Source organism: Lithobates pipiens, unplaced genomic scaffold (genome assembly GCF_037356315.1).
Source record: "Lithobates pipiens isolate NorthernLeopardFrog02 unplaced genomic scaffold, aLitPip1_a1.2 Scaffold_27, whole genome shotgun sequence".
NCBI lineage: Eukaryota > Metazoa > Chordata > Amphibia > Anura > Ranidae > Lithobates > Lithobates pipiens.
Window position 1 is genome coordinate 123,867,383 of NW_027507788.1, and position 288,358 is coordinate 124,155,740.

Here is a 288,358-nt window from a genome sequence, read left to right on the forward strand (position 1 = left end):
AATGTGGGGGCTGCATTCATGGTAATGTGGGGGCTGCATTCATAGCAATATGGGGACTGCATTCATAGTAATATGGGGGCTGCATTCATGGCAATGTGTGGGCTGCGTTCATGGCAATATGCTGGAGGCTGCGTTCATGGCAATACGCTGGGGGCTGCGTTCATGGCAATACGCTGGGGGCTGCGTTCATGGCAATACGCTGGGGGCTGCGTTCATGGCAATACGCTGGGGGCTGCGTTCATGGCAATACGCTGGGGGCTGCGTTCATGGCAATACGCTGGGGGCTGCGTTCATGGCAATACGCTGGGGGCTGCGTTCATGGCAATACGCTGGGGGCTGCGTTCATGGCAATACGCTGGGGGCTGCGTTCATGGCAATACGCTGGGGGCTGCGTTCATGGCAATATGCTGGGGGCTGCGTTCATGGCAATACTCTGGGGGCTGCGTTCATGGCAATACGCTGGGGGCTGCATTCATGGCAATAAGCTGGGGGCTGCATTCATGGCAATACGCTGGGGGCTGCATTCATGGCAATGTGTGGGCTGCATTCATGGCAATAAGCTGGGGGCTGCAGATGGGCACAAACCCTTATATTGCTTCCCATGTCTTTATTTAAAATGTAAGATTTTTTTTGTTTATGAGACTTCCTTTTTAAAGTTAAGGTGCGTGGTATAAGCCGATTAAATACAGTATATCCAAATAACACACCCGAGCTCATCTGTTTACCACACACAGCACAAAGGCAAGATAATTCTTGTTGGGCCGTGTATTAGTGCTCGGATGAACACACTTAGACCGAATTTTAATGGTTTAAAGAATGTCAGACAAAATGGTCAGCCCTCGAGCATGTTCACTTCATCAAATCTGGCCCTCTTTGAAAAAAGTTTGGACACCCCTGGTCTACAATCTATGAGATAGATTTAGGGACTTTTTTTTAAATTATTTTTACTAGTAATGGCAACGATTTGCAATTTTTAGCAGGACGGTGACATTGCAGCAGACAAATCTCACCCCAAATTACACTTTATGGGGACAAGTGCCATTATTAAATTGATCTGTTTACATAGGCAGTTCCCAGTTCTGCCTCTCCTTGCTGTCATTGTGGGCCACCAGTGGACATCAAGACCACAGGACACGTGGCATGCTCCTGTGGCATGTGCCTGCTATTATACTTTTGACGTACAGGTACGTCGATTTGCGCAGGAGAGCAGGTCAGCAACTGGTTAAAGTGGTTGTAAAGGCACAAGGTTTTTTTTTTTCTTCATTCTATGCTATGAAGGTAAAAAAACCTTCTGTGTGCAACAGCCCCCCCCCCCAGCTCCCCCCTAATACTTACCTTAGACCACCTCGATCCAGTAATGTCGACCAGAGCCTTGCCTCTCTGAGGACTCGCACTCATGGTTGGCTTTTGGCAGCAGGGAGAGCCATTGGCTCCCGCTGCTGTCAATCACAGCCACTAAGTCAATCAGGAGATGGAGGGGGCAGGGCAAAGCTGTGGCTTTGTGTGTGAATGAACACGCAAAGCCACGGAGCGGGAGCACACCTGCTTGGGTGCCTCTACAGCAACCTGCTTGCTGTGGGGGCACCCGGAAGGACGGAGGAGCCAGGAGCACTGACATGGGGCCAGAGAAGAGGAGGCTCTGGAATGCTTTGTGCAAAACCATTCCACATGGCAGGTAATTATGACATGTTTGTTATTTAAAAAACAAAGCTTTAATATCGCTTTAAATGCAAGCTGCAAGGTAACTTTTGCAACACTTGTTTTCAAAACATATGCACATGTGATCAGAAAGAGGTTGCACCAATTTAACCTGACTTTTATATTGGAGCAAGACTACGGTTTGCTATTGAACATATAGGCATATACCAGGCCTTCTAAAACATTGTGTTGTTGACTGCTAAATCAAAACTAGAGTTGTTTGGCCACAGTAAAGGAAGGTATGTTTGGCACAAACTGAAGACAGCATTCCAGAAAAGGACCTTATATCAACTGTTGGTTTGGGATTGCTTTTCTGCATAAAATGTAGTGGAGAGATCTGAAACAAGCAAGTTAATGCAAGAAAACCCACACATCTCTTGCAATTTAAAGAGTTATGCAACGTAAACACAACCTTTTTTTCGTCAGAATAAACTCAGTTTTTCCGACGGAGTTCCGCTAAAATGGGCTTGCCTACTCAGGATCACACCAAAGTCCGATCGTTTAGAACGCGGTGATGTACAACACGTACAACAGGACTTGAAAAAAGAAGTTCAATAGCCAGTAGCCAATAGCCGCCCTTGCGACTATTTGGTCCGTCGGAACAGCATACAAACGGTTTTCCCAATAGAAAATGATTCCGTCCGAAAGATTTAAAACATGTTCTATTTCTAGGTCCGTCAGAATTTTTTTGAAAAAAAAGTCTGCTGGAAAGTCCGGCCGTGTGAACACTGCATTATTCCACTCTTGCAGAGAAAGAAAACTCCCCTGGGTGATTAAAGTTCATTGTAGGGATTTTAACAAACTTTGTTGACGATTCTTAATGGTTTCTGTATTGAAATAATAGCTTTTTTGACAATGTCCTGTGTAGAGTGATTCTGAATGGGTGTGACTGGTTCATTATAATTAGCTGCTGCACATTCAGTGTTCTAATAAGAAAAGTTGCAGTGTCTGCATTCTTTTAGAAGCAGTAAACCCTTTGGGTGTATCGCACAAAAAAAAAGATACATTTATGTTGCAGAGGATGCCTAGAACTTGATTTGTACAGAGTTCTTCACATACAAGCAGGAAATTATATTTTTGGATGAGTTCTGTACTCCAATGGTGTACAGAGCACCTCTAGGTTGTCATATTGCATTGAATTTTACAGAAAATTACAGCACTGCAGATTGAAAGGGAAAGGCTATTTTAAATCAAATAAGATGACAGTGTGACTTGTGTAGCAATTGTATATAAGCTATATTTTTCCATGAAAGTGGAGATGACCTTTAAGGAATTTTGCATGTATCAGTGGTAAAAGTTTTCGCAAAGTCAATGTCAGGGACTGGTTGGTAGTAATGCAAAATTCTTACAGTGAGTTCTGCTAAATGGGCAATGCCAGCGTACTTAATTTTTCCACACTATACCATTACATCTATTGATATTTTTGTTGATTAATTGATTGAAAAGGCAAATTTTACTCGCATTTTCATTTTTATCTGTAGGTATTGTTTGAATGAAGATCTAATGTTTACCTGTTCAAATATGTTGAAAAATCAACAATTCCCATGGGAAGTGCTTACTTTTTCTAAGTCAATGATATTTATTACATTTTAAGTAAACATACAGAGGAAGGCATGCAGTTGTTACGTAACTGTCTTATATCAAACATTTAATGGAATGCGATAAGAGGAAAATGAAAAAAGGAAAGGTAAGGGATTGTGAGGTATTTATTAAGAGTTAAAAAATGTCAAACATATAACTCTTGCATAGATGTATAATTATGTTTACACTAATATACAGTGTATATATATATATATACACACACACACACATATTGATATACATATCAATTTATGAACTCAATGTCTGCTGTATTGGTCAGCAAAACATAAAACAAACACACAGGTTTACCCTTTTCCTTTAATGCTCCACTTGCCAACAGTCCCGATTTTCCTGGGACAATCCCAATTTTGGGACCCTCGTCCCGATCGGAGGTAGTCTCAATTAAAATCCCGGGATTTTGCTTTTGTCCCGGGAAATCAAGACTGTTTTTGGCACCGGAGCTGCTTCTGGCTCCAAAAATATGGCCGCCACCACCCCTGGCTCTTGGGTCAGATTCAAACTCCACCCCCAGCGCTCTGCACTGTAGCTCCTCTCACTCTCCCTTGCAATGTTTTTTGGCTATTTACTGCCCCCGCCCCCATGGTATTGTATTGAGACAGTTTTCCTCTATGATACCCAGGGGCGTGCACGGGGGCGGGGGCGGTAGACGGCCGATTAACATTGCGAGAGTGAGTGAGAGGAGCTGCAGTGCAGAGGGCTGGAGGGGCAGAGATTAGGCGGAGCTAGTGTGCAGTAGGCTGGAGGGGCGGAGTTCCGTTCTCAACCGAGAGCGAGCCGAGAGCCGGGGAAACAGGTTTTCTGGGGGAAATCGATTTTGGCACAACAGGTGTTGTGACAGGCAGAGCCAAGGGACACATGGGGACACATAATCGAATCCTCTGGCTTACTGGGTCTTGAGGATGGATCACTGGCCAGAGCTTGCACAGTATGCAATTGAGCTACTGGCCTGTCCTGCATCCAGCGTTCTTTCGGAACGCACCTTCAGTGCTGCTGGTGGCTTTGTTACCGATCACAGGGTGCGCCTGTCCACCGAATCAGTTGATCGACTGACCTTCATCAAGATGAATCAGTCTTGGATCACCCACAGCTACCAAGCACCTGAAGCTGATGTAACCGAATAATTTTTTTTTAAATATCACATCCCTTCAAGACTGCCTATGCTGGTGCTGAGTGACTGTCCTGTTATGTTGATTGTCTATCCTCTTCCTCCTCTGCTGATATGTTGGAAGAACATTTCTGGTTCTGGGTGATGCCATCAGCCCAATTTTTCTGCCCCTGTTTAACAGGGGCATTTAATTACAATTTTTGATGCAATGCTTTGCAGCAGGGCCAATTCCTGCAATAAAAAAAGAGTATATGGGAGAGGTTGCAGTGTGGTGGCACCAGCACCAGTGCCTAAGGCCCAATTTTTCTGCCCCTGTTTAACAGGGGCGTTTAATTACAATTTTTGATGCAATGCTTTGCAGCAGGGCTAATTCCTGCAATAAAACTAGAGTATATGGGAGAGGTTGCAGTGTGGTGGCACTAGCACCAGTGCCTAAAGCCCAATTTCTGGTTCTGGGTGATGCCATCAGCCCAATTTTTCTGCCCCTGTTTAACAGGGGCGTTTAATTACAATTTTTGATGCAATGCTTTGCAGCAGGGCTAATTCCTGCAATAAAAATAGAGTATATGGGAGAGGTTGCAGTGTGGTGGCACCAGCACCAGTGCCTAAGGCCCAATTTTTCTGCCCCTGTTTAACAGGGACATGTAATTACTATTCTTGATATAATATTTCACAGGAGGGCCCGTTTCTGTGCCCACCCAGAGTAACTGTGAGGACTTATAATGTTGTGGCACCAGCACCACAACCACCAAAGGTCAATTTTTCTACCACTGTTCAACAATGGCATGTAATTACAATTCTTGATATAATCGTTCACAGCAGGGCGCTCCAGCGCCCAGCAAGATTCACTTTGAGGGCTTACAATGTTGTGGCAAAACCAACACCTTGTTCCGCCATTTCTGCAGAGCATATAGGGCAGGCCCCTACTTTCAAACATCCAACTTACAAACATCTCCTACTTGCAAACGGAAGGAGACAACAGCAAGTGAGATGAAAAAAGATGGACGACAAAACAAATTATACAGGGGTGATAACCCTTCCCTATGTTTTCCAAAAATATTTTTTTTGACTGGAGCTACACTTTAAAAATGTACCAGTTGAAAATTACAAACAGATTCAACTCAACACAACAAACTTACACAGTCCCTGTCTTGTTTGCACCGCCTGTATACTGCTGTTCTGAGTATATAGGGCCTGGGGGCCACACGCATTTCCTTTTTTTAATATGGGTACAGGGTTCCCCTTGATATGCGACAAGACCCAAAGGGGCTGGTAATGGGCAGGGAGGGCTACCCATGCCATTTTCCTCAATGGTTTTCAACCATATTGCAGGAACCAGATATAACATTAAAACCGCAAGCAGTTTTCAATTATGTTATTTCTGTTTAATGTCATTTTGTGCAGGGACTGTTCTAAACACGGGAAACACGTGGCACTTCACAGGCATTCTACAGACACCCCCCAGGCACCATATTTAAAGGAATATTTCACTTTTTTTTTCACTTTAATCATCATTAAAATCAGTGCTCCCGCCAAAACGGCCATTTTTAAAAACATTTTAGGCATTGACCCATGTCCCCTGGGGCAGGAGCCAGGTCCCCAAACCCTTTTTAGGACAGTATCTTGCATATTAGCCGTTAAAATTAGCACTTTTAATTTCGAACGTTTGAGTCCCATAGACGTCAATGGGGTTCTAAAGTTCTTTCGAATTTGGGGTCCGTTCGAAAGTTCTGGTGCGAACCGAACCGGGGGGTGTTCGACTCATCCCTACTCACCAGTAGTTTGTGGTGGCTTTTCCAGGGCGATCGCCTTCTTCCAATGAGGTGCAACCAGACTGGGGTGTGGTCCTTTCCTGCAGTTACGGGAAGGCTTTACATACTCCACTTTCTCCGAAGCAGGCATGGTAGTAGCAACAGTAGTAGACGAGGCCGTGTCCATAACCTCGGGAGTAGATTCTCTGACCCTAGAAGAAGCAATGTCCTTGTTTAAGGCGCCGGCCACTGTGGATGATGCCAAAGCCATAGGCCTCACAGCTGGAGCATAGATGATAGCCTCCTTGGTGGCCACGCGCCCGTGGCCAAGACCATATAGTAAGCCCAAGGTGATTCAGTAGGCTGCTGCACTTTGAAAACATAATCCCCACATCTCCAACACCGAACAAACGGTCGAAGACTTGCTATCAGACCGTCACATTCTCCACAGAGCATACCGAGGGCCTCAACGTCCCCAGTCGTGTAGAGTATAAACCGCCCCTGCGGCAGCAGGTGGACTCCCGTGTCAGTCAACACTGTGCCGGGTATCTGCATACTTGTAGGACCTCTGACCGATGGCATTCTGGGTTCTGGAACAGATTGTGTACCCGGAACACGAAACATGGTCACTCAGAAACTTCCTTTTCTGCAGCAAAGCAAACATGACTAGCTTCACTCTCCTCCTGCGACACACTCACGCGGTGCCTTTTGCAGGAAGACAAAACAGGCGTAGACTCCTCCCACTGGCTCCTCTGGTTGCGCAATTTTGCAGACTTTTCTGCAGGGCTCCTCCCACGCTTATGCACCACAGTGTAAGTCCTTACCTTAGTCAAAATGACGCAGTCCAAAAAAAACTTCACACTCTATTCCAATAAACTCACATATATGTCTTTTCCGTTGCAAGGGGTAACGGCAAATCCCGGATGAGCCCACACGTGTAGCACTGACCCCCGAAGGAGCGGCTGTTTTTTTCTGGGCTTACCGATTATCTCCTCCAGCTCATAACTCATCGTTCTTATCTAGGGGTTCCCAGGATTGATGGCCCAGTAACTACAGAGACCAAACTTGAATTCCTTTTTAGTGTTTTTATTTGCATAAAACAGTTGAACAGAACTTGTTTTTGGATACTAGCAGCCAACAAGTATTTTTAGCTTAGCAAAGTCTCTGCCACAGACTTGGTTGAAAACTTAGTTGCAAATGGAAGGTTAGAGGTAGAAACTTCCAGGCTCTTACCGAGCAGCTAGCCTTGTGCGTGGCCCTCTTACTGAAGAGTCCTCCCCTGGTTGCATGTAGAGTTGCTGGGCCTCTCCAAACCCGAGACGGCACCAGAACACCTTAGAATCCTCCTTCTAGTTACTGTGCCTCGGACTAGCCAGTTCCAAGGCTTGGAAACGGATGGATCCACACCCCAAGCCTCTGGGGGCTGGTCACAGGAGGACCAGGACCATGGAGCCAGCAACAACTTCTGGACCGGATCCCAGAACCACATGACTTCAGCACCTTAAGTACCCTCTCCTGGAATACACAGCGAAACAAACGTGCCCACTGATTGGCTCCAAGAGAGAGATTGGTACCCAATGCGTCTAACCAGACTGTGTTCTAATGCCTCTCACAGGTGCAAACCTCACCTATGACCAGGCAGAACCTTGATACAGCCCAGCCAAACTGATGCAAAAGCATAATTTCACACAATTTACCCCAAGACTCAATTACAGTCTTGGGAAAAACAAAATGTACATAAATAGCGTGTACTCATCAGGAGTACTGGCACTACATATGTGCCCCCCCCATCCAGCTATTTGGTGCTATTTAGTCCTGTGTTTCCTCAAGCAGGTGGTACCCAAACGGCTGGTACTTTTACCACGGCTGAGATGCTACAGGCAGACGCTGCAGACCACAATGGTGCTGTTGGCCACACTGCAAACTCTTTAGCCCCGTACACACGGATTTTCTGATGGGAATGGTTGGATGTCAGGCTGTTGGCGGAAAATCTGATCATGTGTATGCTCCATCGGACAATTGTTGTCGGACTTTCCGACAAAAAATGTTGACTAGCATTTCTTCAAATTTTCCGCCAACAAATGTGTGTTGGCAGATTTTATGATCGCGTGTACACAAGTCCGTCGGACAAAAGTCCAAAGTACAGACACGCATGCTCGGAAGCAGAAGCGGTCAGTATTGTAAACTAGCATTCGTAATGGAGAATTAATATTCGTGACTTGGCAAATTATGAAATCTCCAGATGCAGCACACTTCTTTAACCACTTGCTTACTGGGCACTTAACCCCCCCTCCTATCCAGACCAATTTTCAGCTTTCAGCGCTAATGCATTTTGAACAACAATTGCGCGGTCATACAACACTGTACCCAAATGAAATTTGTATCATTTTTTTTCCTTCAAATAGAGCTTTCTTTTGGTGGTATTTGATCACCTGTGCGATTTGTATTTTTTGTTAAAAAAATGTAAAAAGGACAGAATTAAAAAAAAAAAAACATTTAAAAAAAGAATTTTGTTATAACATTTTAAAACTGGTAATTTTTGTCCATCATTGACGTACGCTGATGAGGTGGCAATAATGGGCATCGATAGGTGTCAGTGATGGGCACTGATGGGTGGCAGTGATGGGCACTGATCAGTTACACTGATAGGCAGCACTTCTATGTGGCACTGATTGGCATCACTGGTGGGCATTGATAGGTGGCACTTGTGGGCATTGATAGGTGGCACTTGTGGTCACTTTCATGTTCCAATTATGAGGCATAATTGCCTCTTCCTCTTAGGGACCGATGTCCCTTTAAGCTGAGCCGGTGATCAGCTTTTTTTTTCTCCTCCGCTGTCAGTGTGAGTAGAAAAAAAAAACAATCACTGAGCTTTTGTTTACATCATGTGATCAGATGTCATTGGCTGACAGATGATCACATGGTAAAGGGCCGGGACCGGCCCCTTACTCGGATCGGTAATCACCCGAGTCTCAGTGACTTGGTGATCACAGCGCGCTCTGCGTGCCCCCTGCAGGGCATGCGCAGGGAGCGTGCACAGGGGAGGCCATCATATGACGTCTTCCTGGGAATTCACATCCACGCTGTGGCCGTCATTCGGCCATAGCGCAGATGTCAGATGGTTAATGGGACAGTAATGAAGTTGCTTTGCTGGTGATACTGATGGAGTTATTGCAAACAAATTTTCAAAGGTTTTTATTTTTTTCTAGTGATGTCAAGAATAATATTATTATTATTTTTTTTATTTGTGCAAGTTACCACAACACCATTATCCTGTAGTTTTTAAGATCAAAGATACAACTATATCGGTGTCCTTTGTCAATTTACATTGTATTTTTTAAAATGTAACTGCCTACTACCAAACTGTCATTTGAAGTAAAACATAGCCAAGTATTATTTTACACATTTTTTTTATTGTGCATTAAAAAAAAATAATAATAAATTAGACATGCTATCTGTCAATAGAACTTACCCAAAAAGTGCATTCTATGCATCCAAAAATATAGAAGATATACCAAATCAAGTCATTATTCAACCAAAAAAAGAATCTCCTCCAACATGTCTGGTTGACGAAACTAACTGAAAAGCTTGAAATGAAAAGCGTGAATCAACACTCGCCAAAGTTCTACTAATGCCGTGTACACACGATTGGAATTTTGGTCAGAAAAAGGTCTGATGGTTTTCCCGACAGAATTTCGCTCAAGCTTGGCTACACACGGTCACACCAAATTCAGATCGCCAAGAACGCGGTGACGTACAACATGTATGACGGGACTAGAAAAAGGAAGTTCAATAGCCAGTAGCCAATAGCTTCTGTCTCGTAGTTGAATCTGAGCATGCGTGATTTTTTGCGCGTCATAATTGCATACACATGATCAGAATTTCCGTCTGGAAAATTGAGAACATGCTCTAAAATTTTTGCTGGCAGGAATTCAGGCAGCTAAATTTCGATGGAGCATACACACGGTCGCATTTTCCGATGAAAATCTCTCATCTGTCTTTTGCTGGCCGAAATTCCAATTGTGTGTATGCGGCATAACACGAAATTAGAAGTTAAGTTAAATTAAGAGCTGAAAAACAGAGTATTATGTCTAGTACGTCACTGCGTTCGTAATTGTTGGCCAACATTTGTGTGACCGTGTGTATGCAAGACAAGTTTGAGCCAAAACCCTTTGGACAAAATACCAGGGTTTTGTTGTAAGAAAGTCCGATCGTGTGTACGAGGCATTGCAGTTTTCTGCCCATTCAAGTATTTGGGTACTGCCCTGAATCTAGAAAATTTCTACCAAACACATACCTGAAGTCCATATTTTGAATATTTTTGGAATATAGGAATGATATAGGGGGTTTGGGGAATGCGGGGTTGTGGTGTTAACCACTTAACAACCTGCCCATAGCCGAATGACGGCTACAGGGCGGTTGTTTAACTCTGGGAGGCCGTCATATGACATCCTCCCAGAATTCCGCTCTGGCACGCCCCCTGGGGCGCGCACTCGAGAGCATCCGTGACTGCCGGGTCACGACCGCCGGGTCGCGGCCGTTTACCACGTGATTGCTCCGTCAAATGACGGAGTGATCACTTGTAAACAAACCGGCGTCATGTTATGACGCCGGTTCCTCCCTCCCCCTCTCTGTACCAATCGGTGTCAGCAGCGCTGTGGGCTGCATCTGCAGTGCCCACATCGCTGCTCACTGAAAATTAACCCCTCAATACCCTGCCAATACTCTGCAATACCCTGCAATACCCTGCAACACTCTGCAATGCTCTGCAACACCCGTCAATACCCTGCAACACTCTGCAATGCTCTGCAACACCCCGCCAATACCCTGCAACACTCTGCAATAGCCTGCAACACTCTGCAATGCTCTGCAACACCCGCCAATACCCTGCAACACTCTGCAATGCTCTGCAACACCAGCCAATACCCTGCAACACTCTGCAACGCAATACTCTGCAACGCCATACTCTGAGATACCCAGCCATACCCAGCCATAGTCGGTGATACCCTGCAATACCCAGCCATAGACATCCCCCCCCTCCCGCCGCCCTCCGGTGCTTCTACCGACTCGCCAATACGATCAAAGCCAGAATCTTTTTTTTTTTTTTTTTTTTTTTTAGAGGTGAGATGCAGGGTTTTATTGACCCCATATCTCACTGTAAAGAGGACCTGCCATGCCATATTCCTATTACAAGGGATGTTTACATTCCATGTAATAGGAATGAAAGTGATCAAAAAATTTATTTTTGGGGAAAAAAATGTCAAACTAAAATAAATAAAGTAAAATGAACAATAAAAAAATAAATACATTTTAAAGTGGCCCTGTCCCCATGTGCTCGCATGCAGAAGCGAACGCATACGTAAGTCCCGCCCACATATGAAAACGGTATTCAAACCACACATGTGAGGTATCGCTGCGAACGTTAGAGCAAGAGCAATAATTCTAGCCCCAGACCTCCTCTGTAACTCAAAACATATAACCAGTAAAAAAAAATTAAATCGTCGCCTATGGGGATTTTTAAGTAGCGACGTTTGGCGCCATTCCACAAGCGTGTGCAATTTTGAAGAGTGACATGTTAGGTATCTATTTACTCAGCGTAACTTCATCTTTCACATTATGCAAAAATTGGGCTAACTTTACTGTGTTTTTTTTTTTTTTTTTAAAGCACAAAACATTCGAAAAATTGCTGTGCAAATACCGTGCGGGATAAAAAGTTGCAACAACCACCATTGTATTCTCCAGGGTGTTTGCTAAAAAAACATATATAATGTTTTGGGATTCTATGTAATTTTCTAGCAAATAAATGTTGATTTTTACATGTAGGAGAGAAGTGTCAGAATTGTCCTAGGTGCTCCAGAACGTCTGATGGCGCTCCCTGCATGTTGGGCCTCTGTATGTGGCCACGCTGTGTAAAAGTCTCACACATGTGATATCGCCGTACTCGGAAAAAATAGCAGAATGTGTTTTGGGGTGTAATTTGTGGTATGCATATGCTTTGTGTGAGAAATAAATATAATATTACAATTTTGTGAAAAAAAAAAGTAAAAATAATCTTGATTTTGCAAAGAATTGTGGGAAAAAATTACAACTTCAAAAAACTCATCATGCCTCTTACTAAATACCTTGGAATGTCTTCTTTCCAAAAAGTGGTCATTTGGGGGGTATTTGTACTTTTCTGGCATGTTAGGGTCTCAAGAATTGAAATAGGCCATCAGTACTTCAGGTGTGATCAATTTTCAGATATTGGCACCATAGCTTGTGGACTCTATAACTTTCACAAAGACCAAATAATATCCACTAATTTGGGTTATTTTTACCAAAGTTTTGTAGTAGTATAAATTTGGGCCAAAATTTATGAAGAAAAAATTACTAATCTGCTAAATTTTAGAACAGAAACAAAGAAAAATTCATTTTTTTTACAGAATTTTCTGTATTTTTTCTTTTATAGCACAAAAAATAAAAAACCGAGCGGTGATTAAATACCACCAAAAGAAAGCTCCATTTGTGTGAAAAAAAAGGGCAAACATTTCATATAGGTCCAGTGTTGCATGACTGAGTAATTGTCATTCAAAATGTGAGAGCACCGAAAGCTGAAAATTGGTCTGGTTATTAAGGGTGTTTAAGTGCCCAGTGGTCAAGTGTTAAAGTGATTTGATACACTCAATTCTGACATTTTATTAAATGTTTAAAAGAATGCAGTGTGGTACCCTGATAAAGAAAGAAGCACATCAACTATACCATTAAATTGTGTCACTACACAATTTGTACAGAGCTTAAGCTTTATTTTTTAAAGAGTACAATTTCCTATAGCTTTTAGATCTGTTGTGGTTTCCTGTTAAATTGTGGATTACAGTTGGCTAAAGAAATCAGGTGTCACACCCTCAACTACCTAAAAAAGAAATGTATTCCTAGTTATACAAATTAATCTGATTGGGGTGCTGCTGATGCTACTCTATTTTAATGCCAAGCAATCATTTAAAAGTAAAATATGTATTACATGTGCAAAGTTGTGATGGCAGCATGCAGTTGTTGGTGTTGCCCAGGCTTACTGACCACAGGTGAAAGAAACTCACCGTGATAGACTCACCCCGGACAGAGGCTTTTGGAGGGGACTGAATGCTAGCCTCTTGCAAGTTGACTGTGGGCCTGATTTGTTAACCTTTGTTTCAGCTCTCCGTGCCCTCTTATGTCTAAGTTACCCTGTGTCTATTTGGGGCACAGGGTGACCAAGCAAATAGAACAGTAATATTTATCCACAATATAACCCAGGAAATATACAAAGACTATTCCTGGTTTATTTGATTCTGAGCTATACATGTTAAGTGAAAAAGCTGATCACATTGGTCTCTGTACAATGTAGGAGATGGATAGCTGCTGCTGGTGGGTTTCTGCTATTGTGAGAAGGTGTCTGTCAGGGACAGAGGTGACTAGAAATATGTGGCCTGTCACATAAAATCCAAGCACAGGTTCAGTATAAATACTTCGCTTGGGGACCCCTGCAGAGACTCGGGGCTATGGGCCCCAGATTTTGGGCTATAGCCCCAAAAGACACTCCCTAGCGACGCCACTGTCTTTTATTATAAGTTAATATATATGTGTATGTTCTGCCTACTGTCCCATATCACATAGAAACATACAACACATATCAAGCTGCTATTAACAATGTATATGCTGCACCTACCTCTACCTAGGCAACAGCTGATGACAGTAATGATCATCCTCAATGATTCAGAAAGTGGTTTGATCTATCCAGTTTATCAATGAACACGAATTAAGGCATTGGGTCACATGTAGTAAGCTTTCCTGTTAATCATGAGCTTATTGCTGCTCTCATTTTGGTTTCACTAATTGGTTTAGCTTGTGAGCACAGGCAAATCCCACACAAATTTAAGTATCTCTGCTGGATTCCACTGCTCTTTGCTTCAGACATTGTATCCTGTGGCCACCTTGTATAAAGGAGCTAATATTAGCATGCAGGGATATACGTGTAAAGTTTGCCATACCTTAAGAAATCCTGGTATTTGACATTTCAGAGGATATCCAGTGAAAGTTCACATAGGTTTATTAAAGAAATGTGTAAAATAAAGTCACAATCATCATGCCATATTAACAATGAGCAATGTAAATAGGCACTTATGCACCTCCCTGCATTATTTGGGGCCCCTCTATATTTGTTCCAACCTAAAACTGGCGTGGCATATAAATCATTGTAGTGTCTGGAAAAAAAGACTTCTACAAAGTTTGAGAGGCTGGTATGTTTTGGTGGAAGTGAAAAACCAGGCCTACTCTTTGTAAAAATGTTCATTGCTTACACAAGTAACACAAGGCTACCAAAAATATGTACCACTACCCCCAAAGGAGCCACTTGGTAATTTGGATCTTCTGTTCTGAACCACAACTCAGAAGAACAACCTCAGCCCCTCTTACACACCTACAGTAGTAGACTGAAAGTCACTGCAAGCACTTTTAAAAACACCATTATGAATACCTTTTAGCGTGACTGTTAATTAGTACCAGCAAATAGACACAAGACTATTAGTACAGGTTAGAGTAAATGATGGTAGGAGTATAAACAAGCACACAGTAGCTACAGACAGACACACTTTGCAAGCCAATGCAATCACTATGCTAAAGTAACTTTGACTAGAATTCTGCACCACTTGGCTGGGAAAAGAGAGTCTCACGGCTCCAGGAGAACACATGCAGATAGTGAACTGTTCTCTCGGCCCGGAGGCCACAGGTGCTGGCAATTGCCGATAGCAACAGACGAAAGTAGACTCTGGACTGCCGCATTCTTCAAATAAAACACCTTTCTTTATTAAAACATCAAATCCACATGATTTTTTTAATAAAGAAAGGTGTTTTTTTTTAAGAGTGCGGCAGTCCAGAGTCTACTTTCGTTTATTATCACTTGGCTGGGATTAACTCATGAATCAGCAAAGTCAGCAATAAACAGTGCATATAAGCCTTAACTACAATATGAATGATAATACTATACCTAATTTAGAGTGGACCCTAGGAGTTTGGCTAGGATATGGTGCAATGTCACACACCTCCTTGTCGGAGGCCAAAGTGCTGAGAGGACTTCCCTTGCAGCTACTGTAAGTGCAGAGCGCCCCTGAAGGTGGTAACAGGGAGTGCTATGCTCAAAGAAGCAGGGGTTGCCAGGTTGAGGGGATGAGGAGACGTCCACTGGATGGAGGCTGACGAGCAAGATGCACTGCTGGGCAGGAGTCCCTCAGGAGTACCAGATGTGACTTGGCAGAAGAAAGAGGCAGGAGCAAAGTCAGGAGCAAGGCCAGAACCATTCACATAATATCAACCAGGAGTAAGGCAGCAAGTAGAGTCAGGAGTCAGCTGGACTCATACACTGGCAATCAGGCAGCAGCGGATTCATAAGAGCAAGCCAGAGGTTATACATGGATCAGCAGGCAGAAGCAGAGTTACTGGAACAAGCTACAGGTCAAAGCCAGGAATGGAGACAAGACAGGTCAAAGGCAAGCCAGCTCAGTAACAGGAAATCCAATAATACTCAGGAAGGAACACACGGGGGAGCTGAAGATCATCCAGCAACTAGTGGCTCATGCTGTTGGCTTTAAATAGGCCACTGGGTGCCAGAATCTTCCATGCATTGAGTGCGCCATGGTACGCATGTGCACTGGCACATGAATCTTCGTGGCCATTCATGCCCGTGTGTGCATGCGCATTAGTATTGACAAATTTCTATGTGCCAATCTGCAATTCTGTTGGGCATTAGCAGATGTGCCAGTTCTTCTGCGGACTGTTCTCTGACATGCAAAGTCCTCCTGATAATACCTCGTTGCATAGACAAGTAAAGGTAACTATGTATGAACTATGAAGGAGGCAGTGTTTAGTCCTAACTCTTCAGTCTGCTAGTGTTATGCCGCGTACATTCGATCGGAATTCTCGTCGGAAAAAGCTCTGATGGTTTTCCAGATGGAATTCGGCTCAAGCTGTCTTGTCTACACACGATCACACCAAATTCCAATCGTTTACAACGCGGTGACGTACAACACGTATGACAGGACTAGAAAAGGGAAATTCAATAGCCAGTAGCCAATAGCTTCTGTCTCGTAGTTGAATCTGAGCATGTATAATTTTTGGCATGTCGGAATTGCATACACGCGATCGGAAATTTCCGATAGAAAGTTTTTCCATCGGTAAAATTAAGAACATGCTATAATTTTTTGGCTGGTGGAAATTCGGACAGCTAAATTCCGATGGAGCATACACACGGTCGCATTTTCCAATGAAAAGCTCTCATCTGTCTTTTTCTGTCCAGAATTCCGATCGTGTGTATGTGGCATTAGAGTCCAATTGTACCGTCAGATGATTAGCTATGGCAGAACTGTGTGCCATCATACGAGATCAATTCCCCAATGTCCATATATTCATTTAACCTAGCTTGTCCCTAAGGAATGTATTAGGCATTGTGCACTCTTGACTTAAAAAACACGCATTTACAGGTGTTTGTCATTTTTTTTTCAGCCTGTAAAAACACCTTTATGTTAGCCTATGTGTCCATGCAGACATAGGCATTTACAGAAATATTAGAAGCGGAGCATTTACAAGAAAAAATAAAAGGTGCATTTAGGAAAGGAGCTAAAGAGCAGAAATAAACACTGAGCATGCTTAAGCACATGCAAGCGCTAGACGTGTTTAGGCACGTTTGATTGTCAACACATAAAAATAACCAGAATAAACTTGGCCAATTGAATCCATTAATGCTCATACACTTGATGTGCCTAAATGCACCTAAACGCATGTGCAATACATGGCTCTGTGCCGTTTTTAAGCAGCTTTTCTCCTGTTAGGAGTTCTAGCATTCAGAGGAGCAGAGCAAACAGCCCGTGTGCATTAGGTCTAGTTCAGCTTAGGATAATACTGTGGCCTTGTTGCCCTGAGTTCAGTTCCCACCAAGCACAATAATTGCATAAGTTGGTTTGTTTTCCTGGTGTTTATGCTATCAATCTCCAAGTGTTCTCCTATCCTCCCATGGCCATAAAACATATGATAGTGAGATTAGTAGAGGTTTCCATTAAAATTGGACCTACTCCATGACTGTAATAAGGGCATGTAAACTTGCTGAATGGCAGGGACTGGTGTGATAATTTTCAATGTACTCTGTAAAGTATCCCCTTGCAAAGTACAACTTCCCTTGCAAATAAACCTCATAGCATTAGGATTTGGTAACAAAAGGGAGGTACATGAATACGGAAAATATTATAGACCAAAGCAACTGGTCACTATTGTTTTTACTAGAAATTACTGTAGCGGAGGACATTTTGGACAAAATGTCATTCATGTGTAAATTTTGTTTTTGCCTCAGAACAATAGGGGTTCTGAGGGTTAATTATGTAGGTTAACCTTAACATCAGTTTGGCTGGGCTGTGTTAGAAGTTATACTTGGTCATTTGTACAGTGAGGTGCACATGACAAGCCAGAACCAGGCCTGGTTGGACGTTTTGGGTATGAGCCTTCTCGGAACCAATCAGAGGGTGTGCTGGGCCCCGCTGAGGAGTCTAAGAAGGGGTACTTAAGATGTGGAGGTCACGTGTTCAGGAGAGGAGTTTATCAACCCTGGGAACCCCTAGACATGGAAGAACAAGCCAAGTGGAGGTAACCGGTAAGCCCAATAAATCAAGGCCGCCCTACAAAGGGTTATGGCTGCTACATTACCTTCGTTAGACATAATAATATGCAGTGTTTGAAATTAATGTTCTATACTACTCCTGCTTGAAAAAACAAACAAAACAAAATGTTTTCTTCCAGAGTAATAAGTAAGAGGTTAGTGGCACATGAAAACCACCTCAATGGTGTCCTCTTGATTAATCTGACATTTTAGAAAATGTATACTGATGTGTATGTAGGTCTATCGCCATTTCCCAGAAGATCTAGAAGTGTCAGAGATTGATTGTCTTATGACAATGGAAAGAGGCCATTGTTTCTGTTCTAAGGAATCAATTATTATTGTGTAGCATTGCAGCCATATCATGCTTCTATAGGTCATGGTTTCTAACACATGCTGTAGGCTCGGGCCAAGGACAGCATTTTTGGCATTTGCTGTCAGCTGCAAAAGAAAAGATAGCTGTATTTTTAAAATCATGATTCCTTTATACAATAGTCTCAACAATTATTGAATAACCCCCATCCTGAACAAGGCTTTGTTTATATTAATAAGGCCCATTAAGTGATTGTGCCAATATAGAAAAGTGTCTGAGGGAAGAGCCATTCCTGTTGCCCAAATGAAAGCCTAAGGGACTTTTCTGAATCTATTAAAGTCTAAGAAGTCTATTGTTAGGTCTGTTATTTCCCCAGCAGTGTGATGTTTTGCTCACACCAGTTTGTATATTCAGATTAGGAGAATAAAGTTCATTGGTTTAACCCTATAGAAAAAAAGCACCAGCTTAAAATGTCCGGGAGGATGGATGCTGTGATTGCCACAGATTAGGTAGGTATGGACAGCCTGCAGATAAAAAGCAGCATTGCAAATGCTTGTAACTCTCTCATGTTTATAAAGTGTTCCAAATGCTGAGTACAACAGAGTAGAAAGCAGCTAGTAAAATTGTTCTCAGATTAATTTGTTTTAGCCAGACAAACCAAGGGATGATTTAGCTAGAATTGCTGCAAAAAGTATTGTATCCATAATAATACGTTTATTTGTAAAACTGCAATTTTGAGCATCTATATGTAGCGATCTTCTAGTTAGGTGCTGGGTTAGATACATTAGTTCTGTAATCATTGTAGCTGTGTTTGATTGTTCTGGTCTTTTCTCTGTTTCAGTGGCTGCAGGATTGATTGCTTCCACCTGGCTGCCTGAAATGTTCTGAAAGTTAGTAGGCAGGAAGAGTTTAATCAGCAGCTGAATAATTATGGAGCCCAGAGACTAAGTGCAGAGGAGTCTTTTTCCATGAGGAGGAGATCACCGCTTAGGGAGGCTGTTAGCTCGCTAGGCAGTTCTGCCATGTGCCTGCGGGTTATTGAGGTCTCAGTGGAGTTAGCTGGAGGATTACTTTGCTGAGAGTTGCTGAATGTCAGAAACCATGAATCAGACTGAGACAGAAGTACAATTAAATCACACTTGTTTATTAAATAAAAATAAAAAGGTAAATAGAGAAAGCGTAGTCAAAGCATAGCCAGAGTCCACTAACCGGATCGAGTAGTCAGCCAGTCCAGAGTTCAATAACCAGATCGGGTAATCAGCCAGGCCAGAAGTCAGGGATCCAAGTAGAGCAACAGCAAGCAGGATAAGGAGCCAGAAGGGATGTCAGCAATCCAGTCTTTGAACAGAACCGCAGGAGATGGTTTCTTGTGATGTGACCAAGGCGAAGGCAGATATGAAGTGAGCTGGACAGCTTTAAGTAGGCAGGTCTGACAAGCTGGATAAGGAACAGCTGGTAACTGTGGAGGGAGATGGGAGCTGGCAATTTGCTGACAGCTGAGCAGCCAGCCCAGAGAAGGAAGGGCTAAGCCAGCCCTGACACTGAAGCTGGCTGAGGGGCTGCCATCAGATGGTCTGGGTACCATGGGAAGAAACTGTCTGGAAGGCATTGGAAAGAGGCAACCAATTTTACAAGGACATTAGTTAGCACAGAGTGGTGTGAAAAATCTTAGAGACTGCGTGCTGTTTAAAGGGGAGATGGTGTCTGGTATCCAGAAGAGCTCAGACTATTTAATTCTAGTGATGGACGAACTTCCGACGGGACGTTTCACGAACGCGAACTGCGAACGTGGCCAAAAGTTCGCGAACCGCAAAGTTCGCAGTGGACCCCATTGACTTTAATGGCAGGCGACCTTAAAAACCTAAAGTTCAAATACTTACTAGCTGTGCACACATAGTCCCACAACATGGACACTGACATAACAAAAGTATTAAGTGAATCTGGGATCGAAAACAACAAGCATTCTTTTTTTATCTGTGAAATTTTCACAATTCAGGAGTGCGTGAAGGCCATGGAGGAGAGGCAAGGTCAGGGCAGGCTATGAAGGGGGTGCAGGAGATGATCAGTGCTACAGTCAGGGCAGCGCAGTCCTGTGCCAGTGTCCCAGTGTGCCAACCTGTGCTTGAGCCCCTCCCTCTGCCCGGCCCTTACCCCCACCTATGCAGGGCTCCACTGCGGTGGTCCGGAGGTGCCAGTCCAGTGCTGATCCTCAGCCATGGTGCTGGTACTGCCTGCTGATTGGCTTCTCCGCTGCTATCTTCCTCACTGTCTGAAACCAGCACCTCAATAGAGACTGAGCACTGACACCAGCACTGTAATAGAGAGCACTGACACCAGCACCAAGATAGAGAGCACTGACACCAGCACAGAGATAGAGAGCACTGACACCAGCACTCTTTGTAGTATCGCTGCAGAACTGCTCAGCAGTCACAATGCTGCACAGTGGAAATGCACTATACTATGCTTTCTATATGTGCAAGTATTATATACGTGTATTATACCCCTATATACTGCACACCAAATAGTACACCTATACCAGTCCTTAAAAGGACCTTTGTGGACCTAGTAGCTAGTGATTTGCAGACTGTCCCTCAGTCCTTACACTGATAAAAGACAGCTGCAGAATCCGTCAGCAGTGCACTCAGCAATCAGCAGTACAGCAGTCAGCAGCAGTGCACCAGAACCCTATATACTGTACACCTATACCAGTCCTTAAAAGGACCTTTGTGGACCTAGTAGCTAGTGATTTGCAGACTGTCCCTCAGTCCTTACACTGATAAAAGACAGCTGCAGAATCCATCAGCAGTGCACTCAGCAATCAGCAGCACAGCAGTCAGCAGCAGTGCACCAGAACCCTATATACTGTACACCTATACCAGATCTTAAAAGGACCTTTGTGGACCTAATAGTAATAGCTAGTGATTAAACTGACTGTCCCTTCTCCACACAGCATCCTGTCCCTACACTGACAAAAGACAGCTGCAGAATCGGTCAGCAGCGCACTCGGCAATCACCAGCACAGCAGTCAGCAGCAGTGCACCAGAACCCTATATACTGTACACCTATACCAGTCCTTAAAAGGACTTTTGTGGAGCTAATAGTAATAGCTAGTGATTAAACTGACTGTCCCTGCTCCACACAGTGTCCTGTCCCTACACTGACAAAAGACAGCTGCAGAATTGGTCAGCAGTGCACTCAGCAGCACAGCAGTCAGCAGCAGTGCACCAGAACCCTATATACTGTACACCTATACCAGTCCTTAAAATGATTTTTGTGGACCTAATAGCTAGTGATTTGTGTCACTACAGTATGTCCCTGCTCCACACAGCAACCTCTCCCTACACTGACAAAAAACAGAATGTAAAATGGCCACCAGATCAGGTCCATTTATAAGGTAGGGGTAATGTCCAATTGTCCATGTGCTGAAATTTCTCAATTGGCTGTCCTATACCCCATGATGGATGTGTCATGGGTCAAAGTTCTTTCACAATGTAAACGCATATGTCCGCCGCGCGAACAGCGCCAGAAGTCCTCTGGTTTGGCGAATCGCGAACACGCAAAATTTGCCGCGAACCGGCCGCCGGGCGAACCGCAAGGCCATCCCTATTTAATTCTTAGTGAAAGGACTTGGATGTCCATAGAGGAAGAAAAACCTCTTCAAGTTGCTACTACAAAGTCCAGTCGATCATTTACTTGTGCAAGGACTTGGATCACAGCCCTAAATGAGAAAATTAAAATTGTTGCTAAGGGTTACTGGAGTATCCTACCATTACTCACTACCTATCCAATTTCTTATTTGCATCAAAAAGCATACTCCTAGACTGGTTAATGAGTTTGAAGAGTGATCAGTATTGTGTGGTTGGCTGTGAGGAAACTACTGGACAAAAATATATAGTAATGATAGTAACAGGTACAGTATACTACACCTTTTAAACAAACCAAAAAACAAACAATGTCAAATTGGTACAAAGAAACAACACATGTATGAAATATGGCCACAAAAATTAGCAGGTGTGCTGATCAACAGTTTGGTATAGCCCTCCAGCTGGCTACTGGTGATAGTTAGACAGGTGAAAGGGTGCTGCTGCTCTCTATGGATCCTCTGGGTGGCAGGAACACATCTAGACAAAACACAAAAGAAGAGATCGCAAAGCCGCCCTAGCGTAACTCGGCTTTAATATGGAAAGTTAAAAACACTACAGTAGTCAAACTCACATTGTGTGAAGGTAGATACCGCATAAGGATTCCACTGTGTCCACACTCCTATAACAACCTCAAGATCCCGAAAGGGAAAGTGGGAGCCATGGACATTCCACCTAGCTGCCCAGATCCTGGCAGCACATCCAAAACTGTCCACCACCACGATTGATTCTATGCACTTATGTCTTGTCCAGCCGGCGCTGCTCACACAAACCCACATGAACAGGATACAGGGGGGGAAGAGAGTGAGGACATCACACAGTTGCCATGACAATGCATTTCAGAGACATGGCCTCCTTCCTCAGGTCATGTCCACTAACTCACTGGTAACTCGCCAATTTATAGAGGAAGAGAGACGTGCTCATGGTGACACCTTTCCTGTCTCAGATCTTGAGGGGACACAGGGGTAGGGAAGGCAAAAAATACTTATAGGCTGTCATGTACCAGATAAGACCAGAACTGTGTGGACTGCAACAGAGGAAACCCAAACGTGTATAAGTGAAATATAATGATTTATTAAGGAAAGTGAATAATATAAATACAACCACACAGTGCAAAAAATAAACCAACAGAGACCCCCAAATAACAACAGACAGATATGTACAATAAATGGGAAATACCAGGATCATAAACGATAGGCAGGCCAGGGTCATGCACAGAGGATCAGTAGATAAACACAGGGCAGTCCAGAATCAGACACAAGCCAGGCCAAGGTCATACACAGGGAGATCAGCAGATGGGGTAGAAACACAGGACAGGGAGAGGATGGACGGATCAGACTGCAGGGCAGGGATGATGATAACAGGGGGACAGGGTAGGGACCAGGACAGGGAAACAGGTTCAGGGCACAGGAACAGGTACAGAATCAGGCTCAGGATCACAAGCAGCAGGTCAGGGCACAAGGACAATACCAAGGCAAACATGTGAGTGCTTGCCAGCTATTTATAGGCCTGTGATTGGCCTCAAGTGACACCTGATTGCAGGAGGTGCTGCCTGCTCCATACTGACAGGATCCATCCACTGGTGGACACCAGTACTGCAGCCCAAAGATGACATAACATCAGCAGTGAAAAGCTCTCCTGACAGTTCCAAATTGCCAGGAGACATCTGCTGGTGGACCTCAGTACTGCATGCCAAAAGACAGATATTATCAGCAGATGGAACATTTCCTGACATAGGCATTGGTTACAGCAGTGGGACTATAGCGACTTAATAGCTAAAACATAATAATAGATTCCTTAACATATGGTAATAAAAACAATTAAACCATTTATAAAGATGTATCTGCTCCCAGCAAACACTAATATGTTAAAAAAGTTAATAATTTGAATATGCTTAATTATTCTACTTAAAGGATCAACCATGAGACAGAGAGCATACTACTGCCATTAAGAAAGGAAATTATTATGTATACTATATAAACATATTCACTTTCCTCTCCCATAAATTGCACATACAGTGCCTTGCGAAAGTATTTGGCCCCCTTGAACTTTTCAACCTTTTGCCACATTTTAGACTTCAAACATAAAGATATAAAATTTTAATTTTTTGTGAAGAATCACCAACAAGTGGGACACAATTGTGAAGTGGAACGAAATCTATTGGATAATTTAAACTTTTTTAGCAAATAAAAAACTGAAAAGTGGTGCGTGCAAAATTATTCGGCCCCTTTACTTTCAGTGCAGCAAACTCACTCCAGAAGTTCAGCGAGGATCTCTGAATGATCCAATGTTGTCCTAAATGACTGATGGTGATAAATAGAATCCACCTGTGTGTAATCAAGTAGCTGTATAAATGCACCTGCTCTGTGATAGCCTCAGGGTTCTGTTGAAAGCGCAGAGAGCATCATGAAGACCAAGGAATACACCAGGCAGGTCCATAATACTGTTGTGGAGAAGTTTAAAGCCGGATTTGGATACAAAAAGATTTCCCAAGCTTTAAACATCCCAAGGAGCACTGTGCAAGCGATCATTTTGAAATGGAAGGAGTATCAGACCGCTGCAAATCTATCAAGACCTGGCCATCCCTCTAAACTTTCAGCTCAGACAAGGAGAAGACTGATCAGAGATGCAGCCAAGAGGCCCATGATCACTCTGGATGAACTGCAGAGAACTACAGCTGAGGTGGGAGAGTCTGTCCATAGGACAACAATCAGTCGTACACTGCACAAATCTGGCCTTTATGGAAGAGTGGCAAGAAGAAAGCCATTTCTCAAAGATATCCATAAAAAGTCTCGTCTAAAGTTTGCCACAAGCCACCTGGGAGACACACCAAACATGTGGAAGAAGGTGCTCTGGTCAGATGAAACCAAAATCGAACTTTTTGCCCACAATGCAAAACGATATGTTTGGCGTAAAAGCAACGCAGCTCATCACCCTCAACACACCATCCCCACTGTCAAACATGGTGGTGGCAGCATCATGGTTTGGGCCTGCTTTTCTTCAGCAGGGACAGGGAAGATGGTTAAAATTGAGGGGAAGATGGATGCAGCCAAATACAGGACCATTCTGGATGAAAGCCTGTTGGAGTCTGCAAAAGACCTGAAACTGGGACGGAGATTTATCTTCCAACAAGACAATGATCCCAAACATACAGCAAAATCTACAAAGGAATGGTTCACAAATAAACGTATCCAGGTGTTAGAATGGCCAAGTCAAAGTCCAAACCTGAATCCAATCGAGAATCTGTGGAAAGAGCTGAAAACTGCTGTTCAGAAACGCTCTCCATCCAACTTCACTGAGCTCAAGCTGTTTTGCAAGGAAGAATGGGCAAGAATTTCAGTCTTTCGATGTGCAAAACTGATAGAGACATACCCCAAGCGACTTGCAGCTGTAATCGCAGCAAAAGGTGGCTCTACAAAGTATTAACGCAAGGGGGCCGAATAATTTTGCACGCCCCACTTTTCATTTTTTTATTAGTTAAAAAAGTTTCAAAAATCCAATAGATTTCGTTCCACTTCACAATTGTGTCCCACTTGTTGGTGATTCTTCACAAAAAATAAAAATTGTATATCTTTGTTTGAAGCCTGAAATGTGGCAAAAGGTTGAAAAGTTCAAGGGGGCCGAATACTTGCGCAAGGCACTGTATGTGTTTCATATGGAGATATGTAAAAAAATTAACTTAAATATAACAGGAGGAGGGAGAGGAAAATAATTTATGATTGGGAACTACCACTTGTATAATGAACTACTTGCATATCTCTATCTCTTTTTGCGTAACCATCTTCCCTTCTCTAATGGAGACAAAATGGATGACAAAAACCAACAAAAACAGGATCCGGGCAGCTAGGTTGAACGTCCACGGCTCGCCCTTCCCCAGTCGGGATCTTGAGGTTGTTATAGGTGTGCGACCACAGTGGAATCCTTCTTCACAAAATGTGAGTTTGACCATTGTAGTGTTTTTAACTTTACCATACCAGGGCATTTATACCTTCCTGCCCAGACCAATTTTCAGCTTTCAGCACTCTCATATTTTGAATAACAATTACTCAGTGATGTTACACTGTACCCAAACAAAATTTTTATCATTTTTTCTCACAAACAGGGTTTTCTTTTGGTGGTATTTAACCACTTAAGGACCGCCTCCTACACATATACATCAGCAGAATGCAACGGCTGGGCACAAGCATGTACCTGTACGTTGCTTTTTAAGTGCCCAGCTGTGGGTTGGGAGCGCTCCGCTGGCGGCGCCCTCCCGACCCGGTCCTGAGCTCTGTAACCATGGCCGCGGGAACAGCGGACCCGATCGTCGCTGGTGTCCGTGATCGGGTCACAGAGCTGAAGAATGAGGAGAGGTCTGTGTAAACAAACCTCCCCCGTGCTTCCTACTGAGCCTGTCACTGATCGTCTCTTCCCTTTTATAGGGAAAGATGATCAGTGGCATCACATGCCAGACCACGCCCCCCTACAATAAAAAAAAAAAACACACATAACTTCATACATAACACCTACACTGCCCCCTAGTGGTTAACTGGTTCACTGCCAGTGTCATTTACACAGGAATCAGTGCATTTAAATAGCACTGATTGCTATATAAATGACAATGGTCCCAAAAATGTGTCAAAAATGTCCGATGTGTCCGCCATAATGTCGCAGTCACAATAAAAATCGCTGATCGCCGCCATTACTAGTAAAAATAAAAATATTTATAAAAATGCTATAAAGCTATCCCCTATTTTGTAAACGCTATAACTTTTGTGCAAAGCAATCAATAACCGCTAATTGCGTTTTTTTTTTTTTTTACCAAAAATATGTAGAAGAATACGTATCGGCCTAAACTGAGGAAAAAAAATGTTTTTTTTATATATTTTTTGGGGATATTTATTATAGCAAAAAGTAAAAAATATTGCATTTTTTTTCAAAATTGTCGCTCTATTTTTGTTTATAGTGCAAAAAATAAAAACCGCAGAGGTGATCAAATACCACCAAAAGAAAGCTCTATTTGTGGGGAAAAAAAGGACACCAATTTTGTTTGGGAGCCACGCCGCACGACAGCGCAATTGTCAGTTAAAGCGAGGCAGTGCTGAATCGCAAAAAGGGGCCTGGTCCTTTGGCTGCAAATTGATCCAGGGCTTAAGTGGTTAATCACTGCAATTTTTAAAAAATGTTTGCAATATAAGCGAAAAAAAGAGAAAATTTTGAAAAAAAAAACACTTTTTTTAGTTTCTATTGTAAAATTTTGCAAAGTAATTTTTCTTCATATATTTGGCCCAAAATGTATACTGCTACATATCTTTAGCAGGGCAGCCATCAGAAATTTGGGGGGCCCCTTACACACATTTAGGCCTGCCCCCCCCCCGGGTCTGACCACCAACATTCCCTAGGGCCTGCCCACTGGCCGTCCCACCAAATCCGCCCCCTGTCATCTCACTGAGTCGCAATCCATGCCCAGCATCATCCATCGCTCTCCACAATGTATCCCCATACACGCCCAGCACCATCCATCCATCCCTCTCCACAATGTATGCATTGTGGAGAGGGATGGATGGGGATGCATTGTGGAGAGGGATGGATGGATGGTACTGGGCAGGGATGGGGATGCATCATGGAGAGGGATGGATGGATGGATGGGGCTGGGCGGGGATGGGGGTGCATTGGGGAGAAGGATGGATGTATGGTGCTGGGTGGGAAAGGGGGTGCACTGTGGAGAGAGATGGATGGATAGATGGTGCTGGGCGAGAATGGGGATGCATTGTGGAGAGGGATGGATGGATGGATGGTACTGGGCGGGGATGGGGAGGCATCGTGGAGAGGGATGGATGGATGGTGCTGGGCGGGGATGGGGGTGCACTGTGGAGAGAGATGGATCGATGGTGCTGTGCGAGTATGGGGATGCATTGTGGAGAGGGATGGATGGTGCTGGGCGAGGATGTGGATGCATTGTGGAGAGGGATGGATGGTGCTGGGTGAGGATGGGGATGCATTGTGGAGAGGGATGAATGGGTGGATGGTGCTGGGCGGGGATGGGGATGCATTGTGGAGAGGGATGAATGGGTGGATGGTGCTGGGTGGGGCTGGGGATGCATTGTGGAGAGGGATGGATGGATTATGCTGGGCGGGGATGGGGAAGCATTGTGGAGAGGGATGAATGGGTAAAGGTGCTGGGTGGGGATGGGGATGCATTGTGGAGAGGGATGGATGGATGGATGGTTCTGGGTGGGGATGGGGATGTATTGTGGAGAGGGATGGATGGTGCTGGGCCGGAATGGGGATGCATTGTGGAGAGGGATGGATGGATGGTGCTGGGCGGGGATGGAGATGCATTGTGGAGAGGGATGGATGGTTCTGGGCGGGGATGGGGATGCATTGTGGAGAGGGATGGATGGATGGTGCTGGGCGTGGATGGGGATGCATTGTGGAGAGGGATGGATGGTGCTGTGCAGGGATGTATTGTGGAGAGGGATGAATGGTGCTGGGCGGGGATGGGGATGCATTGTGGAGAGGGATGGATGGATGGTGCTGAGCAGGGATGGGGATGTATTGTGGAGAGGGATGGATGGTGCTGAGCGGGGATGGGGATGCCTTGTGGAGGGGGATGGATGAATGAATGAATGAATGAATGAATGAAATACTTATATAGCGCACAATGCGAACTGAATCGCCTCTAGGCGCTGATGGTACTGGGTGGGGATGGTGATGCATTGTGGAGAGGGATGGATGGATGGATGGTTCTGGGTGGGGATGGGGATGTATTGTGGAGAGGGATGGATGGTACTGGGTGGGGATGGGGATGTATTGGGGAGAGGGATGGATGGTGCTGGGCCGAGATGGGGATGTATTGTGGAGAGGGATGGATGGTGCTGGGCGGGGATGCATTGTGGAGAGGGATGGATGGATGGTGCTGGGTGAGGAAGGGGATGCATTCTGGGGAGGGATGGATGATGCTGGGTGGGGATGAAGATGATGGAGTTGCATTGTGGAAAATTGATGAGAATGTCTCTGTAGGGGCTCTCCACCCAGAGCCATTCTCATGAATTTTCCACAATGCAACTCTATCATGCCACTGGTGTCCCATCCAAGGAGAAGGATATTAAATAAATTCTAAATATACAGTCAGCATATTGGGCATACACACTAAACTTTTGTGACTTACCCTTCAGGCTGCTCTCTGGTATTTATCTGCATGCACCTGATAGGGCTGGGTGCATGCAGATAGATGCTGACAAGCTGACCACACCCCTTGCCCGTGTCCCAGCCAATCACATTGTAAAGCAACCTAGCAGTAGCCAGCAGGCTCTGTCTCAGCAGGGAAGAAAGAGGAACGAGCGCTGGCCGCGATCACCTGCTGAGGGGGGCGTAGTCTCGAGCTTCATGTATAGCTTCTCTCCACTCCTCCACCAGCAGCCAGTCGCCGTGCAGGCTAGTGGCGGGGCAGGTGATCGATTTATTTCATGTGCTGCTGTATGGGGAGCGGGCCCTGGTAGATGCTTGAGCCCCTTACTTGAGTCCTGCCTGTACCCCCCTGATGGCGGCCCTGATCTTTAGTAAAACATAACCCAAATTAGTGTGTATTAGTCTCTGTGAAGGTTATAGAGTCTACAATCTATGGTGCAAATCTTTGAAAATTTATCACACCTAATGTACTGAAGGCCTATCTTATTCCATGAGACCCTAACAAACCAGGAAAGTAGAAAATACACCCCAAATGACCCCTTTTTGGAAAGTAGACATTCCAAGGTATTTAGAAAGAGGCATGGGGATTTTTTTGAAGCTCACTTTTTTTCCCATAATTCTTGGGAAAATTACGATTTTATTTTATTTTTTTTACACAAAATTGTCATAATAACAGTTTTTTCTCTCACACAGTGCATACTTGCAATGACACCCCAAAATACATCCTGCTACTCCTCCTGAGTACACCTATACCACAAGTGTGAGACTTTTACACAGTTTGGCCACATACAAAAGCCCAACATGCAAGTAGCACCTCCAGGTGTTCTAGGAGCAGAAATTACACATCTCATTTGATGACAATCTATCACACTTTTGAAGGCCCTGGAGCACTAGGACAATGGAAACATCCACAAAATGACCCCATTTTGGAAAACTAACACCCCAACAGATAATCTATGAGACATAATGAGTCTTTTGAAAGGTTCATTTTTTTCAGCAAGGTTTTGGAAATGTGGGGAAAAAAATGAAAACCAATTTTTTTTTTGATCATTCGATTTTTATTGAGTTACGTATAAGCAAAGAAATACAATGAGCACATTGCATAACGGTAAACATGGTATCATGGCATGGCATTTACATAATGCCGTTACATCAAATATTCATTCAATTATTACATGGAACAGTATAACAAACTATGTTGTACTATAAGGACAATCAACAAGTATATTTAATGTTATATTTGCATTTTCCTCCCCTAGACACCCCGATGGGTACACATCTGTGTCTTGGGGGGGGTTGGTGTCATTGAAGTTGAATGCAATTAGGTACCTAAAAGTTAGTCTTGTTCAAGAACTGTGCAGTGGCTAACCTGGGATCGCTGTAGGTCTAAAGCAAGGTTTTAATTATGTGTTTGTCTTTTGTAGGAAATCAGCGGCTCCCGACCTCTTTTCCCACGGTGCCCACCAATTTTTTTTCTTTGGGTAACCTACCCTCACTGGAAACCATCATTAATTCATAGCTGTAGTGTAGGTATATGGTATTCAGAAGCTGATCGATGGAGGGAAGCTTGTCCGCTTTCCACAACCTGGTTATGGATAATCTGGCTGCCAGGAGGATGTGGGTCGTTACATGCCTGTATGCATATGGTATGTCATCTATCATCAGGTATAGGAGAGCCAAGCCTGGGGTAGGGGGAATATGAATTTGTGTTATGTCTGCTATAATTTGAAACACTACGCCCCAGAAGGTATGGATTCGTTTACAGTCCCAAAATATGTGGAATAAATCTCCTCTGGTAGGGTTACACCTCCAGCAGACATCTGACACCTTGGGGTTATATGATGCTAACCTGATGGGGTTAAGTACCATCTTAGTGACAGCTTTTGAGTCAGTTCCCACAGTGCGGAGCACTTCGTGGTTTTGTATATGGACCTTAAAGCACTTTCCCCTTGTTGTTCCGTGAAGGGCGCATACAAGTCATTTTCCCAATGTGTGTGAGATGCTGATTTTGTGAATTTGCGTTTTAGGTGTAAGGTATTGTACATGAGGGATAGACCCTTTGAGTTAGGGAGGGGAAGCAGTTAGATATTCCCATATTGCTGCTGGAATAGTGTATAGGGGAAGTGTGATGTTGCTTAGGCAGCGTTTCACGCTGATATATGTTTAGAGGTCCGACTGGGACAAATTTCATTCGTTTTGGAGTATAGCGAAGGGTTTGAGGTGTGCTCCCTGGAACAGCTGGTTAATGTAAGTGATGCCTTTCCTAGTCCACTGTAGCAGTGATAGGTCAGGGGACATATGATCTAATGATTCAATTGGGATCGGAATTTGCTGGATGTTTGGGCCATGGTGTATACTGTGGGTTATGCTTTTCCATGCTTTGGCCACAGCCACCATGGTGGGGGGGTAGGGCTTTAGGAAGATTGTGACCCAAAGGAGTGCTCATCAACCACCCCTTCAAACTAGGGCGGATTAGCAGAGCATGTTTTATCTTGCCCCAAATTTTACTCGGAGCACAGAGGAACCATTCCCTGGTTTGATCTATTATTGCCGCTGTATGATAGTCTTCAAAGTCTATCGACCCCGGATCTCCTGCCATTTTATGTTTCCGAAGTTTTGAGTGTGCGCTTCTGGGTTTGGTTCCACGCCAATTTGCACTGGTTAAGTAAGCTCTGTAATGATGTGAAGTAATATTTGAGGATGGGAATAGGAAGGGTTCTGAATAGGTATAGGATTTGGGGTAACAGCAGAATTTTGAACACAGCCAATCTGCCAGACCATGAAAGTTCTAGGGTAGTGATTTTCTGAGAGTCTAGTCGAAGTTTGTGGAGAAGGGTTTTAAAATTGGATGGGAAGAGCTGTTTTGGTGGATCTCGTGAGTTGTATGCCCAGGTAAAAAATGCTCTTATCTGACCACGCGAAGGGATACTGGGCCTGTAGTATATGTTTAGTAGTGGCATCTAATTTTAGGTTCAGGACGTGAGATTTGGTGGTGTTCAGTTTATAATGGGAGACTCGACCAAACCAGGCTAATGTTTTGTGGGCTGCGGCTAGTGATGAGGTGGGGTTTGTTAGAATCAGTATCACATCGTCCGCAAAAAGACTAATTTTATGTGTGGTGGACCCCACAGTCATCCCCATTATCTTGGGGTTCACGCGGATGTGTTCTGCCAAGGGTTCCATGACTAGGTCAAATATAAGAGGTGAAAGGGGGCAACCCTGTCATGTACCGTTTGATATATAGAAAGGTTGGGATAACATATTAGCGGAGAACACTTGTGCTGACGGATGAGTGTAGAGTGCCATGATAGCATTATAGATGTGGTCTTTGAAACCAAATTTCAGCAAAACCTTCTGCAGGTATACCCAATGCATGTGATCGAACGCCTTCTCTGCATCTAAAGAGAGAAGCAGAGAAGGCGTTCTGCTGGATTCCGCGTGGTGTACCAAATCTATCATACGTCTCGTTGCGTCCGGTGCTTGTCTCCCCTTAATGAAGCCAGTCTGGTCATTGTGTATCAGGTCTGGCATAATTGTCATTAAACGTCTAGCAATGGTTTTGGCATAGATCCTTAGGTCAAGGTTAAGTAGGGAGATTGGACGAAAGTTTTGGGGGGAGGTTGGTTCTTTCCCCGGTTTTGGTAGAATGATGTTGAGTGCGTTTAACGATTCTCTAGGGAACGTGGCCGAGGATGCAGCATCATTGAAGAGTTTTGTCAAGTGAGGAAGTAGGTGTGCAGAAAATTGTTTAAAGTATTCCCCTGTGAGGCCATCCGGACCAGGGGCCTTGCGCGGTAGTGACTTGATGGTTGCAAGGATTTCTGGGATAGAGAATGGTGCATTTAAGGAGGTCAATTGGGCTTCTGTCAGTTTAGGTAGGTTAATTTGATTAAGAAACTCGTCATTTTCAGCCTGGGAAGGTTGGTGAGTCGCTGGGCCTTTATTTAGATTGTATAAGTCACTGTAAAAGTCGCTAAATGCATTTGCTATGTCCTGAGGGTTGGACAGTTTCTCTGTGGAATGCGGGTGGACTAGGTGACAAATTTTAGATTTGATGCGTTCCCCTTTGATTTCTTGTGCTAATTTCTTGCCAGCTTTATTGGATGTGGATTAAGAGATGGCCTTTAGTTTACGATGCATATGTTCGTGTGTGTAGAGGAGAAGTGTCCCAAGTTCACGTCGAAGTGTCATTAGTTGGGCTAGTATATGTGGGCGTGGGTTGGATTTGTGTTCCGCCTCCAGCTTAGCTATTTGGGAGGTGAGGTAGTCAATTTGCTGCTTCCTTTTCCTTTTACTAACTGAGCTAAGTTTCATAATAATACCACATATGGCTACTTTATGCGCGTTCCAAACCACGACAGGGTCTTTGACCGATTTAGCATTTATTTCAAAGTATTCTTTAAAATGGTTAGCAATTTCAGTAGAGTAGGAGGGGTGTTGCAATATGTAGTTGTTGGGGCTCGCCAGAGAAAATTGTTCCGCTGGGGGGGAAGTGTCGTTGATGGTTAATGAAATAGGATTGTGGTCTGACCGTTTGTCAGAAACCATGAAACAGACTGAGACAGAAGCACAATCAAATCACACTTGTTTATTAATAAAAAAATAAAAAGGTAAATAGAAAAAAGTGTAGTCAAGCATAGGCAGAGTCCAGTAGCCAGATCGGGTAGTCAGCCAGTCCAAAGTTCATAAACCAGATCGGGTAATCAGCCAGGCTTGAAGTCAGGGATCCAAGGAGAGCAACTGCAAGCAGGATAAGAAGCCAGGAGGGATGTCAGCAAGCCAGTCTAGAAACAAACAGCAGGAGATGGTTCCTTGTGATGTGACCAACGTGAAGGCAAAGGAAAAAAGTGAGCTGGAAGGCTTTAAATAGGCAGGTCAGATAAGCATCATCGAGAACAGCTGGTAACTGTGGAAAGAGAAGAGAGCTGGCAATTAGCCGACAGCTGAGCGGCCAGCCCAGAGGAGGAAGGGCTAAGCCAGCCCTGATACAGTTACATTTTGTAACAGCCATTTGTCAACAAGAAACATGTCAAGTCTGGAGTAGGATTTGTGATGCGGAGAAAAATAGGTATAATCCCTCTCTGTTCCATGTTGACATCTCCAGACATTGTAAAAGATTGAGCGATGTCAGGAGCTGTCCCAGGGGAGAAGGTCTTCATTTTGTAGCTGAGGTGGTGTCCATATGTACGTCTGCTACCAGGTTGAAGTCTCCACAAATGAGGAGATGACCTTGTCGTATGCTGATTACTTTGGATAAAGTTTTCTTAATAAAATTAGCTTGATGAGAGTTGGGGGGCATACAGATTCAGTATCGTGTATTTGGCCCCGTTAATCGTGCATATCAGGATCAAGAAGCGGCCATTGGAGTCGTAGATTTCCTGGATAGGTTTAAAGTCTATGTCTTTTTTTAATTTTTATGAGTACACCTCTCTTTTTAGAGATGTAGTTAGAGAGGTACATATGAGGGAATTTGCTGTTATAGCAAAGGTTTGCTGACGCTGGTGTCAGGTGAGTCTCCTGTACACACAGAATGTTGCCCCCCCCCCCCCCCCCAGTTTCTCCGCTGTATGCCATAGAGAATGTCTCTTTTCCGGGTGATTAAGCCCTTTGGCGTTCAAAGAGATGACTGTGAAGGGCATAGCGGAGGCTATGACCAAAGAGAGATTTGGGAAGAGCAGAAGTACTTACAGTTCGCAGGAAATAGGTGGTTCGCGGTATCAGCGGTCAAGTCTTTTTGTGTAGGTTTATCCGGTCTTCTGGCTTCTGGATGTAGGTACACTGTGATTGTCCCTAAAACAAAATATTAATACAAAAAAGAAAAAAAACAAAAAGAACAAGTGGTAAACCGAGTGGTTAAAGTAACGGAATGCGGTGGCTTGTGTTACACACAGGAAAAAGCTGTAATCAGCTTTACCACTTTAAAGGGGAACAGTTACTACCAGTGGAACAGAAAAACAGGACATCTTCCAAGAGGGTGATGCAGATGTGGTTATTGGACCCCGTAAGAGCTGGAGGTTTCCATGGGTTGATGGTTTATGGCCCCTTGGGTACGTTGGGAGGTCGGTGGATTCTGCTGCCAGAGAGGAGGTACAGCAACTTTAGGTAGATCCGGTACTATCCCCCATTCTTGTAGGAGCCGAATGCCCTTTTGCAGATCACTGATGGCATGTGTCGTCCCATTCCTGGTGATGAGCAGAATCGCTGGGTATTTCCATTTATAAAGGACTCTGTGGATGCAGAGGCTTTTGGTTATTGGGTTAAGATCACGCCTTAGTTGCAGAGTGTATTTAGAGAGATCAGGAAATATCAGCCAACGTGGCCCGGACCCATTTCTGTTCTTCTTTCACTTCATCATGGGAGTCTATGAGATCATTAACTGTGTGTGAGCACCCTGACATTCTCCTCTCTATAGTGGATACTCTGCTGTTCAGTGATCGCACATCAGCGTTCAATCTATGGAACAGGGTTGTATAAGTCTGTCATCAGGGAGGATTGCAGCGACATCAACATGTCTTTTAAGGTGGTGTCCATGAACGGTTGCCCTGGTGTGGGGAAAGAGGACATGGATGAGTGTAGGGCCTGGTTGGATTGCAGGGGGTTGAAAGCCTGGGCCTCAATTTCCAGTTGTTCCAGCCGCGGTGCCAGTGCATCCATCCTCATCCGCGCTTTAGCGGGGCTATTCAATACAGGATCTGCCTCGGTTCTAGTGCAGGAGATCGTGGCCGGTCTCCTGTGTTTATTTCTCCCTGATGAGCTTCCGGGAGATCAGTGTAAGTGCCCTATGGCGCTGTGAGGCCGTCTGCGCCATCTTGGCCCTTACTGACCTGCTCTCCGGGTGTTCACCCATCCTCTTGCAGGACATCTGTGTGCTGAGTGACCGGAGGCTGGTGAGTGGAGATGGGGAGAGAATTGCGGTCTCTAGCGGGTCCTAGTCGATCTCTTGGTTTCCCTCGCTATGGAGCTGAATTATGCCGCGTACACACGGTCGAACTGTTTGACGTACTTAGTCCGTTGAAACACATTTCAGCGGACAATCCGCTCGTGTGTGGGCTTCAGCGGACTTTTTCAGCGTGCAGTCCGGAGTACTAAGAATTTCGGTTTTTCCAAAAATCTGTCCGTCGTACTTTGGTTTCAGCGGACAATACGGTCGTCAGTATGCTAGTCCGACGGACTAAGAATGGCGCATGCCCAGAAAGGATTTACAGGGCTTTGCTGTGTCTTGGACTTCCTATTTCTAGTCCCGTCGTACGTGCTGTACGTCATCGCGCAAGCTTTCGTCGGACTGTTTGGGTATCCGTGTGTGGTCAAGTCCGTTCAGTGGAAAGTACGCCGGATTGTACGTCGGATTGTATGACGGACTAAGTACGTCAAACAGTTCGACTGTGTGTACGCGGCATTAGAAAGCGTCCATCTTCCGTGGCGGCTGGCCACGCCCCCCGAAAATGCATTTTTTTGTTACACAAAGTTGTCCATTTATAAGTTATATCCAACACATAGCCTGCACATGGCAAAAATTACACCCCAAAATAAATTCTGCTACTCCTCCTGAGTATGGCAATACCACATGTGTGAGACTTTTACACTGCCTGGCCACATACAGAGGCTCAACATCCAAGTAGCATCTCCAGGCGTTCTAGGAGCATAAATTACACATCTAGTTTTATTCATACCTATCACAATTTTGAAAGGCCCTTGAGCACCAGGACAATGGAAGCGCCCACAAAATGACCCCATTTTGAAACGCAAACACCCCAATGTGTAATCTATGAAGTATAATGAGTCTTTTGAATGGTTCATTTTTTCCAGAAGTTTTTGGAAAATGTGTAAAAAAATTTAACCGCATTTTTTTTTACACAAAGTTGTCCATTTATAAGATATTTCCAACACATAGCATGTACATAGCAAAAATGGCACCCCAGAATACATTCTGCTACTCTTCCTGAGTATGCAATACCACATGTGTGAGACTTTTTTACAGCCTGGCCACATACAGAGGCCCAACATCAAAGTAGCATCTTCAGGCATTCTACACACACACAAATTCCTGCCAACCTATCACATTGTTGAAGGCCCTTCATTTTTGTAACACATAGCATGTACTGTACATACCATATACAAACCAAAATACATTCTTCTGAGTAAACAAAAGATTTCCTGTGGTTTTAATAGTGCAGTGGTCCACAGAGGAGAGCATCGGTCACGGTCGCAGGCAGGGATGTGGTCAGCAGCAGCGAATGGATTTTCCATGCATCAGGCAGGAATACTATCCATAGTACAGGCAGCAGGCAGAGATATGGTCAGTGCAGCCAAAGTATTGGTCCAGGCACCATGCACATGGTCCATGAAAAGTCCTGGGTCAGTGCAGGCAGAGTTATTGTCAGCACAGCCAAAGTATTGGTCCACGCAGCAGGCAGGACCATCAAGTTTAGGGCATAGGTCAGGAAAGAATGGGGACAGGGTTAGAGGCTTCTCCCACCCAAATCGCTTTGAAGCCTCCAGACAACCAGACCCTGTTCTGGGTATTAAAAAACAAAGAGAAAACCAAAAACAGTTTTTCTCAACTCAGAACACTATTCTGTGAGACCCCTGTGTGGCAGGGTGAAAGATCAGTCCAAGGGGCAGGCAAAAACATGTTCAACAGGCAGAGGTCAGTGCAGGTAAAAGGCAGAAATAGACGGTGGGCAGAGGCATAGTCGATAGTCAAGGGTCAGTTCACATGAAAGGTAGAAACATGGCTGATAAACAATTAAGATGGCAGGCAGAGGCATAGTTGATAAACAAGCCGAGGTGAGTTGAGTTGAGGCACCAGGTTGGTTGGAGGCACCAGGGAAATAATCAGCACAGAAATTGAAAACAGGGAAATGGCAGTCTATTAGAAATTTGGGCAACTAGTTTACGAGAGTGTGATAGCACCTGAAGCATTCTCTGATGCATAGGCCAGGTTGGGAGTAACATTGGGGACAATGGAAACTGGTGTCTTTCCCAACTCCTCTTTTGCTGCACACCCAACATTTTTTGGGGCATCTTCTTCCGGTTGCTGATGGTGGAATATTGTCAGGAAAATGGTGCTCATGGAGTCTTTTCATTCAAACAAGGAAGACGCTGCTCCAGGGCGAGCAGTCACTACAGTCTGAATGCGATGGGTGCAAGCCATGGTCAGCCACCAATGATCAATAGGAAGAAAAGAATGGCTACACACCACAGGAACGTCCCAACGATTTTACTCCAAAAAATAGCAATAAACAGCCAACAAAGATAGAGTGTCCAAACCCAGGAGCATTGCACACTGACTTCAGTGCTTGTTGGACATATGTTGGGCATATGTTTGGCGTCTTCATCCAGTTGCTGATGGTGGAATATTGTCAGGAAAGTGGCACTCATATAGTCTGCTGACACAATCAGAGTGAATGCTTTCTGGGGGGGGGGGGATCCTTGCTGATAGATCAGGGCAGTGACAATATGTTCGATAAATTTGATGAAGGGGTTGGGTATTTCCATTGATTTTTGATAGGTGACGTATGCATTATAAATGGCCAAATGGAAGAAGTATATTGCAACTTTTTTGTACCAGAAAAGGGACTTTCATGTTAAAAGATAGGGCTGCAGCATTTAATAGTTTTTCTTGCTATACTGCAGGCCAATGTTTTCTTCAGGTATAGGTGGCAAAAAAGGGTTAAACTGGTATAGTAATTGTCCATGTAAATGTGATACCCCTTTTGGAGGAATGGGAATAGCAACTCCCAGGCATTAGGGGGCTGGAAATGGGAGTCTTTGCCTTCGTACACATATCCAGAGGAGCTTTCACAGAGTTTGTTGAGCTTTGCCATCTTACTGGGGATATATTGCTTGATTCCCAGCCGGCTTGTGAAATGGACCAGAGATTCATCCACAGACATGTTCTGGTCAGGGATGTAAACTTTGGCAAACCTCTTATTAAAAAAAATCAATTAGAGGGCAAATTTTATACAATTTATTAAAGTTTTGGGGGGAGTTGTCACTGAAATGCAGGAGCCGAATGATCATGTCATAGCGGGACCTGGACATCACAGCTGAAAAAATTGGCATGTGTTGGATGGGGTTGGTAGACCAATATGCATGCAGTTCGGGTTTTTTTGTAAGCCCCATGTTGAGCATAAGGCCTAAAAACAATCTAAGCTCCTCCACTGTTAAGGGTCTCCATTCAAAAGGGCAGGAGGAGTATGAGTTGGGGTTGTTTTCTATGTACTGACGGGCAAAAAGATTTGTTTGGTACATGATGCTTTGAAGTAACTCATCAGGGAAAAATCAATTTAAAACATCAATTTTAGAAAAACCTTCGGTGTTGACCTACACACCTGGCTGTGTTGTGAAAGGGGGGATTGTGGCTGACCCTGTGCTAGAAAGCAGCCACGATGGGTTTGCCAAGGCATCCGGAAGATGGGTTTGGGCCTTACTTCTTTGGTGTGAAATTCCAGCTGACAAGGTGACAGGTACTCTGATGGGGAGACGGGTACTTTGATGGGATGACAAGTACTCTGATGAGGTGGCAGGTAATCCTAATGGGGTGACAGGTACTCTGATGGGGTGACAGGTACACTGATGGGGTGACAGGAACTCCTCATGGGGTGACAGGTACTCTGATGAGGTAGCAGGTACTCCTGTTGGGGTGACAAGTATTCCTGATGGTCCTCTTTATTCAGGGGGGAGGGAATCTTGGCACAGTAGTAATACACAGTAACACTGTGACTCACTGTTCTGCGTTCTCCTCCTCACACTGGATCGGTGTGTGAGCAAGGGAACCTGGTAACAGCCGTTACTCCTGGAATGTTTACACTTGTGACTGGTTGTGATTGGACACAGCCGCTCACGTGATAAAGAACCAAGCGTGGTAAAGAGCTCTTTACCCTGAACGGGGCTGGGCTTTGTCCAAGGGACAAGCCTCATCCCCGATTGCCATGATGTGTGCCCCCCCCCCCCAGGGCGTGCATGCTGAACCTCTTCAAAGTAACCGGCTGTGATTGGACACAACCGGTCACGTGGTAAAGAGCCAATTGCATTGTCTCTTTACCCTGATCGGGGATGGGCTGTGTCCAAGGGACATCCCTCGTCCCCGATCGCCACGCAAACAACAAGCTTAAAGGGGTTGTAAAGCTTTGTTTTTTATTTTCTAAATAGGTTTCTTTAAGTTAGTGCATTGTTGGTTCACTTACCTTTTCCTTCGATTTCCCTTCTAAATGTTTTTTTTCTTTGTCTGAATTTCTCACTTCCTGTTTCTCCTCAGTAAACTTCACACCATCATCCGAGTGGTGTTTAGTCAGCCAGAACAGCTTACTGAACAGCTTACTGAGGACGAACAGGAAGTGAGAAATTCAGACAAAGAAAAACAAAGAAAAAAAACATTTAGAAGGGAAATCGAAGGAAAAGGTAAGTAAACCAGCAATGCACTAGCTTAAAGGAACCTATTTAGAAAATAAAAAACTAACCTTTACAACCCCTTTAAAAGTGATCGGCTGTGATTGGACACAGCCAGTCACATGATTGGGGAGGGGCTGTGTCCCGAGTGACATGGCTAATCCCTGATCATCATGATGCAGGGGCGAGAAGTGGAGGCCATCATAGGACATCCACCCAGAGGGAGAGAGTGTTCCTGCCGGCGTCATATTACTATGTCCCGATATGGAACTGGTTAAAGCCGAGTTACACTAGGATGGCTTTGCGCTCTCTTCTTTTGTGTTTTAATGAAATATGGCCATTACAATGCTGCCATCTCCTTTCCTGGATATGAAATCCTCTATGTCACCAGTTTAACTCATCAGCCTCTGGTGAGGTTTATCATGCGGTACCATGCAATGCAGTGCAGGCATATCATTAGGAATACATTGACACCCGGAGCAGATCGCACACCCAGTGTGTTTCGATCGTGATGCAGGATCCTTTTTGTTTTGTTTTTATAAATTTATTAATGCTTGTAAGGTAAAACAAAAAAAACAATATACCGCACAGATAGACAAATGTGCATGTCACAAATACAGCATACATTTAAACTTTATGATGCAAACAAAAAGTTCACACAGAAGTCTATGCGGGTGTGTGTTAACTGAACAAAACAAAAGGTTCAACATTAACGAACTGGTGACATAAACATTCTCACGTGTAACATTCCCTGTGTCAAAATTTAACAGAAGGGGGGTCACATAAAAGAAAAAAGGGGAGGCGATAACACTCAGAAAATACACATAGCCCATTAAAACATTAAGATGATTATTCTATAAAGTTTTCTCCAACATCAAAGCCCTTTTAGAAAGTAAAGACACTAAAGACAGTAAAGCAAATCTCTAGATCCCCTGACACAGCATTAATCCATCCCGACCACATTTTTTGTCCGTTTTTTTAGGGCATCCTCGAGCAAGGTAAGTTAATTTATACATTGGTAATGTTTTGTTAATTAGGTCAACCCAGTACAATGCTTTTTTTAGCATAAAAAAATAGAGGGCAAAGTAGAGAGACTTTTGGGATTCTCTGAGCTCCTCCTACGCCAGGACTCCCAGTAGGCGCAGTGCAGGATCCTTAATCGCTTGGCTTTTAATTTTTTACTGTATTTATTTATAGTTTTCACTGAGCTCTGTGAATGTTGTTTATGAAGAATATGAACATAATAAACTCAAAGAACCAATTAGAGACTCTCTTCTACTTGATTATATGTGACAAGGGCTGCAACATCCAGTACTTATCCTACCAATTATATTATCTATTATAACAGTATATATATTGACCAGGTCATTGCAAATAACCAGTTATCTTGATCAAACTAGATTTTTGTTTAAAACCATATTTTTATGAAAAGTACATTTACTTTTTCTCCAGTTTGAATTCTAACTTTATTTTTTAATTTTTAGATTATTTGTTGGGGGCAATATTTGAAAGTCAAAAGACAGGGGGCACCATACTAAAGAATGACAATCTTAGGCCTTATGTACACTGGGGATTTGCCCATCTCTCCTGCCTCCAGCGTAAAAAATGTGCCTAAAGACGCATTTTCCAAACACATCTACAATGCCTTGAAAAAGTATTCATACCCCTTGACATTTTCTACATTTTGTCATGTTACAACCAAAAACATAAATGTATTTTATTGGAATTTCATATGCTAGACCAACACAAAGTGGCGCATAATTGTGAAGTGGAAGGAAAATGATAAATGTTTTTTAAATTTCTTTACAAATAAATATGTGGCGTGCATTTGTATTCAGCCCCCTTTACTCTGATACCCCCAACTAAAATCTTGTAGAACCAATTACCTTCAGAAATCCCCAAATTAGTAAATAGAGTCCATCTGTGTGTAATTGAATCTCAGCATAAATACAGCTGTTCTGTGAAGCCCTCAGAGGTTTGTTGGAGAACCTTAGTGAACAAACGGCATCATGAAGGCCAAGGCACACCAGACAGGTCAGGGATAAAGTTGAGAAGTTTAAAGCAGGGTTAGATTATAAAAAAATATCACAAGCTTTGAACATATCAAGGAGCACTGTTCAATACATCATCCAAGAATCTAAAGTGTATGGCACAACTACAAACCTACCAAGACATGGCCGTTCACTTAAACTGACAGGCGGAGCAAGGAGAGCATGATAACTCTGGAGGAGCTGCAGAGATCCATAGCTCAGGTGAGAGAATCTGTCCACAGGCCAACTATTAGTTGTGCACTCCACAAATCTGGCCTTTATGGAAGATTAGCAATAAGAAAACCATTGTTGAAAGAAAGCCATAAGAAGTCCTGTTTGCAGTTTGCAAGAAGCCATGTGGGGAACGCAGCAAACATGTGGAAGATGGTGCTGTGGTCAGATAAGACCAAAATTGAACTGTTTGGCCTAAAAGCAAAACGCTATGTGTGACAGAAAACTAACACTGCACATCACATTAAACACAACATCCCCACTATGAAACATGGTGGTGGCAGCATCATGTTGTGGAGATGCTTTTCTTCAGCAGGGACAGGGGAGCTGGCCAGAGTTGATGGGAAGGTGGATGGAGCCAAATACAGGGTAATCTTAGACGAAAACCTGTTAGAGTCTGCAAAAGACTTGAGACTGGGGAGGAGGTTCACTTTCCAGCAGAACAATGACCCTAAACATACAGCCAGAGCTACAATGGAATGATTTAGATCAAATCATATTCATGTGTTAGAATGACCCAGTCAAAGTCCAGACCTAAATCCAATTGAGAATCTGTGGCAAGGCTTGAAAATTGCTGTTCACAGATGCTCTCCATCCAATCTTGAGCTATTTTGCAAAGAAGAATGGGCAAAAATGTCACTCTCTAGATGTGCAAAGCTAGTAGAGGCAATCCCAAAAAGATGTGCAGCTGTAGTTGCAGTTAAAGGTGATTCTACAAAGTATTGGTTCAGGGGGGCTGAATGCAGATGCATGCCACACTTTTCAGATATTTACTTATAAAATTTTTTGAAAATCATTAATCATTTTCCTTATACTTCATAATTGTATGCCACTTTGTGTTGGTCTATCATATAAAATCCCAATATAATACATTTACCTTTCTGGCTGTAACATTAAATATTTGGAAAATTGCAAGGGGTATGAATACTTTTTCAAAGTAAAGTTTAGACGCATCAAGTATTTTGGTGTTAATTCATTCCATTGGCCAGAATATTAGTTTATTCTGGTTATTGAAATTAATAAACATGCCTTTAGGTGTGTCGTGCGTTTTTCTGTCCAAATGCTCTTCCCGTGAACACGCAAGGGATGTTTTTTTTTCTGCCTCTAAATGCTTGTAAATGGCTATGTGTGCATGGACATATAGGCTAACATAGAGGGGTGTTTAGAGGCAGAAAAAAAGCCAAACGCCCTTAAAAGCAGCATTTTTCACATTCAGTGTGCACGAGGCCCAAAAGGCAACATGTAATCTGAGGCAAGTCTAATCTTAGGTATCCTGATTAGCACCAAATTATTCTCTAAACAGAGTCATTTTTTATTTCCTTCAAAGAGTGAATTTTCAGTCTTCATTGCCTGAAGACAAAAGGCAGATGTTTGGGAAAGAAAAAAAGACAGTATGTCCTGCTTTGATCTTTCTTTTCTTGACATCTGTGCTTGGAACAGTGCAAAGTACAGTATGCAAGCGATCTGCAGCAGCCAGTTAAAAATAATATTTTAATGGTTTGCTTACTAAAACACGACCGGTTTCCCCGTTGGAATAAACTCTGAAGGTTTTTTTGACGGAGTTCCAATGGAATTCCGCTGAAACTGTCTTGCGTACACACGATCACACCAAAGTCCCACCTCCAAGAATGCGGTGACATACAACACGTACGACGGGACTAGAAAAGGGGAGTTTGATAGCCACTGTGCCACCCTTTGGGCTCCTTCTGCTAATCTCGTGTTAGTAGGAGTTTGGTTAGAGGCGATTTGCGGTTTTCAGACTCCTGCTTTTTCAGATAGTTTTACTGCTGTTCACTTTGTGCTTGTGGGTATGTATCTGGTTTTCAGTGTGTGCAGTCAGTTCTTATCTGTTTTTCAGTGCATTCTTGTCTGCTCGTTGCTGATTTTCAGCTCGCTCTTCACAGGCCTTGCTGTTCTTCAGTGTGTTCTGTTAAGTTCATTCTGACCATCCAAACGTTTTGAAACCATGTTGCGAGTACGTACTCGTTGTAGAGTTCGTGCTGTGTGGGGGCTTGGTGTTGGGGTTTATACTTTGACCCAAGTCTGTTTTGGTTTGGCTTTGCTGACCCCTTATGTTAGCAGGCAGGACACCTGCATGCAGAAAGCCATCACTCCCGAGCAGAGGCTAGTCGCCACCTTGTGGTACTTGGTGACTGGGAGAAGGTTGCAGGACCTCAAGTTCTGCCATCATTCAGGTCCTGCAGAAGGACTATATTTGGGTAAATTTTATCCTTTAACATCACATTATATGTATTTAATGTTTGCTAATGTATTGTATTTCTTTCATCATTCCCTAATTACCATGATTGTAATATGCTGCGAATGCCCCCTTTATCCTCATGCATGCTGTAAGCTTTTAATGCTCCTTTTTTGGCCTTCATGCATATTTGCCTTCACTAACCTCCATTGAATGCTATCCTGGGCCCATATACACCTGTAGCCTAGTCACTTAACAATGTATTTTGTCAGCTCCATTGTAGTGCTTTACCCAAAACACCCCCTAAAATGTGTACAAATGTTATGTGTATTCCTTAAATTCAGGCAGAGTGGCAGAGGCTTTTTTGGGCTCCCAACGTCACCTCAACCCCCCCCCCCCAATTATTTTACAATGGGCCATCGGGGGGGGGGGGATATGATAAGTGGACCTTAGATTTTTGTGTGAAAATACTCCTTTTTCTTTTTTGACTCCATAGTTCCCTTCAACGCCACAGGAGTGGCAGACTGTGGCTTCCCATTTTGCCAACCGTTGGGACTTTCCCAACTGTGGAGGGGCCTTATTATTATAACTATAAGTCGTTTAATAGTATAGTGTTAATGGTGGTGGTGTCGGCACAATATGAGTTCCTCTATGTGGATGTGGGGAAGAATGGTCGGATGTCGGATGGAGGAATCTTCACCCAGACTGAGTTTTACCAACATCTCCAGACTGGTGGCCTGGCATTGCCACCTGATGGACAACATGGAAGGACTCCCATTGGTCTTTATTGCTGATGAAGCGTTCGGTCTGGGCGAGCATCTGATGAGGCCATTCCCCCAAAGGACCCTCACCCCAGAGAGGAGGGTTTTTAACTACTGTCTGGCCAGAGCGAGAAGAGTTGTTTAGAATACCTTCGGGATAACGGCCAGCTGGTTCCGCCTGTTTCTGACAGCAATCCATATGACAGAGACTAAAAAATCAACCATATCGTCCTATCCTGCTGCATATTGTACAATTTTTTTAAGGAATAATGGCCAAAATTATATTGCCTCAGTTGGGCCTGAGGCCGGACTTCCTGTTAATCCCCTGACAGGCCTGGATACTGACCGTACTGGCTTGGTCCCCCAAAGCGCCTGTGAAGTTTGGCAGAAATAAGTAAATAATTTTATGGGTGGGGGGCCATTGCTATGTCAGACAATGTAAAAAAAAAAAATTTAATAAAAAAAACAATATCCGATAAAACTATTTCTTTATTGCTTGTGTTTGTTTTTGCCTGTCTCCTAGATTCTCCTAGTGCACTTGTAGTGCCAAGTGGATTTTCCTTTAGTAAATAAGCCCCATTGTCACTGTAAACACAAAATTACTTCAAAAACTCGTATTGACCATTAAAAGAAGAAGCCACACATCGTTGATGAGCAAAGTTTTTGTGCACCTTTACACATGTGCGTTCTAAATTTTGTGTAAACATATTTTTCTTTTCAGTTCTTTTACATTTTGTTTTTGTTTTTTTGTTAAAAATAGGCATGTTAATAAGATAACATACAAAACTCTGGAACTTACAAAGTTCAGCGTAGAAAACCAGAAGGCAATATCAAACATTAAAGTATGTCCTAAATGTCTGGATATTGCCTTCATCAGATGGGCTGATGTCACCCCTGTAAAATCCAAATTTTGTAGATGCACACAATTTGGGAGTCAAAATGGGTATTTACCTCCTGATTCCATGCCAAATGTCAACATGTGCTATCTGCCATCATGGGGGATCAATGGACATGTTGTGGGGGTGCAACCCCTTCCTCTCACCTACATCATTTGGAAGGAAGGGGTTGCACCCACAAAACCCGTACATTGAAATCCCCTGATGGCAGATAGCACATGTTGACACACTGTGTGCATCTTCAAAATTTGGCTTTTACGAATTACAAAAAAATAGTGTTTTTAGAACAACAATTGTTAAAATGGTTGCATTTTGAAGATCTTTTAAATTCTCCCCAACACATCAATCATGTTCTTCATTTGTTGTTCAAGAAAATTTTGTTTCTTTCTTATAATGTCGATTTCACGATTCCATGTCATAATGTCCTGGATTAGAAGTTGTGCATTTCCACTTGTACATTTTGGAGCTTGCTCTTCCACAACCAACAAATCACCTACATATATTACCTGAAGCTGGGGTGTCAGACACTCACCTGTTGTGGTGACAAGTTTGCCCACTTCCACCACCTCTCCTTCCTCGGGGTGTGGTGTTTTTGGGAGTTCCTCTTCTTTGTCAGGTGGGGGGTTCCTGGTGTCCTCTGTTGAGTGGAGTCCTCCAAGTCTTTGGTCCCCTATGAGAATGAAACAAAAGGTATACTTTAGCAAACAGATATTTAGGCATGACCAAGTGTATTTAACCTGTATCTGCCCAAAACATCTTATTTAATGAGAGAATGATGTTTACTACAACTGATTACTGTGCCCACTAACCTGAAACTTGCCATTTTAAAATGTCCTACAGTAAAGACAATCACATGGCGCAGCATGCAAGTAATAACAAGAATCGGAACACATGACAACTACTTACTTTTTGTAAGCACTTTCTTGATCCTTCTATACTGATCTAGCTCCCTCAGTTTCACGTCTGACCAGCGTTTCCTTATTTGCTCCTTTGATCGTCGTACCCCAAAATTTGTGTGCAGACTCTTTACAACTTTCGTCATGATTTTGTCCAACTCACACTCGAGTTGGTGTATGGTCCATTCTTAGTCGTTCCCCCTCAAGATGTTCACCATCTCAACAAAGGAGATATTTTGAGACCTTAAATCTTCGCCTCTGGGATCGGGACGTTTCTGCCTCCGGGCTTTCCTCCTCGTTACTCAAATTATTATCACACACCTGCTGTGTCTCCACCATATCGCTCCTACTGTGCGTCGAAGAGAAGGGGCGGGAAATACACTAGAAAGAATTTCAAGGGCAGGCGACGCATGCGCAGTATATATAAAGTAACACGCATATGTACATACGTTCGGTGTGCTGAGGAAGGAGGACGAATATTCTAACAAAGGGAAAATCTTAACTTTGGTACATCAGTGGCCTATACTGCTTCAAGATTGAGGCCTATATTGGGATAAGATTACGAGAGTTTAGGCTAACATTAGTGTTTTTGTCTTGTGTATTGTCTTACAGAAAATATGAATCACTTTAAGGACCCCGAATTTATGGCCAGTTTCATTGACAGGTACACGGAGATGAGGAATTTGTGGGAGGTGAAACACATCTTATATTATAATAAACAAGCTAGGAGGTCAACGCTGGAGAAACTTCTGGAATTTGTGCTCGGGTCCCCAATGAAACCATTGTGTTCTTTGAAAATAAAAATGGGATCTTGAGGAACATGTATAAGAAGGAGCATAATAAGATCCAGAAATCACTTTGATCAGGAGCATCAGCAGCACAAGTGTATGTCCCCAGGCTATGGTACTTCAACAAACTGCATTTTCTGGATGACCAGACTGAAGCCAGAAAATCACTTTCTACCCTTCCCTGCAGCCTTCCCTCCACCCTTCCCTCAACCCCAACAGAGGCTGACAAGGAACAACCTGGGCCTTCCATCCTGGAATAAATGGATGTGCCCAGCTGGAGCCAGGTATATTATTTTTAGACATATTTATTTTCCTAATATTAATGATGTTAACTAGATGTTATAATTGATAACAATGAATGATTTAAAAAAAAGTGATTTACATATCAGCAACAGTAGGATCCAAAAATGTTTGTGACAAGAATGAAAAATGCTGGGGTCAAAATGATAGCTTTTTCTATTTATTAACATTCAATTTACAAGTCATGAGCTAAAAATTGTGTGTGATTAACGAACCAAAAACAACCAAAAGTCCCAGGAAGGGGAAAATGACAGAGGATGCAGCACTGGGCCTCATTAGGGAAGTAAGCGATGTCCTCAGGAGCCACCCCAACTCTAAAGAGGCCTATTAGACTAGATTGCTGAAATTGGAGGAGGGCCAATACCTCCTCTGTGAGGGAATTAGTGATGAGGCCCTTCAGAAGGGGTTGAGGGGCCAGCTCACTGAGAAAAGCCACATATATGAGCTGGCCCATCCTCCTCCTCCTGCCACAAGTCCACCTCCAGAGGCACAGGCTCCAAGGAAGGCCGCAGGGAAAGGTGCAAGAAAGGCTGCAGGCAAATGTGCAGGGAAGGCTGCAGGGAAGGCTGCGGGGAAGAGAAGAAAGCGATGACCTTGCTTCAGTCTGTTCTGACAGAAGATGCAGGCTGGTGTAGTACCACAGCCTGGGGGACAGATATGTCATCTGCTGCTGGTCCTAATCTCTGGGATTCCTGAAATTATATGGACTCCTCAAGCTACCAATTTTATTTTCCACAGACTTCATGTGTGCCCTGGGGGCCAAAAGGCTTAGCAAATTCCAAAAGTTTCCCAGCGTTGCCTCCCTTTTTATTTTGTTGCCCAGAATAAATGGAGATTTTATTTTCTGAAAATACTTGTCTATGTGTTTTTCTTCAAATAGGACAGTTTGTTTGTGAGTAGGCAGGTGCTTTTCTAAAATACATGACAAATGTCAAATTAACAAGGGACACCAACCTCCTTGAGGTTAATAAAAAATACAAGATAATAATTTTATTGTGGTAACTTGACAAAAACAAAAACAAAAATATATATATGGAGATCACTGGAAAAAAAAAATTTCAATAATACAAAAAAGGAGATCTTGATGAAATAAAGAAAAATAAAAGATGGCTATAAAAAATAATTGTAAACATTATTATGGAGATCGGGCTTTTAAAAAATACAATATTTATGAGATCAGGAGAAATAATCAGGAAATAAGTTTGTGAGAACTCTGTGTGAATATGAGCAACAAAACAACTTCATTACTCTAGCATTATAAAGAAGAAAAGAATGTGCTGCATCAAAAGCTCACAGAATTTGCAGCGCAAGGAATGTGCCAGCTCTATTACGAACGCTAATTTTACCACACCAAGCGCTTCCGCCTCGTACTTGCTTTAGAGCATGCATCGTTTTTGGTCAGTCGGAACAGCATACTTTTTTATTTTATTTTTTGGTTCGTAGGCTACCCCAAAGCACCCTCGCCAAGTTGATGGCATGTGGCCTGGTACAGTTCGGGGGGGCGCTCTCTCGTCTCCCCTCTTTTCCTGCAGCCTGGTAGTTGCGTGCTGGGTATGTAAACGGGTGGCCCCGGCGGATCTTTTTTATTTTATCTTTCGGTCCGTCAGCGGAGCCATAGAAGAAGATGAATGAACTTCGTGGGACATTTTTATTTTTTAATAAAGGACTTGTCCCAAGGTGTCTTGTTTTTTTTTTATTTTTTGACATTTTGACACTTTTTGTGAAATAGTAGGGTACAGTATTAGTGCAATGTACCCTTTACCATTTCAAACAGGGGGGCGGGATCTGGTGGTCCCCTTGTTAAAGGGGGCTTGCCGATTTCAATAAGACCCCCACAACCACTGGGCAAGGGTTGTGGGGATGGGGATGAGGCCCTTGTCCCCATCAACATGGGGACAAGGTGCTTTGGGAGGCTACTCCAAAGCACCCCCCCATGTTGAGGGCTTGTGGCCTGGTACAGTTCAGGAGGGGGGGGGCACTCTCTTGCTCCCTTCTTTCCCTGTGGCCTGCCAGGTTGCATGCTCGGATAACTGTCTGGTATGGATTTTTGGGGAACCCCCACGCAATTTTTTAAAAATTATGGCACAGGGTTCGCCTTAAAATCCACACCAGACCTGAAGGGTCTGGTTATGGATTTTGAGGGGGACCCCTACGCCATTTTTTAAAAAAAAATTGGCGCAGGGTTCCTCTTAATATCCATACCAGACCTGAAGGGCCTGGTATGGAATTTGGGGGGAACCCAACTAAATTTTTCCTTTATTTTGGTTCAGGGTTCCCCTTAATATTCATACCAGACCTAAAGGGCCTGGTAATGAACTAGGGGAGATCCCATGCCATTTTTCCATGACTTTTATCTGTGTTGCCAGGACACGACAATTCATTATAGCCGTGATTAGTTTTAAATTACTTTTTTTCCTTTAGAAATTTCATTTTGGGCAGGGACTGTTCTAAACACCGGAAAAAATGTGCCACTTTACAGGCAAACTATAGACACCCCCCATTGCCGGAGGCATGGCCCCCTTCTTCAGGTCTGAAGGAGGCCGCGCCTCAGAAACATGTCATAGCAACCATTTTCATGTGTGTTAGAGGAGATAGCAGACTCAGATTCCCCTTTACGGCCACAAGTGACGTTACGCAGCGCCGGCTGGTCCGTGCGAGTGTTGAGCGGCGTGTGAGATGAGGAAGTAGGTTACTAGAATCAACACTAACATGCCTTCACTAAACCGCAAGTCCTTGTAAGCCAATCGATTTACACAGACCAGGAGAGGAGGCTTGAATCGAGCTGTACATGCAAATGTACATTCAATATTTCTCAGTGCAATCCTCGGTCCTTAATGATGGCCCGTACACACGGTCTGAAAATTGGACGACAGATCGTCAGTTTTTTTTTTTTTTGCTTGATAGTCACATATCAAAAATGGAGGTTACTAAAGTGATGAAAATTCTTGTACTACAGAATAAAAATTTGGAAGTGATGTAATGTGTTGTAGTGTATTTCTATTGTATTTTCAAACAATAACTGTATTGATTAAACGGAAATCGTGCAATCTTGTATTGTACGAGAAAAAATGTTGTGTTTGTCTGATCCGATAATGTTGGATAAACTGTATTGATCGGCTCTCGAAAGCTCTATACTAACAATCCGATTATCGTACCATCGCTTTGTAGGATCGCTTTGTACAGGCCATTACCCGCAGGTAGTTGCTTGGTGGGTGGCTTCATGCAAACTGTGATGCCCTCTGTTAGCCTGTCATTACTTTACACAGGCTGCAACCGCCACTATTCAAATTCACCTGTCATTTCAGCCTCAATAATCCACTGATTGTTGTCTCAGGAATCCATGTGTGGGGCATGCCAGAATTCCAGCCTCCATGTTCTTCTCAGAAAAAGTGTTCCCAAAGAAGACCATTAATTCCAAATTGGTCACTTTCGTTATATTTTGTTATACCATTTTAGATTAACATCTGCAATTTTTTCCAGCATAGTGTTTTTCAGTTTGTATCCCTATGCGGCCAACATTAAAATTTAAAATGCTGCATTACTTGGAAATCAAGGAAATGTATTGGAAGATCATATTGCTTTGGATGCAGAAGCAGGATCAATGAAAATACCATGTCAATGAAATCGCAAGTTAAGCCTTTAAAGGAGTTAACGTTATACCTTAAAGATCTAGCTCTAGTACTGTGGTACCAGCATTCCTGGTTGCTAAGCAACTCTACCATCTGCCACAATGCTCTTCACTGCAGCTTTAGATATACAAACTTGCAACACCCTTTAATTCCTGATCATTTTTAGATTCATAATAAAACACTTATGGCAAACTTTTTTTTAGCTGTCAAGCTATAAATAGGGTGTGCAGAATTATTTCAGATGTGCACAGCTGACACTAAAGTGGATATCCTCAAATGAAAATAAACCCAAAAGCAAACATTTTTATATTTTGCAGCCTGACAATTTTTTGGGCTTTTTTTCCCTTTTATTTTCACTTGGTGATCCTTTCAGTAATACACTGCCTGTCTTAGGGTGTCTCCCTTCTGGATGAAAGTGCAACGGTGACACCTTTGGACAGCAGTATTGTCAATCTGGGAAGAGGGTTGTATAATGCCGTGTACACAGGACCGGACTTTCCGGCAGACTAAAAGGGGTAAGAAAGGAAATAGACCTGGCGCTATACCATATACCACTACAAATCTGTACGTGAAAACTCTGTTATGTGTAATTTTCAGCGTGCTGGCAATTAAATGGAAATCATAAAATAAAAGTCATAGAATAGGAAATGCTCATCCAAATATTACTATTAATAATACTAAAGTGCAAGTGATAGACCTGTGCATAAAAACTTTGTAATGGTCAGCGTGCTGGCAATTAAATGAAAAACATGGAAAAAAACATAAAGTGGAAATTGCTTATTCGAAAGTGACTCAAACAATATGTTGCTAAAGTGCAAGTGCCAGTGAATTTACATGTGCCAATAACTATATGTTATCATTCGTGAATTAAAAATATGGAAACAAAATAAAATGTGTTATCTCAGAACTATTAAAAATATGGTGACTATATTTTGTTTATAAGGTGTATTGCACAAAATATCATGCAAAGTATAGTCAGAAATAATTTCGTGATGACTGACACACTGCAAAAATTGAAAGTGAAGATATGTGCAGTGCAGGAAACAATGAAAAAAATAATAAAAATATATAAAAATATACAAATATAAAAATATAAAAATAAAAATAAAATAAAATAAAAATAAAAGTCTCTGGTGAGTGACGGAATCTTCCGTGCGTGAAGGAGAGGGAAGTGATAATTTCCAAAATGATTTCCCGTGTTCAATGGTCACTTCTATATTATGCTCTCACCGGAAAAATGACCCCATCCGGTGGATCAGCCTTCACAATATTAGCTATTGTGTCGCTCTCTGGCTTGCTTCAGATGCAATGCTGGGGATCCCTCGTTTCTCCGTGAATATAGTGTGCCACGTTATGTATATTAAAAGAGAGGCATATCCATAGTGTGATAACATTTAAAAGCTCATTTTTATTCAAAAAAGATTAAAACTACTTACAAAAGCAGAGTTTGCAAATGCGGTTGTGTTTACAGCTTTAAGACGATTTAAAAAGTCCTGCTCAGCTTCCTGGTGTGTGCTAGAGGTGTACGTCGCTTGGCCACGCCCTACGCGTTTTGTCATACAGACGTCACCCGGAGTGGCCCTCTTCATACACCTTTAGCTTTATATAGGGTGTATTGTTTAATGGCCCGTAGGTAGGATTCTTTGTACCCTTTATGTATAAATCTTCTGATAATTGCTTCTGCTTGTGTATCGAAGTCATCTTTCTTAGTGCAGTTTCTATATACTCTCAAAAGTTGTCCAGTTGGCAGTGAGAATCTATTTTAACTCATTCCATAATTAACGTTTATAGCATAATTGCAATAGTGAGTATTCATTTTAATTCAATATAAGTCTTCCATAATTAAATGACCCGGTAACATAAATAGAGAATCGGGTATCCCAATTTAATATTGTTTTAAATCAAGTCCCCACACAATATCTACCTAGCTTCTCGTTTAAATAAAACCATACCTTTTTTAACATAACCATCTTCTCTACTAGTTTCCTCACTACAGCAGTTTCCACATTCGTTTTCTGGTTTATCTTGTTTTGTTTTATTGTTTAGTTTCTATGCATTAGAATTTGACTCTGATAAAGTCTGAGTATAGAGTGGGTCAAGTTGCAGCTTCAAACATAGCGGTGTATTGCCCATCGTACAAGCAGCGAATGAAATGGGTATTCCCTGACTGGAAATGGCGGCGACTGACCGCACATGCGCAATAGGAACATCACACGGCGCAGTACTAAAGAATGAGGGCATTCCCTCACTAAAAATGGCAGCGATTGACCGCGCATGCGCGATAGGAACAATACACCCTATATAAAGCTAAAGGTGTATGAAGATGGCCGCTCCGGATGACGTCTGTATGACGAAACGCATAGGGCGTACACCTCTAGCACACACCAGGAAGCTGAGCAGGACTTTTTAAATCGTCTTAAAGCTGTAAACACAACCGCATTTGCAAACTCTGCTTTTGTAAGTAGTTTTAATCTTTTTTGAATAAAAATGAGCTTTTAAATGTTATCACACTATGGATATGCCTCTCTTTTAATATACATAACGTGGCACACTATATTCACGGAGAAACGAGGGATCCCCAGCATTGCATCTGAAGCAAGCCAGAGAGCGACACAATAGCTAATATTGTGAAGGCTGATCCACCCCGGATGGGGTCATTTTTCCGGTGAGAGCATAATATAGAAGTGACCACTGAACACGGGAAATAATTTTGGAAATTATCACTTCCCTCTCCTTCACGCACGGAAGATTCCGTCACTCACCAGAGACTTTTATTTTCATTTTATTTTATTTTTATTTTTATATTTTTATATTTGTATATTTTTATATATTTTTATTATTTTTTTCATTGTTTCCTGCACTGCACATATCTTCACTTTTAATTTTTGCAGTGTGTCAGTCATCACGAAATTATTTCTGACTATACTTTGCATGATATTTTGTGCAATACACCTTATAAACAAAATATAGTCACCATATTTTTAATAGTTCTGAGATAACACATTTTATTTTGTTTCCATATTTTTAATTCACGAATGATAACATATAGTTATTGGCACATGTAAATTCACTGGCACTTGCACTTTAGCAACATATTGTTTGAGTCACTTTCGAATAAGCAATTTCCACTTTATGGTTTTTTGCATGTTTTTCATTTAATTGCCAGCACGCTGACCATTACAAAGTTTTTATGCACAGGTCTATCACTTGCACTTTAGTATTATTAATAGTAATATTTGGATGAGCATTTCCTATTCTATGACTTTTATTTTATGATTTCCATTTAATTGCCAGCACGCTGAAAATTACACATAGCAGAGTTTTCACGTACAGATTTGTAGTGGTATATGGTATAGCGCCAGGTCTATTTCCTTTCTTACCCCTTTCAGTATCTTTCCACCCGTTTGGGTGGAAATAAATAGAGGCTGCTCTTACCCAATTTTTCATTTTTATATATATTTCTACCTTTTGTATTGAGTGGTCCATAGCGCAATCTAACCCCCCCTAACCTTTCCGGCAGACTAGGTCTGACGGTCTTCGAACCTTCCAATGGACCTTCCGGACGAACGGACTTGCCCACACATGAATGGACTAAGTCCGTTCGAAAGTCCATTCATTTTGAATGTGATGACGTAAGACGAGACTGAAAAAAGGAAGTTCAATAGCCAGTAGTCAATAGCTTCCCTTGCATCGTATTTGGTCCGTCGGACCAGCATAGAGGCAAATGGTTTTCCTGATAGAAATGTAATCCGTCGGACAGATTTGAAACATGTTCTATTTCTAGGTCTGTCTTAAAGGAAGTTCACATACTTACTGGCAGGATAAACAAAAAAAGCATAAAAAGAGAAAATGAATACAGCTACCACATCTAAAAATTGGTTTGTTTATCTGGATTTCATACTGTTTTTATCTCAATTCTAATTATAAAACAACTGATTCTCAGAAAATTAAAACAAAGTTGAACTTCCCAACTTATCAAAACTAAAATTGTGAAGAAAAGTGAAATATGAAACTGTTCAGATGTAGTCAGCTCCTTGTACCAACTTTATTCCATTGTGGGACCTATAAAATTAGACAATTCCATTATAAGTAACATAACGGCTAAATATGTTGTAACCTGGGCAGTAGCTAATAACTGTTGCAGAACTTCTTCCTTTGTGGCTGCTGTATTATCCTTCTGCAGTGTGGACAGGGTTAAACTGAATATTCATCAATGCAGAAGTGAAGCAGCCATCTTTAAGGTGACCACTTTGCAATGCTCATCTATGCATTGTCTCCAGTACAGAGGGCAGCCATCTTGGGTGGGTCTGGATTGATCCTGGAGGAAGGTAATTAGCTAATGCAACAAACCAAGCAGAGTGTGTCTGGAGACTGCTGAGAGGAAAGTAAGGGGGCAATCAAATATGCTTGCAGAGTGTTGGAAAAAACTGAGCTGCTAGCTGAAAGAACCAAACAGACTGCTTATTGTGTTGGACCTTACTTTGGAGATTGGGAATTTTCTACCTGGGAGGGCATCTGATCAGACTGTACTAGTAAGAGCACTCCTACCACTTGTAAGGAAGGCAACAAGGGATTGTCTTAGCAGGATTGAATGAGGGAAATCACAGCAACTATTTTCCTGTCTGAGGCCTTGAACTGAACCAGAGCACATGTCCAGAGACCCAGAAGAGGGAGCCCTAGGTTGTACAAGTTCATCTTTTGTCTGCTGGGAACTGTTATGCTTTCTTCATGGGCCCCAACTGTTCAGGCCAACACTTTTTTTCATCAATCACTAGCCAGTGGGATCAAACTGGGACTGTTATAACAAGTTAGGTAAAAGCAATTCAGTTCTGCCAATTACTGTTATTCAGAATACTGCAGGTATTTAACCATACCTCTCAGAGTAGTATAGTCTTATTGTTTTTGTTTTTTTAAGTACACATGCAAATCCTTTCTTGTTTTAGGCTATGCTTGGTCTTATAAATCCTTTGAAATGACTCAAGGTGTGTCAGTAAGTGTTGGGTGAGTGAGGTGTGTCATATTTAGGTATGCAGAGAAATCACAAAACAATTCAGTGGCTCCTCTGAGGAAAGCACTACAATGTCATAGCACATCTGTCAGTCAAATTCATTGTTTAAAGCAAAAAATTCATTTTTATGCTATAGAGAGCAGTTTGATTTTTGCCTTTTTTTCCATAAACCACTCTATCTGTCCTTTCAAGCAAATCAATGTTTGATGCATAACCAATAAGATAAAAAAAAAAGGCTAACGAAAAGGCTCACATTTGAGGTAGACCTACTTTAAAAAAATGAACATTTGTGTTATAGCAAATGTAGTACTTACCTCTGAATGAGCTGCTATTTCTTCCCCTGTTCCCAGTCTCGACAACTCTCTGAACCATACCACATTCACGGATACACCCATGCTGAAGAGTGAATAATCATTGTATTAACACACAACAACATAACACCATAAAAGATGATAGAGTAGTAAATAACACTTCAACAGTAAACAGAAAGTTTCAAATAACGTGTGACTTAGTAAATAACCAGCAAACTAATAAATGACCGCCCATCCCTATGGGAGGTTCTAACTAAGGGGCAATGCTAGTCAGTGGCCCAGCCTGGTTGTGTCCCCTACACTGCAGCAAAATATCCCATCAGCAGCCTGCTGCGCTGTGTACTCTACATAGTTACATAGTAGGTAAGGTTGAATAAAGATAGTCCATCCAATTCAACCTATGTAGGTGTACGTGTGTCAGAGTGAATAATCATTTCCCATATGCCTGTATGTTGTGTTCTTTAGAATGCACATCCAGGAATCTTTTAAAAATACCAATACTCCACCCTGACACCACCAGTTTTGGTAGAGTGTTCCACATCCTTATCGTCCTGACAGTGAAAAACCCCCTGCGCAGCTTAAGGTTAAACCGCTTCTTCTCCAATCTCATGTGGCCCCATGTTTTCTTACACTCCCTGAGACTGAATATTTTTTTCCTATGCTGGGATCACCATTAGAGTGTGGTCCCTGGACTATGTCACCCAATCAAGACAGTCCGGGATTTATGAGTATAACATAGTCATTACGATGCCATGTTGACTTTTATGTTATTCAGCCACTTATCTTGTTTCTATGTACACATTCTATGTACACATGTACACATTATATATGTATTTAATAAAATTATATATTTTTCTACAACTTTTTTCCTATTATACATTGTGTATTGCATATTGTGATTGATTCTTCAGTTACTAGGGCCATTAAAGTCCCGTTAAGAGGGAACATCTTTTCCACTTGATTTATGTCATTGGGATCGTCCCTTTTTCGACCCCACCTCAACTTTTCTGCATATTGGGATCACCATTGAGGTATTTGTAAATCGCTATCATGTCCACTCGCAAGCATCTTTTCTCCAGCGAGAATACATTTAGTGCTTGTAGTCGTTCATCGTAATTGAGATCCTCCAGTCCACTTATTATTTTAGTTGCCCTTCTTTGGACTCCAGCTCCAGCACATTCCTTCTGGGGACTGGTGACCAGAACTGAATGGAATACTCCAGATGTGGTCTAACCAGAGTTTTATAAAGTGCCGGGATTATAGTTTTATCTCTGGAGTATATCCCCTTTTTTATGCATGTTAAATTCTGCCACCTTTGGTAGCTGCAGCTTCACATTGCATGCTATTGCTCAGTCTGTCCTCTACTAGTACCCCCAGATCTTTCCCCATTCTTGATTCCCCTAGAGGTTCTTTCCCTAGTGAGTAGTTTTTGTTTATTTTTTTTAGCCCCCAAGTGCATTACCTTACATTTCTTCACGATAAGCCTCAATTGCCATGTAGTTGCCAACCCCATTATTTTGTTCAGGTCTTTCTGTAAAATGTCTATATCCTGATGTGAAGTTATTGCCCTGCTTATTTTTGTGTCATCTGCAAAAACTGAGATTGAGCTATTTATCCCATCCCCTATATCATTTATGAATAAAGTAATTCGAATTTGTCCCAAGACAGAGCCTTGGGTTACCCCACGTACTACTCCAGACTAGTCTGAGTACACGTTATTTATCACCACCCTTTGGACATGCCCCTGTAACCAGTGTTCTATCCAAGAACAAACCTTATGGTCCATGCTTGCAGACCATATGCACATGCTCTACAATGTCCTCCCAATGATTGCCCGCAGAACAGAAACAGTCCTTCCTTTTCCTCCTCTGCAGGGCTCTGATATTTCTGGGATTTGTAGTTGCAGAGCCAATATGATATATAGGCTCAGTCTCCCTGGGGACTACATTCCCCACAAGTCATAGCCCTTCCCAGCAGGCTCTGCACAGCAGTTCAGTTTACTCTTTCTCTGCTTTTCCCGGGTGGTGGGCAAGGCTTCTTTGGGCTACACAGAGGTCTGCAGCAGTAGTGTTCTTTCTCTCTCTCCTCTCCTTTAACATAGACATTTAAGCTCCCTAAAAAACTTGAGAGGGGGAGAGAAGATGTGGGAGTGGCTGCAGCAGTAGTAGTAGTATGGTCTGTTCTGCCAAGCAGGGCAGCACTGCACACTTCGTAACTGCGTACCAAGGGCTACACAAATCTCAGCTAAGGTTTTATTTAGATAAGAGGTACAATGAAGAATGTGCCTTAAAAAAAAAAGTAAAACTTTCAAATTCAAGAGTCAGATTTACATAGTGTGTTGTTGCATAGCTCCCAACTGTCCCTCATTTGGAGGGACTGTCCCAATTTTGAGACCAAATCCCTCTATTCCTTGTGTTATCAGGTCCTTCCAATATGCCCTGTGTGTTAAAGGTTTTTCTTCTATTGGGGTATGTACTCTGAGTCTGCTCATTCTACTTGTATCTGTGTGGAAAGGCCACTTGTTACAATGTAAGCTTATTACACTGTGTATTTGGTTGACCTGTGAGTTGGCGGGTCTGAGAAGGAAGAGTTAACACTGCTGGCCAGGTTTTCACACTCTTTTCAGGAAGGTTACCATCCCCTACTGGTCATTTCATATAAAAAGGGGCTCATTAGTGCCCTGAAGAGATTGGTGAGGAGATATTCTGACAAAATTTAGCTGTTATTTTGTTGGTTTGTACCACTGCTTTGGGGGAGTGCAATTGGTGTTCCCAATTGAGTAGGAAGCCAATTGACTTCCATGGACTTGTGCTACTTGTTGCTTATGGAATACTTCTACCTCAAGTGAATTACTGCCAATGATGAACTCTTGTGGATGGAAAAGGACTCTTTATGGGTCATCCAAATTGCCTGGTATGAAGTCTTTAAAGGGGTGCATGTAAGCTGTATCAAAAGAAAAAGACTTACTACAGGGGACTGAAGAAAATTTGGAGAAAATACAGTACATGGGTCTAATGAGCAGAGAAGCTGTCCCAAGGAGGCTAAATTGCTGTTGCTAAGGACTACTGTATTTGTGTCACTTGTGAACACAGCCAAACAGCCAGGAAATGTCTGACATGGCAGGGAGCTGTATTCTGGTAGTGAATGGGTGATGTGCTTGGCCCCTTCGCTAGTGATTGGCTTCACATACTGGGACCGACCTTGCATCACAGAGTACCAAAGCGCGCGGGCGAGAGAGAGAGATGTGTTCGGGCCCCCAGAGAAGAGAACAAGAATGGAGTTCTATCCATTAGTAACATACAGAATATTGTCACTGGAAGGTAACGTGACTGCTAAGTTGATGGAAACCAGTACAAGCATTGCAATACCATCTCAGAAATACTACACACCTGAGCTGAATTTGAACAGAAGTTGTGTTCGTAGTACATTAGTACCAACAGTGTAGGAAGTATGGCCATGGATTACAAAGTGTAAACTGTGAAACTTGCCCCACTCCCTGCAATGTCTGGAGTGCCAACTTAAGGTGGAATTCACATGACCGTGGCTCTGGCCTGTGTTACAGGCATTAGTAAGCTCAGTTCCACAGTGTCCCCACTAGAGCACTTTGAACCCCGTCTATACTCATTGCTGAATACATATATGTTTTTACTACCATAAGTGGTCCCAAACCGATGGCCCTCCAGCTGTTGCGAAACTACAAGTCCCACCATGCCTCTGCCTGTTGGAGTCATGCTTGTAACTGTCAGCCTTGCAATGCCTCATGGGACTTGTAGTTTCGCAACAGCTGGAGTGCCGCCAGTTTGAGACCCCTGCTCTAGTGAATGTTGTAACTACCAAAATGACCATGGATGCTAAAGTAATACTTCAACTAGACCTACAAGGTTGCATGGAGGCAGTTTTCCATGTAAAGTGAATATATGTATTGGTGCTTCAGACTTCAGATTGTAAGTGTTAAGGTGGTGGGGTCCACTGCTCTAGACCACTCAGACCTTGATGTATTTGGAAAATATAAATCCTCAGATTGACTTCCTTTCATATATTTTTTTTATGTAGACTTTGTGACATTGTACTGTTCTTTTTTATCTTTATTCTTTAAAAAAATACTCTGCGGGGGAAGTCAAAGATCAACAAGAAGATAAATGTCCACAGTCAACATGGCCTTTGGCATAGTTTATGTTCTCTTTTATTCTAGTAACTGGTTAATCAGTAACACTTCTTCTAATTTATATAGAGGGAACAGATTTGTGAGATATGATCTAGTACAGCTTGACATTTGGATGTTCACAGTTCCAAAAATGGTTTGGAAATTATATTCCACAGTGGCAGCCTTGCTGATCCTTAATGTGTCTGCTGTCTTCAGTGATCAAGGTACAGTATGGTCCAGAGATGTAACTAAAGGTGTGCGGGAGGTGTGCAGTAGGTGTGGGCATAAGATCGAGGGCTCATAAAAGAAAAATTATGCTTATTGATGTGGCTGACAGGCGACTCTTGTCGTTATTATATTTCACCCAGACTGACCCTTCTTTGGATAAAATAACATGCTATAGGGGCACAGTATAACAGTATATTAAAATGTAGTGCAACTTTTTAGATTTCTTTATTAATTAGCACAATTGTATCTTTTTCTGATATAGCTGTTTTAATAACTATAATTTTTCTGTCTCCCATCTTTATCAATGTATACTCAGACAGTTTAAATTATAACAAATCCATTGGCCGCATTACAGCATTACTAAGAAGTGTAAAGGTACAAAAATGCAGTAATCATAAGCCCCCTGAGAGACATTATTTTATAAGCAGCAGGGATGAGCTTTATGTTCGAGTCGAACATGAGTTGGACTCGAACATTGGCTGTTTGCCAGTTTGCCGAACAGCGAACAATTTTGGGTGTGCGTGGCAAATTCGAAAGCCGCGGAATACCCTTTAAAAGTCTATGGGAGAAATCACTCATTTTAAAGGCTTATATGCATGGTATTGTCATAAAAAGTGTTTGGGGGTCTGGGTATCAATGCAAAAAAAAGTTTTTAAAACTACCATTTTTTCCGGGAGCAGGGATTTTAATAAGGCTTAAAGTGAAACAATAAAAGTGTAATATTCCTTTAACCACTTAACAACCGGCCCATAGTCGATTAACGGCTTCAGGGCAGTTGTCTAACTCTGAGAGGCCGTTAATTAACGGCCTTCCAGAATTCAGCTCTCGCGCGCCCCCCCTGGGGCGCGCACTCAAGAGCATCCGTGACTGCCGGGTCCACAGGACCCGACGCATCACGGATCACGGCCGCTCATCGCGGCCGCTTACCAAGTGATCGCTCCGTCAAATGATGGAGCGATCACTTGTAAACAAACCGGCGTCATGTTATGATGCCGGTTCCTCCCTCCACCTCTCTGTACCAATCGGTACAGCAGAGGGGGGAGAGATCGGTGTCAGCAGCGCTGTGGGCTGCACCTGCAGTGCCCACATCGCTGCTCACCGAAATGTAACCCCTTAATTCCCTGCCAATACTCTGCAATACCCTGTCAATACTCTGCCATACCCTTCCAATCTCTGCCAATACCCTGTCATACCCTGCCAATACTCTGCAATACCCTGCCAATACTCTGCCATACCCTGCCAATACTCTGCATTACCAAATACTCTGCCATACCCTGCCAATACTCTGCATTACCCAATACTCTGCAATACCCTGCCAATACCCTGCATTACCCAATACTCTGCAATACCCTGCCAATACTCTGCATTACCCAATATTCTGCAATACCCTGCCAATACTCTGCAATACCCTGCCAATATTCTGCAATACACGCCAATACTCTGCAATACCCAATACCCTGCCAATACTCTGCAATACCCACCAATACTCTGCAATACCCTGCCAATACTCTGCAATACCCTGCCATACCCTGACAATACTCTGCAATACCCTGCCAATACTCTGCAATACTCTGCCATACCCTGCCAATACTCTGCCATACCCTGCCAATACTCTGCCATAACCTGCCAATACTCTGCCATAACCTGCCAATACTCTGCCATAACCTGCCAATACTCTGCCATAACCTGCCAATACTCTGCCATTTTTTTTAATTTATTTTTTATTTCAGGCTTCCCAGCCTAGAGGTGAGATGTGGGGTCTTATTGATCCTATATCTAACTGTAAAGAGGACCTGTCATGCCTATTCCTATTACAAGGGATGTTTACATTCCTTGTAATAGGAATAAAAGTGATCAAAAAATGTATTTTTGGGGAAAAAACGTCAAACTAAAATTAATAAAGTAAAATGAACAATAAAAAAGAAAACATTTTTTTTAAAGCGCCCCTGTGCCCATGTGATCGCATGCAGAAGCGAGCGCATACGTAAGTCCCACCCACATATGAAAACGATGTTCAAACCACACATGTGAGGCATCGCTGCGAACGTTAGAGCGAGAGCAATAATTTTGGCCCTAGACCTTCTCTGTAACTCCAAACATGTAACCAGTAAAAAAAAAAAAATGTATAGCGTCGCCCATGAGGATTTTTAAGTAGCGACGCTTGGCGCCATTCCACGAGCGTGTGCAATTTTGAAGGGTGACGTGTTAGGTATCTATTTACTCGGCGTAACCTTCACATTATGCAAAAACATTGGGCTAACTTTACTGTTTTGTTTTTTTTAAGCACAAAACCGTTTTTTTTTAAACGCGTTCGAAAAATTGTTGCGCAAATAACGTGCGTAATAAAAACAACCACCATTGTATTCTATAGGGTCTTTGCTAAAAAAAAAAAACATATGTAACTTCCGGTTCCGGCGCCGCATGGAGTGACTGCTCTCCTCCTCAGCTCCCGCATCACGACCCCGAAATCGGCTTTTAAATCCCGCTGAGCGGCCGGGCACCCACCGAAATACCCCCTGGAACCACCCCCCATAGCCATGGACCGGTTCGTGGAAAAAAACGGCCCGCGAGCGCATACGGCGCCGCCCGCGACCGCGGCGCGGCCGCAAATCGAGGCCCCGGCTTCGGCCTACTCGGCTCCCTTCTCCTCACAGCGCGCAGCGGACATGGAGGTGAGCTGTGATCCTGCTTCTCCCCCCTCTTCACAATCCCTGCCAGCCTCTCCAGCCCCTCCATCCCAGGGCAATCTCTCCACACAGCCTGCAGGGGACTCCACTACAGAGCGCATTGCCCAGGCCGTGGCCGCTCTATTATCCCCCATGATAACAGCATCTGTGGAAAAGGCTGTAAATGTAGGCATGCAACAGCTCAAGGCCCAAATAGGCGAGCACCACACCAGATTAAATGACCTGGAACACCGTCTGTCAGATATGGAAGAGGAACTTTACCAGGCCCAAGCTACGGAGCGCTCCCAGGACAGGACAAATCAATACATTCTACAGAAACTCGATGACTTGGAAAATAGGGCCAGACGGAGTAATCTGCGATTCGTAGGCATCCCCGAGTCGCTACAGTCCTCCGAGCTATCTGACTTCTGTGCAGTGCGCATCCCAGAAGCCCTGGGCCTTCCGGGCCCCTGCACGGTTTAACGCGCCCATCGTATGGGTCCCCCTGCACCTGAACGCAAATCCCCTAGACCCAGTACCTCAACTACTCTGACAAGGCCCTGATCCTGCAGAAGTTCAGGCAAACGCGCTCTCTCCAACTGGATGGAATCCAGGTCCTAATCTTTGCTGATTACTCCATCGAGGTCTCCAAGAAAAGGAAAGCATTCCAGCAGGTGTGCTCGGAACTCTTCAAAATGCAACTCAAATTCTCCCTGGCCTTCCCGGCTATCCTTCGCCTAAAGGCTCCGAATGGTGACCAACTAACTTTCCAAGATCCCTCCGAAGTGGAGGCTTTTCTACGCTCTCTTCACCAGGGTACGCACCCCCACACCCCATCTAAGTCCTCATCGCTCAATCGCTCCCTGGACCAAAGGAGCCCCCGGAAGGACTCGCCCAAACGCTTCAGGCCTTCTGCCCCGGATCACCAGCATCGGGGTACCCCTCGGTGATGACATATCGGTCCCCTTGGATCCTCCTCTCTTCACCTCACCGGTGACCCTTTCGTCAGCACCACCAGCCTGACTTGACTATGTAAGTTACTTTATTATTTTTCTGTTTCCGTTCAGGCACGGTCACTGTTATGCCGGTTGTTCCTAGTTTTCATCAGCCTTAAGCTCTGCTCCCATTTAGCAGATGCACTAACGGCGTTATTGGCCACCTCTGTCTCGATTGGCATCCTGGCTTCGGTTAAAAGAGACCCTGCCGCTTTTGCGGCCACTTTATACTTTTGTATCTTATATTTTTGTATTTTATACTTTATATTTTATACTTTCTAGTTTATATTTTTTATATGTTATACCTGTGGATCATTCCACTCTCTTGGGTCTTTATACTGAAATGTTTTACGTTGCACGTATGTACTGCAACTCTTGGTTCACGTGTCTTTTAACTGTACTGTACTCCCCCTGGACTCACTGTGCATGACTACTGCCACACCATGGCGCGTGCCCTTTTTGGCTCTTGATTTACAGCCGCACCCTTGTTCATGCTCACCGCCCGGACGCTCTTGTCCTATACCTTTGGGTCGTGCACTGGGGGCTGGCCTACACAGTGACTCCATGCGGAAAAAAGCGAAGTTCGCTCCAGTGTTTATGTTTTTGTATGTGTTTAAGTTTGCTCCCCGCCTCACCTACCCCCCCCCCCCCCACCTTCTGTCGGAGACAACGTCTCCTTCCTGATCATCATGCTTAACGTTTTACCACAGCCCCACCAGGTCCCTCTTATCTAGTCAAAAGTTTCTCCTGCCCTGCCCACCGGCTGGCGACAAATCTTTAAAATCGGCCCAATTCCTTTTCTCGACCCCCCTGACATCAGAATAGTCTCCTGGAACGTGAAAGGCCTCAGGTCTCCTAATAAGAGAATGAAAGTCCTCCGGCACCTAAAAAGATTGAGAACGGATATCGCCCTATTGCAGGAAACCCATTTATCCGCTCCAGATTTTCATCGCATGAAGAAACTCTGGGTCGGTAAAGTCCTAGGCTCCGATGCCGTTAGCCGTAAAGCGGGTGTTCTCCTGCTGATCCACAAAAACCTCCCATGCGAGGTACTGTCCATGCACTCAGACTCTCAGGGAAGGCTTCTCTCATTACATGCCCGCCTGGGAACCAAAGAACTAGTGATCACTAACGTTTACACTCCCAATAACCCTAGCAAGTCTTTTTATAGTGACCTGACCTCCTGGCTACTCCGCACCACTCAGACCCCCCATTTAGTTGGCGGTGACTTTAATGACATCTTGCACCATACGGACGACAGATCCCCTCCCCCACACCGCAGGTTGAAAAGTGCTTCTTCTACTCCCTCCCACTTTGCATCCACCATGGAATCTCTTCATCTTCGTGATCTGTGGCGCCTAACCCACCCAGCGGACAGGGAATATACCTTTTACTCACACCCCCATAATATGTTCTCAAGAATCGACTACTTTTTTGGCTCTGACGATCTCATCCCCAATTTGTCTGAAGCAGAAGTGCTCGACATAGCTATCTCTGACCATGCCCCGATCGCAGTTAGACTTGACAACCTAGATCTCCCACCTCACCCAAGACTGTGGCGCTTCCCCTCGTATCTCCACAACAACCCTGACTTTCAACATTTTATGGCTGACTCCTGGCGTGAATACTCGGAGGCAAACTCCCCCCACTCGGACTCCCCGAACCTCTTCTGGGATGCCGGTAAGGCGTTCCTCAGGGGCCGGATCATCTCCTATGCATCCTCCTTTAAGAGAAATGCCCTGTCCCATTACAAACGGGCCAGTGCGCGACTACATCTAGCCCAAAGATCCCTCTCCACTAACGATTCCCTCGACAATAGAGCCGAATGGCAGGCAGCCAAGAAAAGTTTCGACACTTGGGCGGATACACTCGAACAAACTAAAAGATCCCAACTCGACGCAACGTTCCACAAGTTTGGAAACAAGGCGGGCAGGCTCCTAGCGAGGCTGTGCAAGGGCCCATTCCACCCGACGCACATCACTTCCCTTAAAGACGCGAAGGGTGTTCTGCAATCCACCCCACAAGCAATTAACAAGGTGATGCTAAACTACTATACGGCCCTCCACGCCCCAGACCCCATAGATAATGCCGCTGCTCGTTCCTTCCTAGATAGTGTGCTCCTATCTAAAGTTACCCCTGAACAACTAGAAGCTCTCAATGCCCCCATCTCCCTTGATGAAATCTCCACGATCCGCAAACTAACCCCGTCCAAAGCACCAGGCCCTGACGGGTTCACCAGTGAATTCTACAAAACCATCTCCTCCATCACGGAACCCACTCTCCTTAAGGTGTACAATGGCATCTGGTCAGGTGGTCCATATCTCCCCTCTGGAAACCAGGCCGTTATAAAACTCCTTTCCAAGAAAGGGAAAGACCCCCTTGACCCTGGCTCATATAGGCCGATTTCCCTCCTCAATCTGGATGTCAAAATCCTGTCCAAAATCATAGCCACAAGACTAGCTGCCATTATACCCTCCCTTATTCATCCTGCCCAATCTGGCTTTGTGAAAGGCAGAACTGCCACCTTGAATATACGTAAGGTCATGCTCGCTTTGGAACATGCTAAAAATAACCCGGATGGGGATTTTGCCATTATAACGTTAGACGCGGAGAAAGCTTTCGACAATGTCAGTTTTGAATGGCTCTCTATGACTATATCCGAAATGGGCTTCTCGGGACACTTCTACCACCTCATCAAAGCCATGTACTCTTCCCCAGCAGCTAAATTAATCGCAGCTGGGGTTCTCTCAGATGAATTCCGCTTGCATAAAGGCACTCGCCAGGGCTGCCCACTCTCCCCGCTCCTCTTTAATATCGCCCTAGAACCCCTGTCCAGATATTTGACCCAAAAAGCCCCTCTTTACGGTATCCGCATTGGCCAACATGACCTGCGCACCTCCCTTTTTGCTGATGATGTGCTCATCTTCTCGTCGGACCCCGCTTCCGACATGCCCGCCATTAAAGAGGTCTTTGATGTCTTTAGGTCCTGCTCAGGGCTTCGTATAAATTATGGTAAAAGCGAAATTCTCCCGATAGGGTCCTCTCGCAAACCCCCCTGGACACAACACTCTAGCTTTTCAACCGCCAGCTCATACATCACCTACCTAGGTATTAAAATTGGAAAGTTGCCTTCATCCCTTTACCACCTCAACTATCCCCCTCTGATCACGAAAATCTCTCAGGAAATGGTGAACTGGATGGATCTGCCTCTCTCGCTTCTGGGAAGATGCCACCTGCTAAAAATGGTTAGCTTTGCCAGGCTACTGTACCCGCTTCAAACCATTCCTTTGCTCCTTCTTCACAAGGAAATCAAGATTCTGGAATCGGCTTTTTCTTCCTTTATATGGCAGGGCAAACGCCCACGTATAGCCTTAAAAAAGTTGCATCTTCCCAGACGCGAGGGGGGTATCAGCCTGCCTAATATAAGACTGTATAATCTGTCATGTTTATTGCGAACTGGCCTGGACTGGATCTCTCAATCCTCCAGATACTCCAACTACTCCATGGAAGCCGCCATGGTCTCCCCACTCTCGTTGACAGCTCTCCTCCACTGCAGGTGGAAGTTGGTACCATCTCTGCTTCAACATAACCTCCTACTCAGAGACACTGCCATAGCCTGGAGGGAAACCAGGAAGTGCCTCAAACTCCCCCCTTTTGTCTCCAGACACCTTCAGATACAGGGGAACCCCACTTTCTCCCCTGGCCTACTCCACAAGCCATTCCACATCTGGAAAGAGAAGGGCATCACCAGTTTTGCTGCACTCTGTGATCTGGACTCTGGCCGCCCTCTGCCCTTTTCACTCCTAGCGGAAAGGTTCTCCCTTCCGCCAGCTCACGCTTTCCACTACAGGCAATGTGTCAGTTACTTAAAGGATATCTGCAGCGAGGAGCGTAAACGTTTCCCCCTAACCTTTTTGGATCGACTGCTCAAGGACGGTACTTATAAAATTTCAGACATCTACAAACCCCTGCTCCAGCGGATTTCTTCTCCACTGACATCCTCATCAGTCGCCAACTGGGAGAAAGACTTTCCTGACCCGGATTTAGTAGATAAAATTTTGCAAGGACTTAACAAAGTTTACCGCCTAACTCCTAACGAGCTAAGGAGAGAATCGCAACTAAAAATTGCCCACAGGGCATACCTTCCCTTCCTTCCATCTAACACCGATCAGGACAGCACCAAGTGCCCCCACTGTCTCCAGAACAGGCCCTCGCTGGCTCACCGTTTCTGGTCCTGTTCCTTTATTTCATCTTTCTGGGACCGGATCCTCTCCTACATCTTCAAAGTAACCCTGCTGAAACTGCCAAAGGACCCCCTCCTCCTCATCTTTGGATACTGGGACCCTCTCCTGCTTCCGTGGTCTTCCATCAAAAACTGCGCGCCCATAAGCTGCACACCGTACAAACCCTCCCACGTGGACTGGTCTCTGCTATGTTTACTACTAGCCAGGAAATCCATTCTAAAGAGCTGGACTTCATCTCTTCCTCCTTCCGTCGCTCAGACGCAGAAAGAACTCCTTTCACTCCTATACAAAGACCGATGTAACGCAAACTTCCGGGACGAAAAAGCGAAGTCTCGCTTCTATGCGCTGTGGCTTCCCTTCATATCTGCCACTCTCCCCCCGGTGGACATCATTAACTTGGACCACTTCACCTTTTTCTACCACGGCACTCGACAATTGAACTCGGGGACAGATCCCACCCCATCTACTATCTAATTAGCGCCCAGCAACCTACTGACCTCCGGGACTGCTCTTTGGAACCTCCTACCTCAGGGACTTTACACAAAAACCTCATACCCCCCCCCCCCCCCTCCACCCCTTTATTTTCTTTATGTGTGTGTCCCCCTCTTCCCCTCCCCCCCCTTTTTTATTTTCTACATTCAGCAGCTACTCCTGATCCTATGATATGTTACTTTACTTAATCTTGGGAAATGCCATTATCCTGGTATATATATACTACTTTTGCAACTATCTCTTAACTCAGGATCCATCCAGTTACGGTCAAACTGCTGCTTTGTTCTACTAGTTTCACTACCTTCCGTTCAGTTCAAGTATTTCAGTTTATGGTATAAGTTCATTGTGATACAGCTACAATCTGCTCTCATTCTTATGCGCCTCATCTGCGATGATGGTCCCACAATATCGTACATGTCTCTGTTGCATCTGTACTGTTGTCTTTATTTATTTCTCAATAAATACTCTTTAAAAAAAAAAAAAAAAAAAACATATATAATGTTTTGGGGTTCTATGTAATTTTCTAGCAAATAAATTATGATTTTTACATGTAGGAGAGAAATGTCAGAATTGTCCTGGGTGCTCCAGAACGCCTGACGGCGCTCCCTGCATGTTGGGCCTCTGTATGTGGCCACGCTGTGTAAAAGTCTCACACATGTGATATCGCCATACTCGGGAGTAATAGCAGAATGTGTTTTGGGGTGTAATTTGTGGTATGCATATGCTGTGTGTGAGAAATAACCTGATAATATGACAATTTTGTGAAAAAAAAAAAGGAAAAAAAATCTTGATTTTGCAAAGAATTTTAGGAAAAAATTACAACCTCAAAAACCTCCCCATGCCTCTTACTAAATACCTTGGGATGTCTTCTTTTCAAAAAGGGGTCATTTGGGGGGTATTTGTACTTTTCTGGCATGTTAGGGTCTCAAGAAATGAGATAGGCCATCAGTCCTTCGAGTGTGATCAATTTTCAGATATTGGCACCATAGCATGTGGACTCTATAACTTTCACAAAAAACAAATAATATCCACCAATTTGTACTAATTTTTACCAAAGATATGTAGTAGTATAAATTTTGGACAAAATTTATGAAGAAAAATTACTAATCTGCTAAATTTTATAACAGAAACAAAAGAAAATTTCATTTTATTACAGAATTTTCGGTCTTTTTTCTTTTATAGCACAAAAAATAAAAAACCAAGCAGTGATTAAATACCATCAAAAGAAAGCTCTATTTGTGTGAAAAAAATGACACAAATTTCATATGGGTACAGTGTTGCATGACTGAGTAATTGTCATTCAAAATGTGAGAGCACGTAAAGCTGAAAATCGGTCTGGTTATTAAGGATGTTTAGGTGCCCAGTGGTCAAGTGGTTAAAGTTCATACCTGGGGGGTGTCTATAGTTTGCCTGTAAAGGGGTGCATGTTTTTAGAACAGTCTGACAGCAAAATTACATTTCTAAAGGAAAAAAAGTCATTTAAAACTACTTGCGGCTATAATGAATTGTCAGTCCGACAATACACATAACAGTTCATTGATAAAAAGGGCATGGAATTTCCCCAAAGGGGAACCCGCACCCAAAAAATGTTTTTAATGTATGGGGGTCCCCCTAAATTCCATACCAGGCCCCTCAGGTCTGGTATGGATTTTAAGGGGAACCCCGCGCCAAAATTTTTAAGAAAATGGTGTGGGGTCCCCCAAAAATCCATACCAGACCCTTATCCGAGCACGCAACCTGGCAGGCCGCAGGAAAAGAGGGGGGCCCCCCCTCCTGAACCATACCAGGCCACATGCCCTCAACAGTGGGAGGGTGCTTTGGGCCTCATCCCCGCAACCCTTGCCTGTTGGTTGTGGGGGTCTGCGGGCGGGGGGCTTATCAGAATCTGGAAGCCCCCTTTAACAAGGGGACCCCCAGATCTCACCCCCCTGTGTGAATTGGTAATGGGGTACAAATGTACCCCTACCATTTCACAAAAAGTGTCAAAAGGGTTAAAAAACACAAGAGATGGTTTTTGACAAGTCCTTTATTCATTTCTTCTTCTTTCCACTTCTTCTTCCATCTTCTTTCTGCTGGTCTTCCTTCTGTGTTATTCTTCCTCGATCTTCTTCTACCTCCGCTCTTCTCATCCCGTATCTTGCTCCGGCTTCTTCTCTGTTCCGTTCCGCATGATCCGCCTCAATGGGAGTCTTCCACCGTGTGACGCTTCTGTTCTTCTGACACTTCTTATATAATGGAGGATGGGGCCACCCTGTGACCCCCCCCCCCCCCCTCTGACGCACGGGAAAGCCATAGGGAAGTCCACAGATGAGGATCTTGCAGACGGAGTGGAGAAGAAGCCGGAGCAAGATGCGGGACGAGAAGAGCGGAGGAAGAAGAAGATGAAGAAGAAAATGGAGAAAGAAGAACACCGAAGGAAGACCAGAAGAAAGAAGAAGCAGAAAGAAGAAGAAATTCATAAAGAAAGATCTTGTCAAAAACCGTCTCTTGTGTTTTTAAACCCTTTTGACACTTTTTTTGTGAAATGGTATTACCAAGTCACACGGGGGTCGGGATCTGGGGGTCCCCTTGTTAAAGGGGGCTTCCAGATTCCGATAAGCCCCCCGCCCGCAGACCCCTACAACCACTGGGCAAGGGTTGTGGGGATGAGGCCCTTCTCCCCGTCAACATGGGGACAAGGTTCTTTGGGGGGACGCTACCCCAAAGCACCCTCCCAATGTTGAGGGCATGTGGCCTGGTATGGTTCAGGAGAGGAGGCACTCTCTCTCGCCCCCCCTCCCCTCTTTTCCTGTGGCCTGCCAGGTTGCGTGCTCAGATAGGGTCTGGTATGGATTTTTGGGGGGACTCAATGCCATTTTTTTAAATATTTTGGGGCGGGGTTCCCCTTAAAATCCATACCAGACCCTCAGGTCTGGTATGGATTTTGAGGGAGACCCCCACACCATTTTTTTTTTTTTTTACATTTTGGCATGGGGTTCCCCTTAATATCTATACCAGACCTGAAGGGCCTGGCATGGAATTTAGGGGGACCCCCATGCAAATTTTGGTCCGGGGTTCCCATGTGGGGAAATTCCATGCCATTTTTATCAATGAACTTTTATGTATATTGTCGGACCGACAATTCATTATAGTCTCAAGTAGTTTCAAATGAACTTTTTTCCTTTAGAAATGTAATTTTGCTGTCAGACTGTTATAAACACCAGAACATGCGCCCCTTTACAGGCATACTACAGACACCCCCTCAGGTAGGAAATTTAAAGGAATATTACACTTTTATTGTTTCACTTTAAGCATTATTAAAATCACTGCTCTGCCTTTAAAATTAGCACTTCTGATGAATGGGAACACCTATATTGGAGATACAGCGCCTTGAAAAAGTATTCATACCCCTTGAAATGCTCCACATTTTGTCATGGTACAACCAAAAAAACGTAAATGCATTTTATTAGAATTTTATGTGATAGACCAACACAAAGTGGCACATAATTGTGAAGTGGTGGGAAATGATAAATGGTTTTCAAAATGTTTTACAAAGCAATATGTGAAAAATGTGGCATGAATTTGTATTCAGTCCCCCCTGAGTTAATACTTTGTAGAACAACCTTTTACTGCAAGTCTTTTTGGGGATGTCGCTACCAGCTTTGCACATCTATAGAGTGAAATGTTTGCCCATTCTTCTTTGTAATATAGCTCAAGCTCTGTCAGATTGGATGGAGAGCCTCTGTGAACAGCAATTTTCAAGTTTTGCCACAGATTCTCAATTGGATTTAGGCCTGGACTTTGACAGGGCCATTCTAATGCATGATTATGCTTTGATCTAAACCATTCCATTGTAGCTCTGGCTTCTATGTTTAGAGTCGTTGTCCTGCTGAAAGACGAACCTCCGCCCCAGTCTAAAGTCTTTTGCAGACTCTAACAGGTTTTCTTCTAAGATTGCCCCGATTGTGTCACTTTGTGTTGGTCTATCACATAAAATCCCAATAAAATACATTAATGTTTTTGGTTGTAACATGACAAAATGTGGAATATTTCAAGAGGTATGAATCATTTTTCAAGGCACTGTACATATAGAACTTAGTTTATTGACAGAAAGCTTCCATTAAATTTACTACTTGTGGCTAGGTGGGTGGGGAAAGCAAGCACATTTTTCTGAAAGGCATCATCGAGAACACTAAGGTTATCCTAGCCTCAGTCTATAGTCCTAATTCTTCCCAAGAGTGCTTTGATAAATACCATCTTAGAACAACTGACCTCCTTCATTCAAGGCATACTCATCCTGTGTGGAGACAAGAACTTCCCCTTGGACCCGATCTTGGACACATCCTTCAGTAATTCTTCTTTCCCCCATTATTACTGTTAACTTATCTCTAGATTGCTTCATGAAGCCCAACTGATCGATATTTGGCAGACCCAACACCCGGGGCTACACATTTTACTCTCTACCACATACCCAGTCCTGGTTTAAGCAGCCCGCAAACCCTATATTAGGGGTATTCTCAAAACCTTGTACTCCCCTTTATAATTTGCTATAATTGCTGCTATCTCCCTCACTGACACCAGCACTGAGATAGAACACTGAAACCAGCACCTTGATAGAGAGCACTGACACCAGCACTGAGATAGACAGCACTGACACCACACCAGCACCATGATAGAGAGCACCGACACCAGCACCGTGATAGAGAGCATTGACACCAGCACCGAAATAGAGAGCACTGACACCAGCACCGAGATAGAGAGCACTGACACCAGCACTTTGATAGAGAGCACTGACACCACACCAGCACCATGATAGAGAGCACTGACACCACACCAGCACCGAGATAGAGAGCACTGACACCACACCAGCACCGAGATAGAGAGCACTGAAACCACACCAGCACCTAGATAGAGAGCACTGACACCAGCACCGTGATAGAGAGCACTGAGATCACACCAGCACCGAGATAGAGCGCACTGACACCACACCAGCACCGTGATAGAGAGCACAGACACCAGCACCGAGATAGAGAGCACTGACACCACACCAGCACCGAGATAGAGAGCACTGAAACCACACCAGCACCTAGATAGAGAGCACTGACACCAGCACCGTGATAGAGAGCACTGACACCACACCAGCACTGAGATAGAGAGCACTGATACCACACCAGCACTGAGATAGAGAGCACTGAGACCACACCAGCACTGAGATAGAGAGCACTGACACCACACCAGCACAGTGATAGAGAGCATTGACACCAGCACCGTGATAGAAAGAGAGCACTGACACCAGCACCGAGATAGAGAGCACTGACAGCAGCACTGATACCAGCAACTCGCTGCGGAACCAAAAAATATGTCACCGCTCAACCTCTTCAAACAGGAGGGTATGGACATATAGTACGGTGTGCTTTTTTTGTACAAGGAATTGAGCCAAAGGTAGAAAAAAGGTCCGTGTGCTCGATTAAATAAATTGTTTATAGAGTTATGCATATACATGGTCTACTTGTCACATGTATTGAATTCCTCCGAGATCCATGCCTCATTCATTTTTATAAATGTGAGGTAGTCAACACTGTCGTGAGCTAGGCGAGTGCACTTATCGGTCATGATCCCCCCTGCTGCACTGAACGTCCTTTCGGACAGGACACTGGACGAGGGGCAAGCCAACAGTTCCATTGCAAATTGGGCACGCTCTGGCCAGAGGTCAAGCCTGCCCACCCAGTAGTCCAGGGGTTCATCACTCCTCAGAGCGTCCACATCGGCCGTTAACCCGATGTAGTTGAACACCTGTCCAACCTGGATCCGGATGACACCTGTCGATGGGTCGGCTGAAAGAATGACCTCATATCAGAATTCACCAACACATCTTCAAACTGCCCTCTTCTTGCAGGCGCTGTTGGATTGGTACCCACAACTCTTTCTCTGGGAGTGGGAATCCCTCCTCTGCCAGCGCACGCAAAAACAGAATGCAGTAGTTGTCGAAGTCAGGTCTGTAAGTGCTCCATTCTGACAGCCCTCTGTGATGGTGGTAACATTTCTGCCATTTTGTGTTTGTACCGGGGGCTAAGTACGTTGCCACCCAGTACTGGTCCTTGACCTTTATGCTTTTTATACGGGGGTCCCTGTTAAAACACTGGAGCATGAAGGCACCCATTTGCACTAAACTGGAAGCGGTGTGGTGGCCTGGCTCCTGCTCAGCATCCAGGATAATGCCGTCCTCCACGTTCTCCTCTCCCCATCCATGCACAGGGATCCCAGAAAGGTTTAAAGCATGCTCTTCTTGCTCCTCCTCATCCGCCCCGACGCCATCCTCCTCTGACTCCTCTTCAGACTTCTGTTGTTGACTTATCTCAGATAGAGTAGCCCCCCCTGGGAATTCATCCAGCATTGCGACTTCCTCATCTTCCTGCTCCTCCACGGCTTGATCAATGACACGACGCAATGCACGCTCCATAAAGAAGACATAGAGGTACAATGTCACTGATGGTGCCATGGCTGCGACTGACCAGTTTGGTGATCTCATCAAATGGCCGCAGCAGTCTGCATGCGTCACGCATAAGCAGCCACTGGCGCAGTGAAAAAAAAAACAAGCTCCCCAGAACCTGTTCTGCCGCAGAGTTCGTACAGTTAGTCGTTAACTGCACATTTCTGCTGGAGCAGCCTATCAAGCATATAGAAGGTTGAGTTCCATGGCGTCGGGCAATCGCAAATAAGACGTCTGACCGGCAGATTGTGTCACCGCTGAACGTCAGCAAGGCGAGCCATGGCCGTGTAAGATCTTCTGAAATGGGAAAAGATTTTCCTTGCCTGCCGCAAGATGTCCTGGACCCCAGGGTATTTGACAACGAATCGCTGCACGACCAAGTTTAATACGTGTGCCATGCATGGCACGTGCGTAATTTTTCCCTGTTTCAATGCGCTAAGCAGATTGGCACCGTTGTCACACACCACTTTACTAACTGTCAAATTGATACTGATTTGCCTGTGAACGCAAAGCTGAAAGGAGTGCCGGGCCAGTGTGGCTATTGGCTTCCAGGCACGACAGACGCAGCACAGCATGGCAACGTCTCACCTGGCATGTCGAATAGGTTCTGAGGAGTATGGGCGGCGCAGTGGAAGAGACGCTAGCAGCGGAAAAGGAGGAGTCAGCCGAGGAGGAGAGGGAGGAGGATGGAGTAGGAGGAGGAAAAGAAGAGGCAGGCCTGCATGCAATCTGTGGCGGTAAAACCAAATCTACATGGGTGCCACGCGTTGCATGCTTTACGGCCATCAGAAGGTTCACCCAGTGGGCAGTAAAAGTGATATACCTTCCCTGCCTGTGTTTGCTAGACCACGTGTCTGTGGTCAGATGTATCTTGGCACCGACACTGTGTGCCAGAGATACATTCACTTGCCACTGAACATGGCCATATAGCTCTGGGATGCCCTTCTGTGAGAAATACTTCCTTCCTGGGACCTTCCATTGTGGTGTTCCAATGGCCACAAATTTTCGAAAGGCCTCCGAGTCCACCAGTTTATATGGCAGTAGTTGGTGGGCTAATAGTTCTGACAAGCCAGCCATCAACCGTTGGGCAAGAGGGTTATCCGGCATCATCATTTTTTTACACTCGAACATTTGGCCCACTGAAGCCTGCCTTTTTGCAGAAAAACGTGAGGATGGCATGATGGAAGGTGGAGTGGAGGACAATTGTGAGGAGAGAGAAGAAGGAGAAGTAGAATATGAGGCTGGACGGTGAGAGCCTGGAGTGTGACTTTGTGGGTTCCGTTGCTCCCACTGGGCTCGGTGATGGCAGCTCATGTGCCTTCTTAAGGCGGTCGTCCCTAGGTGAGTGTTGGGCTTACCGCGAATTATGCGTTGACTGCAAAGGCTGCAGATGGCAACACTATTGTCAGCAGCGGACACGTTAAAAAAAGCCCACACTGCGGAGCCATGTGCCGGCATCCTGGGAGCGCCAGATGTGACCGTACATGGTTGATGCCTCGCTCCTGATACATTTGCAGTCTGCTTTGTCCCTCCTGTGCAATCTAAGTTCTGCCTGCTTCTCCTCCCTATCTGCTGGTCCATATCTCCCTCTGAACTCCCCTTCTCTTCCTCTCTTGTGGGCACCCACGTGACATCACTAGACACGTCATCATCGACATCACCTTCCCTACCGCTATAATTAGAGATGTCGGAGTAGGCAGCAACACCGGGGACAAACCTCCTCCTTGGGCTGATCTGGGTACTGTCGTCGGACTGCTGAGTGGCGGTTGTTGCTACCTCCTCTTCCTGATCCAATGCCAAGAGTGGCTGCGCATCGGCAATGTCTTATGATGGATCGGAAAATAATTCCTGTGACTCAAGCGGAAGGTATATGGTGGTGGTGGTGTTGGTGGTAGTGTCTTTGGGGGTGCACACAGCAGAGAGTGAAGAAGAGGGTGCAGATCGAGAGGATGAGGAGGGTGCAGAAGAGTAAGGCTGAGTGAGCCACTCAACCAAGTCTGGTGCGTCCTTTGACGTAATTGCACGCACCTTCTGCAATTTGCCACTTTGGCTCAAGTCTGTTGCTCCTGCCCTACCCCTACCACCCCTGCGGAAGGGCCTCCCTCTTCCTCTGCCTGTCATTTTTTAAATGACCCTGTGACAAAAGTCTCTAGAGAAGTGCAGTATGTATGTGGAAGGTGGTATATAACACCCCGCTTCAATCTGTCCTTTTTGGGGGCCACTGGTCTATCACACCAGTTATAATACTTTTTTTAATTGCGTTTGTCACTCTTTGTAGTATCACTACTGAACCGCTCAGCAGTCACAATGCTGCACAGTGGAAATGCACTATACTATGCTTTCTATATGTGCAAGTATTTTATACGTGTATTACATCACTATATACTGCACACCAAATAGTGCACATATACCAGTCCTTAAAAGGACCTTTGTGGACCTAATAGTAGCTAGCTAGTAGCTAGTGAATTGCAGACTGTCCCGGGTCCAAAAACCAAACTGTCCCCCCCTACACTGAGAAACGACTGCAGAATCGGTCATCAGCACTGCATGCAGTGCACTATAATATGCTTTCTATATTTGAAAGAAAGTATATTATACGTATTCCACCCTATATACTGTACACCTATAAAAGGACCTTTGTGGACCTAGTAGCAAGTGATTTGCAGACTGTCCCTGCTCAGAACACCAAACTGTCCCTCAGTCCTTACATTGATAAAAGATAGCTGCAGAATCGGGCAGCAATCAGCTCAGCAGCACAGCAGTCAAGTATAATATGCTGTCTATATTTGAAAGAAAGTATATTATACGTGTACAACCCTATATACTGTACACCTATACCAGTCCTTAAAAGGACCTTTGTGGACCTAATAGTAATAACTAGTGATTAAACTGACTGTCCCTGCTCCACACAGCGTCCTGTCCCTACACTGACAAAAGACAGCTGCAGAATCGGTCAGCAGTGCACTCAGCAATCAGCAGCACAGCCGTCAGCAGCAGTGCACCAGAACTCTATATACTGTACACCTATACCGGTCCTTAAAAGGACTTTTGTGGACCTAATAGCTAGCGATTTGTGTCACTACAGTCTGTCCCTGCTCCACACAGCAACCTCTCCCTACACTGACAAAAGACAGAATGTAAAATGGCCGCCGGATCAGGTCTATTTATAAAGGTAGGGGAAATGTCCAATTGTCCATGTGCTGAAATGTCTCAATTGGCTGTCCTGTACCACATGATGGATGTGTCACGGGTGAAAGATCTTCACAATGTAAACAAATATGGCCACCGCGAACAGCGCCAGAAGTCCGCCGGTTTGGCAAATCGCAAACGAGCAAAATTTGCCGCGAACCGACCGCCGGACGAACCGCAAGGCCATCTCTAGTTACTAATTGTTACTAGTGGTAGTAAAGGCAGTAGATTTTTTTTTATATAATAAAGCTTACCTGTAGGTTAAATTAATAACTCCTAAATGTGCACTGTTTAGAAGATATTTGTGGGAGCAGTAGCTGGTGATGTCACCTGTGTATGAGCTCTGAAGGAACGACTGTTTCTTCAGAGCCCTGTGCCGCTGCCGTGACTTCTGTATGTGCAAGAGTGACGTAATTGCGGCTCGGCCATTCAAGCAGCCGCAGTCTGCAAACCGGGAAGGAAGACCGGGTGAAGATGTAAGTCTACAGCGGTGACAGGGTTTCATTTCAAGGTAAGCCTTTCATAATGTGCTAGTAGGCAATGCCTACTAGCACATTATGCCTTTACTGTACCTTGCAGAGTTTTTGTTTGTTTGTATCTTTATAGCCTTTACTACCACTTTAACTCAATGGAACCAACTCAAAGGATGATTTAAATATAATTCAAATTATACCTAGTTACACTTTACCCGCCTACCAGGTTTTCTTGCTAGTTGGGAAGTAAGCAGGATCCCTGGAGAACAGCTGTCAAAAAAACACAGGGAACACTGGGAAGGGGACTTTCCGGGTCATCAGCTTATGCCACTGAGCACATTGCTTTAACTGGGTATAATGGCTAATATGACAAGTGAACTGAGGTATCATCTGGCACCATTGCTTCTGTTTTGCAAATTTATGATTTTCTTGGTAGGGAAATGTTAGTGCTTGTAAAAAGATTTATTATGCAAAGTACAAAAGAAAAAACAACCACACATCTGGCAAGCACTGTTTTATATATAGCTAGCCTAAGAGAAGCATGTAGAACGGAGCTCAAACAGCATTAGAAAATGTTGATGTGTCACAAAAAATAATGTATTCACACGGAATCTCTGTGTACCTTTCATCCACTGCATGTCAACCGCATAATACAGAAAGGTTGTGGTGGGTGTGATTTTCATGCATACCAAGATACATTACATTCACATTAAGTAAAGTAAAAAGGTATAGCCGAGCTGATTAATATTGTTCTTCCAAATGCAGTAGCTTGAGAAAATTAAAAAACTGCTGCATCTCTAATTGTCTTCTCCAATAAAGATCAGCTTTGGCAAATAAATCTTAATTTCATAAATAAATGCCAGATCAATATTTATCGCTCAGTTGACTATCAGTTTGCAGTAATAGGTAGCACAATCCAATCAAAATTGTTCCGAGGGCCAATCTTACTGTGAAAAGCAGGCTATAGGAAGGCTGATGCCCCCAAAGAATAATGGGCAGGAAGATGAATGCCACTGGGGCACTAAACTTGCTATGATAGTCATGCCCGACACATGCAGTACTTTCAGCTTTCACTCTCCTACCTGGATGAGTGTAAGATTGAGTGCCATACAGGGAGAGTTTTCAACAAATGGGGCATTCTTGATTCTACTACTACTCTATATAACTGCTAACAGTATTTCTAACAAATGTCAGAATTGGAAGGTAGCTAGTATGAGCCAGCTTCTAGTTATCCTTTCATCAAGCAAACAGAATATTGGTTAAAGTGAATCTGTCTGCTAGAAAGAAAAGTAGCCAAAAAGCTGTCCCTGCAATGGAAGAGAGTAAATATGTTTCTCCCTGTGCGTATCCACTAGTTAATGGCAGTGCCGTGTATGTACTAAGTGTAAAGTAAGGCATACAATAGGGCATGTAGTTTGAGGCATATACTTGCCATCTACTTTAAGGCCACAGGTCACCTTTAAATTTTACATAACAACCTTCAATACTCCTATTAAAGCGGAGTTCCACCCAAATTTTTCACTCCTCACCATGCAGCACAAATGTGCATCCTTAAAATGAATTGGCAATTAATTTTTTTTTTTCTGTTCACTTACCTGATTTATGCCTATATCAAATTTCACTCCCCCCTCAAGGGAGACGTGGCTGCAGCCACAGACGTCACCTCTGGTTTTTCATTAGCTCCTGGGAGATCTGGGTCAGCTTGGCATGGCATTTATGGAAATTCCTGGCCAGATTGGCATTGCACGGCTCCAGTAACATTTAACATTGGCGTCTATGGAAAATCTTGGTCAGCTTGGGATGGCAAGCTAACCAAAATTACACAGCACTGCACGTGCGTGAGAACGGCATGGGAGTTAAGGGAAAAGGACGCAATGGGGGTTATTTACTTAAAGGCAAATCCACTGTAAGTGCACTTGGAAGTACAGTCGCTCTAAATCTAAGGGGTAGATCTAAAATGAGTGGAAGCTCAGCTGATTTTATCATCCAATCATGTGCAAGCTAAAATGCTGTTTTTTGTTTTCCTTGCATGTCCCGATCGGATCTACAGTGACTTTACTTCCAGGTGCACTTTCAGTGCAAAGTGAATTTTTCCTTTAGTAATTAACCCCCTATGGCTTCAGAGGCCCAAACGGGAGATGACCACACTGTGCAGAAACTTCACAAAATAAGAAAACAATGCTGCACAGATAGAAAACTGGGCATAGTTTACAGCATACCTGTGTTACATTGCATGAGGCATGAGTATTCTAGGGGTATTTTTATCTTAAAAGTCATATTTCGGCCGAAATTCAGCTTTAAGCCACTTATTAAAATTAGGTATAGTTTGTCACTACAAATAAAATATCATGGATTATGCTCCATGAAAAATTGGTAAGCATCCTGAGGATGCAAGCTAAATTTGATAGGGTGTGATCTCCATGTTTTAAATATTTACAGTCGCCTACATAGCAAGGGAGTCTGGGGGGGATGGGGGGGGGGGGACTGGGCTAGTAGGGGTCGATGAGAGTGTTGTTGGACACTATTCTCTTTCTTAATCGTTTCTTTTTTTCTTCCTTTTCCTTACTCCTTACCCTCCTCTTTTTTTTTTTTCAAATTTTTCACTTTTACTTTTATTTCATCTTCCATAATACTTATTCAGATGGTCATTTGTAGCTTACATATGTATGTCTACATATAATATGTATATCCACATTTTGCCCATTGCGACAAGCTTTGGGCCTATATTTATAATTTATAATTTTGTGCCCTTCTTGGGTGGCAGGTCCTTTACTGGCCTTATATAATTTCCTGTACTGGGCGATACTATCCTGCCCACTTGTTACTACCAGTTGGTATCCTGACTTAAAATTAAAACATGGGGGGGGGGTTTATTTTGCGAAAGGCAAATCCACATTGCAATACAAGTGCACTGCAAGTGCACGTGGAAGTGCAGTCACTGTAGATCTGAGGGGGACATGCAAGTAAAATAAAAAACAGCATTTTTAGTTGCACGTGGTTGGATGATAAAATCAGCAGAGCTTCCCCTCATTTCAGATCTTCCCTTCAGATCTACAAGGACTGTACTTGTAGTGCAGAGTGGATTTTTTTAGGAGCAGTGATTTTAATAAGGCTTAAAGTGGAGGGCCGTTTAAAAAAAAAAAAAAATTTAAAGTCAGCATCTGCAAACACTGCAGCTGCTGACTTAATAAGCACACTTACCTGTCCAGGGTGCCCGCGATGTCGGCCGCCCGAGGCCGACCCGTCCCTCGGCTCTCGGGTCCCAGCGCCGCCATTCTTTCTAAGGGAAACAGGCAGTGGAGCCTTACGGCTTCACTGCCCGTTTCCTACTGCGCATGCGCGAGTCGTGCAGCGCTTTGTGAATGGGACGCGCTGTGTTCTGGAACACACAGTTCCCAGAACACAGTGCGACCCATTACCCAGAAGACAACGCGACGAGGAGAGAAGAAAGAAGATCTTCGCGGAGGAGGAAGAGGAAGATTAGGATTATATGCCTAGCAACAGGCATTTCTGGTAAGTAAAAAAAAAAATGTTTTCATTTTTTTTTTTAGTTTTTTTTTGTAATTTTTAATATTTTATTTTTTCAGGTTGGCCCTCCACTTTAAATTGAAACAATAAAAATGAAATATTCCTTTAAATGTTGTGTCTGGGGGGCAGGGGGGTCCCCTTAGTCTGCCTGTAAAGTAGCGCATCTTTCCGATGTTTATTATAGTACCACAGTAAAATGACATTTCTAAAGGAAAAAAATGAATTTAACCACTTCACATCCATGCCAATTCTGACATTTCTCTCCTACATGTAAAATTCATAATTTTTTTGCTAGAAAATTACATAGAACCCCCAAATATTACAATGGCGGTCATTGCAACTTTTTATCTCACACGGTATTTGCGCAGCAATTTTTCGAACACGTTTTTTTCAGAAAAAAAACAGTTTCATGCTTTAAAAAAAAAAAAAAAAACAGTAAAGTTAGCCCAATTTTTTTGCATAATGTGAAAATGAAGATACACCAGGTAAATAGATACCCAACATGTCACACTTCAAAATTACACACACTCGTGGAATGGCGCCAAACTTTGGTATTTAAAAATCCCCATAGGAGACGCTTTAATTTTTTTTACTGGTTACATGTTTTGCGTTACAGAGGAGGTCTAGGGCTAGAATTATTGCTCTCTCTCTAACGTTCACGGTGATACCTCACATGTGTGGTTTGAACACTGTTTTCATATGTGGGCAGGACTTAGGTATGCGTTCACTTCTGCGTACGAGCTCACGGGGACAGGGGCGCTTTAAAATAAAAAAAAATGTTATTGTTAATTTTACTTTTATTTTTTTAGTTTGACACTTTAAAAAAAAAAATTGATTACTTTTATTCCTATTACAAGGAATGTAAACATCCCTTGTAATAAGAATATGGCATGATCGAACCTATTTACAGTGAGCTATGGAGTCAATAAGATCCCACATCACCTCTAGGCTGGGAAGCCTAAAATAAAAAAAAATAAAAAATGATCACGGCTTCCCAGCCAAGGTGGCGCCATTATTTTGAATGCAGAGGACGGGCGTGGCTTCATAACATCGCGCCCGGCCTCCGAGCGATCATAGAGACTCCGGGGACCATCTGGTCTGCCGGAAATCTCTATGATACCATCCGGGGGCTGGTGGATCCTGTGACCGACTCGCCGATGGAAGCGGTGAGTCGGTAGAAGCACCGGAGGGCGGCGGGAGGGGGGGATAAGTCGCGGTAAGCCCAACACTCACCTAGGGATGACCGCCTTAAGAAGGCACATGAGCTGCCATCACCGAGCCCAGTGGGAGCAACAGAACCGACGAAGCCACACTCCAAGCTCTCACCGTCCAGCCTCGTCTTCTACTTCGCCTTCTCCTCTCTCCTCACAATTGTCCTCCACTCAACCTTCCATCATGCCCTCCTCACGTTTTTCTGTAAAAAGGCAGGCTTCCGTGGGCCAAATGTTCGAGCGTAAAAAAAAATGACGCCGGATAACCCTCTTGCCCAACGGTTGATGGCTGGCTTGTCAGAACTGATAGCCCGCCAACTACTGCCATATAAACTGGTGGACTTGGAGGCCTTTCGAAAATTTGTGGCCATTGGAACACCACAATGGAAGGTCCCAGGAAGGAAGTATTTCTCACAGAAGGGCATCCCAGAGCTATATGGCCATGTTCAGCGGCAAGTGAATGCATCTCTGGCACACAGTGTCGGTGCCAAGATACATCTGACCACAGACACGTGGGCTAGCAAACTTGGGCAGGGAAGGTATATAAAACTTTTACTGCCCACTGGGTGAACCTTCTGACGGCCGTCAAGCTTGTAACCCGTCGCACCCGTGTATATTTGGTTTTACCACCACGGATTTTATGCAGGCCTGCCTCTTCTTCTCCTCCTCCTACTCCATCCTCCTCCCTCTCCTCCTCGGCTGACTCCTCCTTTTCCGCTGTTAGCGTCTCTTCCGCTGCGCCGCCCAAGATCCCCAGAACCTATTCGACAAACCAGGTGAGACATTGCCATGCTGTGCTGCGTCTGTTGTGCCTGGAAGCCAAGAGCCACACTGGCCCTGCACTCCTTTCAGCTTTGCGTTCACAGGCAGTTCAGTGGCTAACACCGCTCAATTTGACAGTTGGTAAAGTGGTGTGTGACAACGGTGCCAATCTGCTTAGCGCATTGAAACAGGGCAAAATTACACACGTGCCATGCATGGCACACATCTTAAACTTGGTCGTGCAGCGATTCGTTGTTAAATACCCTGGGGTCCAGGACATCTTGCGGCAGGCAAGGAAAATCTCGGCCCATTTCAGAAGATCTTACACAGCCATGGCTCGCCTTGCTGACATTCAGCGGCGACAATGTGCCGATCAGACGTCTTATTGGCTATTGCCCGACGCGATGGAACTCAACCTTCTATATGCTTGATAGGCTGCTCCAGCAGAAATGTGCAGTTAACGACTACCTGTACGAACTCTGCGGCAGAACAGGATCTGGGGAGCTTGGTTTTTTTTCACTGCGCCAGTGGCTGCTCATGCACGATGCATGCAGACTTCTGCGCCCATTTGAGGAGATCACCAAACTGGTCATTTACAGCCATGGTGCCATCAGTGACATCGTACCTTATGCCTTCTTTATGGAGCGTGCATTTCGTCATGTCATTGATCAAGCCGTGGAGGAGCAGGAGCAGGAAGATGAGGAAGTCGCAATGCTGGATGAATTCCCAGGAGGAGCTGCTCTATCTGAGACAAGTCAACAACAGGAGTCTGAAGAGGAGTCAGAGGAGGATGGTGCCCTGGAGGATGAGTAGGAGCAAGAAGAGCATGCTTTAAACCTTTCTTGGATCCCTGTTGGATGGGGAGAGAAGAACGAGGAGGACGACATTATCCTGGATGATGAGCAGGAGCCAGGCCACCACACTGCTTCCAGTTTAGTGCAAATGGGGGCCTTCATGCTCCAGTGTTTTAACAGGGACCCCGTATAAAAAGCATAAAGGTCAAGGACCAGTACTGGATGGCAACGTACTTAGACCCCCAGTACAAACACAAAATGGCGGAAATGTTGCCACCATCACAGAGGGCTGTCAGAATGGAGCACTTACAGGCCTTGCTTAGAGAAATGCTGCATTCTGCTTTTGCATGCGCTGGCAGAGGAATTCCCACTCCCAGAGAGAGAGTTGCGGGTGCCAATCCAACAGCGCCTGCAAGAAGAGGGAGGTTTGAAGATGTGTTGGTGACTTCTGATATGAGATCATTCTTTCAGCCGACCCATTGACAGATCTCATCTGGATCCAGCATCAGGGAACGCCTAGACCGACAGGTGTCCGACTACATCGGGTTAACGGCTGATGTGGATGCTCTGAGAAGTGATGAACCCCTGGACTACTGGGTGGGCAGGCTTGACCTCTGGCCAGAGCTTGCCCAATTTGCAATGTAACTGTTGGCTTGCCCCTCGTCTGGTGTCCTGTCCAAAAGGACATTCAGCGCAGCAGGGGGGCTTGTGATCGATAAGCGCACTCGCCTAGCTCACAACAGTGTTGACTACCTCACATTTTTAAAAATAAATGAGGCATGGATCTTGGAGGAATTCAACACATGTGACCAGTAGACCATGTATATGCATAACCCTATAAACTATTTATTTAATCTAGCACACAGACCTTTTTTCTACCTTTGGCTCACTTCCTTGTACAAAAAAAGCACACCGTACTATATGCCCGTACCCTAATGTTTGTAGAGGTTGAGCGGTGTCATATTTTTGGGTCCCGCAGCGAGTTGCTGGTATCAGTGCTGGTGTCAGTGCTCTCTATCACGGTGCTGGTGTGGTGTCAGTGCTCTCTCTCTCTCTATCTCGGTGCTGGTGTGGTTTCAGTGCTCTCTATCTCGGTGCTGGTGTCAGTGCTCTCTATCACGGTGCTGGTGTCAGTGCTCTCTATCACGATGCTGGTGTGGTCTCAGTGCTCTCTATCTCGGTGCTGGTGTGGTCTCAGTGCTTTCTATCATGGTGCTGGTGTCAGTGCTCTCATGGTGCTGGTATCAGTGCCCTCTATCACGGTGCTGGTGTCAGTGCTCTCACGTTGCTGGTGTCAGTGCTCTCATGGTGCTGGTGTCAGTGCTCTCTATCACGGTGCTGGTGTCAGTGCTCTCCATCACGGTGCTGGTGTCAGTGCTCTCCATCACGGTGCTGGTGTCAGTGCTCTCCATCACGGTGCTGGTGTCAGTGCTCTCCATCACGGTGCTGGTGTCAGTGCTCTCCATCACGGTGCTGGTGTCAGTGCTCTTTATCACAGTGCTGGTGTCAGTGCTCTCTATCACGGTGCTGGTGTCAGTGCTCTCTATCACAGTGCTGGTGTCAGTGCTCTCTATCATGGTGCTGGTGTCAGTGCTCTTTATCTCGGTGCTGGTGTCAGTGCTCAGTCTCTATCGTGGTGCTGGTTTCAGACAGTGAGGGAGATAGCAGCAGAGAAGCCAATCAGCAGGCAGTGCCAGCACCATGGCTGAGGATCAGCACTGGACTGGCACCTCCGGACCACCGCAGTGGAGCCCTGCATAGGTGGGGGTAAGGGCAGGGCAGAGGGAGGGGCTCAAGCACAGGTTGGCACACTGGGCCCCTGGTACAGGACTGCGCTGCCCTGCACTGTGGCACTGATCATCTCCTGCACCCCCTTCATAGCCTGCCCTGACCTTGCCTCTCCTCCATGGCCTTCATGCGCTCTTGAATTGTCAAAATTTCACAGATAAAAAAGAATGCTTGTCGTTGTCGATCCCAGATTCACTTAATACTTTTGTTATGTCAGTGTCCATGTTGTGGGACTATGTGTGCACAGCTAGTAAGTATTTTGTGGCTTAAAATATGACCTGGAGGTTTTTAAGGTTCGCCTGCCATTAAAGTCAATGGGGTCCACGTCCAAGTTCACGTTCGCTAAACGTCCCGTTGGAAGTTTTCCCATCACTAGCTACCACTCACAGGACAGCGATCACTGCTCCTGATGACAGGGAGCAGTGATCTCTGTCATGTCACTAGACAGAACAGGGAAATGCCTTGTTTACATATTCATCATCTCGTTCAGCGACTCCATGACACGATCACTGGGAGACCGGCGGACATCGAGTCAACAGGTCCCGCGCACCTGCTAGACCCGTCACTTAAAGGGGACATACGGGTATGGCCATTTGCCCACCGCTGCCATTGTGCCGATGTATATCGATGTGTAGCAGTCAGCGAGTCGTTAATTTTCATCTGGTGATTCAGCCAATAAGTTATTGTTCAAAAGGACAAGTTCTCCAGCAGAATGTATCAGTTACAGAGATGAGGCAGAGGTGCTTAAAATGGTTAGCTTTTATTTATTTATGTAAAACTCAGTGTTCATTTTGTCGATGAAAACATTTTAGTCAACTAAAATGTACTGCAGATTTAGTCGACTAAATACAACTAAAACTAAAACAATTGCAGGTGACTAAAATGGAACTAAAACTAAAATGGCATTTTAGTCAAAAGACTAAGCCCTTGTACACACAGTCGGACATTCCGACAGCAAAACCGACGGATTTTGTCTGAAACTGGTGTTTCATACACATGGTCAGACAAAGTTGACGCTCGTTCGTTGCGACGGGACTACGCTAGTAGCCAATAGCTTTGGTCTCGAAATTTGATATGAGCATGCGTGGCACTTTGTCCGATCGGAATTCTCTATCATGCTGTCGGAAAATTTTATATCCAGCTCTCAAACTTTGTTGGTCGGACATTCCGACAGAAAAAGTCTGATGTAGCCCACACACGGTCGGATTATCCGACAACATGGTCCGATCGGACCTTTTCCGTCGGAATTTCTGACCATGTGTACAGGGGCTCAGACTAAAATAGATATTTGCTGCCAAAATTAACACTGGTAAAACATATATCCCAAAAGGCTGTAACAGCTTATAAAATGTTAGCTGGAATTCGGCTTCAGTTTGTTCATGTTTTTAAATCTACTAGTACATCTAACACTTCTCTCTCCTCAGATTAGCAATGCTGCTGTCCAAAGGTGTCCCCTGTACTCATTGATCCAAAGTGGGGGCGCTCTAAAGCCCCATACATACTATCAGATTTTCTGCTGATTTTTGTCTTCAAATTTACCAAAACCATATAAAGTGAGGTCAAACCTTAGGAGTTTCAATTTGTATGCAATCAGGCAGGCCCTTGCACTACATGGTTTTGGTAAATCTGGAGACAAAAATCAGCAGAAAATCTGAAGTGTGTATGGGGCTTAACCACTTCCCGCCCGTGCTATAGCCGAAAGACGTACGAAAGGCATACCTGCTGGGAGGGCGTCCCTGGACGTCCTCCTATTTACTTCCGCAATGCGCACTCCTGAGAGCGCGCATCTGGGAAGCTCTGTGCTGGCCGTGTCCCTCGGACACAGCCAGTCACAGATCACTGTAAACGGCCAATCACAGCAGCCGTGGGGACACAACTATTTCTGGTTCAAACAGTATTACGAACAGAATAAAGGTGTAGGTATCGGTAACAAATACGCTCCCAGCATAGCCAATATCTTCTTGAACAAGTAGGAGGGAAGCAGAGGAAGTGTTTGGGAGAGATTGGCCACAGCTGAGAGCGTATAAAAGATTTAATCGATGATATCTTAATAATCTGGGAAGGAAACCAGGATGAACTAGATGAATTTGTGCGACATATTAGAGACAACAAGTATGACATAAAATTCACGGTGAGTGTGAACGCAATGAACATAAGTTTCCTAGATTTGGAGATATTCAAACATGGAAACCAGCTCTACACCAGAACGCATTTCAAGGAGACAGACAGAAATGGATACATCCCCTATAGCAGCTGCCACCACCCACACTGGAAAAGGGCAATCCCTAAGGGACAGTTCATTAGAATTAGCCGGAACTGCAACCTACGGTCAGATTATTACATACAAACAGAGAACTTAATAAACAGGTTTGCAAGTAAGGGATACAAATCAAAAAGAACTTGAAGTATTAAGAAAAAAAATAGGCAACACCAGAAGGGAACGATTACTGAAGGGTAAAAATGAAAAGATGACGGAGAGCGCAAAGGGGGTACCATTTATTATGGGCTTTAACAAACAACATAGAAGCATGGAAGAGGCCGTTAAGAAGCATTGGCCGATTATCCGTAGTGATCCCCAATTAGGTAAAATGCTCCCCAAAAGACCTACATTTATTTATAGGAGAGCGAAAAGGTTAAGAGATCATATTGTCAAAAATGTCCCTGATCCTCCCAAGAAAATGACAACGTTCTTTGAACAAAAAGGATTCTTTTGATGCAAGAAATGTAAACCATGTAGATTAACAAGCAATAAGGAATGGATGGAGTGTAGCTGTGGCCTCCAGTATGTGGGCAGAACCACTAGGAAACTGTCCATACGCATAGGTGAACACATAAGAAACATCAAAAAAGGCTATAAACACCACAGTGTATCTAGGCACTTCAGAGAAGTACACAACCGAGACCCAAGGTTTTTAAAATTTTACGCAGTCGATAGAATAGAAAGAGATTGGAGGAACTGTAATATGAGGCGTGAGGTATTGAAAAATGAAACGTTTTGGATACATAAATTAAGCACCTTAAAACCTTCAGGATTGAATATAGAAATTGATTTAAATTGTTTTATTGAAAATTTTTGAAATATTTTTTTTTTTAGGTTTTTTAGGTTTTTATACATTTTTTCTGTACATTTTTAGATTTTGTGGTAGATTTGTTAAAGCCTATCCAGTAATAGGAAAAGCAGGTTTTAATATATTAAATAGATGGGAATGGGACATAATATTCCTGGAATTAATAGGAGAGCCCTTTAAATTAAAAACAGGAGATCCCAATAAGATAACGAGATTAAGTAATACTTCCTTAATATAAGGTTGGGATTCTGGGGGGGTTAATAGCAGGATGCTGTACATACCATCTTTTAAAATACATATAAACATAATTATGCCAATATCCAATATGGTGGATGAGCAGGTCCCGGGATCGTTAAACAAGGATCCCGGCACTTCCGGAGTCTTTGTTTTGCTTGTAACGTCAACAGCGGGAGATGTCGCCACTCCTGGATATGGGCGAGCGACATACCAATACTTAAGATGGTGGTGGATGACATCCGGGGACCAACTTCTGGGGTAAACAAGGAAGGGGCAGCAGGATGTCATTTCCAGGTGTTTCGGGAATGACGGTGATCTTTATTAGCCTGGCGGGGGGTATACATGGAAGGGGAGGGTGGATTATACCTTCAAATGTGCTACTCGAGATGTGGAAATAGTGGATCGTTAACTGGGGATTATTAAGAGGAGGGAAAGGTTGGGATAAGATAAGTAAGGGAAAAGTTGCCCTAAAACAAGATGGCGATATCCACCTTCCATTCCGATGAGATGGGGATATAGGTTCCAAACAGAAATATTATGAGATTTAGAAAAATATGTGAATGGTATATAATATCAAAGAAAGAATTGGCCCAACCAGTAAAAGAAAATTAGAAAGTAGAGGCTTAACCTCCCTGGCGGTAATCCCGAGTCTGGTTCGAGTTGGGATTTCAGTACCATAAGCGGTAACCCCAAGCCCGACTCGGGATCACATCGCTGGATACAGGACGAAGTTACTTTCCTTGTCCCCTGGATCAAACGATGTCCTCCACACTGTGTGATCGAGCTGTCCTCCGCTCGATTCACACAGTGTCCGAGTGCCGCCGAGCTCCGTTCCCTGCAACGTTACGGCGCACGGGAGCGGAGATCGGCGCCAAATTCAAAAAACACACAAAACACATACAGTACTGTAATCTTACAGTACTGTATAAAAAAATTGCACACACCCTTTGTCCTTAGTGGTCTGTCCAGTGCCATGCGTGCGCTTTTATATTATAATTACTGTTTTTTCTGCCTGGAATTTGGAGATTGCCCATAGCAACCAAAAACTGTCCCTTTATGTCAAAAGTGATTTTAGACCAACTAGAAAACAGCGATAATAAATTAGAATCACTTGCAGAATTGAGCGATAGCGATTTGTGGGAAAATTCGTCATCAAACACTAAATCTAATGACAGTGACAATTCTGCAAATTAGCAAATTTCTGTGTTTTTGGATTTGATTACATTATTGAATAATTTTTATTATTATTTATTATATTATACATTTTATCATACCCGGGATGTCTGCTAGACTATGGTTTGAACAGATTTAAGAGAGTTATTCCTAAGAATTGCAGGCCTACAATATAAAACGCAAAATTTCCATGCAAAATAATTGTACCGCTTTCAGCACCTAAAATCAGAACTAATTATACCACCAGGGAGGTTGAGAGGGGTATTTTGGTGAAAGGGTAAAGGTGAAACATACACTTCCGGAATCAAGATGGCGGCGACACCACTTCCGGTGACACCTTAACAGGTAATTGAGGGTAATATAAATTGAGGGGTTGGTAGGGGTTCCCACAGCTTCCTGACGACGCTAAACTGCGAAACGCGTAGCGAACATACTTTCTTTGAGGAACAGCCAGGAACAGGTCGGTTGAGTGGAAGGAGGAGAGTACCACTTGCGGAACATCATTGGCTTGCCCGATCCTATGCTACTTTCTTATGGCTGGATAAGCTTGGTGTCGGCTAATAGACACACTGAAATGTGTTTTAAAATAATTTCCTAATTAAAGGTGAAACGGTTTTACACTATATTGGTTCTATTTATCTTTGTATGAATACACGGTTATTGAGGAATTGCTAACGGGAGAAGTATATTGAGGATTGGTTATCCGTTGAATGAACCGAAGGCTTACTGTATGGTGATGTCTGGTGAGTGGCCATTCTATAAGGTGGTGGTGGCATTTTGGTTTTCCTTTGGTGACACATGTGGAGTATTCATCAGAAGATGAATGGGGATTGAGATGACACAGTTGGAGATGATTGAAACAACCATTGCTTATCAAGGACTATGATTTATTCAGACACTAATTTGCATTTAGATTTGATGATATAAACAGTTTTTTTGTATATTTGGGGACCACTTTGGGGGTTCACAATGCATTAAGGTAACATAGTGATCACAAGTGAGTTTTTGCACATATTGAGTTAAAGTATTCTTAGAGGCTGGGGGGGGGGGGGGGATATCAGAAGGAGGCGCAATCCCCTAGTATATACTGTGCACAGCTCCCATTTACAGCGCGATCTGCCCCCACTGCCATCTGCCCCCACTGCCACCTGTCCCCAGTGCCACCTGTCCCCAGTGCCACCTGTCAGTGCCATCTGTCCCCAGTGCCACGTATAAGTGCCATCTGTAATCAGTGCCACATATAAGTGCCATCTGTCATCAGTGCCACATCAGTGCCACATCAGTGCCACATAGTGCCATCTGTCATCAGTGCCACATAGTGCCATCTGTCATCAGTGCCATATCAGTGTCACGTGTCATCAGTGCCACATATTAGTGCCATCTGTCTCAGTGCCACGTATCAGTGCCATTTGTCATCAGTGCCACCTGTCAGTGTCACGTGCCATCTGTTATCAGTATTACGGGTCATCAATGCCACGTATCAGTGCCATCTGTCATCAGTATCACGTGTCATCAGTGCCACGTATTAGTGCCATCTGTCATCAGTGCCACGTATTAGTGCCATCTGTCATCAGTGCCACGTATTCGTGCCACCTGTCATCAGTGCCACATATTAGTTCCACGTGTCATCAGTGCCACGTATTAGTTCCACGTGTCATCAGTGCCACGTATTAGTTCCACGTGCCATCAGTGCCACATATTAGTGCCATCTGTCATCAGTGTCACGTGTCATCAGTGCCCCGTATTAGTGCCATCTGTCATCAGTGCCACATCAGTGTCACGTGTCATCAGTGCCACGTATCAGTGACATCTGTCATCAGTGCCACGTTGGTGTCACGTGTCATTGTCCTGGTGCTCCAGGGCCTTCAAAAGTATAATAGGTAGTCAACAATTTAGATGTGTAATTTATGCTCATAGAACACGTGATGGTGCTCCCTGCATGTTGGGCCTCTCTAAGTGGTCAAGCTGTGAAAAAGTTCCACACATGTGGTATCGTAATACTCAGGAGGAGTAGCAGAATTTATTTTGGGGTGTCATTTGTGGTATACACATGCCATGTGAGAGAAATAACCTATTACAATGACAATTTTGTGAAAAAATAAATAAATAAAAAAATCTTAATTTTGCAAAGAATTGTGGGAAAAAAACCTCACCATGCTTCTTACTAAATACCTTGGAATGTCTACTTTCAAAAAAGGGGTCATTTGGGGGTATTTGTACTTTTCTGGCTTGTTCGGGTCACAAGAAACGAGATGGCTGCCAGTACATCAGATGTGATCAATTTTGTATGATTCGCACCATAACTTGTAGACTCTCTAACTTTCACAAAGACCAAATAATATCCACTAATTTGGATTATTTTTATTTTTACCAAAGATATATAGCAGTATAAATTGTGGCCAAAATTTATGAAGAAATTTTTTTTCATTTATAGCGCAAAAAATAAAAAACCCAGAGGTGATAAAATACCACCAAAAGAAAGCTCTATTTGTGGGGAAAAAAAGGGACAAAAAATTCATTTGGGTACAGTGTTGCATGACTGAGTAATTGTCATTCAAAGTGTGAGAGCACCGAAAGCTAAAAATTGGTCTGGGCAGGAGGGGTGTTTAAGTGCCCAGTAGGCAAGTGGTTAATACAGGAGGTGTGTTTTTTTTTCTAAATTTTTGTTCTTTTTTCGTTTATATAATTAAAAATAAAATACCCAGTGGTTATCAAATACCTCTTAAAGAAAGCTCTTTGTGTGGAAAAAAAATGATACAAATTTTGTTTGGGTACAGCGTTGCATGACTGTGTAATTAACAGTTAAAATAGCGCAGTGCTAAATAGCAAAAAAATGCCTGGTCATGAAGGGGGTAAAACCTTCCAGAGATAAGGTGGTTAAAGAGGAAGTAAACCCTGATGGGTTTACTTCCTCTTTGATTCCCTGCAAAGGTAAAGCATAATGGATTATGTTTCACTTACCTGACACAGGAGCCAGCGAAGTCACCGCTGTCCCCTGTAGTCCGGAGCATCCATCTTCTTGGTGGGCCTCACTGCTCCGCCGCTGCCATTCGACGAAGCCGCGATGACGTCACTCCCGCACATGCGCACGGGAGCCGCCACTCGCGGCATATCGACGTTGACAGCGGTGCCTGTATTTTGGCAAATATCTCCTAAACCGTGTAGGTTTAGGAGATATTTCTTGGACCTACAGGTAAGCCTTAATCTAGGCTTACCTGTAGGTCAAAGTGGTTTGTAAGGGTTTACAACCACTTTAGGCTGCTTTCACACTGGGGCGGTGCGGGCGTCGGCGGTAAAGCGCCGCTATTTTTAGCGGCGCTTTACCGTCGTTTTAGCGGCGGTCTGCGGGCGCTAGCGGGGTGGTTTTAACCCCCGCTAGCGGCCGAAAAAGGGTTAAACCCGCCCGCAAAGCGCCGCTGCAGCGGCGCTTTGCCGGCGGTATTGCCGCGCTGTCCCATTGATTTCAATGGGTAGGAGCGGTTTAGGAGCGGTGAATACACCGCTCCTTCACCGCTCCAAAGATGCAGCTAGCAGGACTTTTTTCACTGTCCTGCCAGCGCACCGCCCCAGTGTGAAAGCCCTCCGGCTTTCACACTGGAGTGAGAGGGGCCGGTTTTTTTCAGGCGCTACACAGGAGCTATTTTTAGCGCTGTAACGCCTGAATACGCCCCAGTGTGAAAGCAGCCTTAAAGCAGCTACAGAATATTTCATCAGAAATTAAGGCAAAGGATAGCTGATCAGAAGAAAAACAAGGATTTTGACAGGTACACGGCGGCCAGTGTAGGTGTTATAAATTTTCTTCTTTTTTAACTCCAGTGACTAGTTGAAAGAATTCTGATCTTACTTTAAACTTGTGGTAACTCAGTGAAACATTTCCTTCCAATTTTTTTTTCTTTTTTTGTGGTGTTTGCAGACTTTCTCTTTATTTATTTTTTCTCGCCAATGTTCGGCACACTTACTGACTGCTGCATTCACAGAAGTGTAGTCTTTAATAAACACCTCTGTTTAGATGCCAGAATTTTTCTCTGATGCTCTTGAAATGACATATTTCAAAGATAACAAAATAGAACGAGATAATCTGTCTACAAAATCAACCTCTAGAGGGATTCTCAGACATAAAAAACAATCTAATTACACTAAACACTATCAACCTGGGAGCCCTGTGTATTTTTCTGATAACAGCTCAAGGAACAGACCTGTTCCAGCCAATATCCAGAAGTAGTCCCTTAAGATTACTTTGTAGTTAGGCCCCACCATTTAAAACTGCCCATAGCTTTCCATTGCCATAGATATTTTATGGCAATACAAAATGTATGGAAACCATACAAAACATTTTTACACATACAGGTTTTGCATAAGTAAAAGTATAGTTTTTTATGTGCATATGGTGTTATTTTAGTATTTAGTATTAAAAAATAAATAAAATTAAAAAATAAATAAAAATAAACAAATAAATAAAATAAAAAATATCATACAATCCCATATACCCAGTCCTATACCCACAGTTGATCCAGAGGAAGGCGTAAACCTCCCCCCCCCCCCCCCCCCCTGAAAAGCAGGATCCAATTTGCTCCAGCAGGGGAAAAAAAGTCCTTCCTGATCCCTAGAGAGGGATTTTTCCTGGATCAACTTTACCTATAAATGTTAGTACCCAGTTATTTTGTGTACATTTAGGAAAGAATCCAGGCCTTTCTTAAAGCAATCTATTGAGCTGGCCAGAACCACCTCTGGAAGGGAGTCTATTCCACATTTTCACAGCTCTTACTGTGAAGAAACCTTTTTGTATTTGGAGATTACATCTCTTTTCCTCTAGATGTAAAGAGTGCCCCAGTGTCCTCTATGTTGACTGTAAAGTGAATAACTCAACACCAAGTTCCCTATATGGACCCCTTCTTACTGTGAAATCTTACTGGTTGACTGACCGATACTTCCTGTTTTTGCTGTTTTGCGGTTTTTACTGGATACGCAGTTTATTATATGTGTACCATACAAAATTCTTCAATACAAATTTTTTAATAAAAAAATAAAAATAAACTCCTGACAAACTTTTAGCTCTTATACAAGAAAAGGCCGCGCTTATGGAATAGGCCACAATCAGACAGCGATATATGTGAATATTTATATCCCCCCAGGCCCTATTTCTCTTAGTAATTTATTATTAATTTCAGTTTTTTTGAGAAATATAAAAAAATATATATACAATTTTTTTTTTTAATCTATTTAAATTAGTTCTTATAAGGTTGCTGCCTCCCTGAAAGCACAATCTACATCAGACCGACTGTGTTTAGAAATTAGATAATTGTTGTGGGCTGCTGGCGCTACCTCAAACTGATGTTACATCCAAACCTACATTACCTTTTATCTTCCCTAGAGACTCTATGTAAACTAAATCCGTGTTTGCTATAATATCCCAATTTCTGTAATTGTGTCAAACAGATTTTTACTTATTTATCCTAAATTCAACCACATGCGACTACACAACATTTGTATTAATTACCCTACATAAATAAACTCCCTGAGTTCATCACTTTTTCACCAAAAATAATTGATCAAAAATCCCAAAAATTAATTAAATAATTAATTAATTAAACCCAAAGCACCCCAAGACCACATATAAAAAACAAAAAGAGTCAGAAGGAATCGAGCAATACTCAACATTTTTTTGTGATACTAAAAAAAACCACTTTATGATACTAAAAGGAACCCCTTATAGGGGAAGTGTAACACCTGCGCAGTTCCTGTGCTACTAATTATTTATACTGTGCGCAGTTCCTATGCTAATTATTATTTATACTGTAAGGCCCCAAAGCCCAATAAGTAAAAAGGTTATTATAGTGTAAAAAATCTGAAAAAAATTACGAATAATTATAACCCCCTTAGAAATACAAAAAACACAAAAAATGCAGAAGTCATATGAAAAATAAATGTGAATAAGGTAAAAAAATATTTATAAATATGTGTATATAGTCCACAGAAAAGTCTCTTATCAGGTATTTCCAGCTGTACAATTATTCTGTTTCAGATAACAGGAAGGTGACTTTTGTGATTAAGCCTGCTTATTGGTGACTTCCGTGCTCATTCCCCCTCAAGGGTCCCCACTCACCGAATCCACGCACCCCCTAGGGGGTTTTTCGCCTGTAGTCTGTATTCCACTTATTGAGGATTCCACTGCTTGGCTCAGTCTTCAACAGGTCCTCCCCAGGATTTTTTGGAGGAGATGAGAAAAAGAGGCTCTGTTGTCCACCAGTAGTTCCTCAAAATAGAAAAAATCTGCTCATGGTGTAGTATTTTAATTACTGGACACTTAGGGGAGGGGAAGCAGGCTGCAAAAAAACTTTTTCAAAAAATATATATATATTTTCTTTATATATATATATATATAGCGGAGGACTAATAGCCACTTGGAATATACTTTATTACAAAAAATGTATATAATTACAAAAACGTTAAAAAGGACTTTTACATATACCAAAAAGATTATTTTACAGCGCTTTGTACAAAAAAAAAAAATATTTTACAAAAAATTCTTCTCTTCTTACAAAAGTGCGATCTAGACCAATTGCACTGAGGGCCTGCAAAATTGTGTATATGTACCAGTACTGCAGCTCAAAAGAGTATGCCAATAAAAAATGAAAAATAGAAAATAAATAAAAAAATCAGAAAAAATAAAAAATAATAATAAAAAGTATTTTGTAAAAAATATTTTTAAAACCAACAATGCAGTCCTTTTTTATGCAAAACGACACTATGCTCAGTCATATAGAGCCTATTTCCCCCGGATCTGTATCCTCCTTCTATGGCGGAGAGCCCCAAACGCTCTTTAAGGGGGTACTGTTTTTCAGGCTGCTCATATGCTGAATAAAAGGTTACTTAGCTTCATAGACACTTGGCATCCTTGCATGAATAGAAGCTAGAAAACCTAAACACCGCACCGGTTCGCCAATCCACAAGGGTAGTCACCCTGATCGAACGGCGTGCGCTTCAGCTGTGCTCCACCGGGTCAGGCGCACCGGAAATGACGTGGTGTGCGTAATGACGCTGTACGCGTTTCATCATAGACGTCCTCGCTGCATCATAGACGTCAGCCTGCTTCCCCTCCCCTAAGTGTCCAGTAATTAAAATACTACACCATGAGCAGATTTTTTTCTATTTTGAGGAACTACTGGTGGACAACAGAGCCTCTTTTTCTCATCTCCTCCAAAAAATCCTGGGGAGGACCTGTTGAAGACTGAGCCAAGCAGTGGAATCCTCAATAAGTGGAATACAGACTACAGGCGAAAAACCCCCTAGGGGGTGCGTGGATTCGGTGAGTGGGGACCCTTGAGGGGGAATGAGCACGGAAGTCACCAATAAGCAGGCTTAATCACAAAAGTCACCTTCCTGTTATCTGAAACAGAATAATTGTACAGCTGGAAATACCTGATAAGAGACTTTTCTGTGGACTGTATACACATATTTATAAATATTTTTTTACCTTATTCACATTTATTTTTCATATGACTTCTGCATTTTTTGTGTTTTTTGTGTTTTTTGTATTTCTAAGGGGGTTATAATTATTCGTAATTTTTTCTGATTTTTTACACTATAATAACCTTTTTACTTATTGGGCTTTGGGGCCTTACAGTATAAATAATAATTAGCATAGGAACTGCGCACAGTATAAATAATTAGTAGCACAGGAACTGCGCACGTGCAGTGGAATTATAGGTGTTACACTTCCCCTATAAGGGGTTCCTTTTAGTATCATAAAGTGGTTTTTTTTAGTATCACAAAAAAATGTTGAGTATTGCTCGGTTCCTTCTGACTCTTTTTGTTTTTTATATGTGGTCTTGGGGTGCTTTGGGTTTAATTAATTATTTAATTAATTATTTAATTAATTTTTTGGATTTTTGATCAATTATTTTTGGTGAAAAAGTGATGAACTCAGGGAGTTTATTTATGTAGGGTAATTAATACAAATGTTGTGTAGTCATGTGGTTGAATTTAGGATAAATAAGTAAAAATCTGTTTGACACAATTACAGAAATTGGGATATTATAGCAAACACGGATTTAGTTTACATAGAGTCTCTAGGGAAGATAAAAGGTAATGTAGGTTTGGATGTAAGCAGGGCCCTCTTAATCCTCTTGTATTTTATTGTATTATAACTGTACTGTCTCCTTTTTATATTGTAAAGTGCTGCGTAAAACTGTTGGCGCTATATAAATCCTGTATTATAATAATAATAATAATATAAACAATATATCTTACTTTTCCCATCAGCGGCTAAGCAACTCTGCTATTTTATTGGGATTGGGAGATGCCGCTTAATCTGATTTACTGTAGCTGCAGGAGAAATGTGATATTACAACCTGATCAGATATGATCATGTGCCATAAAGGCCAGAATTGAGTTCATTGGTCAGAAGAAACTAACAAAGAAACTCTTTGATGGGATCTTAATCATATTTGCCAACATTGGGACATTTCTGTGTTCTGTGCTATAACACGGAGAGGTCAGAATCAGTGAAGACATTTTAATGTAGCATGGAAAACTGCTTTAATGCTTATTGGATTAGAATGAGAAAAGTGCTTTGAAACATTATCTATGCTGCTGCTAGGGTAATGAGGCTGTTCATACTGTCACAGTGGGAGTGAGAGTTTTCCAGGATACTTCCGGTCTCTCTGGTTACCCGTGGGTTTGTTAATGACTGTACTTGTGTCCTTAACGATGAACATTAATGTAATCCCTGTTTGATAAGACTGTACAATATAATAATCAGCAGCTTCTTTTCAAGTTTCCATTGACATCTAGTGAAAATAATTAGTATTACATGAATAATAAAAGCAAGAAATAATGACTGGAAAGCATTCTAGTTCAGAATTTGCATTCAGCTCTCAGCTTTTCTTAGACCCCAACATATTTCAGTATGTGACTGTGCTAGCTTGGGAAAAAAAAAAAAAAAAAAAAAAAAATTATATATATATATATATATATATATATATATATATATATATATATATATATATATATATATATATATATATATATATATATATATATATATATATATATATATATATATATTTTTTTTTTTAGATATAGATATATATAAAAATTAAATAAAAGCTGATTTCTGCAGTTACTCAATGATGAATCCATGATAAGCAAAATGCAGTACCCTATAGCAATCAGTTACATCTTTCAATTATCTGACTTCAGTAGCCCTAAATCTGACTTTACTTTGTACGAAAGCCTCGTATACACGATCGGATTTTCCAACGGCAATTATGTGATGACAGGCAGTTGGCAGAAAATCCATCAGACAATTTTTGTCGGACTTTCCGCGGACAAATGTTGGCTAGCAGGTTTCTAAATTTTCCGCGGACAAATGTCTGTTATCGGATTTTACGATCGTGTGCACACAAGTCCGAAGTACAAACATGCATGCTCGGAAGCAAGGGCGAGCCAGAAGCGGTCGGTCTTGTAAACTAGCGTTCGTAATGGAGAATTAACATTTGTGATGTGGCAAATTATGAAATCTCGAAATGCAGCGCATATTCTCTTCTTCTTTAAGTGGATAATAATGAAGCTGCTTTGCTGTTGATACTGATGGAGTTCTATCAAACGTATTTTAAAAGGCTTTTATTTTCTAGTGATATCAAGAATATTATCATTATGCTGTTTTTTTGGTCAAGTTACCTCAACACCATTATCCTGTAGTTTTTAAGATCAAAGATACAACTATGTTGGTGTCCCTTGTTAATTTTACCTTGTATTTTTTTTTTTTTATGTAACTGCCTACTCCCAAACTGTCATTTGAAGTAAAACACATAGCCAAGTATTATTCTCCACAATTTTTTTATTTTTTATTGTGCATTAAAAAAAGAAAACAAATAAAATTAGACATGCTATCTGCCAATAGAACTTAACCAAAAAGTACATTCTATGCATCCAAAAATATAGAAAATATAATATACCATATCAAATCATTATTCAACGAAAAAATAAAATAAAATCCTCATGCATGTGTCCTGCTTCTTAATATAGGGGGTCAACAATGCCAAGAGTTTGGCGAAAGCAGGGGTCCGTCACCCGGAGATCATTCCGAAAATCCTCCGGATTATTCTCCTGGAGCTCCCGCAGCAAAGGCATATGATATGAATGGTCACGATTAATAAAGCAACCAATGTTTGGTCCAAGAAATCCTCCTCCTCCTGTTCCTGGACTGGACTTGGGTTAAAGCAGTAACTCCAAGGCCGATAATACATGTTATCTCCTCTGATTCCGCAACATGTCTGGTTGACGAACGGCCTTTCAGAAACAAACTGAAAAGCATGAAATGAAAAACGCAAGATGAAAAGCGCAAGAGAAAAATCACGAATCAACACTCAAACTTCTACTAACACAAAATTAGCAGAAGTAGTCCAAAGGGTGGCGCATGACAATTAAACTTCCTCTTTATTGGCTCGTCTAGCGTGTCACTCTATGTTCATGTTTGTTTGCAGACAATTGTGTGCTAGACAAGTTTTTGGACAAAAGTCCAAGGCTTTGTCTGTGGAAAATCTGATTATGTGTATGAGACTTTAAAGAGGAACTACACTGCATCTGACTATCAGAAGCCAAAATAGATATTTACTTAATTTTTAATATTCAAAGAAAACTCATCCATCCATCCATGTCTCCATGCTTTATTTTGCAGAGAAATCACTTTTGCCCCGTACACACGAGCGGACTTTTCGACATCCAAACTCCGACGGACTGAGTCCGGCGGACTATCCGCTCGTGTGTGGGCTGCAACGGACTTTAGCTTCGCAAAAGTCTGACGGACTTTAGAAATGAAGCATGCTTCAAATTTTCCCGACGGAACTCCGCCGGACCCGGTCCCCTTCGAAAAATTCGCTCGTGTGTGTGCTACTCCGACGGACTAAAACCGACGCTAGGGCAGCTATTGGCTACTGTCTATGAACTTCCTACGTCGAATCCAGTCGTACGTCATCACGTTCGACTCCGTCGGAGTTTGGTGTGATGGTGTGTGGTCAAGTCCGTTCGGTCGAAAAGTCCGCCAGAACTCCGGCGGAACTCCGCTAGAACTCCGTCGGAAGTCTGTCAGACTTAATCCCTCTCGTGTGTACGGGGCATTTGAAAAACACCCTCTAGCATTCCTGACTGTGTCCATCTTAAATAAGGGAAGCTGATTCATGTAGCATTTATTTCCTGAAATCCATCTGCCCTGAGCTCAGGCGTGCAGACAGGAAGGTGTAGCTGAGAAAATCCCTCCTCCCCTCCTGAAGACTCATGGAATGAATGAATGACATAATTTACCCAGGCTTGGAAACCAGAAGATAATTGAAGAAATATAAAAAAAGGTTTAAAAAGTAAATATGATATACTTTACTATCTATTTGCTAATGCTAGCAGCATAAGGATCAAAATAGTCAATGTTGATTGAGAGACTGAAGTTCTGCTTTAACCACTTCAATACAGAGCACTTTTACCCCCTTCCTGCCCAGGCCAATTTTCAGCTTTCAGCGCTGTAACATTTTGAATGACAATTACACGGTCCTGCAATGCTGTACCAAAATAAAAATTTTGATCATTTTTTTCCATACAAATAGAGCTGTCTTTTGGTGGTATTTGATCACCTTTGTGGTTTTTATTTGCGCTATATTTAAAAAAATAAAGTGACCATTTTGAAAAAAATATATATATATATATATTTTTTTTACTATAATAAAATATCCCAAATTTATTTTAAAAAAAGTCCTCAGTTTAGGCTAATATGTATTCTTTTGCATATTTTTGGTTAAAAAAAATAAAAAAATAAATAAATAAATCGCAATAAGTATATATTGATTGTTTTTTTTTTTTTTTTGGTACTAGTAATGGCGGTGATTTGCAATTTTTTTATGGTGACTGTGACATTGCGTCGGACAGATCAGACACTTTTGACACTTTTTTGAAACCATTGACATTTATACAGTGATCAGTGCTATAAATAGCCACTGATTACTGTGTAAATGTCACCGGCAGAGAAGGAGTTAACACTAGGGGGTGATCAAGGGGTTAAATGTGTTCCCTGACTGTGTTCTAACTGTGCGGGGAGGGGACTGACTAGGGGAGTAGACCGATCAGTGTTCCTATATACTAGGAACACACGATCTGTCTCCTCTCCCCTGACAGGACATGGACCTGTGTGTTTACACGTTCCTGCTCTGTCACGAGCGATCGCGCGTGCCCAGCGATGAGGCCTTAGCAATTGCCTTTTGCAGGCAGGGACCGCAAGCCCCTATGGTGTAGCAAGTAATGAACAGCCTATAGTTCTAACTGTCCTACTGGTGGACTGCTACTCCCAGTCAGCCCTCTACAGACCCTGCCAGCCCTCCTGGCTCCAGCTCCCCCGACTCCACTGCCCATGACATTGCAGTCCTCGCTACTGGCTCTGCACCCATCTCTGACTGCATGCTCCCTGTCCTCTCAGGCTTCCCCCCCCCCCCCCCCAGTCCTCCTGACTGCATGTCATTTACCAGCCTTCCTGGCTGCAACTGGTGGTTCCGTCTTGAAGAATTGTCCGGCAACACTAGCTCCTGTTGTCCTCTTTTGCTCCTCCTGTGCCTCCTATTCGGAACCTCCACAATTTCCTGAAGTGCTCCGTCCAGTACCCGAGCCCAAGCCCAAGGTCACCCCCCCACCCCTGACTGGGGAGCTCCCTTAAAGGCCCCCCAACAGCCTAGTACTCCATCTTCAGTTCTTCCACCCCAGCTGGGCCAACTCTAGGTATTTAAGGAGGCCTGCCCCCTGCCAATCAAGTTTGGAGATTGGTCAGGGGTTGTTAGAACACCCCAGGCAGCTCAATGTCTCTTCTCCTCCTCTCCTTCTAGAATTCTCTTGAAGAAAGAGGGAGGTCTCAGTGACAGTGGCTGTGAGTCACCATCTGCTAAACTCTGAGCCACTCCCAGCCCACATAAACCAAAATAAATAGGCCTAAATTTACCTACTCTCACAAAAAGAATCCTAATCTAGCACCTACCTATGTAGAGTGTGTTACTCATGCATACTAGGGTTTCTAATGAGAAAACCCAGCACTACCTTTTAGGCGGCCATACATTATACAATTTTTTTGTATGCTGGCTGCAAGGGTACATATGAAATTGTATTTAATATATCAATTTTACCCATCTAACTGATGACTTTTTTATTTTTATTTTTTAATCGTGAGCATATCCCATAAATACAGAAACTATATATAAAAACTCAGTATAGTCCCTTTAATGAATTTCATCTGCTCCAGGATCCAAAAATACCCAAGTCAGATTTAAAGGAGTTGTAAACCCTTGTGGTTTAAAAACCTAGCAGTGACTCGGCCCCCTAGCCCCCTCGTTTTACTTCCCTGAGCCCTGTATTTCCCTTGGCGAGGACATGCTGTCCCTCTATCCACAGTGTCCCGGCTCTTGATTGGATAGATTGATAGCAGCGCAGCCATTGGCTCTCATTGCTGTCAATCAAATCTAATGATGCGGGCGCCAGTGGGGCATGGGCAGAGTCCAGATTTCGTGTGTTTATATATGCAAATGCTGGACTCAGAAGTGCGCCCGCGAGGTAACCCCCCCCCCCCCCAGGAGAACGCTTCACCTAGCAGCTTATCTGATGCGGGGAGGAGCCACAGGGGGACCCCAGAAATGGACAATTGGGGCCACATGGTGCAAGATGAGCTCCACAGTGGAGGTAAGTATGATATGTTTGTTATTTTAAGAAAAAATAAAAAACGAGCCTTTACAGTGACTTTAACTTTACTCTAATGCAGTTCATTAACAGATGATCTCTCCTGGTTGTTATCAGTTGTTGCTGCACTATTCATGTTTCTATTGCTCTCTGCACTGCCCAGTCAAATAGACCTGAATGAACTGCATGCAAGACATTTAAGTAAATGTAGGAATTGCTTTATGTGTTGTACTTGCAAAGCAAAATAGTATAACACCTTTGTTTGTCTTTTAATTTGTTTTAGATGTTTCAGATGTCTGTCCCACAAGAAAGAACAATCTTATTGGTCAAACCTGCCAGAAAGCTTGTATACAAGATCAAGAGTGCACTAAGAAAAAAGCGAAATGTTTGTGTGATGGAGACTGCGGAATGAGCTGTATCAAACGTAAGTCCATATTAAATATTTTGAGAATCTTTTACAAATGAATTGCTTAATTTTTAATAATAACAAATAGGTCTTTAGGATGAAGAAGGTGAAATTGAGCAATTACGTATGTGTGCTGGCAATGATATTATTTTCAATGATACAGGCAGGGATTAGCCTAAGACCCCATACCCCACACTATTAGATTTTCTGCAGATTTTTGTCTTCAGATTTAAAAACAATATAATAGGAGGTAAAACCTTAAGATTTTCAAGAAAAAGAGGCTTTGGGACTTTAATAGAGGTAGATCTATGACGGCTAAAAGAGGAGTCAATGTAACAAGACATGTTTTAATCATTAAAAAACATGCCATGGCAATAAGAGTAAATAGGCATAATAATCACATATTACTGACCAGATATTCATAAAAACAATCATAGCAACTTGAAGATGACATATTGAGGTATCAGACAATTGTCCATAGTAAATAATCGCTTGAATAGCAGCATGGTGGGGTAGCTTGGGAGTGGATGAAATAAAACCATATAAAAAGAAAATGGTGCATCAAAATTAGCCCGACGCACGTTTCATGGTTTCCTGCCACATCATCAGGGGCAAGTGCACCAGTGTCTGTAAAAAAGCATAAACAATCAATATGGTCCAAAGTTATACCCAAACACAATGGAGAAAATATATATAAAAAAATATATATATATATGTGTGTGTGTATTGAATTGTATTGTAACGTCTGCCCTAATGTTGTAAAGCGCTGTGTAAACTGTTGGCGCCATATAAATCCTGTATAATATATATATAAAGGAGGGGGAATAAATTCATCCCACTAAGTACTTACATGTCAATAAGTCTAGACCACGTGAACATCAAAACTGGTGGCTATTTAAAATGTTCATCCCGGGAGCTGAGGAAGGGGCCCACAGGAGAGCCGGACGCACACAATAATCCTCAGAACAAAAGAAACCAGTCGTCAAAAGGAAAAAGCATTAAACAGCAAATGGAGCCCAACAAGAAAGCCCAGCCAGGTAATTACCTAATGCTGTGACAGAGAACCTTGATCCACAGATCTGTTCAGTCTGCCATGGACAGCTTTGGTCGCTCTGGCAGGAGGGCATTCCCCCTTTTTGCCTGCTAGCGTGACGCTGGTAGGAGCCCATTTGGTCATGCTGAGCACATAAGGATCCTCAGTTCTCTTGGCAGCATCTCCCACAGCAGTGTAAAAAGACACACCCGACGCTCCAGGTGAGACTAGGAAGCCTAATGATCTAGTAGGTGCTCACCTCGGCACACAATGAATTTAGAAGAAATGGCCGCACACCATTGTAGATTAAAATTGTTTTTTATTTGGACATCCCAAAAACTACAGGAATCAGAATGCCGGGTAAACGCGCTTTGCATACTTCACGTGTGCTTAGTCATTACTACCTCCTACAGCAGACTGCACAGATCTGTGGATCAAGGTTCTCTGTCACAGCATTAGGTAATTACCTGGCTCGGCTTTCTTGTTGGGCTCCATTTGCTGTTTAATGCGTTACAATTATACAGTGCACCTTCATGTATTCATGGTCTGCCTGATTTGTTCACTTTTGCAACATTTGGGCCCAAATTGGTTTCGTTTTGACTACTGGCTTCCTTTGTTCTGGGGATCATTGTATGCGTCCGGCTCAACTGTCTTGTTACATTGACTCCTCTTTTAGCCGTGCTAGATCTACCTCATTTAAAGTCCCAAACCCTCTTTTTCTTGTATATAGACAGGGATGGAGCTGTGTGATCCCACACACCTCATTTAAAGTCCCAACCACCCCCACCCCCTCTTTTTTGTTCTATAAAAGTTTAAATTTGTATGCAATCAGGCAGGCCCTTGCACTACATGGTTTTGGAAAATCTGAAGACAAAAATCTGCAGAAAATCTAATAGTGTGTATGGGGCTTTAGGATGGCTATAGAGGGAGCAATTTTTTTTTTCCTGCAACCATGGGGAATCCTTCCTTGTGTATAACAACCAATAGCAATAATCCTATGTAAAATCTAACAGGCTGGTTGTAACCAAGTTGCTTGATCAATCAACTTGGGTACAACCAGCCTGACCATACATGGTTCAAATTCTGCCCAGTTCCTGCTGAACCGGCCAAATTTCAAACCGTCTATTGCTGGCTTAAATTAAATATTCTGTTTTATTGGGTTTGGATAGACTTAACACTTTTTTAAGGATGCACTACCTTCCAGGTCACCTGGGGAAGATTTCCCAATACCACTGATACAAGATTAGCTGAATAATTTGGCCTAAGCTCTTCAGATGGCCATGTGTATGGCCTAGGCTAAATGTTTTGGCTAAGCTTGTTTCAGGACTATGGAGAAAGCTGCAGCAATTTAACTCTTTCCATAGACCAGGAACTAAACTTATGATCGAAAATTGTTTGCATCAAACCAAGCAAGCTACCACTCGCAATTTTGATCGACCACCTTAATTAACGGCATTAAAAATTTGATGAAAAGCACACCTTGTTGTATTTGTACTTTTTTTTTATTAAAATCAATTAAAATATTGATCAAGAAAAAAGTAGATCAAAGCCAAGGGAAATTTACGATTTAGTTAATGAATTATTTAGGTTATCAGATTTTTACACTGGATTTGAGCTAAGCAGGTTTGATCCCATTTCCTTGCTGTAGATGAAAAACCATCATTTCCATTTTTGTCAAAATTTTGATTTCCGCTTGATTGAAAGTGCCAAAAATTTGCCACTTGTATGGACAACACACGGTCCGTTTACATGTAAGAACCCCAGCGGGGGTTCCTGCAATTAGATGAGAGAGGCAGCCTTATTGAAGCTAATGGGAAGCTGTCGACTCCTTCAGCTAATCTCACCTACTTCACATGTAATCGATTATGCAGCGATCACATGCAAGTGAACAGCCCTGGACACAGGCCATCTGTAGCCAGGCATCCAGGGCTGATCACTTGAATGCAATTGCTGCAAAACAAATAACCTGTAAATGGGCAGAATTATCTGCGGCAGTCTACAGCCTCCCATTACTTTCAATGGGGCTACCTCTTTCAGCTACTCGAGGTAACCCCCGCTGGGGTTTTTTCATTTTATCAGACTGTGGATGCATTCTCAAGTGTGAACGCACCCTTAACCAAGATTTACTGTAGCAGCAAGCTAAGGTTCTGTCATATGAATAGGTGGCAGCAGCCAGTCGTGGTATTGGTGGGTCCATTACAGTCACTTTGACTTTATTTGGTAAAGAGGGCATGGTCATAAGGGACTAACAATGGTACAAACTGTTTGCAAAGTATCAGCAAACATATATGCAAATCTGCAAAGGAATCAGCACAGAGCAGATCTATTTGAACCTAATGCAAAGTATTTTAATCAGTTTGTTTAGGAAGTATGGTCAATCCCATGTAAATTAAATAATTAAGTACAAATGAGGTTTTCAAAATATTAACCCATGCTTTTAAGATTTACTAATATTTACTTTAACTTAAACATTGGGGTTGATTTACCAAAGCCAAATAGACTGTGTACTTTGAAAAGTGCAGTTGTACTCTGCAAGAGCAGTTACTCCAGAGCTTAGTAAATGAGCAGAAGCTCGGCTGACTTCCATTATCCAGTCATATGCAAGCAAAAAAAGCATTTTTTTTTTTATTTTACTTTCCTTGCATGTGATTGGGTATTCTTTGCAAAGTGAAGATTTACCTCAGTTACTAAGCTCTGGAGCTACTGCCCTTGTAGAGTGCAACTGCACTTTGGAAAGTGCACAGTCTATATGTCTTTAGTAAATCAAACCCATTGGGGGTTATTTACAAAAGGCAAATCCACTTTTTGCACTGAAAGTGCACTTGGAAGTGCAGTGGCTCTAAATCTAAGGGGTAGATCTGAAATGAGTGGAAGCTCTGCTGATTTTCTTATCCAATCATGTGCAAGCTAAAATGCTGTTTTTTTTATTTTCCTTGCATGTCCCCCTCGGATCTACAGCGACTTTACTTCCAAGTGCACTTGCAGTGCAAAGTGGATTTCCCTTTAGTAAATAACCCCCATTGTGTCTAATAACCCTCAAATTGTGTATACATTTTCTTTTGACACCTACAGAGAATTTTTTTTTTCTAGAAAAATATCTTGGCTAATATTTTCAGATCACATCACAATAACAAACGTATTGACCCTTGACTTCATTCTACATTATTTCAGCTTGGCAGAATGACATTCCATATTACTTCCATTTACATCTTTATAATTTTGCTTCACACCAGACAGTGGCTGGGTCACTAAAGCTAGTTGATTACGGAGAACTGTTCACCCTACTGTCTAATGTCCATACATCATAATTATACTAATACAGCCAAGCTGCAGAATGTGAAATATCACATCACATCATCTAGAAACACATGAATAAAATATCAAGTGACTGAAAAAAAGCATTTAATGCGCCATGGGAAATGTGCTGTAAAATTACAGTTCAGTGGTATGTTTATCACAGAGAAACATTGGTTTGACTCCGTGGCACACATGTTACAGAGAAGGGCATTGTGGTAATCCAGATGCTCTGTCTGCTAGATGACTTTTATCACCAAAGGGAAGGTGACCAGATGGTGCTGCCTCCTCTCATATCATCATTCACATCTGACTTATTAAAGGTACACAGTGTGCTCAAATGATTTTATACGACACAGAATTCACAGATAACATTAAATGTATTTGCATTTTACCTCCATCCTTCTGGTACAGCGGGCATTACTGCCCCTATTTTATAAGGTGCAAAGCACGCTTAGAAGGAGCTTTATTGCATATATTTACAAGATTTTAGTTGAATCACACACCCTTTGTCAAGTTTTAGATGAAGGGTGCAACTGAAAGCTTATGGTTATATCAAATAAACCTAAGAACAAGAAAAAAAGCTGAGTGCTGTAGCTTTGGATAGACTATACTTTTTTTGAGTTCGTAGGGACACTGCTAACAGTGAGGCAAACTTAGGTTATTAAAGGTGAAAATTTTCGGGATAACTTAAAGCGGTATTAAACGTAATATAATGCCTTAAAATGTCTTAATGCCTTAAAGCAGGGGTCTCAAACTGGCGGCCCTTGTGGGAGTCATGCTTGTAACTGTCAGCCTTGCAATGCCTCATGGGACTTGTAGTTTTGCAACAGCTGGAGGGCCGCCAGTTTGAGACCCCTGCCTTAAAGTATTTATACCCCTTAAAATTTTCCAAATTTTTTCATAAATGTGTTTTATTGGGATTTTATGTGATAGACCAACACAAAGTGCCACATAATTGTGAAGTGAAAAGAAAATGATAAATGGTTTTCAACATTTTTTTTACAAATAAATATCTGAAAAGTGTGGCGTGCATTTGTATTCAGCTCCCAAAGTTAATACTTTGTAGGACCACCTTTTTCTGCAAATACAGCTGCAAGTCTTTTAGGTTTGCAGTTGTGCCATACTCTTTCTATTTTCGTATGATGGATTGAACAGTTCTCTGTGAGATGTTCAAAGCTTGAGATATTTTTTTATAACCTAACCCTGCTTTAAACTTCTCCACAACTTTATCCCTGACCTGGCTGGTGTGTTCCTTGGCCTTCATGATGCTGTTCGTTCACTAAGGTTCTCTAACAAATATCTGAGGGCTTCACAGAGCAGCTGTATTTATACTGAGATTAAATTATACACAGGTGGACTCTATTTACTAATTAGGTGACTTCTGAAGGCAATTGGTTCCACAAGATTTTAGTTAGGGGTATCAGAGTAAGGGGGCTGAATACAAATGCACACCAGATATTTATTTGTTAAAAAAAAAAAAAAAACATTTATCATTTTCCTTCCACTTGACAATTATGTGCCACTTTGTGTTGGTCTATGTAACATGACAAAAATTTGGCACATTTCAAGGGGTATACTTTTTCAAAGCACTGTATATTGCAGTTTGCCAATCATTAGATGTGTTGGCTTCATCCGTTTTCTTTGGCTTCCCCTCTGATTTCACCTGGTGATCTGGCCAGTAATATGATATTAGTGAGACACAACTCCCAGAAGGAATTAAAATAGTAGGCACAGAAAACAGCAGCATTTTCAGACTGAGGGGGAGGGTTGTGTTAAATGTTTCAGCAGATTTAAAAAGACTAACAAATTGAAGCCAGAGTCCATCTCACACTTTATAAGCAAACATTTATTTTCCTTTTGGGATAAAGGTTTTGCATGAATAAATAAAAGCTGATAATTTAAACACCCCTGCCAGTGTTAAGTGATTGTCTTATCAATGTAAACTGATAGATTCTGCTGGAGAATTTGTGTTGTGAGAAAACAGATTGCTGGCTGGATTACCAGATGTAAATAGAACAAAGAAAGCCTAAAAAGGAAACTAATACAACCATCTGATCTCTACTCTTCCAAATACTTTTATTCAAGCATCAAAAGTATAGCTGCAATCATGGTGTCTCCATTCAGAGAAAGGACCACTTCCTTAACCAGTTTCACCATGAATGGTTTGATTGTGATCAAACCATCTGTGGTGAAACATGTTCAGGAGGTGGCCATTTCTCTAGGTGGAGACACCAGAGAAACGTTGATGCTTGAATAAAAGTATTTGAATGAGTGAAGATTGGGGTGCAGCTCTCATTCATATATTATATACAGTAGGGGGGCACATGGGCGACGAATGTGCCTGAACACAGCTCCACCAGACCCAGACTGCCAAGCTCCATTCCCAGGGCCATCAACCTCCGAATCCTCCCGAAAAACACAAGCACCCCCGTGGGACACTCTCATGCATGGCATCGGGCAACAAGGCACGCGGTCGCCGCCCCCAGCAATTCGCTTACCAACTATCTTCTCAACACTAGGAAATCTCTATCAAAGATGTCCCAAAATGGCGCCGGTACATCCCCACCCTTGAACACACTCCCACGCAAAGAGACTGAGTACAACCCTCCGCTTTGTAAGGCTGATTTAGATACAGGCCTTACTACAATATATGAAAAGTTGGTTGACAAAATACAGCTGAAACTACACAGATTTACTATCGCTCTCTCCCAGGAGATTGCAGCTAGAGAAGGCAGCACTGACATTCTAGAGACCATGCATGATGAATTCTCTTTAGCACATAATTACCTAAGGAAAGATTATGAAATGCTGGCAGACAACTTCTCATGCAGGCTCAGGTTGGAGATTTAGACAATCGTAATCGCCGGAACAATACAAGGAAACGTTGGATCCCTAAGTCTGTTACAGATCTCACTCCAGCCATATCTAAACTCTTTCATAACTTTTTGCCTGATAAACCTTTCTCTGCCTTTACATGTGACAGGATCCATAGGGCTCTTCACCCAAAACCTACTCCTGATAAACCTCCTTGTGATCATGTGCATTAAAGATTTTGTCATCAGAGGATATAATGCGTGCATTCACAATACAATATAATAGAAGGAAAAGATCTTCTGGTTAAGCTGGGCCTGCTGGAGCCAGAACCTCCAAATAGACCTCCCGCCACTCCCAGATCATCACCCATTTGGTCCACACCTTCTTCTCGTCGCCACCAGAGAGACCAAAGAAAATGGCGTCAATCCTTCCAAGATCAAGCAGCGTAATCTTTTTGGTTCTATTTGACATTTCACCAATTTTTTGGTTTGGTTTGTTTGATATTGAATTTTTATAGCCAGATTGCCTGAATTGTTCTTCATAGGCAGACTCTTTGTGCTTTTATGATTAGGCATGTCTGCTTTCTTCTACCCGTGATTGAAATGTCAGAAATAATGACGACGCCATAAGTCATCTTCATCACTATACCACATACCTTGGCACAGGAATGTACTATGACCCCTTATTTTGATATTCAGCCCTGATAAACCTATTTGTTGCTACATTGAACTATTTGGGTCATCCTGCAGTCAATCTTTGGGGACTGGCGCTGTTTTCAAGTTATAATTTAAAGTTATAATAACTTCACTAACATTTTTGTAGCTCTCATTGAGCACCTTTATAGTCTCCTAAATAGGGAACCTCCTAAGGAAAACACCACTTTTTTTTTGGGGGGGGGGGGGGGGGGTCCAGAAATATTCAATTTCTACATGGTTATCAACCTATCTATACGTTTAAAACACCTTAGCTCTTTGTGTTGATTTTAGATCTGTTATACTAACATGTACAATTGTTCTTCAATATCTTTATCTTGGCACATCCGCCGTTGCCGGTTTGTCCCCCTACTTACTCTCAGAGCCTGGTGCCGCCCCTTCACAACAGGGATAGCGTTCTAGGCTCGGATGGTGGGTTTAAGACACTTTTGTCCTCTTGTTCATTATAAGTGGTAAAGTCACATGTTGCCACTTAACCTCCTTATTTTTCATTTTTATTATTTTGCCCTTTTGGCTTATACTATATGCATTTCACACAATATTACTAGCCAACTCCTCCAAAGCCCACATCTACACTTGCTCATGGTCTGACCACCATATTATCTCCTTTGACACCTCACATATAGGTTTAGCCCCTACTCCATTTAGTTGGCGCTTAAATGACTCACTCTTAACAGACCCCTCCACTATTCAACAGATTTCTTTGCATATTGAAGAATACTTCTGCTATAATACAACAGATGATATACTTCCCTCCTCTCTCTGGTTTGCCCATAAAGCTGTATTAAGGGGACACTTAATTAACATAGCAGTTACCAAAAACAAAGCCAGACTTTCAGAAATGAAATGCCTTACCAAAGACCTGAATAACCTATACAATAAAATGAATCAATCTCCTTCCCATGACCTTACTCATCAAATTCAAATTAAGCGCCAAGCTTTAGACTTAATCTTATCAGCTGACACGGAAAAATCCCTTCGATTTTCCCAAACTAAATTTGTGCTACATAGAAACTCCACCTCTGCAATGTTTGCGAGGAAACTAAACCAAGAACATAAACCACCCCATGTTTACAAATTACGAGATCAGAGGGGTAAATTGGTCACCCCCCCCCCCCCCCCCACAAATGATATTCTTGATATATTTTCAACCTTTTATATAAAAAAAAATCCTCTCAGGACCACACATCCACCCTTCATCACCCTCACTTAACTGGTTGGATGGTCTGCAACTCCCTACACTATCCAGCCAACAAATTGCCTCCCTCAATGAACCTCAAATCTCTGAAAACATCCACTGCTCCAGGCCCTGATAGTACCCAAACTAACCAAATTATTCAACCATATCTTACAAGGCAACCACTTCCCTGATGATATGCTATTAGCTAATTTATCCCTACTTCCAAAACCACATAAGTACCAAACCCTCCCACAATATTTTTGCCCCATTTCGGTCCTTAATAACGATTTAGAAATCTTTGGTAGAACGCTGGCAGATAGACTAGTGGGGGGTTGTCAAATCCTTGATTCATACAGACCAAACCGGTTTTATCCCAGGCAGACAAATAGTAGACAATATTAGGTTGATCTCAAATATCATCCAAGATGCCAATCTTCTCTCACGTTCCGTTTGCCTGACATACACAAGGCCTTTGACAGCGTAAATTGGTCTTATCTCAATTACCTACTCCCTAAATATGGAATTTCAGACAAATTTATACATGGATTTAATACCCTTTACCATTCCCCCCAAACAAGAATCAAAATTCTAGGCAATTACTCAGAATTTTTCCCATTGAGCAGAGGCAACAAACAGGATTGCCTGCTATCCCCTTTGCTTTTCGCGTTAGCAATTGAGCCCCTTGCACAAGCAATAAGAAACAATATTAATAGAGAGGGGATGAAGGCTCTTTGAACCTCCTTTAGGGAAAGGAAGTGTTTACTGCAGGAAGAATGGCACCACTGTGGGTGTGTACCTAAAAGGGAAGTTAAGTGGACCTAAGGTGAATGGGTGGAGCCTGAACTCTAGGAAAAGGCTACACTGAGGAGATTCAGCTGTTACAAGAGTTGCTCACCCTCCCGCCCGTTTTAATATTTTGTCACACCTTTATTGGCGGTTTTTACCTTGCCAGCAATTGATGTTGCGTTATAGGCTATGTCCTCAAGTTAAATTCTGGGGTCTGCCCGATGCCTGTCTGGCACTGATCATAAGAACGGCCTCTTAGACTATGTGAGTTTTTTTATGGGTGCTCACAGTATAACTTTGATTGGCATTGTTGTATGGTACATTTGGATAGTTGTCACATTTGGGAAGTTGAGTAAAGCTGTGGACATGCCCTACTTCCAACCTAATCAGCTTCCGTGTCTTTTTGGGGGACAAGGTATTGGCTTATTGGTCATAAATGAGCCTATGATACTCAATAACCATGAGCTGTGACCTGCTAAGATGTAGCACACCATAGCAACCAATCAAAATTAATTGTATTGCATTCTTTTTAAGAGCTTAAAGTACAACTTAAAGCAAAACTTTCTTTTTAGTTTTGGATAGAGTGGAGAGGGGTTAGAATACCTGTCAGTTTTTATTGCTGTCTTTGCTCCCATTAAGGAGTCACCCTCTCCATTTGTCCTGTTTACTGTTACCATTGAAAGTATAAGTAAAAGAAAATCCCAAATTTTGGGTTGTCCTCAGAAATGTAATAGAGGGAAAATATTCCAAAGGGCACACTAGCTCTGGTGACCTCAGGGTCCCCAAGAAATACCCTAATTTGCAGGGATTTCCTCTCACTTCCTGGTTGGCTATGGGATAGGAAGTGAAGGGAAATCTTCGCAATGAAACAAAGATGGCGAGAAATAAACCTGACGGGTTATATTCTTCCCTTACTCTATCCAAATGAAATATATTTTGCCCATAGTTCTGCTTTAACTCTTAAATGGTTGTTTCTTATTACTGCAGTTTTCACACAGACTGAACACTTTGCAATTCAAATGGTTCTTCAACAAACAAGGCAGTAATATTGTTGTTTTTATGTTAAAGCTCGCAACAGCTGCCCCTGGCCTGTGACCATCGAGAATGCTAATACAAGTCTGAATCAGAACATGAAAAACTTTGGTGATCATATGACAGTACGCTGTAATCCGGGATTCAAAATGGCCAATGGACAGGAGATGGCACACAGCCGTTGTCAAGGAGATAAGAAGTGGAGTGTGACAGCACCCTGTGAAGGTAACAGCAACATGACATGATTCATTTTTATTTTAGCGCTGTAATCCCTTCGCATTTTTAAACACATTATCAGTGGGAATGCCAGATGGGATGGACCTGGGAACAGCTGTTTCCCTGCTTATCTATCGCCATCTATTCTAAATCATCACTATTTAACAATTATAATTACGAATGCCTTGACAATATATATATATATATATATATATATATATATATATATATATATTTTTTTTTTATATATATTATATTAAATACAGTAAAAGTTTCCTATTAACAGATATGTAGCGTTACCCCCCGAAAGGGCCACTGGCCGATGATGGTCAAAGGTACAGTTACTGTACAATTCCAGCACAGATGATGATGATGTCAGCGGAGTTCTCCCTCACTAATGCAGAGGAAGCCAGCACACATAGAGCACAGTTCAGCAACACTGACATAAAGAGCAGCCTAGAGGTGTCTTTTTGTGTTTTTATTCTTAAACAACTTAGATGAGGTGTAGGGTAGTATGGGATACTCCAAAACCACTAGCAGAAACAAGAGGACACTCTTCTCTATGTTGCAAACTTCAGGAACAGTTCTTCTGCTCAGCGCAGAGTACAATCTTCCCATAAGAGACCAGTAGAGGCCAGAGGTATGTACTCCTCAGGAGGAGAACTACTTGGCCCAGCTTTAAAGAACAGTTCTCCCATTGAGAAACTAGAGGAAACTAATGTATATATCTCTCAGGATAGGAACTACTTAGATCAACTTAGTGTAAAGTCTTTCCACTAAACTAAAGTGAATTAGTCAGTGTGTCCCTCAGAAGAAACAACGAGGCCCAGCAATCCCAATAGTACACAGTCAATTGGACCTTGCAGAAAAACATTACCAAAGTAACTGTGCCCATTCAGCTTATTCCAAATGCCAACCTCTATGGAGACTGGATCCTTAGGTGAAGTTTCAGGGTGCCGATACTCTCTCAGATCTAGGCCCACAGCCAGGACCTTGATTAACAGCAACTTGAAACAGAACGGCTGGAGGTGAGAGGTAACTACCTCCCACTTGAACAGGTGGAATTCCTTGGATAGGTGGATACTGCTGTTTTACAGCTCAGACTATTTATTTGATTCCCTTCCACCTTCTGGGTACACCAAATCAGGGACTGGCTGCAGCACAATATATATTCATGCTTCCCATTTGCTTTGCTCCACTCCTTCAACAACTTTCTAGAAGAAGAAGATCAAGCACCCCTGGAAGGGTTGAATGCAGTGGCAGCTGCTGCTCTATTTTTTTGAGGGGGCGGCAAACAAACCACTTGACACCCACCCCCCGTTTGGTCAGTCGATCAGTCAGTCAGTCAAATAGGGGTATTAATATAGTTGGTAGTCAGTGGGATGCCTCCCATTTGGCAGAGCTTCTTTTTGTTTCAGGTCCGTTGGACGCCGTAATTGAAGATGGATTGACATCGCAGGACACTTTTTTTTTTTTTTTTTTAATAAAGGAATTGTAAAAAACTGTGTTTTGTGGTTTTTACTTTTTGACACTTTTTTTGGTAAATGGGTAGGGGTACAATGTACCCCATACCCATTCCCATATGGGGGGTGGGATCTGGGGCCCCCCTTGTTAAAGGGGGCTTCCAAATTCTGATAAGCCCCCTGCCGCAGACCCCCACAACCACTGGGCAAGGGTTGTGGGATGAAGCCCTTGTCCTCATCAACATGGGGACAGAATGCTTTAGGGGGGACCCCAAGCGGCCCATCATGATTATGGAGGGGGAGGTGCTCGCTCACCCCCCCCTTTCCTGGCCTGCCAGGCTGCCTGCTTAGATAATGGTCTGGTATGGATTTTGGGGAGGGGCCTCGCAACTTCTATCATAAAGTTCCCCTTAACCACCTCAATACACTGTATTATAAACTGTACACTGACTGCACTGTGTATATATATATATATATATATATATATATATATATATAAACTGCCTGCATGCCTCTAGCTAACTTCTCTCATTCATAACACTATATACAGCCACGGTGTAAGCAGCCTTATATAGTGTGGGGCGTGGACTTGAGCCATGATTGGCTAAAGGTACCCTGCCTTTGGCCAATCATGGCTCTTATAGCAAAGCGCGCTGTGATTGGCCAAAGCATGCAGGTCGGGTGCATGCTTTAGCCAATCATCGGACATCAATACACTGATCTCGTAGTGCATTATGGGGCGTTCCGCGGATCTCGAATTTCCCGCGAATGCCCCATAATGTTCGATATTCTCCCGAACGGACGAACACTCAATGTTCGAGTCGAAATTATATCACTGTCCATTCAATCTACAATTATATTTCAACATTTCTGGTATAAAAGAAGAATTTAATTCCAATACTTTTACTTACCTTTGTATTCCCACTGTCCTCTCATGCATGCATTTTCTCTTGCCATCTCCTTCCTTTAATGCAAACAATTTCTCATCCTTATCGGATTTTCAAGAACTGGTTTTGGCTAGTTCAGGAGATTGTTTTAAAAAAGAGCTGGATGCATTCCTAAATGCACATAAATATAACTGGATAGTAACATGTATAGGTAATAACACCGGAGATTATTGACGCAGTGAATATCCAAGTGCTTTAAGGGGGATCAGGAAGGATTTTGGATTTTGTCCCCTTTTTTTTTGTTTTCATTGGTTGAACAAAATGGACTTTATTGTGTCTTTATGTAGTTGGCAATTTTTATTTCCATTGTTCTTGTATTCAGCAAAGTTCTTCCATATAATTTGTTAGATTACTGTAAAAAGTAAATTTACTGCCTAATGATGCATTTTTAAGAGCAAGAGTGTAAGAGTGTTACATATTTTATATAACCAAGATACTTAATTATGATAAAGGAGGCCAGCGCACATAGTACAAACCCTACTAGAAAACCAGTAAGCTGTCATGCTTAGCCCTAACAGACACTATAGCTAGCTTCTGTGTTCTTCACATATAGCTGCTCCCTCTCCCATAAGGCAAGCATGCCTACTGGCACATGGTTGTCCCCAGGCACGAACTGAGCAAACAGGTACTTGCGCTTGGCAGACAGGCAGAGTGTTTCAATGACAGTTCAAGTACAAGGCAGGCAAGGTTTAGAATATTCAGCGTCAATTGGTAGCCGAAAGGCAGGCAGAATTCAGAGAGTAGTTGATATCTGATCTGAGGTTGTCAACGAGGGAATCCAAACAGCACAGCAGGACAGACAAACAGAGAGCTTGGAGCACTGTTACAAACGCAATATCACAAGCATGAGACTGCAGGCTTGAATGACTACTGCAATAAAAATATGCCCTTTTCTGGGTTCTACCATGGAATATGTATATGTAGATAGATAGATAGATAGATAGGTCAAGGGACACCGAGAATGAATGACGGGGCATCAACTGAGTAAGTTGAAGCAATTGTAAGGGCTTACCTTGGTTGGAGTCCATAGTGCAGAGATGTATGCTCACCCTTGCAAATACAAAGTGTGAAAGTGCTGAAAGGTGAAAATTGACCTGGGAAGTCTGTTGAGAAATCACAGGCACCCACTGGCCACATCACATTCCCCCAACGAAAACAATGCCCAAATAGTTGATTTGCGTTCAGATTTGGGGCAGCCCATTAAAATTAATATTATATATTAAAATTAATTTGCTGTCAAAACCGAAAGTCCACACGTGTTAACCGGCCCTCAAACATGAACTTCAGGAAAAATCTATCATTCCTCCCTTAACCATTTTCCTACCGCTCTATTGTCCTATGACGCCCGCAGGAACCCTTCGTCCCTCCGGGCGGGTATCATATGACGTCCTGGGTTCCCTGCATTGTGGAGAGTGTGCACACGCCACCAGGGGCGCGCGCCCGCCGCATCGTTTGGGACCCGATGTGCATGCCCGGCGGCCACAATGTCCGTCGGGCACCCGCGATTGCCCGTTAACCGAGCAGGACCGTGGATCTGTGTGTGTAAACACACAGATCCACGTCCTGTCAAGTGAGGAGACCGATCCATGTGTTCCTATTACAGAGGAACACCGATCGGTCTCCTCCCCTTGTGAGTCCCCTCCCCTTACAGTTAGAATCACTCCTAGGACACACAGTTAACCCTTTGATCACCCCCTAGTGATTAACCTCTTTCCTGCCAGTGACATTTATACAGTAATCAATGCATTTTATAGCACGGATCGCCGTATAAATGTCACTGGTCCCAAAATAGTGTCAAAAGTGTCCGATATGTCCGCCGCAATATCGCAGTCACAATAAAAATCACAGATCGCTGCCATTACTAGTAAAAAAAAAATAATAATAATAAAAATGCCATAATTCTATCCCCTATTTTGTAGATGCTATAACTTGCGCAATCCAATCAATATACGCTTATTGCGAATATTTTTTTTTATTTACAAAAAATATGTAGAAGAAGACATATCGGCCTAAACTGAGGGAAAAAAAAATGTTTTTTTTTTTTAAATTGGATATTTATTATAGCAAAAAGTTAATAATAAAAATATTGTGTTTTTTTTTTCAAAATTGTCGCTCCTTTTTTGCTTATAGCGCAAAAAATAAAAACCGCAGAGGTGATCAAATACCACCCAAAAAAAATTTGTGCGGGAAAAAATTATCAAAATTAATGTGGGTACATCGCATGACCGCACAATTCTCGTCCAAAGTGTGACAGCGCTGAAAGCTGAAAATTGGCCTGGGCAGGAAGGGGGTCAAAATGCCCTGTGGGGAAGTGGTTAATACCCACATTGAATATCCGTCCAATTTCTGAGCTCCAAATACCCTTGCAAATTCAGAAATTATGAAATGATCACTGTGCTACACAGCCTGTGCGGAAAATAGAATGGTGGGTCTCAGCAGGTCCTCTCACTACAGGCTGCTTGCAGAAAACTACAGGGGGCATATACGAGACCAGTCACCCTGAACAAGGAGAGAGAAGCAATGATCAGCCTTAATTAAAGAAAACTCTTGCATAGTGGCAAAGTCCAGGAGTTGTTTAATGCTGGAATATTGCAAATATCTGGGAGAAATATATAATAGAATCCAAAGTTCTTCTTGTATTTGAACAACATTTGTTTAGCTTGGATTTTAGCTTTAAATAATTACGCAGCTATGTTTCCGGGTGGCAGTCAACAATGCATATTTTCACACAATTACGGGTAAAATGATCATCATTATTTTTTTTCAATGTACAGGAACATTCTGACAGTTTGCTGCTTTTTACTCTCATCGTAGTCTTAATTATATCCTTGATTAGCAAAATTATATATATATATATATATATATATATATATATATATATATATAGTCAAAGCTCTTCAGCCGAGATGGATATGAACCACATAGACATGTCACAAGACTCACAACTAGGGATGAGCCGAACAACCCCCATTCAGTTCGCACCAGAACCTTCGAACGGACTGAAAGTTCGTACGAACTTTAGAACCCTATTAAAGTCTATGGGACTCAAACGTTCGAAATCAAAAGTGCTAATTTTAAAGGCTAATATGCAAGATATGCAACAGACAACACCAGCAATAATGGGTATCTTCAGGTGTATACTGTGGTGAAGGCACACAACACCCACTTTAACTCCTGCAGATGCCTGTATTAGAGAACACCAGCAATAAAGGGTAGATACAAGTGTATACTGTGCTGTGCTGGAGGCACACAACACCCACTAACTCCTGTAGATGGCTGTATTATAGAACACCAGCAATAAAGGGTAGATACAGGTGTATAATGTGCTGGAGGCACATAAAACCCACTAACTCCTGCAGATGGCTGTATTATAGAACACCAGCAATAAAGGGTAGATACAGGTGTATACTGTGCTGGAGGCACACAACACCCACTAACTCCTGCAGATGCCTGTATTAGAGAAAAACAGCAATAAAGGATAGATACAGGTGTATACTGTGCTGGAGGCACACAACACCACTTTAACGTTAAGATGCCTGAGAAAAGAACACACTGTCCCGGCCTATCTAGCTCTTTCCCTGCACGCCGGAACACACTACACAAGGCCGCCGTGCTGGCGGCCTTATATAGTGTGGGGCGTGTACTAAACCCCCTGAGCTATAATTTGGCTCTCCTCGCTGCCGGCACTGTGATTGGCCAAGCATGCGGGGTCACAGTGCATGCTTGGCCAATCATGAGCCAGCAATGCGCTGCGATGGTGTAGTGCATTGTGGGCCGCTCGTGCCACACGAATTTGGTGCGAACGGTCCACAAAGTTCTGAATTCACCAAACGGTCGTTGTTCGAGTCAAACATGCGTTCGAGTCGAACACCGAGCTCATCCCTACTCACAACATAACATAGACCTGAAGTGTGCCCTGGTCTGCTGGCCAGTATACCAAAAAAGGGGGCATACCCAAGATAAGTAATACATGCTTGTGGAAATAAATGTGCTGAGAAATGCCCTGAAAAGGGGAATGGGAGGGAGGGTATCACGTACAGGAACCGACAAAGACCACAGATGAGTGGGCTGCTTAAACTCTCAGAACATAACATAGACCTGCTGAAGTGTGCCCTGGTCTGCTGGCTGGTATACCAAAGAAGGGAGCTCTTTATTGGTCTAGTGTTACTTACTGAGCAAGTTTAGTAAATGCCTGCAACATTTCTACCTGAGGGGCTGGAATGTACTGGGCAAAGCAGGCGGATTTCCACCTTCCTAAATTCTTGATGATGTGGTCTGTAACCCCATGCTGAGATGCTCCGTTTCAGAAGGAATTTTCAGAGTACCGGCTGGGGTCGAGGCCTAGGTTACGCAGGAGGATCCTGCAATGCTTGATGAACTGGCTGCCACTCAAGGGGTTGGTCAGAAAAGGTAGCAGAGGACTAGAGTTTGACTGGCTGAGTAGGAGGGACAATGGACGGTCGAGTATCACTACTGGGCACCAGATGTTGTTGGTCTGGAAAAGTTGGATGTTGACCCCAGGGCTGGATTTTTGGGTTTTGGATACTGCGAGGTGGAGAATGAAGTGATCTTGGAATTGAACCATGTGATGTCTACACAGTACCTGGCCGGTAGGGCCATTACAGGTAAACTCGCTAGGCTGCAAAAAGACATAGAAGGCTAGGTAGATAGCAGATTGAATGACCAAGCGGAGAATAAACCCAAATGGGTAACGAGAGAGGATAGTGGACATGTCTCTGAAGATGGTACTAGTGATGGGCAAGCATTTGGAGTTGGTTATGGGCTGCTTAATGTCTGCTGACGTTGCCCAGGGGCAAGATGCCAGAAACTTGCAGAAGGCATTCCAAGTAGTGCGGTAGGCCTTCAGTGTGTTGCGGGATAAAGACTTATTGATGAGCTGGGTCGTGCTGTGAAGGTGTGGCATTAATTCAATGTCAGCTGAGACAAAGGTGGGATAGGAGATGACATTGGGTCGGCTTTGAGTTTCTACTGAAAGAATGAGATGAATTTAAAACGGGACAGTGCATCTACTGCAACCTTGCACTTTCTCAGAATGTTCATGCAGCAAACATTGAATTGATGCCACACAGATAATTGTACCAGCCTGCCTAGGAAGGACATAATGGGGAGCAGCTTGGATCTGCCCTTGTAAATGATATCCGCCGTGGCCTGGTTTACTGTGACGAAGGCCACCGTTTGTCCGGGCCAGGTATGGCCCCAGACCTTAGCGGCTGCCATGATCGGGTACAGTTTGAAAATTGAGGAAGACTGGATAAAACTGGGGATTAGGAGGATCCCTGGAGGCCATGGCCCTGCAAACCAATGATGGCCAAAAATTAAAGCGAAGCCTGTGGAGGCGGGGGCATCTGTTACTACCTGAGATGATAGGCCAGTGCAGTTCCTCCACCCCAAACACACTCATCTGTATCTTTATGGACCTTGTTTTGAACACTGGTCCAAATCATTTGATGGAAGGGGGAATATGATGTGGGGTTGTTTTTCAAGGGTTCGGCTTGGCCCCTTAGTTCCACTGAAGGGAACTCTTAAGGTGTCAGCATACCAAGACATTTTGGACAATTTCATGCAGTTTGGGGAGGGCCCTTTCCTATTCCAACATGACTGCGCACCAGTGCACAAAACGAGGTATATAAAGACTCGGATGAGCGAGTTTGGGGTGGAGGAAGCTTACTGGCCTGACAGAGTCCTGACCTCAACCCGATAGAACACCTTTGGGATGAATTAGAGTGGAGATTGCGAGCCAGGCCTTCTCATCCAACATCAGTGCCTGACCTCACAAATGCGCTTCTGGAAGAATAGTCAAATATTCCCATAGACACACTCCTAAACCTTGTGGACAGCCTTCCTAAAAGAGTTGAATGTTGTTATAGCTGCAAAGGGTGGGCCAACTTAATAATAAACCCTATGGACCTAGACAGATTGATAATGGCATTCACATGTTTTCCTTTGTTCACACTCATTAAAATGAAATGCTTTATTTCCCATCTACTGTATATCTGTATATCACTATGCAGTACGTTGCTATACATCATGCTGTTGTATTGATGTTTTTGTTTTTTTCAAAAAAACATTTTCACATTTTTTTTTTATGTAGCAATATCTCTTTGTGGTGATCCTCCCGTAATTGTGGATGGCTCCTTTGTGAAGTATGGAAATCCTGTGACAGGGATTAGAGCCCAGTATATATGCAGTTCAGGGTAAGTTTGGATTTTTAGTTGGTTTGATTATCAAAGGTCTATATGTATGATTATACTTTTGTTAGACCCTGTTTATACTATTGTGTTTGCGGCTTTTCATTGCACTAAAAAATTTACATAGTAATCCAGATCAGTGGAGGTCAACTTGAAAATTATTGACGGTCTCAAGTGCGGCTCCTAAAACTTCACAATCACATTTTTGTGTGTATTAACCCTTGTACACACGGTCGAGGAATCCGTCGGAATGTGTCCTATCGGACCGTGTTGTCTGATAATCTGACTGTGTGTGGTATGCATCGGACTGATTCCATCGGAATATCCGTCGGACCCAATTTTCCAACTTGTTGGAAATATTTTCCGACAATCTGGTCCAATCGGACATACTCCGATCATGTGTAGCCTACTCCGACGGACAAAGTACCGCGCATGCTCAGATCAAATTCCTACACCAAAGCTATTGGCTACTAGCCTGAACGTAGTCCCGTCGTAACAAAATAAAAGTCATCACGTTCTGAACGATCGGATTTTCCGACAACTTGGTCCGACCGTGTGTATGCAACAGTTTCGGACACAATCCGTCGGACAAAATCCAACGGATTTGGTTGGCAGAATGTCCGACCGTGTGTACAGGGGCTTAAGGTGCATTACATCAAGTTAGATCAGTGTTTTTCAACCCTTTTTCATTCTAGGCACCATTCGAAATTCTGCACAATCTTGAGATACCCCATTCTAAAATTTTAAAAAACTAAAGTAATAATTTGTAATGGTTTTACATAATGCAGCAATATCCCCACATGTAGAATGTGTGGGGATATTGTTAGAGGTGATTTATTCTTCTAAAGCAAATAAACCTTTGCACACTGGTATTGCAAACAGATTTTCCAGCGTTTCTCTTCTCCTTTGGTTTTTCTTCCTCACTCGGCTAATATGACCCAAGTGCTGATGGAGAGGGGCAAGGAACAAGCAAACAAGGATTCTGTGCAGTTACCCGACATTGCCCTTATCAACCGGTGATGTCACCAGTAGTTAGGATGCTGGCGTCTGGAAGGATGCAAGGGTGCACATGAAAATCCATGGCTTTGGGGGACTAAAAGGCAGGCTTCATCCACCCTCTGGCTTGTACACAATTTTGGGGCAATATTTAGGCATTTTGCCTGCTAAAAAACCTGAAGGTACCCTGACTGAAAGAGGCTGAGTTAGACAACCTGTTCAAAATAAATAAGTTATTGCACACCTCAGCTCCTGAAAATGTTGGGCTTGCGGTGTTATTTGTAATGTACTCTAATTCACATTGAAGAGAAAACAAAAAAAAGTAAAAAAACAATAACTGGTGTCAATGACAATAATAATAGCCCCCATCATTGGAGTCAGTGACAATAATAATAGTCCTCATCCTTTGAGTAACTGGCAATAATAATAGCCCCCATCATTGGAGTCAGTGGCAATAATAATAGCCCCCATCATTGGAGTCAGTGGCAATAATAATAGCCCCCATCATTGGCGTCAGTGGCAATAATAATAGCCCCCATCATTGGAGTCAGTGACAATAATAATAGTCCTCATCATTGGAGTAAGTGGCAATAATAATAGCCCCCATCATTGGCGTCAGTGGCAATAATAATAGCCCCCATCATTATCGTCAGTGGCAATAATAATAGCCCCCATCATTGGAGTCAGTGGCAATAATAATAGTCCTCATCATTGGAGTAAGTGGCAATAATAATAGCCCCCATCATTGGAGTCAGTGACAATAATAATAGTCTTCATCATTGGAGTCAGTGGCAATAATAATAGCCCCCATCATTGGAGTCAGTGGCAATAATAATAGTCCTCATTATTGGAGTCAGGAGCAATAATAATAGCCCCCATCATTGGCGTCAGTGTCAATAATAATAGCCCCCATCACTTGCGTCAATGGCAATAATAGCCTTCATCACTGGTGTCAGTGACAAAAATAATAGCCTTCATCACTGGTGTCAGTGGCAATAATAATAACCTTCATCACTGGTGTCAGTGGCAGTAATATTAGCCCCCCAGCATTGATGTCAGTGGCTGCAATAGTAACCATCAGCCCTGGTGTCTGTGGATGCAATAAGTCCCTGCATTGATGTCAGCGTCAGCAATAATATCCTCCAAGAATGATGTCAATGGTTTCAATAATAACCTTCATCCCTGGGGTCAGTGGCCGCAGTGATAACCTCCAACATTGGTGTCATTGCTCACAATAATGTCCTCCAGCATTGGTGTCATAAACCACAATAATAAACCCAATGGTCCTAATATAGAAAATATATCAGGAAAGAAAACCTTTCCTATACAAATAAATAATCACATTTTCTCCCTATACAGCTTCAGGCTTGAAGGTCAGGATGTAACAGAGTGCCTTGAAAACAACACGTGGACGAATGCTGCTCCTCTGTGCCAAAGTATGTTCTGCACGTTTTGTTGTTTCGCTAAATGAATTAAATACATACTTATATGTAAAAGTCTAAAACATTTTATTGCATTCTGCACTATAGTATACTATATTAACTATAACAGAAGAACACCATGGGGGTTATTTACTAAAGCTGGAGAGTGCAAAATCTGGTGCAATTCTGAATAGTAACCAATCAGCTTCCAGGTTTAATTGCTTATTTGAACAAGCTAAGGTTAGAAGCTGATTGGCTACCATTCCCACAGCTGCATCAGATTTTGAGTGTACCAGTTTTAGCAAATCGCCCCCTGTTTGTTTGTCCTTAACCTTTGCTTGCATTTTGTTATTGCAAGTTTGGCCTTTGTTGGCAGGTGCCCTGCTGTATTTCTAGTTTCTGTCTCCAAAACAAAGTTTTTTTGTGTACCATGTGACCTTTTCACACTGTCATTAACTAATGTAGTAAAGCATATCTTCCAACTGTCCCTGATTTCGAGGGACTGTCCCTGATTTGGAGCAATGCCCCTCTGTCCCTCTTTCCTCCTCATTTGTTCCTCATTTTGGTCTGATCTATATAGTTGTATATGAAATGCACTTTTTATCCTTCAATAAGTGTTTCCCAGTGCTATACCTTTAATCTGATTTCTAAATTGCTGCATTTGTACATTTTAAAAGCCAATATAAAGAAACAGTAGTGGTAAAAAAAAAAGCACTCGTGGATATAATTAACCTTTTTTGGAGTTAATTTTCCTTTAACCTCCCTGGCGGTATGATTATTTCCGATTTTTTTTATTTTTTATTTTTTTAGGCATATATATAAAAAAACAAAATAAAGAGAGGGCACTGTGGACTTTAATTGGTGCATATGGACAAACAATTGAACCACTTTAGGACTGCCGCATGTAATTATATGTCGGCACAATGGCAATGACAGGCACAAGCACGTACCCGTACGTGCTCGCCTTCCAGCGGGTGGGGGGTCAGATCGGACCCCCTCCCACTGGCTGCGGTGGTCCGTTTTGCTTCAGGAGCGATCCGGGATGAGGGGATGGCCGTTGGTTTCTGGCCATCCCCTCTCGATCGCTCCTGGCGAATGAGCAGCTTCCCCTGCCTGTGTAGTGTAAACACAGGCAGGAGGAAGTGATGTCACTCTCCTCGGGGCGGTCTTTTTGACCGGCCGGCGAGGAGAGAAGACATCCTAGTAAGTGCACCAACACTAAGTGTTAGGTCCAGGGTAGCCCCCTACCCCCCCATAAAGGTTTAACCCCCTGATTGCCCCCCAGGTAACCCTTTCACCCCCTTTTGCCAGTGTCACTAAGTGATCATTTTTCTGATCGCTGCATTAGTGTCACTGGTGCCGCTAGGTAGCTAATTATTTTTTAGGTTCACCGCCAGGTTTTTATAGCGTCAGGGACCCCCATATACAACCTAATAAAGGTTTTAACCCCCTGATTGCCCCTAGAGTTAACCCTTTCACCAGTGATCACTGTATAAGTGTCACTGGTGATGCTGGTTAGCCAGTTAGTTATTTTGTTATTTAGGTTCCCCGTCAGGTTTTTCTATAGCATCAGGGACCCCCATATACTACCTAATAAAGGTTTTGACCACCTGATTGCCCCTAGTTAACCCTTTCACCAGTGATCATCGTATAAGTGTTACGGGTGATGCTGGTTAGTTAGTTTGCTTTTTATAGCATCAGGACACCCACCATTTATTATCCAATAAAGGGTTAACCCCCTGATCACCCGGCGGTGATATCAATTAGGTTTTAGGGTCAGACAGGGTTTGCGTTGCCCCAGGCAGCGCTAGGTTAGTGCCGGTACCGCTAACACCCACGCGCAAAGCATACACCTCCCATAGTGGTATAGTATCTGAACAGATCAATATCTGATCTGATCAGATCTATACTAGCATCCCCAGCAGTTTAGGGTTCCAAAAAAATGCATTGTTAGTGGGATCAGCCCAGATACCTGCTAGCACCTGCATTTTGCCCCTCCGCCCAGCCCACCCAAGTGCAGTATCGATCGATCACTGTCACTTACAAAACACAGCTAGGCTCCCAAAAAGTCCCCCCCATGTGGTATCCCCATACTCAGGAGAAGCAGCAGAATGTACTTTGGGGTATAATTTCACACATGCCCATAGCATGTGTGAGCAATATATCATTTAGTGACAACTTTGTGCAAAAAAAAAAAAGTTTGTAATATTCCCGCAACTTGTGGCAAAACATAAAATATTCCATGGACTCAACATGCCTCTCAGTAAATAGCTTGGGGTGTCTACTTTACAAAATGGGGTCATTTTGGGGGGGGGGGGGGGGGTGTTGTGTTATTTTGGCATTTTATGGCCTTTCGAAACTGTGATAGGTAGTGAGGAGTGAAATCAAAAATTTGCACCCTTAGAAATCCTGAAGGCAGTGATTGGTTTTCGGGGGGCCGTACGTGGCTAGACTCCCAAAAAGTCCAACACATGTGGTATCCCCGTACTCAGGAGAAGAATATATTTTGAGGTGCAATTCCACTTATAACTATGGCATGTGTGAGCAATATATAATTTAGTGCAAACTTTTTGTAATTTTTTTTTTGTCATTATTCAATCGCAAAAAAAATATTCAATGGGCTCAACATGCCTCTCAGCAATTTCCTTGGGGTGTCTACTTTCCAAAATGGGGTCATTTGTGGGGGTTTGTACTGCCCTACTATTTTAGCACCTCAAGAAATGAGATAGGCAGTCATAAATTAAAAGCTGTGTAAATGTACTCTAGTTTGTACTCTAAGAATGTACTCTAGTTTGTAGACGCTATAACTTTTGCGCAAACCAATAAATATACGCTTATTGACATTTTTTTTTACTAAAGACATGTGGCTGAATGCATTTTGGCCTAAATGTATGACTAAAATTGAGTTTATTCGATTTTTTTTATAACAAAAAGTAGAAAATATCTTTTTTTTTCCCAAAATTTTTTTCCATTTATATCGTAAAAAATAAAAATCGCAGAGGCAATAAAATACCATCAAAAGAAAGCTCTATTTGTGGGAAGAAAAGGACGCAAATTTCGTTTGGGTACAACATTGCATGACCGCGCAATTACCAGTTAAAGCAGTGCAGTGCGAAATTGTAAAAAGACCTCTGGTCCTTAGGCTGACAATTGGCCCGGGGCTTAAGTGGTTAAAGAAAATTTTACAATCTTTATTCACATAAGATTAATGGATAAAAACATGCATATAAAATGGGTGAACAATAAAATCCTTATTCAATATGGTGGACTCCCTTGTAGACTCCAACTATGTACAGGAGGTCCTAATTCACCTTGATATTACCTTTAAGCATTTCATAGGGATAATCAGCTTTTTCAGGAGGGCTCCAAGGGGTAATTGTCTATGTAGCACTGACCCCCGAAGGAGCTGCTAATTTGAGTTGGGCCTGCACTCTTCTGAGAAACCCCCTTTCTGTATAACTCTGTCACCTTGGCACAGCTGTGGTGCAATAATAATACAGTATAATATAAACAGTATAGGGTACCTGTATCGATCCCTCAGGATCCTCTGGCTCCACCTGGTGGGACAATTGGCAACGGTCCCACTAGATTGGGAGGGATCCCACTGGATGTAGTTCCTTTGGCCGGTTTGGTGGCCCGTATCTTCGCCTTTGGCTTTGGGGGTCTTTTAGAGGTGGAGGGTGTTGGAGTCCGTATGAGAGGTTTTCCAATAGCCAGGCACCCAATTGACTCCTTCACTGGGGCCCTCTGAAGTTTTCTGCTGGCTGTTTGGACTTTCTCCCGCTCGGCTCAGGCACATTCGCCTGAAATGTCCTATCCCTCCACATTTAAAGCAGGTTCTAGGTGTGGGTCTGGTAGGGAGGTCGAAGGTCTCTGGGGTGTCTTTTGATAGTACTTTCTCCAAATGAGGACTTGCCATTTAAGTCATCAGTATTGTCATCATTTCCAGAATCTCTCTCTGGGTCTGGAGCAACTTCTCCCATCCGGTCTGACTTGCGGAAAGGTGATGATTGGGCGAAAGCCATGATCCTTGTTCAGCCTTTGCTGCCAGTACACTGGGCTCCCAGACATCCGAGGGAGCATCCACTTGTCGTACCTCAACACAGGAAGGGCTAGGGGGATGGAGTTTCCTCTGTTTCTGGTCTCTCTCAAGCTCTACTTTCTCTGCTTCGTTCACCTTCTCTATAAGGACTTCATCTGGTGTGGAGGGGTTCTCCGAGCTACCTTGACATGGTCACTCTTTAACCCTGTGGTCACTGATCTCCGGAATTTCCGTTTTATGAGTTCAGCCCCAAAGTGATCTCCGAGTGCCTCCTCTTGCGTGGCTGCCAACAGGTGATCCTTGAGTTCAATAGCCCGGAATAGAACGTTTTTGGGAGATCTCGTTATCGCCTTGCGTAATGTTCATCAGTTTATAATACAACTCGGGAATATCTTCCTCCTCATAGTAGCTCTTTAGAACCCTCATCAACTGGTTCAGGGCCATTCCAGCTTTCCTTTCCAACATAGCTCTGACGCTAGACCCGGGACTGATAGCCTGAATTACTGCCTCCTTAATTTCAGAGTCTGAATATCCTTTCTCTAGTCCCAACTCTACTTGGTGTGAGAGACTGTTTATCTTTCTGTCCTTTTTCTCCTATTTGACCATCTATGCGGAAATCTTTCCAAATGGTTATTTCTTGCAAAGGGCCCAAAGTGTGCATCTTCTGCACTGGGCTAGGGCTCTCAACTTCCTGAGAGGCACGGGCTCCACCAATGCGTGCAGCCATACGTCCGGAGGCCTCCTGAAATTTCACATTTATTTCTTCAAAGTGTCACTTCAGATCAGCTACCTGTTGCCCCCACATCTCCACAGACTGGCCCCCACATCTCCACAGACTGGCCCCCACTGGCCCCCACAGACTGGCCCCCACAGACTGGCCCCCACATCCAGACTAGCCCCCACAGACTGGCCCCCACATCCAGACTAGCCCCCACAGACTGGCCCCCACATCCACAGACTGGCCCCCACATACTACACAGACTGGCTCCCACATACTACACAGACTGGCCCCCACATACTACACAGACTGGCCCCAACATACTACACAGACTGGCCTCAACATACTCACTGCACGGACTGGCCCCCGACAGAACATATGATCTCCTGTCCTCCAAGTGGCAGCCGTCGTTGCCGCACTGACTTTGAACTGTGGCGCCCACTGCTCTTCACACACACACACACTGGCAGCGGGGGTGGGCCGCACCACAGGTTCTCTATTGAAGACCAGCTTCTGGTCTTCTTAAAAATGGCGGCTGGCGGAGACATTGTCTCAGCCAGCCGCGGACCTCTAGCGGCCGGCGGCGAAAAACTGGAAATTTGAATTTCCCGGGACAAACCGAATTTCCCGGGACAAAATTAATTTGGGACAAATGTCCTAATCCTGGGAATGTCCCAGGAAATTCGGGACAGTTGGCAACTATGCTTCAGTACATATGTACGCATACAAAGAATGTATGCAAGTGTACATACAAATACACCAAACATTACAATGCATTGTGCTTATTTACTCCCTGGAGTCATGCTTTTACTCTACTAAGATGCCAACCAGGAAAATGCATCCCTTCCTGGAACCCCTGATTTGTCAAAAGTAGGGGCCTCAAATGAGACCAGCTAGGGGGAAGTTAGGGGACAGGAGATTAAACTCATAAATGTATAGATCTATATACATTATATGTAGCATATCAAGATCTATACCTATTTAGTAAGTACCTGCTTAGTTACAATAAATGTGTAGTGCCTGTATCGTATGTGAATAAAGATTGTAAAAATAACTTTAAATTGTTTGTCTTTATGAACCAATTAAAGTTCACAGTGCCCTACCTTTGGGGTCTTTTTTTGATATACAGTATGTAATAAGGATGTAGTGTTGTTTTACATATCTATAGATTTGATTATCTTATTTTTTAAAGTATCTTTCCTAAAAAATTGTCTTTCCTATCCGACCAGATTCAAACTATTGGCAACTATATTTTTTTCAGTGACATTTTGAATCAGATTTTGTTAAGTTATACAGACTATTATGAAACACACTTTGATACTTGAGAACCGTAGTTATAAGCCTGACTAGGAGCCTGTTATAAAAACACTTCAAGATCAGACTGCAGCCAGGGATCTTTTCAAGTCCTGACTAAAATCATGATTGTTAATGAGCTAAGGTTTGGCCCGAACCCACTGGAAACTCCCAAGTAACAACATGCTGCCATTCCAATCAGCTGTGTCCTGCAGAAGCATGTAACAAAGGTGCAGGGATGCTGATGACACCATTGACCTAATATGCCCACATGACCATATTTGATCACTTACATTGTCCAAACATGGCCATCTGCCTGTATTAGGTCAATGATGTCACTAACATCCCCAGACTCAGCTTGGCTGGAGCCTTAGCTCACCCCTACTCATGATGACAAATTAGGCTCAAGCTACAAAGCTAACACATAACAACAGATTTACATACTCTTTTTTTTATTTTATTTTATTTTAAAGCAATTTTTTTTTAGCTGGTTTCAATGATAGTTGAAAATTAGAGTCACATGTCTAAAATAAAGTTCATAACCCTTGTTCAAAACCTTTGTCAAATGAACATATTTGGTCTCATAGCTACGTGTAATTGGATCACCATTGTGAAAATATTTAATTCTGAAAACTGCATGTGGTAAATACTAATGATAGCATTGAGGATAATAACTTCCTATATTTCTTTGATGTTGAAACAAAGTATAATTAAGGGAATATTCAATTATTCCCATGGTTTAAATAAAAACAGTTGCTGTTGCAGTTCAAGCACCTCTGGCATAAGGTTGCCATTTGTCCCCATTTTCCACATTTTCAGGGGTCTTTTCCTAGAAAACAAATGTCCTTGGCACATACTGGCCACAAAGAAAGTGTAAACATTACACTATGCTGGTGCCTTGGCTACCCCTGTATGGCACTGCTGATCTGTATAGACAATTGCACATACAAGCTAATATGTATGTATTGTCATTTTGAGGTGACTGAGGCACCTGCACATCTGACATAATTATTCCTGACATCTGTTCTCCATGTGATACCTACTCTTGAACTCTGCACTCTGTACGTCTTTTAACCCTTATCTCTGAACTGTGTGCCTCACTTATTCTTAAGACCTGCTCCCTGTGCATCACTTACCCCTTACTTTTGAATTCTGAGCACCTATTATTCCTTCCCCCTGCACTCTATACATTACTTTATCCTGACCTATGCTCTCTGTGCATTACTTACTCTTGATCTCTGCTCTCTGTAAGTCACTTACTCCTCACCTCTACCCTCTGCATATCACTTGCTTGTGACCTCTGTACACTATGGGGGTTATTTACTAAAGAAAAATCCCCTTTGCACTGCAAGTGCACTTGGAAGTGCAGTCACTCTAAATCGAAGTGGTAGATCTGAAATGAGTAGAAGCTCTGCTGATTTTATCATTCAATCATGTGCAAGCTAAAATGCTGTTTTTTATTTTCCTTGCATGTCCCCCTCAGATCTACAGCGACTTTATTCCCAAGTGCACTTGCAGTGCAAAGTGGGTTTCCTTTAGTAAATAACCCCCATTGGGGTTCACTTAGTACTGACTCCTGCACTCTTTCACTTATTCCTGACCATTGCGCACTATGCATCACTTACTCCTGACCTCTGCTCTCCATGTGTTACCTACTCCAGACCTCTGCACTGTGCATTAAGCATTCCTGACATCTGCACCCCATACAAAAAGGCAAAAGAAAGATATTATCAACACTATACATTTCAGTACAGGTAATTACTGTATACATAGCAGAATACAATATTTTTTCTGTAGATGTTTTCCAACTGTATGTTTCCCCTAGGCCACCAGTCATACAAAATATTAGCATTAGAATCTGGACTATCAACAAATGGCTTTGGGGACATACCATAACATGTATTTATTAATATTACTGCTGCTCCTGAGTGAATAACATTTAATTATTGTACTTTAAATTAGTTCAGTCCAGAGTCCAGAAAATGTATAGCATAGTTGCCAACATTGTAAAAAAAAAATTCGGGACACTTTTTGGGCAGTAGGTGTAGTTGTGTTATAATTATTGGGCAGGCATGCAGTTCTAGGTGTGACATAGGAAAAGGTGAGAAAATATGGGCGTGGCTTACGCAAAATGGTGGACGTGGCTTACATGGGGCGTGGTTAGTGTCTGAGATGAATGCGGGATGGAGAGGGAAAGGAGGGTGGAGGGATGGAGGGACAGCAGCCCCCCCAGATCCTACACCACAATAGCAATATGTGTTTTCCAGAGTTTGACAATCAGCAGATAAAGATACTCCAAATACCTGGTGTTAGCGCTTCAATCATCCCGGCACCATGATTGTTATGGTGTCAGGATGATTGAAGCGCATTATTTCTATTATTACATTGTAATATGAAATGAAATCATTCAACTCACCATAATGCAGAATCAGTGGGAGCCATGAGCGCGTCACTAGCCACGTTGCCTGCCACCAGATGCCATCAGGTGCCCCCAGTAGAGTCCCTCCTTACCCTATGCGGCTTTAAGCACACTACCAAGTCACAGCAATCAATTCAAGGTCACTATTCACAAGTCCCCAGGAAGTTACCTCCTTCCAGGATCACCTGGACAGAGCCCAGTGAGTGAGATGGGACCTCTCAGGACCAGATCCTTTTGTGGTGTGGTTTTGAAGTCAGCTCCAAGTAGAGTCCTTCCAGTGACACGTCAAATTCTTTCTTATAATGTAATCTAGAATCTGTAATGTAATCTGCCCAGCCATGCTAATTCATGTCCAGCTATGCCCAGCCATGTTCATCCATGTCCAGCCATGTCCAGCCATGCTCATCCATGCCTAGCCATGCTCCTCCATGCTCATCCATGCTCATTCATGCTCAGCCATGCCCAGCCATGCCAAGCCATGCCCACCCATGCCTAGCCATGCAAATTAATGCCCAGCCATGGTCACCCATGCTCCATCCATACCCAGCCATGCTCATCCATGCCCAGTCATGCACAGCTATGCCCAGCCATGCCCATCCATTCTCCATCCATTCCCAGCCATGTTCATCCATTCCCAGCCATGCTCATCCATTCCCAGCCATGCTCGTCCATTCCCAGCCATGCTCGTCCATTCCCAGCCATGCTCGTCCATTCTCATCCATGCCCAGCTCTGCTCATCCATGCTCAGCCATGCTCATCCATGCCCACCCATGCTCATCCATGCCCAGTCATGCACAGCTATGCCCAGCCATGCCCATCCATTCTCCATCCATTCCCAGCCATGCTCATCCATTCCCAGCCATGCTCATACATTCTCATCCATGCGCAGCCCTGCTCATCCATGCCCACCCATGCTCATCCAAGCCCAGCCATGCTCATCAATGCTCATTCATGCTCACCCATGCTCAGCCATGCTCATCAATGCCCAGCCACGCCCATCCATGCTCAGCTATACCCATCCATGCCCAGCCTTGCTCATCCATGCCCAACATGCTCATCCAGACATTTCCATGCTCAGCCATGCTCATCCATGCTCAGCCATGCCCATCCATGTTCATCCATGCAAGCCATGATCATCCATCCCCATCCATTCTCATCCATGCCCAACCGTGCTCATCCATGCCCAGCGATGCTCTTCCATCCCCTTCTGTGCCCATCCATGGCTCATCCGTGCCCATCTTTGGCTCATCCATGGCCATCTATGGCTCATCTGTGCCCATCCATGGCTCATCCATGGCTCATCCATGCCACATGTGTGCTCACCCATGCCTCATCCGTGTCTCATCCATGCCACATCAGTGCTCATCCATGCCACATCAGTGCTAATCCTTGCCACATCCATACCACATCAGTGCTCATCCGTGTCACATCAGTACTCATCCATGCCACATCAGTTCTCTTCCGTGCCACAACCATGCCACTACAGTGCCCATCAGTGTCTCACAAAAGTGTAATAGGTAGTCAAATTAGATGTGTAATTTATGCTCCTAGAACACCTGATGGTGCTCCCTGCATGTTGGGCCTCTGTGTGTGGCCAGGCTGTGTAAACATCTCACACATGTGATATTGCCATACTCAGGTGGAGTAGCAGAATATATTTCGAAGTGTAATTTTCACTATGTACATGCTATGTGTAGAAATATCTTATAAATGAACAACTTTGTGTAAAAAACATTGGGGTGTTTGCTTTACAAAATGGGGTCATTCTTTGTGCGTTTCCATTGTCCTGGTTCTCCAGGGCCTTCAAAAGTGTAATGCCTCGTACACACGGTTGGATTTGTTCGATGGGAGCCTTTTGTTGGAAATTCCGACCGTGTGTAGGCTCAATCGGACAGTTTTCATCGGAATTTCCGTCACACAAAATTTGAGATCTGGTTCTCAAATTTTCCGACAACAAAGTCCGTTCACGCAAATTCTGATCGTATGTACACAATTCCGATGCACAAAGTGCCACGCATGCTTTGAATCAAGCAGAAGAGCAGCACTGGCTATTGAACTTAATTTTTTCATTTTTCTCGGCTTGTCGTATGTGTTGTATGTCACCATGTTCTTGACGTTTGGAATTTCCGACCAACTTTGTGTGACCATGTGTATGCAAGATAAGTTTGAGCCAACATCGTCGGAAAAAAAACATGGGATTTTGTTGTCGGAATGTCCGATTGTGTGTACAAGGCATTAGAGGTAGTCAATAAATTAAATGTCTAATTTATGTCCCTAGAACACCTGATGGTGCTCCCTGCATGTTGGGCCTCTGTATGTGACCAGGCTGTGAAAAAGTCTCACACATGAGGTATCACCAAACTCAGGAGGAGTAGCAGAGTATATTTTGGGGTGTAATTTTTGGTATGCATATGCTGTGTGTGAGAAATAACTTATGACAATTTGGTTGATAAAAAAATCTTTTCTTTTGCAAAGAATTGTGGGAAAAAAATACAAATTGAATAAACTCACCATGCCTTTTACTAAATACCTTGGCATGTCTACTTTCCAAAAAGGGGTCATTTGGGGGCATTTGTACTTTCCTGGCTTGTAAGAATTGAGATAGGCTGACAGTAAATCACGTGTGATCAGATGTGATCAATTTTCAGAGATTGGCACCATAGTTTGTAGACGCTATAACTTTCACAAAGACAAAACATTATACACTTATCTTAGTTATTTTTACTAAAGATATGTAGCAGTATACATTTTGCCCAAAATGTATGAAGAAAAATTACTAATTTGCAAAATGTTATAACCAAAACGAAGAAAAATGCATTTTGTTTTTTTTTTACAAAACTTTTGGTCTTTTTTCATTTATAGCGCAAAAAATAAAAATCCCAATGGTGATCAAATACCACCAAAAGAAAGTTCTATTTGTGTGAAAAAAAAGGCCACAAATCCAAAGTGTGAGAGCACTGAAAGCTCAAAACTGGTCTGGTTAGGAAGGGGGTTTAAGTATCCATTGGGCAAGTGGTTAAAGTGGTTGTATACCCACATTTTTAACTTTTACCTACAGGAATAGTGATGGACGAACTTCCGACGGGACGTTTCGCGAACGCGAAACGCGAACGGGCACAAACGTTCGCGAAAACGACCGTTCGCCGCGGGCTCCATTGACTTCAATGGGAGGCGAATTTCGCAAACCTTTAGGTCGAATTTGCGGCCACGGGGTAATTATTAGGGGGTAGCACGTAGTCCCACCACCTGGACAATAGCATAATACATGTATGAGGTGAATTTGGGATCGATAACTACAAGCATTTTTTTTTTATTTGGGAAATTGTTCTGACAATTCAGGACTATGGAGCTAATGAAGGCAATGGAGGAGAGGGAAGGTCAGGGACCAGGGTAGGCAAACAAGAGGGTGCAGGAGATACAGAGCACTGACAGCAGCACCGTAATACAGAGCACTGACATCAGCACCGTGACATACAGCGCTGACAGCAGCTCCGTGACATACAGCGCTGACAGCAGCTCCGTGACATACAGCGCTGACAGCAGCTCCGTGACATACAGCGCTGACAGCAGCTCCGTGACATACAGCACTGACAGCAGCTCCGTGACATACAGCGCTGACAGCAGCTCCGTGACATACAGCGCTGACAGCAGCACCGTGACATACAGCGCTGACAGCAGCTCCGTGACATACAGCGCTGACAGCAGCTCCGTGACATACAGCGCTGACAGCAGCTCCGTGACATACAGCGCTGACAGCAGCTCCGTGACATACAGCGCTGACAGCAGCTCCGTGACATACAGCGCTGACAGCAGCTCCGTGACATACAGCGCTGACAGCAGCTCCGTGACATACAGCGCTGACAGCAGCTCCGTGACATACAGCGCTGACAGCAGCTCCGTGACATACAGCGCTGACAGCAGCTCCGTGACATACAGCGCTGACAGCAGCTCCGTGACATACAGCGCTGACAGCAGCACCGTAAGCAGCCCCAGGAGGAAGTCAGCACAGCACAGGGATGGTGTGATCCCCTCATAATAAGAACCCCCAGGAGGAAGTCAGCACAGCACAGGGATGGTGTGATCCCCTCATAATAAGAACACCCAGGAGGAAGTCAGCACAGCACAGGGATGGTGGGAACCCCTCATAATAAGCAGCCCCAGTAGAAATATGACACCGCTCAACCTCTTCAAAGAGGAGGGTAGGGGCATATAGTACGGTGTGCTTTTTTGGGTCAGGGAAGTGAGCCAAATGAATTAAGAAGGTCTGTGTGCTTGATTCCAAAAATTGTTTATAGACATATACATGGTCTACTGATCACATGTGTTGAATTCCTCCGAGATCCATGCCTCATTCATTTTTAGAAATGTGAGGTAGTTAACACTGTGGTGAGCTAGGCGAGTACGCTTATCGGTCACAATCCCCCCTGCTGCGCTGAACGTCCTTTCGGACAGGACACTGGATGAGGGGCAAGCCAACAGTTCGATTGCAAATTGGGCAAGCTCTGGCCAGAGGTCAAGCCTGCCCACCCAGTAGTCTAGGGGTTCATCACTCCTCAGAGCGTCCACATCGGCCGTTAACCCAATGTAGTCGGACACCTGACGGTCTAGGCGTTCCCTGATGCTGGATCCGGATGACACCTGTCGATGGGTCGGCTGAAAGAATGACCTCATATCCGAAGTCACCAACACATCTTCAAACCGGCCTCTTCTTGCAGGCGCTGTTGGATTGGTACCCGCAAATCCTTCTCTGGGAGTGGGAATTGCTCCTCTGCCAGCGCACGCAAAAGCAGAATGCAGCATTTCTCGAAGCAAGGCCTGGAAGTGCTGCATTCTGACAGCCCTCTGCGACGGCGGTAACATTTCCGCCATTTTGTGTTTGTACCGGGGGTCTAAGTACGTTGCCACCCAGTACTGGTCCTTGACCCTCATGCTTTTTATACGGGGGTCCCTATTAAAACACTGGAGCATGAAGGCCCCCATTTGCACTAAAGTGGAAGCGGTGTGGTGGCCTGGCTCCTGCTCATCATCCAGGATAATGTCGTCCTCTTCATTCTCCTCTCCCCATCCTCGCACAACAGGGATCCCAGAAAGGTTTAAAGCATGCTCTTCTTGCTCCTGCTCATCCGCCCCGGCACCATCCTCCTCTGACTCCTCATCAGACTCCTGTTGTTGACTTGTCTCAGATAGAGTAGCCCCCCCTGGGAATTCATCCAGCATTGCGACTTCCTCATCTTCCCGCTCCTGCTCCTCCACAGCCTGATCAATGACACGACGCAATGCACGCTCCAGAAAGAAGGCATAAGGTACCATGTCACTGATGGCGCCATGGCTGCGACTGACCAGTTTGGTGATCTCCTCAAATGGCCGCAGAAGTCTGCATGTGTCGCGCATGAGCAGCCACTGGCGCGGTGAAAAAAAACCCAGCTCCCCAGAACCGTTTCTTTCGCAGAGTTCATACAGGTAGACGTTAACTGCACGTTTCTGCTGGAGCAGCCTATCAAGCATATAGAAGGTTGAGTTCCATCGCGTCGGGCAATCGCAAATAAGACGTCTGACCGGCAGATGGTGTCGCCGCTGAATGTCAGCAAGGCGAGCCATGGCCGTGTAAGATCTTCTGAAATGGGCCGAGATTTTCCTTGCCTGCCGCAAGATGTCCTGGACCCCAGGGTATTTGACAAGGAATCGCTGCACGACCAAGTTTAAGACGTGTGCCATGCACGGCACGTGCGTGATTTTGCCCTGTTTCAATGCGCTAAGCAGATTGGCACCGTTGTCACACACCACTTTACCAACTGTCAAATTGAGCGGTGTTAGCCACTCATCTGCCTGTGAACGCAAAGCTGAAAGGAGTGCCGGGCCAGTGTGGCTCTTTGCTTCCAGGCACAACAGACGCAGCACGGCATGGCAACGTCTCACCTGGCATGTGGAATAGGTTCTGGGGAGCTTGGGCGGTGCAGTGGAAGAGACGCTAGCAGCGGAAAAGGAGGAGGCAGCTGAGGAGGAGAGGGAGGAGGATGGAGTAGGAGGAGGAGAAGAAGAGTCAGGCCTGCATGCAATCCGTGGCGGTAAAACCAAATCTACACGGGTGCCACGGGTTACATGCTTGACGGCCGTCAGAAGGTTCACCCAGTGGGCAGTAAAACTGATATACCTTCCCTGCCCGTGTTTGCTAGACCACGTGTCTGTGGTCAGATGTATCTTGGCACCGACACTGTGTGCCAGAGATACATTCACTTGCCGCTGAACATGGCCATATAGCTCTGGGATGCCCTTCTCTGAGAAATACTTCCTTCCTGGGACCTTCCATTGTGGTGTTCCAATGGCCACAAATTTGCGAAAGGCCTCCGAGTCCACCAGTTTATATGGCAGTAGTTGGCGGGCTATGAGTTCTGACAAGCCAGCCGCCAACCGTTGGGCAAGAGGGTTATCCGGCGTCATCATTTTTTTACGCTCAAACATTAGGCCCACGGAAGCCTGCCTTTTTGCAGAAAAATGTGAGCTTGGCGTGATGGAAGGTGGAGTGGAGGACAATTGTGAGGAGAGAGGAGAAGGAGAAGTAGAAGACGAGGCTGGACGGTGAGAGCCTGCAGTGTGGCTTTGTGTGTTCCGTTGCTCCCACTGGGCTCGGTGATGGCTGCTCATGTGCCTTCTTAAGGCGGTCGTCCCTAGGTGAGTATTGGGCTTACCGCGACTAACGCGTTGACTGCAAAGATTGCAGATGGCAACGCTATTGTCAGCAGCGGACACGTTAAAAAAAGCCCACACTGCGGAGCCATGTGCCGGTGTCCTGGGAGCGCCAGATGTGACCGTACATGGTCGATGACTCGCTCCTGATACATTTGCAGTCTGCTTTGTCCCTGCTGTGCAATGTAAGTCATTGCTGCTTCTCCTCCCTATCTGCTGGTCCATATCTCCCTCTGAACTCCCCTCCTCTTCCTCTCTTGTGGGCACCCACGTGACATCACTAGACACGTCATCATCAACGTCACCTTCCCCACCGCTATAAGTAGAGTAGGCAGCAACACCGGGGACCAACCTCCTCCTTGGGCTGATCTGGGTACTGGCGTCAGACTGCTGAGTAGCGCTTGTTGCTACCTCCTCTTCCTGATCCAATACCAAGAGTGGCTGCGCATCAGAAATGTCCTCTTGATATGGATCGGAAAATAATTCCAGTGACTCAAGCGGAAGGTATGTGGTGGTGGTGGTGGTGGTCGTGTTGTTGGTGGTAGTGTCTTTGGGGGTGCACATAGCAGAGAGTGAAGAAGAGGGTGCAGATCGAGAGGATGAGGAGGGTGCAGAAGAGTAAGGCTGAGCGAGCCACTCAACCAAGTCTGGTGCATCCTTTAAAGTAATTGAACGCACCTTCTGCAACTTCCCACTTTGGCTCAAGCCTGTTGCTCCTGCCCTACCCCTACCACCCCTGCGGAAGGGCCTGCCTCTTCCTCTGCATGTCATTTTTTAAATGACCCTGTGACAAAACTCTTAGTCCCTATACCGCTGAAGGACTGCTGCAGTATAGGTGAGCGGTCAGCAGTGGTGCACGTCAACCCTATCTATTGTGGACCTATAGCGGTCCTTACAGAACAGCAGACTGTACCGCACTCAAGCCTATGTACCGTAGCACCCTATACCAAGTTACCAGTCCTTATAAGAACTTTTGTGGACCAAGCAGGTTGTGTGTTAGTGATTAGCAGACTGTACGTCAGTCCCTATACCAATGAAGGACTGCTGCAGTATAGGGCAGCGGTCAGCAGTAGTGCACGGCAACCCTATGTATTGTGGACCGATAGCGGTCCTTACAGAACAGCAGACTGTACCGCACTCAAGCCTATGTACCGTAGCACCCTATACCAAGTTACCAGTCCTTATAAGAACTTTTGTGGACCAAGCAGGTTGTGTATTAGTGTTTAGCAGACTGTACGTCAGTCCCTATACCGCTGAAGGACTGCTGCAGTATAGGGCAGCGGTCAGCAGTAGTGCACGGCAACCCTATGTATTGTGGACCGATAGCGGTCCTTACAGAACAGCAGACTGTAACGCACTCAGGCCTATGTACCGTAGCACCCTATACCAAGTTACCAGTCCTTATAAAAACTTTTGTGGACCAAGCAGGTTGTGTATTAGTGTTTAGCAGACTGTACGTCAGTCCCTATACCGCTGAAGGACTGCTGCAGTATAGGGCAGCGGTCAGCAGTAGTGCACGGCAACCCTATGTATTGTGGACCGATAGCGGTCCTTACAGAACAGCAGACTGTAACGCACTCAGGCCTATGTACCGTAGCACCCTATACCAAGTTACCAGTCCTTATAAGAACTTTTGTGGACCAAGCAGGTTGTGTGTTAGTGATTAGCAGACTGTACGTCAGTCCCTATACCAATGAAGGACTGCTGCAGTATAGGGCAGCGGTCAGCAGTAGTGCACGGCAACCCTATGTATTGTGGACCGATAGCGGTCCTTACAGAACAGCAGACTGTACTGCACTCAGGCCTATGTACCGTAGCACCCTATACCAAGTTACCAGTCCTTATAAAAACTTTTGTGGACCAAGCAGGTTGTGTATTAGTGTTTAGCAGACTGTACGTCAGTCCCTATACCGCTGAAGGACTGCTGCAGTATAGGGCAGCGGTCAGCAGTAGTGCACGGCAACCCTATGTATTGTGGACCGATAGCGGTCCTTACAGAACAGCAGACTGTAACGCACTCAGGCCTATGTACCGTAGCACCCTATACCAAGTTACCAGTCCTTATAAGAACTTTTGTGGACCAAGCAGGTTGTGTGTTAGTGATTAGCAGACTGTACGTCAGTCCCTATACCAGCAGACTGTACGTCAGTCCCTATACCAATGAAGGACTGCTGCAGTATAGGGCAGCGGTCAGCAGTAGTGCACGGCAACCCTATGTATTGTGGACCGATAGCGGTCCTTACAGAACAGCAGACTGTAACGCACTCAGGCCTATGTACCGTAGCACCCTATACCAAGTTACCAGTCCTTATAAAAACTTTTGTGGACCAAGCAGGTTGTGTATTAGTGTTTAGCAGACTGTACGTCAGTCCCTATACCGCTGAAGGACTGCTGCAGTATAGGGCAGCGGTCAGCAGTAGTGCACGGCAACCCTATGTATTGTGGACCGATAGCGGTCCTTACAGAACAGCAGACTGTAACGCACTCAGGCCTATGTACCGTAGCACCCTATACCAAGTTACCAGTCCTTATAAGAACTTTTGTGGACCAAGCAGGTTGTGTGTTAGTGATTAGCAGACTGTACGTCAGTCCCTATACCAATGAAGGACTGCTGCAGTATAGGGCAGCGGTCAGCAGTAGTGCACGGCAACCCTATGTATTGTGGACCGATAGCGGTCCTTACAGAACAGCAGACTGTACTGCACTCAGGCCTATGTACCGTAGCACCCTATACCAAGTTACCAGTCCTTATAAAAACTTTTGTGGACCAAGCAGGTTGTGTATTAGTGTTTAGCAGACTGTACGTCAGTCCCTATACCGCTGAAGGACTGCTGCAGTATAGGGCAGCGGTCAGCAGTAGTGCACGGCAACCCTATGTATTGTGGACCGATAGCGGTCCTTACAGAACAGCAGACTGTAACGCACTCAGGCCTATGTACCGTAGCACCCTATACCAAGTTACCAGTCCTTATAAGAACTTTTGTGGACCAAGCAGGTTGTGTGTTAGTGATTAGCAGACTGTACGTCAGTCCCTATACCAATGAAGGACTGCTGCAGTATAGGGCAGCGGTCAGCAGTAGTGCACGGCAACCCTATGTATTGTGGACCGATAGCGGTCCTTACAGAACAGCAGACTGTACTGCACTCAGGCCTATGTACCGTAGCACCCTATACCAAGTTACCAGTCCTTATAAGAACTTTTGTGGAACAAGCAGGTTGTGTGTTAGTGATTAGCAGACTGTACGTCAGTCCCTATACCGCTGAAGGACTGCTGCAGTATAGGTGAGCGGTCAGCAGTGGTGCACGTCAACCCTATCTATTGTGGACCGATAGCGGTCCTTACAGAACAGCAGACTGTAACGCACTCAGGCCTATGTACCGTAGCACCCTATACCAAGTTACCAGTCCTTATAAGAACTTTTGTGGACCAAGCAGGTTGTGTGTTAGTGATTAGCAGACTGTACGTCAGTCCCTATACCAATGAAGGACTGCTGCAGTATAGGGCAGCGGTCAGCAGTAGTGCACGGCAACCCTATGTATTGTGGACCGATAGCGGTCCTTACAGAACAGCAGACTGTACTGCACTCAGGCCTATGTACCGTAGCACCCTATACCAAGTTACCAGTCCTTATAAGAACTTTTGTGGACCAAGCAGGTTGTGTGTTAGTGATTAGCAGACTGTACGTCAGTCCCTATACCAATGAAGGACTGCTGCAGTATAGGGCAGCGGTCAGCAGTAGTGCACGGCAACCCTATGTATTGTGGACCGATAGCGGTCCTTACAGAACAGCAGACTGTAACGCACTCAGGCCTATGTACCGTAGCACCCTATACCAAGTTACCAGTCCTTATAAGAACTTTTGTGGACCAAGCAGGTTGTGTGTTAGTGATTAGCAGACTGTACGTCAGTCCCTATACCAATGAAGGACTGCTGCAGTATAGGGCAGCGGTCAGCAGTAGTGCACGGCAACCCTATGTATTGTGGACCGATAGCGGTCCTTACAGAACAGCAGACTGTACTGCACTCAGGCCTATGTACCGTAGCACCCTATACCAAGTTACCAGTCCTTATAAGAACTTTTGTGGACCAAGCAGGTTGTGTGTTAGTGATTAGCAGACTGTACGTCAGTCCCTATACCAATGAAGGACTGCTGCAGTATAGGGCAGCGGTCAGCAGTAGTGCACGGCAACCCTATGTATTGTGGACCGATAGCGGTCCTTACAGAACAGCAGACTGTAACGCACTCAGGCCTATGTACCGTAGCACCCTATACCAAGTTACCAGTCCTTATAAGAACTTTTGTGGACCAAGCAGGTTGTGTGTTAGTGATTAGCAGACTGTACGTCAGTCCCTATACCAATGAAGGACTGCTGCAGTATAGGGCAGCGGTCAGCAGTAGTGCACGGCAACCCTATGTATTGTGGACCGATAGCGGTCCTTACAGAACAGCAGACTGTAACGCACTCAGGCCTATGTACCGTAGCACCCTATACCAAGTTACCAGTCCTTATAAGAACTTTTGTGGACCAAGCAGGTTGTGTGTTAGTGATTAGCAGACTGTACGTCAGTCCCTATACCAATGAAGGACTGCTGCAGTATAGGGCAGCGGTCAGCAGTAGTGCACGGCAACCCTATGTATTGTGGACCGATAGCGGTCCTTACAGAACAGCAGACTGTACTGCACTCAGGCCTATGTACCGTAGCACCCTATACCAAGTTACCAGTCCTTATAAGAACTTTTGTGGACCAAGCAGGTTGTGTGTTAGTGATTAGCAGACTGTACGTCAGTCCCTATACCAATGAAGGACTGCTGCAGTATAGGGCAGCGGTCAGCAGTAGTGCACGGCAACCCTATGTATTGTGGACCGATAGCGGTCCTTACAGAACAGCAGACTGTAACGCACTCAGGCCTATGTACCGTAGCACCCTATACCAAGTTACCAGTCCTTATAAGAACTTTTGTGGAACAAGCAGGTTGTGTGTTAGTGATTAGCAGACTGTACGTCAGTCCCTATACCGCTGAAGGACTGCTGCAGTATAGGTGAGCGGTCAGCAGTGGTGCACGTCAACCCTATCTATTGTGGACCGATAGTGGTCCTTACAGAACAGCAGACTGTACCGCACTCAAGCCTATGTACCGTAGCACCCTATACCAAGTTACCAGTCCTTATAAGAACTTTTGTGGACCAAGCAGGTTGTGTATTAGTGTTTAGCAGACTGTACGTCAGTCCCTATACCGCTGAAGGACTGCTGCAGTATAGGGCAGCGGTCAGCAGTAGTGCACGGCAACCCTATGTATTGTGGACCGATAGCGGTCCTTACAGAACAGCAGACTGTAACGCACTCAGGCCTATGTACCGTAGCACCCTATACCAAGTTACCAGTCCTTATAAGAACTTTTGTGGACCAAGCAGGTTGTGTGTTAGTGATTAGCAGACTGTACGTCAGTCCCTATACCAATGAAGGACTGCTGCAGTATAGGGCAGCGGTCAGCAGTAGTGCACGGCAACCCTATGTATTGTGGACCGATAGCGGTCCTTACAGAACAGCAGACTGTAACGCACTCAGGCCTATGTACCGTAGCACCCTATACCAAGTTACCAGTCCTTATAAGAACTTTTGTGGACCAAGCAGGTTGTGTGTTAGTGATTAGCAGACTGTACGTCAGTCCCTATACCAATGAAGGACTGCTGCAGTATAGGGCAGCGGTCAGCAGTAGTGCACGGCAACCCTATGTATTGTGGACCGATAGCGGTCCTTACAGAACAGCAGACTGTACTGCACTCAGGCCTATGTACCGTAGCACCCTATACCAAGTTACCAGTCCTTATAAGAACTTTTGTGGACCAAGCAGGTTGTGTATTAGTGTTTAGCAGACTGTGCGTCAGTCCCTATACCGCTGAAGGACTGCTGCAGTATAGGGCAGCGGTCAGCAGTAGTGCACGGCAACCCTATGTATTGTGGACCGATAGCGGTCCTTACAGAACAGCAGACTGTACCGCACCCAAGCCTATGTACCGTAGCACCCTAGACAGACCAAGTTACCAGTCCTGATAAAGAGCTTTGTGGAACAAGTGAGTTGTGAATGATTAGCAGACTGCAGCAGAAGGGCAGCAGTCAAGTATAATATTCTTTCTATATTTGGAAGAAAGAATATTATACGTGTACAAGCCTATTACTGTACCACTGATACCAGTCCTGAAAAGAACCTTTGTGGAACTAATAGTAACAGCAAGTCTTTAAAATTATCCTCACTGCCTGACACACTGCTTCCTGCCTGTCCCTATACAAATTGGCAAAAAAGAGTAGGCTGGAACGATTAGCTGGAACAGCTCTTTTGTGGACCTGATAGTAACAGCTAATGATGATGATGATGATGATGATGAAGAAAGACTAATCTGGCTGAGCTGTCCCTAAAATAGCAGCATACAGCGCTCTGTCCCTTTATCTAAACTGACAAAAGAAACTCAGGCTGCTGACCTAACACCTATACCAGTCCTGAAAAGAACTTTTGTGTACCAAATAGCTAGCGTTTTCTCTGTCCCTACTCCACACAGGATCCTTTCCCTACAGTGACAGAAGAAAGAATGTAAAATGGCCACCGGATCGGGTGTATTTATAGGTTAGGGGGAATGTCCAAGTGTCCATGAGCTGTCATGTCTCAATTGGTTGTCCTGTAACACATGATAAACGTGTCACGAAAGGTTAAAGTTCTTGTATACATTAAACACGTAAGTCCGCCGGGGCGAACGACGGAAAAAGGCGTTCGAACCCGCGGACGGCGAAAGTCGGAAATTCGCCGCGAAACGACCGCCGGGCGAACCGTTCGGCCATCACTATACAGGAAAGCCTATAATAAGGCTTACCTGTAGGTAAAAAAAATATCTCCTAAACCTGTACGGTTTAGGAGATATTCCCCTCGGTATGCCCCGCTGACTGCAGCGGCGCATGCGCACAAGGGGTTTCTCGCCGTCAAAATCCGGCAGCGGCCGAGCGGCCGGACTGAAATCTCGACGATATCGCGGCTCCGGCCACTCACAGCGCCGGAGCCGCGATACCCGGAAGAAACACCGAGGGAGCATATCAGCTCCCTCGGCGGGGATCGGGCCAGATCTCGGGGCCTCGTTCTAAGGCAGGGGTCTCAAACTGGTGGCCCTCCAGCTGTTGTGAAACTACAAGTCCCATCATGCCTCTGCTTGTGGGGAGTCATACTTGTAACTGTCAGCCTTCCAATGCCTCATGGGACTTGTAGTTCCGCAACAGCTGGAGGGCCGCCAGTTTGAGACTCCTGTTCTAAGGTAAGTATTTCATAATGAGCTAGTATGCGGTGCATACTAGCTCATTATGCCTTTTGCTTTGCAGGTTTAAAAAAATAAAATAAATGTGCGGGTTTACTACCGCTTTAAACATAACACGTAGGGCAGAGCTGATGACCTCAAGCCGAGGTACTGGAAGTACATGTCTTAAAGGAAAATCAACCTTGTTACTTTAGTGAGTGAGTTTTATTCAATTATTTTAATAAACATTGGTGGAAATCGTTAATACACTATGATGGTCTATTCTTTTTAAACTTTGGAGGAGAAATTGGATTGATCTCTGGTGGAGATCCTGTGCAGGAGAGTAACTATAGCAATACCAACCCTGGTTAAGGGGAAAAGCGCATTTTTCACCTAAAATAATTTTGGGTAAAATACAGCAGGTAAGAGTATATATGTATGTCAGTGAAGGGGATTGCACAGCATATGGTGGGAATGCACATGATATATATATAGGAGACTCGTGTAGCGTGTCGATCGACTGATTAATGAACAATCGATCATAAATAAGGACACAGACACTGAAATTTTCACAAAAGTTTTATTTTGAATGACTTAACAAATAGTGTTTATTCACTTTATTGTTTCTTCACTTATTGTATTTGAGGACTTGTGTATAAGAATACATTATAAGAAAACAATATTGAGCTATGCACTAGTATAATAGTGTATTTTGATAGCTATATGTGGGGATGCATACAGTGTCAGCAGCAGTAGATTTTGTGTCACAAGATTAGGGTAATACATGTCTGCGCGGAAGTCTTTTTGTTTTGGAGTTCTTCCAGAGCCAGAACCTCAGCTAGGGTTGCCATCTCTACAGGAATGATCTGTACAGTCCAGGTTTTGACATTTGTGCCTGGTTTCCGTCCTCCTAAAACCCGGACACAGCAGCACACCTCCAGTCCCACAAACAATTGCAGCTGGTGAAGTTTTAGGATGGGGGGGGGGGCGCCAGACCCCGCCCTTCCTTTTTGCCCCCTCCCACTTGGTGAAAATGGGCGTGTTTTCAGCGAGATAGCGGGTGTGGCTCTAAGGTGGTGTGGTTAGCGTCTCAGAGGGAGGGACAGCAGGCCCAGATCCTACACAACAATAGAAATGTGTGTAGTCTAGAAAGTTTAACAATCAGCAGATAAAGATACTCCAAACACCTGATGTTAGCACTTCAATCATCCCGGCACCATGGTTGTTGTGGTATCAGGATGATTGAAGCGCATTATTTCTTGTAACACATTTTATTAACATGCATTATAACAGTTACACAGTGCATATCACTTGTTGAAGTGCGGGATTACAGATCATTTTGCGATAATGTAACAAATACTTTACATTCACAATGGGTGTCAGAACCCGAACAGTAAAATAGAGTGGTCACGGAAGGATACATTAAAAAAAGCACAACCAATGTATGATAAGGAAGGTTATAAATTAAAAGATACTTAAGGACGAGGGACAGAGCCTTCCTGAATTTGTGGGTCGATCCCATGTAGGGATCGTGGTACTGTGTGGTGGAAAATTTTCGGTGGGGGGGGGGTAGAAAGAGAAAAGGAGAAGAAGAGAAAGAGGTAGGAAATGTGAAGTAGGGGGGGTGGGGAAGGGGAAGGAGAGTGGGCAGAGGGGGGGAGGCCGGCCGGTCCACCCGGGCACGGGGGTCCGTAAAGAACAAAGATTTGTGTAACGTTGAACAAGCTATGTCAGCAGTCCAATGTATCTAAGTCAACATCAAGAGGCAAAAAGTGATCGGCCCATGGTTGCCAGATTTTATTATGTCTGGGGATAGGGATGAGCCGAACACCCCCCTGTTCGGTTCGCACCAGAACCTGCGAACAGACCTAAACTTCGTGTGAACTTTAGAACCCTATTAAAGTCTATGGGACTCGAACGTTCACAATCTAAAGTGCTCATTTTAAAGGGTAATATGAAAGTTACTGTCCTAAAAAGTGTTTGGGGACCTGGGTCCTGCCCCAGGAGACATGGATCAATGCAAAAAAAAGTTTTAAAAACGGCCGTTTTTTCAGGAGCAGTGATTTTAATAATGATTAAAGTGAAACAATAAAAGTGTAATATTCCTTTAAATTTCGTAGCTGGGGGGTATCTATAGTCTGCCTGTGAAGGGGCGCATGTTTCTGGTGCTTAGAACTGTCGCTGCACAAAGTGTCATTTGTGCAGGAAAAAAAGTCTTTTAAAATCACTTGCGGCTAAATTGTCGGGTCTCCGTAATACAGAGAACACTCAATGAGTGTTCTCTGTATTAGCCGACAATTCATTCATTCATTGATTAAAAAAAAAAAAAAGCGTGGGGGTTCCCCTAAATTCAATCAAAAGGCCCTTCAGGTCTGACATGGATATTAAGGGGAACCCCGTGTCAAATTTAAAAAAATAATTGACGTGGGGGTCCCCCCAAATATCCATACCAGACCCTACAGGTCTGATATGGATATTAAGGGGAACCCCGCATCAAATAAAAAAAAAAAATTGACGTGGGGGTCCCCCTAAATATCCATACCAGACCCTTTATCCGAGCACGCAACCTGGCAGGCCGCAGGAAAAGAGGGGGGGACGAGAGAGCGGCCCCCCCTCCCTCCTGAACCATACCAGGCCACATACCCTCAACATTGGGAGGATGCTTTGGGGGTCTGTGACCCCTCAAAGCACCTTGTCCCCATGTTGATAAGGACAAGGGCCTCATCCTCACAACCCTGGCCGTTGGTTGTGAGGGTCTGCGGGCGGGGGGCTTATCAGAATCTGGAAGCCCCCTTTAACAAGGGGACCCCCAGATCCCGGCCCCCCCCCTGTTTGAAATGGTAAGGGGGTACAAAAGTACCCCTACCATTTCACAAAGAAAGTGTCAAAATGGTTAAATAAGACAAACACACTTTTGAAAAATTCCTTTATTAAAAATAAAAAAAAAAAAAATAAATTCCAGCGGTGCTAATCCACTCTTGCTATCCAGCGACGGGTCTCCGGGGTCCAGCGATGGATGATCATATCCAGCGACGGGGGATCTCTCAGTCCAGCGCTGTCCATACCTCCTTCTTCTGTCTCCACTGCGGAGACACTGCAGAGAGCCGAGCGCTGACATTTCTTATATTGGGAGGGCGGGGCCACCCGTCACCTGACCCCCCCGTGTGGGTGACCCCGCCCCCTCTGATGTAACGCAGGTTTCCGTTACATCAGAGGGGGCGGGGTCACCCACACGTCACTGGGGAACCCCTGGCTTCCCTCTCCTGTGTCAGAGGGGCGGGGTCAGGTGACGGATGGCCCCGCCCTCCCAATATAAGAAATGTCAGCGCTCGGCTCTCTGCAGTGTCTCCGCAGTGGAGACAGAAGAAGGAGGTATGGACAGCGCTGGACTGAGAGATCCCCCGTCGCTGGATATGATCATCCATCGCTGGACCCCGGAGACCCGTCGCTGGATAGCAAGAGTGGATTAGCACCGCTGGAATTTTTTTTTATTTTTTTTATTTTTAATTTCAAACAGGGGGGGGGGGCGGGATCTGGGGGTCCCCTTGTTAAAGGGGGCTTCCAGATTCTGATAAGCCCCCCGCCCGCAGACCCTCACAACCAACGGCCAGGGTTGTGAGGATGAGGCCCTTGTCCTTATCAACATGGGGACAAGGTGCTTTGAGGGGTCACAGACCCCCAAAGCATCCTCCCAATGTTGAGGGTATGTGGCCTGGTACGGTTCAGGAGGGAGGGGGGGCCGCTCTCTCGTCCCCCCCTCTTTTCCTGCGGCCTGCCAGGTTGCGTGCTCGGATAAAGGGTCTGGTATGGATATTTAGGGGGAGCCCCACGTCAATTTTTTTTTTTAATTTGATGCGGGGTTCCCCTTAATATCCATATCAGACCTGAAGGGTCTGGTATGGATATTTGGGGGGACCCCCACGTCAATTATTTTTTTAAATTTGACACGGGGTTCCCCTTAATATCCATGTCAGACCTGAAGGGCCTTTTGATTGAATTTAGGGGAACCCCCACGCTTTTTTTTTTTTTAATCAATGAATGAATGAATTGTCGGCTAATACAGAGAACACTCATTGAGTGTTCTCTGTATTACGGAGACCCGACAATTTAGCCGCAAGTGATTTTAAAAGACTTTTTTTCCTGCACAAATGACACTTTGTGCAGCGACAGTTCTAAGCACCAAAAACATGCGCCCCTTCACAGGCATACTATAGATACCCCCCAGCTACGAAATTTAAAGGAATATTACACTTTTATTGTTTCACTTTAATCATTATTAAAATCACTGCTCCTGAAAAAACGGCCGTTTTTAAAACTTTTTTTTGCATTGATCCATGTCCCCTGGGGCAGGACCCGGGTCCCCAAACACTTTTTAGGACAGTAACCTGCATATTACCCTTTAAAATGAGCACTTTAGATTTCTCCCATAGACTTGTATAGGGTGTTCCGGCTTTTCGAATTTGCTGCGAACAGCCCAAATTGTTCACTGTTCGCTGAACAGGCGAACAGGCAATGTTCGAGTCGAACATGAGTTCGACTCGAACTCGAAGCTCATCCCTATCTGGGGAGGCGGTCAAGGAATTTGGCCTCAATCCTGCAATGAATCATAGCCTGTGTTACCCTATTCTTAAAAGCGGGCAGGGGTAAAGTTGTGGTCTTCCAGGCGTGTGCTATGGTTTGTTTCGCAGCGGTGGTGAGTTGGAGGAAGAGCTTCAGTTGATTACGAGTGCAGCACTCAGGAGATTTGTTAAGTAGAGCAAAGACAGGGTCTGGTTGTAGAGTGAATTTGAATAGAGTAGATGCCATTTGAAACACCGCCTCCCAGAATTGTTGGACTATCGGGCACGTCCACCAGATGTGTAAGTGGGTGCCAATGTCGGTGCAGCCCCTAAAACAGAGCGCCGAGTATCCTGGAACGTATTTAGCGATTCTAGCTGGAACTAAATACCAACGCATTAGTACTTTAAAATTAGCCTCTGAGGCAACAACATTTTGAGATGCGTTTTTGGTATTAGCCCAAATCTCGTCCCAGGTATCAACGTCTAGGTCTCTAGAAAGATCAGTCAACCATCTCGTTGCATAGGGTGGAAGGGAAGGGGGGGGTGGAGAGTGAGGTGGGCATATAGTTGTGATATGATGCCTGGGGCATGCGGATCTGAGTCGCATGTTTTTTCATAGAATGACATGTGGTGTTGAGTCGGACTGGGCTTAGGCAGGGATTGTAAGAAATGTAGAATTTGAAGGTAACGGAAGTATTCCGTACGGGGAAGGTGATATTGTTCATGGAGTTCCTGGAATGTTTTTGGCAAGCCACCCTTCAGGAGGTCTGAGACTCTAGTTATGCCTGCTCCGGACCAGGCTGTAAAAAGGCCTGGTTCAGTGAAAGCTGGGGGGAAGAGCGGGTTACCAAAAATAGATAGTAATGGAGTGTGTGTGGATATGAGTGCGGAGGATTTGCGAGTTACGTCCCAGACTTTCAAAGAATGCACAGTTACTGGGTTTGTAAGGGAGCCTCTCTTGGAATGGGGTAACCAGAGTAGGTTAGAAATGGCAATGGGGTGGACATCTACAGCTTCAAGGCTAACCCATAGGGGAACTTCTGACTTAGCGTGATAAAGAGCTAGTTGGGCCACCTGAGCAGCTCGATAGTATTGTGAGAAGTTGGGCACCCCTAAGCCGCCCTGTGTCCCGTGGCGGAAGAGGACGGATCTAGCGATTCTCGGTCTGGTTGGTTCCCAAATATATTTAAGAGTTTTATTTTGTATAACACGATGGAAATATGGGGGAACCGTGATGGGGAGGACCCTATAGAGATAGAGTAGTTTAGGTAGAAGAGACATTTTGACCGCTGTAATTCTACCCAGCCACGAGACACAAAGCGGTTGCCAAGAAGCCAAGATACTCGCAAATTTCCTGAGTAAAGGGAGGTAATTTGAACGGTAAAGGGAGGACAGGTCGCTTGTCAATTGAATGCCTAGGTAGGGAATAGAGGACGAGGACCATAAAAAAGGGAAATTACTTTGCAGCCGTATAAATTCATCTGTTGGCAGGGACACATTGAGGGCTCTGGATTTAGTTTGGTTAACTTCTAGGCCTGATATTGTAGCGAAACTATCTAAAAGTTTACAAAGATTAGGTAAAGTAGTATGGGGGGCTGTGATGAAAAGCAGGGCGTCATCGGCAAACAAGCATAACTTATGGGATGTCGAGGCTAGTTCGAGACCGCGTATATCGGGGTGCGCCCTAATCAGAGCCGCCAGGGGTTCTATCGCCAGAGCTAATAGGATGGGGAAGAGGGGGCATCCCTGCCTCGTCCCCCTTTGTATAGGGAAGGGTAATGAGCGTGAGCCAGCGTATCTAACGTAAGCTTGGGGTTGGGTATACAAAGCATCTATCCAATGTAGAAAATGGGGGCCGAAACCCCAACGTTGTAAAATGTAGTGAAGGTATTGCCAGGATACCGTGTCGAATGCTTTGCGTATATTGAGCGAGAGCAGATGCATAGGGATGTTTCTTGATTTTGCTATATGTTGGAGGAGAATCACACGACGGATATTATCACTAGCCTGCCTCTGAGGGATGAATCCCACTTGGTCTTTATGTATCAGCCTACCTATAAACGGGTTCAAGCGTAGAGCCAAGACCTTAGCAAGGATCTTGACGTCTACGTTGAGCAAAGAAATGGGCCTAAAATTGGACCATATTGAATGGTCAGAATTGGGTTTGGGAATCATGGTAATAATGGCTGTCAATGTGTCCCTGCCTAGAGATTGGTCTTGGAGAAGAGAATTAAAAGAGTTAGTTAGGAGTGGGGCTAGTGTGTCAGAGAATTTTTTGTAATAGGATGCAGGTAGGCCGTCAGGTCCGGGGCGCTTATGGGGTTTGAGGGTTTTAATGGCTGCCAGAACTTCAGTCAAAGTAATAGGGGCTTCAATAGAGTCGAGATATGTAGAAGATAGTTGGGGTGCATTATTTCTATTATTACATTGTCAATTACACCATCAATTTTACCAAGTGCTTATTAATTAAACCGGTCATTGTCACCAAAGGGCATCTGTAGTAATCCAAACCTCAATACCTAAATTGTTATAATAGTGCAGCTTTACCTTTGAGATATTAACCACTTCAATACCGGGCACTTAAACACCTTCCTGCCCAGACCAATTTTGAGCTTTCAGCGCTGTTGCAATTTGAATGACAATTGCGCGGTCATGCTACACTGTACCCAAATGAAATTTTTATCATTTTTTTCCCACAAATAGAGCTTTCTTTTGGTGGTATTTGATCACCTCTGCGTTTTTTATTTTTTGCTAAACAAATAAAAAAATACCGAAAATTTTGAAAAAAAAAATGTTTTTCTTTTGTTTCAGTTTCAAAACTTTGCAAATAAGTAAGTTTTCTCCTTCACTGATGGGCACTGATGGGGTTACACTGATGGGCAATGATAAGGCGGCACTGATGGGCACCAATGAGGTGGCACCAATGAAGTGGCACTGATGAGGTGGCATTGATGGACACCGATATGTGGCACTGATAGGCGGCACTGATGGGTGGCACTGATGGGCGACACGGATGGGCACTGATAGGTGGAACAAATTGGCACTGATAGCTGGCACGGATTGGCATGGATGGGCATGTATAGGTGGCACAGGTGGGCATAGGTTAGTCGGCACAGGTGGGCATGGGTAGGCGGCACAGGTGGGCATGGGTAGGCAGCACAGGTGGGCATGGGTAGGCGGCACAGGTGGGCATGGATGGGCACTGATAGGTGGCATGGATGGGCACTGATAGGTGGCACAGATGGGAACTGATAGGCGGCATTGTATTATAATATATTGTACTAATGGATGCCAATCAGTGTCAAACAATAATGCATGCCAATCAGTGATGCCCATTGTGGGCACTGATTGGCATCCATTATGGGCACTGATTGGCATCCATTGTGGCACTGACTGGAATCCCTGGTGGTCTAGGGTGGCATACCTTGTCCTGGTATTCCCTGGTGGTCTGGTGGCGTCCCTGGTGGTCCAGTGTGGGCATCCTCGGGGGGGCTGTGCTGATAATCGATCAGCACAGACCCCCCCTGTCAGAGGAGCAGCCGATCGGCTCTCCTCTACTCGTGTCTGACAGACGCGAGTGAGGAAAAGCCGATCACCGGCTTTTCCTATTTACACTGTGATCAGCCGTGATTGGACACAGCTGATCACGTGGTAAAGAGTCTCCGTCGGAGACTCTTTACCGAGATCGTAGTTGCCGGGTGTCAGACTGACACCCCCGCAACAACGATTGCCGCGATGCGCGCCCCCGGGGGCGCGCAGCGGCTCATAATCCTGATCACGTCATATGACGTCCGATCAGGATTATGCAACCACTTTGCCACCGTCTATTTGTTATAGGGCGGGCGGCAAGTGGTTAATAGACATTTCATTGCTTGAAAGTTGCTACAAATATATCTTCTATTACAGGCAAATGCTGCTGGACACAAGGCTGAATTATACACCAAATAGCTGCTTACTGCACTCAATAAAAGTGCTCTAGTGCAATAACTTCAAATTATCAAACTGCTACAGTGCAAATTGTTTCACATTATTAATACGCTATTAAACAAAAAAATAAAGTACCCTTGTGTATTCCAAATAAATATAAATATTCCATCTGGCTTCATAAAACATAAATTTAACTGATACTGTGATAAATCCACACTAAAGTGTAATAAACAGACTCCAACAAAGTGCTCCTGTGCCATTAAATATAAATAAAACGAGTCCCAGAAAGTTAATAACTAGTGAACTGGTGAACTAGTGCAATAAGCATCAACTTCAGCTTCACTACTGTGCAGCCACCACTACGCATGCACAGTTCAGAATCAGACATTTTTTTTCCCCCAAAGTGTTTTACTGACAACCATTTGTGAGTTGTGGTTGGCCAGGCTGCGAAGGGAGCCAGAAGTACTGGCTGCATGCTTCCCCGCAGAAATTGCAGGTAGCAGGGCCAGAATTCGTGATGACAGGCCAGGCTACTGCTGAGCAAGACAGATACTCTTAGGCTTGGTTCACACTGTAGCGATGCGTGAAACCTGCAAATCCAGTATGGGTTCCTGCATCGCATACAACTTGCAGGCAGTTCACACTGCCCTTTGCAAACTGCTGGGGGTGTCAATACAATGTTAATGACACCTTCAGTAAAGTTTTCATATTGCAGTGCGAACTGTGAATTTGGACAGGAATTGGATCACATGGGTGTGAACACTCATGTGATCTGATTCTGGTGAGGACCAAAAAATGGGTCCTGTGTGAGTTTGATCCGAATGCAATTTCAGCCATTTGCATCACACAGACATCACATGAGATTTGCACAGCAGTATGGTGCGAATCGCATGTGATGTCTGACATCGCAGCAGTGTGAACTGGCCCTAAATGTGCCCCTCTTCTACTGTGGTATTTGAGGGATCTCAGGGAGATCACAGCAACCAGGCATGCAGAGAAAGCAAGGACAGGAGGTGTGCAGTCTGTGAGGCTGAAAACGAGCCATTATAGTGACCTCTGTTATCAAGCACCAAGTAGAGGAAGGGGAGAGCATGAGGGAGGATCAGAGAGGCACCGTGCAGTGGTTGGAAGAACATCAGAGACAGTAGCTGGCTGGAGAGGACTTCACCTCCATTATCAAACACAGGGAGAGGAGGGGGGAGCGCATGGGAAGGATCAGAGGCTTCTGCTTTGCAGCTACAGGGCTAGAGTTTTGTCAGGGACAGGCTGGAGCCATGTGATATCAAGTGTACTCACACTAGGGTGACCACAATTCCAAACTGCTATTCAGGGACAATCTTGCCAAGGGGGGGGGGGGTGTTGAATGTAGTCTCGGGGTTGACGGGGATTTCAGGGGCGAGTGATCAAATCATATTATTTCTATTACTACATTGTAATATATAATGAAATAGTTCAACTCACCATAATGCAGAATCATTGGGAACCCTGAGCTTGTCACTTGCCACAAGATGCAGCGTGCCACCATAGGCTGCCACCAGATGTGGTGTGTCACTTGCCCCCATAGCCTGCCACCAGATGCAGTGCCACTTGCCACCCTGCTCTTGCTGGGTAAGTCCCTTGATCCAAGTGCCTACCTGATTCCTACACTGACCTACCTGTCCACTACACTGACCCCTACACCGACCTACCTGTCCACTACACTGACCCCTACTCCGACCTACCTGCCCACTACACTGACCCCTACGCTGACCTACCTGCCCACTACACTGACCCCTATGCCGACCTACCTGCCCACTACACTGACCCCTACGCCGACCTACCTGCCCACTACACTGACCCCTACGCTGACCTACCTGCCCACTACACTGACCCCTTAATGCGACCTACCTGCCCACTACACTGACCCCTACGCCGACCTACCTGCCCACTACACTGACCCCTACGCTGACCTACCTGCCCACTACACTGACCCCTACGCTGACCTACCTGCCCACTACACTGACCCCTACGCTGACCTACCTGCCCACTACACTGACCCCTACGCTGACCTACCTGCCCCCTACGCTGACCTACCTGCCCACTACACTGACCCCTACGCTGACCTACCTGTCCAGTACACTGACCCCTATGCTGACCTACCTGTCCAGTACACTGACCCCTACGCTGACCTACCTGCCCACTATACTGACCTACCTGCCCACTATACTGACCTACCTGACCCCTAAAATGGCATACCTGCCCACTATACTGACTTCCCTGTCTCCTGCACCTAGCTACCTGACCCCCCTTCCACTACACTCCTTACTGCACTACTCACACTACTGACTACTCCCCCACACAAATATAAGGTAGATCGGTGGATTTCACTCACCACTCCAGGCCAGGATTACATGAAGATGATCCATAGATGTCTGCTATCCCCCAGTCGCTCCTCTGTATCCCCCGCAGGCCGGGATCTCCCCCAACAGCCGCCATACACTCGTCTGCATCGAGCACCGCCCCTCCCCCTCACACACATGGGCTGCCTGTGGCCGTACCTGAGGAATCATGGGGGACAGCCAGGGCAGGCTGGACCACTGGAGTCCCTGAGCGGGGGGGGGGGGGGGGTGCTGAGGAGTGTCTGCCTCATTGGAGGTGTATGGTGTTTATATGGGCTGGAGCCTGGAAGAAGTTACTTGGGCTGCCCACCCCCACAGTACACCACTGGGCTGGCCCGGCCAAATGACATCATTGACATTCAGCAGTCAATGGAAAATCACAAACGGCTGCATCAGTTTCATTCCGGGACACTGTATTGTCCCGGAATGAAGGTGCCCGGGACCCGGGACAGACCTGCTAATTGCGGGAATGTCCCGGGCAATCCGGGACACGTGGGCACCCTAGTACTCACTGGCACAGCTCTTCTATTTTCTGTTATGTCCAAAGTTAGTGCAGGAGGGAGAGCAAAGTTACAGCTGCCCAGGAAACCTGCAGGTCAGAACAGCAGAGCTCTCTCTATGTGTTCTCTCCAGACAGTCAGGAGCAGGCTCAATTGCTCAGACAAAATAAAACCATAAAAAATCCAGCAGCTTTAAATTTTTTATAGATACTCCCCCTCCACGGGAGCACAGCATCAGCACTTACCTTGATGATGACTGTGTTCTCCGCTCCTCTCCTGCGGTGTGCTCTACTCCTCTTACTTCCTGTTTTCTCTCTCGGGTGCAATGGGAAAGAGAAGACAGGAAGTGACATCTGAGTCAGATGTCAATCAAACCGCCCGGCCGTAGTAATACATACTACAGCACCGGGCGGAAACTACTCAGCGCTTCAGAAAGCGCCACAAGGCGGGCTAAACTCCCGCAAATGAAGCGCCACGTCTGCAATCTCATGATTGCATTGACGTGGCGATTTCCATAGTGCACTGTGTCCGGCGCTCGAACACAGTGCATTTCCTTAAAGAACTTTTTTTTTTTTAAAGGAGCAGTTTTAAACTTTTTTTTTACTTTTTTTTTGTGACTACACAGAAGGGGGGGGGGGGGGGCGGCGCCCGGGCGCCCCCTATGGATGGGCCGCCACTGCCCACGAATGACTAGAGCCAGTATGGGAACTAAATGGGGGGTAGCCTTCAATGCAGTGGCTGGGGTTTCAGTCCCTCGCAACCCCACGCCCGCCTGGATGATGACATGAGCAGGAACTCAGCAAGGAGTATCCTTCACTGATTCACTCTCTTCTTGCACTCTGCCTCGCATACGGCCGCCGCCAGTAGGGATGAGCCAAATACCCCCCGGTTCGGTTCGCACCACAACTTTCGAACGGACCCCAAATTCGTATGAACTTTAGAACCCCATTAAAGTCTATGGGACTCGAACGTTCGAAATTAAAAGTGCTAATTTTAATGGCTAATATGCAAGATACTGTTCTAAAAAGGGTTTGGGGACCTGGCTCCTGCCCCAGGGGACATGGGTCAATGCCTAAAATGTTTTTAAAAATGGCCGTTTTGGCGGGAGCACTGATTTTAATGACGATTAAAGTGAAAAAAAAAAGTTATTATGAAATATTCCTTTAAATATGGTGCCTGGGGGTGTCTGTAGTATGCCTGTGAAGTGCCACGTGTTTCCCGTGTTTAGAACAGAATGCACAAAATGACATTAAACGGAAATAACATCATTTAAAACTGCTTGCGGTTTTAATGTTATATCTGGTTCCTGCAATATGGTTGAAAATCATTGAGAAAAATGGCATGGGTAGCCCTCCCTGCCCATTTCCAGCCCGTTTGGGTCTTGTACGCATATTAAGGGGAACCCAGTACCCATATTAAAAAAAGGAAATGCGTGTGGCCCCCAGGCCCTATATACTCAGAACAGCAGTATACAGGCGGTGCAAACAAGACAGGGACTGTATAGGTTTGTTGTGTTAAGTTGAATCTGTTTGTAATTTTCAACTGGTACATTTTTAACCACTTGCTTACTGGGCACTTAAACCCCCCTCAGTCCCAGACCAATTTTCAGCTTTCAGCGCTGATGCACTTTGAATGACAATTGCGCGGGCATACAACACTGTACCCAAATGAAATTTTTATAATTTTTTTCCCACAAATAGAGCTTTCTTTTGGTGGTATTTAGTTACAGCTCGGAGTTTTATTTTTTGCTAAACAAACAAAAAAAGATGCAAAAAAAAAAATCATGTTTTAATAGTTTGTTATAAAATTTTGCAAACGGGTCATTTTTCTCCTTCATTGAAGTGCGCTGATTAGGCGGCACTGATAGGCTGCACTGGTGGGCACTGATGGGCTGCATTGGTGGGCACTGATGGGCTGCACTGGTGGGCACTGATGGGCTGCACTGGTGGGCACTGATAGGCATAGTTAAGGCGGCACTAATAGGCACAGATAAGGCGGCACCGATGGGCACAGATAAGGCGGCACTGATGGGCAAAGATGGGCACAGATAAGATGGCACGGATGGGTGGCACGGATGGGTACGGATGGGCACCACTGATAGATAGGACTGATGGGCACTGATAGGTGGCACTGATAGGTGGCTCTGATAGGTGGCACTGCTGGGCACTGATGGGCGGCACTGCTGGGCACTGATGGGCGGCACTGCTGGGCACTGATGGGCGGCACTGGGGTGCAGCACCTTTGAGGCAGATTGTGGGCACTGCTGGGTGGCACTGTGGGTGGCACTGTGGGTGGCACTGCTGGGTGGCACTGTGGGCACTGCTGGGTGGCACTGTGGACACTGCTGGGTGGCACTATGGGCACTGCTGGGTGGCACTGACGGGGGGCACTTACTTTTATTAAGTGGGGCACTGCAGGGGGCAGGTGGGCACTGTCAGGGGGCAGATGGTCGCTAGCAGGGCTGGCCGTGATCGGGACTGATGTCCCGATCACGGCCGCCGGTGATCGGCTTTTTTTTTTTCTCCTCGCGCTGTGAGCGCGAGGAGGAATAATAGCCGATTACTGGCTTCGTTATATCACATGATCAGCTGTCATTGGCTGACAGCTGATCACGTGATAAGGGGTCGGGATCGACCCCTTGCACGGATCGGTGATCAGGCGAGTCTCATGGACTCGCCGATCACAGAGCGCGCCGCGCGCGCCCCTCAGGGGGCGCGCAGGGCGCTCATACACGGGACGACGTCAATAGACGTAGTCCCGGAAAAGGAGATCCGCGCTGTAGCCGTCAATTGACTATAGCGCGGATCTCAAGTGGTTAAAGTGTAGCTCCAGTCAAAAAAACTATTTTTAAGCTTTTTGGAAAACATAGGGAAGGGTTATTACCCCTGTATAATTTGTTTTGTCGTACATCTTTTTTCATCTCACTTGCTGTTGTCTCCTTCCGTTTGCAAGTAGGAGATGTTTGTAAGTTGGATGTTTGAAAGTAGGGGCCTGCCCTATATGCTCTGCAGAAATGGCGGAACAAGGTGTTGGTTTTGCCACAACATTGTAAGCCCTGAAAGTGACTCTTGGTGGGCGCTGGAGCGCCCTGTTGTGAACGATTATATCAAGAATTGTAATTACATGCCATTGTTGAACAGTGGTAGAAAAATTGACCTTTGGTGGTTGTGGTGCTGGTGCCACAACACTATAAGTCCTCACAGTTACTCTGGGTGGGCACAGGAACGGGCCCTCCTGTGAAATATTATATCAAGAATTGTAATTACATGTCCCTGTTAAACAGGGGCAGAAAAATTGGGCCTTAGGCACTGGTGCTGGTGCCACGACACTGCAACCTTTCCCATATACTCTAGTGTTATTGCAGGAATTAGCCCTGCTGCAAAGCATTGCATCAAAAATTTTAATTAAACGCCCCTGTTAAACAGGGGCAGAAAAATTGGGCCTTAGGCACTGGTGCCACCACACTGCAACCTCTCCCATATACTCTAGTTTTATTGCAGGAATTAGCCCTGCTGCAAAGAATTGCATCAAAAATTGTAATTAAACGCCCCTGTTAAACAGGGGCAGAAAAATTGGGCCTTAGGCACTGGTGCTGGTGCCACGACACTGCAACCTCTCCCATATACTCTAGTTTTATTGCAGGAATTAGCCCTGCTGCAAAGCATTGCATCAAAAATTGTAATTAAACGCCCCTGTTAAACAGGGGCAGAAAAATTAGGCCTTAGGCACTGGTGCTGGTGCCACCACACTGCAACCTCTCCCATATACTCTAGTTGTATTGCAGGAATTAGCCCTGCTGCAAAGCATTGCATCAAAAATTGTAATTAAACGCCCCTGTTAAACAGGGGTAGAACAATTGGGCTGATGGCATCACCCAGAACCAGAAATGTTCTTCCAACATATCAGCGGAGGAGGAAGAGGATAGACAATCAACATAACAGGACAGTCACTCAACATCAGCATAGGCAGTCTTGAAGGGATGTGATATTTAAAAAAAAATTAGCTTCAGGTGCTTGGTAGCTGTGGGTGATCCAAGACTGATTCATCTTGATGAAGGTCAGTCGATCAACTGATTCGGTGGACAGGCGCACCCTGTGATCGGTAACAAAGCCACCAGCAGCACTGAAGGTGCGTTCCGAAAGAACGCTGGATGCAGGACAGGCCAGTAGCTCAATTGCATACTGTGCAAGCTCTGGCCAGTGATCCATCCTCAAGACCCAGTAAGCCAGAGGATTTTCGGTGGGAAAGGTGTCCAAGTCTGACCTTGCCCCTAGGTATTCCTGCACCATGTAAATCAGACGCTGGCGATGGTTGCTGGAACCGATCATACCTTGGGGCTGCGGACTAAAAAATTGTCTGAAAGCATCAGTCAGACGGCCACCTTCTCCACCGCTCCTTCTGACCGATGCCTCAGCAACACGTTGTCCAGGACCAGGAGTTTGTAACCTCCCAGTTTCTGGGAACGCGTTGCACAGACCTTTCTGCAAGGCCTCCCGGAGATGTCTCATCCTCTGCTCCCTCTGCGATGGCAAGATAAGGTCGGCAACCTTACCCTTGTACCGGGGATGAAGGAGAGTGGCCAGCCAGTATTGGTCCCTCTCCTCGATCCGAAGAATACGAGGATCCTTCCGCAGGCTTTGCAGGATCAGGGAGGCCATGCAGCGTAGGTTAGCTGAGGCATTCGGTCCGGAGTCCTCTGGGTCACTAAGGACAACATGATCCGCAGCTACCTCCTCCCAGCCACGTACAAGTCCACGTGTTTCTTGGGACTGTAAATCATCCCTACAAGACTGCTGCTGCTGCTGCTGCTGAGTGCCAGCCTCCACCTCCATGCTGACACAATCATCCTCCTCTTCCTCCTCCTCTTCCTGTGTGATGGGTGGCACAGCAGGAACACTGTCTGGATAAAGGGGGCCTTGAGAGGCAAGGAAGTCCTCCTCTTCCTGCCTCTGTTCTGCCTCAAGTGCCCTGTCCATTATTCAACGCAGCGTATGCTCCAAGAGGTGGACAAGAGGTACAGTGTCACTGATGCATGCACTGTCACTGCTCACCATCCTTGTGGCCTCCTCAAACAGTGACAGGACAGTGCATGCATCCCTGATAATGCCCCACTGGCGTGGTGAGAAAAAACCGAGCTCCCCTGACCCTGTCCTGGTGCCGTAGTCGCACAGGTACTCATTGATGGCCCTCTGCTGCATGTGCAGCCGCTGCAGCATGGCCAACATTGAGTTCCACCTGGTGGGCATGTCACATATAAGGCGGTTCTTGGGCAGGTTCAACTCCTTTTGGAGCTCAGCCAGCCGAGCACAGGCATTAAATGATCGGCGGAAATGCACACAGTCATTCCTGGCCTGCTTCAGGACATCCTGTAAGCCCGGGTACCTGCCCAAGAACCGCTGCACCACCAGGTTAAGGACGTGAGCTACATAGGGCACATGGGTCAGTTGTCCCTGTCGGAGGGCGGATAGGAGGTTGGTGCCATTGTCGCAAACCACCATTCCTGGCTTAAGCTGGCGTGGCGTCAACCACCTCTCGGTCTGCCCCTGCAGAGCTGACAAAACATCCGCCCCAGTGTGGTTCCTGTCCCCCAAACAAACCAGCGCAAGCACGGCATGGCATGGTTTTGCCTGCGTACTTGCGTAGCCCCTGGAACGCCTACGGAGCACTGCTGGTTCTGAGGACAGAGCACTGGAAGAGGCCATGGAGGAAGAAGAAGAGGAGGGGGTGGAGGAGAGAGGTGTGTCACAACCAATAGTAGCATTTTGGAGGCGTGGTGGCGGAACAACCTCCAACACTACTGCACCTTGTCCTGCATACTTCCCAGCTGCCAGAAGAGTGACCCAATGGGCCGTGAAAGACAGGTAACGTCCCTGTCCATGCCTGCTGGACCATGAGTCAGCGGTAATATGCACCTTACCGCTGACCGCCCTGTCCAGCGAGGCAAGGACATTGCCTTCCACATGCCGGTAGAGAGCCGGAATCGCCTTCCGTGAAAAAAAGTGGCGTTTGGGGACCTGCCACTGAGGAACCGCACATTGTACAAACTCACGGAAGGGGGCCTAGTCTACCAACTGAAAAGGCAGCAGTTGAAGTGCTAGCAATTTAGCCAAGCTAGCATTCAACCGCTGGGCATGTGGATGGCTGGGAGTGAACTTCTTTCGCCGGTCCATCAGCTGGGGCAGGGATATTTGCCTGCTATAATCGGACGTGGGTGTACTGCTAGCAGAGTGCCCGGAAGCACTTGGCTGTGACACACCTAACTCTACACCTTCATTCCTCTCAGAGCAGGTTTCAGAGAGGACTGAAGGTCTAGTGGGGTTGGAGATGCCAGCTGATGAGGAGCAAGGAGAGGTCCGCTTTGTTCTTTGGTGTGGGTCTTTGAGGTACGCTTGACAAAAAGCTGCATGGCAGGTCAACATATGTCTGGTCAAGCATGTGGTGCCCAAGCGGCTGATGTTTTGGCCACGCGAGATACGCTTGAGACATATGTTGCAAATTGCAGCGGTGCGATCTGATGCACTCGTCTCAGAAAAGGCCCACACCAAAGAACTTTTAGAATAATGCGCAGAGGTAGCGCCCTGCACAGGCGGAGCTCTGCGGTGTGATTCAGTCGGTGTGCTGCCCCTAAGCTGGCCCCCGGAGGGCATCCTGCCTCGTTGGACATGTGCCTCCTCCTCCTCCTCCTCCTCCTCTCTCCTACCAGGCACCCACGTGGAGTCAGTGCCCTCATCATCCCCTCCCTCTTCATGGCTGTAGCAAACCTGGCAATATGCTGCAGCTTGTGGAACATGACTGCCAGATTGCTGTTCTTCTTGAGCATCCCCTCTCTCTGCATTCACGCTACTGCCTTCCTCTAGCTGATTATCATCATCAGAGCCTACAAAACACTGGGCATCCTCCTGGAGCATGTACCCAACACTGTGCTCAAAGAGTTCAGGAGACTCGTCAGGAGGACGTGGTGGGTCTAGGGAAGGAGTCACTGATGATGACATTGAGAGGAGGGACGACGATGTGTTGGCAGCTGCTTTTCTACTACCCTGAGACTGGGTGAGAGAGGATGAGGAGGATGAAGAGGGCTTGGTCATCCACTCTACCAAGTCGTTGGCATGTTGCGGTTCAACATGTCCAGCTGCCGAAAAGAAGGACAAGCGTGTCCCATGGCCACGTGCTGATGACAATGCACCGCGTCCACGACCAGCACTGTTGTCTCTAGACACAGAGCCTGCTTGCCCTCTTTTATCGGCTCGCGCCTGTCTGCCTCTCCTTGCTGGCCTTCCAGACATGGTAATGGCCTGAAGGGAGTTGGGTAAAACAGCAGTTGGGTAGTGTATATTGTGCTGGAGGCACACAACACCCACTAACTCCTGCAGATGCCTTTATTATAGAACACCCGAGATAAAGGGGTATACTGTAATGGAGTCACACAACACCCACTAAGCCCTGCAGATGGCTCTATTAGAGAACAGCAATAAAGGGTAGATACAGGTGTATATTGTGCTGGAGGCACAAAACACCCACTAACTCCTGCAGATGGCTTTATTATAGAACACCAGAGATAAAGGGGTATATACAGATGTATACTGTGCTGTGCTGGAGGCACACACAACTTCCAATAACTCCTGCAGATGGCAAGTGGGCTCAAATAGAGAAGAGCTATGTAGGTGGATATAGAGGTGTGTACTGGGTACAGAGCACGCAGACAGCACGCACAAGCTCCTAACACTACTGACTGCAAGCTCTATTATAAAAGATAGATCACTAGCTATATAGGTGAGGTGAATATAGCGGTGTATACTGCGGTCAGGACACGCAGACAACAACCACTACAGAAGAGCAAGATCGAAAATCGGCCGATAATGATCGGTGTATACTGTGTTGAAGGTAAGACGCCAACACACTACACAAGGCCGCCGCACTGGCGGCCTTATATAGTGTGGGGCGTGTACTACACAGCCTGAGCTATGATTGGCCACAGGCATCCTGCCTGTGGCCAATCATGGCTCTCCTCGCTGCTGGCGCTGTGATTGGCCAAGCATGCGGGGTCACAGTGCATGCTTGGCCAATCATGAGCCAGCAATGCACTGCGATGACGCAGTGCATTGTGGGCTGTGAGCGCCACACGAATTTGGCGCGAACGGCCCATAATGTTCGGAATTCGCCGAACGGGCGAACAGCCGATGTTCAAGTCAAACGTATGTTCGACTCGAACACGAAGCTCATCCCTAGCCGCCAGTGTGTGAATGCTCAGCTGTGCTAGAACACCTCCAGTGACGAGCTTGCAGAGGAACCCATGGGAGACAGTCGCTTCACCACCTAGCTTAACACCTAACTCCGGCCCTGTCCCCAACTTCCCACACACATCTTTGCAGCAGCTCCAGTGATAGCCCCTACTCCTGCAGGTAGGTCTCGCTCTAATGGGGGTCTGCAGGGCAGGGGGGGGCACTGATACAAGGGGGCTCTGAGCTAATGGCAGGGTCTCTAAGGTTGGGGGGGTTTGTAAAGGGACTCTAATATAATGGGGGTCTTTAAGGGGGGGGGGCTGACATAAGGTTGGTTCCCTCTGACAGTGCTAAGATGAGGGGGGGTCACAGTACATCCCATGTCTGATCACATCGTACTGACTACAGGAAAGCTGGCCTCCCCTCCACCTAGCTGTCATGCAGATACTCATGTTCAGAAGGTATTGAAGCCGGGTGATCAAAATGACAGCCAGGAAAGTGGTATTTTTGGAAGAAAATGCTATTTATACCAACATATCTATTCAGGGCGCATTCACACCACATGTGCTATATATATAGCATGGATTGTTTACTTGTTTATATACAGTATATATGAGTTGTTTTACCATGCAAAGAATTTTTAATACTGTACATCCAGTTCTGAGATTTACACAGCTCTGCTAAGCAGGACAGAAGATGTGTTTTTCTCTGTTGCAGTTAAAGTATTACTAAACCCACAACAATAAAATCAGTCCATATATGCAGTAAAGTGTGCTTGTTATCTACTGACTGTGAAAGCTAAGGAGTAATCCATTACATTGTATAAAAAGGCTGTTTGATCCTGTCTTCTCTGATTCTCCCCTTCTTCCACATGCCTCAATCCATCTCCTAGTAGTATGGAGCCTTGGTGGCACTCTGCACATGCTCAGTTTGGTGTGTAATGCTAGAGTTTTTTTTATTTTTTTCTTGGGAGAGTACATGTGATTGGCACAGGGCCAATCGGCACTGTCCAGGCAGAGGGACAGGGGTCCTGCGGACTCATAGGACAGTCAGAGGAGTGAAAATTGTTCCTACAAGCGTTAACCGGACACTGATAGAAGTCACAAGACTGCTATATACTGCTGATGAGGTTTTTAGCAGTTTATATTTACTAAAATAATTGCATTTCCATGTTCTGTGTACTGTGGGAGACCAGATATAGTGAATGCAGGGTCCTGGGTTTAGACACTTACAGGTCTTGTCTATTTCTTAGCCAGTGACTGGATAGTAAAGATAGAAACAGCAGACTGATTAACTCACCTGTATGTCACTCTGCTGTCAGAATGCTTCTTGTTAGCTCATTAACGATACATTCCAATTGACTGGCTCATTGTGCTTCTTCACTTTCTGTGTGCCTGAGCTTAAAGCAAAAAGTCATACTCACACTGCTTTCCTTAGAAAGAATGAATTTACCCCTTAACACCACCTCCAAGCAGCTCTATAAGTTATGTCCAGGAGGTATCATGTGACCAATGATCTGGAGCCCATCTGAATGCCTCTTAATCAGGAGCATTGAGAAAGAGCTATTGGTCACAGCTTGGTCAGTGTGCTGGGAGCGCGCAGTGCGCATGCTCTCAGCAAAAAAACGCATGCCACCATTAACGCAAGTGTATGGTGGCTGGACATTAAAGCCCACCTTTCTTGCAGCTGCGTAAATGTGTCATGTGGTCAGAAATATGATGAGGATATAATAATGTTTACAGAGCTACATTTATTTGCATTTTTTTTACACCTGTCTGGAGTTCGGCATTAACACGTTTCGCAAATTAACAAAACATTTTATTAGTCGCCTCCCAACCTGTTATACTCTTGATGATGCATATTTTCTACATGCAAGGCTCTACAAAAAAAATTCTGTAAATTTTTACTAAAAATCAATACTGTGGACATGTAGGCTTGCATCGCGTGTCTGCCAGTATGTTCTGCCTGTAACTGAGTTTATTTTATTTTTTTCAGAAATATATTGCCCTCCACCTCCAGAAATCAATGAAGGCATTCTTGTGGCAGTGAAGAAAAGAGAGTATGAAATCTCTGAAGTAGTATATTATATGTGTAAAAGAAACTTTATTATAGATGGATCATATAGTATAACCTGTTTGGCCAATGGGCAGTGGTCTGAAGGCCCTGCTTGCAGAGGTAAGTTATACAACTTTGTGGACTTCCACTAATCTAATCAAATACTCTGTGGTATGCAATGCAGGCTGACTATCTAGTGCAGGAATCTCTAGTCCTATGCCCTAACCTCCCTAGCGGTAATCCCGAGTCTGGCTCGGGTTGGGATTTTAGTTCCACGAGCGGTGACCCCGAGCCAGACTCGGGATCGCATCGCTGGATACAGGGAGGACACAGGGAGAGTTACTTACCTTGTCCCCTGGATCCAGTGATGTCCTCTGCGCTGTGCAATCGAGCTGTCCCCCGCTCGATTCACACAGTGCCGAATGCCGCCGAGCTCCGTTCCCTGCGACGTTACGGCGCACGGGAGCGGAGATCGGCGCCAAATTCAAAAACGTAAAGAGACACAAAACACACACAGTACTGTAATCTTACAGATTACAGTACTGTATAAAAAAATTACACCCCCTTTGTCCCTAGTGGTCTGTGCAATGCCCTGCATGCACTTTTATATTATAAATACAGTTTTTTCTGCCTGGAATTTGGAGATTGTCCATAGCAACCAGAAAGTGTCCCTTTTTCAGTGTTTTAGGATTTGATTACATTATTGAATAATTTTTATTATTATTTATTATATTATAAACTTTATCATACCCGGGATGTCTGCTAGACTCTGGTTTGAACAGATTTAAGAGAGTTATTCCGAAGAATTACAGGACTACAATATAAAACGCCAAATTTCCATGCAAAATAATTGTACCGCTTTCAGCACCTAAAACCAGAACTAATCATACCGCCAGGGAGGTTAACTGTTATGTGGATTTCAGCACTTTTCCATGTTGCAATATACAGTACTTAAGATCATGAAACCAAATATAGACTAATATATATTCATTAAACTGTACATTTTACATTATAAGATGGGGTTTCGATATGTAATACCTGATGCTTAGTATATACTTAAACGTAGAGATGAGCAGAACACCCCCCCCCCCCCCCCCGGTTTGGTTCGCACCAGAACTCGAGAACAGACAAAAAAAAATTGTGCGAACACGTGAACACCATTAAAGTCTATGAGACACGAACATGAAAAATCGAAAGTGCTAATTTTAAAGGCTTATATGCAAGCTATTGCCATAAAACGTGTTTGAGGACCCGGGTACTGCCCCAGGGGACACGTATCAATGCAAAAAAAAATTTTTTTAAACAGCCGTTTTTTCAGGAGCAGTGTTTTTAAGAATGCTTAAAGTGCAAAAATAAAATGAAATATTCCTTTAAATATGGGGGGTGCCCTTAGTCTGCATGTAAAGTAGCACATTTTCCCAGGTTTAGAAAAGTACCGCAGTAAAATTACATTTTTAAAGCAAAAATTTTATTTAGAATTGCTCACGGCTGTAATGTATTGCCAGATCCTGGCAATATACATAAAAATAATTTTAAAAAACAGCGTGGGTTTCCCTCCTCAGTCCATACCAGGCCCTTCAGTTCTGGTATGGATCTTAAGGTGAACTCCACACCAACATTTTTTTTTTAAATGGTGTGGCCCCCCCCCCCCAAAATCCATACCAGACCCAAAGGGCCTGGTATGCACAGGGGGAACCCATGAGATTTTTTTTCTTAATCCTGTCTCAAGGCTCCCCTTAACCACTTCAATATACTATATTATATATTGTACACTGTATTATATATACTACACTGAGTACACTATATACTCTGAACTGCAGTATATATACTATACGGACTGCACTATATACTCAGAACTGCAGTATATATACTATATGGACTGCATGATATACTCTGAACTGCAGTATATATATATACTATACGGACTGCACTATATACTCGGCTGAAAAATTGGGCCTTAGGTGGTGGCAGAACACGGTAATCCCTCACAGTTACTCTTGTTAGGTGCAAGAATGGTCCCTGCTGTTAAATATTATTTCAGAGGCTGCTGCTTGACTGTGTACACTGCCTGCACTGTATTAGAAACTGTACACTGCCAAATGCACTGTATATATAGGCTACGCTGAATGCAGAATATATATACTAATATATATACATATATATATATTATATTTTATATATATATATAAATATATATATATATATATATATATATATATATATATATATATACACAATCAAATACACTGCCACTAACTAGCCTGCCTAATCTAGCTCAATCTTTCTATCTCCATCCATTATAACACACTATACAGGCGCTGCGTAACCAGCCTTATATAGTGTGGGGCATGGACTTAGTTCCCCTGAGCCATGATTGGGGAAACTGACAGTGAAGCCTTGCAGCTGGTTCCCTACTGCATGTCGTGAAGTGTGGCACGGGGGAAGGTAGAGGGGGGCTGAACATCCTGCTGAGTTTGCCGCAGCAAAGTCATCCGGAAGTGAGAGCGGGTACCTGTCAAAACCAGGTACCCCCGCCCCCCCACTGAAAGGTGCTGAATGTGCCAGTGGATGGGCGGGGGGGGGGGGGGTGGCAAACAAGCAGAGCTTTCCCCTTTGGTTGGAGCTACACTTTAACTACAGAAAAAAAGAGTCAGGTCTTCAGCTTGTCTGTGCTTTCCATCAGGGCTTTGTAAACATAAGGTCTTGATGGACAGGTATACAAATTATTTATTGGCTAAAACAGCTCCCTTGTATATATTTTAATAGTGTATATATTTGTTTGCCTGTTTTAATAATCTAGGGCTCCATTTGGGTTAATAAATAATGTAATGTATCTTATATTATTGCTACCAGCAATGTCTAACTATCCAGAGTGTTATCTACACTTTTTCTACATTTTGTTCATTGATAATCATGAACCATACACTGAAAATACTGCAAATGTTGCTTAAAGAGTGTACCGCTAACTGTGAAGTTTGATCATTGCTATTCACACAGCTAGGTGTAAAGTGCCAGTGCAGAGAAGCCGGGTCATCTACAAAGGGAGAAAGGTGTGGGTCACGGAGATTGAAGAAGGCCTAGTGCATCATGCCGAGACTGTTACATTTTTCTGCCGAAACACTACGCAAGCCTGCAGCTATACAGCCTCCTCCAAGTGTTATGATAGTGTTCTTTCCCCTCCCAACTGCTATGAGGGTAAGCTATGTGTGAACTTATTTCATTGGTAGCATGCAGAGGTATTTCTTAAAGAGGAAGTAAACTCTCCCACTCTGATGCTTCTCTTCATTTAGTCCATTATAATAAGTAATTATCAGACTATAGCCACTGTAATCCAGCCCAAATCGCATATTGCTTACTGTTTAAATAAACTTTAAAAAACTTGTTTCCAGGGGTTAGGCAGCGCCATCTTAAGTATTGTTTTCTGAGTCCACAGTGGAGTGTATTTCCGCCCTTACATTGAGCACATCCTGTACTGTTAACCAAGCCTCCTTCTCAATCCAACGTTTCTATGGCAACCCTGCTTTCCTGTTCATAGCTGACTTGTTTTATTTCATAATATTTACTTGTGGCGATGTCTGTTTCCCTTTGTGGGTCTTATCAGCTTCAGCTGATAAGACTGCAGTAATGGCCAGGTTTACATTGTATGTCATGTCACATGGTGTGTAGGAGGAAGCTCTGAATGAGTCTGAAGTCTCCTGGGAGTTAAGTGTTGTGCAGTAGGAAGTCCTGATAACAGATAGATAAGACATAGAGAGTGTGCCGTAAATCAGGGGAGATCTGGGCATGCTCAGTGACTTAATTCTAAAGAACAAAAAGGGTTACAATACTAAGCAAGTAAGGAGATATCTACAAGCAGTGTTCATTAGGGTTTTTTATGCTAATTTACATGGGACAAAGTTGTGGGGGAGGGTTTACAACCACTTTAAATGAATGCAATCAGCAACTCCAGCAAAATGTACAAAATTCTGTATAAACTAGTTTGATTTCACCTTTTATCAGGTAAGAGCAATCAGAGCAGTAAAATGGGGATTTCTTGTAATATATAAAGCAGCTCCAGATTGTCAGGAATAAAATAGTGGCCAATTACAATGATCTTAGCAGATTTCATTGCAGATATATAACTGCCAATGTTCAGTAGATACTGCAATAGACTATGGCAGCAACTGCTTCAAACAGACTGCTAAGCAGAAGGGTCTGCCTGGAAAAACCACAAGATCAGGTCCAGTGGGAAAAGATATAATAGCTGCATCTCTGTGACTTCTGTAAACTTGCAATGGCTTTGGCTAGTATATCCCCAAGGAGGGAAGGCTCACTGTATCAAAGCTAAGTGCTGGGAATGCCTAAGATGTTACCATAAACTCTGTGCAGACTACTGGGAAAATCAGTGAGCCAATCACAGGGGGCAACATATCTAGAGATGTCCTCTTCATCTGTGCAGAGCAGTGTTGCCATGGTTGAGAAATATGTGAAGTTTGCATTTTTTTCTGCAGTTTTACAGAATCTTAGCTAGCTGCAGATTAAACGGGAAGGGCACTTTTTAAGGGGATGCTATAAAATGGTTTAGGGTCAGTTTTATTTAAATTTTTAAAGTCATGGGTGTTCAAACAGGTGCTTAAAAAGGAATTTATTAATAGTACCTATGACACGTTTTGCAGATAAGAATTGATGTATAAAGAAATAGAAAAGCAGTAGATTTTTTTTTTTTTTTTTTTTAGAATGTCTCTCACTAATCCTACGTTTGTATGTTAATGTGCATATTAGGGAGTAATTCCACCAACTCATTCAGCTGTGGGTGTAATCTAAGCTTCTATAATAAAGCTCTATAAACAGCAGATTTTTCCTGCAAGATATTTAGGTATCATTCACAAGGGTACTCACACCCACACTGCTTGAATGAGGTGTTTATTTTTCAGAGAGATGTGCCCCTGCTCCTGCATGCCTGTTAAATTTTGAGGTGCCACTGTCTGAGCAGCCACTGTGTCTGCACTCACTTCCATAGACTGCCTGCACATAGCTTGGCATGGATGCAGAGGCAAAAAAAAATGCTTCAATCTCGCAGTATGGATGTCAGCAGAGGCATAGCTTGAAGCTTGTGGGCTCCGATGCAAAAGTAGACATGCCCCCCCACCCCCCACTACCACCCACCACTTCCACCGGGCTTGCAGATACACCCACCACATGCCAAGATACTCAAAGTGGCTTAAGAGTTTTGAGTTCCCAGAGTTCCGCCTTACATCAGAGGACAGGGATTACCGCTGGAGAATCAGAGGACAGGGACCCCTAGCAGATCACTTGGCAGAACTCCTATCCCATCCCAGCCCTGTATACAGCTCCCCCCCCCCCCCCCACAATACACAGGGCTGGAATTACATTCCTTTACACACAGTCTGTCAGCCTTCACAGGGTGTATCTGGGTTTTATGTTGGCATTCTGACCTGTGAAATTCTCTGGTCTGAACGGCAGCATAGTTGCAGTAGGCAGATACACCCTGTGAAGATCGTGGCTGACTGGCTGTGTTGTAAAGGAATGTGATTTCAGCCCTGCAGAGGAGGCACAGTATAGAGTGCCGTAATGGGAAAGGAGCTCAGCAGCCGTAAATAGCATCCAGGGTGGAGGGGGTGGTCAGAAAGGCTTTGGGGGGGCACAACTTAGATCTGGGGGGGGCAAAGCCATGTGACACAAAATCTGGAGCCTGCAGCCCCTCAGCAATTTCTGAAGGTTTCTTTGTCAGTGTTGGCAGGTGTTGGGGGAATCTCCCAGAGGTGTGTGTCTTTTTCCCAGTTGTCAGGAAAGTTGGGTAAGCAGACATCTCCGGGTGGGGGGTACAAAGTATCCCAGCTGGTGACTAGAAGACACTGAGCGGTGTTTTACCTCACCAGTAACATCCGTCCCATCATAGCTACAGGATGGCACTCTTCTCCTCTTAACTCTCTGAGCTAGGTTACCATTCCATGTTGCCAGTACACAGCACAGACACTTCCCCATCCTGGGCTGTTCTCATGCCATGCTCCTCTCCATTCAGGAAAAAGTGCACAGCTTCTCTCCAGGCAATGATAACAGAGGGGTGTGGACTGTGGAAGGCAAAGTGAAAGCCCAGTATTGGAGCATGGCTGTTGGGCCCTAGGGCAGATTGGAGCTGGACTTTGTGGAGGATATGATAATCTGACAGGGAGACTGCAGGGGCCCCTTGGAGTTAGGGTGCAGTTGCGATTGTGACCTCTGCAACCCCTTATGCTACGCCCATGGGTGTCAGCACCTGTGTAAATAAGGCCTTAAGGTTAGCCTAATAAACACGTGAAAAGGATCCCCATCTGATGGTTGTAATAGTATGTAGCACTGACCCCCGAAGGAGCCGCTGGTTTTATTGGACTTACCGTTACCTAGACAAAACAGTCTCTCAATGAAGGGTAGAGGGTTAGGTAGGAAGTTCAGGTACTCTTGAAACTGCAAAACATAGGAAGTCTTTTACTATAAAAATCCAGAGAATTACCGTTCACAACTGGATTCTCACAGCTACTGGATAGACCTCCTCTCACTAGGCCTAGCAGCCGATAGAGTGTTTGAATAGAGAAAAGTCTCTGCCACAGACTTGGATGTAGAACACTTGTGAATAAAGTCTCTGCCACAGACTTGGATGTAACTGAAGGATGTAGATAAATTTATAGAGCTATCATATGGTACCAGTACAGTGGGGATCGAAAGTTTGAGCACCCCAGGTAACAATGTGTATTAATGTGCATAACGAAGCCAAGGAAAGATGGAAAAATCTCCAAATGGCATCAAATTACAGATTAGACATTCTTATAATATGTGGAAAAAAAGTTAGATTTTATTTCCATCATTTACACTTTCAAAATTATAGAAAACAAAAAAATTGTGTCTGCAAAAGTTTGGGAACTCTGCAGAGTTAATATCTTGAACTGCTCCCTTTGGCAAGTATCACAGCTTGTAAACGCTTTTTGTAGCCAGCCAAGAGTCTTTCAATTCTTGTTTGAGGTCTCCTTGCCCATTCTTCCTTACAAAAGTGTTCCAGTTCTTTGAGATTTCTGGGCTGTCTGTCACGCACTGCTCTTTTAAGGTCTATCCATAGATTTTCAATGATGTTGAGGTCAGGAGATTGTGAAGGCCATAGCAAAAACTTCAGTTTACGCCTCTTGATGTAATCCCCCGTGGATTTTGAGGTGTGTTTAGGATCATTATCCATTTGTAGAAGCCATCCTCTCTTTAACTTCAGCTTTTTCACAGACGGCATCAAGTTACCATGCAAAATTTGCTGAAATTTTATTGAATCCATTTTTCCTTCTACTCGTGAAATGTTCCCTATGCCACTGGCTGTAATACAACCCTAAGCATGATTGATCCACCCCCATGTTTAACAGTTGGACAGAGGTTCTTTTCATTAAATTCTGTGCCCTTTCTTCTCCAAACGATACCTTTGCTCATTCCGGCCAAAAAGTTCTATTTTAACCTCATCGGTCCAAAGAACTTGTTTCCAAAATGCCTCAGGCTTGTCTATATGTTCATTTGCAAAGTTCAAAATCTGATTTTTTGTGGTGAGAGGTTTTCTTCTGGTGACTCTTCCATGAAGACCATATTTGTACAAGTATCTCTTTATAGTGGAATAGTGTACCACAACTCCAGTGTCTGCCAAATCTTTCTGGAGGGATCGTGCAGTCAAACTTGGGTTTTGAATTGCTTTTCTCACAATCCTGCGAGCTGTTCTGTCTGATATTTTTCTTGGTCTTCCAGATCTTGCTTTAACTTCCACTGTTCCTGATGACTGCCATTTCTTAATTACATTCTGAACAGGGGATATTGACATCTGAAAACGCTTTGCTATCTTCTTATAGCCTTCTCTAGCTTTGTGAGCGTCAACTATTTTCAGTTTCAGTTTTCTAGACAACTGCTTAGAAGAACCCATGGTGCTGATTGTTGGGGCAAGGTCAGATGAGTCTGGCCATTTAAAACCTTTGAGATTGACATCACCTGGTCTTCCCAGACGATCATTGAGAACAATCCGTGACACTGGCAGGTCTCAGCTTTGCAAAGGGAGCAGTGCATGCTATAAATTCTGCAGGGTGCCCAAACTTTTGCAGATGCCATTTTTTTGTTTTCTGTCATTTTGAAAGTGTAAATAATGGAAATAAAATATAACTTTTTTTTACATATTATAAGAATGTCTAATCTCTGATTTGATGCCATTTGGAGATTTTTCCATCTTTCCTTGGCTTTGTTATGCACATTAATACACATTTTTACCTGGGGTGCCCAAACTTTCGATCCCCACTGTATCTCGCAGCCGGTCCGGCGATACCGTATGAGTGTAGATTCATTTGGTGTCTTTCAACTGAGCCTCCAGGCTCCTTCTGAGAAGCCAGCCTTATGCGTGGCCTTCTCCCGAAGAGTCCTCCCCTGGTTACTTCTCCAGTTGCAGGGCCTCTCCACAGATGAGACGGCACCAACCAACCTTTGAATCCTCCTCCCAGTTACTTTGCCTTGGGCTAGCCGGCCCTGAGACTTGAAATTGGATGGATCTGCACCCCAGGCCATGAGGGCCATGGGGGCTGGTCAGGAGGACCAGGACCAAGCAGACAGAAAGATCTTCTGGACCCAGAAGCACATGATATCAGTACCTTAAGTACTCTCTCCCAGAATGCACAGCAAGATGACACTCCTACTGGGCTGGTTCTGAGAAAGAATGGCACTCAATAGGTCCAGCTAAACTGCGTTCTCGCACTTGCCAGTGGTGACAGCAACACCTGTGGCCAAGCAGAATCCAGTGCAATCCAGCTAGACTGGTACTGAAATCATAATTTGGTATAATTAACCCTAAAACCTGGCTTTGGGAATTTTAAATAGGAAAAACACATAGCGCATGCTCTTCAGGAGCCAGCGCTACAAGTAAATACTATTAATAACATAGCTCATTGAAATATTTTTGAAAATTGAATTTGGAGGCTCCTAATATATAACCCAATATACATTCCCTATAATCACATACGTTTATATAATGGCTTGAAAAACTAAAAATACAAATGTATGTTCATTAGGCTTGTGCAATTCGTTTCGTAACAAATCGAAAATTCGGCCGAATTTTGCATCTTTCGGACATTCGGATTACAATGAATAAGAAAGAAATGATAGCGGATATAATAAATGAATTCGACATGATTCGGTAATTCTTTAAAGATCTAATGAAACAAAAGGTCAGCTCAAAGTAAATCTTATAGTTCAATCAGCTGATTCATTTTGTGCTGGAGGTTGGATTACTGGCAAAGTGCATTCCTGAGAACTGAGTGAGAAGGGTGTTGTATTGTATTTGAGTCAAGGAGAAGAGACGTTGTCATTGTGTGTGTTAAAAGATTCAATAAACAAACAACTTTTCAAACTACTAATCATTATCACGAATGTATATACATACATAAATATCGAATTTCAACGAATACTAATGAAATTATAGCGCATATAACGAATGAATTTGACAGGATTCAAGATTCAGTATAACGAATATCGACACTCTACGAATAATAAAGAATTATTTGAAAACGTATTAACGTAACATAACGAATATAACAGAACAAAATTATGTATTTTACAAATGACAACGAACCGAAACTAAACAAAAATTTCCGTTGTGCACAAGTCTAATGTTCATAGTTAAGCTGGTTTGTTTTTTGGGATTGGTTGCACATATTCCATTCATTCTGCAAATGGTTTGACCAGTTAATTGAATAGGGTGATTCATAAAGGCAAAAAGGATGTTCATTTTGCAAGGGAAGTTGCACTTTGCAAGACAATTTGCCCCAGAGCTAAGTAAATGAGGTGAAGCTCTGCTGACTTCCCTCATCCAATCGTGAAAGCAAAATTGATGTTTTTTTGTTTTTTTTATTATCCCTTTCATGAGCCTATTTTTGACGTTTGGTGTTTACAAGTTAAAATCCATATTTTTTGCTAGAAAATTACTTGGAATCCCCAAACATTATATATATATATATATATATTGCAATATTTTATGTCACATGGTGTTTGCGCATCGGGGGGGGGGGGCGCTTTAAAAAAAAATCTTATTTATTTTATTTATTTTAAAATTAATAAATTGTTTTAAAAAAAAAAAGAATTTGATCATTTTTATTGCTGTCACAAGGAATGTAAACATCCCTTGTGACAGTAATAGGTGGTGACAGGTACTCTTTATGGAGGGATCGGGGGTCTAAAAGACCTCCAATCCCTCCTTTGCACTTCAAAGTATTCAGATCGCTATTTTTGGCGATTCTGAATAGTGTATATATTTTTTTAATCCGGCGCCATTGGCAGCCGAGTAAACCGGAAGTGACGTCATGACGTCGCTTCCGTGTGTACAATTAGGAGACTGGAATGAAGCCGCTTACGGCTTCATTCCAGTCCCTCCCTAGCCGCTGGAAGCGGCGGATCGTGCATCGGTGCTCCCGATTGAACGGGAGCCCCAGTAAGAGCGGCGGGAGGCGGCGGGAGGGGGGTACGTCCCTCTCCTCGGCATAACAGCTGAGCGGCTTTTAGCCGCATCGGTTGTTATGGCTGGAAAGCCAATCGCCGGCTCTGAAAAACGGTACCGGGATGATGCCTGCAGGTGCGGGCATCATCCTGGTATAAGCCCCGGAAGCTGAGTACGCACATCTGCGTACACTTGGCGGCAAGGGGTTATTTTCCTTGCTTGTGATTCTTTGCAAAGTGAAACTTGACCACATTCACTAAGCTCTGGGGAAAATAGCCTCGCACGGTGCAACTTCCCTTGCCTTTAGCAAATCAACCCCAATTTATTTTTGCTAAAAGAGCAACTAGAAGTCCCAAAATCTATAAGCCAAATATTGTTTTACACAACATCAGGTGAAACTACAAACCCTATTGAATAAAGCTTTATAGAAATCTTAATTTTAAGGGCAAAGTGATAGTTCTCGTGATAGAACACCACCCCTTACTAATACATGTGCTGTGATTTCCTGCTGCTCTGTTCTCCTGGCAGAGACTTTAAAAATACCTTGTACTTATACCGATCACGATCAGCCATATCATTACAACTATCCACCATAACGTGTTGAGGCATGGCCTTCACTAGGCCCCTGAAGGTATGCTGTGGTATCTGGCATCAAACCATGAGTAGCAGATCCTTTAAGTCCTGCCTGTTGCGAGGTGGGGCCTCCATGAACTAGACTTGCTTTTCCAGCACATCCCACAGATGCTTAATTGGATTGAGATCTAGCAAATTTGGAGGATAAGTCAACACTTCAAACTTCTTGTTGTGTTCCTCAATCTGTTCTTGAATTCATCAGACCAAGCCATTGCTGGTCTGATGAATTACATTGCTCCAGTGGTCCCGTTTTGATAGTCACACGCCCACTGTAGGTACTGGTGGCTGTGGACATGGGTCAGGATGGACACACTGACCAGTCTGCGGTTACGCAAACCCCATGCACAACAAACTGTGATACACTGTGCTTTGTCTATTGGAACCAGCATTAAAGCGGAGGTCCACCCTAAAGTGGACCTTCCGCTCATTGGAACCCTCCCCCCCTCCGGCGCCACAATTGGCACCTTTCAGGGGGGAGGGGGGTGCAGGTACCTGTACAGTACAGGTATCTGCACCCACTTCCGGCGTAGATTCTGCAGAAGGTACGTCCCTTTCTGCAGAATCTACGCCCCTTTCCGAAGGTCCCCCGCTGCCTGCTGGGAAACACACAGATCCCAGAGACAGCGGGGACCATCCTTATTGCGCAGCGCAGTAGGGAACCGGGAAATGAAGCTGAAAGGCTCCACTTCCTGATTCTCATAACCAAGATGGCGACGGCAGCACCCGAGAGACGATCGAGAGATCGGCTTCGGGTGCCGACATCGCGGGCGCGCTGGGCGGGTAAGTGTCATTATTTTAAAAGTCAGCAGCTGTAGTATTTGTAGCTGCTGGCTTTGAAAAAAAAAAAAAAACGGCGGACTCCCGGCGGACTCCCGCTTTAACTTTTTTCAGAAATTTGAGCTAGAGTATCTCTTCTATTGGATCAGACTACATGGGCAACCCAGTAATACTGTAACAATTTAGAATAATATTCTTTATCTATAAATGGTAATCTGCAAACCAGCATTAAACAATGACACAGTAAACAGTAATTGCAATAGAGATTAGTGCTCCTGAGACTTTTCTGTGCCCAGTATACTGTAATAATAGAGTGTACTCTACAGTATGTGAAAAACTCTGCTAAGACCCAGACTTTACTTCAGAGGTACCCCTATCTATCAGCAACAAGTGAAGTCCTTCTAGAGAATCTATTTGAGCAGACAGTCCATTGGCCTAGTTCTTCAGCTGGTTAGCATTGGGGCTCAGTCTTTATGGTGGTGCAAATAAGTACATTCCTAGCAGTGACGGCCCATTCATTAGGGGAGCTGGGGTGCCACACCCCTAATCCATGCGTCTGGCCTCTAATTTACATGCAGGGTGCCGGACGCATGGATTCCAATGTTTTTTTTTTAGAAGCACATGATTACAGCCAGAGGTTCTAATTGTCTTAAAAAAGGGTGGGCTCGGGGTGCAGAGCACTGCGTTGGAGCCCACCCAGTTGTGTGACACTAGCAAATTAATATTCACTAATATCTTCCTGTTTCTCCTCCCAGTCAAACAGGGTCCTGAGTCCCGATTGGCCGGGAATCCTAAGACCCGATTAGCCACGTGTCCTAACTCCTGATTGGATGGGAGGAGAAGTAACTGCTGGGACTCAAAATGAGACTCGGGGGGGGGGGGGTGGGGGTACCACCTGGATGGGGTACGTGCAGGGGCTGGTTGTTGAGTTATGCGGTTGGCTAGCTGGCAAAAATTGAACATCACCCACTACTGATTCCTAGTAAAGTCTGCAGGCAGTGGTAAGGGCTTGCTAATGTCCAGTAAAATATCCAGTCCCTATGTGCTCGGTCTCTACTAGCAGCAACAGGTCAATGGCAGCAATGCCTTCTTACTAGTCCCAGAAATACATCTGCAATGATCCTGCTGTTCACACGTCCTCAGGGTCTTCCTAAAAAGACCCTTGTGATCCCCTCACTGCAAGAGGAAGTGACTCAGTGCCAGCTTCTTTCTCTTCCTTATCACCGTCCCTCTCTGGAAACTGTAGAACAATGGTCAATAGGCTTCCACAGTATGGCTAGCCTTCTGAACTTCATGTTCCACAGTCCAATGCGGCCATTTCTCCATGCTCTTGAGCTTCTTTGACTTGCCAGCTCCCCCTGGTGGGTGGAGGTGAGGTGGGGTCAGTTGGTTCAACATGACAGTCTCAGGAGAGTACACAGAGAGCAACTACAGCACAGTGTCCTTATTTTGCTCTTTCTCATTATAGCCAGGCACCAGAAGGATGCTGTTTATGAGAAGTACAAGCAGTTGTTTGTGTTCTGAACTGCTGAAATTGTGATTCTCAGCTAGACATTCTGAGGGGTGTGGCATGGGAAGAGATACCCTGAAGCAGTTTTTCATTTATAGATTTGGCTGTCCTCTATGTGCAGTGTCCCATCGTTAGCTATTAGATGCTCCACAGCTGGGATGAGCTTCTTGGATGCCGGCACTTAGAAGTAACTGGATGGGTCTAAGCTGGTACTTTAACCACTTGCTTGCTCAATATGTTTATATACGTTGCGGTTTGCAAGTGGTTTACCAGGATTGTGGCTGAAGATATCAGCCATAACCCCAGTATTGTGTTTTACAGCCTGGCTTTCTCATGAAAGTGGTCCGAGCAGGTCATGGGCTGCTGGAACACATTCAGATGCGGTGAAAGGGTTGATGTCCCCCTTCTCGCCCTTGCCAGTGTTTCTCGGGCTTACCTATTCCGCCGGTTCACTCGACCCAGCCTGGAAGTAAACAATTCTTTTTTTTTTAAAGCAAAAGTATCAAAAAATGAAAGGACAGTGTAAAAACAAAAAAGAAAAACATTTGTTAAGGCACCCCATCCCTCCGTGCTTGCTTGCAGAAGCCAATGCAAATGTAAGTTGCACATGCATATATAGTGGGGGCGGAAAGTATTCAGACCCCCTTACATTTTTCACTCTTTGTTATATTGGAGCCACTTGCTAAAATCACTTAAGTTCATTTTTTTCCCTCATTAATGTACACACAGCACCCCATATTGACAGAAAAACACAGAATTGTTGATATTTTTGCAGATTTATTATAAAAGAAAAAATTAAATATCACATGGTCTTAAGTATTCAGACCCTTTCCTGTGACACTTATATATTTAACTCAGGTGCTGTCCATTTCTTCTGATCATCCTTGAGATGGTTCTACACCTTCATTTGAGTCCAGCTATGTTTAATTATACTGATTTGGACTTGATTAGAAAAGTACACACCTGTCTATACAAGACCTTACATCTCACAGTGCATGTCAGAGCAAATGAGAGTCATGCGGTCAAAGGAACTGCCTGAAGAGGTCAGAGACAGAATTGTGGCAAGGCACAGATATGGCCAAGGTTACAAAAAATTTCTGCCACACTTAAGGTTCCTAAGGGCACAGTGGCCTCCATAATCCTTAAATGAAAGACGTTTGGGACAACCAGAACCATTCCTAGAGCTGGCCGTCCGGCCAAACTGTGCTATCGGGGGAGAAGAGCCTTGATGAGAGAGGAAAAGAAGAACCCAAAGATCACTGTGGCTGAGCTCCAGAGATGCAGTCAGGAGATGGGAGAAAGTTGTAGAAAGTCAACCATCATTGCAGCCCTCCACCAGTCTGGGCTTTATGGCAGAGTAGCCTGACGGAAGCCTCTCCTCAGTGCAAGACACATGAAAGCCCGCATGGAGTTTGCTAAAAATCACCTGAAGGACTCCAAGATGGTGAGAAATAAGATTCTCTGGACGGATGAGACCAAGATAGAACTTGTTGCCCTTAATGTGTGGAGAAAACCAGGCACTGCTCATCACCTGTCCAATACAGTCCCAATAGTGAAGCATGGTGGTGGCAGCATCATGTTGTGGGGGTGTTTTTCAGCTGCAGAGACAGGACGACTGGTTGCAATCAAGGGAAAGATGAATGCGGCCAAGTACAGGGATATCCTGGACAAAAACCTTCTCCAGAGTGCTCAGGACCTCAGACTGGGCAGAAGGTTTACCTTCCAACAAGACAATGGCCCTAAGCACACAGCTAAAATAACAAAGGAGTGGCTTCATAACAACTCTGTGACTGTTCTTGAATGGCCCAGCCAGAGCCCTGACTTAAACCTAATTGAGCATCTCTGACGAGACCTAAAAATGGTTGTTCACCAACGTTTACCATCCAACCTGGCAGAACTGGAGAGGATCTGCAAGGAGGAATGGCAGAGGATCCCAAAATACAGGTGTGAAAAACTTGTTGCATCTTTCCCAAAAAGACTCATGGCTGTATTAGATCAAAAGGGTGCTTCTACTATATACTGAGCAAAGGGTCTAAATACTTAGAACCATGTGATAGTTCAGTTTTTTTCCTTTTTTAATAAATCTGCAAAAATGTCAAAAATTCTGTGTATTTCGGTCAATATGGGGTGCTGTGTGTACATTAACCACTTAAGGACCACCGTATTGCCATTATACGTCATCAGAATGGCACAGGCAGGCACAAGCACGTAGATTTACGTGCCTGCCTTCCAGCGGGTGGGGGGTCCGATGGGACCCCCTCCCGCTGGATACGGCGGTCCGTTTCCCTCCAGCAGCGATCCGTGATGAGGGGATGGCCGTTGGTTTCTGGCCACCCCCTCTGGATCGCTCCTGGCCAATGACGAACTTCCTCCCACTGTGTATTGTTTACACAGGAAGGAGGAAGTGATGTCATTCTCCTCGGGGCGGTCTTTTTGACCGGACTACGAGGAGAAGACTAATAGTAAGTGTGCACCAACACTACACTGACATGTAGGTACACACAGATACACAAACCCCCCCCCCCCCCGATCGCCCCCGATCCCCCCCCCCCGCCCCCCCTCCCCCCCCAGTCACAGTGTCACTGATTGCATTGATCATTTCTTTACTGATCAATGCATTCAGTGTCAGTTGTAAAAGTAAAAACTGTCAGGGCAGTTAGTGTTAGGTCCAGGGTAGCCCCCTATCACCCCCCAATAAAGATTTAACCCCCTGATTGCCCCTAGAGTTAACCCTTTCACCCCCTTTTGCCACTGTCACTAAGCGATCATTTTTCTGATCGCTGCATCAGTGTCGCTACTGTCGCTAGGTAGCTAGTTATTTTTTTAGGTTCACCGCCAGGTTTTTATATCGCTAGGTACCCCGATATACTACCCAATAATGGTTTTAACATCCTGCTTGCCCCTAGTTAACCCTTTCACCCCCTTTTGCCAGTGTCACTAAGCGATCATTTTTCTGATCGCTGCATCAGTGTCGCTACTGTCGCTAGGTAGCTAGTTATTTTTTTAGGTTCACTGCCAGGTTTTTATAGCGCTAGGTACCCCGATATACTACCCAATAATGGTTTTAACATCCTGATTGCCCCTAGTTAACCCTTTCACCCCCTTTTGCCAGTGTCACTAAGCGATCATTTTTCTGATCGCTGCATCAGTGTCGCTACTGTCGCTAGGTAGCTAGTTATTTTTTTAGGTTCACCGCCAGGTTTTTATAGCGCTAGGTACCCCCGATATACTACCCAATAATGGTTTTAACATCCTGATTGCCCCTAGTTAACCCTTTCACCCCCTTTTGCCAGTGTCACTAAGCGATAATTTTTCTGATCGCTGCATCAGTGTCGCTACTGTCGCTAGGTAGCTAGTTATTTTTTTAGGTTCACCGCCAGGTTTTTATAGCGCTAGGTACCCCGATATACTACCCAATAATGGTTTTAACCCCCTGATTGCCCCTAGTTAACCCTTTCACCAGCGATCACAGTATAAGTGTCACTGGTGACGCTGGTTAGCCAGTTAGTTATTTAGGTTCCCCGTCAGGTTTTTATATAGCGCCAGGGACCCCCATATACTACCTAATAAAAATTTGAACCCCCTGATTGCCCCTAGTTAACCCTTTTACCACTGATCACCGTATAAGTGTTACGGGTGACTCTGGTTAGTTTGCTTTTTATAGCATCAGGGCACTCACCATTTATTACCCAATAAAGGTTTAACCCCCTGATCACCCGGCGGGTGATATCAATTAGGTTTTAGGGTCAGGGTCTGCGCCGCCCCAGGCAGCGCTAGGTTAGTGCCAGTACCGCTAACACCCACGCGCAAAGCATACACCTCCCGTAGTGGTATAGAATCTGAACAGATCAATATCTGATCTGATCGGATCTATACTAGCGTCCCCAGCAGTTCAGGGTTCCAAAAAAACGCATTGTTAGCGGGATCAGCCCAGATACCTGCTAGCACCTGCGTTTTGCCCCTCTGCCCAGCCCACCCAAGTGCAGTATCGATCGATCACTGTCACTTACAAAACACTAAACACATAACTGCAGCGATCGCAGAGTCAGGCCTGATCCCTGCGATCACTAACAGTTTTTTTGGTAGCATTTTATATTTAAATCCGGAAGGCAGTGCTTGGTTTTCGGGGTCCCGTACGTGGCTAGGCTCCCAAAAAGTCCCCCACATGTGGTATCCCTGTACTCGGGAGAAGCAGCAGAATTTATTTTGGGGTGTAATTAATAAATGGGGTGACTTCTGCCCATAGCATGTGTGAGCAATATATCATTTAGTGACAACTTTGTGCAAAAAAAAAAAATTGTAATATTCCCGCAACTTTTGGCAAAATATAAAATATTCCATGGACTCAACATACCTCTCAGTAAATAGCTTGGGGTATCTACTTTCCAAAATAGGGTCATTTTGGGGGGTTTTGTGCTATTTTGGCATTTTATGGCCTTCAAAACTGTGATAGGTAGTGAGGAGTTAAATCAAAAATTTGCACCCTTCGAAATCCTGAAGGTGGTGATTGGTTTTCGGGGTGCCGTGCGCGACTAGACTCCCAAAAAGTCCCACACATGTGGTATCCCCATACTCGGGAGAAGTAGCGGAATATATTTTGGGGTGCAATTCCACATATAACCATGGCATGTGTGAGCAATATATCATTTAGTGACAACTTTTTGTAAAAAAAAAAAATTATTTTTATTTTTTGTCATTATTCAATCCCTTGGGACAAAAAAAAAAATATTCAATGGTCTCAACATGGCCCTCAGCAAATAGCTTGGGGTGTCTACTTTCCAAAATGGGGTCATTTGGGGGGGTTTTGTGCCATCTTGGCATTTTATGGCCTTCAAAACTGTGATAGAAAGTGATAGGTAGTGAGGAGTAAAATAAAAAATGTATGCCCTTAGAAATCCTGAAGGCGGTGCTTGGATTTCGGGGTCCCGTACGCGGCTAGGCTCCCAAAAAGTCCCACACATGTGGTATCCCCGTACTCAGGAGAAGCAGCAGAATGTATTTTGGGACGTCATTTCACATATGCCCATAGCATGTGTGAGCAATATATCATTTAGTGACAACTTTGTGCAAAAAAAAAAAAGTTTGTAATATTCCCGCAACTTGTGGCAAAATATAAAATATTCCATGGACTCAACATGCCTCTCAGTAAATAGCTTGGGGTGTCTTCTTTCCAAAATGGGGTCATTTTGGGGGGTTTTGTGCTTATTTGGCATTTTATGGCCTTCGAAACTGTGATAGGTAGTGAGGAGTTAAATCAAAAATTTGCACCCTTAGAAATCCTGAAGGTGGTGATTGGTTTTCGGGGTGCCGTGCGCGACTAGACTCCCAAAAAGTCCCACACATGTGATATCCCCATACTCGGGAGAAGTAGCGGAATATATTTTGGGGTGCAATTCCACATATAACCATGGCATGTGTGAGCAATATATCATTTAGTGACAACTTTTTTTTGAAAATTTTTTTTTTTGTCATTATTCAATCCCTTAGGACAAAAAAAATAAATATTCAATGGGCTCAACATACCCATCAGCAATTTCCTTGGGGTGTCTTCTTTCCAAAATGGGGTCATTTGGGGGGGGGGGTTGTACTGCCCTGCCATTTTAGCACCTCAAGAAATGAGATAGGCAGTCATAAATTAAAAGCTGTGTAAATTCCAGAAAATGTACTCTAGTTTGTAGACGCTATAACTTTTGCGCAAACCAAAAAATATACGTTTATTGACATTTTTTTTTACTAAAGACATGTGGTTGAATAAATTTTGCCCTCAATGTATGACTAAAATTTAGTTTATTCGATTTTTCTTATAACAAAAAGAAGAAAATATCTTTTTTTTTCAAAATTTTCGCTCTTTTTCCATTTATATCGCAAAAAAAAAAAAATCGCAGAGGCGATCAAATACCATCAAAAGAAAGCTCTATTTGTGGGAAGAAAAGGACGCAAATTTAGTTTGGGTGCAATATTGCATGACCGCGCAATTACCAGTTAAAGCAGCGCAGTGCGAAATTGGAAAAAGACCTCTGGTCCTTAAGGTGTTTATTGGTCCGGAGCTGAAGTGGTTAATGAGGAAAAAAACATGAACTTAAATGATTTTAGCAAATGGCTGCAACATAACAAAGAGTGAAAAATTCAATGGGGTTTGAATACTTTCCGTCCCCACTGTATAAACGGGTATTTGCACCACACATGTGAGGTATTGATGTGATTTTTAAGTCCTATCGTTTGTTGCCATTCCACAAGCGTGTGCAATTTTAAAGTGTGACGGGTATTTATTTACTCGGCGTAGCACCATCGTTCACATTTTACAAAAAAAATAGGTAAATAGTTTGTATTGTTTTTTTTTTAATGTATTAAAGTGTATTTTTTCCCCAAAAAATTGCCTTGACAAAACAGCTCCTCAAATACCGTGTGACATAAAAAATTGCCACAATCGCTATTTTAATCCCTAAGGTCTCTGTTTATAAGTAATTTTCTAGCAAAAAATGCTGTTGTTATAGAGTCTTCTAACATCCATGCTATGCATGATACATGTTATCCTGTCTGTACCGCAGAGACATTGCTGTAAAATAGCCCATGTCTGTGTAGCTTTCACAATTTGTTTTGTATTATCCTTCAGTGTATGCATGTTTTTGCCATCCTGAATCGGTTTTGTATTATGCAATTCTAAGCTTGTGCCTGTTTAGTATACGGCAAGTTACGGTTAGTCCCTGTCTGATTATTTGGCTGATTACCCATCCTCTTAGATTATCTCTTAAAGCAAATATCTACATTCATGTACAGCCATTTAAATACAAAGTTTTTTGCTGATGAAATTGTGATTGCCACGTAACTGAAATCTCCCATGGAGTTCAAGCCTAATACATTGAAGCATTCATTTTAATGTTCAAATATCAAAAGTTGGAAGGAAAACATTCCAGGTTAGAAAAAGGTTCTCTTTGCTGGAGTTTCCATGACAACCTCTGTTTTTTTGCAGTTTTTTTGCTGCTCGTTGCTGGAATTATACTGATTCTTCCTTGCTGCCATTTGACATGAGTTGCATTACACCTGTTTAATAAACTGGTCTCAGAATGAGCAATGGGGGCCAGTGGTCAGTCTGGGGTGTAGGAGCAGGTCACATCCACAATTTTTTCTTGTTTTTTTACGTCTCTAAGTTACGTTTTTGGAGTGTTTACGAATAGCTAAATGGATCTACTCTGTCACCTTTTTAATTAGACTTTTTGTATAGGTGGCAGAAGCTGATTCTCAGCAGGCAGCTTAGCCCTTTGTCAAGTGACTCCTAAATGTTGGGGCCATAGAAGGCCCCAGAAAGCCATAGAAGTGGGGGCTCAGTTTACAAATACAGGTTAGGGAGGGGGGCTGTTTAGGTGATGCCTGCTTATGTGTATCATTCCTCCTTCCATTGGTCCTTGTCCCCAGCCAGTAGCGCGGCGGGCCCAGAATGCTGGCCTGACAATATCATCTACAGTGCCTTGAAAAAGTATTCATACCCCTTGAAATTGTCCACATTTTGTCATGTTAAAAACAAAAACGTAAATGTGGAAAAGGGAGTGTGGCTGGAAGAACCTCAAATTATACGGCACCTCATCCCTATTAGGTAGACGAGAAATATAAGGAGGAATAAAGATGGGAAAGGGGATTATAGCGGTGTCAAAGTGTACATCGACACAGTTATGTAAAAAAAATTAAACAATATATTTTATTTTTTAGTTCAATATTTTTTATTAAAGGTTTCAAAACTTGAAAGTATAGTGAATCACAGTTACAACGTAAGATATGATAGTATTCAATAGACGAGCCATGTCCTTATTGTGATCTTATACTATGCATCCAGACATTTCCACATTTGTATGCAGTCCATAGAACAGAACATAAGCGATGAGGGTTGGCCCCTCCTCCAGGTACCCCAATTGGGAACATGCTGTATCCAGAGGTATAGGGCCTCCCATCTTTGCAATGCACATAACATCAACTATAGCTTTTGATACAGGCTGGATGCTCTACGCAGTTAGAAATGTCTAGCGTTCGGTACGTTACAAATGGTATAAAACTGAATATATTTTTTAGAAATAATAAACAATTGAACTCTGAACAGATAGGTAACGGACAACACATCTGAGGGTTCTGTTGTTTAAGGCTTATCCAATCTGGACCTTCTGCAGTATCGTGCACCATGGCAGCGCTAAAGGGAATGAAGAGAAGGAAAAAAAGGGGGGGAGAAAAAAAAAGAAGGGGGAGGGAGCAGGGTCTATGTCGTAATGCGGACAATAATGTATACAATGTGGATGTAATTTGTCAGATGATTTAGGGTTGGGGCTTGGTAAACCAGGCGTCCCATGCTTCCCAATGTTTTGCTGTTTTAGCTAGGGATCCTTCTGCTGCAGCATACATACGCTCATAAGCTCCATGCACCAGTCGTACAATTTCCACACAAGAAATATGCTCTGGGGATTTCCAATTATGGGCTATCGCTAGTCTAGTCGCCAATAGAATCTGTGTAATTATACAGTGGAATTTGTGCAGGTAGTTTTCTATTCCTATAGAATGGATTGCCATTTCAGGAGATGGATTAGTAGGGATATGCGTGACCTCTGATAGTAGGCGGAAAACTTCTGCCCAGAATGCAGTGATTTTGGGGCATTCCCACATTATGTGGTAGAGAGTTCCTGGGAAATTACAGTGCCTCCAGCATGTGGTATCTACTGTTGCATTGTATGTGTGAAGCTGCACAGAAGTGATGTACCATCTGAGATTGAGTTTGTAGGTAAGTTCCCAGAGGCTGGCAGATTTCGTTGCTGTGTAGTTGGAGCGTAACGCATACTGCCATTGTTGTGGAGAAATAGAGATACCGATATCCCTCTCCCATTTTAACATGGGAGGAAGAATATCGAAGGTGGTTTTGCCCTTTAGTGTTGCGTAAAAAAGTGAAATACCTTTGGTTGGGGTTATAGAGCTAGTAAAATATTGTCAGATTTTCGGGGGCATGTTAATCTAAAAATGTGGGTTTCCAATTAGACAATGCGAAATTTGTATGTATTTGTAATAATCTTTCATGGGAAGCGAAAAAATTTGCTGCAATGAAGTGAATGAGTGTAGGAAGTCAGTAGAGTATAAGTCTGCAATTTGTGTTATGCCTCTGTCTTTAAAGGGGTTACCTGCATGTTGGGTATGATCAAATTGAGGATTTCTATTGGAATAGGCACTCTGCAGGAGTTAGCAGAGGTAGGCAGATTCGTAAGGAGATAGGCAAATGCTACCCCCGATGCATGTATGGTTGGAGAGATGTGTTTGTCAGACTTACGTAGTTTGGGAGAACTAAGGAGCCAGTTTTTCAGGTTATTGCTAGGGATTTGAGAAGCTTCAATGGAGCTCCAGTGGTTAGGGGGGTCAGGGGCAAACCAGTCTCTCATCTGTGCTAAGATTGCAGCATTATAATAATCCTTCATATTAATATACCCCATGCCACCTGCCAGCTTATGTTTTGTGAGAAACTTTTGTGATACTCTAGCCTTTTTTCCTTTCCATACAAATTTTCTGAGAAGAGAGTGGATCTGCGTGAAGAAAAAAATGCTGGCATCGGAATGGGGAGCGCTCTAAAAAGATAGAGTAGTTGTGGGAGTATGATCATTTTGAAAGCAGCAAGTCTGCCTGAGCTAGAGAGCGTCAATTTGGATATCTTGTCCAAGTCTGTGGGGAGATTGTGTAACAAGGGGATATAGTTAGCTTGGTAAAGGTCGGTCATGTTTTTAGTGAGTGTAATGCCCAAATATTTGAGAGAGTTTGTGGACCATGCGTATTGGTATCTGTTTTTCAACAGCGTTTGTTGCTGCTCGGGCATTGCTAGAGGGAGAATATAGGACTTAGTAGTATTGACTTTGTAATATGAAACACAACTGAAATCATCTAGTGTAGTTTGCACCAAAGCCAAGGAGGGGGCAGGGTTAGTCAACGCAAAGATGATGTCATCAGCAAAGATGCTGATCTTATGTTCTGAATTTCCAATATAAAAGCCAGAGATGCTATCTTGGGATCTAATTTTTGCTGCAAGGGGTTTGAACATGAGGTCAAAGATCAGGGGCAAGAGAGGGCAGCCTTGTCTCGTGCCGTTGGTAATGGTAAATGTTGTCGACAACATGGACAGGCAGTATACTTGGGCTGAGGGGGAAGAATATAAGGCTAAAATTGCAGTGAGGATAAGACCTTGAAAGCTAAATTTTTCTAGGGTCAACTTTAGGTATTGCCAGTGAACTCTATCGAATGCCTTCTCCGCATCCAAGGAGAAGAGCAGAGAAGGCACTCGATGGGTCACTGCATGGTGGATAATGTTAATCATACGCCACGTGGCATTCGATGTTTGGCGTCCTTTAATGAACCCTGACTGGTCAGGGTAGATTAGCAGTGGTAGTATGCCGATGAGCCTAGATGAGATTACTTTCGCATATAATTTCACATCATGATTGAGAAGTGAAATAGGGCGAAAGTTTTGTGGTAGGCTAGGTTCCTTCCCTGGCTTCGGTATGGGGACAATTAACGCTTTAAGCATTTCTTGAGGGAAGGAGGCGGAGGAGGCAGTAGAGTTGAATACAGGGGTTAAGTATTCAATAAGTGTATGGCTAAATAGCTTATAATGATTCCCACAAATCCATCCGGGCCAGGGGCCTTGTTGTTTGGCAGTGTTTGGATGGCCTTCTTAATTTCTTCTTGTGTGAATGGGACGTTCAGTTCTAATTGCTGTGGGGTCAATTGAGTCAAGTGTACCGACTCCAAGAAGGCATGGATCTGGGAGGGGTGGGGTTGGTGCAATGACGCATCATCTGCCAGATTGTAGAGGCCGCTGTAATATATACTAAGGGCATTGCCAATGTCTTGCGGGTTAGTTAATTTAGATTTTTTAATGGGGTGGTACATAAAGGGTATGGGTGATTTTGGCAGATGCCCTTTGATCTGATGGGAGAGTAATTTACCAGGCTTATTCCCTTCAGCAAAAAATTTCATTTTGAAGCGTTTTTGGGCTTTGTCGTGAGTTTCCAATAGTAGGGTTCTAAGTTTGAGTCTAAGGGAGAGTAGTTGAGATTTAAGTGCTGGAGTCAGGTGTTGTTTATTAAGTAGATAGCGAGAACGCTGTCTATCTGCTGCCTTCTTCGCTTCCTGTCCCTAGCCCCAAATTGAATAAAAAGTCCCCTCATATAAGCTTTATGTGATGCCCACAATATATGTGGGTCTGTAACAGAGTCTTTGTTCTGCGAGAAGGACAATAGGTTGTCTTGTAGCAGTCTGGCGTATGGGTCTGACTGCAGGATCCTGGTGTTTAGTCTCCACAGATAAGCTGGTTTTTGGCAGAGTCTTCGATAGATATGCTCACCGGTGAATGGTCAGACCAGGTAGTGGGGTGAATAATTGAAGAGGAGATCTTTTGAAGTATCCAGGAGTCTGTTAGAAAGAGGTCTATACGCGAGTAGGAATTGTGGCATGAAGAAAAAAAAGTAAAGTCTTTTTCATCAACATGTAGACATCTCCAGACATCATACAATCGAAAGCCTGCTAGCAGGGGGTTTATGGCTTGTCTGTGTGTCTTTATATGGGCAGAGGATTCCAATTCAGAGTCAGGAGCGCAGTTAAAGTCCCCGCACCAGATTAATGCTGCTTGCTGAATTGTAGCAACTTTCCTATATAGCTTGCGTAGGAAGCGTGCTTGGTGTACATTAGGAGTGTACAGGCTAACAATAGTGTAGGGATCTTCATTAATTGTACAAGTTAAAATAATGTAGCGGCTTTCAGGGTCTAGAATACATTGGGCAGGTTGGAATGCTAGGGAGTTGTGAATGGCAATGAGAACCTCTTTGTCGTTGCGTTAGCCATATAAATGGTGCTAACATTTTTGTTGGTGCAGGAAGGAGGGTGACTGGCTAGAAAGTTTTGTTTGCTTGGCCAAGCACCATAGGGAAGCCCTTTTTGCAGGGTGATTAAGACCTTTGGCGTTTATGGATACTATTGTGATTGTCATTGCGACTGGATCAAGTCAGAAAAAGCAGAAGTAGCTGTATGCGTTACCTTGTTTGCTGTAGAGGAGGAATAGGAGTCCAAGGTTTTTCACTACGTGCTTCCTTGTGGTGCTGTATGAAGGATAAACGATGTATGTCTAGGACTGTGGTCTGGTAGGAGTGGATTCAGCCACTTCTGGGCCAGTGGGTAGACAATTTCGGTGCCCTGTGGGGAAAGGGTAAGAGAGAGAGATTAAAAAAAGGGGGGGGGGGGAGATGGAGGAGTAGATATGTAGATCAGAAATAGCTATTTTCCGTAGAATGTAGGTGCTGGATCGCCTGTGGAACCTCCAGGTGTCTCAAAAGGATGCCTGTTAGTTAGGCAGTGAACCGTGCTATGTCTGCTTAATGTAGCAACAAAAGTAAGAAACAATGTTTCTATAAAGTCCTTGGCACACCATGCCAGAAAACACTAAGTGAGGGTAAAAAGTTCTTTGAGACCGAGTGTGAGCAAGGAACACACCTGCGCGTTGTTTGTGTCCCTGGATTGCTATGGAGGAGGATGGTTTATTTGGGTTCTCAGCGGAAGAGGTTGTGTGGACATGGCACCCGTGTTTCTTTGGTCCATGGGGGTTGCTTCGTTAAGGGCGGGAACAATGTTCCAGTCCTGCAGGAGCCGCAGTCCTTGTTGTACTGAGGTGACTAGGTGTTTTGATCCCTCGTGGTGGATGGATATTTTGGCTGGTGCTATCCACTGGTATTGGATTTGGTTATTACGTAGTGTCTTGGTGATTGTATTGAGTTGTCTACGTCTGCTCAAAGTATGTTGGGACAGGTCAGCGTAGATTTGCAGGTGGCCGTATGGGTCAGGGAGGGTGGCCATCCCTCTTACTTTTTGCATGAATTGCTCTTTAATGTGGTAAAAGTGCGCTCTGAGGATAACGTCTCTAGGCACAGCATCTGGGAGGAAGGCGGGTTTCGGTAATCTATGGATACGATCAATGATGAGCTTGATGTTTTTTGCAACAGGGAGCACAGCTTTACGAAGGTTTTTCGCATACGTGGGCAGTTCAAAATTCTGGACAGATTCAGGGACCCCACAGATTTTAAAGTTGTTATGTCTGGCCCTGTCCTCTAAATCTGCTATTTTGTCTTTAATCCAGCAAGTTTCTTGGGCCTGAGCTTCCTGAGCATCTATCATTTGGTTTACTGTGATGGTGACATCCCCCATATTAGCCTCAATATGTGTTGCTCTATCCTCCAGTGCACTAATGCTGCTTCCAAAGCTGTGCATAAGGGAGAGCATATCTGATTGCAAAGAGCTTCTGAGTGACATCAACATTTCCTTAAGAGTGGTGTCCATGACTGCCTGCCCTGCTGTGGGGAATGAAGCAATGGCGTCAGGCTGTGGGCTCTGCTGAGGGAAGACATAAGGCATGGTGGCGGCCTGCATGCCGTCCTGGGGCATCCCTGCAGTGTCTAAGCGCATTTTGGATTTTGCTCGACTGTTGGCTAATGTCCCAGGAGGTGATTTGAAAGGGTCTCCCCCATCAAGTGCACTTACCAGTGCGTTGTCAGGTGGGAGGGTGTTTCCTTCTCGGCGGGGAGAAGCGACAGCCTCCTTCAGCCTGCAGAGAGCAGAAGCTGCGGCGCCATTTTGACTGTGCCGCGCGGATGGCTGGTACATGTAGGCCATCAGTTTACGGGGAATTCAATTGTCCTTCCACTTAAGGGACATCTTCCCTCTGTTGTGCAGGCAGCTGCGCCGATCTTCCGATACCCAAATTCTACCGGGGAACGCTGGAAGTCGCTGGTATGGTCCGTCGGTGTGAGGAGCTCTGTCTTCAAGCGGCCGTACTGGTCACGCGCCGGACACGCCCCCCCCCCCAGTATATTTTATTTTAAATACACAGTACAAAAACACCTAAAAAAGGCATTGGAACACTGACATAGATCGGTACAGACGGGTACTTTACAGATAAATTCAAATTATTGAGCAAAAGGGAAAACACAGGTGCAGATCATATACAAGCCCGTGATTCAAGATATCAGCTCCTACATGTTTTGCCATATAATTTCCTCAGGGAAATGATATCTGCCTGTACTAAAAATTAACAACACAAAAACAACATAAGATTAGAATACATCATACAGATTAAATTAATATTCATTTCATTTTAATATCAATTCAGAATGCATGGCATGATCACACATCCCCCCCAAAAACATAAATGTATTTTATTGGGATTTTATGTGATAGACCAACACAAAGTGGCACATAATTGTGAAGTGGAAGGAAAATGATAAACGGTTGTCAGCATTTTTTACCTATAAATATCTGAAAGTATAGCATGCATTTGTATTCAGCCGCTGTGCGTCAATACTTTGTAGAACCACCTTTCACTGCAATTGCAGCTGCAAGTCTTTTTGGGTATGTCTCTACCAGCTTTGCACATCGAGAAAGTGAAGATTTTGCCCATTTTCTAAGCAAAAAAGCTCAAGCTTTGTCAGATTGGATGGAGAGTTTCTGTGAACAGCAATTTTCAAGTCTTGACACAGATTCTCAGTTGGATTTAAATATCAAACATGTCACGCTTTAAAATTGCACACACCCATAAATTATATTATGCATAGGCGATGTGTTAAAAGCCTTTATGGGTTTTTTCATTACAGGCAAATTTAGGCAGGCCTATGCTGCATGCTAGGCCTGTCTGTTTTGATCTGGGGGCTGGGAGTGGTCAGAGTAGCAATGGGTATGATCACCTGTACTCCAGTTCTGAGGAACCTCCCCTGCTTCCAGGAAGAATATTCTGGAGTGGCAGTGAGCACATGTGGGAGCCCTGACCAATCCCTATCTAGTGTTGGCAGGGGGCGGGCCTCCTATGTGATCTGAGGTCACATGCTACCGGGGAGGAGAAGTCGACTGGGTGAATCGAGGAATGAAGTGCTAGACAGCCGCAGGAAGACACCCCCATCTGGGGGGGAGGTGTATTGATCACAGGAGAGCTGTGAAGGAAAATTGCCGCTACACGGCCCGTGGCAGGAAACTCCTGGTGCAGAGGGGAAGGAGAAGCTGTCGGAATGCATGATCCGGACAAGTTCCTCATCAAGGACACATGGCTGGAAGGTCAGTGAGTATTACCACAGTGGATGGCTGGAGGGGCAGGGAATCTGTGAGGGAGCGCTGCTTCTGCATGGTCATTAGCAGAGTCTTTATCATGTACACTGTGGATGGTGAAGAGACCTGGATCAGAGAAGAGACTGTAGGGATGTGTGTAAAATCAGTGTGGCGCATGGTTTGCAAGTTGGGCTGGCTGGGAGCAGTAGTCTATTTCCTAAAAGATAGACTTTTAACCTACTAGGCCTCTGGGAGAGGCCTCAGGCCTAGTAGCAGCGAGTCACCAGAGCCAGTAGAGGGGCTTATTCAGAGTGAGTCCATATTACCCAATAGAAGAGGATGTGTTATACTTAAATTAGCAACTACAAGTTCATGCAGGAGGAATCAAGTCTGTACAGGAGGAAACAAGTTTGGGCAGGAGGTGAAAAGATCTAAGACCATTGCTTTTACACGGTCAAAAGTGATGTTTCGGTCCATTACACGGTGACAGGTGGAGAACTCTTAGGAACAGTAGTCTGTATGGAGATGCAGAGGGAGTAACAGTCTGCAGGGAGACGCAGAGGAAGTAACAGTCTGCATGGAGCTGTAGGAGAAGATTTATACTTAGTCAAAAATGCACATTCAGTCTTCAAGCTTTAACTTTGTTCAAAGTATATTGAATTTTTAAATATGATGGCAATGATGAATTGCATGAGCACCCCATATTCCAATCCCTATCTATGTTGTACCCCTCAATAAAACAACAAAAACAAAGCTTGCAAAAGACTGTTCATTGTCTCTGGAAAGGATGCATGAAGTCTGGCAGTGGGGTGATTTGGCGGATTGTTTGTCAGTAGTGCTAACACCATGGCTACACATGCATTTGCCTTTGGGTGCAAGCACAGAGGGACGGGGCGCTTTCAATTGTTTTATTATAATTTTTTTTTACTCTGTACCTTTAATTTATTTTTTTGATCACTTTCATTATTATCACAAGGAATGTAAATATCCCTTGTGATAACAAAAGACAGTGTCAAGTCCTCTTTACTGAGACATCTGGGGACATCTTAGACACCTTAAAAGCTTCAGAGCATGCCAACATTGGTATGATCCGATGCTTTTTTACAAATCAATGCTTTGTTTACAACTGACAAAATCGTAAGTGGCAAAATACTCATCCTTCCCAGTTTCTTAGACCATAGAGATGATCAGCTCTATCGTCAGCCAGCCGAACCACCAGCTGCAATCCTGGGACTGGAGAGCCCAGGAAGGCAACAGAAGGTGGTTGGAGGGGGGGTTACCCCCTTCCACCATTTGTAAAAGCAATCCAGAAGCTATTTAGCTGCTAGGACTGCTTTTGCAAAAAGAGCTCCACAGACTATGAAAAAACAATACCGGGATGATGCCTATCATCTTGGTATAACCAGTTAAAGTTGGGCAACCTACCATCACGTTGCCTGGCGTTTAGTGGTTAAAGTGTCTTTGTACCTCAAACCTGAATATAGGGAGGTCCTAATTAAAGCTGTAGAACTAGAAGCTAACACTGGCCAGTGTATTTTAATCATTGAGGCTCAAAGTTCTTGTGTTGGAGCATTCAGGTTTAAAGGGATCCCACAATACAGTGTAAATACCTTATCCCTTGAAGAAGTGGATAAAGAAGTTGATGCCAGCAGCTTACTACCCCCAAGCAGTGGTAGGATCTCCTTACCTCTTCTTTGTTTAACAACTGCTTAATTATGAATTGACATCACTTTTTGTCCCACTGCCAATAGTCATTAGTTAAGATGGAAACAAAAAACTTATAACAAAAACCAAAAAGGACACGAAAGGTTTCAAAAACCCAAGAAGAAAAAACTCTTTAAGAGTTCAATGTGGAAAAGCTGCTAGGACCCAATATAGGACCATATAGGAGCACTATATAGAAAACATGTAATCTATTAGTGCTGCTCTATTCCTCACATAAACCGGTACAATATAACAAAACAAAAAGCAAAAGTAAAATGACATCCGTTTATGCCCAGTGCCAAAAAAATGTGCTCCTCGTGTATACTGATGATCCACAGTAAACATGCAGTTAAACATTTGCATGTATGAATAGTGCAATGTGATCTCCCAAAATGTATTCTACCATGCAAGACCTTGTGTCCTCAACCCTATCACACTCTGAGGGTTACTAGATGGTGTATGACCCTCACAAGAGAAGTCAAATAGCACATGTTGAAAAGATGGTGAGATTGCACCCTGCAGCTTATATCACCACTTTTTCTCCAATAGCACAACATCATGAAAGGAAAAACAATATACTCCCAATAGTGTGAAATCTGAGTACATATAAAACACTTACACACATAAGCTGTATACAGTGCCCCAAAAATAATTCCAAGTCCCAAAGCATGCATGCCCGGTGATGTCATATGACATCATATTTGACGAAACGCATTGGAAACAAAAACAAAAATTAGTCAGGGGTTCTAACCCTTCCCATTTAAGGTACATGGACACAACTATAATTAATTATTGATCATCTACACGGGATCCTGTTGGCAGAAAGATTGTATGTAAATAATGCAAGTAGTGGTCCGTAAAGTGCTTTTATTCACAAGTGCATAGATGTGTAAATGTCCATACAGCATCTGGAAGCATGCATATATACTTCCATCCCATTAAACTTTCAGGTTTACACACATTAGCACACACCTGTGAATTGCAGACCTTGCATGCAGATTTTTCTATTTTGATCTTATACAGTATATCTGAACAAAGCTCAAGGTTATTGATCTTCGCATACTGTGTAACTGGGCCCATAGAAAATAACAGACCTGCAAATAGATCTGTTAAAAAAACGGTACCGATAAATATGATCTGGTTTGTTTTGATTCCGTGTGCATGAGCCCTTATCCAAAACTTTAAAGTTATGGTTCGCGTATATTTTACTGAGGGTATTGCCCAAGTACCGGCTGCCATGCCACTTACAAATTTTCCCCCCTTTTCTTTTTCTTCCACCTTGCACCTATTTAAATAATTCAGACCAGACCTTTTTTGGGCTTAAATGATCATAGCAGCCCTTTATTACAAAAAACAACCATGAATAACACTTTATTACATAATATAAGATAATTAAAACGAAAACATACCATAACATATCAGACTGAATGTAACTGCCTGCTTTTCAATGTCTTAGGATTTTTGAAGGCACACTTGACTGACCAACTAGCCATATCTGGCACCACCTTGCCTTGCCATGGCCCCAAGCCACAACACTGGCTCAGGGACAATTGGTTGGCCAATTCTCAACACCATGCAGCCAACTGCCCCAACGTGTATTACTTCCGACCTCATTAGGGCAGGTACACCCATACCAGCAATGGGCCCAACCCATCATTCTCCAAAGAATGTAACCACCCTGCCTTCAAAAACCCTAAGACCTCTACCACAGATGCCCAGCGAGAAATCTTATGCCAGGGTGTCCCTCCATACCCGAAAGACACGCTGTATTCCTTACTGAAGACCCAAACACCAAAGGTCAATTCCTATCATGTTTAAGTGAACCCCATCCCCTCTCAAAGACAGCCAAGGTTCCTTTTCCAATTCCCGATAGCGAATCGCCAAACCACCGCTCTGGGCAAAAAATGTTGCCACCTCCTTATTCACTTTGATTCTAGCCTTGTTGACCCTCTCCACTGATATTGCCAAATGCCAGGAAGTCCTAGCCACCATGTCAGACCACATGACGATAGTGTCAGGTAACAGTGACCGCAAGAGCAGGAAATAAAACTTGATATCCCTACTCAAGTGAGGCGCGAAGCCCGAGGTCATTAGCCCCTTCATGTAGCAGGTGCACATCCGGGGATCTGTCAAGCCTGGAATAGTGATGTACCTCAGGTAACACCCTGGACCACAACACCCCCGGGACCCCAATCTATCTAACTCTGACCCCCCCCCCCCCCGAGGAAAAATCCAACTGTCGGGCCTCAGGCCTAACAGCAGCCCGTTTCCCCCATAAAGAGTGTAGGAATGGCTAAGGATCCATACCAAAATCTGAAAAAAAAGACATAAGCATAAAACAAACAAGAACCCCATTAAACACCCCACAGACAACAGTGTCCACCACACTAATACAATGAAAGGAACGTAACCACAGCACACAATAAACAACACAAACCAGGTATCCCCTGGAAGTGGCAACCTCAACCTGGACTACGCCCCCAACGCGTTTCACTCCGCAGAGTGAAATGGGTTGAGGGCATGGAGTTGGAGTCCAGGCTGAGGTCACTCTATTCACTTTTCTAGGACACCTTAGATGTGCGACTTCCAGAGGTTACCTTTTTGTCTCTTGATCAGTGTGTTCGTTTTTGTCAGAATAAAATAGCAAAATGAGGGAGATCACTGTACTATTACCGCTTGTTTTAGGATGGCGATTTCTCTGTTATTTTTTTTTTTTGTTCAGCCTGCTGCGTTGAGCGAAAAAAAAAACTTCTAGTGTGTATCAGACTTTAGGCTCCTTTAACAGACCATACCTGGTCCAATCATCAGTAGATCCGTGAACAAATCCCCTGCTGATTTAAAGCGTAACATCAGGAATGCCACTCTTGTGACATCTGTGTCTGTTCAGTTTTTTGCTGCAGGAGCTTTCTAGACCTGTTGTAGATGTAAACAGACACGTGTCTATGTACATCTGCCTGCCCATAGACTTACTACCATAGACTTATATGGCACTTTTAATAGGGTCTATCTGATAAAGTTGTCAGACCTGATTAGACCATTCATGTTAAAAAGGGCCTTATAGTTATCACAAGGGTTGGTGTAAGGGGACATTAGGGTGAGGCATCATCCTCTGTATTGGATGCTCTCCAACACAAATTCCTAATGCTGAGAACTAGTTTATTATGGTTGGTATCATCTGACATTTTCCATATTATTTTTATGGTGCTTTTAAAATGGAAAAACACTGTATCTGAGCACCACAAACCAAAAATGCTATTTAACTCATTTTAATATTAAAAGCAAAATTACCCAAGTATGCATGCCTCCTTGCTTTGTTTTGCTGAGAAATCCCATTGAAAAACACCACCTAGCATTACTGGCTGTGGCCATCTTGTGTAAGGGTAGATGATTCATGTAGAATTTACTTCCTGGAATCCATCTGCCCTAAGCCATGAATGCAGGGTGGAGGGTGTGCTTAGCTGGAAAAAAAACACTCCTTACCTTCTGAAGTCTCCTGGGATGTATGACAACATTTGCCTAGGCCTGCAAACCAGCAAGTAACTGAAGAAAAAAATGTAATGTAAAAAAAAAAAAAAAAAGTTTAAATCAAGTAAATATGATATACTTTCCTCTATATTTACTAATGCTAGCAGATAAGGATTAAAAATAGCCAGTGATGACTGAGAGAGTGAAGTTCCGCTTTAACCACAAGGAGCTTAGTGTAACAGGTTTAGTCACAAATTAGAACATTATCAGAAAGGGGTTAAAATGTTACTGCATACTGTAAAAAATGAAAATAAAATGTTTAGTGGCAACGTGTACATTTTTCCTCATTCATTCTCCTTAACTTGAAAGACAAGTGTTCTTTTAATTAAGAAACTCCTCAGCTACAAGGCACCCCTAAGCCATAGGAGGCTAATTTAGGCCTGTAGGTATCTATGTACTTGACAAAGCCACAAGGAGCCTTGTAACTATAGAATGATTATTAGCTTTAGGTCAGCTGAGAGATGCTCATCACCACGAGTACAAATACTTTCTTTGGTGACCTGAATATTTTCAAATACATTTTTTTTCTTTTCTTCAGAGCCAACCTGGGTACAGCACAATATTTTCCCCTGGAAGATCGTGTCAGAAATTGCATCATGCCATGACCCGTAACTACTCTCTAAGAATTGGAGAAGAGATTCCTATAAGTGCCTCAGCTTTTTTTCATTAGATGGAGAAGATGACATCCTCCTGACACCTCTGGATACTATACTATAAATAGTGCTATTAACAGGAGAGCCATTAATTGTAAGCTCTTTAAACAATCATTCCGCCCTCATGTTTTAGGGGTTGCCCAGATCAAGGCAATTTTACTCGAACATTCTAGAACTGCAAATACCTGAAACCTATTTGGCAGCAAACAACCACCAAAATTAAGCAATTAATTGTTAAAACAATCTCTTTAACACCTCAGATGTGCCCGTTATTTACATCTATACCAGATGTTCCCATCTATAGCACTAGATTGATTCATACCCTTTTCAGCTCCATCCATTGGACAATAGCATTTAATTGGTGCTCTACGTCTATACCCTGGCCACAGGTATTAAATAGAATGGAACAGTTTAAACTCTCAGAGCGTATCCACCATACACTTTTTGATAATATACATAATTCTAAGAAAAAGTGGACCCTTTGGGACAGTTTCACTAATACTTTTCTACATACCAACCATTTTATTTTTTCTGAATGAACCAATGACAACCTACAGGATAAGGTGTAATCTTATACATTGTTTTTCTTGCTGAAAGAGTACTATTTTGATACAAAACAATTTTACATGATATATACATTACACTTTTTCTTCTATTGAACAATTACTTAATTTGTACTTGAATCTACCCATATGTGTATTTTTACCTTGCAACACGAATATCTATGTTCTTTTTTTATATGAGTGTACTAATGAACTATGACCTTTGCAATAATAAAAACTGTTTGTAAACAAAAAAAAACAAAAAAAGAATCATTCCAGGCATAGCTACATTATAAAGCAAAAGGGGGCGCACAAGCCTAGTGCACTATCCCACAAATTTTAATATAAATATGATTAAAAAGTGCCTCTGATGATGAGGTGAGGTCCCCCCCCCCCATACTCTGGTCATTGTTCAGTCTGGAAGTGTTAAGTCGAGGAGAGTGACCAGATGACTTCTATTACTACCACCTGTGCTTGGAAGAAGTTCTTTTTATCGTATTTATATTACAATTTGTGGGAAAATGTACTAGGCCTGTGCACCTTCTATTGTTTGTTTTTTCAGTGGCTTTGGGACATCTCCAGTCCTTAGAGGACAGCAAGGCTTCAATAAATTATCCACATGTGCAAAGGAATATTATTCCCTACTGGGTTATCTCACTCATGCGCAGGGGACAATTATTGTTGATGATTCACACAACTATATTATGCATAGTTACCTTGGTCTAGCTTGGAACAATGTCCAAGCTGGGCCACACCGTGAGGATCCCTCTGAAATCTGTAAATCATTGATTGGACAAGGTGATGAATGTGACGTCACCAACCTGCCTCCCTGCCTCGTCCAAGCAATGAATGCTTTGCATTCATTATAAAATGCAAAACATTCTCCGAGTAATGTGCCGAGCGGCTGACCTTCTGTGTTCACAATGCAGGAGAACAGCCAGTTAGCACGGGAACTGGAAGCAAGTGGAAATCACTGAAGTAGCAATATCTACTTCAGTGGTTTCCAGCTTCCAGGGATATCATCCAGGTATGTTTTATATATATATATATATTTCCATTGGTTCAAGCTAGAACAATGTAACTGTATAACATAGCCATGCCTGGCTGTAATTAATATTTACGTGAATTTGCTAAAATAGCAATCAAACACTACTGAATCTAAAACACAAATAGTATTAGTCCAACAAGGAATTTAAATGAGTCATTTTTTTTTTTAATAGTGTTGAGCAATATGGAAAACTCCCCAAATACACCATAGTTAAAATCCTTGTAGGTCTTATTTTCGGGGTGGGGTTATTTTGGGGGAAACAGGGTAGGGCTTATTTGGGTGGTAGGGCTTATATTGCAGCCATCACCAACAATCACGCTAGGTCTTATTTTCGGGGAAACAGGGTAGCGGATCCTTAATTGCCCTCTGTCCTCCCCCCAGGCTAGAAAATCGTCAGAGTTACCACTGGTGGAACACAGGTGGCTTCAAATCCCCTGCTACAAACATGTAGCATTTGTACATTCCAACAACTTAAAGCTCTCAAGGTGTCCCCAGTACTGGATTATTCCACTACCTCCAAATCTGTCACCTAGTGGAGTCACTGCCCAAAAAAAAACAGGATTCACTCCTGACCCTGACAGTATTCAAATCAAAATGCAAGTTATGCCCAACAACTCAGGGGTTAGTCTCTCATATTTTTCAATTTTAGGTAATTCCTATAATCGATCTCCCTTATATTGCTCACGGTGGGAATCGGATTTTGATACACTCTTCGGAATAAAATATGGCCAGCCCAATTTAAATGCACTTGCAATGTGTAAGCCTTATTATACCCCTGCCAGGATTGTAAAATCCCTCGTACCCTTCCCCATGTTTTCAGAGGTTTCCAGGGGATATGAAACATATCTGGTGGACATGCCCCAAAGTCAAACGACAATTGATTTAGGTATTTACAGTATAATGGTCAATAGAGTCTTTCAAGTAGAAGTCCAGTCAAATACTAACTATGCTAAGGCCATAAGGTTTAAATATAGTTAGTATGTGACTAAATTTCCACTTTCAAGTCAATCTGCACACAGAATGTGGGAAGCCTTTTTGTACAAACCTATTTAAATTGTTTTGGGCTATGATTGTACACTTAACTCATACATCTTTATAGCAACAAAACAAACAATTACCCACCCTTAAATTTAAAGAACTCCTTTATCAGTGAGAATCTAAAAGCCATCCTAATCAACACATATGACGAGTTTCTTAAAATCTGGCAACCATGGCTTGATTATGGTACTTTCTATCCTTCCAGACTACTGCACACTTGCTAGACTTGTAGAACAGACCTACTGTAAATAACTGGCATATTACAATGGCCTCTGGGGTACCATTCCCCAACTCCCTCCTTACCTACCGTACAAACAAATGGCAACCACCCCAACCTATAAGTAGCCTTTGCAGCAAGGAGCACATGGAAGGGTGACACATGTCAAGAAACAAACTGAAATTCCCAGCTCATTTACAAGCCAGCCTGCAACAAACCAAATGGACCTAGTCTAACCGTTCACATTAAAGACAAGGAGATTGGTTTGCACACATTTGCAAATATACGGCCACATCACGGCACTCCAGTGTACTGCAGTCCCAACTCTATATGTTTTGAGAGTCTCCAAAGGTGGAGCACATATATAACAATGGAAACATAAGGGCAGATATGCCTGGAGGGAGCCCACCCCTAATCTTCTTGACTCCCTTTCTGCTTCTACAGTAAATGCTTCCTCTCTCCCTTTCTTCTTACTTTTATGTAGGCCTTACCATTCTTCCACCCACTCTCCTCTCTTCTCTTCTCTGCCAAATGGAATGGAAATCTGACCTCCCTTCATCTATTCTGTTCCAAAATATATAGTACCCATGGCTTTTGCTTAATGAGATGATACTGCCAATTTAGACAGTTAAACCTTATTTGCTTTGGCACTACAAAACCTCCTGTGTCATTACCTCATACAGATGATTCTGACCATAAGCTCTGTAAGTGACAAGGCCTGCAACTGTAAAACAAAAAGACTCGCAAGTCATCTGTAAAGATCTGAGTCTCTAATGTATCTCTTTCCACATGAATAGTTCTGTTTTATGCTTTTATGTCTATGTAACCATGAGGTCTAATCTGTCAATAAGTTATCTTAGTGAAAAATGCAGGTCTCCCTTGTCAGACAAGGTTTTGCTGTGGAGTAAAGCTGTGTGATTCTTAGGACTGGATTAACAGAAATACATATCATTTGGCAGTATAATTGCCACCTTTTCTGGGAAAACATACTGGCTTTATGGTCTCTTTCCTAAGTAAAATTACCAACAATTCCAGTTTTGCCAGCCAGACAGATACAATAGTGGCCAGGGGGTAACAATATTCGGCAGGTAAAATAGTTCTCCTTATACAGTATCTCACAAAAGTGAGTACACCCTTCACATTTTTGTAAATGTTTTATTATATCTTTTCATGTTACGACACTGAAGAAATTACACTTTGCTACAATGTAAAATAGTGAGTGTACAGCTTGTATAACAGTGTAAATTGTCTGTCCCCTCAAAATAACTCAACACACAGCCATTAATGTTTAAATTGCTGGCAACAAAAGTGAGTACACCCCGAAGTGAGAATGTACACATTGGGCCCAAAGTGTTGACATTTTGTGTGGCCACCATTATTTTCCAGTTATTTCCATTATTTTTCAGCACTGCCTTAATCCTCTTGGGCATGGAGTTCACCAGAGCTTCACAGGTTGTCACTGGAGTCCTCTTCCACTTCTCCATGAGGACATCACAGAGCTGGTGGATGTTAGAGACCTTGCACTCCTCCAGCTTTCATTTGAGGATGCCCCACAGATGCTCAATAGGGTTTAGGTCTGGAAACATGTTTGGCCAGTCCATCACCTTTACCCTCAGCTTCTTTAGCAAGGCAGTGGTCACCCATAATTGGGCCCAATTAGCCATTTTCTCTCCCCGTGTCATGTGACTTGTCAGTGTTACAAGGTCTCAGGTGTGAATGGGGAGCTGGTATGTTAAATTTCGTGTTATCGCTCTCAGTCTATCATACCGGTCACCTGGAATTCAACATGGCACCTCATGGCAAAGAACTCTCTGAGGATCTGAAAAAAAGAATTGTTGCTCTACATAAATATGGCCAAGACCTTGAAATTGAGCTGCAGCACGGTGGCCAAGATCATACAGCAGTTTAACAGGACAGGTTCCACTCAAAACAGGCCTCACCATGGTTGGGCAAATGGTGAGATGCTTGATCCTTAAATCAAAGGTGGATGAGTGCGAGGCTCTAACATCCACCAGCTCTGTGATGTCATCATAGAGGAGTGGAAGAGGACTCCAGTGGCAACCTGTGAAGCCTTGGAGAACTCCATGCCCAAGAGGGTTAAGGCAGTGCTGGAAAATAATGGTGGCCACACAAAATATTGACACTTTGGGCCCAATTTGGACATTTTCACTTAGGGGTGTACTCACTTTTGTTGCCAGCGGTTTAAACATTAATGGCTGTGTGAGTTATTTTGAGGGGACAGCAAATTTATACTGTTATACAAGCCGTGTATTCACTACTTTGCATTGTAGCAAAGTGTAATTTCTTCAGTGTTGTAACATGAAAAGATATAATAAAATATTTACAAAAATGGGGGTGTACTCACTTTTGTGAGATACTGTGTGTATTTCATCTGTTTATTTTGTTGTTTGGCTGGAGTTCAGCTACACATATTTTCAAGTTCATGAAACGTCCATATTTCTACATGTACTGTGCACCATTTCAATAGTTATGTTATAAATTCTTCTACATGGAACTTGTGTCTTCTTATAGTCTGTAGGACTGCTCTAAGGTATTGTTTTTCTCTGTTCAAAGATGACCAGTGTTTGTATAATATGATATTTATTTATGTTGAATACAATTTTTACAAATGAAACTTTGTTTAAACATAAATTGTCATTATTTTGAAATAGTATTGGCATCATTGTGACACAGAGAGTTTTGTTAGACATTATCATATTTATAGTGTATCTACATCCAAAACTTTTTTAGAACCCCTATCAGGTTTTACTCTGAGAGATTTTTCCTCACTTCTTGTCCCCAGGACAAACTTTTTATCAGTCAGAAAGTTAAGTTCTTTCCAACCAAACCTCTGACATCACTAAAACCGATCAGGGTGTAGGCAGGTGGTGTCTATTTTCTCCCCTGCAGGTGGCGCTCATCCATAGCGGCAATGCAGATTGAGAAGGAAGTCAAGAGGAGCCTTGTTTCTTTATGATCTCTTTGGTCACAGAGAGACAGCATCCGCATGGATGTTGGCATCCCATGTGACCTTGGTGGCCATCTTGGGTCAAGCAGAGTTTATTTAAGACCCTGGCTCCAGGGTTTGGTGCACATTTTGCATGTGAATAGAGTAGGGAAATGTTACCTCTCTGTCAGATACAGTGCTTCGCATCAGGGAGCACTTTCAGATGAGTAGGTGTCCGGGAAATTTTAAGCTCCCTATAAGCAAATAATTTATTTGCGCTTAAAAGATCAAAAACAGCTCTCTTGTATAATGCTGGGAAAGCACGCTTATATATCTCCTAGTAACAGAGAAACAGATGCTGGTATCACGTTGAGCTTAGCAGACTCCTCCAGACAATAGCCAGATCCGTTTATACTATAAACATGAATAACAAAAGAAGGCAGTGGCTTCAGAATCAGCCAATCAGACACGTGTATTCTTTCACAAGAACCAATCAAACACATGTATATATTCAAACAGAAATACAGTAGTGACATGTGCAGATGGTCATCTGCAGAGCCATGCAGCAAGTGTCTTGTGGGACACAAATTGTCTCACGATTTGAACACTACTTACATGGCTCTGAACACAATCATGTGCACATTCCCACTGCTACCAATGATGTGAGCCATACTCTATCATGGCTCAGTGGGCCATAATTTTGTATGGTTATGCTATGGTTCCCATGTACACAGATCTGTTTACTTAGGAGTGTAAATGCAATCACCATGAAGTGGCCAGTCCCTTGATGAGGCAAAAACAAACATTCTTAAAAGAGTAAAAAGATCTGCCGCGTCCACGGGAAGGTTTCCGCAGCCAATGGTCTTCCACCAACGTCTGTATGTGCAAATGATGAAGCACCCGAAGGGCAACATTAGAACCAAAATATCTGATGAGCACCTTGAGAATTCATTGACTGCCTACTTACAATTTTGTTTTCTCTGAGGAAGTCGGGCCAGGGGCACCGCTGCCCATTGATGATTTTTTTTTGACTGAGGAAGTCGGGCCAGGGGCACAGCCGCGGCAGGCAGCAACTGTCTTCGGCATTCTGGGAGTTGTAGACCGCTCTTTAAGGGTGTACCGCGGAGACCCAGGGATAATCATTGTGCCCATTTGCTGTTCACATGATGTGCAGCCTTCTGGTGTTGTGAGTGCTTTGGACTGGTGGTGGTGCACACTGTGGATGTTTTGTATACATATACACACCCTCTTTTATATTATCTTTATAGGAGATCAAAGTCTGTCTGATTTTTAGACAGCAAAGGTCCGATGAAGCCCACACACGATCGAATTGTCCGGCGGATTCGTTCTGTCGGACATAGTCCTTCGAAAAGTCCGGTCGTGTGTACACAACATAAGTTCAACTTTTCAAGTAGAATTTAATTTTTCATAATAAATCTTTTATAATATCTTTTCTGCCTGTCATGTACCTGGTGATGGAGCCTGACGTGGAGAAGAAGGTGATCTCTTACACCTTTGGCTCGGTACCCTTGAACGTGAAGCAGGGCAGCAGGCACTTGGTGGCTGGCCCGTCACAGGCAGCAGGTACTTGGCAAGCTGCAGGGATGGCCTCCATTGGCTGGACACAGAGCATAGTCAGGCAAGCCGGGTCAGTAACTAGCAGGCACATCAGATACAGAGCAGCAGGCAGAAAAATAGTCAGGTTCAGGCTGGCGTTAGCAACAGTAAGCAGATAAGCAGAAGGATCAGGCAGGGATGTGGTCAAAGAGCAAGCCAGGGGTTGGTTCAGGCACAGTTTGTGCGCGGTCAGACGAATAGTAGAATGGCAATAGGAGATCAAGCACAGGAACAGGTAACAGGTAGCAGAACATTGTAGGCCATAAGGCATGGTCCTAGTGCAGCAGAGGTGTTTATATAGCCCACTTAATGCCAATCTAGTGGCGGGCGTGCACGCCGGCGGGAGTGCACACTTGCGCATGCGCAGTTGCACGAGTGCGGTTCTGGCTAACAGGAACGTGCTGTTTGCTCATATTCATGTGCCTATGGACATGGTTCTTTTCTGACAATAGGTTTGGCTAATAGGCATTCTCCATCTGTGCATAACTATAAGCCTGAGTATATTTTGTCTTTCCTGACACTTTCCTAGTCATCCCAATGTGCTTATTCCTGACTTACCAATTCCATGGCAACCTTGAATCTGCACCAGTGGCAGCTGGTGCTAAACATTTTGGGGGGCGACAAACTAACACCATCTACCCCCCCAGAAGGACGGGAAGATGACGATCGCCGCAAGGCTCCAGTCGTGTGCTTCAAAACAGTGCTTAGGACCCAATGAGCAAAATATAATCAATAAGGTCATAGTGAGAAGGTAGCAAAAGAATCATGCTTTTCTCTACCTGGCAGAAAACCTCTTCGTGAAAAAGAGCAAGGCTTATACAGATGACCTTGTAGGTTTCTCTACAAACATACAGAGTAAAGGCTTGACAGGCATCCCAAAATCATGTCTTACTTCAGAAATACGAAATGTCAGCAAAGATCAATCTCATTATAAAGGAAGCAAGACCTCTGGAGAAAGTCACCAGCATTAGAGCGGTTGTTCCTGGGCAACCTAACTGCAAAGCATTGTCTGTTGGAATGAACAGGCAACTGATGGGATTACTGCTGTAAATCAGAAAACCCATCTATAGCCTGCTGAACAATATACTTAAATGTTTATGTGATGTGTGTACAAGGCGGAGAAGCAATAACAAGGTAACAGCAGTATTTTAAGGGATTTCCATTCACCACAGCATACATATATTAGAACTTTGAAGTCCAATTAAAGAAATAAAAGTAAAAACAACAAAGGTATTTTTATGCATAGACAATGGGTATTTTCTAGGTTTGATAACTATGTTGCATAGGCTGTTATATGGTAATGTGTTATTTGCTGGTAAATCAGTTTTTGATATCTTAAAATTGGTTATTTTGATTTGCCAGCCTTGGCACCAAAGGTTTTTGCACAGAAATGTTAAGCCTGAGTCTTTTTACTTATTTAGTTTTGCTTCTGTTAAACTCTTATACTTCAAAAATTGATTTACCATGTAAAAATAAAGCCTAGTATACACAATGAGATTACCGGACTAATGATCATCCGTTTTTTGTTTTTTTTTGGATTCTAGCCTCCATATCGAAAATGAATAGGTTACTAAAATCTGAAAATTCACGTACGACAGAATAAAAATTTGGAAGTGATGTAATGTATTTGTATTGTATTTTCAGACGAAAACTGTACTGATTATACAAAAATCGTATGATCTGCTATCGTATGAAAAAACATTTCTTCATAAAATTTCAGAAGACAGATGTGTACTAACAATCAGATTATCGTACAATTGCTTTGCAAATGGTATTTTTTGTATGATATTCTGATCGTGTGCATGGGGCTTTAGTGTAGCACAGGCAAACACAAACTAACTAAGTAAAACAGTAACAGTCACTTAAAGTGGTTGTAAACCCTTACAACCAACTTTGACCTACAGGTAAGTCTAGATTAAGGCTTACCCGTAGGTCCAAGAAATATCTCCTAAATCTACACGGTTTAGGAGATATTTGCCGAAAGACAGGCACCGCTGTCTACGGCGCCGCTGTCAATGGCGATATGCCACGAGTGGCGGCTCCCGTGCGCATGCGCGGGAGTGATGTCACCGAGAAGATGGATGTGCCGGACTACAGGGGACAGCGGCGACTTCGCTGGCTCCTGTGTCAGGTAAGTGACACATAATGGACTACTACTGTATGCGATGCATAGTAGTCCATTATGCTTGACCTTTGCAGGGAATCAAAGAGGAAGTAAACCCATCAGGGTTTACTCCCTCTTTAACCTCAATGTCTAATTTTCAAATGTCAAAGCGGTACACTGTTTTGCATGGAAATGTGTTGTTTTATATTGCAGGCCTGTAATTGTATGATAAAGTTTGAAACACAAAATCATAAATTATAATATAATAAATAACTATTAATAATTATAAAAATAATAATATAATATTAATAAAAACATTTATTCAAGAATGTAATTAAATCAAAAACAAAATTTTTTTTCCAAACAAGGGTGCAATATTAACCACTTGACCACTGGGCACTTAAACCTCCTTCCTAACCAGACCAATTTTCAGCTTTCGGTGCTCTCACTCTTTGAATGACAATTACTCAGCCATGCAACACTGTACCCATAGTAAATGTTTGTCTTTTTTTCACACAAATAGAGCTTTCTTTTGGTCTTATTTAATCACCACTGGGTTTTTTATTTTTTGCGCTATAAATCAAAAAAGACCAGCGTCCGTTTACCGTGATGCGCCGGGTCTTCTGGGCCCGGCGGTCACGGGAGTTTGTGGGAGCACGCCCCAGGGGGCACACGAGAGCAAGATTCTGGGAGGACCACCATGGACACCCTCCCAGAATAACACGACTGCGCTGTAGCCGTCTTTCGGCTATGGCCCATTCGGCAAGTGGTTAATAGTCACTGTAGATACTAGATGCATATTGGATTAGTAAACATCCCAAGTATGAAAATTTTTAAAACATGGGACTGCACAAAGTCCGACGTCACAATTAGGACAATGGAAAGTGTCCCTCTAGGTCAAAAGCGGTTTTAGAGCAACTAGAAAACAGCGATAGTGAATTAGAATCACTTGTAGAATTGAGCGATAGGGATTTGTCTGGAAATTCATCATCAGACACTGAAAATGACGACAGCGACGATTCTGCGACTAAGCTCAGTGCTGCGCGATCCGTACCGCAGGGAAGTTCGCACATCACTGAGCTCAGTCACAGTTGCAGAATCTACGCAAGTGATTCTAATTCACTATTGCTGTTTTCTAGCTGCTCTAAAACCGCTTTTGATGTAGAGGGGAGCTTTTTGGATGCCATGGACGTTCTCAAGTTTAGAGGCAGAAAGAATGGTAAAAGTGCAGGCAGGGCACTGGACAAAGCACTAGGGACAAAACTTAGGTGAAATGATTTGATACAGTAATGTAATCTGCAGATTACTATGTATTGTGTATGTTATGTTTTTTGTACTTTTTTGAATTTGCCACTGGGCGACGCTCGCAGGAAACGGAGCCTGGGACAGTAATTCATCAGGCAGAGGATCTAGCAGAGGACACAGCGTGAGGACATTGCAGGATCCTAGGGACAATGTACCCGGATACTGCGGTGCAATCCCAAATGTGGCTCGGGGTTACCGGTTTTGGTACTGAAAATTAAACCAGAGCCACACTCGGGATTACTGCTAGGGAGGTTAATGACCCTTAATATCAACATAGCCCCTAAACTAAAATTGAACCCTAAGTCTAACCCTTTAATGCATCCTAAAGGAACAATCATTTACAATGCCAGAATCTTTTTTTCACAATAAAGTTTATTAGAAAGAATAAAAATAATACAAAGAATAGATTGTATCAAATAGAAAACAGGAAGAAAAAAAAAAAATAGTATGAGAATTATGGACATAGCTTTAAAACTTGTAATTACAAAGGTAATATCTGAAATCTGTATACACATGAATGAGGTTGATACATTAACTATGACAGAAAATGGAAATATGGTATAATGAGGTTAATCATATCATTGCAGAATGGTTCTCATGTTAATGTTATAGTGAAATTAAATTTACTAGACTTAAGTTATAAGGTGGATATAGTTTTAGTAGATAAGTGTCTATGGACATAGGAACAAGTTCTCAAGTGCAGTCTCCAGGTAAGTTATTGGGATACCCGGGATTATATCTCACAACGTGAGAGTATGGAAGATCTTTGTTTTGGCGAAGTTCCGCCAAGGTTCCCAGATTAGTGCGAATTGAGTGGTAGATCCTTGTTTTATGGCAATAATTTCTTCCATGTCGCAAATGTGTTGGATTTTACGGAGCCAGTCCCCAATGGAAGGGGTGGATCGTGTATTCCAATGAAGTGGGATCAGGTGTTTAGCTGCATTAAGAAAGTGTCTGATCAAGGATTTTTTATATGATTTGTAGGAAAGGTCGTTTAAGTGTAGCAAACACCAAGCCGCGTCAAGAGTTGCCCGAGAACCCGAAATAGAATTGGTCCAATGTCGGACTTGATTCCAGAAGGGTTTCAGTCTCTCACAGCTCCACCAGACGTGGAGGAAAGTGCCAATCTCAGATCCACATCTCCAACAGACCCTAGAAAACTGGTGGGACCAGTAGTGTTTGGTAAGTGGCGTAATATACCACTGCGTACGAAGTTTATATGAAGTTTCTTGCATACGTGTGCTGAGTGCACATTTGTGGGTGAAGATGTTTGCTTTTTCCCATTGACTGGTGGAGATCTGAATGCCAAGATCCTTCTCCCACTTGGTTTTGTATGTATCTCTTCCATTACTATTTTGGGTTAGTAACCACTTGTAAATAATAGAGGTTGTTTTTCTGGTTGGGGTTTTTTTTTGACATATAAGTTCAAACGGGGTCATGGGTCTGAAAATTGCGTCCTTGTGTTTATTATTGGAAATAAAGTCATGTACTTGTAGGTATGACCATATAGATAAGGAAAGGGAGGTGAAAGTCCCATTTATATCTTGTCTGGATCTCAGTTTATTATTTTGAGTGCAGTTTGTAATTAATAGTGGGTCAGAAGGGAAGGTAATGTACATCTTGGGGTTATTAAGGCCAGGGATAAAATCTGGGTTATTAGCTAAGGTCGAGAGGGGTCCTGGGCTTGAGGATAATCCCGAAGGGACTGCTACCTTGTGGAATATCTTGAGTGTGTTATTAATAGTGGGATGTTGTTTTATTAAAAGCGGGAGGTTTGGATAACCCGACCAGGGGAGATGTGGTATATTTAGGGTGGAATAAGATTTTTCCAGGTTAACCCAGTCCTTATGTGCTGCATGGCAATAATGCCAGAATCTTGATGCAGGTCTGGTAACGTTTATCTTCTTTGTCTTTTAGGGGGTATAGTATTATTGTTTATGGGTTTATTTAGTGTTGCATATTAGGTTCATTTAGGTCCAAAAGCAAAAATTAAATATTTTGCAGCATACCAGTCCATATATGTGGTGGCTGCAATTTTTAGGCTCTTTTTTCATTTATTTTAGCCATCTTAGGGTGGCTACTGTCACTCTTCCACTGCATCTATGGAGAAGAAATTCCCCGTGTTGGCTCTTGTGCATGCGATCCCGTGCATTGGGTCCCCCTGCTGTGCAGTGGGCATGCGTGTATGCCACCAGCGGCGCTCACGCACCCTCTGGTGGCTCTCCTGGGCAAAGCCGGATATACACAGGATTTTGCCTAGGAGAGCCATTCTGGCACAGGTCGGGAACCGGTTAATAAAAATGTAAAAAAAAGAAAAAAAATTATACAATTTAAATGATTGGTTACTTACCTATACACACGAGCCCTCTGTCTAAATAGGAGTGGATAAGTCCATTATTCAGCAGAACGGTGGGGACTATTGAGAAGACACACTCTCTGCGCTCCTCTCAATGGAATTTTACCTGCGTCAGCTGATGGTTCAAGCAGCGCCACCCGGCGAGCACGAGTGGGTGAAGCGCTGCCTGTCTCTCCTCTGTCTTCTGTGGCTGGGTATATCTATGTCTCCTGCTACGATGTCCCTTCCTGCAGCGGCTCCGCCTCCGGTTCCCCTGATTGCGATTTTCTCTCCACTGGCATTGAATTTTCAGCAGCTTCCTCCACTTCCTGCAGTTTCTTCTACCCGTCCTTCTGCATCATCAGCTCCCCCTCTTGATGGTGATCTCATTCGGGATGATGTATTTACTTCTGGCACATGCACAGAATGATCTGTCAGGTCTCTGCCTGCTAGATTGAAGAGGAGTTGCAGAATCGAATCCCCATCGTGGCCTGGCTAAATAAAAAGGGTAAGGATGCAAAAAAGATTCCTCCCCTGCTATATAAAGATAAAATAGCTCCTGTAAAAAAGGGGTTAAAAAAATGTTAATGCTATTTCTGCTGTATGTATGCCTGAAATATAAGGAGGGATAAAGATGAGGGAGGGGATTATAGCGGTGCCAAAGAGTACATCAACACAATTATGTAAAAAACATTGAACAATATATTTTATGTTAAATACACAGTACAAAAGCAAATAAGAAAACATTCAAACATTGACATAGATTGGTACAGATGGGTACTTTACAGATAAATTTAGATTATTGAGCAAAAAGGAAAACACAGGCACAGATCATATACAAGCCCGTGATTCAAGATATCAGCTCCTACATGTTTCGTCTAACCATTGGCTTCCTCAGGGAAATGATATCTGCCTGTACTAAAAATGAACACAAAAAGAGCATAAGATTTAAATACATAGTTCAGTTTAAACAGTGAATAAAATAATATTCATTTAATTGTAATATCAATTCAGAATGCATGGCATGATTATACACCCCCCATGACCGGTAAATCCGAGAGTGCGCCAGAAGTACATACCCCCAGGCCACAGAAAGCACCAGAATAAAGAGGAGGGAACCCCAAAACACACACCTCCGGCCCAGTACCGCGTCTATTATTGCAGGGGGCGAATAGAGACCTAGCAATAAATTATAGTATGGGTTACTTTTAGACATCTGCATCTAATGTTTTCTGTCATGCAGGACAAGTTGACTTACCTTTACCTGTCTCAGTTCTAGCAGCGCAGGATTAAGTACATGTTGTGCCACTTGATGCAGTGACCTATCAAAATGTTTTATTTAACTTAATGAATAATTTCTCTATGCTTACTGACCAATTTAAACAGATTGTCTAATGGAGCCGACGCCACATTCATCCTCCTCAGTTCTGCATCCTGTCATGTTTGAGCCTGTTTTGCATGATTCTACGCTTTCTATGGTACCAGAAAATTGCTTTAGAGAAGCAATGGCATGTGAAATGTTGCCTTTAGGTTTCCATTTATCCGTTGCTACTAAAACTAAAATTTGGAAAGGTGACTATATAGTCATCTTATCTCTGTTACCATCCCTTAAGAGGGATTCGGAGAAATGTAATGATAATAGATGCAAGCTTTAGCCTCACACTTTTAATAATTGGCTACAGGACTTTTGTATATACGCAAGTGTGATGGGAGAGCGATATCCGTAACTTTGTTGCGGAATGTTTCATCATATCAAAATCATGTTGGAGGCTTAAAAAATATTTTGGGTTTACCTTGGTTTCATATGACAAATCGTTTCGTCAGAAGCTGGCTGTTCAGAAATCTTTAAAGTGGGGCACTAAAGATGTTGGGCTATAGCTCAATTTATTGTTGCCCCAGAAGCCATTTCCAAAACCTCCTTCTGTTCAGTCTGGGACTTTTTGTAAGCGTATTTATTTCAGTCAGGCCAAAGCAAATGGCCACAGACTTGTTGATATAAGCATGAGTGTGCTTCTTCTACAGGTGCTCACCCAGCTTCCAGATGCTTTAAAAAGATGGCTTTGAATACGCAACCTCCTAATAAAGATAATTTGCAAAGGCGGTAACTCCAGCGAAATTAATAGAAATGTTGCCATTTCTCCACATTTGGCCTTGGCATCAGGCAACGGAATTGTTAATTAAAGATTTTTGTTTTGGTTTCTTATTACTCTAATTTTCTGGCCAAGTCTCCCCACACTGACAATCCAAATCTCTTCTGGGATGCCGGAAAAGCATACCTCAGGGGACGGATCATCTCCTATGCCGCCACCTTTAAAAGGAACACCTTAACAAATTACAAAATAGCTAGCGCGCGACTATACCAGGCACAACAATCCCTGACCACCAAAGACTCCCCTGACAACAGGAATGAATGGCAGGCCTTCGATACATGGGCAGACCCCATTGAGTTTACCAAAAAGGCTCACTTAGACGCCACCCTACAAAAATTTGGAAATAAAGCAGGCAGGCTACTAGCCAGGCTTTGTAAAGGTTCTTTCCACCCGACTCATATCACCTTTCTACGTGACACCAACGGTAACATACACTCCATGCCACATGTAATAAAAAAAATGCTTCAATTATACTCAGATTTGTATGCTCCCGAACCCATAGATAAACAAATAGCTTTCTTGTTTCTAGAGAAGGTAGACATACCCACCATCCCTACAATTAGAGGCTCTTAATGCTCCTATCTCTCTCTCCGAAATCTCAAACACCATCCATAACCTTACCCCCCTCCAAGGCCACTGGCCCAGACGGATTCACTAGTGAGTTCTACAAAACCCTACCAAACATTGCAGAACCCCCGCTCCACAAGGTCTACAACAGTATTTGGTCCGGCGGTTCATACCTTCCAATGGGGAACCAGGTCATTATTAAGTTCTAAGAAGGGTAAAGACCCCCCTAGCACCAGGTCTCACCACTGAATTTGGATGTCAAAATCCTATCTAAGATAGTCGCCACTAGACTTGCTGCCATCATCCCGTCTAATACACCCCACCCAATCTGGCTTTGTGAAAGGAAGAACTGCTACCCTGAACATTCGTAAAGTCATGCTGGCCCTAGAGCATGCTAAACATGACCCAAACTGAGTCTATGCCAGCATTACATTAGATGCGGAGAAAGCCTTCGATAATGTCAACTTCGAATGGCTCTCCTTGGCCTTGTCAAAAATGGGATTCACAGGCCCCTTCTGCCATCTCATCGACACTGTGTACACGGCACCTACGGCTAGGCTAGTGGCAGCGGACCTACTCTCAGACGACTTTCGCCTCCATAGGGGGACACGGCAAGGCTGCCCCATATCCCCCCTCCTCTTTAACATCGCACAACTAGAAACCTTATGCAGATACCTGTCCCAATTAGCCCCCTTACATGGTGTTAAAATTGGTAAACATGACCTACGCACTTCCCTCTTTGCAGATAATGTCCTCATATTCACAGCTAATCCCTCCTCTGACATAGCCACTATCAAAAAGTTATTCGATTAATTTAAATCATGCTCGGGCCTCTGCATCAACTATGGCAAAAGTGAAATCCTTCCCATAGGTACTCTATCCACCCCTCCCTGGGCCCATCACTCCATCTTTTCAGTAGCCAAGTCCCACATTACCTATCTGGGAAACTACCCTCCTCTTTATATCACCTCAATTACCCTCCTCTGGTCGCAAAAGTATCTCAGGAACTAACTAACTGGATGGATCTGCCCCTCTCACTCCTAGGAAGATGTCACCTGGTAAAAATGGTCAGTTTTGCTAGATTACTATACCCAATGCAAACCATTCCTCTACTTTTAGAACACAAAGATGTTAAACTTCTTAATTCAACCATCTCAAAATTCCTATGGCAGAACAAAAGACCCCGCATAGCCTTAAAAAAATTATATCTTTCCAGGAGCAAAGGAGGTATCAGTCTTCCAAATGTTAGAACATATAACTTGGCATGTTTATTAAGAACTAGTCTGGACTGGCTAGCTCAATCTTCCTGCTATTCTAACTATCATATGGATTCCGAAATGGCCCACCCATACTCTTTAGTGGCCCATCTTCACTGCAAATGGAAGTCAATTCCCCCTCCCTACCAACACAACCTGTTACTGAGGGACACAGCTGTCGCCTAGAGGGAAACTAGGAAAATCCTAAAGCTCTCACCTTTTATGTCTACCCACCTACATATACAAGGCAATCCCAGCTTTCCCCCTGGTCTGGAATACAAACCCTTCACCGTCTGGCAAGAAAAGGGTCTCACAAAATTTTCTTCCTTATGCAATATGTACACAGGGCGACCTTTACCCTTTTCGACCATAGTGGATACTTTCTCGCTCCCCCAAACCCATGCCTTCCACTTTAAACAGTGCATCAGCTTCCTAAATCATACCTGCAAGGAGGATCATAAGAGATTCCAACCAAATGTCATGGACCAAATACTCCTAGATGGCTCCTATAAAATATGAGGCATCTATTTATCTCTTCCACGTGAATCCACTCTCCCTCTGCCTTCCTCATCAGTGGCCAACTTGGGTAAAGACTTCCCGGATCTGGACCTTGTGGTCAAAATTCTGCAAGATCTCAAGAAGGTACTACAATTAACCCCCAACGAAATATGGAGAGAATCTCAACTAAAGATCACCCACCAAGCCTACATATCCTTCTTATTTTCCAAAACGGATCACAGCAAAGCCTCCTTCCCCCTCTGCCACCAACTGAGGCCATCCCTGACCCATCGCTTCTGGACTTGTTCATTCTTTTCCACCTTCTGGGAACAGGTCTTATCCTACATTTTCGAAGTTACCCTACTAAAGCTACCTAAGGACCCACTGCTTCTCATCTTTGGACATTGGGATCCCCAACTTCTACCATGGTCCCAAACTACAAATTTAACTACCACTGGAAAATCCAACAGAACCTCCTCCAACAAAAAGTGGGCCCTGATCTCTCTCCTCATCACATGGAGAACTATTCTCAAAAACTGGACTTCACCACATTGTCCTTCTACCTCCCAAATCAAACAAGAGCTCCTTCTCCTATTATCCAAGGATCGACTTAACACCGACTTCAAACAAGATAAATCCAGAGGCCGCTTTTATTCCAAGTGGCATGCCTTCATGCTCACAATACTCTCTCCAGAATTAGCCATCTTTGATCAATATTATACTATGGACCCCCACTGTCAAACCCAGAGGAATTAGGCCCCCCCACTGAATACCCACAACTAATGGTCCTTAACTCAGACTGGTCGCAAACTATACTTCAAGCCTTTCCACAAGTTTTTCCACAACAGATCCTTTCCTTCTCTATCAACATCATGAAGAATCATACCACAAACAGACTCAGCATTAGCCATGTTGCCCCCACTCCTTCCCCTTTACAAAGGACATTTCCACGTTATCCATCCTTCCCCCCCTCCACTTTCTCACCAGGACTTTCCCTCCCACCTCTGTTGTTTTCTTTTGCACCTTCATGAAATCCTAGGGAATTCTTGTAGACAGATCCATCCAATTACCTCCTGTTATCATTAACTTCTGCCCAGCTGTGCTGTATCTATTTGCTTATCTGATCGAGCTATCTCATCCTGGAATGTATGTCTATAATCCCTTAATCACCTTGTTTATCAAAATTAACTTTGTAAAATGTTCTTACAAATGTTGTCATCATGTATGGCTTTTCTATAAGTCTCAATAAAAACTTTTTGAAAAAAAAAGATTATTTTCCCCATTTGAAAATTTTAGGATATCTAATTATTCCAAAAAAGTAACCCCAGAGCTTTTGACTAATTCATAATTTGTCTTTTCCAGCTGGAGGTTCTTTGAACAACAATATTGACCCTGCTGTTTGTTTGGTGAATTATAGTTCATTTGATGATGCGATCACTAAAGTGCGTGGCGTTGGTAGGTTTGCTTTATTGTCAAAAGCCAACGTCAAATCGTCATTCCGCCTGATACCAATACACCCGTCCACTTTTAATTTGCTGGGATTTTATTTTGATGGGTGTTTTTTTTTTTTGATTGCTTTCCCCCAATGGCATGTTCTGTTTCTTGTTGCTGTTTTGAGGCCTTTTCCTCCTTTTTGGAATGGATAATTTCACATGTCACTGGTTCTGAGAATTTGATCCATTACCTCGATGACTTTCTATTTAAAGGTACTACGTCTTTGACTGAGTGTTTGTATTTGTTTACGGTATTTTGGATGATTTGCAGGAAGTTCGGTGTGCTTTGGCTGACGAAAAATCAGTTTGGCCAACAACCTCTCTCGAATTCCTAGGTATCACAATTTATACTGATAAGATGGAATTCCATTCACCTTCAGAAAAAGTGAGCCGTTTACATTTTTTTAGTCTCTTTTGTTATTAGTATACCAAACGTTAAGCTATGCACATTGCAATCCTTATTGGGATTGTTGGCTTTCGCAACTATAGCGGCTGGTAGGGTTTTTTCTAAGCAGTTATACAAGGCCCTGGCTGGTTTGAAGAATCCTCGTCATTTTGTTAGGATTTTTTCTGACTTGAGAGAGGATTTGAGAGTTTGGGACTCTTTTTTGGCTTATTTTAATGGCAATCTCCTTTTTGTGATGCTTCGGCCATTTCTCTTTTTACCAATGTTTCTGGATTATTTGATATTAGCGATTTCTGGGATGGGCACTGGTCGGCTTCTCCATATCCTTCGTCTTGGATAGACAGAGGTTTGAATTTAAACATTGTTTTTCTTAAAATTTTTCCAATTTTAGTTGCCCTTGAATTATGGGGTGATAGATTTTGTAATTCTAGGTTGCTTTTTCATTCTGACAATAAAGCTCCATACACACTATCAGATTTTCTGCTGATTTTTGTCTTCAGATTTACCAAAACCATGTCTTCGGATTTACTCATATTATTTGGTTTTGATAAATCTGAAGGAAAAAATCTGCAGAAAATCTGATAGTGTGTATGGGGCTTAAGGGTGTTGTGTTCGCCATTAACTGTATGTCTTCTAAATCTCTGCCGATCCTTACTATTCTTCGCCATCACGTTTTTAGATGTCTTTCTTTTAATATTTGGATTAAATCTAAATATGTTCCGGGTCATTCTAATGGTATCGAAAAACGGGAAAAAAGGGGAATCTCGGAAACCCCATTCTACCTGCGCACCCTGGAATGTAAACAAAGTAAAATAAAGTGCAGCAACAAAGTATTAATCAAAATCAGTGTATAAATAAAGCAGCAGGTAGGCTAAAAGCCGTAATATGTAAAGAAAAACAACTGTGATTTCAGACCATTAAAAAAGGAAATATTTAATCAAATGTTTATAATGACTTACAAGTGAAAGTATTATAACAAAAAAAGTCCAATAATCCACCACAAATTAGCAAGACCCACATAAAGGCTGGTAATTCTTCTATACATCAAACGTGACGGTGAAGAAAACATATATGGCTAATGTCTCCAGTGTGTCTCCTTCCACCAACTTCTAGGCAAATGTCCTACTCACCAGACGAAATTGACATCCATGACAGGTAGTCAAAAACAGCAAGACAAATGGATGTGCAAAGAAACGGCAGCTCAGAGTTGGGCACAATCACCGAATGGGAATGGCATATACATCAAAAAGACAAGAACAGAAGCTCCTCATAGTGCAGTTCCATATAGAAAATGTATTAAAAATATACAGAATAGAGGTTTGAGGGTCTGGACACCAACCAAGACCCATCAAGAGAAAAAAGGGGCAGGCAGACTATCTTGGTAAATCTTAAAGGGGTTGTAAAGGTAAATGTTTTTTCACCTTAATGCATTCTATGCAGACAGTGCCTGCCCCCCCCCCCCCGTTTTACTTACCTTACCCCTCGAAAGTCCCGCGCTCATCCCCCAATGTCCTTTCCACCGTTCAGCCTTGCCGCTGATTGTCTGGAGTGGATGGATGGAAAGCAGCGCAGCCATTGGCTCGCGCTGCTGTCAATCACATCCACTGACGCGGAGCGCCAGGGGGGCGGGGCCGTGTGATACAGAGAGCGGCTATAGCCGCTGACTCTATCACGGGAGCACGCCCGCAGATGCTTCTCACCATGCGAGGGAGCTCGCATGAACGTGAGAAGTACCTGCGGGAAGAAGCAGAGACAGTCGCCGAGGGACCCCAGAAGAGCAGGTTCGGGGCCACTCTGTGTTTGTTATTTAAAAAAAAAAATAATCACTTTAAAATCCCTTTAAACAGTTTACAAAAAGAATTATGAACAATTAAAAAATTCAACAACATTTTATTAATACAAAAGACAACATTGAAATAATTCCTTAAAATTTGCAAATGCTGTGGTATTTCAACTAGTTTTGTGGTTTAACAGTAAGACATGAGTGATATTAGCTAAAACAGTGAAAACTGATATGGTGGGGAAGGAAGGAGTTGAAAAGAATAACAATTATAAACTGTTTACCCACACTCCAGCAAAAGATGGAGCATATTAGGCACCCGGTTAAAGCCTTCCACGGCGATTGGGCGAGAGAAAATATATGGCAAAGCCAGCAGGCCAGTGTCTAGATGGAATAATAGAACATATTCACATGCCGGGTGATGATAATGAATCGGTACCAAAGGGGAAGGTGTCTACCATGGTGATGGATATAATGGTGAAATGCGGTGAAAGGCAACCGTGTAACGAAATAAGGACCCCCAAGGGGTTCAGGTGAATAAAAAAAAAAGAATAGAAAAAGTCTAAATTATAAAAAAATATAACATGTCAGAATGGAGAAAAAGGTGGGAAATAGATGGGGGGGAGAAGGGAAATAAAATAAGTTTTAAGAAAAGTTTAAATAAAATAAATAAGGGAAAGGAAGATGGGGAAGAGGAGGGACAGAGGGGGAAGGGAAGAAGACAGAAAAATGGGAAAAAATGGGGAGAGGAAGGGAGGGGAGGGAAAAAGGGAGAGAAAAGAAAGAAAGAGAAAATGAGACTGGTCAGAATACACAAAATGTTAATGATAAAGAAAAGAAAGGAAAGAGTGATGTACTGGTGAGTGCACAATGCATATATAGATGAACATGCATAATTAGTGGTTACACAGCAACAAAAGTGCATAGCTAGGTAAAATAAAGTGAAAAAAACAAGTGCATTGACAACACAGTGCTGAGTGATTGGGGAATAAGCCCCGCGTGCATAAGCTGAAGCAAGTAAAAGTGCAACAAAAACATGGCTAATTGACCATAGATACCTAGAAAGGGCAGTGAATATTGAAATAAATGGGACTCGGAGGTATAGGTATCAGTGGTGTCGCATCAAGGTAGATGTGACCAATAATACTGTGATTCAATAATCACTGCAAGACAGCAAACATTGCGAAAATACAACGTACCAGAGACAATGTACATAAAGCCTGCAGACAGAGTAAACAAATTTATTAACAAATATTGTTACAAATAAAGATAGAACCAGGCAAGGCAATTATCGGTAAGCTGTTAAGAGACAATGTGTGGGGTAGTGTCTCAAGACTTACAACCGCATTGTCAACATACAGATCTCCTCCGGGTCACGATAAGCCTGCTGATGAGCAGGAATTCCTTCTCCTATAAATCTCTACCAACCCCCCAACGCAATTAGGACGCCAACGTCGTCGGCGTACAGCGTCAAGGGTCCCACAGCTCGCGTGCATCATGATCGCGCTCGTGCCTGCGCACAGGATCTAATGCCGGTGGGCAGAGCCCACGGCTAGGGCATGTACAAGTGGGAGAACCGAGCGCCCATAGCAAGGGCGGCCCTATCCCACCAGGGAACCTATCAATCGCCGCGTTCAGACAGTCCCAGGGGCCGGAAGCCACCGCACAATACAATGAGGAAAGACAGTTTTATTCGTTAAATTAAGCATGACAATTAAACAAATTTGTAAAGAATGAATACAAATTAATATAACACAATTGACTAAACAGAAGAGATATATGAACAGATAACAATAGAATATATGACAAAAAAGAGGATTTGTAAAATTCCTCAAAGGGTGGCCATACCAAAGGGTAACAATAATACATGGATAAGGTAAGGATCTAGACAGGTCACCAGTCATCAAATCATAAAGAAACATAATGGCAGCAATTGAATTAGCAACCAATAAAGGTCACACTATACAACATTAGAGACAAAAGAGAAATGATAAGATTGATGGAAAGATGAGCAGATGTTCCAGACAAAGAGACAGGGGAGTTATTCATAAAAATTGTTTAAAGGAATTTGTTTAATTTAGGTCCAGTGGTATGGTGGCATGTAATCTTTCTTCCCTTTGTAGCAAGATTTTGTCATGATCTCCTCCCCTAACATCAGGTGGTATCACTTCTAACGGCAAGAATTTGACGGCTTGAAGATCGAATTTATGGTACAGCCCTATGTGCCGGTCAATAGTGGTGAGTTGACCATTAGTTGAGTGATAAACGTGATCCCCAACTCTATGTCTGAACTCTCTGATCATTTTGCCAACATCAAATGCTCCACAAACATATTAAAAATATACAGGTTGCACTTACATAAGCAGAAGATAAAATTGCGTTTTGTAAAATGGCAGGGACGCCGACAGCGTTCCCCTTGCGTTCCAACGAGTGGCAGAAGTGACGTAGCATGTATCACGGGATCCGACATGTTTCGTCAGCAACATCTGATGGAATCAGTGGCAATTGTAATTATATTGCTGACTCGTCTCGATTCCAGCTGGATCATTTTAGAACACCAGATGCAGATCCTCAAGGTCATCCATGGCTTGTCTGGATTTGGTCCATATGCTAGTGAATGTTCAAACTGCAGTTCAGAATTCATTGGCTCCAGCCACGCGGGTAAACTATAATGACGCGTTGGCATGCTGGTGCTCGCTTTTGCATTCACTTGATCATCACCCATCTGAGTATGATGAACACTTGATTCTTTCCTTTCTCGATTCTTTGAAATCTTCTGCATATTCTTATTCTCATAATGTTAAAGTCCTGGCTGGCGTTTTCTTTTTTGTAAAGTGGCGGAACCTGCCGTCTTGTTCTAGCTTTTTCTCTGTCCAACAGGCCCTCAAGAGATATCGAAGATGTACTCCTTCTGTTGATTCGAGAGTTCCAGCCACTGTTAATATCCTGCGGGCTTTAATTGATGTGACTGATACTGTCTGTTCTTCAGCCTTTGGAGCTTCCCTCTTTAAAGTTTCCTTTAGCGTATGTTTCTTTGGAGTTTTCCGTATTTCAGAATTAGTACCTGAAACTTCCTTTGCTTCTAATGTTTTTTTTTTTTTTTACTCGGATTTGTCTTTAGGGGATACTTATCTTAAGTTCTTTTGGAGATACAGTAAAACTGATCAGATGTGAAAAGGTTGGTGGATTTATATTTCTAAAATTTCTGACAGTTCAATTTGTGCTTGCCATTTGATGCATAGATATTTAGTGATTCTCCCCAAATCTCTTCCTCATTTGTTTATACATGATAATGGACTTCCGCTTTCTCAGTTTCAGTTTTCTGCAGTTCTGAAGAAATATTTGGTCAAGTGAAAGCTTGGCCACTTGCATATTACATCGCATTCATTCAGAAGTGGAGCAGCTACCGAAGCGTCCAGGTTTGGTTTGACTGCCCCTGCAATAAAGGGTCTGGGTGGTTGGAAGTCTAATTGTTTTAAGACTTATATCAGACCAGGAGTAGGCAACCTTTTTGAGCGTGACGATTTTATGACAAAAAAAGTCAACTTCACACACTCAATCATGAAAAGGATTTTTATAAAGTAAATGCTGTAAACTACTTTAGTAGTGGGAAATTAACATCCTGCACTCTCACGCCTTAGATCAGCCCCAATTCATGCGCCTTCACACGTCAGATCACTGTCCCCCCTGTCCCATCATTGTGACCCCCTGAACATCTGCTCCACCACTGTACTACTCTGCATATCTGCCCCACCACTGTACTACTCTGCTCATCTGGCCCAACACTGTACCCCCTACTCATGTCCCCCAAAACTGTAACCCTTGCTCTTCTGTCTCACCACTGTAACCCCCCTGCTCATCTGCCCCATCAATGTACCCCCTTTTCTCATCTTCCCCACCACTGTACCTCTGCTCCGCTCCTGTATTCCCATGCTCTTCTGTCAAACTACTGAATCACCATCTCATCTGCCCCTTAACACTGAACCCATCTGCTCATCTGTCCCACCACTGTATCCCACTTTCTCATCTGCCCCACCAATTTACCTCCTGCACATCGGTCTCACCTCTGTAACCCCCTGCTCTACTGCTTCACTTCCATTCCCCCTGCTCTACTGCCCCACCTCTGTTCCTCCTGCTTTAGTGCCCCACCTCTGTAACCCCATGCTCATCTGTCCCACCAATATACCTCCTTTCACATCTGCCCCACTGTTCTACCCCCCTCCTTTACTGTCCCACCACTAAACCCCCCTGCTCATCGGGCCAAACACTGAACTCCCCTGTTCATCTGGCCCAACACTGAACCCCCATGCTCACCTGCCCCAAGACTGTACCCCCCTGCTCTTCTGTCCCACTGCTGAACCTCATTCTCATCTTCCACCACTGTACCTCCCTGCACATCTGCCCCACCACTGTACCCTCCTCCTCATCTGTCCAACCTCTGAACCCCTCCTGCTCATTCTGCCCACCGCTGTACCCTCCTTCTCATCTTTCCCACCTCTGAACCCCACCTGCTCATTTTCCCCACCGCCGTACCCTCCAGCTCATCTACTCCACCGTTGTACCCTCTTCTCATCTATGTTATGCGTGATATGCAAGAGCGGTGAAAGAAAGCAGAGATGAGACACCTACCTGTGTTGGCACACTCATCCTGCTGATCCAACTCTCACATCCAAGCTACGTGCTTGTATGTGGTGTATGTGATGTATGTGATGTCACATACAAGCATCTGGAATGGATGCGCAATGATGAGCTCAGCTCAGGGGCATTTTCTGAAAACAATGGGCCTGTGTGCAGGATCATAAGTTAGGCCCCAACAAATGAGAAAAAGTGCAGCATTGCACGCCGCAGCAAAAGTTGGGTGTGATTTTCATTGTGCTGAATACTGGCTGTGGCTTAAAGGAACACAGGGTGCAGGGGTTCAGTAATAAGTGACGCAAAGGTTCAGGAATGACTTCAACAAAGTTCCCAAAAGCTCAACAATAATTCTACAAACTGTTACCTGATTGTGGTTTTCTCAATCACAGTGAAATCCCTTCTTTCTGACATTGGTAGTGGCAAAAAAGCAAGTCATCTTCCTCCAGATAGTGGGCGGGGTTAGCAGGACTGTGATTGGCTTTAGCAGTGGCCAATGACAATCCTCCTCCTCCTGGAAACAGGGACCGCCGCCCCAGCAGAACTTTACCCAATTTATTCCTCATCACAAAAGCTGATGATCGCAGCTACAGCAAAGTACAATGTTTCCTATCTTTTACAATGTGTGGGGGCATAGTGCATTGCCCTCTGTGCAGGTGCGGTGTAGGGAACTCTGAAACTGGAATGCATTAGGGGATCACCGACACTTCCCTGCTCTGCTCTACTGGTGGGGAGGGAGTCGAGTGCCAGCAAAAGAGGCTTTGTGTGCCGCTTGCAACACCAGTGCCTGTATTAGACCTAATCTTTTTTCTTTCTGAAATACAGGTACAAAAAAGTATACTATTTGGATACTTGACATTCTTACATATTTTGGGCAAAACATCGTGCTTCAGTTCATTCTTATGGTGATAATTTGGGGTTTCAGTGTGATACATTTTTTGTTTGTTGGTACGGCAGGCACGGAATGTCAGGGTTTGACTTGTGCCCTACCCTAAATAGGTTATATTCCTCATGGCCCCCACCTGATGTTATATTTTTTACCTTGGGGGTAAGGACTTAGGTCATTTTAAAACTTTAGATTTACTTAGTCAGATAAAAATTGATTTAATTCAATTGCATTTAGTTCTTCTGAATATGATACTTGTTTTCTCAGAAGTTATTTCTAGGTTAGCATGGTTACTGTCTTCAGAACTGCTATTTTTGGAGAAAATTAGAAAGAGGGTAATGTTGCTAAATTTATGACCGCAGTTAATGGTCAGTCATTCCGACATGTTGATCTCGAGAGTGGGCTTTCTGGATTTTACCGTTCTGATGATGTTCAATTATCTGACGTTGCATTCGATTTATTTAATCTGGACCTGCAAACTAGAATTGAGTTGTCCGTGGCCCTGGCAGGGTTCCAGGCTCTTGAGTAAGGCCTGGCGGGTGCGAATAGTTTGTTATTATATTATAGTTGATTAGTTCAAGCTGTGATGGCTGGACTATTTTATGTATAAATACTGTTCCAAAAGTATCAATATTAAAGATATGTATATAAATACATTTATTATTAATACCAACGGGCTGCGGCCAATTAATACTAATTTAGGTATAATCTTATTATTTCAATATTATAAGATCTATTTCTGTATTCATTCCCATAAAAGAGGGTGAACGATTAGTTACCCATCATATGGGAATGAGACAGAATGAGGGATAAAACTTAAAAAAAAAAAGAAAATTATAAGTTTTAAATGATTGATTTCTTACCTATATGCACAAGCCCTCTATCAATTGGATCCTGAATTACGTATAAATAGGAGTGGATAAGTCCGATATTCAGCAGAGCAGTGGTGACCATTAAGAAGAAACGCCCTCCCTCGCACCCGTTTGTCGCATCCCAATGTTGTGTGGTTTGATTATGTCCCTTCGTCTGAAGGGGACAGTTTGTTGTTATATTATAGTTGATTAGTTTGAGCAGGGTTTCCGGGAAGCTGGAGGGCTGAGACCGAGGCATGGTTGTGAATGTGCATCGGTGTTGGAACGCAGGCATCGGGCATGATGACGTCACAGGTGGTCGCGACGACGTTTCAGAGCATGAGCTCTGGCTAACAAGACAGGCATGCTCCTTAAGGTTGAGTAAGGAGTATTTAGAAAGCAAGCTAGCCCCCTTGTCAGTGCAAGTTAATATGAGCTGGTTCAGTCTCAACTAATGGCCTATAAAAAGGAGTCTTTACCAAGGTGTCACACAAGAAACATCTCATGATAGGTAAAAGCAAAAAGCTGTCAAAAACCATGAATCAGACCGAGACAGAAGTATAATTAAATCGCACTTGTTTATTAAATAAAAATAAAAAGGTAAATAGAAAAAGCGTAACTGGATCGAGTAGACAGCCAGTCCAGAGTTCAATAACCAGATTGGGTAATCAGCCAGGCCAGAAGTCAGGGATCCAAGTAGAGCAACAGCAAGCAGGATAAGGAGCCAGAAGGGATGTCAGCAAGCCAGTCTTTAAACAGAACCACAGGAGATGGTTTCTTGTGATGTGACCAAGACGAAGGCAGAGGTGAAGTGAGCTGGACAGCTTTAAGCAGGCAGGTCAGACGAGCATGATCAGGAACAGCTGGTAACTGTGGAGAGAGATGAGAGCTGGCAATTAGCCGACAGCTGAGCAGCCAGCCCAGAGAAGGGAGGGCTAAGCCAGCCCGGAACAAAAGCTCTCTCAAGACCTTTGCCACTTTTTTGTTCCAAAACATACTGATGGTATTGGTTACAGAAGGATTTTTAAACTTCTAAATGTTCCAGTGAGCACTGTTAAGGCCATAATCCAGCAGTGTAAAGAACATAATTTCTCCATAAACTGTCAAGGACCAGGTGCTCCTCGCAAGATTTCTGACAGAGAAGTGAAAAGAAGAGTCAAAAGAGTTGTCCAAGAGCCAAGGACCACTTGTGGAGACCTTCACAAAGACCTGGAATTAGCAGGTACAATTGTTTCAAAGAAAACAATAAGTAATGCATTGGCCTGTATGCACACTCACCATGCAAGACTCCATTGCTAAAGAAAAAGCATGTTGAAGCTCATTTGAAATTTGCTGCACAACATTTAGACAAGCCTGTGAAATACTGAGAGAATATAGTCTGATCAGATGAGACCAAAATTTAATTCTTGGGATGCCATAATACACACCATGTTTGGAGGTCAAATAGCACTGCACATAACCCCAAAAAAACCCATGCAAACTGTGAAGTTTGGAGGTGGGAACATCATGGTGTGGGGCTGTTTTTCAGCATACTGACCTTCATTTCACAGCCTCTTGCTGTGTGCATTTGCTTCTCCCCGCTAATTAAGGGCCTCCCAATTGCCCCCATAGAGGAGCAAATTTCACTATATGCGGATGAAACCTTGGTCTTCCTGGCTGATACCCAGGACTCACTAAAAATGCTACTATCTGAGAACATGTTTGGTGACTACTCTGGATTCTGGGTCAACTGATGCCGCGTACACACGAGCGGACTGTATGGCGTACTTAGTCCGTCATACAATCCGACGGACAGTCCGTCATACTTTCGACTGAACGGACTTGACCACACACGGATACCCAAACAGTCCGTCGAAAGCTTGTGCGATGACGTGTACAGCACGTACGACGGGACTAGAAATAGGAAGTCCAATACACAGCAAAGCACCCTTCCGCCGTGTAAATCCTTTCTGGGCATGCGCCATTCTTAGTCCGTCGAACTAGCCTACTGACGAGCGGATTGTCCACTGAAACCAAAGTACGACGGACAGAATTTCGAAAAATCCGAAATACTTAGTACGCCAGACTGCACGCTGAAAAAGTCCGCTGAAGCCCACACACGAGCGGACTGTCTGCTGAAATGTGTTTCGACGGACTAAGTACGCCATAGGCCGCGTACACACGGGCGGACTGTCTGCCCAACTTAGTCCGCTGAACAGTGTTTCAGCGGACAATCCGCTCGTGTGTGGGCTTCAGCGGACTTTTTCAGCGGACAGTCTGACGAACAAAGTCTTACGGAATTTCCGTAAGACAGTCCGTTCAAACTTGGTTTTGTCCATCCAAACTTGGTTTTGTCCGTCCAAACTTGGTTTCAGCGGACAGTCCGCTCGTGTGTAGGCAAGTTGGATGGACTAAGTATGGCGCATGCTCAGAAAGGGTTTACACGGCCGAAGGTTGCATTGCAGTGTATAGGACGTCGTTTTTCTAGTCCCGTCGTACGTGCTGTACACGTCATCACGCACGCTTTCAGCGGACTGTCTGCTCATCGTGTGTGGTCAAGTCCGTTCATGCTAATTTTGAACGGACTGTCTGTCGGATTGTCTGCCGAACTTAGTTGGGCAGACAATCCGCCCGTGTGTACGCGGCCATACAGTCCGCCCGTGTGTACGCGGCATGAGACAAATCAAATCTTTTTCCTTTGGACCCTGATGCAACCCTGCAGGTTCACCCGGACTCCAGATTACAGATAGTGTCCTCTTTTAGATACCTGGGGGTTATAGTGAAGTTACCCTTCTCCTCCTTTACTACAAACTAATCAGTGGATAGACATATTCTGGACCTCATGGGAAGGGCTAATACACTTAAAATGATCTATTTGCCTAAGCTGATATATGTTCTAGCCAACTCCCCTTGAAAAACCCCTAAGGTCATCTTCAGGAGGATAGATACAATCTGTACGGCGTTCGTATGGAATGATAGGTCCCCTAGGATGGCACTGTAAACTTTAAGGTTGCCGGCACATCTAGCAGACTTGGCGTTTCCTAACTTCTATTTGTACTATTTGGCCCCCCAACTGGCTCCACCCGGTTGCAGCGAATGCCTGTACATCCACTGAAGGAGCTATTGCCTCCTCTCTGGAACTCTCCATAACATTACCTATAGAAGTCGAGTCCCAGCTTACCCAGGCACATTTATGCTAAGCACCTTGCTCTCCCTGTTTCAAATAATTTTCTCAAAAATCTCTACAGTCAAACAAAAAGTCAGCAGCTACAGTATTTGCAGTAAATAGAATTTCATGTCAAAGTGAGAACAGACTTCTGTCACGATTTCAACTAATCAAAATTAAACAAAAAAAGATAACTAACACAATCCTTTAAGTCAGTACTTTGGCAGCAATACCAGCTTTGAGGTGGTGTGCATAGGTTTTTATTAGGTTTTCACTTCCGGACAGAGCAATTTTCCCTCTTTTTTCAAAACTGCTCCAGCTACAGTGCCTTTTTTTTTCATGTTTTGTTGCCTCACAACCTGGAATTGTTTGATAATTTGCATCATTGAATTTACAGAACATACCCACAAATTTGAAGATGTTTTCTTTTTTTTTTTATTGCAAGGCAAACAACAAATAGGACAAAATAACAGAAAAAGTCACTGTGCATACCTATTTACACCCCTAAAGTCAATACTTTGTAGAGCCAACTTTTGCGGCTATCACAGCTCCAAGTCGCTTCGAATAAGTCTCTTTGCCCTTGTACACACGGTCGGACATTCTGACGGAAAATGTCCGATCGGACCGTGTGTGGGCTCCATCGGACTGTTTCCATCGGAATATCCGACCGACAACGTTTTAGAGCTGGGCTATAAAATTTTCCGACAACATGATCCAATCGGACTTTGTCCGATCGTTTGTAGAGAATTCCGATTGGACAAAGTGCCACGCATGCTCAGATCAAATTCCTAGACCAAAGCTATTGGCTACTAGCCTGAATGTAGTCCCGTCGTAATGAAATAACGTCATCACGTTCCGAACGATCGGATTTTCCGACAACTTTGTCCGACCGTGTGTATGCAACACCAGTTTCGGACAAAAGTGTCCGACTGTGGACAGGAATGTCCGACTGTGTGTACAAGGGATATGAGCTTGCCACATCTTACCACTGGGATTTTTGCCCATTCCTCCTAGCAAAAATGCTCCAGCTACTTTCAAGTTGGATGGTTTGTGCTTGCGAACAGCAAACTTTAAGTCTCACCACAGATTTTCTATTGGATTGAGGTCTTGGCTTTGACTAGGCCATTCCAACACATTGACATGTTTCCCTGTAAACCACTCAAATGTTGAATTAGCAGTGTGTTTGGGGTCATCGTCCTGCTGGAAGGTGAACTTCTGTCGTTGCCTCAAATCACACACAAAGCGGTACAGGTTTTGTTCAAGATATCCCTGTATTTAGCACCATCCATCTTTCCCTCAACTCTGACCAGTTTCCCAGTCCTGACTGCTGAAAAACATCCCCACAGCATGATGCTGCCACCACCATGTTTCACTGTGGTGATGGTGTTTTTTGGGCAATGTGTTGGGTTTGCGCCAGACATAGTGTTTTCTTTGATGGCCAAAAAGTTCAAATTTAGTCTCATCAGACCAGAGCACCTTCCTTCATACATTTTGGGAGTCTTCCATATGCCTTTTCCCATACTCAAAGCGTGCCATTTAGTTTTTTGCTGAAAGTAATGGTTTTCTTCTGGCCACTCCTCCATAAAGCCCAACTCTATGGAGCATACGGCTTATTGTCGCCCTATGTATAGATACTCCAGTCTCTGCTGTGGAACTCTGCAGCACCTCCAGGGTTTGCTTAGGTAACAAACATAACACATCATACACATCAGCAAAAAGGAAAAAAAAAAGAAACAGAGATTATAGTAATTACCAAACAGAATGTTATATACTTTTTCTAGGCCATCCCATGTATCCATTTAAATGTCAAGCCTCAACCTACATACTCCATGAACAGGAGGAAGCAAACATTAGTCCCCTCTATCACCAGTAGCCCTAGGTATAGGGAACACCCATGCTATAAATCATTACCCCATCTATATTAGATACCGTGTATGATTTGTCCAACCACTTTTCCCAGACTTTATCATACTTACTAGGGCAACCCCTATTTGTGTAGGTGTCTCTATACAATTGAAGATAATTATTTATCAATTGTTTCCAATATAAAAGTGTAGGACAGGGTTTCTTCCAAAAAAACACAATGGCTTTTCTTGCATAGAATAGTGTTGGATTAATAAATATTCGCTCAGTCACTATTGGAGTAATAACCTCTACCAAACCCAGCATACAAACAGACATTGAAACCGGTAAAGGAGCAGAGGTGATAGAGTTTAATAAATCCACCACCTCCATCCAAAAATTAGTTATACGTGGACAAGTCCAAAAGATGTGTGTGAAATCCCCCTGAGATGCTCCGCGCCTCCAGCACTTAGAAGATCAACCAGGGTTTATCTTTTGAAGTCTATAGGGCATGATACATGCTCTGTGTACCAGTTTAAATTGGATCATACGGTCCCTCAAAGAAACCAGAGATCTTAGAGGGAAATCCCACATACAAGTCCAATCCTCCATACCCAAATCTGGTATATCTCTCATCCACCTAGGTCGAAGACCCTCTAGTGGCAAAATAGAAATTAAAATAAGATGAGAGTACAGTTTCCAGGTAGGCTTATCCAGACACTCAGACCTAAGTACTAATTCCTAAGTGCATTTTATCATCATTAAACTATCTTGTGGAAACTGTGCATGAAAAGCGCGTAAAAGCTAAGTAAATAGATAGGAACAAAGTAGATTAAAGGTTGAGGTAAAATAGCTACTGCATGGAAACAACCCAGACCCTCTCTCCTTGCAGCTAAGAGGAAGATATCCTGGATTATGGCCCAGGAAAAATTGTCCGGCATCCTAATGGACACCACACCAAAATTTAGAAAGGTGTAGGAACCATGGGCCAGGTACATAGGAATCTCCCTCTTACCAGGAGTGCCCCCTGGGCTCCCCCCGGGCATTAAGATCTAAACAATAGACGTGACAATCACCAATTGAGTGGTGGTTGATCCAGACCTCCACCCTCTCCCCCTTATTCAGGAGTAGCTTTTCCTTCCCCCAATCCTCTGTCCTCTCTCCTCTCTCCTCTCTCTATCTCTCTTGATCTCTTTCTGATGATTGCCTTAATAGGCAGATAAATAACACGATCATAATGCAGATATAACGCATATTGGGGAGCTCCTCTTCTGCTACCCCTCGGATACTCTCATACTGGGGGATGGGGGGATCAGGGGGTTTACACCCCTACCCTGACACAGCAAGATCCTTTTTTGGGGTGTCGGGGGGGGGCCCCTGGTCTCTTCCCTAGTTAACCTCTATTCATGGGCCCCAGATAGGGTGACCCCCATTATTGCTCATCTGGTTTTTACCCTCTCTGAGAGGGATAATGTCTGTATCTCTAGCTGCTATTGTTTATGGTTGCACTTTTGATTGCCTGTAGTATACTTGATTACCGGCAGCAGGCCTGCCCTACTGCCAATTGTTTGTTAATGTACTCATGCACTTGTAAGTGCCTTTACAAAAAATAAAAAACTTTTGAAAGTAAAAAAGTTGAGGTAAGTGTGAAGAAAGTAGATAGTTTCTGATCAGTAACCACTTGAGTAAGTATTCTAATATTATATTTAGTCAATGCAAAAGGCTCTTGTGTTTTAAAAAATTAAGGGAGAGTAGGGTTAAACCATAAAGGGGCATTTGGAGAAATCGCATCCTTTGGATAACACCTGCATCGAATAGTATTAAGCATAAGAATAGTGATGGGCAAACTTCCGATGGGACGTTTCGCAAACGTGAACCGCGAACGCGGCCACAAGTTTGCAAACCGTAAAGTTTGCGGCGGCCCCATTGACTTTAATGGCAGTCGAACCTTAAAAATAGGGATGAGCCGAAAACCCCCCGGTTCGGTTCGCACCAGAACTTGCGAACGACCCCCGCGTTCGGTACGAACGTTAGAACCCCATTGAAGTCTATGGGACTCGAACGTTCGAATTGGAAAGTGCTCATTTTAACGGCTAATATGCAAGATAGTGTCCTAAAAAGGGTTTGGCGACCTGCCTCCTGCCTCAGGGGACATGGGTCACTGCAAAAAAAAGTTTTAAAAACTACCGTTTTGGCGGGAGCACTGATTTTAATGACGATTAAAGTGAAAAAAAAAGTGAAATATTCCTTTAAATATGGTGCCTGCGGGGTGTCTGTAGTATGCCTGTGAAGTGCCACGTGTTTCCCGTGTTTAGAACAGTCCCTGCACAAAATGACATTAAACGGAAATAACACCATTTAAAACTGCTTGCGGTTTTAATGTTATATCTGGTTCCTGCAATATGGTTGAAAATCATTGAGAAACATGGCATGGGTAGCCCTCCCTGCCCATTACCAGCCTATTTGGGTCTTGTACGCATATTAAGGGGAACCCCGTACCCATATTAAAAAAAGGAAATGCGTGTGGCCCCCAGGCCCTATATACTCAGAACAGCAGTATACAGGCGGTGCAAACAAGACAGGGACTGTGTAGGTTTGTTGTGTTAAGTTGAATCTGTTTGTCATTTTCAACCGGTACATTTTTAAAGTGTAGCTCCAGTCAAAAAAACTATCTTTAAGCTTTTTGGAAAACATAGGGAAGGGTTATCACCCCTGTATAATTTGTTTTGTCGTCCATCTTTTTTCATCTCACTTGCTGCTGTCTCCTTGCGTTTGCAAGTAGGATATGTTTGTAAGTTGGATGTTTGAAAGTAGGGGCCTGCCCTATATTATAGCGGTATGTACTGGGTACAGAGCACGCAGACAGCACGCACTATCTCCTAACACTACTGACTGCAAGCTCTATTATTAACCACTTGTTAGCCCAATGTTTGCATAAAGTGAAAGATGAAGTTATGCTGAGTAAATAGATATCAAACATGTCACTCTTCAAAATTGCACATGCCCGTGGAATGGCGCCAAACGTCGCTACTTAAAAAATTCCCATAGGCGACGCTTTAAATATTTTTTTACTGGTTACATGTTTTGAGTTGCAGAGGAGGTCTAGGACTAGAATTATTGCTCTCGCTCTAACATTCTCGGCGATACCTCACATGTGTGGCACATGCGAGCACATGGGGACATGGGCGCTTTAATTTTTATTTTATTTTTTTATTGTTCATTTTACTTTATTTATTTTAGTTTGACATTTTTTTTCCCAAAAATATATTTTTGATCACTTTTATTCCTATTACAAGAAATGTAAACATCCCTTGTAATAGGAATATGGGGTGACAGGTCCTCTTTACAGTGAAATCTGGGGAGTCAATATGACCCCACATCTCACCTCTAGGCTGGGAAGCCTGAAATAAAAAATAAAAAAAAGATTCTGGCTTTGATCGTACTGGCGAGTTGGTAGAAGCACCGGAGGGCGGTGAGGGGTGGGGGGCGTCTATGGCTGGGTATTTCAGGGTATCACCGAGTATGGCTGGGTATCTCTGAGTATGGCTGGGTATGGCAATTTATGGCAGGGTATTACAGAGTATTGGCGGGGTATTGGCGGGGTACTACAGAGTAATAGCAGGGTACTGCAGAGTATTGGGGGTACTGCAGAGTAATGGCGGGTACTGCAGAGTATTGGGGGGTACTGCAGAGTAATGGGGGTTACTGCAGAGTAATGGGGGGTACTGCAGAGTAATGGCAGGGTACTGCACTGCAGAGTAATGGCGGGGTACTGCACTGCAGAGTAATGGCGGGGTACTGCAGAGTAATGGCGGGGTACTGCAGAGTAATGGCAGGGTACTGCACTGCAGAGTAATGGCGGGGTACTGCACTGCAGAGTAATGGCGGGGTACTGCAGAGTAATGGCGGGGTACTGCAGAGTAATGGCAGGGTACTGCACTGCAGAGTAATGGCAGGGTACTGCACTGCAGAGTAATGGTGGGGTACTGCACTGCAGAGTAATGGCGGGGTACTGCAGAGTAATGGCGGGGTACTGCAGAGTAATGGCAGGGTACTGCAGAGTATGCACTGGTATTGCAGAGTATTAGCAGGGAATTGAGGGGTTAAATTCGGTGAGCAGCGATGTGGGCACTGCAGATGCAGCCCACATCGCTGCTGACACCGATCTCTTTCCCCTCCGCTGTACCGATCGGTACAGAAAGGGGAGGGAGGAACAGGCGTCATAACATGACGCCGGTTTGTTTCCAAGTGATCACTCCGTCATTTGACGGAGCAATCACGTGGTAAACGGCCGCTATGAGCGGCCGTTTACCGTGATGCGTCGGCTCCTATGGACGCGGCGGTCACGGATGTTCTCGAGTGCGCACACCTCGGGGCACGCGAGAGCAGAATTCTTGGAGGCCGTTAATTAACGGCCTCTCTGAGTTAAACAACCGCCCTGAAGCCGTTAATCGGCAATGTGGTTAAAGCTAGATCACTAGCTATATAGGTGAGGTGAATATAGTGGTGTATACTGCAGTCAGGGCACAGACAACAACCACTACACAGCAGCAAGATAGGAAATCAGCCAAAAACGATTGGTGTGTACTGTGTTGAAGGTACACAGAACACCCACTGCTTCAGATGCAAAGTAACACACTACAGGAGGCCGCCTTAAAGGCGGCCTTGTATAGTGTGGGGCGTGCACTACACAGCCTGAGCTATGATTGGCCACAGGCAGGATGCCTGTGGCCAATCATGGCTCTCCTCGCTGCCGGCGCTGCGATTGGCCAAGCATGCGGGGTCACAGTGCATGCTTGGCCAATCATCGGGCAGCAATGCACTGCGCCAACGCAGTGCATTGTGGTCCGCGCGCGCGTCACTCGAATTTTGACGCGAACGGCCAAAACGTTCGGAATTCGCCGAACGCACGAACAGCCAATGTTCGAGTCGAACGTACGTTCGACTCGAACACGAAGCTCATCCCTACTTAAAAACCTCCAGGTCATATTTTCAGCCACAATACTTACTAGCTGTGCACATATAGTCCCACCACATGGACACTGACATAACAAAAGTATTAAGTGAATCTGAGATCGACAACGACAAACATTCTTATTTTATCTGTGAAATTTTGACAATTCAGGAGTGCATGAAAGCCATGTAGGAGAGGCAAGGTCAGGGCAGGCTATGAAGGGGGTGCAGAAGATGATCAGTGCCACAGTCAGGGCAGCGCAGTCCTGTCCCAGTGTGCCAACCTGTGCTTGAGCCCCTCCCTCTGCCCGGCCCTTACCCCCACCTATGCAGTGCTCCACTGCGGTGGTCCGGAGGTGCCAGTCCAGTGCTGATCCTCAGCCATGGTGCTGGCACTGCCTGCTGATTGGCTTCTCCGCTGCTATCTCCCTCACTGTCTGAAACCAGCACCGCGATAGAGACTGAGCAATGACACCAGCACCGTGATAGAGAGCACTGACACCAGCACCGTGATAGAGAGCGCTGACACCAGCACCGTGATAGAGGGCACTGACACCAGCACCGAGATAGAGAGCACTGACACCAGCACCGAGATAGAGAGCACTGACACCAGCACCGTGATAGAGAGCACTGACACCAGCACCGTGATAGAGAGCACTGACACCAGCACCGTGATAGAGAGCACTGACACCAGCACCGTGATAGAGAGCACTGACACCAGCACCGAGATAGAGAGCACTGACACCAGCACCGTGATAGAGAGCACTGACACAAGCACCGTGATAGAGAGCACTGGCACAAGCACCGTGATAGAGAGCATTGACACCAGCACCGAGATAGAGAGCACTGACACCAGCACTGAGATATAGAGCACTGACACCACACCAGCATCGGGATAGAGAGCACTGACACCAGCACTGTGATAGAGAGCACTGACACCAGCACTGTGATAGAGACCACACCAGCACTGAGATAGAGAGCATTGACACCACACCAGCACCGAGATAGAGAGAGAACACTGACACCAGCACTGGGATAGAGAGCACTGAGAGGAGGGTGCAGAAGAGTAAGGCTTAGTGAGCCACTCAACCAAGTCTGGTGCGTCCTTTGAAGTAATCGCACGCACTTTGGCACTTTGGCTCTTTGGCTCAAGCCTGTTGCTCCTGCCCTACCCCTACCACCCCTGCGGAAGGGCCTGCCTCTTCCTCTGCCTGTCATTTTTGAAATGACACTGTGACAAAAGTCTCTAGAGAAGTGCAGTATGTATGTGGAAGAAGATATATAACACCCCGCTTCAGTCTGTCGTTTTTGGGGGCCACTGGTCTATCACACCAGTTATAATAATTTTTTTTTAGTGCGTTTGTCACTCTTTGTAGTATTGCTGCAGAACCACTCAGCAGTCACAATGCTGCACAGTGGAAATGCACTATACAATGCTTTCTATATGTGCAAGTATTTTATATGTGTATTACACCCCTTAAAAGGACCTTTGTGGACCTAGTGGCTAGTGATTTGCAGACTGTCCCTCAGTCCCTACACTGATAAAAGACAGCTGCAGAATCAAGTATAATAGGCTTTCTATATTTGAAAGAAAGTATATTATACGTGTACAACCCTATATACTGTACTCCTATACCAGTCCTTAAAAGGACCTTTGTGGACCTAATAGTAATAGCTAGTGATTAAACTGACTGTCCCTGCTCCACACAGCGCCCTGTCCCTACACTGACAAAAGACAGCTGCAGAATCGGTCAGCAGTGCACTCAGTAATCACCAGCACAGCAGTCAGCAGCAGTGCACAAGAATCCTATATACTGTACACCTATACCAGTCCTTAAAAGGACTTTTGTGGACCTAATAGCTAGCGATTTGTGTCACTACAGTCTGTCCCTGCTCCACACAGCAACCTCTCCCTACACTGACAAAAGACAGAATGTAAAATGGCCGCCAGATCAGGTCTATTTATAAGGTAGGGGGAATGTCCAATTGTCCATGTGCTGAAACGTCTCAATTGGCTGTCCTCTACCCCATGATGGATGTGTCATCATGGGTCAAAGTTCTTTCAAAATGTAAACGCATATGTCCGCCGGGGGAACATCGCCAGAAGTCCGCCGGTTTGGCAAATCGCGAACACGTAAAATTCGCTGCCAACCGTCCGCCTGACTGCAGGGGGCAAAAAAGGCAACCAGTAGCCCTAAAACTGAAGAAAAAGGGGACAATGACATATTCAAATTCAGGGAAATTAATAAACAAACCCCAATAAAAATTGTAGATTGGAGCCAACATGGCCTCCATACATACTCAATTAATAGAATTGGTATACAAGACGGGGACGCCGAGAGAAAATTAGATGAAAAATAAATTGGATAATTCCTAGATACTCCCAGATATTCATCAAGAATATGCAGAAACTATAATAGAAAACAATATGAAAAAAAACTTAATTCAAGAGATAATTGAGTAAGAGAAAGAAAAAAAGTAAAATAAGTGTCTGGCTCAGATGTCTTAAATACCCCCCACGCCGATTGAGTGGGGGGTATTTAAGACATCTGAGCCAGACACTTAGTTCTGGTTCTGCGGGGACGCTGATTTGATTTCTTGGATGTATTAAGGTTAGTTTGCGATGCAAGAGGGGTCTGATCCACACTTTCCCTAGCTTGTCCAGTTGGAAGTAATATAAGTCCTCTTTTTTTTTCTATTATTTTTACTCTCTATAGGAATTTCCCGATAAGGCGTATTTTTGCAATTGGTGTTCTCATCACTCAAACACTGCTGTTGTTGTGGGTATTGCTGGACTATTTCAATCCAGTATTGGCCTATAATTTGTGATCTGAAGAGGTAAGCATTTGAAAGGCTTGCTGGATATAGTATAAAAATGTGTCTCCCCTCCCCCATTTTTTTTTCTCTTGCTCAATTATCTCTTGAATTAAGTTTTTTTTTTCATATTGTTTTCTATTATAGTTTCTGCATATTTTTGATGAATATCTGGGAATTATCCAATTTATTTTTCATCTAATTTTCTCTCGGTGTCCCCGTCTTGAATACCAATTCTATTAAATGATTGGGTATGTATGGAGGCCATGTTGGCTCCAATCTACAATTTTTATTGGGGTTTGTTTATTCATTTCCCTGAATTTGAATATGTCATTGTCCTCTTTTTCTTCAGTTTTAGGGCTACTGGTTGCCATTTTTGCCACCTGCAGTCACATCAAGGTGGTTTCTAAGGTGGGGTGCTTCCCATTTGGGGGGTCGCCCTGCTCATCTCACGTTGGGGGTGAAGTTTGGGGTACGTATGCACTCACTTGGATCTGACATTGTTATACTATCTAGCTGAGGGTTAACATTTTTGGGTGGAGTTTTTTGATCAAGTCCATCTGATTGTCTTTATATATTAGCCATGCAGCATTCTACTCAAATTCACTAATATTTTGTCTTTTATCTTTTGTAGCAATTCTTTTTTCTCCTTTTGTTGGTCAAGTTTTATTTCCCCTGAGGAGGCCATTGTGATAGGGAAGATTTGACCCAACAGCACATCGAGACCATTACCATCCTTGGCCCTACTTAATATACTTTTTGTGTGCTTCCCATGCTGTATTTTAATTGCCTTTCTCGTTACACTTGAATGTAATATTTGTTATTTAATCACGTTGTAATAAAAATTTCTCTCATAATTTTTAACATAAAAACAATTGTTTGTTGGTTTGAATGACAGGCACCGCAATAATCCCTCTTTTCCCAAACATTCTACTCTTCTTGCAAGTATAAATACATAAAAACTGGCTGATAGCCAAAGTTAGGGAAAACATAAATCTTTTAAAAATAAGTATACACAGTTATAATAATTTAAGGCTGAATATTCACATTATTGTATAACCCAACTCTACTGTTTCTCTTTAATGTTATACCTGAAAATCTCTAACAAGGAAGCATGGCCCGCAGCACACCTAGAGACAAACGGATCCTTGCAAAGAATCCAATAGTAAAGTGATTTTGTAAGGTGCAGGATAGGAAGTATGGAAGTTTTCCTTTCATGATGTAACTGCTAACACTGCATAAAACAATGAATACTTTATTCTGCTGTTGATCAGAATGGAGATCACAGCTCAAGAGTCAAGGAAAGTCATGTATTCATCTACGGCTATGGCAGACCTTACCTTGCTTTTGTCTAAGCTTTTATATCGTGAACTAGGATGTAAAGAGACACCGTAATCAAGTTCAACATTTTGCAAACTGTAAAAGCTACTGGGTAACTATGACTGTTTTACCAATATCAATACCAATAATTAGTAGTAAGTGGAAATACCACCAACCCGCGCAGATGGATGCCTTGTGTAACTAAAATAAAAATAGGAGCAGCACGTTATAATGTAAGTAAATGGGAAATAATTAATTAGAAGAATTAATTGAAACTGCGCACTCTGTAAAAGTGCAAGTCCAAAAAGGTGCTAATATACTAATATTACATAAACCACAATCACAGAAATTTATATATGTGTAAACTCCTTAGCTTTAAAGCTAATATTAGGGGGCTGATATTGCATAAACCACTAATATTAGCTTTAAAGCTAAGGAGTTTACACATATATAAACTGCTGTGGTTATAGTTTATGTAATATTAGTATATTATCCTTTCTGCACTTGCACTTTTACAGAGAGGATGGTTTCAATTAATTCTTCTAATTAATTATTTCACATCAATACCAATAATTTTTTACTATTTTATTTCCTGACTTGGGATGAGCTGGGTTTGCTTTGAGAAAGTTTGGACAATATCAAATGCCAAATCTTAACTTCACTAAAGTCAGGTGAAGCCAAATCTGTCAAATCGATTTTCTTAACTTTGTAAAGCTAATAACCAAAAGTGGTGTAAAAAAGTGCATTGTTCCGAAAAATGTACTGGGGGGGGGGGATACAGTAAAACCTGCCTGTGAAGTATTGCATATCTACCATTTATACCATGTATACAAAGTAGTATAGTATCTTCATCAAGAAGGATGAGGGTCTTGTATATAATCTGGTAGGTGGCTCATTGCATTATTCAGAAAATATAGAAAGCTTGCAGTGAAAAGTGAATTAATTTCTTGTTTTCAATATCTCACTATATTTAACTTTTTCTATACAAACTAAAATCCTTGGTCTCCCCCAAAATCAATACCAGACCCTTTGGATCTGGTAAAGGTTTTAAGGGGGGATCACAACCCAAAAAACAACAACAAAAATTACACAGGCCCCTCACATTCTCTCCCATATCTTACATCCACTGTGAAGCATCCCTTGTGCTGTTTGCTGCTGTTTTAGTTTAAATCTGCTCCCCATGAGTAGTTTTTGTGGCTCCAATAACCCCCGCAATACTTGAAGGATGCAGTGTTGGCCCTGTCCAGAGGCCATTAATATGTAACTTAAAACTGTAAGATGTATGTAACCTTTAGCACAGCATCCAGACTATAGTGGTTCTGGGTATATAATGTACAAGGTATGTAATTAAAACTTGATCACAGAGCACTCTGAATGCGGTGCCATACATACTCTTGAGCTCCTGGTCACCAAACTCTATATGCTTTGCTGTCCCCCAGCAAATTTCTCATCCTCCTCAAGCTAAAATCGGTCTTCCCTCAAGGAACCATCTATTGCTCACCTCTGCACACCTCTTTGCTTACATTTTCACCCCCCCCTCTGTGCCCCTTATCCCCTTGTCCACAACTCACCACTACCTCTGTCAAGTGACCTAGGTTTTCAAAAAGTAAAATGGGCATTCGGATAGTTTTTTTTTTTTTTTTTTTATGATACCAGCGGTTAGTTAGAGAGGGATGGAAGAGGGGCTACTAATATCCTGGAGTTGGGCTTTAAATAACTATATGGGCTAGTTATAAGCTAATTCTATGAACAGCTATTATTTAAATATATATTAAAACTATAAAATGTAGGTAATGGTAGAGGTGGAAAATAGAAAGTTTATTGGAATTATTACTGCATTTCCTGTCACTGAAGTCTTTTCAATCCAAATAATGAATCACATAAACAGAGAGACCTCCGTTCCGTCTGTTAATATTCACTAGATTCCTGTAAACACAGTGTTTTTCATTAGAATCTGTTACTACATTCTGGCAATCAATATTTGAATAGCTGCTCTGTGCTTTGACCTGTGTATTTCACAAGAAGAGTAAATGATCAGACACCTACAAATCTGCCAGCTGCATACTGAGCAGAGTGTGAATGTAAAATGGCTACAGATTACATTTCACTCTCTGGGAAAATAAACCTTTGGCTTGTTCACAATAGATGTGTTGTCAAGCATTTTTATCATTTTTTTTTCTGTAGAGGCAAAATATTTGGGCATGAGAAATCCATGGTTTTCTTTTTTTGTTTTAGTCCCAAAGCATCGCATTGTAGTGTGTTGGACAGAATCAATGAACAAGGCGGAAAGCGTCTCTGAGCACAGACTGTATAAATCTTTTATTAAAAATAAGGATGCCAAATGTACACTCACATAACAAGGTAGATAATAGGCTCATCAGAAGGATATAAGTCCGGGACGCTGTGCAGGATTAGTCACCTAGGAGCCGGGGCAAGGTCCGCTGCCATGCTGCAAAGTGTATAGAGAAGCCTGCCAGACACTTTCAAAATGGTGTTGGAGCGCACTTGTGACCCACAGCATCAGCGGAATGATGGCACCTGAGTCGGAGTGATGCGTTTCAGAGCCTTCCCCCATGTTGTCTATGGGCCAGTGGGCTTTTTCATTAGACTAAAGATACAGAGATGGATATATGAATATATTGGGACTACATGGCTCAGCAAAGTAAATTTATGTAGCAATACATTAAAATAAACATAAATAAATATACAAACATTATTAAGTTGATTAACAATGAAAAAAACAACAATAGGATATAAATTGATCTTGTATAACAATATTGGTCATAAAAGATGAATAAAAAATATTAATTCATATATAAAAGTTATACACTAACTTTAGTTAACGTTAGTTAATTCCTCTGCAAACTTTTACCTATAGGTAGGCCTATAATCAGGCTTTAGGTAGTGTGATGGACATTGGGGTTCTCTCATTATAGAGTCAGCCTCCAATTAAACTCTGAGTTCGGAGGATTTAGGTAGTGTAACGGAGATTGGGTTTTTGTATTATAGTAGTTGATGCCCCCCCTATCCTACAGCTATGTGTGATTTTATATTTTATTTTTTATTATTTTTTACTGCTATCAAAATACTGTTATACAAACTTGAGGGGCTCTACTATATAGTGAGCCTATTTAAGTTTTGATATGTACTTTCCTAAATTGTTATTTGCTATTGTAATTGCTGTATACTGTGACTGTGTGGACAAGTCCCCTCCTCCTTTCGGTTTTTAGTAATTTTTTATTAATTTATCTTGTGCCGATTTTGATTCTATTTCTCCCTTTTGTGATATATTTGGCATAGCTCTCCTCTGCCATCTTATCCCTGTAATACAAGCGAGGCTTGGTATCAGATGGAGCGCAATCACTTCCGTGTCGGTGACTCATTGCTGCTCTATCTATATAATAGAAGCGAGGCCTGGCATCAGATGGAGCGCACGTACTTCCGGGTTGGGGGTAGCGCGCGCTGTCCATCTGCCTGGCACGCACGGCGTGTCGTCACGCCGTTACAGGGGGCGGTGCTATTTGGTTGTATACCAGAGAAGGGCGAGTGACTGCATGGTATGCGTCACTTCCGCCTGCTCTGGTCCTTTGACCCCGCACGCCATTGGACGCTAGAGTGAGGCTTGGTTCCTCTCCGTGGATACAGAGGGAGGCGGCCCGCTGGCCGATAGTGATACTGCCTCATTTGTGCTTTTCTTTTCTTTTTTTTCTTTTAGGATTTACACCGATTAGTGCTCTTCCCTTTTTCATGTCTATTGGATCCACATCATTTAGTGTGTGGATTTTATTTATAGATTCGCAACCTATATGCCTCACTTCCGGGTTGATCCCGGAAGTGAATTAGGCTTGTGTAATGGAGGAGGTGGCTTGTGCTAGTCATTCATTATTTAATGGAGGCAACATGGCGTGTCACCCATACCCCAGACGACGTGACTCTTTCACGAAACGCGTTGGGTGGTGTGACACGCTCTTTTGCCCCAATTGAACTGGTACCGGAAGGGATATCGTTTGGAGTTCGCGATCGGCCGACGCTTGCCCATTTTGATGATATGCCCTGTGTTTCCTTACGTTTGTAAGTGTATTTCCTTTTATTTTTATATTTTTATTAAACGTTTTTACACTATTTGGAGTATATTTTCCTTTTTATGGCGGACCTTTTTGATTCTCCAATGAAATACATATGAGTCCTGCTCCATAAAGTGTTTTCCCCTGGTTTGGATGGTTCAAGGCTGACGTATCCCTTAACCTGGTTTACGATAGAAAGTTCAATTGGGATGGTTCAAGATTGACCTATCTTCTGACCTGATTTGTGAGAAAGCGCTCCTTACTGGGGCATCTGGTAAGGGGCTAGGGCTATCTGTTTGGTGGAGGTATACCTGGTTTCGGTTCACGTTAATCCTTAAGGGTTTTTGGATTGGATCATCTTCATTCAACACGTGGTGTTTTCATTTGGACTCATAAAAGGACTTTATAATATTTGTCACATTTATATTGTTTCACTTTTTCACAATGTATAGTCTTTTTGGACTCAACTTCACATGTTTTCTTTTTTGAATTCTTGGTACCACAGACCCAGCATTACTTATTTCAGGGTTTATGGTAAACGAGGGTCACTATATATGTTCACTTTACAAGTTGTAGGTATTATTTCTTGTCACATTTAGTTATTAGATTTGGTTTTTGAATTTTTAAAGCCATAAGAAGCATATCTTTTTGGGGTGGCTCATATCCTAATTTAAATATTAGGGATTGCGCAGTTCTCTCTTTTTCTCTATAATCAGGCTTACCTATAGGTATTGAAATATCTCCTAAATCTGTACAGTTTAGGAGAAATGTCCAGTTCATGCAGCCAGTGACATCAGTGGTGGGTCACGGGAAAGATGTCAATGTTTTAAGGTAAGTATTTCATAAGGAGCTAGTATGTGATGCATACTAGCTCATTATGCCTTTGTATTGCAGGTCTTTTTTTTTGGGGGGGGGGGGGTTTATGAGGTTACCAAAACAACAAATGTTAGATATATAGAGCAAGGTATTGAGAAGGCATTGAGAGGATCATTGCAACCTCCAACTCCTCATTAACCAGTTGCCGACCGCCGCACGCCGATGTACGTCGGTACAATGGCACGGGCAGGCATAAGGACATACATGTACGTCCCTTGCCTCCCGCGGGTCGGGGGCCCGATCGGGCCCCCGCCCGGTGCCTGCGGCGGTCGGTATTCGTGCGGGAGCGATCCCGGACGAGGGGACGGCCATTCATTCATGGCCACCCCCTCGCGATCGCTCCCGACGAATAGAAATCCCCGGTGACATCACTTCCTCTCCTGTAATGTAAACACAGGAGAGGAAGTGATGTATTCTCTCCTCCGTGTCGGTATTTTTCGTTCCGACACGGAGGAGAGCGGATCAGTAAGTTGCACCAACACTCACACACACAGTAGAACATGCCAGGCACACTCACACCCCCCCTTTACCCCCCGATCACCCCCCCAATTACCCCTGCCCCCCAGTCACAATGACACCAATGTCATTTTTTTTTTTTTTTTTTTTTTTTTTTGCATTGGTGTCATTTGTGACTGTAATAACTGTTAGGGCAGTTAGAGTTAGCCCCCTTTAGTTCTAATGTACCCCCCTAACCCCCCCAATAAAGGTTTAACCCCGTGATCACCCCCCGTCGCCAGTGTCACTAAGGCTGGGTTCACATTGCAGCGGTTTATGAGAACGAATGTGATTCGCACCGCACTGCAGTGCAAATCACATCCGATCTCTGTGCGATTCGAGTTCAGCCATTCGCCGCACCCGCCGCACCCGCCACACCCGCCGCACCCGCCGCAAATTCGCACGGGACCCTTTTTTTGGCCCGCAGCAGAATCGGATCGCATGGGTGTTCACACCATGCGATCCGAGTTTGCAGATCGCACTGCGATATGCGAACTGATCTGGGGGTGTCAGTAACATTTCACTGACACTCCCAGCAGTTCGCATAGGGCAGTGTGAACTGCCGCCGGGAGGCATGCGATGCGGGAACCCGCCGCGGATTCGCGGCGTTTCCGCATCGCTCCAGTGTGAACCCAGCCTAATAAGCGATCATTTTTCTGATCGCCGTATTAGTGTCACAGGTGACGCTAGTTAGGCAGGTAGGTATTTAGGTTCGCCGCAGCTTTTTATAGCGCCAGGGACCCCCATATACTACCGCATAAAGCCCCCTGATTGCCCCCTAGTTAACCCTTTCACCAGTGATCACCATATAACTGTTACAGGTGACGCTGGTTGGTTAGTTATTTTTTTATAGTTTCAGGGCACCCGCCATTTATTACCTAATAAAGGTTTAACCCCCTGATCACCCGGCGGGTGTCATTTGTGACTAATAACTGTTAGGGCAGTTAGGGTTAGCCCCCTTTAGTTCTAAGGTACCCCCCTAACCCCCCCAATAAAGGTTTAACCCCGTGATCACCCCCCGTCGCCAGTGTCACTAAGGCTGGGTTCACATTGCAGCGGTTTATGAGAACGGATGTGATTCGCACCGCACTGCAGTGCAAATCACATCCGATCTCTGTGCGATTCGAGTTCAGCCATTCGCCGCACCCGCCGCAAATTCGCACGGGACCCTTTTTTTGGCCCGCAGCAGAATCGGATCGCATGGGTGTTCACACCATGCGATCCGAGTTTGCAGATCGCACTGCGATATGCGAACTGATCTGGGGGTGTCAGTAACATTTCACTGACACTCCCAGCAGTTCGCATAGGGCAGTGTGAACTGCCGCCGGGAGGCATGCGATGCGGGAACCCGCCGCGCATTCGTGGCGTTCCCGCATCGCTCCAGTGTGAACCCAGCCTAATAAGCGATCGTTTTTCTGATCGCTGTATTAGTGTCACAGGTGACGCTAGTTAGGCAGGTAGGTATTTAGGTTCGCTGCAGCTTTTTATAGCGCCAGGGACCCCCATATACTACCGCATAAAGCCCCCTAATTGCCCCCTAGTTAACCCTTTCACCAGTGATCACCATATAACTGTTACAGGTGACGCTGGTTGGTTAGTTATTTTTTTATAGTTTCAGGGCACCCGCCATTTATTACCTAGTCTCACTAGTGTACCCCTAAATTTAGGGGTGTCTACTTTCCAAAATGGGGTCATTTGGGGGGGGTTTGTGCCATCTTGGCATTTTATGGCCTTCAAAACTGTAACGCCCTTAGAAAGCCTGAAGGCGGTGCTTGGTTTTCGGGGCCCCGTACGCGGCTAGGCTCCCAAAAAGTCCCACATATGTGGTATCCCCATACTCAGGAGAAGCAGCAGAATTTATTTTGGGGTGTCATTTCACATATGCCCATGGCATGCGTGAGCAATATATCATTTAGTGACAACTTTGTGAAAAAAAAAAAAAAAAAAAAAGTTTGTAATTTTCCCGCAACTTGTGGCAAAATATAAAATATTCCATGGACTCAACATGCCTCTCAGCAAATAGCTTGGGGTGTCTACTTTCTAAAATGGGGTCATTTGTGGGGGTTTTGTGCCATCTTGGCATTTTATGGCCTTCAAAACTGTAATAGGTAGTGAGGAGTGAAATCAAAAAATTACGCCCTTAGAAAGCCTGAAGGCGGTGCTTGGTTTTCGGGGCCCCGTACGCGGCTAGGCTCCCAAAAAGTCCCACATATGTGGTATCCCCGTACTCAGGAGAAGCAGCAGAATTTATTTTGGGGTGTCATTTCACATATGCCCATGGCATGCATGAGCAATATATCATTTAGTGACAACTTTGTTAAAAAAAAAAAAAAAAAAAAAAAGTTTGTAATTTTCCCGCAACTTGTGGCAAAATATAAAATATTCCATGAACTCAACATGCCTCTCAGCAAATAGCTTGGGGTGTCTACTTTCTAAAATGGGGTCATTTGTGGGGGTTTTGTGCCATCTTGGCATTTTATGGCCTTCAAAACTGTAATAGGTAGTGAGAAGTGAACTCAAAAATTTACGCCCTTAGAAAGCCTGAAGGCGGTGCTTGGTTTTCGGGGCCCCGTACGCGGCTAGGCTCCCAAAAAGTCCCACATATGTGGTATCCCCATACTCAGGAGAAGCAGCAGAATTTATTTTGGGGTGTCATTTCACATACGCCCATAGCATGTGTGAGCAATATATCATTTAGTGACAACTTTGTGTAAAAAAAAAAAAAAATTTTTTTTTTTGTCATTATTCAATCGCTTGAGGCAAAAAAATAAAATATTCAATGGGCTCAACATGCCTCTTATCAATTTCCTTAGGGGGTCTACTTTCCAAAATGGGGTCATTTGGGGGGGTTTTGTACTGCCCTGCCATTTTAGCACCTCAAGAAATGAGATAGGCAGTCGTAAACTAAAAGCTGCGTAAATTCCAGAAAACGTACCTTAGTTTGTAGATGTGACAACTTTTGCGCAAACCAATAAATATACAATTATTGACTTTTTTTTTACCAAAGACATGTGGCTGAATACATTTTGGCCTAAATGTATGACTAAAATTGAGTTTATTGGATTTTTCTAATAACAAAAAGTAGAAAATATCATTTTTTTTCAAAATTTGCGGTCTTTTTACGTTTATATCGCAAAAAATAAAAATCGCAGAGGCAATCAAATACCATCAAAAGAAAGCTCTATTTGTGGGAAGAAAAGGACGCAAATTTTGTTTGGGTACAACATTGCATGACCGCGCAATTACCAGTTAAAGCAGCGCAGTGCCAAAGTGTAAAAAGACCTCTGGTCATTTACCAGCAAAATGGTCCGGTCTGAAAGTGGTTAAGACCACCAGGCAAAGGTTGATGAGGTTATTTATCCAGAAGTTCTTCCTCTGGCAAAGTCTGTGAAAGCACCCTGCCTCGGGGAGTCCCCTGGGTATACCCTCAATCACCCATACCTGTAGGTCCTCAGTGGATTTGTGATTAAATTCTACTAAATGGTCGGGCATACCGTGCTTAAATTTTATGTTTGAGATTAGGAGCCTTTGTGCATGTTACTTTAGGTTTATTTAGAATAATGTGCTGTAAATAGGGGCCTTGTTGCAAGATGTACTAATGTATGGCTAAAATGCATTCCATTTTGAGATGTTGGTTGTGATATCGGGTAGTAAATCTAACTAGTTGATTATCTTCTTTTTTGACAAATTAAGGGGGCTTATTTTTGATATATGCTCAATCAACCAGTGGTTCTGGATATCCTTTTATCCAAAAATGTATTTTTCAGTTGTCATTTTGTAAGTCATAGTCTGGGTCTCAAGTACAGTTCTGCTTTAGATGACAGAAGTAGCCTTTTGGTATGTTCTTAATCCACTGTGGTAAATAACAACTGTTGTAATGTAGGAATGAATTCACAGTGGTAGGTTTTGTGTAATTTCTAGTATAGCTCTTATTATTCTCATGGCCCATTACCAAATCCAAAAAGGTCAAATTGTTATGATCTCAAACAGAGGTGAACGATAATCCCAAGGAATTGTTGTTACAATGGGATACAAAAAACAAGGGAAGCAGAACCACCCCAAATAATAATAATGTCATCAATATAGCAACCGTAAAATAAAAAATATTAGCTGTAAAGAGATTATTCTGCCAAATGTTTCGCAATTCCCAGTATCCTATTGTCAGATTGGTGTGAGAGGTTGTAAAGTTAGCGCCCATTGCAGTACCTTTAATTTGTAAGTAGTAATCTTCATCAAACATGAAGTAATTGTGAGTGTAACAAAAGGATGTGGCTTCAAGGATGAAGTCAACGTTGGCTAATGGGTCTGAAAAAATAAATTATTGGAGGACTAAGGACTAATATACTAACTTTATGTGGAATTGATGTATATAAAGAGTTTACATATAAAGCTAACCAAAGATAGCTATCTTCCTGAGTATAAGAGGTGAAGAGTTTTAGTAAATGTGTTCCATCATGAATGTAAGATGGTAAATTTTGAGCAAAGGGTTGTACAAACAGATTTATTTATGGGAAAAGCCACTGGTGGCACTGTTCATGGCAGCAACTATTGGCCTATGTTAATTTTTATGAATTTTAGGCAAGTAATAAAAATAAGGAATCTGGTAGAACTCCTTATGTAGAAAAGAGGCCTCCATTTTATCTATAATGCCCCCTATAAAACTTTAGTGACAAGAAGGTCTGCCTTCACTTTTGAATTCAGGTAGTGGATTTTTATATGTGGATGAATCAGAAAGTAGTCTAAGTGATTCTGAGATATAGTCAAACCTGTCCTTAAGAACAATACCACCCCCTTTATCTGTTGATTTTATGATGGTATTGGAGTTATTGGTAAATTACCTTAGTGCCCATTTATCATCTCTATGTGATGTATTGCATAATTGTGTAAGATCAGAATAGACCATTCTAAAGAATGATTCTAAGTTTGGGCCTTTGGCATATGAAGGGTAAAAGGTGGATCTGGGCTTAAAGGAAGTATGTAGAACTGGAGGGGAGGTGATAAGATGCTGTGTGAAGGGAATAAGATTGGGATCTACATTTTCAGTATACAGTTGTTCAACCATATCTAGAGCTTCCTGGTCTGACTCAGAATGATCAATTGAGCCTGCAGACTGGGTACATGAGCAAATGACTGCAGTATTGTTATTAGATTGTATGTGGTAAAATCGTTTTAAAGTAAGATGTCTATTGAACCTGTTAAGGTCTTTGAAAAGTAAGAAGGGGTTTTGTTCAATGGTCAGGGCAAAATGAGTCCTCAACTAAAAAGGTTTAATTATTCAGGGGTGAGAAGTTGTAAGGAGGATAAAATAAATATTTTCACAGTTTCCACTGTTTGTCTTTTGGGATCACAACTAGACTTACCTCCACACCCCCCCCCCCCCCCCTCCTAAAAACTCTTCTGTGTCTTTTCTTTTTTGGAGTGGGTTGGAGGGGGACTGAAGACTAAAAAAGAATGGAGTTCAGTGGTGATGGAAGCGGTATCCTGTGGTATATAAGAGTTAGTGGAATCATTGGAGATAGGGACTTGAGAAGTAAAGGCTGTAATAGGAGAGGACCCATGTGATGGGATGCCACATATGTGCTTTGTTAGATTGGACTTTGCATAGGGAAATTAGAGGATTTGTTGACAGAAAAAGAATTTCATTGTTAATTGATGTCATTACTTGAATTTTTGTTATTGTGAGTGTTTTTGGTATACTTGATGTTTGTCTATATTTTATTTCTGAGAATTGTTAGGTTTGTTATGATGGTGGGGATTGCTATTAGTATGGGTATTAGGACAAGGTTTGTTGGATGTTTTATTATTCTTGTATTGACTACAGTTATTGTTCTGAGCATTATTACGATGTTTAGTATGCAACGGCTGAGAAGTGAAATTAGAGGTACCTTTGAGAAGTCCAGAATGCCCATGGTGGGGCATCTCTCTCCTAGGTTGGTGGGAGGGGTATGAAGATTTAAAAGAAGGACTGAGAGCCATGAGAGTAGTGATGGAACTATTCGTATTTTTCCAAGAAAAAATTCTCTGGTTGTTATAATCGGATAAGGCCTCTTTCACACTGAGGCGCTTCTAAACTGCAAGTAAAACACTGAGCACTTTTGAAGAGCTTTTCAGGCGCTTTTGAAGAGCTTTCCATTCATTTCAGTGGAGAGAGGCATTTTTTCACCGCCCTGCCAGCGCACTGCCCCAATGTGAAAGCATTCATTGTGAGCTTTTCAGGTGCTTTTTTTAGTGTGAAAGCACCTGAAAAGCGCCTCAGTGTGAAAGGGGTCTAAATCCAAGTGTAATTTGCTCAATTTAGTTTTGATGAGAATGTTCTTTTTTGTCTTCTGTTTAAGTGTATTGAAACATGCATGAGGTATAGAAACACCAATGTCTATGATGTCTTGTGAAAGTATTTGTACCTTGTGGGTCAATAGTTCAAACCCACTGTGTCTTTGTTTGACAGCCTTGACCCAATATTGTGTACAAAATTCAGAGACACCAGCCCATTGCTTTTGGTGTTCAGAATCTAGAAAGGAACAGGTTTGTTGTGTGTTGCATACACACGGTCGGACAAAGTTGACGGAAAATCTGATCGTACGTAACGTGATGACGTTATTTCGTTATGACGGGACTACGTTCAGGCTAGTAGCCAATAGCTTAGTTCTAGGAATTTGATCTGAGCATGCGTGGCACTTTGTGCGATCGGAATTCTCTACACATGATTGGACGCAGTCCGATCAGATCATGTCGTCGGAAAGTTTTATAGCCCAGCTCTATAACTTTGTCGGTCGGATATTCAGATAAAAACAGTCCGATGGAGCCCACACACAGTTGGATTATCCGACAACAAGGTCAGATCGGACATTTTCCGTCGGAATGTCCGACCATGTGTACAAGGGCTAAGTCCTCAGAGGGAAATTTTGGTGGCTTTCATTATTCAAGATCAATTTATATCCTATTATTGTTTTTTTAATTGGTAATGGACTTAAATAATGTTTTTATATTTATTTATGTTTTATGATTATATTTTATTAATGGATTTAATGTACATTAATGCTACATTAATTTACTTTGCTGAGCCATGCAGTCTCAAGCGAGCCAGTCCTGATATATAGAGGCTCTCCATCTCTGTATCTTTAGCCTGATGAAAGAGCATACCTGCTCAAAGACGACATAGTTCGTGTTTTGAAATGTGACACTCTGACTCCAGTGAGATCATCCCGCTGAAGCTGCGGGCCTTGTGTGCGCTCCAGCAATATCTTGGAAGTGTCTGGATAGCTTCCCTATACACTCTGCAACTTGGCAGCAGGCCCCCGGCAGCTCCTCAGCCACTACTCTTGCATAGCGTCCCGAACTTATATCCTTCTAATGAGCCTATTATCTACTTTGTTATGTGAGCCTGTTATTTTTAATAAAAGATTTATACATGTAACACCCTCTACTTATGTAGGTGCTAGAGGTAGGATTTTTTGTAAGTGCAGGTAAATTTAGGCAGGCATAACTGGAAGTTAGGCCTGTTTGTTTTGATCTGTATGGGCTGTGAGTGGCTTAGAGTAGTAGTAGAGTACTGACTCACAGACAGCATCACTCCACAGTTACCTCCCTCTTGCTTCTAGAGGAATCTAGAAGAAGAGGAGGGAAAGAGAGGTGGAGCTGTTTGGGCTGTCTCAGGGAGCCCTGACTAATCCCCAACTAGGATTGGAAGGGGGCAGGCCTCCTTGAAATACCCAGGGTCAGCCCAGCTGGAGAGAAATTGTCAGGTGGAATAACTGAGGATGGAGTACTAGGTTGTCGGGGGCCTGGGAGGGCGCTCCCCAGGCTTGGAGGGTGACCTTGGGCCTGGGACTCGGGTGCAGGGTGGAGTCCTTCGGAAACTTGTGAGGGATCCAAACAGGAGGCACAGAGAGGAGTCAGAGAGGACAGCAAGTGCTGGTACTGCCAGGCAATTCTTCAGGAGGGAGCCACCGGTTGCAGCCAGGAGGACTGGTGAGTGGCATGGGCAGTTGGGACAACTGGAAAGTCATGCCAGAGAGCACTGAGAGGAAACAATCAGAGCTGGGTGTGGAGCCAGTGAGGATTGCAATGTCATGGGCAGTGAAGTCGGCAGCTCTGGCCAGGCAGGGCCTTGGGAGGACTAGTCCACCTAGGACAGCTGACACTAAAGATTTCCTATTACTATTTCTGCTACATTAAAAGGGCCCACTGTTCCTGCCTGCAAATGGCGGTTATTGAGGCTTGGCTGAGTCAGTGTCAGGCCTAAACATGTGCTAGCTGTGCCTGAGGAGTAATAGATATGCTGGGGAGAGAGAGAGAGAAAAACAGTCTGCAAGCAAGATATGTGCTGGAGGAGACTGGAGTAACCAAAATGTATATATAGCCACCTCAGCTTATTGCCGTACAAACAGTTAATTGTTCATTTCACTGGGCATCCCATAAATTCCCTTACCCATTCAAGTTAAATTCCCTCAATAAATAATCAGACAAACATATGGACTGTTTATCATCTCCAAAGTATTGGGAAGTGAATGCCGGGCTGAGCAGGGTGACAGGTGGGCCACATCACTTAGCAGCCCCCACGGGGGTACCGCTACATTTGGGGGCTCGTTCCAGGACCGCTTGTTTACGGGTAACCGGCCATCGGTTGCCCCTAGCAACTGTGGTTGAACGAGTCGGGCAACTGTGTTTGTTCCACCAGTATTGAGGAATGGAACCCTGGGAAGGACTTGTGTGCTCTACCTGCTGTTCAGAACTATAAAATTAAGTGGCGTTGCCCATAACAGCCAGCAGGAATCATTACCAGTTATTACTGCCTGCTTACCCAGCTGCCTCAACCAGAGCAAGGGCGAGCACTTATACTAAATCTGCAATTCAGTAACTTTTCGCCCTGTTCTGTCATCCGTGGCAACCATTGCGGGTGATCACGCCCACTGATTACAAACATGTCCAGTGAGCTGTAAATGCTGGACATCTCTCACTGGATTACAAATATGGCCAGCGCTCTGCAAATGCTGGACATTCTAAACTTTTGCTCCAAACTTCTGCATTATTCAGTGTGCTTGGAAGTGTCTACTGTTGCCCTGGGTGATCGGGGGAAAACCTGCGGGTGGGACTGTGCCGAGATAGTGCACTTCAGTTTGTCTAACAAGAGGTTACAGCAGCATGCCCTGGAAGGGGTCTGTCTATCAGTTTGGCCGACGCCAGCCTGTCTAGTAGTGAGGGGGCGGTGACATGTCCTGGAGGAGACCTAGTGTTCCTTGCTAGCAGCAGACAACATGAGGCAGGAGGGTGGACATCTACTCCCAACCCTGACTTGGTTGCCTGAAAAGCAGGAGCGGCCACCTGCAGACACCAGTGTTTAGTTGGAGCCTCAGGGTGATCGACAGGATGAAGTGGTTGTGTCTACTGTGCCCGGAGTGCTGGCTCCCGACCGCGGTGGTCACTGCCTGGGCCCGATGCGGCCATTGTGACGAACTGCTAACCTGGTTGACTGTGCACCTGCTGTCAGGAATCTGTTGCCTGCAGCCACGGAAGTCCCGGAAGGCTGGTGAGGGCCTGGAATCACCATGTAAAGCAGAGTGGAGTTACGGCCTGGTGACTCCTCCATGAAGAAAGAGAACATCGGTAGGCGAGGCGTCTGTCTTGATCTGTGGACTGGCCAAGGATCTGGTGTGGGGGTCAGAGTGTGGGGGTCAAGAGTAAAAGTAATGTACAGTCATACATATGCCTTCTCCATTTGAGGCGTCTGTCTTGATCTGTGGACTGGCCAAGGATCTGGTGTGGGGGTCAGAGTGTGGGGGTCAAGAGTAAAAGTAATGTACAGTCATACATATGCCTTCTCCATTTAGTTGACTTTTACTTTCAAATCCACATTTGGCACCCACAATGCTGGGCGAAATGTTTGTTTTTCACAATTCTGCACAGTGGCAGCCCATCCATAGAGGGCGCAGAAGTGACGCCCCCCCATCCATGCATCCGACCCCCTGAGCTACATATCAGGGTGCTGGACTATGGATTCCAATGGGGGGAGTGTTTTTTGAAGCATCTGATTAGAGCCAGAGGCTCTAATAGGCTTTAAAAAGGAATGGGCTGGGGGGGGGCGTGTCCGGATGTGAGAGGCGGCGGATGTGTTGGAGAGGAGCTCCGGGTATCCTGAACACCATCCTCAGCCATCCGTGCCTTTAACCATTAAAAACAGCCAAAATACCTATCTGTAGGTTTCTGCTGCTCTCTGTGCCTATATTGCAAGGCTCGGGCCTGTGATCTTCCGGGGAACCACCGATCATCCACAACCATGGTTGCCGCCATCTTCCAGAATTACAGCCAGCTGGAGGGAGCTGTTCCTTGCCTGGTGGAGAGGTAGGGGTAGGGGTCCTCATCATCCGGCCTACCCCCCCTGGAGCTTGGTCCATGGGGCTGTTTTAATCGGCCGTTGTGGCCGCGGCCTAGTTCAGCCTACCGTGGGCTAGTGAAGCCTCCAGCCCACCGCACTTTCCTACGCGCTGGCTGGTGGAGGGGCGCCGAGGCCGGGCTGATTTGGAATCGAGAGCATGGATATTGCTGTGCTCACACATCCCACCATCCCTCTACCATCCTGCTGAAAAATGGCTCAGTCAGCCGGTCGAGACTGCCTATGTGGGCTGGCTGAGGAGACCTGGGGCCCAGCATCCTTATCACTCCCCTGCCTTCACCCCCGTTCCCTGGGCCTCTACTGCCACCATCTGCAAGTTACATGGGGGGCTGCTGGCGACTACTGCCCACCTCTCTGGGCTGCAACCTTCCGGGAATAAATACATGCGGCCTACCCTAGTACCCTCCTGACCGCTGCTCTGGGCCCTGAAAACTACCCTCTGCTGAGACTGGGTTCCTTAGGCCTGTGTTGTATTGCTACCCTGGTGAGTACCCCAGTGGTGAACATTATATCAGTGACTGACTGACTCCTGTGCGGCTGTGGCTCTCCTATCTCATTGCTGACTATAAGCTGAAGGCTGACTAATCCCCTGCTCCATCCTATCAACCCCTTGCCTTCAGATTAATAGGCCCTAAGCGCTAGCCCAAAAAATTCATCCACACCAGGCCGCTCAGCCCCTGCACCGGCTACACAGCCTGACTCTTCACTCATAGGGAGGCTACAGGTACTGCTGACCGAATTAGCCATGGAGCCTGAGGCCTAGGCCGAGTGCGGCTCTCCCTGCCCCACACTCCCAGAACAGAAATGCATTGATCCTGGCCGCCATTGAACAATGCAAAATCTCCATGCTGGTGAGAATAGACCGCCTTGCCGAAAAATGTAATCTCATTAGAAACGACCTGGATAAGATCAGGGGCAGGCTGACTGAATCAGAAACCAGAATTTCTGCCACTGAAGATCTTACAGCTACCCACTCCATTACCATAGCAGACTTGCAACGCACAGTACAATTGCTTGTCGCTAAAGCCGATGGTGCAGAAAACAGGGCGAGATGCAACAATGTTCGAGTTCTGGGTCCCCTGGAGGGGGAGGGGAGTGACCGACCGGCAGAGTTTGTGGAAGAATTCTTCAAAAAAATGCTGGGCCTCACGCATATCTCCCCAACCTATGTCGTTGAGCGTGCCCACTGTGTACCCACGGGACGCATCATCCCTGGTGCGAATCCCAACCCTTTTTGGCTCGCTTCCTCAACTTCAGGGACCGAGACAGGATCCTTTCCACAGCTCACAAACATCCTTCGCTCCCGTACGGCAACTCCTCAGTCCTATTATTTCTGGATTTCTCAGCTGACCTGCAGCGCAAGAGGAAGTCCCTCAATGACGTTCGTAAGCACCTACGCGAAAAGGACATTAAATACAGCAGGTTGTATCCCAGCCGTCTCCGGGTCCCTCACAATGGCTCGGTCAGGTTCTTCGACTCTCCGGCTGATGCAGATGACTGGCTAAACAGACTGAGGTGAGCACCAGATGTTATCCCTCACTACAAGTTGCTCCCCAACAGTTTTCTCTCCCTTCTGGATCCGGGCCCGGGGTGGTTGTTTATCCAGTCATCAGTCTGTTGTATAGCCCCTTATGTTCTATCACCTAAAGTTGTTGGTAGTTGACTCCTGAGCCCCCCATGCAGGACTTGCCCTTTATTTTGGGTGGGAGACCAATCTAACCCCGTGAGTTGGTATGTTTAATCTACCCCCGACTGCGATTTTTCTCTTGCTAGAGCCATTGATCACTGGAGTTCCTTCTAGTTCAGAACATGGCATGCAGTTCTTCTGCATTCTTCTACCCCGGAGCTACCTTGTTGGACACAACTCACTCAAGTATCTAACTCCCCCTACTTTTTCTTACGCCAATTGAAGAGGCATCAGCGGCACTGAATTACAGCACTTAAAGGAACTTTTTCACAAAAGTCTGAAGTTCTAAGAGTTTTGAGTTCAGGTTTTGGGTATCAAACTGACCATAGTTCTGTTTTTTCTTTTTTCTCTGTTGGGGGGTACTTCATGGTCAGTAGGGAGTTTACAGGTTACTATTTTTTTTTTCTTTTTTGTACGCTCTAGATCCACTGACTGATGCTTGTATATCATGTTTTCGGTCAATGCTCACCATGCTCAGTGTAAGATTTGTTTTCTTCTTTGCATTCTCCCTTGGTCCCAAAGGGGCCAATCCCTCACACGTAGGTATCATTAAGCTAATTGTTATTGCCTTCATGGAGTTAAAACTAATAACATGGAATGTACTGGGTCTTAACCACAAGGTAAAAAGGGCATTAATGGTTAAATACCTAAATAGTCACAGACTCCATATCTTGTTCCTGCAGGAGACCCATCTCCTGGGGAATAAGATGCTAGCGCTACGTAGACCCTGGGTACGGCAATCATTCCATGCGATGTACTCCAGTTAGGCCAAAGGAGTGGCCATCTTATTGAACAAATCCCTTGCATGTAAGGTCCTACATCTACAAACTGACCAGGAGGGTCGATTCATAATCCTCTTACTGGAGATCAGAACAGTGGTCTATGCTTTAGTAAATGTATACATTGCTCCTCCTTTCAACCAACGGGTCCTCTACAAGTTACATGAGCATTTAGCTACATTACAATTCTCCAGACTATACATAGCTGGAGACTTTAATTCCATTGGACCTGTCTCTGGACTCGTCCAACGCAAATAGGGTGTTTTTACCGGACCTACTACAATGGGCACAAGCAATTAATTACACTGAGATCTGGAGATGAAAGCACCAAACCACTAGGGCAGGCATGTCCAAAGTCCGGCCCGCGGGCCAATCGCGGCCCGCAGTCCGGTTTTGAACGGCCCGCCTGGTGTACTGCGGGATCAGGGCTGTCAAATGAGCCGATCCCCGGCACTGTGTGAAGCTCCGTCGGCTTCAAAAGTGAAAGTAAAGTGCAGAGGAGTGTGCTGTGCTCTCTGCTTCCCCCTACAGTGCAGTACCCGGCTGAATGAGGAAATGGAATGGAAAGGTACTGTACTACAAGCTAGATTCGTTTTAAAAAGGCTTCATTTATGTGTATGTGTGTGTGTGTGCATGTGTGTCTGTATGTATGTATGTGTGTGCATGTGTGTCTGTATGTGTGCATGTGTGTCTGTATGTATATGTGTGCATGTCTGTCTGTATGTATGTGCATGTGTGTCTGTATGTATGTGCATGTGTGTCTGTATGTGTGCATGTGTGTCTGTATGTGTGTGTGCATGTCTGTCTGTATGTGTGTGTGTGCATGTCTGTCTGTATGTGTGTGTGTGCATGTCTGTATGTATGTATGTGTGTGCATGTTTGTATGCATGTGTGTGCATGTGTGTCTGTATGTATGTATGTGTGTGTGTGCATGTGTGTCTGTATGTATGTGTGTCTGTGCATGTGTGTGCATGTCTGTATGTATGTGTGTGCATGTGTGTCTATATGTGTGTGTGTGTGCATGTCTGTCTGTATGTATGTATGTGTGTGTGTGTATGTGTGTCTGTATGTGCATGTGTGTCTGTGTGTGTGTGTGTGTGTGTGCATGTGTGTGTGTGTCTGTGCATGTATGATTGCATGTGTGTGTGTGTCCATGTATGTCTGTATGTATGCGTATGTGCATGTGTGTCTGTATGTATGTGCGTGTATGTTTGTCTGTATGTGTGTGCATGTATGTGTGTCTGTATGTGTGTCTGTATGTACCTGTGTGCATGTATGTGTGTGTGTGTGTGTGTGTGTGTGTATGTATGTCTGTATGTATGTGCGTGTATGTCTGTATGTATGTATGTATGTGCCTGTATGTATGTATGTATGTATGTGCCTGTATGTATGTATGTATGTATGTACGTGTGTGCATGTGTCTGTATGTGTGTGTGTGCATGTGTCTGTATGTATGTAAGTATATGCATGTGTCTGTATGTGTGTATGTCTGTGTGTATGTGTATGCATGTGTGTTACTTTTAATCCAGACCCCCCCCCCATTCTTGTACCATCAGAACTGCTTTTGTGGTGCTTGTGTGTGTGATAGCAGCCAGGATTGCTGCTCCTCTGAAAAGCAATCCATATACAGATCGCTTTTTAGAGGCATTTGAAAGGTGGTAAAGAGGCATTATGTTGCCTCCTCACCACCTGTTTTAAGCCCGTAAATGTAGCATCACTATACCGCAACTGTGCAGTCCACACATTTGCGGGGTAGTTGCAGTGCAGGCCCATTCACCCTGAGCATACCTCCAGCTGCAGCCACAGCATGTGTACACCCCCAGCTGCTCCCTCTGCAGCTAAAGGGGGAGAAGTTGGGGGTGGTAAAAACAGCTCAACCATGTAGTTTTACTGCCCCTCCAATAAGCCCTTGGCTCACATCTGCATGGCTGCATGCTGTGTGTAGGGCAGCCCATGCATTTCAATGGGCTTCCATACCCACAAAAATGCAGGGAAAGAAGTCCCAGAGCTTTTTTTTTTTTTTAATTGCGCTGCACCAAAAGCACCCCATGTTTCCAATGTGTGGGGTACCATTAAGACTTAACGGTACCCCTAAAGAACAGAGCATGCGTCTGTGTGTCGGGCAAACGAGCGCGACAAAGGCACAAGAATTTTTGTTGGGCCAGGTATGAGTGCTCGAATGACCGAATTTTAATGGTTCAAAGAATGTCAGGCAAAATGGTCGGCCCTCACACATGTTCACTTCATCGAATCTGGCCCTCTTTGAAAAAAGTTTGGACACCCCTGCACTAGGGCTTACTCCTTTCACTCCACCACTCATCAATCAGGCTCCAGGATCGATCTGGTCTTTGGTAAAACCTGTGCCCTGGCAGCGGTTAGAGGGGTCTCATACTTACACCTTGTCTGACACCAGGAGTCGAGACAGTTGGCGTTTAGCACCCAAATGGTTGCAGGACTTGAAGGTGGGGGAGGAAGTCTCTCCTGAACTACAAGAATACTGGGAGATCAATGAGGACTCAACCTCAGCACAGATAGTCTGGGATGCCTTTAAGGCCAACACCAGGGGAGAATACATTTCAACTATCAAAGCAGATAGTGCTGTCAGGTCCAGGCACTTGAGGGAGAGGCTAAGGCACCAGAAGCTTTTTCTGGCTCCTCGATAGGGATGAGCTTCGAGTTCAAGTCAAACTCATGTTCGACTTGAACATTGCCTGTTCGCCTGTTCACCAAACAGCGAACAATTTGGGGTGGTCGCAGGAAATTCGAAAAGCCACGGAACACCCTGTACAAGTCTATGGGAGAAATCTAAAGTGCTAATTTTAAAGGCTTATATGCAAGCTATTGTCATAAAAAGTGTTTGGGGACCTGGGTCCTGCCCCAGGGGACATGTATCAATGCAAAAAAAAGTTTTAAAAACTGATGTTTTTTTGGGAGCAGTGATTTTAATAATGCGTAAAGTGAAACAATAAAAGTGTAATATTCCTTTAAATTTCATACCTGGGGGGGTGTGTATAGTATGCCTGTGAATGGGGCGCATGTTTCCCATGCTTAGAACTGTCCCTGCACAAAGTGTCATTTCTGCAGGAAAAAAGTCATTTAAAATCACTCGCGGCTATAATGAATTGTCAGCTCCCCATAATACAGAGAACAGTCATTGAAAGTCATTCATAAAAAAAAAAGCGTGGGGTTCCCCCAAATTCAATTACCAGGCCCTTCAGGTCTGGTATGGATTTTAAGGGGAACTTCACGCCAAATAAAAAAAAAAAATGCCATGGAGTTCCCCCTAAAATCCATACCAGACCCTTTATCTGAGCACGCAACCTAGCAGGCCGCAGGGTCTGTGGGTGGGGGGCTTATCAGAATCTGGAAGCCCCCTTTAACAAGTGGACCCCCAGATCCCGGCCCCCGCTGTTTGAAATGTTAAGGGGGTACAAAAGTATCCTGACCCCACCCCCTCTGACGCAAGGTTTCCATTACATCAGAGGGGGCGGGGTCACCCGCACGTCATTGGGGAATTCAGGCTTTCCCTTTGCATCAGAGGGGCGGGGTCAGGTGACGGGTGGCCCCGCCCTTCTCATATAAGAAGTGTCAGGCTGCCGGGATCCCCGCAGTGTCTCCTCCGGTGGAGACAAAGGATGGATGTGCTGTGCTGGAGGGAGAGATCACCCATCGCTGGATCAGATCACCCTTCGGTGGACCCTGGAGAGATGATCATCCGTTGCTGGATAGCAAGAGTGGAATGTGATTATGTAACTATAATTAACACTTTATTACACAAAAAACTAAAGTAAGCTTTGTAGGGTATATGTAGAATTGGAGGATTTTGCGTAGAGTGGTTTAGGTTATTTTTTATATATGCTTACATGTAATGTGTTTGTTTCTTCTTAGTTTTGCAGTTGTAGTGACCAAGCCTGGGTATGCCCAATAGGCTCTGTATTGTTTTGTTCTCACCTTAAAATTACAATAAAAATAACTTTTAAAAAAAAGGTGTGGGCACTGCACCCTCGATCCCACCCAGTTATGTGACGATAGTAAATATGTTTTCACTATTTTCACACTAAAGTTCCTCCCCGCCAATGAGGAGGACCTGTTTCTGGATTGGCCAAAGCGTCAGGTGAGCCTATTGAATGCCTAGCGCTTAGGATGGAGCAACAGAGAGGAGACAGATGGCTGAGGAACCTGCACACCCCCGTGATAGGAGGAGAAGACACCACTGACTGCCAGTCCTAGATCGGGTAGGTGCCTGACCACCCCCCCCCCCCCCCCCGAAAGAAAAAGCCACCAGCCACCACTGATACTGCATGGTAAAATTTGGGAGGCAAAGCAGATTGGAATTCAGAAAGCAGCATTTTCACATACTCTTGTCCCAACCCTGGGCTTAACCCCTTGCCTACTGGCCACTTTTACCTCCCTCCTGCCCAGGCTAATTTTCAGCTTTCAGTGCAAAGTGTCACACTTTGAATGACAATTACACGATCATGTTACACTGTACCATATTAAATGTTTATAATTTTTTCACAAAAATAGAGCTTTCTTTTGGAGGTATTTAATCACCTCTGGGTTTTCATTTTTTGCTAAATAAATTAAAAAAGATTGAAGATTGTGAAAAAAAATAAAAAAGTCTTTCATAGTTTGTTATAAAATTTTGCAAACAGATAATGTTTCTCCACCACTAATGTGTGCTGATGGAGCTGTACTGATAGACACTGATAGGCTGCACTGATGGGCTGCACTGATAAGGCAGCGCTGGTGGACACTGATAGGCAGCACTGATAAGGAGGCACTGATGGGCTGCAATGGTGGGCATTGTTGGAACTGCACTGATAAGCAGGATAATGATAATCAGTGCCTTGATTATTAGTGTAGATGTCCCTTTCACATAAGCTGGCTATCGCCTCTCCTTTCCTCTGGCTGTCATCTGAGGAAAGGAATGCCAATAACTGGCTTGTGTTTACATTGTGATCAGCTGTCATTAGACACACCCGATCATGTGGTAAAGGACCACTGTGATTGGCCCTTTACTCCGATCTGTGATCAGTTGTGCCCTAAGGACACAGCAATCACAGAGGGCGCGGTCACAGAAGGACATCATATGACACCCTTCTAAAACTGTACTATCACGCTGTAGCCATCATTTGGCTATAGTGTGGTCAGTAAGTGGTTAATTGCCACAAAAATTACACAGTTCTTCCCATTACTGTTGCCCAAATTGAGTTCCCATTCTGTGCCAAAAGTTTTACAATAATAACTCTCCAGCATTGGTGTCAGTTTATGCAATAATAACCTCTAGCATTGGTGCCATTTTCCTCAACAACCCTCAGCACTGGTGCCAGTTTTCTTAATAATAACCCCCAGCATTGGTGGTAAGCTCCTCTATAATAATTTCCAACACTGGTTGAAGCAATAATAACTTTCAGCATTTGGTGTGAGCTTAGGCAATAATAATCCTCCTAAGCACTGGTGCCAGTTTCCTAAATAATAACCATCAGCTAGGGTATCAGTTTATTACATGGGTTCCAGTTTCCACAATAATAATTCCTCAGCACTGGTGCCATTGTATGCAATAACTTCCAGCATTGGTGCCAGTTTATGCAATACCCCAGCATTGGTGCCAGTTTACACAATAATAACCCCCAGCACTGGTATTGGTTATTTTTTTTACTGAGACAGGGTGCTGTGATGTGTTTAGAAAGCTGTGTACAGCATCCTCTCACCAGCAGTGTTCAGCCTGTATTGCATAGGGAAGCACAGATACTTGAAATAAAGTGTGTAACAAAAGCAGAAAGATTTAATTATAAAGTGCATTAGTATATATACGATGAAAGAAAGGAAAGATCAGGGAAGACAAAATATAATCACACAAACATTAGCTTTGCAGCTTTGAGAGGTTTTTTTTCTTTAAACATGATCAAAATACCACCAAATATCCACAAGGTGGCAGAATAACCATGTTAATAATTTTTATGTTCTGCCTACCGATGCCCTGATCATCAGCATTGATGTGAAGTCTGTAGGGAAGGCTGATAAGCAGGAGGGGGTGGGTGAAGTCCAGGTGAATATATAAATAGTTTACTGATGAATATTGAACTTTTATGTTATAAAACCCGAGGGAGGCATAGTAGGGGAGAAGGAAATGTGTGAACGATTAGCAAGTGTTAAAATGTTCTTAAACCTTCTATTTTTTATTCTATTGTATTCAGATAATAAACATGTTATTATACTTACCTGCTCTATCCAATTGTATTGCACAGAGCAGCCCCAATCCTCCTCTTTTCAGGTCCCACCCCGGCGCTCCTTGCTCCACCTCTACAGCGAGTGCCCCTATAGAAAGCTGCTTTTTATGGGGGCACGCATGTGGGCTCGCTCCCCAGCTGCCCTGTCTGTATCAATTGACCCTCCCCGCCCCATGCTCCCCCATTACAGAATTTGATTGACAGCAGCAGGAGCCAATGGCTCCCACTGCTACCAGTCTGCCCAGTGAGAAGGGAGAAAGCCGCTGCTCTCGTGCACATTGCTGGATCGAAAATGGGCTCAGGTAAGTATAAGGGGGCTTAATGCATAGAAAGCCTTTACAACAACTTTAAAGTCTTGTTAAAGGGAGACTCCAGGCAAAAACAGACTTTTCTACTGAGGTCTACATTGCCCCATATCAATGCCTACAAATAACTGTCTTTATTCATTACCGTTAACCAGTGTGCAATATACAAAATAAATTATCAAGAATTGTGTGTGTAGTCTGTCCCTGATTGGGTACCCTGAGCCTAGGCCCCGCCTACAAGTGCAATGCAGTTCTGTTATATATAATACCTCTAATGTGAGGGGTTAGAGAATCTATACATGGTGTAAAGCTTAACCACTTGACTTCTTGAAGATTTACCTATCCCCCCCCCCCTTTTGATCAGGCTGATTTTTACATACTTTAACTGACAATTGCACGGACGTGTGATGCTGTACCCAAATAAAATGTATTCCTGTTCACAAATAGAGTTTTCTTTCAATGGTATTTGGTCATCTCTGCGGTTTTTATTTTTTGCACTATAAACAAAAAGAGATTGTCAATTTTGAAAAAAAAAAAAACAATATTTTTTTTTACTTTCTGCTATAAAACATATCCAATAAATAGTGATGGACGAACTTCCGACGGGACGTTTCGCGAACGCGAAATGCAAACGGACCCAAACGTTCGCGAAACCGACCGTTCGCCGCGGGCCCCATTGACTTCAATGGGAGGCGAACTTTGCAAACCTTCATGTCGAATTTGCGGCCACGTGGTAATTATTAGGGGGTAAAACGTAGTCCCACCATCTGGACAATGACATAATACATGTATGAGGTGAATTTGGGATCGATAACTACAAGCATTTTTATTTTATTTGGGAAATTGTTCTAACAATTCAGGACTATGGAGCTAATGAAGGCAATGGAGGAGAGGGAAGGTCAGGGACCAGGGTAGGCAAAGAAGAGGGTGCAGGAGATGATCACCAGCAGCGTGACATACCGGAATGACACATGCACCGTGATAGAGGCATCTGACAGCAGCACCGTAATACAGAGCACTGACAGCAGCACCGTGACATACAGCGCTGACAGCAGCACCGTGACATACAGCGCTGACAGCAGCACCGTGACATACAGCGCTGACAGCAGCACCGTGACATACAGCGCTGACAGCAGCACCGTGACATACAGCGCTGACAGCAGCACCGTGACATACAGCGCTGACAGCAGCACCGTGACATACAGCGCTGACAGCAGCACCGTGACATACAGCGCTGACAGCAGCACCGTGACATACAGCGCTGACAGCAGCACCGTGACATACAGCACTGACAGCAGCACCGTAAGCAGCCCCAGGAGGAAGTCAGCACAGCACAGGGATGGTGTGATCCCCTCATAATAAGAACCCCCAGGAGGAAGTCAGCACAGCACAGGGATAGTGTGATCCCTTCATAATAAGAACCCCCAGGAGGAAGTCAGCACAGCACAGGGATATCATAAGCAGCCCCAGTAGAAATATGACACCGCTCAACCTCTTCAAAGAGGAGGGTAGGGGCATATAGTACGGTGTGCTTTTTTGGGTCAAGGAAGTGAGCCAAATGAATTAAGAAGGTCTGTGTGCTTGATTAAAAAAATAGTTTATAGACATATACATGGTCTACTGGTCACATGTGTTGAATTCCTCCGAGATCCATGCCTCATTCATTTTTAGAAATGTGAGGTAGTTAACACTGTGGTGAGCTAGGCGAGTACGCTTATCGGTCACAATCCCCCCTGCTGCGCTGAACGTCCTTTCGGACAGGACACTGGATGAGGGGCAAGCCAACAGTTCGATTGCAAATTGGGCAAGCTCTGGCCAGAGGTCAAGCCTGCCCACCCAGTAGTCTAGGGGTTCATCACTCCTCAGAGCGTCCACATCGGCCGTTAACCCAATGTAGTCGGACACCTGACGGTCTAGGCGTTCCCTGATGCTGGATCCGGATGACACCTGTCGATGGGTCGGCTGAAAGAATGACCTCATATCCGAAGTCACCAACACATCTTCAAACCGGCCTCTTCTTGCAGGCGCTGTTGGATTGGTACCCGCAAATCCTTCTCTGGGAGTGGGAATTGCTCCTCTGCCAGCGCACGCAAAAGCAGAATGCAGCATTTCTCGAAGCAAGGCCTGGAAGTGCTGCATTCTGACAGCCCTCTGCGACGGCGGTAACATTTCCGCCATTTTGTGTTTGTACCGGGGGTCTAAGTACGTTGCCACCCAGTACTGGTCCTTGACCCTCATGCTTTTTATACGGGGGTCCCTATTAAAACACTGGAGCATGAAGGCCCCCATTTGCACTAAAGTGGAAGCGGTGTGGTGGCCTGGCTCCTGCTCATCATCCAGGATAATGTCGTCCTCTTCATTCTCCTCTCCCCATCCTCGCACAACAGGGATCCCAGAAAGGTTTAAAGCATGCTCTTCTTGCTCCTGCTCATCCGCCCCGGCACCATCCTCCTCTGACTCCTCATCAGACTCCTGTTGTTGACTTGTCTCAGATAGAGTAGCCCCCCCTGGGAATTCATCCAGCATTGCGACTTCCTCATCTTCCCGCTCCTGCTCCTCCACAGCCTGATCAATGACACGACGCAATGCACGCTCCAGAAAGAAGGCATAAGGTACCATGTCACTGATGGCGCCATGGCTGCGACTGACCAGTTTGGTGATCTCCTCAAATGGCCGCAGAAGTCTGCATGTGTCGCGCATGAGCAGCCACTGGCGCGGTGAAAAAAAACCCAGCTCCCCAGAACCGTTTCTTTCGCAGAGTTCATACAGGTAGACGTTAACTGCACGTTTCTGCTGGAGCAGCCTATCAAGCATATAGAAGGTTGAGTTCCATCGCGTCGGGCAATCGCAAATAAGACGTCTGACCGGCAGATGGTGTCGCCGCTGAATGTCAGCAAGGCGAGCCATGGCCGTGTAAGATCTTCTGAAATGGGCCGAGATTTTCCTTGCCTGCCGCAAGATGTCCTGGACCCCAGGGTATTTGACAAGGAATCGCTGCACGACCAAGTTTAAGCCGTGTGCCATGCACGGCACGTGCGTGATTTTGCCCTGTTTCAATGCGCTAAGCAGATTGGCACCGTTGTCACACACCACTTTACCAACTGTCAAATTGAGCGGTGTTAGCCACTCATCTGCCTGTGAACGCAAAGCTGAAAGGAGTGCCGGGCCAGTGTGGCTCTTTGCTTCCAGGCACAACAGACGCAGCACGGCATGGCAACGTCTCACCTGGCATGTGGAATAGGTTCTGGGGAGCTTGGGCGGTGCAGTGGAAGAGACGCTAGCAGCGGAAAAGGAGGAGGCAGCTGAGGAGGAGAGGGAGGAGGATGGAGTAGGAGGAGGAGAAGAAGAGTCAGGCCTGCATGCAATCCGTGGCGGTAAAACCAAATCTACACGGGTGCCACGGGTTACATGCTTGACGGCCGTCAGAAGGTTCACCCAGTGGGCAGTAAAACTGATATACCTTCCCTGCCCGTGTTTGCTAGACCACGTGTCTGTGGTCAGATGTATCTTGGCACCGACACTGTGTGCCAGAGATACATTCACTTGCCGCTGAACATGGCCATATAGCTCTGGGATGCCCTTCTCTGAGAAATACTTCCTTCCTGGGACCTTCCATTGTGGTGTTCCAATGGCCACAAATTTGCGAAAGGCCTCCGAGTCCACCAGTTTATATGGCAGTAGTTGGCGGGCTATGAGTTCTGACAAGCCAGCCGCCAACCGTTGGGCAAGAGGGTTATCCGGCGTCATCATTTTTTTACGCTCAAACATTAGGCCCACGGAAGCCTGCCTTTTTGCAGAAAAATGTGAGCTTGGCGTGATGGAAGGTGGAGTGGAGGACAATTGTGAGGAGAGAGGAGAAGGAGAAGTAGAAGACGAGGCTGGACGGTGAGAGCCTGCAGTGTGGCTTTGTGTGTTCCGTTGCTCCCACTGGGCTCGGTGATGGCTGCTCATGTGCCTTCTTAAGGCGGTCGTCCCTAGGTGAGTATTGGGCTTACCGCGACTAACGCGTTGACTGCAAAGATTGCAGATGGCAACGCTATTGTCAGCAGCGGACACGTTAAAAAAAGCCCACACTGCGGAGCCATGTGCCGGTGTCCTGGGAGCGCCAGATGTGACCGTACATGGTCGATGACTCGCTCCTGATACATTTGCAGTCTGCTTTGTCCCTGCTGTGCAATGTAAGTCATTGCTGCTTCTCCTCCCTATCTGCTGGTCCATATCTCCCTCTGAACTCCCCTCCTCTTCCTCTCTTGTGGGCACCCACGTGACATCACTAGACACGTCATCATCAACGTCACCTTCCCCACCGCTATAAGTAGAGATCTCGGAGTAGGCAGCAACACCGGGGACCAACCTCCTCCTTGGGCTGATCTGGGTACTGGCGTCAGACTGCTGAGTAGCGCTTGTTGCTACCTCCTCTTCCTGATCCAATACCAAGAGTGGCTGCGCATCAGAAATGTCCTCTTGATATGGATCGGAAAATAATTCCAGTGACTCAAGCGGAAGGTATGTGGTGGTGGTGGTGGTGGTCGTGTTGTTGGTGGTAGTGTCTTTGGGGGTGCACATAGCAGAGAGTGAAGAAGAGGGTGCAGATCGAGAGGATGAGGAGGGTGCAGAAGAGTAAGGCTGAGCGAGCCACTCAACCAAGTCTGGTGCATCCTTTAAAGTAATTGAACGCACCTTCTGCAACTTCCCACTTTGGCTCAAGCCTGTTGCTCCTGCCCTACCCCTACCACCCCTGCGGAAGGGCCTGCCTCTTCCTCTGCCTGTCATTTTTTAAATGACCCTGTGACAAAACTCTTAGTCCCTATACCGATGAAGGACTGCTGCAGTATAGGGCAGCGGTCAGCAGTGGTGCACGTCAACCCTATCTATTGTGGACCGATAGCGGTCCTTACAGAACAGCAGACTGTACCGCACTCAAGCCTATGTACCGTAGCACCCTATACCAAGTTACCAGTCCTTATAAGAACTTTTGTGGAACAAGCAGGTTGTGTGTTAGTGATTAGCAGACTGTACGTCAGTCCCTATACCGCTGAAGGACTGCTGCAGTATAGGGCAGCGGTCAGCAGTGGTGCACGTCAACCCTATCTATTGTGGACCGATAGCGGTCCTTACAGAACAGCAGACTGTACCGCACTCAAGCCTATGTACCGTAGCACCCTATACCAAGTTACCAGTCCTTATAAGAACTTTTGTGGAACAAGCAGGTTGTGTGTTAGTGATTAGCAGACTGTACGTCAGTCCCTATACCGCTGAAGGACTGCTGCAGTATAGGGCAGCGGTCAGCAGTGGTGCACGTCAACCCTATCTATTGTGGACCGATAGCGGTCCTTACAGAACAGCAGACTGTACCGCACTCAAGCCTATGTACCGTAGCACCCTATACCAAGTTACCAGTCCTTATAAGAACTTTTGTGGAACAAGCAGGTTGTGTGTTAGTGATTAGCAGACTGTACGTCAGTCCCTATACCGCTGAAGGACTGCTGCAGTATAGGGCAGCGGTCAGCAGTGGTGCACGTCAACCCTATCTATTGTGGACCGATAGCGGTCCTTACAGAACAGCAGACTGTACCGCACTCAAGCCTATGTACCGTAGCACCCTATACCAAGTTACCAGTCCTTATAAGAACTTTTGTGGACCAAGCAGGTTGTGTATTAGTGTTTAGCAGACTGTACGTCAGTCCCTATACCGCTGAAGGACTGCTGCAGTATAGGTGAGCGGTCAGCAGTGGTGCACGTCAACCCTATCTATTGTGGACCGATAGCGGTCCTTACAGAACAGCAGACTGTACCGCACTCAAGCCTATGTACCGTAGCACCCTATACCAAGTTACCAGTCCTTATAAGAACTTTTGTGGACCAAGCAGGTTGTGTATTAGTGTTTAGCAGACTGTACGTCAGTCCCTATACCGCTGAAGGACTGCTGCAGTATAGGTGAGCGGTCAGCAGTGGTGCACGTCAACCCTATCTATTGTGGACCGATAGCGGTCCTTACAGAACAGCAGACTGTACCGCACTCAAGCCTATGTACCGTAGCACCCTATACCAAGTTACCAGTCCTTATAAGAACTTTTGTGGAACAAGCAGGTTGTGTGTTAGTGATTAGCAGACTGTACGTCAGTCCCTATACCGCTGAAGGACTGCTGCAGTATAGGGCAGCGGTCAGCAGTGGTGCACGTCAACCCTATCTATTGTGGACCGATAGCGGTCCTTACAGAACAGCAGACTGTACCGCACTCAAGCCTATGTACCGTAGCACCCTATACCAAGTTACCAGTCCTTATAAGAACTTTTGTGGACCAAGCAGGTTGTGTATTAGTGTTTAGCAGACTGTACGTCAGTCCCTATACCGCTGAAGGACTGCTGCAGTATAGGTGAGCGGTCAGCAGTGGTGCACGTCAACCCTATCTATTGTGGACCGATAGCGGTCCTTACAGAACAGCAGACTGTACCGCACTCAAGCCTATGTACCGTAGCACCCTATACCAAGTTACCAGTCCTTATAAGAACTTTTGTGGACCAAGCAGGTTGTGTATTAGTGTTTAGCAGACTGTACGTCAGTCCCTATACCGCTGAAGGACTGCTGCAGTATAGGTGAGCGGTCAGCAGTGGTGCACGTCAACCCTATCTATTGTGGACCGATAGCGGTCCTTACAGAACAGCAGACTGTACCGCACTCAAGCCTATGTACCGTAGCACCCTATACCAAGTTACCAGTCCTTATAAGAACTTTTGTGGACCAAGCAGGTTGTGTATTAGTGTTTAGCAGACTGTACGTCAGTCCCTATACCGCTGAAGGACTGCTGCAGTATAGGTGAGCGGTCAGCAGTGGTGCACGTCAACCCTATCTATTGTGGACCGATAGCGGTCCTTACAGAACAGCAGACTGTACCGCACTCAAGCCTATGTACCGTAGCACCCTATACCAAGTTACCAGTCCTTATAAGAACTTTTGTGGACCAAGCAGGTTGTGTATTAGTGTTTAGCAGACTGTACGTCAGTCCCTATACCGCTGAAGGACTGCTGCAGTATAGGTGAGCGGTCAGCAGTGGTGCACGTCAACCCTATCTATTGTGGACCGATAGCGGTCCTTACAGAACAGCAGACTGTACCGCACTCAAGCCTATGTACCGTAGCACCCTATACCAAGTTACCAGTCCTTATAAGAACTTTTGTGGAACAAGCAGGTTGTGTGTTAGTGATTAGCAGACTGTACGTCAGTCCCTATACCGCTGAAGGACTGCTGCAGTATAGGGCAGCGGTCAGCAGTGGTGCACGTCAACCCTATCTATTGTGGACCGATAGCGGTCCTTACAGAACAGCAGACTGTACCGCACTCAAGCCTATGTACCGTAGCACCCTATACCAAGTTACCAGTCCTTATAAGAACTTTTGTGGAACAAGTGAGTTGTGAATGTTTAGCAGACTGCAGCAGAAGGGCAGCAGTCAAGTATAATATCCTTTCTATATTTGGAAGAAAGAATATTATACATGTACAAGCCTATTACTGTACCACTGATACCAGTCCTGAAAAGAACCTTTGTGGAACTAATAATAACAGCAAGTCTTTAAAATTACCCTCACTGCCTGACAACACTGCTTCCTTCCTGTCCCTATACAAATTGGCAAAAAAAGAGAACGATTAGTGGTTACTGGAACAGCTCTTTTGTGGACCTTGATAGTAACAGCTAATGATGATGATGATGATGATGATGATGAAAGACTAATCTGGCTGTCCCTGTAGCATACACCGTCCTTTCCCTTTCTCTAAACTAACAAAAGACACTCAGGCTGCTGCAAGAATCAGCAGCACAGCAAACCTATCAACACCTAACACCTATACCAGTCCTGAAAAGAACTTTTGTGTACCAAATAGCTAGTGGTTTATCTCTCCCTACTCCACACAGGAACCTGTCCCTATCGTAACAGAAGAAAGAATGTAAAATGGCCACCGGATCGGGTGTATTTATAGGTTAGGGGGAATGTACAAGTGTCCATGTGCTGTCATGTCTCAATTGGCTGTCCTGTATCACATGATAAACGTGTCACCAAAGGTTAAAGTTCTTGTATACATTAAACACGTAAGTCCGCCGCGGCGAACGACGGAAAAAGGCGTTCGAACGTGCGGACCGCGAATGTCGGAAATTCGCCGCGAAACGACCGCCGGGCGAACCGTTCGGCCATCACTACCAATAAATACATTTAAGAGATCAAACTTCTTCATAAATTTAGGCCAAGATTTATTCTGCCACTTATTTTTGGTAAAAAAAAAATCCCAATAAGTGTATATTGATTGTTTTGTGCAAAAGTTATAGCGATGTTTAAATTTTTGTTTATTTCATTTTTACTAGTAATGACGGCGATCAGGGACTTAGTGTGGGACTACGATATTGCGGCAGACAATTTGGACACTTTAGGCCCATACACAGGATCAGACTTTTTGACAACAAACATGCAAATTAGCTGTTTTGGAGCAACATCCCACCGTGTGTACGCTCCATCGGACAAACTTTTTTGGTTTTCATCTGACTTTTGTTGGCTGTGCGAACGGACAAACTTTCTGGCAACAAAAGTCCGATGGAGCAAAGTCTGATCATGTGTACAGAAAACCATAGGACAAACAGGCATGCTCAGAACCAATGCAAAAGATCAGGCAACAATACAGAAGTTGACCAAAGGTGGCGTTAAAGAGCAGAAAAAACACATGATTTGGTGAAAGTTGGCTGAAAAAGTCCTGCTCTGTGTATGCAATACAAGTTCAGGGCCGACTCCCTTTGTACAAAAATCCAAGGGAAAGTTCTATCGTGTGTATGAGGCTTTACTGACACTTTTTGGGGACCCGTGACATTAGTACAGTGATCAGTGCTAATAAAAAAATGCACTGTCACTGTACTAATGACACTGGCTGGGAAGTTGTTAACATCAGGGGCAATAAAAGGGTTAAATGTGTGCCCAGCCAGTGTTTGTGCACTGTGTGGTACTAGGGGAAGGCATGGATCCATGTCCATGCTTTGCAGGAACACCGGGTCCATGCTTTCCCTACTGACAGAATGGTGATCTGCCTTGTTTACATAGGTAGACTGCCGTTCTGCCTCTGTAACGAACGATCGGTGGATATCGCGTCTGCGGTACCCGCCACTGGGCTCCCGCTGTGAAATCACAACAGGAGCGAGCCACCGGTGCTGCACATGCCCACGCCTTACCCGAAAGAGACGGATCAGGTATATATACATGATCCGGGACACGGGGAACCGTCCTGTAGTAAAACTGCAATGGGGCGGACCTGAAGTGGTTAATAACAGACCTGAGGAGTTTAAGGCCTCCTTCACATGGCTGGTTATCTGCATTCTGTGGATACCAGTGGCAGATTCTTTCCAGTATAATGACCTAATAATGCAGATGGCAGCAGCCGGTCAGCCTCTAAACTAATGACAGGCTGACAGTGGTCACCACTATTCGCATATAGCCATACAGCGTGTTTACCTGCGGATGTCCGAGCCTTGATGCAGTCAGCTGTGTCATGTGTGAGCTGGTCATGTGTGTTTGACAAGTGAAATAACCCAGTTTTTTCTCATTACTCCATTTTAATAAATGGTCACAAATTTTTTTTATTAGAATAATATACATTCTCTGTAGAACAAGATACAGAAGTTTGGTGGTTTCTATCAATTGAACTTCTCTGTAGAACAGAAATAGAAATATGTCTTTGTTCAAATCCAAATATCTTTCCGCATACTGTATGCATAACCCATCATGTGCATCAATCCTCTGCACACTGCTATACATTTCTATAAATTTCTATACATTTATTGACTTTACATACAAACAGGGATTTTTGGTTCACATGCATTGCAATACATGTTTAAGCTGGCCAACTGCGTCAAAGTAATCCCCCTCTGGCCAGTCCACACAACTTACACCACACAACAAACACACCACACACACACAATACATACCACACCACACACACCACACCAACACACAAATCACACCACACAACACACACATCCAGTTCAACCATAAACCATTGATCCAGAGGAAGGCAAAAAAAAACAGAAGAGCATGATCCAATTTGTTACAGCAGGGGAAAAAATTCCTTCCTGATCCCCCGAGAGGCAATCGGATTTTCCCTGGATCAACACACAACACACACACACCTATATATTAGGATTTCAGAGCTTGGCAGTTTCTTTGTACAACAGGGTACGATATGTTTTGTCGGCTTCCATCAAAATTCTCTGCAGAACAGGGTAACAGGCTTGGTTGTTTCCGTCAAAAGTCTTGACCTGAATGCTCCTATGGAGCTAAGGAATGAAGGAATCTTCTGGAAAGTCCTAGTGTGCCTGCAAAATTTTAAAAAGAAAGTGTGTAAGTTATGTTTGTTACCGTGCATGCTGGCATGTGTTTTTAAGTTGCACTGTAAGACCTCTTTCACACTGGGGAGCTTTGCATGTGCTACATCACTAAAAGTAGTGCCTGCAAAGCGCCTTGAAAGAGCCTCTCCTCTGTCTCCAGTATGAAAGCCCTGAGGGCTTTCACACTGGAGCTGTGCGCTGGCAGAACGCTAAAAAAAGTCAGCATCTTTTGGAGTAGTGTGTATACCGCTCCTCCACCGCTCCTGTCCATTGAAATCAATGGGGCAGCGCGGCTATACCGCCGGCAAAGCGCTGCTGCCGCTGCGCTTTACGGGTGGTTTTAACACTTTTTCGGCCGCTAGTGGGGGCTAAAAGTGCCCCGCTAGTAGCCGAATACCTCTGCAGATACGACGGTAAAGCACTATTAAAAATAGCGTGCTTTACCGCCGACGCCGGCCCCGCCACAGTGTGAAAAGGGCCTAATGCATTTTTTTGCAGGTGTTCTAGTGCATTTTATTACCCCTTTCTCTTTTTTGTAATGTATATCTGAGTAGATTTCCGGGCCTATTGATCCAATGGTGGTCCTGTGCCGTCTCATCTGAAAGGAGAGGCCCAGTAACTGAAGAACCCCAGGGCAGGACTCTTCAGGAGAAGGCCATGCGCAAGGCTGGCTTCTCTGAAGGAGCCTGGAGGCTTAGTTGAAGGACGCAGCCTGGATTCATACTCATATGGTATCACCGGATCAGCGGAGAGAACTTGGTACCGTATGATAGCTCTTTAACCTCCCTGGCGGTACGATTATTTCGGATTTTAGGTGCTAAAAGCGGTACCATTATTTTACATGAAAATTTGGCGTTTTATATTGTAGTCCTGTAATTCTTAGGAATAACTCTCTTAAATCTGTCCAAACCAGAGTCTAGCAGACATCCCGGGTATGATAAAGTTTGAAAAATGAAATCATAAATTATAATATAATAAATAATTATAAATAATTGTACCAAATAATAATATAACAATAATAAAAATTATTCAATAATGTAATCAAATCAAAAACACTGAAATTTGCTCAGTTGCAGAATTGTCACTGTCATTAATTTGCAGTATTTGATGACGGATCTCCCTACAAAATGCTGTCGCTCAATTCTGCGAGTGATTCCAATTTATTATCGCTATTTTCTAGCTTTTCTAGCTAAAATAATTTTTGATGTAAAGGGACAGTTTTGGTTGCTATGGACAATCTCCAGTTTGCAGGCATAAAGAACAGACCACTAGGGACAAAGCGGATGTGAAATTATTACATACAGCAATGTAATCTGTAAGATTACATTACACTGTATGTATACTGTGTGTTTCACTTTTTGAATTTGGTGCCAATCTCTGTCCCCGTGCGTCGCAACGCTCGCAGCGCATGGAGATCGGCTCCGTGATAGATCGAGCAAGACACGGCTCGCTCGTACAGCGGGGAGACAACGCTGGATCCGAGGGAGAAGGTAAGTAAACATCCTCCTGGATCCAGCGATGCAGTCCCGAGTCTGGCTCGGGGTTACCGCTTTTGGTATAAAAATTCCACCCCGAGCCAGACTCGGGAATACCGTCAGGGGGGTTAAATTTATCTACGTCCCTCAGTAACACTCAAGTGTACATCCCAAGTCTGTGGCAGAGACTTTGTCAAACACCATACCGGCTGAGGTCTATCCGGTGGTTGTAAAATCCAGTTGTGAAACGGTCTTTATTTTCTGGATTTACTATAAGGACTTCCTTTATTTTTTGCAACCTAAGTACCTGAACTTACTCTTAACCCTCTACCCATTATTGAAAGACTCTGTTTCTGTTACAAATAAGTAACCCAAAAGAAGATTCAGTGTCAGTTTCCACATTCTTTGGGTCATCAACCACGGGAATCCCTAGACGGAGAAACAAACAAGGAGGTAACGGTAAGCCCAATAAAACCAGCAGCTCCTTCGGGGGTTAGTGCTACATATACTATTATTATGTCCTATTTTATTTTTTCAGCGCAAACCAATGGAGGGCATTAGGGTGATCTGAAACAATAGGAAACAAGGTTATTTTCCTTGTGCTTGCATTTAAACTGTGTTTGGCAACACTGCTTGTGTGAACAAACCCTTAGCCTAGGTTCACACTTATGCTGTGTGATTTACCAAAGATTTTTAGTGTGATTGCAAGGATAATCAGTCTGATCTACGAAGAGCTTCTCCATTCGAATCAGACTGATGCCTAGCATCCCCTTGTATTTTTACATAACAAAAAAAGAGAAAGCTGTGCCAGTACATAAGAATAGCTGTCACACTTATAAGAGAAAACAACACTACATTCACCATTACATTTATTAAATTAATAAAAGTTCATAATGAAAAGGTTCATAGAAAAAGTTCTTTGAGTTGGAAATAAATCTCTCAGCTTCAAAAGGACGCACCACAGTGATTCCACACACTTATCAATAATGTGCCAAGCCACTGACAAAAGAATGCCCTTACCAGTTGGTAAAAGCGTAAGGAGCTTTATGGTGTAAGCCAATCGCAACCTCTCGCCAGTACCAGATGTCTTGCTATCCCAGGGGCGACCTTTCATATGCTGAAGACCATTAAGGTGTTCCATACTCCCATTCTCACAAAATAATATGTTAAAAAAAGAGAGAGAAGCTTCCCATAGTGTAAAACCATTAGTAATCCTTTAATTATAAACGAAAATGCACTTACATAGGAAAAAATGTTCAATCGTATAAATACAAGCCGGCCGGCAAACTCGGGAGCCTGTCCTCCTCTCGTTCAACGTGGTGACGTCACATAGAAAAAAATAACTTTTTCTATGATCCTTTTCATTATGGACTGATGGTGAATGTAGTGCTGTTTTTTCTCATAAGTGTGACAACTATTCTTATGTACTGGCGCAGCTTTCTCTTTTTTTGTTTTTACTGATTGTGTGTGTATCCCACAGTTAAACAGCAGCCTATGATTTCTATTTCTTTTTATAGTTTGGATTCTTATTTTTTTTAGTTTTCAGTGCGGTTTTACCCTTTTTTGTTTGTATTTTTACATGCTGTGAGTTGCTGAACTGAACCGTTCCTGTGAAGGAGGTCTGGATATCCAAAGAGGAGTTATAGGCATGTGCGTCCGCAGCAGGGGGAAAGGGGGGGTCAAGTGCCCCCCCCCCCTGGACTCCCCAAGGTGTTGCAGCCGCCGCCATGCTGCATTTTTTTTTTACTGAGTCCGCTGGTGGCTGCATCCTCTGCTCTCTCCTCTGGATCACAGCGCTGGCTGGCTCTGTGTTCGGCGGCCGCTCTGTAACACAGTCCCACCCCCCCCCCAGACCTGCTCGTATGATAGTAGAGAGAATCAACGTTCCGCCTATCACATGAGCCGGACTGGGGGGCGGGACTGTGTTACAGAGCAGCCGCCGAACACAGAGCCAGCCGGCGCTGTGATCCAGAGGAGGAGATGCCCATCTGTACAGGATAGAAGGATCAAGGGGGGGCTGCAGTGCTCTCCTCCACCACCACACTCTCCTGCCCCCCCTGCTCTCCTCCACCACCACACTCTCCTGCCCCCCCAGTGCTCTCCTCCACTACCACACTCTCCTGCCCCCCCGCTCTCCTCCACCACCACACTCTCCTGCCCCCCCAGTGCTCTCCTCCACCACCACACTCTCCTCCCCCCCCCAGTGCTCTCCTCCACCACCACACTCTCCTGCCCCCCCCCAGTGCTCTCCTCCACCACCACACTCCCCTGTCCCCCCCAGTGCTCTCCTCCACCACCACACTCTCCTGCCCCCCCCCCCGTGGTCTCCTCCACCACCACACTCTCCTGCCCCCCCCCAACAGTGCTCTCCTCCACCACACACTCTCCTGCCTCCTCCCAGTGCTCTCCTGCACCACCACACTCTCCTGCCCCCCCCCCCCCCGCAGTGCTCTCCTCCACCACCACACT

The 288,358-nt window shown here is 44.0% G+C and overlaps 1 protein-coding gene across 1 annotated transcript; it reads left to right on the forward strand.

Moving 5' to 3' along the window:
- The first annotated feature begins 61,609 nt into the window (after positions 1 to 61,609).
- LOC143934106 (beta-2-glycoprotein 1-like) lies at positions 61,610 to 212,961 on the forward strand. Its single transcript, XM_077457422.1, has 8 exons — positions 61,610 to 61,736; positions 106,814 to 106,954; positions 117,828 to 118,016; positions 126,530 to 126,632; positions 128,982 to 129,058; positions 173,056 to 173,235; positions 176,113 to 176,310; positions 207,367 to 212,961. Exons 1-8 carry the CDS (start codon positions 61,646 to 61,648, stop codon positions 207,438 to 207,440), a joined length of 1,053 nt encoding a protein of 350 aa, XP_077313548.1. The 5' UTR covers positions 61,610 to 61,645; the 3' UTR covers positions 207,441 to 212,961.
- The last annotated feature ends 75,397 nt before the right edge of the window (positions 212,962 to 288,358 follow it).

Bases quoted from the DNA above. Each gene is read 5' to 3' on its own strand.
- LOC143934106 (XM_077457422.1), top strand. From the start codon at position 61,646: ATGTTCACAGTTCCAAAAATGGTTTGGAAATTATATTCCACAGTGGCA. The intron at 106,955-117,827 runs GTAAGTCCATAT...TTTATGTTAAAG, and splicing joins CGGAATGAGCTGTATCAAAC to CTCGCAACAGCTGCCCCTGG. The intron at 173,236-176,112 runs GTAAGTTATACA...CTATTCACACAG, and splicing joins TGAAGGCCCTGCTTGCAGAG to CTAGGTGTAAAGTGCCAGTG.